Below are 288,358 nucleotides of genomic sequence, written 5' to 3' on the forward strand. Positions count from 1 at the left end.
CTACTCTCTCTTATCATAATCTTGTGCTTTTCCTCACTGGAAAATTTTTTGTTTAGGTACCAGCACTGTCTTCAAACCCTTTCAAGAAATAGAAGGAATTTAACCAGAGACTAATCATGACCTCGGTAAGTGCACTCCCCACTGAGGTATGAGCAGAAAGGGATATATACACATACTGTAATGCAGCTCTCCTGAGGACACAGGAAATTACATTCTTCTGGATACCTCCTTATTACTTCTTTTCACATGTAACAGGTGCTTAATTTGTAATAACTGGGGTCCTGTTAGTAAATTGGAGCTCAGTTCCCAATTACTTCTAAAACGTATCTGAAAAACATTTATATCCATGTTACTTGGCAGAGGATGAAACCATACTGATGTGATTGGTATTCAGTTCTCTGTGTAACTCCATTTATAGGTAGATATCATCCTGCCTGCCCAGACAGAGTTAAAGATTTTAAGAGGTAGAACCAGGAGAGCAGGGAAAGCTATGGGAGATGGAAAAATAATCAGTATTATACTATAAGGGTGTTTTTCTGGACAAGTTAGTTTTTGAGAGTAGTTTAACTAGACAGAAATTGTAGTCTGTCTTACTAGACCAAAATTTCAAGGAGATAATGAAGCCCTAATGATGGCAGGTTTTAATGGGAATGAAGATGAATGAAGCAGTTACTAACAGGTGGGTAAGAGTCTCTGACAAAGAAAGGAGCGCATAAACTGAAGGAAGTGTATTGAGCTGACTGGAATGTATCAAACCTTCAGCAAAAATTTTCTTTGAGGAAGGAAGGAAATATCCAGAAAAGGTTATTTTATTTTTAGCTCTCTTTTCTGCATGTGTGTAACTTTGAAAAAGCGAGTGCTTTGCTCTGAAAAAAAAACATTCTGAAAAAACCTGCAGTTGGCTCAGCAGTCACAAATCCCTGAAGGAAGAAGGGCTCACAGATGCCAGATGCACTTGTCATGCTACCAGAGCTGGAGAAATGGGAATGTCTGGCCAGTGATCCATTTCAGATTTCATCTTTTGAGAGAGTGGCCTGGTCACTGAGTACATGGAAGAAAGATGGAAATGGTCCAAAGGGAAAATCTCCCAAAGACAATAATGCTCAGTGTTGTCTAGTGACAATTTTTAGCTGGTAACAAAGACAGCTGAAGGAACCTCTGTCCCCAGGCACTTGTTCTGCATCTCATCAGCCCATCAGTTTTACAAACATTGCTTTTACTGGGGCTGCTCTGTAACCTAAAGCATCAAAACCAGGCTAAAAAGAAACCACCCAGCATGGTCAGGGAACTTCTTTAAATCACAGCTGGTCTTTCTCCTGACCTCCATGTCAGCATGGCCACGCAGACACACTCAACATTGCAAAGAGGGAAAGAGGCAGCAGCGTTAAGATCTGAGGGAGCAGCTACAGGTAGCAGAGGGGGTTGGCACCCTGTCAGCCCACCCAGACAGTGTGGTTTACACCCCTGTGATGCCCACATTGCTCACGGTGTGCACCAGGTCTGGCCATGTATTGCAAACTGCTGCATGTGTTTAAGTTTCAGTACGTATTGGTTGATGGTTTGCTGTAGATTTGGGAAAGATATGGCCAAATGACCTTGGGATTAATGGAAACACAGTTTAGCTTTGTCAAGAAAGGGAAGAAATTTCTTTTTCTGAAAGCATATCATACTCCTGATTTTTTGCTTGCATTCCATAAATCGGCATTCATTTACAGAAAAGCTCAAAGTAAGAGATCCAATTATCTTGGAGGTAATTAAAATCTTATTCTTATCCATGAGCAGGGCAATAACCTGGGAGGTCTCCTTTTATACTTTATGGAGTACAACATAAAACCACTGAAGCAATATCAGATGACTCTTTGACAACATATTATGTGGTGCCGCCACATTACTGGAAAACTACTGACATATTTTAAAGGGAAAGTTGTGGTGCAGTTTTCCATGAGATATTGATTAATATGCTATTGAGTCTATAAATAAGGTGCCAACCAGCAGCAGTTGTGACAGCATTTCTGCACCTTGCTAGGCTGGGGCTGAGATCAGTAAGTCAGTTCACATAGGCCAGTTATCTACGGTGTAACAGTAATGAATGGTGAAAGGCAGGATATGAGTTGCTATTTAGAGGGAAGGTGTTCAGAAAAATAAGGACAAAATGAGAATTTCTTCATACAACTTTAGCCATGTTACAAACATACTCAGACAGAAAAATGAGAGAAGTGTCTAAGTGCAAAACAAGCAATAAATCTGAAGATAATAAAAAGCAGTGAGTGGCAGTCCAAGGCCACACACTGCATTTTATCATATGTGCCAAAAAAAACCAACAAAACCACAGAGAAATAAGACCCTAAACAACCCTCTGTTCTTCTTTTTAGGCTTGAGGTAGTTAGTCCTGTGGGTCTGTGGTTTTTTTTTTATTCAGCCCAGTTTTGCTACAGATTCAATAAATTTTGAGTACATAAATAATAGCATAGCCTTTTTTTTTTTTTCTGTGTTCTGGACAAGATTCTAATTTTGAAATATCTTCAAGTTCCTCTCAGAGGTTTATACTGTGGAAATAGTGAGGCTGCAGTAGAAACATTGGTGGAATGAGTGAAAAAAATTAATGAATGAGGTCCCTGGGATGCTTTGATTTGGGAATAACTCAAACACATGGTTTGATCAGGCAGCTGTCTGTGTGCAGTTTGTCATTTCTAAACTCTGTTTTTCCAGGAGATTAATTAAAGTCCATGCAGTGTTTTTGTCTCAATTAGAAGTAATGAAATGGGGGAGATTCCTTAAAATTACAGCATATATTGGAAAGTCTAAAATGAATGGACACCATAAGAAAAACTAACCTCTCACAAATTATTCATATAGACTGTTGAGATAATAATATTTTCAGTATCCCAGACAGAGGTTTGTTACTAATGGTATGTGTTAAGTTCTCTTAGGGCAGTTGTGTATCCTAACCAACTCTAGTTTATAGAAAGACTTATTCACATTTCAACATTCTATATCAACAATTTTTGTGGCATTTCTTTTGCTAAAGTTTTGCCATTGGTCTTACCCAAGGAAACCATCCTCAGGTCAGTCTAGTGCATTACCATGTCCATGGCACTTCACTGGACTCATTCCAGCACATCTGTGTCAGTGTTGCACTGGGGAGCCAAGAACTGGACTCAGCATTCCAGAGATGTCTCACTGGGACTGGACAGGCAGGAAGGATCATCTCCCTCTGTCTCCTGACAATGCTTTTCTTGCCACAAGGGCCTTCCTTGATTTCTTTCTAACTAAAAGAACAAAATCAAAAACAACCAAAACACACACACACACACCAAACACACAAACAAACAAGTCTTCCCTTTTTTTTATAGGTCTTTAAGAAACATTACATTGTATGCAACTATCAGGAACAATATCTTGTAAACTGCAATGGAATGTAGACACAGCATACAAATTTAGGAATCATCATACTTGAGGGTATTGACACTTGACACTCATTGATTTTGGGCTGTGTGTATATTTAAAGAATAGTCTGCACCACATAGCAGCTACTACCAAATGCTTGTAGGATACCAAATGATGGTAGGATATCATCATAGGATATCATATGGTTCCTAATATGTTTTCTCCTTACAGATGAGCCCTGGAACTCTAAATTCCACCCCTTTATTTTTGTTTGGCATTGCAGCTTGATGTTATAGCCGGACAATTTTATTAATAGGATTATGTGTAGACTTCCTTTAATTTTGCTGGTTTATTAATCTCAAGAGTGCTCTGTGACAGTCTGTTTAACAGGATGGTCACACTTTTCTGATTTCCCTACTCAATCAAACTGTTCTTTATTCAAATTCGGAGTTTTGTCTTTCAGTGTGCCTGGATGTCCTTTCAGTCTTATAGAGAAAAGAATGAAGAAGATAGCAATTATTTTCCTCTCCACTATTCATTACCTACATTCCTTATTTCTTGCTTCCCTTGTGATTTAAATGCTTTTGCATTAGAAATACTATTTTCTTTTTGAGATTTTCTTTTTGAGATTTTTTTTCCTGCATTAATCATTCTTGTTGTCATAAGGGCTTTGTTTTTGCAAATGATGTCAGCAGAGTAATTTTATGGCATTTTAGATTTATGCTTCATGCTTGTAAATCAAAGTATATAATCAGTTGTGTCGATGATTGACTGATTACTGTTTTCTGTGTAAACATGCACAGAGGTATTCTTTGTATTTCACCCTGACAGTGAAATTGTAGGCTATTTTCCTTTGTTAAAGCATTACAAAATCTGTTTGCCTGCTTTTTGGTATTTCTTACCTTTCCTAAACAAAAATTCCATTCTGTTCTTTGTTATTTCCTTGTTGTTTACCAGAGGGACGTCAATTAAAAAGATCAGGCATTATGAAAAGTCATTATTGCTTAAAGACTTTTAAATCCGTGCTTTTGTGACTCCCTTGTTACCTATTTTCATATAAACTCTTCCAAATTTGCTAAGCTGATACGAATTGAGATAAATTAGATCATTTGTAGCCTAGCCTTTACTGCCAAATTTGGATCTGCAGTCTGTGTGCTTCCCTGTACAGAGCATGGCATTGTGTGCTGGTCCTCTTGGAGGATAAAATCTCAGATTTGCCGTCAGTCCAGACAGCTATTTTGCTTCCCCAGCACAGCTAGCAGTCATTGCTTCCCTCATTTTCTTTCCACAATTGTCAGCAATTACCTCCCATGTGCTTGTTCTCTCCAGTGCTTTCTGTGCCAGCAGTTTGATCATAGCATCCCACACTCTTTGAGAAATTTTAAGAATACATACTTGAACTGCAGATGATGGTAGCAAGAATCCTCTGCTTCATAGTGGTAGCAAGGTACTTCATTAAGCTCACATTTCCTGTTTACAAGGAAGGTGGGTATTCATTCATCATAAGTGACAAACTTGTTGAAACCTTGTTGAAATATTACCTTGACTCATTTTAAGTCAAATAGTAATTCTCAATTTGAACATCTAATGAGACTCACACAGGGTAAAATATTTGTACTCGCGTGAACTGTGGTTGATGCAGTATTGAAATAAATGGTTGATTTTGCAGTATTTAGACCTTCATTTTGCACTTGATCCACATTTTCTTTTAAGAAATAGTTCTAGAGTTCAGTTCTGTCTGTGGGACTCTTTGAAAGATTGGCATTTCTGAAATGTAAAGTGGAACTTTGCCAATTCTTATCTGAACTTTCCAAACCGCAATGGTTTTGACAGAATCTGCTTTCAAAAAATCTCCCAAGTTTGGCTTTGTAACAGCGGACAAGAGCTTAAACAGGAGAAAAAAAAACTGTTGTACATCAAACTGTACCTGTGAAAACTACCAAATGGAGATTTTTGGAAAGCAAGGCTGGAATTACACTAGGAGTCCTGCAAGCTGCTGGGCATTTTTTACTACAGAAAATCAGGTATCTTACATCTAATTTAAGAATTCATGATAATGACAACACTGCAGTTGTTTACAGAGACCCGGTCCCAGGCTGTGTTTGCCCAAGGCTTTGCTGACCTGCATAAATTGGTAGGTTTGGTTTTACTTGCAAGACTCCTGCCTGCTTCCAAACACCACAGGTGCTCCAGGGAATAGATATGAATGGATCTTCTGTGGCTTGAAAAGTTGTTAAATGTAGATTGATAGAAAATCTTTCATGAGATGTCTTGCAGCATGCGTGTGAGTAGCTGTTTTAAGGTAGGTGGAACATGGCTTGGAGGTGGGCGACACTTGAAGGAGTAAAGTGCTGCTGCATTAAGGATTGTTCAGCACCCACACACACACAAATGAAAAAGAAGTACTTAAGGTCAGGATTGGGAATCATAAAATAACCAGCAAAGGTCATAGAGGCCAGATGTGTTCTACCACAAGCCAGATGTAGTTCACTAGCCAGATAAACAGTGTGAGGGAAGAAGGTGAAGGAGGGATTCACATTGCATTGGAGCTAATCTGACTTACAAAAGTGTTAGCACAGCTGTAGTACTGTGTTGCTGTATTCATATAAATAATACACAAAATAAAACTTTATTTTAAAACTTCTGTACAAATAAAATTGTTTGTTTGTGTATTTATATTTCTTTAAAGCTTTTGGATTGTTTAGGACATGACTCAAACTTGCCTTCATACACAGCAACTGTGAACCTACCCTCTACTCAAGTTAGGGCTCAAGCAATGAAAAATTACCATAAGTGTTTCAGGACTGTGTAGCCCTGTACAGAGCAGAGTAATAAAATATCACCCTATGTGATGTAAATTCTCAGAATTAACTTTTCTGGGAATATAAGTATACAGCTGTCATTTATCATCCTGAGTTCAGGGAAAAGTGGATAAACACCTCAATCAAGCCACCTGAAAAACAAAAACAACTCCAAAATCTAGGCATGTCTGATATTATGGCTAACTTCATCTGAGGAGATGGTGCACATTTTATGCTTTTGGAGATCAATGAACATACACAAGAAATAGCTAAATCTCATTCTATCCTTTATTCAGCCTAAATTGGTTGAACACTAGTCTCTGATAAACTATGAGAATGCTCTTAGTCTGTTGGAGCATTTGGTGTACAAGACTTAAAAGCTCTCTTATTAAATGTATAGCCAGGCATGCAAGAGAGCTCTCTGCATAGCTGGCAAAAAACCCCCCACCCAACAGAGGAAACATGCTGTTCTTCTATTATTTCTCTAGAGTCCATACCTCTTTGGCATATTCTCACCACTTGTTGTTGTTCTATTTCTCTAGAGTCCATACCTCTTTGTTGTATTCTCATGGCTGCAGCTCTTCACTGACTCCTTCTGCTGCTCGCTCTCAGCTCAGGGCTCCTCCAAGGCTCTCCCTGACTGGCTAACCCACCCCCTTTTATCCCAGTTATCTTCATTGGTCACAGCTGCAGCCCAATTAAGGACATCACAGCTGCAGCCCATCAAGGGCAACCAGGACCTCTGGGGCAAAGCCTCTATACAGATATTCAAATACATTTCCTCTACTATAGAAACAGAATCCAAAAACAACAGCAACAGCAACAACAACACAAAAACAAAACAAAAAAAAAAAAAACCAAAACAAAAAAAAAAAAAAAAAAAAAACACAAGAAAAAAATAGTAAGAAAAAAAAATAGGAAAGAAAAAAGAATAGGAAGAAAAGAAAAAAAATAATAGCAAGGCATTCTTTAGCATTGTGCCTAGGACACCTAGCCAAAGTGACAAAAGTCAGCTCAGGTATTTACATATTACACTTATGTCATACCCTGAAATGAGGAGCAGACCCCAAAATCTCTCTTTCTGTGTAGTGCCCTGAGTTAACTCTGGACTGCCTCTTTATGCCCATGAGCAGATCTGGTGCCTTTTGCTACCCTGGCTGTGCAGAATGCCAGCTATGAGACATGCTGAGAACACCCCTCTAGTGACTAAATCTTTGTGGGAATTACATTTCCTTCTGTTGAGTCTGAGAACCTCCCCATCCTCTTGAAGTGAGACCTTTGTGCAGAACCTTTGTACTCCTGCCACTGTGCTCTCCTCCCTTTTCTGCAGCTAAAGCTCCTGACCCTGAATCCTGACCAAAGGAGGGAGGAGCACTCAGTCTGCACTGGACTGACAGCTAGTTTCTCACCAACATATCCTCTTCCCTCTCCCATATTGCTGTCTTTTCCTGTATTTGCTGTGGGCTGAAGTGGGTCACAGGGCTCTGTCTCTCTCTATTTGTGTCCCTGTCCTTTACTTTTTGTGGCTGACACACCACAGCAGCCAGCAGAGCTGCTGGGCAGGAGGGTGCTGCGAGGACTTCAGAGGTGTAAAGGTAACAATTGGACCCAATGACCTTAGAGGCCTTTTCCAACCTGAATTATCCTATGATTCTAAGACTAAGGAGAAAGAGAGATGTCACTTGACTACCACTGGCAGCAGAGGAACCTCCAGCAAGACTTGGAAAATACAGAAATGGCAATAGCCTAGATTGTGATAGTTTCTATATTATGCTGGCTGCAGCATTCAGAGAGTTTCAGTGAGATCTTTTCTTCTGTAAAATGATATGCAGGATCAGCATGTAAGTTGTTGCTGCAAGCACATCAGCTTCACCTGGAGGTGCATTGTGCTGTGCTGAGCAGACCTCACCAGCGACATGGTGGTCGGCAGGGAAAAGCTGTATGAAAATCACTGGCATAAAGGAAATACTGTAAAATAGACTCATCTAGGCTATCCAGAAATAAAAGCATTCTTGCACAGTAGCTGCTGGAAGGGAATGTGATCTGAGCAGTTCTGCTTTGGTAGCAGCACTAGAATGAAGACAGGACTGGAAGACTTAAGTTTTACAGTATCTGTTCACAGCATGTCAAACTGATGCAAACAGACAAAATGGGAAGACTGTCTGACAAGAATTCATGCCTCTGAGGAGATAATCAACTGGAGATTTTGAAAATAAAATTAATGGTCAAAAAGACTAAAAATTGGACACTTTGGGGGCAGGGGAGGGGTAAAAAAGGGAAAAAAAAGGCAAAAATCCCCTGTCAAACAGTTTTTGGAGTGAGGTTGGAAGAAGGATAAATCAGATGGCTCTGAGGAAAATGAAGTGCACATGTTGCATTGCTCAGAAAGGATGGAAGTGAGGCATTACCATGAGCCAGTGGAGTGAATGACCTCCACAGCAGATGTGAGCTGATATGACCTGTGAAGATGCACTGTATCAGTGCAGAGCTGGACTGAAAACTCTACTCTTCACATATATGTTAGAAAACCTGGTGGTGCATTCTTTCTACTGTGTAACAACAAAGGCAAAATAAAAGCATATTAGAAGGCAGAGATTGGTTGCCAGAATGAGAATTGAACTGGCATCCTGTTTGCACTCACAGTGTGAGAACAGTCAGTGCCAGATCAATCACTTGTTCAAGCAGAGTTGTGGATCTCACTGGGTGTAAAATGTAGAGTGTACATCCAGGAGGAGATCTAACCACAGGGCCAATTATTTTTGCCCTCAGAGTAAAAATGACCTAAAGACCAATTTAGACTCGTTGGGAAACAGGATATCACTTCCCTAGTGTTGAGTGGATGGCACTAGGAATAAAAACACATTATTGTTAATTGACTGTGAGTTCCTTCATTTAACAAGGACCCTCTCAGGCTACAAAATGTAATAAATTGGCCAGGCCAGACTGCAGAGGAAGCTGGGGGACTGTTGGAAGGATTGGGCTGGTACAAACACCCTGGAGGTGTTTTTGTCTGTCCTGTGCACTGTAACATGGTAAATTAGTGAGATAAATTTAAGTTAGGAAGTGTGTTCATCCTCCTGCTTTGAGGAAGAGCCGGCCCTCCCTAGAGTAGCTTGCACTGGTGTTTGTCTAACCTTTTCCTTGAAAACCATTGATGATGGGTGTCATGCCTGGGGGAGAAGGGGGAGCAGTTAATTATACATTTTCTGATACTTTTCATCTGCAAGAATGACAACTTGCAGTACAATCATCCTGTGCTGGCTCCCTGTAAAGTGTATTCACCAGCCACTGAACCTCTTGAGGGCTCAGATCGCTACACTCTGCCTTAGGATGATCATTTCCACAGAAGCAGTGCTTCCCAGTTTATCATCTCCACCCTGGTTCATCCCATGACATTTGGCTCATCCTGTGAAACTAGGCTGTCATTGTAATGAAACAAATTACAAGTGTAATTATCCAGTTGTCATATATCAAAGGGATAGATACACAGGCTGAAAGAAACAAGATTATAAGTGAAGTAAAATTCATCTTAACAATGGAATACATCCCTTGTTTCACTGCTGCCCTGAGATGCAGACTGCCTGCTGTTTCTCCTCTTTTTAGCAGAAGACCTCTAGGCTTCAGGATTAGCAGCTTCTCTCCACAGAAAAGACATTAAAAATCTCTTAGATTTACAGCACTCCATGCACGGTGCATTGCAAAAGTGTTGGTTGTACAAATGTCCAGTTGTGTCAGTGCCCTGCACCATACTCTCATTTTTTTATTATTTAAAAGGTGCACCACAGGAACAGATGATCTCTCATGGATTCTCTCTAAGGTCAGATGTGGGGGCACAGTGAGACCACAGCATTTTTGTCATACCTACTAATTTGGTGAAATTCAAATCCACTTTTGCAGAGTTGTGGTCTGAGTGAATCTGACCCTGTCTTTTCTTTCAGTGAGTTTGGACAATGACTGGCTTTAGTCCCTTCATGTGTGTGCATGAGTGTAGGCATAAGAAAATCATAAAGTATATATATACACAATAAGTAGGTATCTGAGTGAAAATATCAATAAATACATCCCAAAATGCAAAAAAAGGGCAAATTAAAATGGTAATTTGTTGTCTCAAAATAGGATTTCTTAAGAGTACACTACTGTATTAATCAAGCTTTCCACATTTTTATTGTTCTATTAATCCTTTTAAGTATTACTCTTTGTTTTTTACTGAATAGCATCATGCTTATTTCATACTATGTCCCCAATTTACAGAACAATTTAAGACTTTAATCCTATTATTCCAAATGCTTGCAAGGCCTCATGGTCAGGTACCATCTGTACATTTTCCAAATGTAACCACTCCTGCAATGCAACCAATTCAAAGTAAACTTGACACAGAAGTGGATCCATGGTCAATCTCTCAGGATCTGGTTCTCCTGAAAAATGTTCTCCTCATTTTATCAGTGTATTGCTTAGAGCAGCTCACCTGTGAGGCCATTTTTGAGCAGATGTGAAGGCACCACATGGCAATTTCACTAAGATAAAATTACACAGGTTTTGGTTATAAAAGAGTAACATAGATTAACATCATAAACTCTAGTAAAGTAAGAGTATCTCAAAAGACATACCCCTTCTGATCCACCACATCCTGTCAGAGAATGACATAAGTCTGTCACATCCTGTCACATCCTGAAGTTTATCCTTCACAGCTCTCTCTTGGTTGTCCATCCCAGCCTCAACCTTTAGGCCAGTGTCTGTCAAACTGCTCATGGTCCAGGACACCTCTTTAAGTGGGATGGAGTTGGTCCATGATTGGCATCTGGTCCTTAAGGAGCCACATGTTTTGTTGTCCTCTTCCCAGCATCCAGCCTGCCAGGTCTCACCTCAGACCTACCTGCTCTGCTCTGTGAACATGTCTAAGGAGATAAAAAGGGTCAGGAATGCTATTCCAGAGCTTGCCAGTTGCTGTGGAGTCATTTGTTCCTGTGTGTCATCATGGATGAAACTTTAACTAATTATTCTTGGTTGCCCAGGCTCTTTTTGTTTAATCAGACGGGATATATTTACCTTCCTTTTTGATCACTTCAACCTGCCTTGAATCACCAAGTTCTTGAAGACCACCAGGATTACAGAGTCTGTTTTTTCTCAATTCTTGCATACCTTAGTAGGCATTTCTTTGAGGAATACTGACAAGAATTCATCTATATTATTTGAGTGTTATTTCTTTATTCTATTCCTCTCCTAGCTTATGTTTCTGTCTCCTTCTAAAACCATTGCTCTAGGCAGCTGATCACACATAACAGTTCTTATGAAGACTGGTGCAAGAGATTTTTCATACAACTTTGTACCATTAACTATTGCTGCCCTCTGATTTGAATAATCAGCCTGGGTATTCTGTTGTCTTTTTCACACTTCAGTTTTATTTCTAAATCTTTTTCTAGTTTCCTTTCCTGTCCTTTATTCCTGGTAAAATGACTTTTTCTGATTTTATCCCTTTCTTCTTCCTTAATAGTGGTATGATTAGATAAAGTAGTTCTAGAACTAGAGTGTTATTTCTGTAGGCAAACTTGGAAGTCCAGATCTAAAATCATCCCATTGCTATGAGATGTTGAAATGGAATAGTCAGCACTGACATTTTCTATGAACATCACAATGAGTGCGGTCTTTAATGCTTAAAAAAAATTGGTTTGGATCACTGGAAATTTTTTTTCTTTCCTACAAGTGCAATGTGAACTTATATTGTAGTAGAGGGGGGGAAAAAACCTTTCATGAATAATCTTGAAAAGTTGCCTATTTAAATACCAACTGAAATAATTGTTACATTATAATTGTCTTAGAGCTTCTGTGAGTTTATTACCTTTCCAAAACACACAGCTATAGCACAGCTGAGATGTAGCCAAAATGCAGGGAAGGGCAATAGCCAGGTAGGCTGTTGACAAGACAGAGAAAATGTTGGTGAAGGACAATGGGGCAATCCTTCTTTTCATGAGAGAAGTGTCACTCATTCTTTAATGTCCTTGCAGAGCAGACAAGGCCTCATTTTTTACAGTCTCATATTACCATAATGGCTCTCTGTTACACACTGAGGAGTCGCTAACAAGGCTACCCCCTGCCCTTTCCTTATAATTACTTCCAGGTTAATGCATCACGTCTCATTCAGGTTCATTTGCTCAGCCCATGGTTTTCCCCTTTTGGATTCCCATTCTGGCCTCTTTCTGCCTCAGACCTGGACAATGTGAATATCAGTCTCAAAGCAGATTTTTCTGCCTCAGACAACTCTGTAATTTACATTTAGATTTATTTAATTTCCCAGACTCTGCAAGTTACAGAGCTGGGAACATTTTGGCCTGCAAAACCTTTTTCAAATAGCTGAAGCTGCATTCTTATCCTCCTTTCAAACCATCAGACACCAGGTGCTGACCCAGTCCCATTAACCAATTATATACACGTCACACAATTAATCTTTCATTGCGATTCGATCAAGTTCATTCCCATCTCCATATTATTCTTTACAATCCCACTGTGTAAAACCTGAACAATTTTGTCACTGTTCATTTTGCCCTGGTCTGCACTGCTTCAGGCTGGGAAGTGAAGTGACTGTAAATGTAATTTATAGAACCATGGGCTGTATAGAAACTCTTTTCAGTATGACCTGATGCGACAGGTTGTAATCGTTTCTTTGGACACACTCTGGTTTGTCAAGTAGACAGGCTTCTTTCTTTAAATATCCAAAATAACAGATTTGTTTGAGCAGGATTAGGTGGTGTTCAGAGCTATTGCTGTCTTGTCCTTTGTCTCTTTTGTTTCACACAAACCCTTTTCCTTGCAGCCTTCTGCTCATACTGAGCTTTGGAAAGAAAAGGAAAGGAATCCTAGCAGGCAAAACTAGGATTGGAAATTGAAATCTCCACCTTCACCTATTTGAACTGAATTCAGTGAAAGCCTTTGTCATATTTGGGGTGCAGCCCCACATGCTGCCTCTTGTGACTGAAACAGACCTCTGTTCCCATTTCCCTCCCACATGCCAGGGACAGGGCTCTGCATCAGCATCACATCTGCTGAGAACAGGGCAGTCAAATATTGTGGTTTGGCTCCAGAGAAAGAATATCAATGTGGGACACACATCTGGGGGTGATCTGCACCAGCAGATCAGCTTAGGTGTCAGACAATTATTCTGACTACCATATCATGAGGGAGGAGGAGCATGAAAGCCCTGTTTTCTTTGACAAAAAACACAAGAGGGCAAGAGAGATTGTTTACTTAATCCATCATCCTGCCATATGTCAAGTTCAACTCTAATTATGGAAATCCTGATAGATGATTGACTAAGCAATTAAAAGACATCCAATGTGGGGACTGTGCATCCTCTGCAGTGAGGGGTGGGTGTGATGATAGCAGGATGTATGGTGGAATCACTGCCCTTCTCCATATGGCTAGGAATTCTCTTTTATTGTCTGTCTGAAGCACTGTCACTTCAGTTTGTCTGTGACTTTTGTCCTAACCATTAAAGGTTTGAAGAACAGAATAGTCCTCTTTGTGATCATTTTCCCTGCATTATTTTGCATCCCTCCTCATTTTTATTTAGATAAATAACCCCAAATCTTTCAATCTTTCCTTCTAGGTAGGCTTTGCTAGATCTCTGATTGGTGTCCTTGCTCTTAAGATTTGTTCCAGGATTTGTTATTGAAATTCAGTGCTGGAAAACTGCACACAGCTTTCCCAGAATGTTTTGACAGGACTGGACAAAATGAGCTAAAGGTGTGCCATGCTGTAGAAGGATCTATAAGCCCCAACAGGGTGATTACCTTTTTTTCTGAAGCAGTGTGATGACTGAAGTTCATTTGCCCTTGCTTTGGTTCTACAAAACCCTCACCACGTTTTTCATGGTGACTACCATGGTGACTTCATGTAGCTAGAGTGGTTTCTTTTTTCTCTGTTTGCACAACAGATTGCTTCTGCCTACAACAAAATACATTTTTCTAAACAGCTTTGTAACTATTTGGAACTGGGTTTGCATAGTCATGTTTTCCTGCAAGAAAGCTCCAGAGCATGGTGTGAAATGCCACATGGAGTCCAGGGTATATGACAGTCTAAGGTGGTGCTGTAACCCTCTTTTCGATTAGTATCATGATTACTTCTTCCTGTCCTGATCTCTGATCCCTCCTGAACCCTTAGGAGTTCTCAAGGATGGTCATTGTATGAACTAGAATAAAACTCCTGAGACCCAATAGATATGAAAGGTTTTAACTTCTTTATGCCTTAAATGCTTCCTAGCCTTTATTTCCATGCTATAAAAATGTGGCATTGTCCCTTACTCACACCTATGAAATGGCAGCCATGTGATTGGTTTTCTTTTACAGCAAAAGCATGCAAAAGAGTTAAAGAGCCTTCCTGAAGCTGTCTCTTGATTGCTTTCCTTCTCCATTGCGTATCAGAACAACAACTTTTCTCAGTCTTGGTGGATACGTCAGTATTCTTACAAACCAATTTCTTGCTATCTTCCATGCTCTCTATTAATTATATAGAGTTATAGATATAGAATATCATGTTACATTGCTGCTTTTCTTTTTTTTTTCCTTCCGTATCTTTGAATTTATTTTTATTTTTGTAGTTTGAAACCTGAGTTATGTTTTTCTCATTGTGCAACCTCTATGACTCTCAAATCCAACTTATTCATACTTGTATCTGCTAACATTTTTCTCTACAGATAGCTACCCTTCCCATATTTTATTTGCTTCATTTTGGAAGGATATTTTCTTAGGAAATGCCATCTTTAACACTTATTTACTTTGGATGAGAATCACAGATGATTTTACCATGAAAATCTCTGAATTCATTAAAGTCTCCCACTGGAACCCTAAAGGTTGGTTTGGTATTCTCCTTCTTCTGGTAAGCATTATCCATCTGAATGTGTTACACTGATTCAGTTACAGATTTGATCATGTATCTACCTTTCCATCTTCTCTTGTTCAGGTACTTGCAGTAGAATACAGGAACTGAGCTGCTCTGACCAGTTTAGCATCCTCCTCTAGGAACCCTATGGCATATCCTGATTTCCTCCCATTTTTAGAGCAGTCTGTTTATAGAATCATAGAATAGTTTGGGTTGGAAGGGACCTTTAAAGTTCATCCAACTCCAACTCTCCTGCAATGAGCAGGGACACCTTCCACTACATCAGGTTATTCAGAGCCCCGATACATCTCACCTTGAATGTTTCCTGAGATGGGTTGTCTGCCACATCTCTGGGAAATAACTTCCAGTATTCCACATCCTTTTCATAAAATAAATTCTTCCTTGTATCTAGTCTGAATCTACCCTCCTTCAGTTTAAAATGATTCCCCTGTGTCTGGGTGCAACAGGCCCTGCTAATAGTTTCTCTCCACCTTATAAGCTGCCCTTAAGTGCTGAAAGGCTCAATAAGGCCTCCCCACAGCCTCTCTTCTCCAGGCTGAACTGACCCAACTTCCAGCCTGTCCTCTCAGGAGAGGTGTTCCTGCCCTGTGCTTGCCTTCATGGCCTTTCTCTGGGCCCACTCCAACAGGTCACTGTACTGAGGACCCCAGGATTGGATGCCACCCTCCAGGATGGGTTTCCATCTATTCACTATCCTCTATTAAATACAAACACACTCACTATAAGTTACCTTAATCCTTACCCAGCTGCTCATTAAGCAACAGCCCATAGATGAGAAACCAGCACTCCAGTGCCACCCCAGAAGCCTGTTTCTGCTGTTACCCAAAACATGATTCTTGTTAGGAACAATTGGCACATGCCAGGGTTTCCAGCCACGCTCCAACTCCTTGTAGTCACTTTTGTTCTGCCATGATCATTCCTGTCAGTATTATTAATACCATAGGGATGAGCAGCACAGGAGCACTTGGTGTTAGCTTTCCCTGGATGCCATGCCTGGTTGACAGATACATTCCTCTGTTGCCCTTAGGAAAGAGGCAGCAATCACTACCACTGCTCTTTTGCTTCTTCCTGGAAATGATGATGAATTTCTGAGCCTTTCGAGTGTGTGGCTTTTCCTAAAGTGCCAGTGAGACTGGGGTTGTACCTGCAATGTGAGGATTAGTGCCAGCACACGGTGTCAGTAGGAGTCAGGCTCAAAATAAACAAAGGGAGATGCCGAGGGGAGAGTATGAGAGTTGAGTTCCTTGCCAAAGGACGCTGTGCACAAGAGATGTTTACATGACTGGAAAAGCAGCAGAAAGAGAGATCAGATGAGTACTAGACATGTTTACAGGACTGAATCGTTTCCATAGCACATAGCTTCCAACTGCTAGACACAGGTAAGTCCCTGCATTCCCCTTCAGGGAGCAGAGATGGTTTGTTTTTGTTGCTATGTTCCTTTACCACTATTCAATTACCTTTAGAAAATCTCATGGTTTCTTTTGTGAGCTGTTGGCATAAAGGTTTCTTTGCCTTCAGTAACACAGCAATCTTTGCTTAGGAATAAAATCTCATTGCTTTTTGTCTTGACACCACGTCTGCAGCAGTCTTGGAGGATTGTGCATTTTGCTTTTCCCATTATTTAAAAAAAAAAAGTAAACATATCAACGCTAGGTATTTTGCCATCTGATAGCAGCTGTGCTTTTCAGAAGCCCCCTGTGCAAAAGTAGCACTCCTCACCCTTTTGGAACATGACACAATCCCCCCTCTGCCTTTCCTGAAACAGTGCATATCTGCTGTAATGCCCGAGGCTTTCAGCGTGCTGCTGCACCTATGATCTACAAAGCATCTTGGAAAGCTGTAGCAGGGCATTATCCAGTTGTGCATGTCGAAATAATTAGGTGAGATAAAGGTGAAACTGGGAGGTCAGCATTCTTGTTTTTGCAAGCTTAAGTAATTTATTCTATTTTGTTCACAGGGCTTTCTGAGATAGTCTCTAAAACCACAGATAGCAAGTCCTAAACTAAAGGTACACTAAAGCTGTACCTTCTTTCTGCTTTTATTAAAAACCCTAGAGTCATATTATAAACCTGCAAGATGAAGTTCAAGGAGTTATTCTTGTCATCAAGAGCCTGAGGTGTACATTTTATAATAATATAATAATAATAGCCTATTGTACATTTTATATATATTATTTTTAAGAGAGAATTTTCATAGCTGCAGAATATGAGATGGAAAACAGGTGACTACATGCAAGTGCAATGCCAAGACATTTGTAGAAGTTGATTATTCCAAATATACATAGGCTATGACTAGCTGTTGTACCAGTCAAAGTCTGATGTAAAGCACAAAAACACACAGGAGGAAGAACAAAACTAGACACCTTCTTGTCAGGTGATGGCTACAAATTTATGCTGCTGGGTTTTTTTGACCTGCAGTGCCTGCTGCTTTGATGGTGGGTTGGTTTTAAGTGGATAGTTGTTTTGCCATAGGCTTAGTGAGTGACTGTTGGTGGATGGGTCACAAGTGGGAATTTAATTTCAAGGTCCAAACTGAGCAGAAAATCCATGGGACAACAAGCGACACCACAGGGTCTAAAACATGCAGTCTGTGGGATCACGCTGTACGTGTGGTAGCCTCCAGCATATCATCAACTGAAAGGCAGACAGAAGGTCCCCAGGGAAAAGAATTGTCCAGGTACTTGTGTTAGGTTCTGAAGGAAAAAAATTGTGCTAATACCATTCAAAGAGAGAATTTTCCGCCAAGAGGACTCAATTCACCTCCTTCTTTTGTGAACATGAGAGACATCTGCTGTCTCAAGCCTGGCAAGAAAGAATAAAGCACATGGAGTTCGTGACATGATGCTGAGCAGGGACTCCATCTTCCCTTTATTCTGGATTTAGGTGGCACACTGGTTTCTCTAATCATTTGCAAATGTTCAGTCACATCTGCCCACACCCGAGCTGGTCCCCCCAGGCTCTCTTTCTAGTTGAAGGAGGCAATAGGCATGGCTGCAGACTGCCTTCTCTCTTCCCAACATATGCAGTTGAAAGAGTTCAAATTGGCCTGTTCTGTGTAGGAGGAAAGCCATGATGAGTGATAAAGAAAAGCTGAGATGAATGATGATCTCTGTTGGGGATTTTAACATCAGCAACTTCTAAAGTGAGGTGATATGAAGCCTGCACAAGAGATTGCGTATTGTTCCAGGCAAAAAAGAGTTTTCCTTTCACTTTTACTATTAGCAAGAGCAATCTGTATAAAACGCATTTTGCTCTCCATTATAGCCAGACTGTGCACAGGGAGCTCAGGCTTCAGTGGCAATGCTCCCCTGCAGCCCTCAGCCTGATGCTGCTAACAATAAACATCTTCTTTTGTCCATGACATCTCCCAGGGAAACATGGAAAGGTGTCATATCACAGACTTCTGGGCCCCATTTTTATATAATTAACTGGTTTGCCACCTAAAATGCTGTAATTAAGCTTTCATGTGTAAAGCAGGAACATATGCTACTGTCAAAGGAATGTGAATGAGACAAGTCAGGCATTTCACATTAATTTAACTATACCACTATTAACTCTCTTCCACTTGTTAGTGGTGACCAAAGGCAGAGACTACTGGTGGTGGCTGTTGCTTGCATACAAACGTGGCAGGGCTCTCAGTGAGGTGCACTGTACTGAGGACTAACAACATGACTTACCCTAAAGGTAGGAGTTGTTTCTGTCCAGTGTGACTATCTCAGTGATGCAAGGAAATTTTCTGTTATGGGCCAGTACTGCATGCCTGAGTTAGTTGTGGATGGACGGGAGAAGTGTGATAACAGACTTTGTTTTTATAAGAATACTAGGTTGTGGATTTCAAGTTCACCAAGTCTCTGAGTATAACAGTACTCTTCAAGGAGTCATAGCATGGGCTGAGGCATTGGCCCACTGTCCACCACGTTATATAATTGTTAATCTGTCCCTGAAATAAGTGTGACCTATGCCAATATGCCCATGCACAGTTTGTGGGGTGACAAAACAGCCAACACAGAGGCTGTGTGTCCTGCGACATGGCCTTCAAAATTGCTTGCCCTTTGCTTTGCTCCCAGTTGGCTCAGCCATTGACTGGAATGCTGCCTTGTAGACCATGTGTTTTCTGCTGAGGGGTCTTTATGATTGTAGCTCATTTAAGGAAAATTAGAATTGTACACAATCCTGACTCCTGCATGACATAAGAAATTTGATTACAGGATCATTTTTGCTGGTTAAAATTTCAGGCAGTAATTCAACTCTCCTATCCAGCATGATATTTATTGGACTGGCAACAAGAAAATTATAATTATACTAAAAAACTGCACAGATTGGAGCTGGAAGCAATGAGACAATAAAGCCCCACAGTATCAGCTGTATAGCTGCCTCCAGGCTAGAACTGCACTTTGAGTCATCCTATTTAGGAGCTGTCTCCAGCACTCACTGAAGTCAACAGGAGCCTTTGATTTCTTCTCAGTAGGTGCTGGATCAGACTGTTACAGTCTCCTTTTAAAGTCTAAGAACAAGGGGGCAAAAGGCAAGCTTCGTGAGCCACATTGTACCAATGAAATAATATCACTTTAAGAAGAAACATGCTCCTTGGAGAAACATAAAATTTGCAGGAGGATGAGAGTTCAGGGCACTGCAATTACTACATAATAGTAAAATTTCATCAGTGAGCAAGGACAAAGCTGAATTTCTGGGGTAATGCTTGATGTGCAGCATGGGAGAGGTTTGTCAAAAACAAAATCCATGGCTGGAAAATAGGCAGCATTTAGAAATAAAAACCACAGCAATTAGCAGTGCAGTTTGCATGCAAGGGGCTTGAAGTTAAAAATGTATTATATACTCATCTAAAACTTTATGGTACTTTGAGATGTATCTGCTGTATATATGGTGGAACACGCCAATCATTTGGCAAAAAATCGCCCAAAAGTTCAGTGAATGAATTAGTTAGTTGGAGCATTATCCATTTCTTTCTGAAGGCCAATCACAAAGGGGTCAAGTTGTTCTGCCAGGAAAATGTCCTAAGGGGCATATTTTATTTTACCTTTGTCAGCACATTGGAGAGGATTTTGCTCAAGTCACCTTTGTATATTTTATTCATTAGGGCGTGATCCTGAAAGGCTACACTCACCCTTTGATCAGAGTAATTTCATGCAGCCTGAGGATGACGAGTACTTGCGAGGACATGCTGGGGACCTCACAGGATTAGGTTTTGGGCACCTGTGTTCATATACTGGACTTCTGAGCTGAAAATGGGGCAGGTTAATAATTTCAGGCAAGGTGCTGAAGCTGCTAATCAAAGCACCAGTGCAAAAGGTATAAGATGAACATTGAGTCTTCTTGGTTTTATCTAATTAAAAGCAATTTTAACTTTAATATAGGTTTGTGTATTTAGTATTAAAGATATTGGAGATGGAAATGGAGGAAATGATCCTGCACAGACTGTTTCATGAAAGACTTAATTTGTTCTTGCCTGCTGATTTTGATACTCTACCTAGGTGCTATTCAATTTTAACTGTTTATTAGATAATGGAAAGATTTACTGTCGCACAGCCTTTCTGCGAAAAATAAAAACATCTAATGTCTCCTTGGGGATTTGGTAATCAAAGAATAGAAAATTGTATTCTGGAGCCAAAGTTAATGAGAGCTCATTCTGTTCCTTCTGGACAAGAGTGTCCCATGTCCCCTGCTGAGGGGACAGGGAGAAAACTGGCTCTTCCAGCCATTGTCCAGAGGCTTGAGCAATTAATCTGTGGTGTGGGGTTGCAGGCTGGAATCCATTAAATCCCAGGTGAAAAAAATTCTCATACTGCCATGGTTACTGTTCCTTCTGATTCTCCACCATGTCAGTGGATTCCAGGATGGAGATGAAGACAGGGATCTGGTTACCTTGCCATGATGCTGCAGCACAAAAAGGCAAGGTGCCACCTTGCAGGAAAGGTTCCACCTTCCACATGGCAGGAAAGTTTTTCTGTCCAAGTGTTTTTAATGCAGTGCCTAGGCACCTTGGAGATAAATTTGTCCATAACCAACTCCCTCCCCTTCTAAAGGGGTGGAAATCTCTCACCTCATTTTTCATTTCAAACCACTTTTTGTGGTTCCTCTACCTCAGTGGTTGTCTTTCAGGAGCAGTGCTGATGGGTTGTGCTCTGAGATTCATTACTGAAGAAGTCGTGAGTGAAATTGATGGGTCTTACATTCCACTATCAAGGTGACTTGTTTGACTGGACTGCTCTGCTTTTCTATCCATTAGCAGAAAGTACCCTTCATTAGGAAGGAATTCGATCAACAGACTGCATAATTGCCATTTCTGTCTTAGTTAATGGAAAGAGTCGTGTTGCACTCCATGTTTTCAACTATATGCAACAACCCTCACATTAAAATGCAACAAATTAAACAGAGCTTTTACAAAAGCCTCTTTTTTAACTAACAGTTATAGACTGCAAAGTTTAAAATGGCTTGCTTTGGATAGAAAATTTCAATTAAGGGCTAAACTATATATAAGAAGGCAAAATAATTGAGAATTTAAGCTCCTTCTGTGCAGCTTGCATGGAGTCATTAGACTTGGAGAGTGGGTGTAATAGCTGTCTTTAGGAGGCATAAGGAATATGTGCACATTCTGGTGCTGTTTTGACACCTGAATAATTTAGAAGACTGTCTTTTTTAATTGTACTTAATGTGTGGCTCTAGAACCATGGGGTCTTTTTTATGGTGATCCCATGATTTGAGGCCACATTTGCTGGCCATGCTTCCTGTGCCTTTCCACAGTCTGAAACACTGGGAGGGCAGAGTGGCATCTGTGCTGCCTTCACTGCGCCAGCCAGGGCAGCTGCCAAGAGCAGCATTGTCTGGCACAGCCATAGGGAAGGTATGGCCACCGTGTGGACTCCTCTCTCTCCTCATGCTCTTCTTTTTGCTACCAAAGTGAAGAGGAGCAGAGCTGGGGCTTGGATTTAAGATGAAAATATTCTCAGGTTTTATGGTAGCGCATATTTATCTCTGCCAGACTTTTCCTTCCTTTGATTCATTTGAGGGCTTCAAGAACTAACAGCCCAACAGCATTGCTTACTCTGAGGATATTCTGATATATGTCTTTGAAAAGACACCTGTGGCCATACCAACTCTGGATCACCCACCATCATTTCCTTCATGACCTTTATAGATGTCAGATGAGACTGGGTTTTTCCCCCCCTAGTTCTTTCATTCTGCACTGAATGCAATTTCAGGTCCCAGAAGTGAAATCAGGCAGCACATTAATCAACTCTTCTCCCCAGTCTCTGCACTTCTGTCTTTCCATAGTTTATTTTTTCTGACTAATGTAACACAGATTTAAAAATAGGGGTACATTATCCTCCCAAAATACATACAAATCTGGTATCAGCAGTGGAATAAGCTCATTTAGATTAAAGGAACCATTTTCTTTCTGTGGAATGAAATACCTTATCTGCCTGTTTGGGTTACATTTCAAGTGTTATGCCTCCTACGGCATATAGGGCTGATGTCGCATGCAAGTCATCTGCTTAGTGTCCTTCTGGTATGCTGCTAGAACATATTTCCCTTAACAATTCTTCAGTGTATGCCTTTGCATGGATCACAAAAAAGAAAAAGCTGCATTATGGAAGAAGAAGTACAGAGGAGTTTAAATGTACCCAGCTAACATATGAAACTTAATGGCTACCTCTGCAGCTGGGAGGGAGAGACAAATTGTGCCTGAACACCTCTTGTTTATTTTGTACTGCTGTCAGAGTGACCAGAATGCTTTATCAAACATGTTTTTACAGTGAGGTGTAGAGCCCTGTTCTAAATACTATACTTCACCTAGAACACACAATAGTGCAATAGAGAAAATGTGTTTGGAAAGGAAGAAAATGTGTTTGCTTCTTGTGTTAAAAAAACACAAACCAAGTTCATTAGTTGGTGCTGTAGTTAATTTAATAGCAGATGGTAATTTCAGAATTTCTTAGATATAGGAATCTTGGCATAAAATTAGATTGAAAAATTGATAAAGTGCAGTTTGTCTAATTCCTTTTATTTAATAAACTAGGCAATAGTTCCTCAAACTTTCAAGAGAAGTTATTTTTCTGCTGCAGTTCAGTTGTGTAGAACCCATACATCACATTAAAAAAAATTAGAAAATGGTATAGTAATGCTTTATTTCATTCTGGAGAAAGCAATGTTGTCATGTAATTGCTTTTTTGCTGAGCTCTTTCACTTGACCCTGCTTGCTTATTATAATGTTTTAGGTGCCATAGCTTGGGGTTTATTGACCCCTGTTTGTTGCCCATTTGTTTTATAGTTACTGAGTATTGTAAGGCTTGGAAAGATTACTGTAAAAATTATAATTTGGTCCTACTCATTAGAAATGGTTGTGGAAAAAGTGTTAGCAGTAAATGTCGTCCTTCTCAGCTTTTATTATAAAAGCCTGAAGGGCTGCAACACCTCCAGCTGGTCAGCATTAACTCGTGCAGTTCTGGAGAACGTGACTTTGGATGGGTCAGGCTGAGGAATGGTTGTATGAGGGAAAACAAAGAAAACTTTGTGCTGGAGGAAAAATATTTGTAGCAACTGCATCTGAGACATTTTTTTCCTACATGTGGTCCTTTCAGTCTCTGAAGCAGTAGTGTTGCCATAATAATTGGCAACTAAAAATAAGTATTTTCATGTTGCTGGTCCATGCCTCTTCAATGAAGCGCCCGATCCAGAGCACTATCACCTCTCATGGCAGTCACCAGATGCTGGCACTTGTTTGCAATGAAAGCACTCCCTCCACTTTTGCTTCTGGGCTTACACACACTGGGGTATTACCCACAACCTGTGAGTCAGGTGTCAAGCTTGGCTGTGTGCAGCTTGAAGAGGCTGCTGCAAACATTCCTGCCTTGCTAAGGTCAAAACATTAGAATATTTCATACAAATTTGTACTACCACAAACAATACAGTGTCTACAGGAAGTAAAAGTTGATGTAGTAATCAAAATTCTTTTACTGAGTGAAATGAAAAGTCATCCAAAATGCATATGAAGTATCAAAAAGATGTGTTAGACCTTTACAGTTGGACTGGCAAGAAAAGTCACGGATTTTTGTGCCTTCTGTCTCCTGCTCAGGTAGGGAAGGAGCCCTGCAAGATTACTTCAAATGCTTTTATCTGAGCAGTCGTGTTTGACTAAATCAGGAAGCTCTTTTTATAAGGACTTAATTTTCAGGTGTGAATTATAGAGAGGGTGTGGCACAGTACGTGAAACCTTTGTCCATTTCTAACAGAAGTGGTTCTGGCTCAATCCCTTAGCTGTAGGAGTAGGCTCAATACCTGCCAAAAATGACTAGCACATACCAATAAAGGTCTACCCTAAGTATTCTGAGATTGAATTAACTTTAAATTTTAAACTGAATAAATGAATTAATTTTTAAATTTAATTAAAGCAATTTACTCTATATAATTTACAAGCCGAGTTTTATACTTTAATAAAAACATAAAATCATAGAAATCAATGCAGCTATAATACTTTCAAAGTTTTTTTTTTCTCTGAACTCATTAGGCAATACTAGCATTTTTCATATCAAAAACATCCTGTGTATGAGTTTGTGTCTAATGGAAATTAAAGCAAGATAAAATGTAGAAAGAAAGCCTACTGTGTACTTCAACTGGACCATGTACTTTAGCTCTGAGTAGATTAGGTTATGATGGTACAAAGAAGCACAGAAGGAAGAAAAAATCTGGATGCTGTATTTACATGTATTCTAAGAAGTTGCACAGCTTTTTATTTGCCTTGTTACAGAAATAAAACCTCTGCAAATTAACTTGATGGCTGCTTGAAAGGATTAATTCAGAAACACAATACCTTAGAAGGACTATAAGCCCCGGAATACCTTTCTAAAAGCTTCCCAAACTGTAAAAAAAATGTAGCTTAAATTCTGTGATTTAAAGATAAATATTTATTTTAAAGGCTTCTAGCAGCATTTTGTTCATTGTGAAATTCAGTAGATACTTTTGTAACTTTTCTTTGCTTGATCAGCTACGCAGTAGCATCCTGAACTGTCAGTTTTCTGAGGTGGAGTTTCACCCATTAATTCAAATGAACAAGTTTACAGAGTTCATGAAAATAATTTTTACTTCCACCTACACACCACCTACACTACCATCCTCCAAATGCAGGAGGAACATCCTAATATTTAAGGTATGGCTCTCTACTTTTAGCCCTTTTATTTTAGCACATCCCCAGCAACTGAAGAGATCCAGTGTACTGCTAACTTTTATTCCCCTTGAACAGGCCTTTTCTTTGTGTTTGAAATGTCATTTTATGTAGTCAATCATATTGGACTTTTTAGACAGTAATTTTTACTGCACCCTGTAAATAGGGGTAGTAAGTGTTAGTACTGGAGGTGCAGAAGACCTTAGTAGAACAACTCTCAGTCACTGTATTTTGAGTTATACATTCAAGATATATTTCAAATTACCAAAGGAGTCTTTTGTTTGCAGGGGGAGCCATGCCCATTGTTTGCAAGGGGAGCTGAAGAAATGTCTGTCTTACAGGCCTGCTCTGAATCCTTCCCTGATTTGTGTTTATACCTCTCTTTTTTCAGCAAAGGCGGGAAATGTAATTAGTGTATAATGACAGCTACAACAGTCCCAGAAACAGGAGATTGATTCCCACCATGGCTGAAAACACCCCTATGCCATGTGTGTAATCAGGCCCAGTTTTTGAGTTCTAATTAACTTTATTAATGTTTAGTGCAGGAAGTACAAAGGCAACTTAAACAAGGATATAAAAAGCACTGGAGCATTGAAACACGGGTTTCATGTAACTGACTCTTATTGAAAGACATATTTTTCAGCATTTTGTAAAGAAAAATAAAGTAATTTAGAAGAATGATATTAGATTCTTAATACACTCTTATATTAAGGAAGCTTTAAATAACAGAGCAAAGAGACTAACAATAGCTCCCTACTTGGTAACACTGGTAGCAGCTCTTTCTGATGTGCAATTAATAAATACGATAGCGAACACGCAACCCTGTACAGTGACAGTGGGATAAAAGAGATGCAATCACTTGCAAGACTCCTGTTATGCCAGCAGTAAGACTTTATGGGCTACTGGAAAATGAATTTGTGAAAAACCAATTGAAAAAATCTTCTCCGTTACATGTTCCTTTTATAGAAACATATTAATTCTCATGTGAAAAGATAAAATATTACACTGGTAAATAACTGTGAAGACATTTTCCCCCACTAAGGACACAATTGCAAAATCTTGCAATCAAAGCAATTGTATATATTATTTTGATATAATAATCACAATTTTAAAGCAGCGATATACTAATTACATATAAAGTATATTATTTGCATAGATTTTTTGTTTACTGCCCATGGATTACCATTTGGTAAATACATCTATAGTTCATCAAGCTTTGGTGCTCTTTGATGAGCTCAAACTGGAATATGGTTGATACTGTATATTACTGTAATTGAAAAGGACACTATAATGATACATTTTTGGTGCTTTAGCCTGCTAAATATAAAAATTACAGTAGAAAATATAAGAATACCTTTTTTGTGTTATTTATTGACCCTATTCCCAGGCATGATGATTTAACAATACTTAAAAGATATTCCTATTTTCAGAAGCACTCAAAACAGATGGTTAGCAGCCTGTCCACTAGAAAGATTGTGCTTTGGAACAATTTAGTATTTATCTTCTTCTGATACTTTTCATATGATTTTTAAGTAAAAACATATAATAAAAAACAATCTTGCAGTTATCCAAAACTATAGTATTGTTTTCTATAGTCTTGCAAACAAAGATTAGAAGCAGATCCTTCATCCACATAGAAGTCAGGAAGTCAGAAATATGTAACATCAAAAATAGAAAATTATTATTTCTTTAAAGATGTAGTGTAGGCTATTGTTTTTAACTTTTATTTAATCCGTTATATGATTATTCTATAGTGCTCGCAGTCTTGCCAAGAGAGCTTCTACTTCTGGAATGGCTTCTCCCTTAGGAGGGGACCCGATACGATCCATTTTCTTCTCTTTGCCACCTTCTCCATGACAGGATTCCTTTCTCCCAACAGCCCTGTTCAACACCTTAGAACTTGTTTCCACATCATATGTAACTTCTTTGGTGACTGGGCTTCTTGTCGAGTTTAAAGTGATACTGTGGTGTGAACACGGCTTCTCTGGCTGTCCTTTCTGGTTCTCTGCAGAGACAAATCAAACAAACCTTGTTTCATATTAAAATACTCAGTTTCAATATTCTGTAATATAAAAAGACCTCTTGATCAGAGAAATTTTACATGCAGATGATGTACTACAAGGAGTAATGAATGCCAAGGAGGTAAGACAAAATATATTATCCACTTCAAAAGCAGTGGACTGGGTCCCTTGGAAGTGATACAGACTTTACATGTCTTCATTAAATTAACATCCATATTTCTTACAAAATCATGGATATAGCATTACAGGATCCCCCTTTCTTACTGGAGTCAAAGAGGTACCTAGCCCCTCTCAGTGTCTTCCAAGGTTTTACCTCATTAATTACATTTCCTACATACTTTTTAATTGTTCAAATTTTAAAATGTATTCAAAAGTCTATTTTAATTTAATTATTAATTTAATTGTTATACCTTTTCTTTCCTTAGGGAACTTTTAGGCAGCTAAATAATTTCAAGAAATTGCATAATTCACTATTTTTTGCTAAACATCACTGGCATTGCCTGTCACACAAAGTTGCACTCAGTTAATATCCAGGCAGGAGTTTTGCAGGTTTGGCATGTATTAATAGACAGATTTCTTTTTCTGTCACTCCCCATGCCCCTTCCAGATCAAGTGACTGTTTTCCAAACCAGCATATGAGTCGCTTCTCTCATAGATCTCAAACTTTTTAGAAACAGGCCTACTCAATATTCATGTAACCTTGAGCAAGGCTTGAAAATGCCTTCAACACACTTGACATGACATTTAAAGTTTTTTGGTTATTCGCTGAAAGATGTTCCATCATCCCAATAGTAATGACTTTGGAGCACAGGCAGTCACTCATGACAGTGTGTTTTATGTGAGTGCTGAAAATTCCTACCGAAAACAGCTTGTACATTAAAAGGCAGCTGCTGAAGATATTTACTGCACTGTCATTCCCTGACCAGGGGCTCTTGGTGATGGATGAGGATTTTACACACTTTCTTGGACAATCTCAGCGAATTTTGTAAGTACGATCACCTTTTGGGAGGTGGGAAGAAAATAAATACCTCCTTTCCATCATCTTCTCAATCAGATAAGCAATTCTTAATTAAAATTTCTTAAGACAAATTTGACACTTAGCTGAAAAACGTAATTTTTTTTTTTTCACTATGGAAAATAATTTGACCTTGAATATGCAGCAGCAGTGTTCCTGAATCACAGGAGGCCAATGACTGGTTATGAACATAGCTTTATAATTACATGTAATAAACCCGTCATATATAATTAAAATATCCCCTGTATGTGCACTCTTAAATGTCCCATTCTACTTAAATGTTTATGCTTATTGATTCTGAACACATATTTGCAAGCAGATAAAAGTGTGCTACCTGTGTCAATATACAAACTACCAGCTGCACCACAGACCTTCCTGTTTACATTCATCTAGGGGCAGCAGGAAAAATACTTGGTGTTTAAAAATCAACACTTTTAAGTATAAGAAAACCCACTGTCGTATCATCATCAGAGGTGAAGCATAATTGTTGGATTTTAAAAAAGTGTAAAAGAAATTAGGCACCGAAAGTAAGCTTCTCAAATGCACCATCAACAAAATTTTAACTATTTTGCACTTGAGCAGTCTTCACCCAAAAATGTGAGGATGAATTAGGTGTGTTGAATTAGACTGTATAACAGACATGGCGAACTCTTATTAACTGAGGCCTCAAAGTAAAATCCAGCAGTAAAATCCCCCAGTTTCTCATAGTGTACACAGGGCAGAGTAGAGGTGCCTTAGAGTGAGACTCACAACTGCAGCCTAAGCAGGGAGCTGCTGCAAGCTAGCTATTAATAAGTAGTAGCTCATGGGATCTGTCTAAACTCCTTCACCGCTTTGAAACGCAGTAAGTAATTGAGGCTTTCACTTCAGTGTGTCCCACAAATTGCTGCCTACAATCTGGAATTGTTGTGTAGGGATAGGACAGAGTAAAGCTGAAGACAGCTGTGCCTTTTTTTCCCCTTAAAACAACAGCAGTTGTGAATTTCTAGGCACCGACTAATAAGTGCAACACTTAACTCGAATGACCAGCCTTTCCCTTCACTCTGAAGGGTCCTGAAAAAAATGAAAAATGGCATTAGGAAAGTGCCTTAAACAGTGTTTTGTTTATGTGAGTAGTTTTTGTTTTATCTCCTTGATGATGTCAAGATTCACCAGAAAAATCACAAAGTCACGGTAGTGATTAGCAGCATTCCTTAATAATGAGAATACTTTGGTCTCAGACATGTTACAAATAATATTGAGCAGCTAGAGTAAATGAAAAAAAATAGTACTTGGACACATATTTTATCTAAATCCAGTATTATCATCTCGAAGTTGTTATTTAGCTGCTTTCTAAATCAGGTGGCATCTTTTCTGCTTATGTTCTTCAGTCAAGGAGGAACTTCATAGAGCATTGCTATGCCTAAGTGCAAGTCCAGTATTAGCAGATGTGGAGGTAGATAGTGCCCTGCTTAGCAAATTGGCTGTTGTGAATTTCATTCAGAAACACTGAACTTTGCTAGGCTTGGCTCAGAAAGCATACACATTTACTTACAGCCCTAGATTTCACTTCAGTAAGTGTGCATGCAAAGAATTAACTGCTGTATTACTTAAGGTATATGTGCCACTTGTGGCATTCTTAACAGAGCGAAAGATGACTTTTCTTTAAATCAAAGTGCATAACTAGTAAAATGACCACTATCAAGGTAAAAAGTCTCACTAATTCCTCAGTTTTTCATTTTACAGCCAACAGAAATTAATTTGTGTTAAATTCAAACTCTTAAGCACTCTATACTGCTTCACACACTGATTCAAAACTCACATGCATTGGTGTTTTGGTACCACATCCATTCCACTGCCTTAACTTGGAATTGTAACCTCACCTCCCTCAAATCCTGTGCTATAGTGGTGAAACCAAATAAGTTAATTTTCAACCTGTCAGTGTTGAGGTGAGTGGTTTAAAAAAACCAGTGCATCTTGCATGTGGATACAGAACTACATGGCAGCAAACTGCTGCAGGTTAGCACGCAGCTTTGACCACAACTGTGGAAAAATCAGACTTCTTTAGTCCCGTATGATAAAGACTATAAAGCATATAGTTATTTACTTGCAAAAAAAGCCAGAAGTCAAGATTACCTGACAAAGTAAGTACAAGAATAAACAGCCATTAATTTACTGCTATTAGACATTAAAACCTTGAACCACCAGAGTAATGAAGTTCTGGAATTCACATATATACATGCGAAAGCAGGAAACCATAACCAGTCATAAGCATGAACTTGATCTGTTTCTGAAGACAGTCTTTGATATGGCTGCCCAAACAGCCAGGACATGGCTTAGTCACATTGGCCACCTATGCTTCCAGAAAAAGGGAACACACAGAAAATCCACAAACCATACCGGTCTTTAACAGACTTTCCTAAAATGTTTTGGACCATTACATCATAGACATACATAAATTTGTTTTCTGCTTTTGACAATAAACTATATTTGAAAAAAAATATGTATTTACTCACATGTATTGGTTCAAATACACTTCTAAAGAACTGAATATAATTAAACACACAGAAGGTTAAACAAAAACTACTCATGAAAAGGCACTTCTGCATGAATTCCTGTTAAGAAGAAAGCTTACATTTCTGGAGATGCACTATTTGTCCACCTACTGTAGCAAGGCGCACCTTCCGGCAGTAGCAAGACAAAAAGAAATCAGACATTAAAAATCACTGGATAAAGACAGAACTTATTAATTTCCTGTATATACTGGAAGTAGTTGAGACAAGTTTCTACTGTTTGGTCACTTTGAACAATCGAAATTTGTCATTCACCCATATCATAACAATCACTATGCAGATTAAAAAAAAAATCAATCATTTTGAATTAATTATTAAGTTTTCTAAATGCTCAGGTGATAACCTATAATAGTTTTGACTTTACTGCTAGTGAATGCTCCCAAGCAGGGGTTAGGCAGAGATCATTTTGTCTACTACAAAAGTCTCAGTGTCCAGATTCCATGATATTTAAATCTTTTCTTTCCCTTGTTCAATATTGAACTTTTGTGGGTCCTCCAGATCTATTCAAATGCAGTTTTTGCAGATATTAATTGTTTGAACATTGCTGTTAATCAAAACCATTCCCAAGCCATATTCACAAAACCTAGAGCCAAATAGTTATTATCATCTAGGTACAAGACTTATAACTGCAATGCTCAGGAAATTCAACTGACAGAAAATTGTGCTTAAAATAGCTGTCCACAGTTGAAATGATGTCCAAACACAGCACAACTTATAACAGTATGCTTATAACCTATTAAAGGATACATCATATTCAGAAAAAGGAAATTGTGCCCTAGTATCTGAACAAAAAAAAAAAGATCAGTAGTATAAGACTTGGCTGCTGTGAACTTGGGGAAAAAAATATGATCAGTTGGAGATTTTAAAATCCTACACAATAGTGTTATATATTACCTTTAATATGGAACAGAAATGATTGCAAGAGACTCACTAAAGTTGAGATAGATTTTTTTTTAAACAACTAATAAATATTTAATATTAAAAAGGATGCTGAAAAGCTTTATTTCATCACAGTTTCTCAGTAAAAGTCTTGATACTAAGGACATATTTTGGTTTTATGTAAATACTTGTAGACTGATTGAAAAATAAAGTTGCAAATACAATAAAGAGAACAGCACTGCGTGGCATTATATGCTCGTATTACAGTCATACATCTAAATGTAGGGCATGACAAAACTGTAACATAGAAAGAACAATTGCAGTTACAACCTCATTACATCTCTTACCAAGTTAACAAGGAAAAATGCTCAACAACCCAGTGGAATATTTCTGATCTCGCTGACTTGTGCCTCACATGCTACTTCATATTCCTGAAGCTATGTCTATGCCAACATTTTCTAAAGCCCACCCATCCTGACATTACTGGAAATGCAAATTATTTTTACATTTTAAGTCATGACTTGTCATTTAAGTCATGTCCTAGACAATACTCTGAAGGACTGTGCCCATACCAAAGGGTATGGGGAGTCATAACTCTTACCACTGGCTCCCCAGTTTGGTGCCATAGTTTGTCTCTGGTTCCTCATCCCTGATGCATGGAACTGAAATTCTCAAAAAGCAACACCATGCTGATGCTGTACTCATGTATTTTCCCAGCAAAACATCAGGGGAAAAGATCCTTCTCAAAGCTAGCCTTTTCCCTCAGAACCAGAATTAAGACATAATATGAAAGACTGCTATAGCTAGAAGGTCCATCTGTATTACATAAGATCATTCATGAAAAAATAGGATAGCTTCTTTCTGGATGGTCTAATGGAAAATATTTTAAATACTTTTTATTGATTTCATGTTTTTGCAACAATATCTCTGACTGACAAGGGTAGGCTTGAAGAATGTCCCTGCTAAAAGGAGCACTGTGTGTTGCTATGACTTATTTCAGTTTGAACCTGCAGCTTCAACCCTAATCCATAAAGGAGTGTGAACTGTACTCAAAAGACCTTTGCTTGATAAGGAATTTCTTACACCTTTGTATTTCATACTTAATGCTCACGACTCTACTGATCTTAAGCAGGCAATAACTCATGAGACATGAAAAAGTGTTACTGATATTTGGAACATTTCTTTTTAAACTATGCACATATCATTTAATATTTGCTGCTGTTCTTGAGTGTTGCATTAAAAAGGTGTGAAACACAAGGAAGAAACACTATCAGTAAGCTCAATTTAGATGAGACAGTTTTCAGAAAGAGTGAATATAGGGGGTTTATGTGCATTTCAAAGGCAAGAAATGAGTACATCAACACACAGTGTGACTAATACAGAGAATTTATAGAAACTAAATTTCAAAAGACAGTCAATTACAAACTGTGAGCAAAGAAATTTTTGACAAGAGGAACTATGCTGGACCAGCTCCCTTTTACTTGGCCCCAAAGTAAAGCCTTTAAAAATTCTTTTAATCCCTTTCCTCCCTATATTTTCTCAAAGACTACTTTAAGTTCCTGCTGATCACTCCATTCAAAGTTTTAACTATCTTTTCTGAAGACACTTCGCAATTGCAATGAGTTTGAACCAATTTCTCCGTTTAAACTAATATATTCTCACCTGTGATAAGACAATGACTTTTTTTTACAAGAAATGCAACTTTCATTTACTAGGATTTTAACAAAAGTCTTGAGCACCTGTCAAGATGATAAGAGAACAAGAATGTGGAGATCAAGCTGCTGACAGAAATCACCCAAGGTCAGTAAGAGAAGAATCCTCTGCAGGTGTCTTCTAAGACAACTGTTTCAGACTAAGGAGTTTGGCATCCTTCCTATTTCACCCTGAATTACAGTTGATTTTCAGTGTCTTTTAATGCATTTTTCCCCAAAGAAGGCACATTTGGCAGTTTCTAGGAAAACTGCAAAATGGAAATTTCCTAAACAGAAATCTACTTTGTGGTCATTAATGATTTTTAGAGCACATGCTTTGAAATATTCTTGAAAAACTAAATTCTAAGTCTCTTAATTTCAAAACTGATAAATCATAAGTCATAACTTTAGTATTAATAACTAATAAATTCATCTTCTTATTTGTCAGACAAAGGCAGTTAAAAGGTAAATATTGATCTACATGAATACCAGAGGCATGGGGTCTTCAGGCCCCAGAAGGCAGAAACAATCCACAGCCTACGTGTTTATAGGATTCCTCTAAAGGTACAAATAGGACAAACATCAACTTTTTCTCTTAAGTCAAAAAGTAGTAAGGAAATGACAATAAAACTGGAAGTTAACATATTTTACAGTATTTTAAAGTCCTGAAATGTAGTTTATTACTTGTTTTATTTTGTTCACAGGTATATTGAAGCTTGCATTCCAAACTGTCTTTAGAGTTAACAGTCAAAAATGATGAATGTCTAAGTTAGTGACCTGTGACAAGATACACAGAGGTCCATAGTCTAAAGCTACCCTCTTCAGCTGATGATAGTTAATGTAGATCACACAAACTAAAATGCCTTCCAGCAGCAGACACATTTAGTCTCCAAACCTGTCTGCAAACCAGCTCCCTATAGATGAATTCTGCTTTCAAGGTGCACTTTGATAAAAAAACTTCAGGAATATGCATAAAGACTGCTGTCATCAAAGGAAAGCCACTAGCAGATGCAATAGGGAATGATAAGCAACATGCTGATGGAAAATAACTGAAATGGAAAAGAAACACAATTTTGTCTTCTTTTACCAACCGTTGAGGAAAAACACAGTAGGAAGCCTCCTTCCTTTGGAAAATAAAACCCACAACAAATCCAAACAACAAAGTAAATCTTAAAGACTGACCTTATATTTATGAGATTCTTCTCACCGCAGTTCTAAATGTTATTGCATCTGTTGAGTATATACTATTTAGCATACACATGGAAAAAAAACCCAGACAAACAAACAAAACCCATAAAACCCACAAAAAACATGCCCCATTCCTGGAGAGGTTCAAGGCCAGGCTGGATTTGGTTCTGAGCAACCTGATCTAGTGGGTGGTGTCCGTCCCCATGGTGTGGGTGTTGGAATTAGATCACCTTTAAGGCCAATTCTGACCCAAACCACTCTATGATTTTATGTCTTGTGATGATTGTATCCCCAGTGGTCTGTTCTGTTTATGCTGGATATTAAGTTTTGCACCTTTAAGTTTGGTTCAAGAGTGAAGGGGCAGAGAAGAAGCATGCAGTTTGTTTTCAGATGCTGCACTCACTCCTCCACATTCCTGCTCCCAGACTGTGCTGTCTGCAGCATAAACAGAGGGACAGAGCTCTCCTTTGCTCATAGTTAGTTTTTTGCTAGCTGAGGCAGAGAAGTTCCCCAGACTGTGGTTTTTTTCTTTTTCTTGGAACTGTTCAAACCTGCTCTGGACTGAAAACCCAGAAAAACACTGGGAGCTCACACCTGTGTCCCACCAGGGCCCAGGATGTGGCATTTCCAGCACAGGAGGGACTGATAAGAGACTGAGTGAGCCAAGCTACAGCCCACGACAAGGACTTTCTAAATTTGCCATCTCTTCAGAACAGTGAGAGGTTTTATTGTTTCATATTATTCATTCTTCTACATTTGTGAGAACTTTGCTTGTTAAAAAACAGTTTTTTTCCGCTTTTCTCAAAGGAGATTTATGTCTCCAAAACTGGTAGGGGGAGGGGTCACTTGAATTTGCTTTCTAAAGGGACCCCTTCAGAAGTTTCTTTCCAAATTTGCCTTAAACCAGGACATGTATCTATTGCTAGCAACTTCCTTAAAAGTTTGACACTATTAATATTTCTTATCCACTACTCTTGATATCAAATGTTTACAAGATATTCCCTAGCTATTCCAGTTGCTTCTACAAATCCATACAATTTTTACTTCTTATTTTTTATCCCAAACTTCCATTCCCAGGTTTATACCAGCAATGAGAGTACTGGTTGATTGAACTGATTTAAGTTTGAATAAAAATACTTTGTTATATCAGATCAAACCAATGAGAAAAACCATCTTTCTGTCATCATCTGCTGTTCTTTTCTCCTAAGGAATCAAACTACTTCTGAGCTAAAGGGAGATAGATCTACAGAGTCCTGGAAATACTTTTGGGAACAGCGTAAAGAGGAGAGGCTAGAGCTGAAAGTACATTAGGTGGGTATTAGTTTTAACAGTTGAATAGAAACACAGTCTCCTCACATTGCTGTAAGAGGCACAGGACCAACGTCCTGGGGTAGCTCTTGCCCACACACGTGACAGTCACAGTGGGCTGTCATTCACTATTATTCAAAAGATTGCAAGAATAGCATATGGCTCTCAGGCTGCTCTAACTTTAAATGTTTTTAAAAGAGGTCTCTGGAAGAAGAGCAACAGAGAGCACTACATGCTGTTAATGCTATGACAGGGAAGAGTGTAGTGATTTACTAACCTGGACAAGTATTTATGAGAACTCTGAATTCTAATCTGTGCTTCTTTATAGCATGGGTGCTTTTTAAGAGAACAGAAGCAGACCTGACTGTGAAGTTTAACTTGTGTAAACTAACATCCAAGATTGCCTTCATGAATAAACTGGATGGAAATTAAATGAAGCTGAACATCCTAGTTCATGTAATTTTCATATCTTTATTATGGTCCTTACTTTCCTCTGACAAAGCTCTGCAGAAAATAATTGATACCATGCTAATGAGCAGATTGTAACTGTGGAGCAGGAAATAGTACATATTCAAGAAGATTCCTGTGCAAAAGTAAATATTGGGAAATAAAGGCAGAGGAAAAGTTATTCATCTCTCTCTCACTCTACAAGATTGCATAAATATATTCCTTTGATAATTCTCTCTCTCTTTATATGATGCTCTAATTAATGCTATGTGCTTTCACGTAATTATTCCCTCTCTTTGGGATGGACTAATTTGGCCTTGTTCATGTGTGGAGAGAGATGGAACAAAAAAAAATGTTTCTACTCTGCACATGATCCAGCCATATGTGTATTTGACACTAACAACTGTACTCTGCAAGTGTGACAAACTGCTCTGAAAAGGGACACTGATTTCAACAGTCTCTGAAAGAGGAATTATTATTTAAAAATGGCTTTTACCGACTCCTCCAAATACCACTGAATTATCACAAGACAAATTCAAGCTACATTATCATGGGTAATTAATCCGGTCATTGTGAATTCAAAATGCTGTGTTTAACATCACTAATGGTACGCACTTTTTATGCAATGAACATATTTACTGCCCTATATTTGACCAGTTAAACTCTTAGCAGCCACTTTGGTATGTTAAAAACAACAGAAGTTAACTGTAGTAATTCCTCCTTCTATTCCTAATCAACTGCACTCAAATACTATTTAGTAATCACCAGCTAACAAAGGTTAATCTTACCACATAGGAGGAGGGTTTTTTTAAATTTTCTAAAATCTAAAATGCAACACACCTTTGCACATACAGAAAAAAACCCTCTTTCTCATGGAGGGACTTAAAATATTACATAGAATATGGAAAACTGAACTACTGAAACCCTGAAGCCTTTATATTCACTGAGAAAACAAGGCAGACGGCAATAAGACCTCCCAAGCCATGGAAACAGAGATTTAACATAGACTTAAACGTAGACTTGTTTTTCTTTTGTCTGTTTTGACTTATGATGCAGTCTTGCAAATGAGTTTAGCACAAAAGGTGATATTAAAAACAAATGGTTAGAGATCATCATGGTATATTAATTATGCAAAAGAACCCAAACCGAATTTAATCAGAAACAGGAGACTCCAAACAGGAAAAATTGTCTCTCTCTTTTTTTCTTTTTTTTTTGACAGAGACGGTTAAGAAAACATTTATGGTAATGCCAGAGCATCTGCTGATTAAAGTCAAAGCTGCAGGACGCCAACATTAAATCACTGAACCATCTTGACAGCTTCTGGGTACTTGAATTTCATTCTAATAATAAATTGCTGTGAAATTTACACAAATCGGAAAATTAGACAGAAAATGTTTACAAAGACCATAGGTAAGAACATATAAAGCAGATATCAAATTGATTTGCATCTGAAAGAAACAGAGCTAAAATAAATGTTTGGCACCCAGACATTTCAGAGCTGAATTTAATTGGTAAATCTCTAAAAGACTAAGTGCTTTAAGAACAAAATATAATTTTATCATTCATTTCCTAATGATTTTGACCTATCTCTTTTGTTCGGAATTGTTAGCATGCTTGTTTGTTTAGCATAAACACAGATGAGCCATTTGAACGCAGCCTGCAACATTTAAAATCAATTTTTAATTCCTGACACCTGAGGATTCCACACAGAACAATATACCTCATTGTAAAGCTTTAATTGGTGCATCTATGTGCTGCAGAGAGTGATTACTTGAATAATAAGTATGAGACTTGTGATCTGGTTGCTAAGCAAATGTGAGAAAGAGGAAAAAGTCCAAGAAACGATGTAACAATGAATCAAGGTGTGATGACAGGATAATTATTCTGTGAACTGTCATGTTGAAGGACTCTCAGAACATTGACCTGCACTTGATCACATATCAGAAGATTGCCTGAGGGGTAATTAAAATAATAATACACAAGCTCAGACACTCACAAAGAAAAAAACATATGCTTAAATTATTTCTCTGTAGCATGCATGGTCAAATACATTCTCATGTTAAATGTAAATGCTTGAACAGTGCAAGAATTCAGAGAACAACATATTATAGCAAAGACCACTGAAGTTTATCTGAACTATCATGAATGCTTTTCTTTCTTCAATTGCTCTGGGCATTCAACTAAATATTATTCATACTATGACACACAAAAGCATAAAATCTGTGAAGGGGTTTTCTGAATGAAGTTGGGGAAAATGTAGTCCTTTTAAGATATGCTTCAGGTTGTAAGGGAACATGTTCAAAAAGAACTTTCCCTCCTTTCCCTGAGATTTTATTGCTGAGCATGACATCATATGGTAGAGCATCAGTTAGCCATGTCAGTTATCCCCTCCCAACCTCTTTCCCACCCTGAGCCTCCTGGCTCTGTGCTTTTGTGTGTGGACAGACAGAAAGCCATGACACCATGCAAGCACAGCTCAGCAACAGGCGAAACACTGGTCTGGTGGCATCACCAGTCACTAAGATAAAGCACAGCAGCTTATGGGCTGCCATGGAGAACATAAAGGCCAACCCTGGCACCCCCAGTGAAACCAGAGATGGTGTAACAACTCTATGCCATTGCATACATGAATTTGATGGAAGCTGTTCACACGACAGATTTCAGACTTAAAGGCAAACTTTTACACAATTCCAGTTTTTCCTGTTCAGGCTTTTGTTTAGTTGTTTACTGTATCAGTTCATATTGCCATGCACCCCACTGCAAACCTAGACTTTAGTTCCAAGCCCATAAATGATCACATCTAAGCAATGACAATTTCTTCTCAAATGGTGATGTGCAGATGCTTCTCCTAGTAAACCAGCCATTGTTTAGGGGTGAGCTTTGCTAATTGTGTGGAATCACTAGTGTTTCCTACTTTGCAACTGTACTGACTACAGATGCCAACCTGGTGTAGACAAAAAAACCTCAACCCATTAAACAACTTATTTCCAGAACCAAATTAGTCTGTGATGGAAATCACTTGACTGTTCAGAAATCTCCTCAATTTTCTGCTCCATTATTCCATACATAGCTGAAGAAACTAGAAGACAGCCATGGGAAGTTCTGTGGATACTCTTCAAAGACTTAAGACGACTCAAAAAACTTGAAAACATTTTTTTAGGACATAAGATGCACACACAGATTCACGTGTACATAAATTCATTCAGGCTAGAATGTCTATAGGTTATTCCTAGTTATACACAAACACAATCGCCACACAATTCTCATGAAGAGAATTCTTTTTCTCTCACCGTGTTCTAAAGAGATGATAAAAACACCTTTTAGGAAACACAATATACATAATAACAATTAAAATGACACTTCTTTCTAGAACAACTATATTGTGTAAACTCGTTGCTAGCTCATCAGTTAAATTAGTCAGTCATACTAAACACATTAGAGATATATTCTCAAGTCTTTTTTAGCACCTTCATTAGTGCTCCTTTCCAGAGAAAAGCTACACCTGAGTAGCTTTAAATGCTAAGGAAAAAAACAAATGCAATTGAAAAATATCACAATGTTCAGCAGTTCACTTGCCTAAGGAAAATTTATTAAAATGCAAATTTCATGCATGTTACTATTAATTTTAAAGCAACATCCTATAGAAGAAATATAATTTTCTGTTTTGTGTAATAAAATAATACCACATACAATTGGTATTATTATCTAGATTCCTAATGTTAGTCAGCAGTGTTAAGAATAACAATTCAGCTGACTCCAAGGAGATTTGTAAAAATTTTGCAGCAAGAATAGTAGGCTAGATATTTATGTGTTTTTATTTCAGAAACATAACTGAGGAAAACTTTGTGGAAGGGAGTGTGAAGGGAGTCTTAGTCCTCTATGTCTAAGAATTCAGTTAAGGCACTCGATAATTTATCTTACATCTTTTAAAAACCTTTGCTTCTTCTGAGCTTACTAGCAAAACAGATTTCTTCCAGAAATTAAGCTTAAAATCAGGACAGTTTCAATAAGCTGAAGCAGATGTATAAATTTATAAGTCTTATGTAACAGAATACGGCTTAAAACAAAACATCCAGTTACATTTGTGTAGATGCATTTCCTTTTTGTTTTTGTGTGGTAATGAATACTTTGAAATATTCTCAGTTAAATTTAAAACAATAAACTGCAAATTTAACTGGCCTTATTATAACTACAACTATGAAATAGATAAAACTCATTGACTATGGATACATATGTTTTGCAGGTACAGAAACAAACCTGACTCTTCAGTGTTATATAAAATTGTTTGTAACAACAGCATGCAAAGTCCTGTGCGTCCTTGTGCCTGACCAAAGGCCCTTGATCCAGTGTGAGATTAAGTGGACCGAATGAATTTGTGCTGGTTGCCTCAGGCTCCCTTCACATTCAGTCAGGAGAAACAAGCACTTTCAAACTGTGCTTCATTTCACCCTAATGTAGGTATGTTAAACAGGTAAAGAGAGCCTACACTTCAGATATCTAAAAGAAACTTCTGGATCTGGAAGATTTAGACTTTTGACCACAGCAAAATCTGCATAAAAGGTGCATTTCCTAGTCTGGACCGAGACAGGGGATTGTTGAGATGACACCTCCCCTACGGGGGAGGACAGGGTGCAGATTTGGTGATTTTAAGGACTGATAGACTATTAAGTAAACATCTCACCACTTATTTAACAGAAGCTGTAAAATTTCACAAAGCTTTTTCTGGCTACATGAAGAATATAATCAAAAAAGTTACAGTTGCTACAGTGAACACTTTGGATATAAGCAGGGGAACACTCTTTAGTATGCAATATGCTGACAAGAACTGTAGATATGAGACACCATTACTAACCACACTGCTCAGCCATTAACTATCAACATTTTTTCCTTTTTAAATATCCTTCATGTTCACTAACCTATACCTCCAGTAGCAATAGCTCTTATAGTTGTTTAGGTTCTTTTCTCTGACAGATTTGGGATACCCAAACTTGTGTACAGCTTTGCAAGTTTCTGACAAGTTTGAAACGTATTCTGGATTTAAAAATCAGCCTATAAAATAAATGATTTCTACTTCTGCATTGGTACATGGAATCCTACCCTTGAGGTGAAAATCATCACTTCTTTAAACTGAAATTGGCTTAGATTTAGTCCTGGCCATGCAAAACTTAGAAAACTCTAGTTGTATACATCAAAACTTAAGAATTTCGCATCTACAGAGGACTGTGTTTAAGCTTAGTCTTTAGAGATGATACTTCAAAAGGGAAGGCAACCCTGTGATTATTAGATATTACCTCTGGAGTGTATGCATTTTTGTTAAGTAAGATAGATTTGTAGGTGAAAGAATTAAAGTAACAGAGATTTGAGTTCCATGAAAATGTTTCCTGAAGTCTCTCTAAAAAAACAAGATAACCCAAAAAAACCAAAACACCCATAGCACTGCTTTTGCAGAGTATGCACCAAGTTAAAGACAAAGGGATAAAGGGATAAAACCTGGGCCTTATCATCAATATTTTATGCATATATTACAGAATATTTTTCTCTTACTTGTACAACATACTAAATATTATGCTAAATTTGAATTATTCCATAAAGCATAAAGCTAAAGAACTAGCAAAGAAAAGTATTAAGAGTTCAACATGGTAAAAAAAATAAAATGCCAACACACAAAGCTGTTTTTGGTATGAAACAAAAACATGCTGTTACTTGAGACTCGATCATTTGAAAAGACTATTTTCAACAATCATTTCATTGTTTAACAGACTTTGGTATATATTCCATCATTCATTCAGAAACTAATCCAAATGACCTATGCCCATCAGAATTAAAACAGAAATACCATTTTCCTCATCAGATTATGCACAGCTCCATAGTCACCGGTGCATACAGGAAGGACTGTGATACACAGAGATTCAGCTGAAAGGTATTTCAAATTTAGGAGACAACTCATTTATAGGAAAATCTATTTGTGGGTGGCTGAGGTTGTTTTGTACCATACTAATTACACAAAATACAGAATTTCTGAGAGCGATACAAAGTGTGGAATGTTATCTATGGATCCTACATACCCACTAGTGCTGTATTTCACTATAATGAAATCATTGTAGAGCATGGTAGTCCTGGTGCAGAATCATTATGCCTGACTCTGCAGAACAATAATGGCAAAGAGATTGCACTGTCAAGGGACTAGTCAAGGGAAAAAGGCAATCTTCAGAGCACAATTAAAAGCACATACTTTAGGTATCTATTGGCTTCTTTTGATTAGAGACAGAGCCTAGCTTAGATTAGTTTTAAATAGATAGTGAAGGCAAGCAAAACAGATCCCATGTAATTAAGTGGAATATATATACACCTGAACATAAAGTTTATTTACCTGCTTTACATGTGTCTATACCTGTCTGAGAACTGCCAGCTTTGACAAGTAATTTCTCACCAATAGTATTTAAAAGATTTTTTTTTTCAAACAGAAGTGGTGTAACTTGGAAAGAGAAGTGGGTTGAAGTAGCTAAATAGAGTATATGAAATAGACACTTGTAAGAGCAGCACTGTGGGCAGCTGGATGGCTGCAGAGGGTGCACTGATGTGACCTCCTGGCCAGAAAGACTGGTAACTCTTGGACTGGGAGTCCTCATCTGCCTTGGGAAGACAATTCTGCTGTTCAGAGAAAAGAGACTCTTGACTGCTTTAGGGGTGACATGACGTCATTCTTGTCTGAGTTCAGGAACAATGTCTGAGTTCAGTTTCAACTGCAATTCCTTCTTGAGGATGTCATTCCAAAGCAGGTCCTAATGAGATGACAGCTTGCTCTCTAGCCCTGGGACCTTCACCGGTTCTCGTTTCTACCAGCTTCTTTCCTTTGAATTTCACTTGCTTTTAAGTGGCATTTAAGTCTTCTTTAAGAAGACAGATTAGTAAGCTAATGGTAATAAAATTACTGCAAGATACAGTTAATTTTATCTATTACTAGAAAACATTGGCTACATGTGAAACTGAATTAGATGAGAAAGCATCTTAGAAAGAACTGAGCACTTAGGATGGATGAGAGGGTTTTGGAAAAACATTTTCAGCTGCACCCAAGAGCGTGTAGGTAAATAAAGGATAGGGGAAGGCAAGATAATCAAATTTCTGATTGTGTAAGTCTAGGACACAGAAGAGCACTTGAATTCTGTGCACTTATTTGACTTGGAATTTGAAATCCACTGAATAGGAATGCTTAAGAACAGGAAGTTACATTAGAATGCTGGGTCCAATTTAAGAAACCACACATTCACCTGCACTTTCTGAAAAAAAAAGAGAAAAAAATGTTTGAATTCTTTTTTTTAAAAATATAAATCAAGAAATCACATAAGTATAAAATTAGCTCTTAGATGTTTCGTATTTTTTAGTGATGATTATATTTCTTTAAGTTTCATTAAACTTAAATCATTAAAAGAATGATTTTTTTTATTGGATGAAATAATATAAATCCAGATATAGCACCGGTTAAGCATTTCATTCTCAAAAAGATCAATTACATTTTCTTGTTATATTTACAAAAATATAAAAAATATCAAAAATAGCTATAACACAGTAAAGCAGAAAATTCACTAATGTGAAATCACCATTCCTGAAACTGTTTTTGCTTAAATGTACAAAGTTGAAGGATAAAAACTACAATTACAAATGGGTTATCAAAGAAATATACAGTCTCTATGGAGAAAACTATTCGCTTTCTCAGCCAAAATTTAAAGACTTTTTAAATGAAGTCTTTGTGCAAAATGTTTCATTGAGTAATTGCCATAGTATTTCACAAAATAACAATGAAATGCAGCAGCTGAGAGAAGATATTGTCACATTTCATTCTTACAATTTGGAGAAAATTTTATTTTTACCTTTGTAGTTAATTTACTAACAGATTTTACTCCCATAAGTCTGGGAGTCCCACATTACATTTGTCCTCATTTGCAAATTTGGTCCTCAATGTTTAATATCCTGTGTGTGATAAATTGGAACTCAAATATACAGTATTGTTCCTTTTACTTCAGAGAAGCACTATTTTATAGCACAGTGCCCTAGCATTATGACTGTAGTACATTTATCACAACGCCCTGGTAGCCAGAGTTTCCTAACAAAAGCAATTGAATAGCAGAATAGTAGAATAGTAGACTTATTGAAGTCTGTAAGGAATAGCTAAATGGACAGCAACAATTAACAAGATATGCAGTGGAACACCTTTTAGAAACAGGTGTTAGGAAATATCTAGTGACCAGTGTTTGTTAGAGACATTAGACATCTTCTGGAGAAATGAAAAAATGCAAAAGACGCCTCACTCTGCCTGATGTTGTGTATGAAGAATCTTCAAGTCTTTCAAGATCAACTTTCACCACACTGGCCATGAATCAGTTTATTGTAACTACCACTGTGCTACCTGATGATGAGAAAAAAAATAGTATTCTTTTCATTTTCACTGCATTTCTTGTTTTGAAGCAGTTAAAAGAAAGGCAATTTTCCAAAATTAACAAACCCATGCATAGCTACTTTCTTTCTCTGCACCTCAAAAAACACCACCAGTACTGTTGTTTAAATAACTGGTCATTTAAAAATAGTTGATTTAGGATTTTTTAATATATATAACTTTCAGTTTATTTCAGTTAAAAGAAATAGCAGACATTTATTAATGGTGCATTGCTAAAATATTAAAATAGGGGCAGTTTAAAAAATCCATCACTTGGTGCAGTTACTGTTTCACAACAGGAGCAGTAATTTCTTGAAGAGTGACATGTTTCCTTATGCCACAGCTATTCATCACTTACAAAAGCTGTTACTTTGAGGGGAGGGGACAAATTCTTGCCACCTATTACTATGCAGTCCATTACAATGGGTTCATTCATATTTATAATACAATCTGTGATGTTGATGCAATCACTTTAGACTTCACTGTTATTTCAAACAAATCCATAACTGAGAAAAAGGCAGGCTGCTGACAGGAGTTAATGTGGGTTTTACTCTGTTTACAATTGCTTTCTAATCTACTAAATGGATGTGAAAATTGATGCACTGTTAGAAGTGCTTTTATACACTACTACAGATAAAGGGCTGTTATACTGCAGTAATCTCTCTAATGCTAAATTGAATTTTTGACAGTGTTTTTTTCGTTTTTCCAATTTGAATGTGACAAGGTTGGCTACTGCATTTACAGTAAGCTTAATTCCATCAATGCAAAGCATTTCCCCATTTTTATTGAGATGCCTATTATTGCTATGAAGAAAAGAAGTTATAGATAAAAACTTGTAACTATTGCAATATGTACTTTAGGGAAAATCTCTTAGTGGCCAAAGCATGGGACAGAGTCACTAAGTTTTGCCATCAAATTTGTGACCTGTTGAAGCTGTGCAAGTGAATCCTTAGGAGGTAAAACACAGTAGGTACTGCTTCCAGAACTGCTCAGCTTGCCATGAAGGTAAACAGATTCTCCTTAAACATCACAAAATAAAATTTAGGATTAGGTGATTTCCTAATAAGTAACTTTCCAGCGGGATTTTGGGGAGACATGCAAAGATTGTTGCTTAGTTACATGACCAACGGAAACACATTTATAAAGAAGTCCAAAGAATGTATACTTCAGTTTATCAGCCTAAAAACAAAACCACAAATAAAATAATACAGTCTTTTATCTCCCTGATAAAGAGAATGCAAAAATACGAAGGCTCTTGCTGACATGAAGCACAAGTACAGAAGATTTAGGTACTGTAGAATAGGTGCCCTAAAAATTCCTGAAACTTATCTGAAATGTCTTGTGCCCCACTAAAACCTGAATATGAGGAATTCAAGACAAATGCCTTTTTATGTTAATCAAGGAGCTTCTTATTTTTTATATGGATGTGAAAATATTGCTGAAAATTAATGATCAGATCTTCTACATGGAACCTGATGGAAACAAGTCCTTTATATTCAAGACATTTGCATATGTCGTAACTTCAAAATGTACTTATATGTTTTAATTCACAAAATTTAATAAAGAGATAGAGCTCTCTCAGATAATGAAAAAGCTTAGGTTGGTGAAGACCTCTATAGAGGTCATCTGGTTCAAACCCAGCTTCAAAGTGAGATACAGTTGTTAAGTCGGATCATAAAATTTTTCAAAGGATAGACTGTTAAAGATTCAAACTTCATAATTTAACCTTGGTGACGTTTAATCACATCACCTGAATTAAGTAGTCAAAGATAACACCAAAAATGCCCATCCATTCCATGTAGGACAGCATGATTAGTCTATGCAGAGCAGTAAGTAAAGTTCACCTCAACAGCCTATTAACTAATGACCATAAATGTACAGTAACCAAGCTTCATGAACAATACAGCTCACAGAGCAAAATCTTTTGGGGCTTTTTTCCCTATATGACTTATTTCTGAGTGTGCAGTTTTTCTAGTGCCATCTTCAAAATAAAAAAAGGCTTAGGAATTAAATTCTAGAATTCTTACTGACTCAGTTGACGGAAACCTATTAAATTTAAGTGCTACTGAATATATTGAATATTCTGAAACATAAATGAAAGTTTGGGATGTAAAGACGATAATTTTAGAAGATTAGAGAGTCATAAGAAGTTACTTCTGGAGTTGCTTGAAAATATGCTAGGTATGGTCATCTCTTATAAGCAATCTATCACTGATTGTTCAGAAGAATCATGTTGATTACAGGTCCAAATGCTATTTACTCCCCTATCAAATTTAAGAAAATATTATACAAATGATTTCTACAGAAAATTGATCATTTTGCTTGACTAGAGCTAAGAAAAAGGGAAATCTGCTGCATACCTGTCATTTTCTAAGATTAATTTCTTAATAGCTAATGCAACGCCTTAGGAACAAAAATATTTCTTCAGATAATTAGTGGACATCTTCTAAATGCTGCTAAGAATCATTTCATCCCTACTTGTAGTTATTTCTGAAACATAACGAAAGAAGCAACCTAAGTTAGCACTTCAGCTTACTCCAAATACTGTCACTCTTCTCAGAAGTTGCTCATGTTCAAGTCTACAATTGCAGTTCTGGTCAGCAACATACTTTGGACAGTGTTGATTTCACATTTTCAAACTACTAAAACTTTCCTTTAAAACTATGCTAGAACAAAAAACCCACAACTTTTTATAAAAGCTAGTTTTGTGTTTTGGAAAATTTACAGAAAATCAGTAAATGTATCAAACACAAAGGAAAGGCTGGAGTGTCTCTCCTACAAAGAGAGAGCTGGGGTTATTCAATCTGGAGAGGAGAAAGCTCAAGGGAGACCTTGAAGAAGCATTCCACTACCTAAAGAGGGCTTATAAAAATGAGGAGAGGGACTTTTTATGCAAGCAGATATTGACAGGACATGGGGCAACAGCTTTAAACTGAAAGACAGCAGATTTAGATTAGATGTTAGGAAGAAATTCTTTACTCAGAGAGTGGAGAAGAATGAACAGGTTGTGCAGAGAGACTGTGCATGTACATCCCTGAAATGTTGAAGACCAGGTTGGATGGGGCCCTGACCAACTTCATCCTAGTGAGTGGCATCCGTGCCCATGGCAGAGCATTGGGACTTAATGATCTTGAAGTTTCCTTCAAACCCAAGCCATTCCATGATTCTATGATTAGTTGTTCATTTAATACTTCAAAACTTTCAGCATGATTCTGGAAGTCTGGACTTCTTATTTAAGTAGAGATGTGAGAACAACTTAATAGAAAACATTGCTTCTGTGAAAGCATAAGCACCTCTGCTCTTAGCAGGCTGACATGCATGGGACAGACCGCAAATCAGTAAGTCTGAACCAGACTTACAGAAACTCTACCTTACCATATACATAGCAGGGAACTTCTTATTGGTAAACTGTCTTAAGTGTAACAAACCTGAGGTACTTGCAGGTGGTGGAAATGACTTTGAGCAACTTTATGTTATACACAAATTTGTATTCTTTGTGTTATACATAAAATTCATCTGGAACAGAATTTGAGCGTATTTAACAAAAACAACCTCAACAATTAGAGAGAGGTTTGACACATATTTCATAAATATACCTACTTTAGAAATAGAACAAGATTATAAATAACTGTAGTTGCAAATAAGTTTTGAATTTTTAGCTAACGTGTCAACATGATATGGACCTTTTCTTGAACTGCATCATATAAGTGCAAGACCCTGCTTTGTCTGGAGAAGACGAGATGGGAATATGGCAGTCAGGTCATTTGACACTTTTTAAAAATTCCTCCTCCTGTACTAGCAAACTACAATTTTACTTCCTGAATGTTTCACCTTTTAATAAAATAATTTTCTGAAATGCTATTCAATGAAAACATACAGGAAATGGTGATTTATGGGCAAATAAAACCACAATAAGATTTCAGCATGTAATATTGCTAATGTTTAAAGATAAGGACACATACTTTTGTCAATAGCCTTTCGTAAAATTACTTTGTACAAAATGGTATTTCTAAAATAAATATAGCAAGGTGTTTTTTAAGTACTCATATCTGTTTAAATTTTGGGTTCACACTATTTCAAAAATAAAATATCAGATGAAGCCTGTCCTAAAAACTACGAACTTTATAATTTAGTACCTGTGACACTTGCCTTTTTCCCTATATATATACATATATATATATAGCCTATATAAAAGAGAAATTGAAATTAAATGCAGCTTTATAATTTCTATTTTTTGAAATAGTGTCTTAAAGACAGAAAGTGGAAACAAAAATCAATCAAAAATGTCAGCAGTGTCTTTTGAGATATACATTGTTAATATTACAGAAGCTGTAATTTAAAAGCATTCAATTTAAGTCCAGATTGCCTGATTTACTTTACTGACTCCCTGATCTAGTTTAGTTGAACACTGAATTTAAATAGAGGAGCTTGAAGTCAGGAGGGACTTATGTATGTGCTTATATGCTGTACTGAATCAACATCCCATTGCAACAAATCACAAGTACAGTATGTTTAACAAGCAGAACACAGCAAGCATATTTATCTGTTCATAACAAAGCCAGAAATGACACCTTCTCTTTGCATTTTTGTGAGTAAGCAAGCATCAGCAGGCAGGAATAAACTTACTTTTCCTTATCTACTTTACCTTAGAAATAATTATTTAGCATAACAAACCAAGAGCAGAGTGTATGTTTTGAAGTTGAAAGGAAAAGGTCCAAACTGGCATGTTTTAGCTGTTTATTAACTGCTTTTCTCCTAATGAATTGCCCTGTTGCTCTGCATCACTCTGACTGCAGTGTAACAGCTTTCATTAGTCATTATAAATATGGCTTTGTGCCACATTATTTACATTCTTATAGTAAATAGCTAGAACTTCACACTGTAATAATTCAGACTGTTTCTGCACTGGCCAAAAAATAATCTGGCAATGCTTAATATAGGATTTTACCTTAAAAAACCTGAAGCCCAAATATGAAAGTTTTTGCAGTTGTACGTTTTTTGGATACAATTTTACCACCAGCATAATTCCACTATGGCCAAAATTCTTGCCAATAACAAGGCTAAGGGATTCAGAATTTCACTGTAACTACACTTTGCAAACTGGACTTCTCTTCTGGTAGAACTGTCACAAGAAGAAACTGATACTCTAAAATATGATTATTGCTTGAAAATTAACTAAGTACTGTAAATATGTTTAAAAATGAGCTTAAGAAAAATCTGAATCACAAATATGAACAATAGTAAATATTAATCAGGAATAGGATTGTTCTCATAATACACAACTACTTTCTAGGTATTTTGGTAGCATTTCATTAAAAGGCTTAATTTTCTTCTTTAACATGGCAGCATATGAAAAAAAAAGAGGACAGCAGTTATCTGAAATACTGATTAATGGTAGAGATTCTTTGTAAAACAGCTTTCCATTCAACACATTATTTACCCAGGTCAATCTAAAGTCAATGAATTTCAGACATAACTGACCTATGAATTCTAGTGAGTGATTTAGGTAGACAAGTGAAAAATCTTACAATTTTTTAATGTACTGCTTTTGGAAACCAAACTGTTTCCCTTAAGCTGAAAAAATATAAGCAACAGAACCCGTATCTACATTGAACAACAACTATTACAGAGAATATTTTTCATTACTAACACTCTTGAAAACCCTAATTTTGATACTACTAAAAATTAATGCCTGATTCTAACAAATATATAATTATTAAATACATATAAAAATGATGATGTCTATAGATATTTTACACATATGCAGATATTATGCATGAATATATATTACATACAGATTTCTTGACTCAACAGGCTTTAGTAAAACTCTTAATGCCAAGAGAAGTTCTGTTAATAATCGACACCAATACTTTGACAGTGACTTTGCAAAATCCCAGCTGTCAGTCTAAACTCAGTTGCAAAAAGGCACTTCACCTTTAACTAATTTATTCTCAGAAAAAAGATTTATCAAGTGCATTACAAGGATTCAAAAATAATATTTACATATTATAATGGGAAAAAGTACAAAGACATGAAAAAAGTCTATAAATGATGTTGAATCAACAAAAAGGAAAATAAAAGATAAGAGTTCTTTTGAAAATTCATTTTTAACCTTCCTAAAATAAGAAAGCAAACTTCTTTTGTTAAAACATAAAAATCTTCTCAACAAACAAGTTTTATTGTATTTAAAATATTCCTCTCTGTCTAGTTAACGTTATATTAATCTTCTCAAATTCAGGTTGTATTCAACATCTCCCAACCCAGGTTGCTGCTTAAAAAAAAAAAACTTGTTCAGGGTTTTCTCAGCTACTAGCTTTCAGCAAGTAGAAAGCAATTCTAATTTGATGGATGTGATATTAGGTCTATTTAGTTTGTCATCTGGCTGCTTTTCTTCCCAATTACATGTTGGCATCACAATCCTTGAAGAGGATTCTTTCGCCTCGTAACGGATTGTGAGCCATACATCAAAGCTGTGGCATCTACAATGCATCTATGTAATCTCTTTGGCAACACAGCCACTTAATTCCATGGCAGAAGTCATTCTCAGAACTGCTTTTATTTTCTTTTAAATATCTGAAATATTTATCTGACAAACTCATAGATACAATCTATAGACTTTCTCCTGAATGCTTCCACCCAGTGAAGATGAAACGGTGTCAGTGCTGGTCAGCATTAGGGTTAGGATTAGGGTGAAAATGGTTAACTGCTCACTTATCAAACTCTCATAAGGTACCTTCAAGGAGGAATATTATATCTTCATCTCTAATGAAAATATTGTGTAGTTATTGCATAACAGTGCTTTGTACTAAGAGTGAGGCCAATTTGACACCACAATGCTTACTCTCTAACATTAGAGGATTACACACAGCTCAGGAAACAAACACCCTGGCAAACAACCTCCTTCTGTCAATGTACTGCACATATTCTAGAATACCCAGGACAGTCAGTATAGAAAGGTAGAAAAAAATATGAATAGGAAAATTCTTCACTATATTCAAGAAATAAGTTTAATATGACAAAGATAGCCTTATAGTATGTCAAAATCAAGGAGAGCTTACCATTTTTGGTGCTCACATAAATCATTAACTAAAATGGTCTCAGACTCAAATAATCTGAAATGTTCTGCATTTGCCAAATGCCACCAAAAATGCAACTTTTTGACACTTTTCCCATTTGATATATTAAAACCCAATATTTAAGTGTACTATCTACCTTCAGTTCTGGTCTAGATGCAGGCCAAACAGATTGGTATGAACAGCTACCTCAGCCATTTGACATGGGAAATGAGAAAATTTATCAAGCAGAAATCTTACCAGAAAATGGATTTTTAAATACTCCAAAAATCTGAACTGGTGTCAGATGACCTGTCTATTCTATCTTTTTGACTGCAACCAAGAAATTAAATAAAAATGAGTTTTCTCTAGAAGAACATAAATTTTTTCTGAAAAAAGAAATTTTCAAGTCATTGGATTTTTTCAAGTCATTTTGCTCAGTCTTCAAGAGGGAAACTATTACTGCTGCTTATTAATATAAAAAGGTTGGAACACCAGCATTCCAATTTAGATTAATGCTAGAAAGTTTATATCCTCAAAAGAAATGCCTTGAAACTGGAGAAATAAATATGGGTTTTGTTAGTTTTATTGTAAACGCTGCCCACATTATTTTTTGCATAGAAGAAAGTTCCCACACCAAGAAATACTAGAAATGAGTGGACTCAAAAACATTGGTGCGTTTTAACAAACGCAATATAAAAATAATGAAATCCCATTATCCCAACACAGACAAAGTACAGAAAAAGTAGTAAGAAATCAACTTGATCAATTCACAAAGGCTTTGATGAGTTGAAATTCAGAAAAAAGCAGAAACCACAGTCTTTGGAGATAATTAGTAAGGACGAATATATACAATTGTGTAAGGACAAAATAATAGCATCACAAAAATTGGCAAAGAAAGAAAAAAAATCACTCTTTAGGTATACTGATAAGCAGGAGACCAAATAAAGACTTGGTTCATTCTCAAAAGGGAAGAAAATCTTTGGGTGGATGAGACCACCAAATTGCAGTTACACTTGATAAAATTTTTTAGAATAGATTTGATTTAAGAAAACTGAAATAATGTTAAAGTCATGATTCTAATAATAACAAAGGACAAAAGTGTCACAGAATTGCTCAACACAAGTCAAAATATCAGGCTGTTTCTAGGATGTATGAACAAGAACATCATCTTTCAAAAAACATGAACTATGTCTTAGCTCTCCTGTTCATCAACTTCAGATTTTTGTCTAGTTTTAGACACTGAACTACAAGAAATAAGTTGACTTTTTCCTTTTAGATAGCTGAAAATCCTAATCTACAAGAACAAGCAGGAAAAAGGTATCATGTTGTTATGTCTGCAGACAGCAAAATACCAAGGAAAACATGGGATGATAAAGGTACTTCAGAAGTCCACATAAGCCTCTTATTGCCTTGATCAGTGCTGGCTGTCTTCCTCTGCAGTAAGACACTCAATTCAGTAATTCTTTTTTCTGAATATATATAAAGAAGCAAAAATGAAACAAATATGCAAAAAAAGAAAAAAACATGCTGCTCTTTTTGTCCAGTGTGGATGTGTGCCTCTAATTTTTTCATAGAAAGCTTCATTGAGAATGGCATTTGTACCCTTGAGCTCACAATGTTAAAGGGAAATAAATAAACTCTTAACTATCCATTGTTTTATGATTCTTAAATGTAGTGAAAGGAAGGAGAGCTATCTGCCATGTGAAAAAGTAATTTTATTATTTCTCCTGAGTAATATAACTATGTTATTTTACTCAAAATCAGGGTAACAAAACCAAAGAGTACAGCAAGAGCACTAATAAGGTATATATGGATTTGTTAAAAAATCCCCCTGCAGCTCATCTGTCACACTAAACATGAAACTTCATGTAATTCTTGTTGTAGTATCAATGAGAAGATGTGATAGACCATGTGCTAACAGTTAAATTACATCTGTGAACCAGCTTTATAAAGTAAACATATTTCTGACATTTATTAACAGAAATTCCACAGTGGTAATAAATAGAGGTAAGAGATACAACTCTAAATTTACTTATATGTCTAAAATAATCAAATACCTTTTAGTTAAAACTCATTTTTCTGGGAAGTTGAGCATATCTAAAACAGGGACATAAGAACAATCTTGGACTGCAGCATCACAGTGAAAGCTCTCCTTAAGTCAATGCAGCCTACATTTTCAATTGTAGAACAGACAGACAGTGATATTCTAAGTATTTATAAGTACTACAACTTGAGTTACACTTAAAAAGAAACTAAACAACTGATTTCATTTGGAAATGGTTGCTATATTAACATTAGAAGTCTGAATTAATTTACAAAACAAGGAAACTAATTAAATGATGAGAATTTCTACCACAACAAGCTTAAAATGTATTAATATGCAAAAATGAAGTACATGATGTACTACTGTGCCAGTCATGCCTATCAGAAGTGATAACACCTCTCCCTTTTATCCCTGCAGTTTTCTTCCTGGCTCCTGAATTTCCTTCTAAGTACTATATTTAACCACTTGTGCCATTAATTTAACACCCAGGCATTTAAATCTACAGACCAGACCATGTATTCCCTTCCATTCCCAACTACAATATTTTAATGTATAGTTTCTCAAACAGTTGTTTTTTACATGTCTATGACTGATCCATAGTTTAGGATTAGCCATCCTAAATTAAAATTACCAGTCTCAATCAAAAATGACAGATTATTTTCTTAACTCCTCAGAATTTCCAACAGGATTATTAGGAATAATTATTATCCCTTTCTGGTAGGTTTTCCCTCAGTTTTTCCCCCTGAATTAAGACTCTTAACTGTAAAGTCTCCATAGATCAGGTGACAGAGCACTGATCACTAATAAACAGCCCTTCCCTCTTTTTTACTATCCATACAGCACATTCAGATACTTTTTTAGCAACACACAAATACACAATATATTATTTCATAGCAGTTTTGGCAGCACAACCCACAATACCTTTCTATAGCTGTTTCATTTTATTTGGAATACACCTTCACACAGACATGCTTTATATTAACACACTGAAACTGATGTGGAAGCAGATAATGAATTGTAGGCAAATGTTTGAAGCATTAACTCACAGGCATCTCAAATGAGAGACAATTTGGCATGGCAAGGGCAGATTTTAAGATATTAATATATTCATAATGCAAAACCTTATGTTTAAGTGTGTGCACCTACACACAGAGGCAGATGAGAAAAGCCCACTGGCCTGGTGAAATGAATGTCTTAGTGTAAAACTCCTGTAATAGGTGATCACCATGTTGGCCTTTTTAGGCTTGCAAAGTTTCAGAACACAGACTCTTAAATAATAGTGTGAGAATGGAGACTTGTGAGAATTGTTTATATTCTCCTGTTCTTTCAGAAAAATGGAGAAAAAAAGATGAAAGGGAAAACTGGAAGGTGTTAGGAAGATAAAGAATGATGGAGATTGTTTCATATCTCAGGAAGATTTAGCTAGCCATCAGTACCTGATTAAATATTTTAAAGTGCTAGAAAAAGGACACAGCCAACTTAAAAATCGCATTTGCCCAACTGCAATTCAAAGAAATAAAATAAAGGAATAATTCTTCCCTATAAGGGAACATTCTGCATTATTTACCTCGCTTAACTTAGCCATTTCCTCTTTTGCATTGGACTTTTGCAAAGCAATAATGGACAGAAAAGCACGAAAAATATAATAATGAAGCCACAAAAAGTAGAAATGGCATACATAATTAAGTACAAATGCATGCAATTAAAATTTCAAGCTAAAATATATCCCCTGAAAACTCCAAATACAAAGTATTAAGCTATAAATATATAATTTACTGCAGTATAATGTGGCCTTACCCTTCAAGTTAGGGAAAGGGGGAGTAAAATTAAGAAAATAAAGAACCACTGACAATAAAGATATTTTATAAGGAAGAAATGAAATTTAACCTACAGATTGCCGGACAATATTGCACAGGCAAACACTGAAAGCTTTGTTTGCTCCCCTCCCCTATAAAGCACCAGTTAAGATTTGGACACCTTGAAGTGATTCTATTTATCTTTACTTATTTCTAGGTAATAGGATTATATAGAAAATAGCTGTAAAGTTTGTTTGTTCACTGCATAGATGCAGTAACAGCCATTTTGTGAAAAGATCACAGTGGGGGAAAGCTGGTTTACTATCCCTTGACAAATGCAAGGCAGCTGACTATGAAGTTTCTGGAGATGGGGCATTTTGCTTCTTGCTTGAGGAAGTAATCATGCTCAACTTTAGCCAAGTTTCTTAATGCAGAATAGAAGGGGATGAAGTAGATGAACTTTTTTTCAGAGGACACTGAGGGCAGGATACAAATGAGTTCTGAAGTTTTTCAGGTCATCCAGCTCACCCACCAGTTTTGATTTTTTGCTACATACATAATTATTTTATTCTTTTTATATTCTTCCACAATGGGAAGATAAATAGGGAGCCTTTTGTATCTTTCGGTACACTTCCTTCAAAGCTCTGTCTGAATTGCAGTCCCATCATTATATTCTAGCTGAAAAATATGCAAGTTCCTAAGGGCTTTTGACACACAAGCTTCAGAGGCAAGAAGCACCTTGGGAAATCTCAGAGGTGATTTGGTCTCATGCTATATCAAGTCAAAGAACAGTCTGATGAGATACTATGTAAATGTTAATGAAATGCTCTCTGAAATGTTAATGGTCTAATCCAGGTGACCAGAAGGAGAGTTTCTGAATTAGTGCACTTAAGAAAAAACAGTAGTTATGTATTAGCTTCATAACAAGTTGCTCAAGTAGTGAGATTATGGAAACAAGCTACTCACTTTATCCGTCTGTAACTAAGCTCAAATATAGTTTACAGGATATGTAATAGAAAAATTTACCTTTTAATGGTTTCATATCTATTTAATACAGATAATGGTTTCAGAAGAGAGTATATTATGGCTTCTGTCAAACAGTAGTACTTAAAAAAGAAAGGGTTCACAGTATCTAAGGAAAGATGAGAAATTTCCAGAATTTCTACCCTTAACGTTACAGGCTACAGTATTGTTGTTACATTCTAGTGAATTGTTTCAAATTTTGTTAAGAGGACACAGGAGTCTAAAGCAGCACATACAAAATAAAAATTGCAGAGTACTGGTGGAGAGAAATACAAGTTTAATAACTGAAATGATTTTTTCAGATACTTTTTTAGGGGAAGTCAAGAGGTAAAGGTTAGAAACCAATAGTGTAACGAGCGTACCAAGAGTGCAGAGCAGCCACTTTTAACTCTGAGTCTCAGTCATCCTCCTCAGTGCAGTGCCAGCTCCATAATGAGCGAGCAGTCCACTCAACCAGGGAACTTAGTGTATTAAAGGAATCATGGGATACAGAAATGCACTGCTTTTGGAAAACAGGCATAGAGATCAGCATTAATGATGAAGTGAGGCAGATAAATAGTGAGACAAGGATGCAGAGACACACTAGTTGAGATACATCATTAAGCACAATCATCTTTGATAGAAGCAGTTTTGATATTTCAGTACTCCGGTTATGTCAAACCCATGAACTTCAGCATGTTGGAAATGTGTCTTAAAGGTTGCAGCTAATTAACCCAGATCATCTTCTGCAAGTTTCAAGCCTGTTGCGGTACAGATTTTCAGGGTATTTTACAGCTTAAATTGACTGCATTTACAGTATTACTCTTGAATATAAATATGGCATAAGAGTAGAGCAATCAAATGCATAATTTTCTATGTTATAGTTGTGTAGGGTTTTTACTCAGTATTTCTACATTTAATGCAGTTGCTCAGTAATCTGCAGGAGCGTATTACACCTGTGTTCTGATGCCTTGCAGTAAATGTACCTAGGTAAAATTTAAGATGATAAACATACTGTATGAAGTGCAAGTAATTTAGACTCAAGTTCTTCAGAAAATTTCTTCTCACAGAGATTTTGGGTATCTCTTCCTAGAGTAACATTTAGGAGCTGGAACATGGAACTCACTACAACTTTTTCCAGTTGTAGAAACTCAAGGACTTCAAGATTATTCCCATATTTCTGCCTTTAATCCTTGTTGTTTCAATGCTTTTAGTCTCTTCAGGTTCCTTGCAGAATTCACTATTCCTTTTGTGTTGTCGTTAAATCTTATCTTTAAGTGTTTTATCAAAACACCCATGTAGTTGAAGTAGCTTTCCATGTCTTATCCACCTGATACTCTCTTTAAAGTAGAATCTTTTTAGAAGCAGTATGAAATGTGACCTCTCTTTACATCCATCAGTTGTCTTTGCTTTCTTCATCCTATCTATAATATTATTCTGCAACTAATATCCATCAGCGTATGAAATAAACATTTTTTGCTTTTCTTTGACTGTGGGAATGTTAACAAAACTGAAAAAAAATAGGAAAGCTATATATATTTAAAAGATCTAGCAATATTTGACATCTGGAGTGTAAAGATCTTACAATTTTTTTTCTGTAATACAAACACAACTGATGAACATCTCTTTTTGAGAGATCATTTTATCTAAAAAAGATAAGCCTTTTAAGCAAACAGGAATTGATGGGGGGAAAAAATTGTGTGGAGAAAGTCACAGTTAAAATATAGGATAAAAGATTTAAGAGATTCCAGTTCCTTCATTATTTTCAATGATTATGCTAAAATACTTTCACTTGCTGATTAATAGATGAAATTTTTAAATGTCCCCATGTAAATGGGACCAACTAGCCAGCCTACTAGAATGCTATTTTCAAAACTGCACTAGTTACTAATCTCCACTTGTTCTTGTGTTTAAGCTGTTAACATTTTTTTCTCCAATATTTACCCTCCCAAACATATACAACATATTGTATATATTATATTTGCATATATATTTACATTGCATGTAGTACAGATCTGTGTGTATTTTACACACACACACATATCTACGTACACATACACTTTCTTCTTGTCTTCCTTTTGTTAGACTAAACAAGCCACACTGTTTCAATCACTTAATTTTAAATAGCCTATTAGTCTGTATTTACCTAGCAGCTATGCTCTAGATTAACTCTAGTTGAATTAGTTGTTTTTGAACACTATTGATATCTCACTTTTTATTTGCAAAAATACTTCTCTTGACCCAGACAGAGAATTACTGACTTTTTTGTACAGATGCACAGCAGTGGAATTAAAAATAAGTCTGATCTTTACACTTTCTTAACTGTCCAAGTCCTTCCTAGCTCATGAATCCTCTGTTTATATAAAGTATATGATGTTTTCTTTTCTCTCAAGTTCTCATATACATAAAAAAAGTATCATTACAGAGTTTTGTTTGGGAATCAAGTTTGTATCTAATTGTATCTACGTAATGTTTGAAATAAGGAAGAGGCAGAATGTATCCATAACTTCATATTTCTTAAGATAATTCTCTGCTGTGTGTTTTCCAATTCTATAATCCTTACCCTTGTAGGAAATGGAAAAGAAGACAATCTGTGTTTGTTAATTAACTCAGCTTGCACCAAACTTGAAACTGTTCAGTAATTGAAAATTCACAGAGAAATGAGTAAGGTTTTCTGGACATTACATTACAGATTAATTTGAGGTTACCTCAGAATTAAGTCCCCAAACCTTTATTCAATAGTCCTATTAGGTCTTCAGTAGCCATCATTATTTTATTTCTTTAAAACACAAAACCCAGCCTATTACAGAGGATCAAAGTGTCATAGTGATATTCTACAATCACACTAGGCATAACTGGGACAGATAACTATATCAGGGGAAAAGTTTCATCAAAAGACCAAACTGAATGAAATCCTGTAAGCTGTTCTTCAAGGCAAAGAAAAGAGAAAAAGGAAGTCTCTTTATCCATGCAAATCCTTTTAGGTCATAAAACATCTAATAAATTAATACCACAATATAAAATAAGCCCATTTCCAGACTAACCTCAAAACTGCATGCTATCAATAAATTGCCTCCAAGTCTGAAAATTCTGATTTATAAAATGTTTTGACAAACATGCACCTTTAAATCATACAACTTGGCCTCTGAGGAGTCATGTCACTTCTTTTTCATGTCAATTCTCTGCACTGCTGCATTGCCACGATCTGTGGTGGCCACTGGAGCTCAAGTCAGACAGAGCTATCAAATCAATTATAGCAGCCTGCCACTGTCTTACAGCGACAACAAATGATTGATAACAAAACCTGCCTACTTTCGGTTCTCATCTGACAGCAACAAAACAGTCCCTGCCTGCTTTTACTGGCATTTGTCATAAATCAATAGCAATTTCATCACTCAGAAAGGTGCTGTCAACTCTGCTCAGTCCATCTGGTTTCACTTTACTGTTATAATTTTTAACGCATAAACTATTCAGAAAGGTTAATGTATAAAACTGGTTTTGTTTAGAATCTCCTATACACTGGCACCAGAGCAACACTTAGAAAAGATAAAGAGTCAATTATTTTTAAAGATGGTAGGAGGAACCAAGAGAATCATGCTCTGTAATTTTAACAATTTATTGACACCTAGCTTTGCTGGGAATTTTCTCTTTATTAGGTAATACTATCATCTGATCCAAAAAGAAATTGCTCTTTTGACCTGTTATTATGGCCTTACAGTAATTATACCTGAAAGTTGAACAGTGAATCATTTAAATGAAACTCAGACTTTCCAAGCATGAGATGATAGATAAACTCTGTATTTTTCCTACCATGCTCAGCTAGGATGTTAATACTAAAAAAGAAGATCTTTAATGTTCTACAAAGATGAAAAATAATAATTATAATATTTTAAAACTATGATACTCTTCTAAAACACAAACAGTAGTTAAAAATATAAGTTTGTATTATATTACAGAATTCACTGGTATACTAAGTGGCACAATGAGTTGTGTGGCAACAGAGAGGCTACATATCTTAACTTATGGATCTGCTTCACATCTAAGTTTCCAAGCTGACCTGGAAAGAACTGAATTACTAAATGAATTGCAATCTTCCTTTGCTTAAGCAATTGGTGAACGGTTCAGCTCTCTGGTTTGTGTGAAGCTCTAAACCATGGTATGTATCAGGTTACAGTGTATGCTTAAGAAATAAAAGTCTGTCACACTCAGTTTTCCAGCAAACCACTGTGTTCAGATGTTTCTGCAGGGGGATGCTGTTTTAATGGTTCGTATCTGTGTTTTGGGATGAAAAACATTGTATTTCCACTGCAGATAACAATGATACTTCTATAGTGGAACTTTATAGCACTGTTATTATGTACATTGGTAATACTTGCATTGACTAGAATAAATACTTTTTTAAATCACTTAGAAAATTTATTTCTGATCCATAGTATTAATATTATATTGTTAAATCAGAGAAAATATTTCCATTGGCACCTAAGTCTTACAGAACAGAGCACTAAAGTATGCACTTGTCTTGGGGAGAATATTAATTGATCAATAGATAATTCCACTTTTCCTTCTGTAAAAAAAACCTCACGCTATCACAAGACATTCCCAGGATTCCCTAGGCTAAAGTGTAAAGGATTAATAAAAGAACAAGAAAACCCCCTCAGACTGATTCCTGGCAGTTTTTGGGACAGTCAGTTCTACTCAAAAAGCAAACCAACAACACCCACACCAACCAAAGCCACACAAATCGGCTGGCGGAAACTCCCTTTCTGATGTTCCTCTGAGTCCTCTGCCATTTTTATTTTTTTTTTAAACAAGAGGCTCCTCTCTTACATTATGGAAAGTCAAAAATTTCACCTGCTATCCAATGAACACTTATGCCTACCACGTTATCTCATTGCCAACCAATTACTTCAGTCTTTAACATGCAGCAAGTCCAAAAGAGTAGGAGGTTTTGGGGATTGTTGCTGTTTTTGTTTGTTTGTTTCAACGTATCAGTATGTTAGATGTACAGAACTCTAGGAATGCATTTAGAGAAATGGGTGGGTTGTTGAGGTGATGAAAGATCCTAACATAGCAATGTAAAACCCAAGAAAGAATGAATTGATGTTCTCATAAAATGTACAAACCAGGAAGGGCATGTTCATTTGGGATGAAACCCTAACATAAATGCTGTCTTACATCCTTCTGTTAGTGTAGGAAAATATGGTAGGGACGTGACAAACATACACTGTGCTCTTCAATGCTTATCTTAGCCATAACTAATGGAAAAAAAAATGTGAAGAAAAAAACAGAAATAGATAAAATATCCAGGAAATGACTGGTTAGTACTTGCACACCAGACCTTAATACATATTGATGATCATTTGACAGAAAAATACAAGAGACATTTCCCTGAAAGTGTAGGGGAATTTATCTTGCTTCTGCCTAAATTGATTCATCATCCTTTTAAAACAATTTCTCCCGTGAAGGCCCCCAGAAAAGGGCAGTGAGGGAGATGATCTGGAAAAATATAAAGCGAAATTAGAACAGCAACTTTTTTCAGAAGTCACTGTGGTAATTTTAATCCTGTTGCAAAGAGAAACTCCAAAAGAAAAGAAAGAAAAAGGAGGAAAAAACCATGAAGAAATAGTATTGGTCCTATGATCTTCAGAACTACGTCAAACACAGTAGCTTTTATTCCCAAGGTATTCAGGGAAGGCGCCTTAGGATTCGTTTTCTCCAAAGGCAGATAAAAAAAATTGCCACTTATTGTGGCATGTTTTCACAGGTTATTACAAAAAGAAGGGTTGTATAAAAGATGTGAAAAGAAAGGCTTCAGGCATGTTTTCTTTTGATTCTACTAGCACATCATCCACAGAGAAAATCCTGTACCTCACACAAAAGGCGCATAGATCAATCAATATCTTCTTAGATTTTATACCCTGACCTAAGGGTTATCTAAACTGTAGTAACTGAGGCCATAAACCTTGCAACTTCACCTAAAAAGTAAGCTGATGATCCAATGCAGTGTCTGGATGTCTTGATTAACTCTGTCAAACCCATTTCTCACTGAGACTTACGTTAGACTTAATCCATTGGGACTGTTCTACTACTCATAGATATTCATGCATGCGATTGGGAAAGAACAGCCAAGCTTTGTGGGTAGGTGACTTGTTTATTTCTAGAAAATTCACAAACATTCTCACACAAAGGAACAAAACTGAATCTGTGTTCTCATCTCCTGGCTAAACGATGAAGTAATCTGGGCGTTGAGGAAAGGCAGTAACATCCATCTCCTTCTTTCTCAATTGCTTTTCTTTCTTTCTCTAAGAAAAGCAAATATTTCATGCCAAACGGAAAGAAATTTCAGTTTTCAATACAATGCAGAAAAATGCACATTTGGGGTAAAATTTATTTTTTCCCTTTGCCTTAGCAACAGAAAAACAAAATGAAGAAAAAAAGAGTAGGTATCATAGCTCTACCCCAGACATCTCTCTCAGGCAATACGTTCTCAGCTCCCCATCAAATAAGCCATTCCATTACTCCCCCCTTTCCCAAAATACATCTACTGTGTCAGAAGTGTTTCTTGATGGCAGTCAGCCTGCTGTTCAGTGACAGACTCACTTACAGAAGAGTTACCACATTTATTTTCAGCCTAGGACTTCGACTAAATCTTTCTGGGTATCACATTACAACTTTAACAACAATACTCCCCCTTCCTCCCCACCACACAAAAAGCCCTGAAAAATCCCAACCAACCAAGCAAACATCTCCTGCTCCCAAATTCCCAAACCTAAGCCAAACAAAACCCTCATTTAACAGTCAGTTTCAAATGTTTTCCTGGAGTTCAAGGAAATAATCAAGTGATAGGATTGGATGTTACAAATAGCTATATAATTGCACAGACTGGAAAAAAAAAGCAGAAAAACAAACATTCTGCCTTTTAAGCTAGATGATATGGTACAATGGTGACACAAATCTTGGTCATCTAAAAATACTGTAACCAGTTTTAACTGTGAGCAATTTTAACCTTCCAGAAACAAACACACATGATGTCCTTCTTTGATGAAATTTTTAAGGTTGAATGTAATTGGCTATTTTAAGGATTCTTTTCTGTTATGTAAAGACAAGTGTCTTAAAATCTCCATTTAGAGTTAAGTACAACTCGCATTTGAAACGACAGAGAATGCCTATTTGTGCAGGAAAAATGAAGTGTGCTACTACTATAGAAATGCATTGTTATGTAATGACCTCTTGATAACAAATAACAGGGACAATATCAGTTTTAACTTGGTTTCCTGGGAGGCAATTAGAGCGCCTGTGCTATTAGTAGTCACCTGTATTTCTAAAAAAATAAATTTTAAAAAATCAACTGCATCATGGCAAGTTTCCCTGGAGCAGAACCAGTGTTTGTTTTCTATATCTACCTTCTAAGCCCTACTGCTCTTCACCAACTGCCAGAAAGAAACACTCATGACTGTAAAGCTTTGCTGAATGTGCAACAGTTTTGTAAACCCAGGAGCAGCTTTGTTTTGCCCTCCCCTCGGGGAACAAAGGTGCTTTGCCAGAACAAGGTCTGGGGAGTCTCTAACACTCATCTGGCAGCTGCAGTCTGGGGAGGGCCGGGCAGTGGGAGCTGTACTCCTCCCTCGGTCCTGCTGCCATCACCATGGCAACCTGGGTTGCCCGGACGATGTGGCGGCTGATGCTCCCAACAGCAGCCTTGGGCTCAGGCACCCGTTCAGCCGCCCTTCATGTCCCTCCTCCTTCATTCCCCACTTTGATTCATAAGAACCGGGTTTTCTTCATCCTCCCAGTCCATGGTGCATCCAGGTCAATTTTAATAAGTAGGAACAGCTGAAATACCTTTATTTGCTCCTTCCCTTACAGAGACATAAAAATACCTGGAATACAGCCAGACAAGCAAACCCAAGAAGTCACTCCAAATATGCTAATTTTTTTCACAGGTGGCTTACATTTCTTTCACAACAACTGATGGGGAGAAGAAAAGATTTATCCCTAAATAACAGAGCTGCTATAGCAATGGAGTAAAAGCAGCTATAGGGGTGGGCAACAGTCTGCATGGTGAGCCAAGATAAGAGGAAACATAATTTAATTATCCCAAAGCACACAGAGTTGTTAATTTGAGCTGAATCTGAATTAACTGAAAATACTGTACCAGAAAATAAAACACGTAAATAAAGTGTTTCAGAAGCACTCTTCAAAACTTTTATCCCAAACAAAACAGAGAACTTCAAGCTGCTTCTTCCTGTTGGGCCACACATTTAAGTCAGGAAGCTGCTGTGAGTTGTTTGAAAACCTTTGAAAACACCATAGGCCTGTTACTTTTTTTTGGTAATGCTTGTGAGTTTATCAAATGCAAACTCCACCCAGTATAATGGTTATAAACAGTTCTTCAGGTGACTCAGGCTAACACACCTGGGCTACTGAACTGGCTAGTAAACAAATACCCATCCCAAGAAATTAGTATATTTCAAGACTTGAAGAATCAGTTTGACTATGATGTCACCTGCCACATTTTTGTACTGTATGTAGGGAAAAAGTAAAGAATGTAGATACTTCACTGATTTCTTTCTGGAAAGGAAGTGCTTTATTTTCTCTTTTTCTTACCATGGGGAGAACGATTATTATCAGAGTAGGTTTTAAAAAGCGACTCAGAAGTTAAAACTCATTCTACAAACTCATTTCTAGCACCACTGTTTGAGTGAAATAATTCATTTCCATACTTCTCTTCATATATCAAATTATCAAAGGAATGAGCACAAATGAAACAATTTCTAAAAATTAACAAGAAAAACCCATAAACTTTTCTTTTTCTTTAAACTAATAGACTTCTGCCCCAAGTTTTAGTTGCAATTATTTCTATTGTATTAGAAATGAAACTTTTAGGTAAACTCCAATTTTGATAAAAATTTTCATATTTCTTCATCACAAGTGTCTGTAGTGGCACTCGGGTAATTTTTATATTATCTTATTGTGGCTCTGGATGATAGTCTTATTAACTTGCTTTAAGGATTAATCAGTTCAACAAATAGTATCGGTTAGACAGCACTATTTCTTGTTTCCTTAAACCGCTGAAAATGTAATTTGCCAACAAGGAAGAAGTAAGTACTATTAATTGGAAACCTATTTTGAAAAATAAAAAATTCCCAGAAAAATCACTGCTTCTGTTTGATTGATGCACTGTGATCCAGGGAGTTTCAAGGTTGACTCAATTTTTTGTTAATAATTAATGGGATTTTATTTACAAAAATGTAAAATGGAAAACGAGTACAGATACTTCCCATGAATACACAATACAGCAAAGCATCTCTGGTGCATTGATCAGTAATGAGTTATTATATGCACTCCAATCATAAATCCCAGTGGAAAGTTTAGCTGATAGAAGTTCTATTCTTAGGCTGACTTAATAAGCCTGGACTGATTTACTGAGTAAATTGAAAGATATTTCAGCTTTCTTGGGTGAATTTGTTCACTCCCACATACCCACTTCTATGCAAGTTTAAGAACTAAACATCAAACCCAGCACTGCTCATATACCTCAAAGTTAAGTAACTCCTCAAAGACAACAGGTAAAACATCTGTTAGAGTATGTTACTTTCATCAAACGGGAAGGAATTCAATATGTACTGAAAATGGCATAATCTCAAAGCTCAAATTTAATGTCTGTGATACACCAAATACGAACATGTTAAAAGACATTGAAATACCAATTATGATACTTTTAGTATTATGCAGTGTGAAAACTACCTAACTCTGTTTGTCCAAATATATGCAGCAGAACTTAATACTGGAGAGAAGCAGCTTCATCACAAGAAAACACTTCAAGAGCAATATATTTTTCTCATCAGTATACCTCATGTAAGTGTACACAGTATATCATTAGCTCCAAAATCTGAAAATCTTGTTTAGGACAGCAATGCTGCAGCACTGTTTTCCAAATACAAAGCACCATGAAGTAGACTTCTACACTAGCTTGTTCACCATATTCCAAGAAAACTAACAGATTATAAAATTTTATTGCACTCAACTTAGTTTTTGAAGGTAGACAATTTGATGTAAAGAGAATTCTACATTAATAACTAAAAAAATTAAAGCTGAAATCTGCAATTGAAGCCAAGAACATAAGGCAGTGCGCTCTTCACTAGCAAGCACACTGGCAGCTTAAGAAAAACTTTCCCATTTCTCATATTTTCCTGTGATTCTCCCTAACTTGTTTAGTTTAGCTTTGAAAAAGCCAGGTGCTGGTAGATTAATTTTAGTCAAACTTTATTTCCATATGAAATACAGCTAGCACTTTTGTTAAAAAGTGTTCTTGACCAAGTAAGTTTTCTTATCACTTGCAGAAATGTATTACTGTAATGCAAACATTGAAATAACTTTCACTATGTCAGTGCAGGCTAAGGGTATAAAGATTTTTAAACTAAAAATAAGAAGCAACGCCTGTTTGTTTGGTGACTTTTTTTCAAATGGGCTAAATTAAAGCAAAGAGGTACTATGTATAAGAAAAAAATACCCTGCAACTACTCAATGCACTGGCATTGTAGAAGTACAGATGAAGAAAATCTTCTTTGACTGCACGGTGCAACCCCAGAGCTAGTAGATCTTAAAGAGCATCTTGTAGCAATATCTGAGCAAAACCAGATTCTGAGTCCCACCCAGTTTTGGAGGGGAGATCTAAGCATATGATGTTTGAATCCCATCCCATCACCTTTACCTCAGAACTTTAAAAGGATGTAAACTGTATGGCTATTTAATTTTAAAATATTTTATGACTTTTTGACAGCACATTATTGTAAGTTATTGTTGACCTGTCTCTCATTTAGCTTTAAGCAGCTAGGACATACCTTTTTTTAATGCATGGCTTTGGACTTTCAGTTACTAGAAAAATAATAAAAGTACATTTTGTGTTACTACTGCTTTCCCAGAAAACGTCAACTGAAGGTGTTTTGCAGACTTTCTGGTTGATCAGCTCCTTCAACATGCACAATTTCACCAAAGCTTTATTCTTAATGTGAGTGCAAAAGACTTCTATAATAAGTAATATTCTCATTTTTAGACCACAGTACATTTTATAGTTTATTGGCACAGGTCAAAAATGCCCTTTTTATTAAGCTAAACCTGCAGTTACAGAATGAAATAGGAGTAAAATGTTTTAGAAACTAGAGTTAAGTGGTTCTGTTGAACGTTCTAATGTTCTATAGGACTGATAAATGAGTAATAAAGATGGGTTAGATTAAAGATGCTACAAGATGTGGTTGGGGACAAGAAAATCTATCATTAGGCATCATTCACATGGTTTCTGATGTGAATAGAAAGGAAGAAAAAAGATCTGCAAAGGAAGATCAGAACCTAAAGCAAGAAATTAGGATATAGCCAGTTGTATCTACAATTAAAAAGTCATTAACAGTTTATTTTTTAACTTCTAATATTAAAGATAACCCTTTTTCTATTTGATGGGCATTGGAATGTGGAAAAGGAAGAAATTAATTCCACTTCAGCGCGCTTTGTTTTCTGTCCCATAGGAAGCAACTATTCCAAATAATATAATCCAATCTTAGACTGTAAGATTCCTGTATTTTTGACCCCACTGAAACAAATACAAGATTTTATAATAGCAGATCTCACTACATAACAAGTTTTCAATAAAATGATCTCAGAGCAACTGCTGTTAGGTGGATAAACAGAGACTGGGTAAGCTCAGCGGAGAGTAATTGGCTGTGTCCTGTTTTCAGTCAGCAGCTGGCAACAGAGAAAGAACAGACTTAAAGCACTGGGGTAAGCTCAGAGACTGATTAGTCAGAAAGCTATTGCTAAAGGCAGCAAGGGTAGGAGCTATCCCAGGAGCTCTCTCACAGCAGTTTTCTCTGCCCTGTGAGACACAACTGGAAATCCCTTAATGCACTCTGCCCTTCATTTATTTTTGCTACTGGACATTTGAGAGCATTTAAGAATGTTACTTTTTTGAGTAGTTGCCTGATGATGGATCACACAGAATTAAAATGATTTTATATTTCTTAGAGAAAGGGGAAGACTACCATCTACAGTACAATTATAAAACTAGGGATTACCTGATAGCAAAGTACTTTTTATTCTGTGTTGAATGGCCAAAACAGAGTTTGCAGGTACTCAAACATCAATCCTCATTTACTCTTTATGCTGAAATTAAGAACTCACCTCGCATTCGAGGAAGGCTGCATAACTTAAAGCCACACTACTGATCTATTTACTTTTAATCCAGTTAAATAAAGCATGAGTAGATAAAAAAAATACTATTATAGCAGTGTAACACAAATTACACAAGCATACTGTATAGTAAAGGAAAAGAGACGAGTATCAAAATACTAGAATTCGGAAGCATAACAAAGTTAGCTATCCAAAGTTAATGTAAATTTTGTATGCATGCATGTAAGAGAATTAAATTTTTTTTTGCCCCTCAGAAGCACTTGTATCATTCATTGCCTAGGACAGAATATGAACTTAAAGAGCAGCTATTCAGCTATTCAAGTTATTGTTTCATTTGCAGTACTGAGTGTGCTGTGTCCTGTTTTATTAACTTTATTATACACAGAGACAGAGAACTAAAACATGAACAATCCTTATCAGGTCTCTCAGCCTCAAGCACTTTAAATTGGAGGCATGAAGTCATCAATTATTAACAATTTACATAGACTAACTCCTGTATAGGATGGGTATATGCCTCTCTCTAGCCACTATGAGGAGCCTAAACACTCTAAACTGTGCATCTATTTATGAGGTATTTCATCTCTTCAAGAGACTAAATACATAGATTAATTTTGGAGGTCAGCTAAAAACTCTGATTACTCTGATTTACCAGAGTAATTAACGTTATAAAGCACTTCATGAGTTTAGTGCTTTGATTCTACCTTTCAATGCAATTGTAGATGTCTGTAAAGAGAGCCTGGAGATCTCAGTTTAAGAACCAAACAATGCAAATTGTGACAAATTTCACCCATCTACCAGACGGGTGGGAAGGAGAATCCTGTAAACTACAGGCCTGGCAGCCTGACTTTGGTGCTGGGGAAGGTTATAGAACAGATTATCTTGAGTGCCATCACATGGCATGTACAGGACAACCAGGGCATCAGGCCCAGCCAACACAGGTTTAGGAAAGGCAGGTCCTGCTTGACTAACCTGATCTCCTTTCATCACCCAGGCGACTGATGAAAGGCTGCGAATGTAGTCTACACAGACTTCAGTAAGACCTTCAACACTGTCTCCTACACCATTCTACTGGAGAAGATGACAGACCATGGCTTAGAGAGGGTACAGTCTTTGCTGTCTGGATGGTCAGGCCCAGAGAGTGGTGGAGAAAGGAACTAAACCCAGCTGGCAGCCAGTTGCTAGCAGTGTTCCCCTGGGCTCAGCATGGGGACCAGTCCTGTTTAACATCCTTAATGATGATCTGGATGAGGGCATGAAGTGCAGTCTCAGTCAGTTTGCAGATGACACTGAGCTGGGCAGAAGTGTTGATCTGCTGGAGGTCAGGAAGGCTCTGCAGAAGGATCTGAACAAGCTGGATCAATGGACTGAGGCCAATTGTATGAAGTTCAACAAGGCCAACTGGTGGGTCCTGCACCTGGATAACGATAACAACCCCTTGCAGCACTACAGGCTGGAGGTAATGTGGCTGGAAAGCCAAGTGGAAAAGGCCCTGGGGGTGATGGTTGACAGCAACTGAACATGATCCAGTGTGTGCCCAGGTGGCCAAGAAGGCCAATGGTATCTTGGCCTGTGTCAACAATGGTGAGGCCAGCAGGACCAGGGCACTGATTGTCCCCCTGTACTCAGCACTGGTGAGGCAATCAAGTCCTCTGATTGTTTATGGGTCCCTCACTGGCAGAAAGACATTGAAGTGCTGGAGCATGTCCAGAGAAGGGCAATGGAGCTGAGGTTGTTTATCCTGAGCAAAAGGAGGCTCAGGGTAGACTTTATCACTCTCTACAACTCTATCACCTTCAGCAAGGTGGAAGCTGGTCTCTTTTCCCAGGCAATCAGCAACAGGACAAGAGGACACAGCCTCAAGTTGCACAAGGGTAGCTTTAGGATGGACACCAGGAAGAAAATCTTCACTGAATGGGTGGCAAGACTGTGACATGGGCTACCCAGGGAGGTCGTAGGACCACCATCTTTGGTAGTGTTCAAGAGATTACTGGATGTGGCACGTACTGCCATTCTTCAGTTGACATGATGGTGTTCGATCAAAGGTTGAACTTAATGTTGTTGGAGGTCTTTTTCAACCTTAATGATTCTATAAAAACCCAAGCAACCCAAAACCAAAGCCACTTCCCACTCACCTCCGCAAGTTTAGGATCAGAGGAAAAGATGGGGCACTCTATTAGCTTCTAGCATTTATTTTGACATAGCTGTCATTTAATGTTATCTCACTTTATAAATACTGACCAAAACAATATCCTCCACAAGCTCCTCCCTCAGCCTAATTACCTAATTTGGCATCGTGTTCATATGAGTTACTCAGCAGATTTGGAAGCATTAGATTGACTCAGAGCTTTTGAGCTACTGATGGCAGAGTGAAAGATTAGATACCATAAAGTTCACTTTATCATGGAAAAGATGGATCAAAGGAGATATTTACATTTTAAAGCATAGGAAGAAAAAATATATATTTAGTCTCCCTTGCCTGGTAATGACAGCAATAAAATGCACCCACTGAAATATGTCCCCAGATAAATGTTTTTGTGCTTATGCACTGAAAAAAAAGCAATTTTGGCAAGGAATTGAGAATATTTGGGGATTAGTCTCTGCTTTTGAAAATAAGGCAACATTGAAAAAAAATCACCAAATGTAATTATGACTACAGCAAAAAAAAACCAAAATCAGAAAGTACCAACCTTATACAAAGCTATAAAAGAAGCAGAAGCCATTATGTATTAATAGGTTTTATATTCTGATCCCTTCTCTAGAGCCTAGAGAAAACACTGGGAAGATCACCACCTTTAAAAGTTATTTTTCTGGCTAATATGTAACTGTAGTAACTCAAACAGCTGCCTTTAAGCTAAGGTACACAACTCTGATATGAATTTCTTCTGTTGTAAATAAATTTAGTTACCAAGCTAAAAGACCAGTAAAACCTAGGTGCCAAAGTTAAACTGAGTAATGAAAGCTCTCACTCAGCTGTGTTTAACCCTGGTTCATCAAGATATATTGTTCCCTCAAGGAGAGGATTTAAACCATGTTTTCTATATCCCTGGAAAGTTCCCTTCTGTTCATTAGCCCCTCTGCTCACAGAGTGCCACTATAAATAACAAATGTTAGTGAGTCTACTGATTCAAATAATCGTAATGGATGGGGATGGATGGTAATGATTCCTGCCACATTCTTGGATATGCTTCTGAAACTGCATAGCTCAATTAGGTATAGTACACACATGTCCAAATATCTTCTGAACCCCCCAAACTGGGCTGTGATATCCAAATTTGTTCCTGACCTAGAAGCTATCCTGCCTCAAGTACACAAAGTAGACTGTCTAGAGCCAATTCAAGTATTTTTATGTGCACTGTATTATAATGCACCATGTACACTCATCTCTTTTCAAATACAAGGAAACAGGCTTAAAGCCTAAGAAAACAGATAAAAAGAAATACCTCTGGAATAATTATTTGTCTGTGCTGAAAATCTGCTGAGATTTCATTCCATTTCCCTGTTTATGACACTAAGGAGTCCTGATGTTATCTTTTCAATTTCTTATTTTATCATTTTGCTATGCTACAAGGACGGAAAAATATCAAGAACTGCAAGCTTGAATAGTGTAGAATAAATTCACTCTTAGTTTTCCAAATCCTATTCTTTAGATTTTTTAACACCTATGGCAAATATGGTCAAGCTTACAGGGTCAGAAAACAGCATTTCTTTTATTTCTCTGGTATATGGAGTTAGATAATATCAGGAGACAAAAAAAGCATGATGAAAACTCTTTCTCCCATGGAAATAAAGACCATCACCATTACAAACAAAGTCTTCTTTTGAAGACATCATGACAAACTATTGTAACAAAAAGACTATGCTACTAACTAGACAGTTACAGTCTGTCACAGAAAGAATCTACACATTAGTTATCCTCCAGGAAGTAAAATCATCTAGGAAGTTGTATAGACTTCACATAGTTTTTCTGTCTGGTTAAAACAATTTTGCTTTAAAAAGTTGTTGGCTTTTTTTTTTAAAGCAAAAGATTATAATGCTAAGGATAAGCATTATCCAATCTACTTCACAGTTGTTCATGCTGAAAGGGAATAGATTGATTTGCCCAGTATCTTCCAAAATCCAAATATTCTTTCCCTAAATTACTTGAACTGCAGCTTCCCATCTTGGATTTGTAACTTGCTCACACTATTCCATATCATTCAGTGGAAGCCTGGCTACCATCTTTCCTCCTGACATTCAAGCAAGAGCTGCATTTGACTCCTGTATTTCCTTCCTTTATCACTCATGATCTCCAGGTTTGAGCCACCAAAAGGATTCTGATTATTTTTTATTTACGCCTTCTGAGGATTCAGATTATTTTTCTGGGTGATTGATGCAGATATTGCCTTAGGTATGTGTGGTGGAAATACACAAGATTAATCTATTTTTTGAATGAAACAAGATACTGGATTTATCAAGCAACTTACAGGCACAAGCACTAATTCTGATACAGCTGAACTGCCAATTTCCCTTTAGAGTATTCAAAAACTTGAAAGTAAATTTTCCAAGTGTTCCCACCCAACAAAAGGGAGAAGTTAAAGATAGCCTTGTTTTCTCTGCATGTTTGCACCTTTGCAGAGTAACTCCAGTATTTCTACACAACATTTTTGTTCTGTTACAGCGACCACTTAGGAAAAAGAATGAACAAAATTCTCCCAAAGGAGGAAAATATCCCAGAACATTAATAGAACACATTCACTTACATGGCAAAAATAGATGACTTAAGAAAAGTGCTTGAAGAATTTAATGAAAAATATTTGGTGCTTTCTCTAAATCTTTTGAATTCTGACTGACTAAATAATGTTGCATTAATCAGACATCACTGGAGTCACAGAACAAACTCAGGTCAGGAATCATACTCTGTTAGGATCTCAGATTTTGTCCCCAGTGAAAACTCATTTTTAATATCTAGCTGATGAAAATTTCCTACCTAATATTTCACTTGTGGTTTATTTGTGGTTTCTTTATGAAAGATAACCCCTTTAAGAAAACATATGTGTGTATATCTATCTAGCTATTTTTAAAAACCCACAATATCAAGAGCTTTATGGCTGTTGTTCAGCAAATCTGCTACTCAGATGAAATTTCTAAAAGCCTCTGAAGAATGAGGCAGAAGTTTAGATACTATTTGTTCTTAACATTCAGAAAACAGAAGTGAAACAGACTGGTAAATTTATACCTAAAATCTTGTTTAACAAATATGGAAGAGACTTGAAAAGTGCTCTGAGAAGTGACAGAATCTCTTTGCTATACCTATCAACTTGGTAATTGTTTTTGAATGGGAAGTTCTGTGTGACTAAAATATGAAAAGACAAATATGGGTAAATTGCTGGTAATTTACAGCTCCCTTTGTAGATTTAAGATTTTCCACTGATAAATGTTCAGCTGACTGATTTGAATATATAACTTGCCTGCTGTAGCTTTTGGAAATCCGGTTACCTACCTAGGCAATTATGAAGCTGACATTTATGGTATGTGCAATTATGGAATATACAGTGTCACTGCTTTCAAATGTCACCTCTTTGCTACTGTTCTTATCTTGCAGAACGTGTCCTCGCCTCCCTTGAGAGCTGTGATCTTATTCAACTAGCACCAATGAACACTGGCAAAATATTTACAAAAGCAATTAGCTCTTCTGAGTGTCTAATTTGACATCTTCAAAGGGTCACATGATAAGGTCCACCTTGTCTCAGGGTAGTACTTAAAATTTTTACTCTGAAAAAAGCTTGGGTTCTACTTTTTGTCTACATTATGTTCAGATATAATGCTATATGATAAGACACAGGGTGAAGGATATGCATGCAACCTCACTCATAAGAGTTGATAAGGGAAATCTCACAAGACTTTAATAAAATACAGACATTTTTATAGGATTACAATTCCTCCTCATCTTTCTAAATACAGGTTGCCAGTGTGCGTTTAGCTTATACTAAGGGCAAGATAACATTTTTTTCTGTCTAGATCAGTATTTTCACAGTAATAATATGCAATTCCTACTAATTTGAAGTACTCTTTACCACTCTTGGAAGTCTCCAACCCTTTTTCAGTATTTGGCACTTTAAAATAAATAAATGTTTCAATAAATGAGTGGTTTATACCTCTCCATCTCAGTCTTTATTTCAAAGAACCTTTTGTTAGAAAAGGCCTCCCCCCCCCCCCCCCCCCAAATTCTCATTTTCCATTCTAAACTCTTCTTGCTGGCTGCCATCCTTTCTGAGTAGGAAATTTTCTTCATTCTAACATTAAATTATGAGTGTGAGAAACTGCTAAAAACTGCATCAAAATAATCTTTTTCCTAGATATTTTGGAATTAAATTCTTCAGGGATATTTTTGTGATGATATGTGTTTTCAACTGCAGCGATGGAGAAATACTTCTAATGACAGAAATAAAAATGTGTAAATTCACTTTCCTTGTCTGGATATTATTTTTTCTTTCCACACATGCAAAATTGACTTTTATGGTCAGTTCCTTTGAACTCTGCAGTATGCTCTAGGAAAAAAACTATTATAAACAGTGTGGATGGTTCCAGGGGAATTATTTCTGTTAGAATAAGCAGCAATTTTACTTGACCTATGAAGTCAATATTGAAGTGAAGGTTTGGTCTTAAAATGGCAACATCTGAGAACCATTTTTAATAGAAATCCTATTAAATGTTTTCCTTTCATAACAGTGCCTACAGTTATTCCATGTCTACTACTGAGAAAACTTGTCTATTGAGTAAAACTTCACAAAGCTTAACAAAAATTTTCTCCACCAGAGGTACTGATGTTTTGCGATCACATGGCTAAACATGCACAATGCCTTGAAAGCAGTATCTACTGTGAAGGACTGCTAATGCTCAAGAGGGTGCCTTTACTGCCAACATGTTCTGGGGAAAAAGTTATCTTCATGGGTAGCTCCTTCACTATTAGGTACTTCCTAATGTTCACTACATACAGTTGAGGAAAAGACAACCACATACACAGAGTTAAGGAAAAATTAGGTTGAAATGCCAATCATAGCTTGCTGTCACATACAATGATGGAATAAAAATGACCTCTATGTGGTCACACAGTTTCAAGAACTAAGATGAGCTTGAGCTCACTGTCAGCTTTGCTTGTCAAAAATAAGGTAGCAGAGACATTAATATGACTATCAGATGACAGTTCTATTATAAATATGAGATGAAAAGAACCGAACACACATGAAAAAAGGGTTTCTTTATGCTTAATTGGGAGAGAATGACTTTACTATATAAGGGTTTTATTTAACAGAAGTCTTTAAAATGCTTCAGACTAGATGTGACATGAAAATTATTCTATTGTGTATAGATTTACTGAACAAAAAGCTATAATAATTACAACCATCTCTTACAATAGAAGTTTGATCTCAATATAGAAACAAGACCTTTTAGTCACCTTTAGAAATGTTGTCCACAACGCAATTACTGATTGTGACATAAAGATTTCTTTCAACCTCTGCAGTCTCAAAAAGCAATCTGTATTTTTTTGCTTGCATTTTATTATAGCTTTTCTTTACTCACAACATTTTAATATGATCAACTTGTAAAGATAAACTCTTTCTGCTGCATTTGAGGTATGTGTTTATATGCAATCAAAGCTGCATCTCAAATTTGTATTCATGCAATTCAGGTAGCATTAGCTTGGCTAATGCTACAGCAAATAAATGCGTAGCCATAGCAGCAGAGAAGTTGATGCAGGCTGCAAAACCTGACCAAAAACTTAGTGAATAATGCAGCTTTCTGTGCTGCAGTGGGCTCTGCCCTGCCTTGGATATGCTGCTCCATGTATCTGGACTTCAGTAGCTTGAAGTAAACATACAAGCTGCAAATATGCCTTGACTCTTGTTGTAAATAACTGAAAAACAGATCAGTCATAGCTATTAGCTGCTTGAGAAGATCTTCTAATGTGCAACATCCTGATTGCTGAAAATTACGTGCTTTCTTCTGCTTCCTAAATAAAATAAAAGAGCTCCTCTATTAGATGCTATTGAATCCTAAGCACACCACTAAAACTGTACTAATACTTTGCTTGTGTCAAACAGTGCTCTGAATTGGAATTACAGCAAAAGAATGTACCACAATATTTACTGCAGTCCATGGTCCTTTGCAGTTAAAGCAAACTGTAACATTAACACATAGTTTTGCACATAGATGTAATTCAGTAGGTAATTTAAAAATAAAAACCACTATGAACGGGAATAAAATATACCAATCGTATCTATATCCACTAAAATCTAGTGTATAGTACTTGCATTCTTACGGCATTAAAACACTTCCAAGACTTGGCAATTCTTAATGTATATTACTTCTGTTAGTTATGCAGCAGGAATTTTTCTCCACAAGAAATATTGTGACTTGATGGGCTTTGTCACAAGCATTAAAAATACAACTGGTAATTCTGGTCACAAAAATAGAGCAGATTTAAACTTGACAAAACCTACATATCACAGAATCACAAAGTTGGAAGAGCCTTTCAAGATCATTGAATCCAACCCATGCCCTAACACCTCAACTAAACCATAGCACGAAGTGCCACATCCAATCTTTTTTTAAGTACATGTTTTTTTAAACACATATCAGGTTAGAAAGAGGCAATCTGTTCAAAAACAGAAGAAAGCAGTAGGATTGAAAATAAAAAAATACACATTCGGCTACCATGGAATGTAGCATGAGAACAAGCACTCTTTTTTAACTAGAAATATCAGCTGAACACTACCAGAGATTTCAGGGGAGCTCAACAGATCATGAAGAGAAAAACAGCTCACACATTAGCCAGCATTTCACTAAATTTATTATTTCTCTTTTTTTTTTTCTTAAGTAGTCTATTTAGTTACAGGAAACAATTCCAGTTCCCAGTTCTAGACCTGAGCAGGGTTGGCTTGCTTCTCTGTATTATTTTGTTTTACAGGGTTTGGCTAAGACTGAAAAGCAAATGCTAGTTTGATACCTTGTGTAGCATTGTACTGAGGGTGACACTGGCAATGGTTAGAAAAATTTCCTTCCTGCTTCCATTTATATGACAGCTGTGGAGAAAGAAATATTCAGGCTATATTTCTCTCCCTCGTCATGCCTCATGAGACATGGAACCAGTTTCCTGTCCTGTGTTTGTGTGGGATAGAGTTAATTCCCTTCCTAGTAGTTGGTACAGTGCTCTGTTTTGAACTGAGTCTATGAAGAATGTTGATAACATACCAATGTTTTAGCTGTTGCTCAGCAGTGCCTAAGTCAAGAATTGTCAGGATCCCATGCTCTGGGATGTTCACATGTTCTGCATGTGCCGTGCTCAGTGGGAAGAGGCACAATAAACTGGGGGGCAGCACAGCTGGGACAGCTGGCCTGAACTGGCCAAAGGGATTCTCCATTCCACATGGCATCAGGCTCAGCATGAAAACTGAGGAAGTTGGTCAGGAGATGTTGATTGCTAGGAAGAGACTGGCTCAGCATTGGCCCACAGCAGTGAGCAATTGTATTGTGCATCATTTGTTTCTCTTGTGTTTCATTCCTCTCCCTCCCTCTACCTTTTACTCCTCCTCCTCAATATTATTATTATTATTATTATTATTATTATTATTATTATTATTATTATTACACTGTTCTTTCCTCAGCCCATGAGCTTTACCTATTTCCATCCCACCAGGGAAGACAGACTGTGTGGCTGCAAGGCACTTAATTGCCAGCTTGGGGTTATAACACTATTTATGCTTGGATCTGATTTGGTTTCCACTTTTGTAAGAGAAATATCTTTAATCAGAAAGATGAAACTACACTTTTTTTAATTTGGTTGGTTATGTTTTGAAACAGAAGAGATTAGTTAGAACTTGATGGCACCTGCCCAACAGAGATTACTCCACTCTAAAGGATTCAGGACAGCCATTTCAAGTCATGGCTTGTAATTCTTTTTGACTGTATGATGAATCCTAGGTATGAATTTGCAGTGTGCAGTAATATAATATATCTACTATAAATGAATCTGTCAGTCTCAGCAGAATAAACAGTAACCAAACCAGTAACCAGCCAACTGAAACAGCCAAAACCAGTACAGAAGCAAACATGGAAAGCGCTAGAAATGGTACTTAAGGACTTTCAGCAATCTCCACATATTTTAGCTTTACAGTAAGACAGTGGGTTTTTTTCCTATGATATAAAATTTGGCATCCATTTGAAATTTAAGGGTGGGAAAGAAAATAGCAAATTAGGAATAACCTAGCCAATACTTCTGTCTAAAAACATATTCCAGTTTTTCTGAAGTCATGGACTTCTTGCTTGTATGGTATATACATAACAGACCATTGTATAGAGCATTTATCACTTATTATACACATATAGATAGAAAGAACAGGCTATTGAGCATCAGATATAAAGTGCAAGAAAAAAATGATACAGAGAACAATACTGACATACATTGTTGAACTCAGAAAATTAAAGAAACTTTATCATTATAATTCCTATTTTTATGGCCCACATTAACTTTTTTAAGGTTATTATTATTATTATTATCCGAAATTGACTCTGACATTCAGAGTCTAGCATTCATTCTAGACAGTATGTAACTTAAATGACCATATGCTTTTACTAAATAGGAAAAAAAGGCTCTGAACTCACCCTAATCTACACCAGGTTTGGTACTCTATTTGGCTCAAGATAGTAAGATGTAACACATAGACATTGTGACAAGTGTCAACAAATCAAAAACATGCTCATTCCTTAAAATCAAGCTCAGATCTGTACTAGCCTGTTTCTCAACCAACAAGACAAGTGAAAGAAACATTGAATTAATTTTAAAATGTCTTAGAATGAGACTTTCTCAAAATGCTCTATGGAAAAACTGACTTTGGTAAAAACAACAAAAGATTCAAGAGTTTACTTTTACTCTTCTCTCCAAATTAGATATCTGAACTTCAAACTTTAGCACCAAATTATATCCATCTGATGTACAAATCCATCTATTGTTTAGACTAAGATTTTTCAGCATTAAAATTTTGGTGAGTGTGAGTGGGTTTTTTTTGTTGTTTTGTTTTTTAATCTGAAACATGGCCATCATGTTTGACCAAAGGCAGTTAAGTTTGAAAACTGGAACCTACAAGTCTGTCTACAGACAGCTACCTAGATGGAATGTGCTGATAAGAACAGTAAGAGCAGTATCCAATATGAGCAGTATCCAATAAGAGCAGTATCCAATATGAATGCTCTTACAAGCAAAACCACTTACAGGATAAATTCAGATGTGCTCTATAGTCATTACTTAAATATCAATATGTTATGTGCTAGACAAGTACCTGTCAAATATACTTGATTTCTCTTTGATCCAATTTCTGTAATTATCGACAAACTGTCCTTTCAGCCCTATTTTCTTCAATTTTGTTTTTATTTGACAAATTGAACAGGTTTGGGGTTTTTTTTGCTACACTCACTTAGAGAAATAAACACTTACACATGAGGTAAAATTAATATAATCAATTTTATGACATCTGCTCCATAAAACCCGCAGTGCATATAAATATTAAAAAATAGTGCAATCTGCTTTAAAAACTAAGAAAGAAGATCTTTTTCCCCCCATTATTCAACTTTCTCTTTAACAGAAGGACTACAGATATAAACTTTTTCCTGAGACCACTAGTCATGAGCAACTGAGTCACTCTGGACTCCTCAAGCTTAATTAAAACACAGCCAATATAGCAATATTCTGTAGACTGACTGTCTAACAAAGCTAACAGGCACCCACACCTGCACTGTAACTTGCAAGAACAAGTCCTACTGATAGCGAGATAGTTCAGCAGTTTACAAATAAATATTTACTATAACCTTGTTGAGTCAACACTCCTTTTGAATTAATACTAATAAACAATAGCTTAAGCCATTCCAGCTATAGCACCAAGAAAACCAAGACAAAGAAACACAGAATGAATGCCAAAAGTTCTCAGATTCAGTATAATAGGCACTTAGTAACTAACACTTGAAACGTTACACAATCTCTGCTTTCTATTACAATTCCATAAACCCTAAAAAACTTGCATAATGATTCTAAAGGATTTTAAAAGTACTACAATTTAAAAACATAATCAAAATTTAAATAAATAAAAATCCCACAAAAGATAGAAGAGCTCTGCAGAGGAATCAGTAAGTATAGTTTTCAGGTTGTAATATTCAGATGATTCTTAAAAAGCAAGTTCCAATATGGTATAGTACACCATTAATGTACAAAAGTGAAAAAAAAATTACAGCAGTCTTGAAAGCACAGTTCAACTACATAAGCTAAGCTAAGAAGTGCATGCAATTCATGAATATGGTTCATTACCATGGTTACAAGCTTTCAGCACAGGCCGCTGTGTGGTTGGACTGAGATTTTGTGGTGTGTCTGCAAAAGCAAAGAAACAATGGAAATAAAACACCTGTTTGAAAGCTACCAGAATATTATAACATGACACAGCAGAAGTTTAGGAATTTAAGAATTACGAGTTAGGTATTTCTTGGAATAAATGACAGTTATATACCAGAGAAATAATTTGACTCAGACTCACTTATGGAGCAAGAGAACTGTCGCTTCCCCCATACAGCTATTAACCCTAAAAAGTTAAAAGTACATTTGGCTGTATTGAAAAGTCTTGTCATAATGATCTGGCTATAATAAGTTCAGTACATTAATTTCCAGTCTTATTGACATAAGCAACAGTCTGAACATCCCTGAAAATTCATTGTACTAACGAATTAAATCTGACAGTATCTAAATTCTAGAGCACTGGACCCATATTGCTTTTAACTTTCTCTAGAAAATAAAATCTAAAATAGAATATTCACCTCTGGACCTTGGTGTCCTTTTCCTTCGGTCTCGAAAAGCCGCACCTGACTGCAAGGCCTCCAACAGGCTATCCATCACTCCAGTCTCCTCACCTTCTGTAAAGGAAAAAGAAAAAACCCTCTTGGTTACCATAGCAATATCAAAGCATAAAGAATAACATCAACAAAAACCAATAATAATGGATACCAATATTATTATTAAAACAATTAATTTCAAACCTTGACCAGTGCTTTAATATTTACAAATTGCTCTCTTGCAATTAACTACAACAGATTTGGTTTTCTAGAACTGAACTAGACCAAATTTCTATTTCACTCATTTCACATTCCTCTTTCTCTATACGGAGAGTCAAGCATAGTTTTAAGAGAAATGTCATTTAACTCATATTTTCATTTTAGTACCCTTCTACAACTGCAAATAATCAGTCTCATGTCAGCTTTCGAGAGCTGTCCTTTATATGATTTGTTACATTTGACAAAAGACCATTCAGTTATTGTGATAAAAAGTTAAAATTGTTTCTCAGCAGGGAGCAGAGTGAACAGTATTGGACTGGATAGGATATAGTGATATCCATAGGTAGCTTTAATCAAAAGCCATTTTCCGTCTACATTTAATAACCTCTGGCCAATAATAAATAATTGATGTAGTTCAGGAAAATTCTACTCGTTAAATTATATGCTTATAATGCCTAATAATAAACACATGTGCACAAAAACCCCCAAAAGAATGATGAATGTTACTCTGAGATGGTAACCAAATGCAAGTATTAAACACTCTCCTTTTACTTCCTTTAATAAAGACATCAGAAAGTGTTCTATTTTTTAACCTTGTTACCCCACTGTATGTATGCATGGGAGGACAAAGAACAGAATCCAGGGATTAACTATACAACAAAAAAATCTCCATGGAGGAATAAAGAATTCCACGATAGAAATCTCATTATACCCCACTGGGCAAAACTCCCTAGGTCAACACACATCTTGGACAGAGTTAGCAGTTATTGCTAACAGTGAGTATGCAAATCAGGATCTAAACCACCTGGTGCATATAACAAGATGCTGAGTACAGGGGGACAATCACTGCCCTGGTCCTGCTGGCCACAGTATTGCTGACACAAACCAGGGTGCCAGTGGCTTTATTGGCCACCTGAGCACATACTGGCTCACTTTCAGCTGCTGTCAATCAACACCCCCAGGGCCTTTTCCACTGGGCAGTTTTCCAGCCACTCTGCCCCCAGCCTGTAGCGCTGCAGAGGATTGCTGTGACCCCCATCCAGGACCCCAAGAAGGCCTTCTTGAACCTCATACAACTGGCCTCAGCCCACTGATCCAGCTTGTTCAGATCCCTCTGCAGAGCCTCTCTGTGCTCCAGCAATTCAACACTTGTCACCCAGCTTGGTGTCATCTGCAAACTGACTGAGGGGGCACTTAATTCCCTCATCCAGATTACTGACAAAGATACTTAACAGGACAGGGCCCAACACTGGGCCCTGTGGAGGGCTACTCCTGGCCAGCCATCAGCTGGATGTAACTCTACTCACCACCACTCTTTGGGCTCAGCCATCCAGCCAGCAAACCAGGAAACAGTAACCCTTAGTTCTTCTCTTTTCTCTATACTCTGCACTACCAGCCTAGTTTTCAACTTTAGACAAAAGTGCTACATACAAAACTAATAAGTGAAAATTAGCAAATAAATAATAATTTTGCCTAACATTTACATTTATGGCAGGTATAGAATAAACATGAAGACTGAAATATAGAATGTTTTAAAATTTTTCTTGTGTTTGCTATAACATGCTTTATCTATTACACTGGAGTTTGCTCTCTTACAACTAATGGACTATTACACCTATTAATAGGGCTTGGAATACACCTTATAAAAAATCACTCAGACTATGTCTTTGGCTTCCTATTTGTTTATTCGGGTTTGGATTTTCTTTTGTTTTTGTTTTGGTTTGGGGTTGTTTTTTTTGGTGTCTTTTTCTTGTTGGTTTGGTGGGGGGTTTTTTGTTACTTGTTTAACTTTCTCTATCTGATGTCATGCAAGTCTTTAAAATACTAATGTCTCAACTGAATATAGTCAGTGAATAGTTTCAAACCAACATGATGCCTGAAGAAATTTTGAGCCAATACATCAGTTATATTAACAAACATGAAAAACATGAATGTTGGAGAAAAACTTATAAGCATTTTAGGTAATGGCAATTCAAACAATACTGAATAGTATCACAGTCACCAAAATGATACCGTTCATGTCTATGGAAAAGAGTTCATAAGTTTTATTTTAGGAAATAGGACTAACAGAAGAAAAATTTCAATGCTATTTCAGCATATCATCTGTTTCCTCTTAAGCCTGTCCAAGACTACTTCAGATTTCATAGTAATTTCAAAAACTTAACAAGTTATTAGTATAAAAACCTTGATTACTATAAAAGGCTAATAAAAAAAATTTAAAAGAAGATTTAAAATAATGCAACAGAAATATTGCAAACCCACAACTTCTTGGAGTAAAGCTGTAACATTTACATGCACTGTCTGTTTTTCACACTTATCTGAAATATTCTGGTAGTCACAAAGTGGATTATAGATTAGTGCTTCCATTGACATGCAAAACAGTATTAGAAGAATAAATTGTAGAAGATCGAAACTTGAATGAAAAAACTCATCTAATAGTTGCTCTGTATGGATGTATTGAAACAAGCCAACCACTGCAAATAAAAGCACATACTTAACAATCTCTGTACCCAAAACACGTAGAAAGCATAGTTTTCAAACTTGTACAACTTCAGTAGGCTCCAAATTCTAGTTTCTGATACCTACATCAGCAGCTGACTGTGACAACTGCTGCTAAGTTATGCAGGTAACTATCAGTACCCACACTATTAATAATGTTGTCCAAGTGCCTATGATGGGAAGATTAAGAAATGAGAGTCTACCACGCAGCATGTGAGAAATCTTTTAAATTACCTTGGGAGAGCTGTATACAACATTGCTACCATGCCAGTACAAGAGTCACAAATACTGTTCGATATTAACACTTCCTAAGGGGCCTTTAAATCGGCTTTTACAAGCTGCTGCAGATGACTGGCACCAGTCCCAACCAGCTTCCTAATTAGTCAAGTGTATCAATCTTTTGACACCATAGAACTAGGAATTCTGGTTGGCTTGCAGATAGTTACATAGTCCACAGTAATTCCTTTGAGAAAGATACCCTTTTATGATTTAAATGATCTCTTTTCCCTCGATTGCAGAATAGAAGATTTAAACACTTTTTACTATCATACCTAATTAAAACTCATACAACTGTCTTTTAAATACCATTTAAAGGAGAAGTAAACTTCCCAAAGTAGCTGGTGAGTCTTGCCCTTGACATTTCAGTGCCAAGTCAGATATAAACTACCTAATTTCATAATTACATCTTTAAAAATGTTAAGAATATTAAAGACCCTTCTCTTCTAGTGCAGTGAGTATCATTAACTTTACATGTGCACCTATAATATCTTATAATGATAGCAACAGATATTGCAGCTAGTAGTGACAACTGCATTTCATGTACTTATAAAGAACAAATTATATATATTATAATTCCAGGAGCAGTAGTCCACTGACATGATACAATCACAAATACCATTAGCAGTGTGGTTTTAAAAAAAGAGTGCTGCAACAATATTATTTTGGATGAAAAATGCTTTATTTTTACAGTTCCCTGAACCTGTCCACTATAAAATAAACCACAGAACACCAGGACTCCAAAAGTTCACTTTACCAGGAGAAAACATAATAATATGCCTGTTTCCTTTTTCACAGAATCAAAGCTTTATTCAGCTACTCTTCTCACAAAGGAAAATACTGAGAAGTTTCAGAAAAGCAAACCATGGATTCTTTAGCGTGGTTACTGTTGACGTTGCTTACTCAAGCTCTACACTTACGAGATTTAGCTACAGGAATCTTGACTATCATCTTCCCCCTGTCTTTATTTATGGCATTGCAACTATGTGCAGCTTTTTGTTATACTATAGATAATGAAAAGGACCAGCTCCTAAAGCTAAACACTAAGTTTCGTGTGAAACTAAAACCATACAACTTGGACAAATACTTACATTAAAAGGAGACCTTACAGATTCCATACCTGTTACAGAAGGAAAAGGATGCAAAACCTCAAGGGCTACTCCTGAAGTTAGCTGGATAGCCGAGTTTAATTATCTTTGTTTCATCTTTGATGTGACTTCCTGGCAGCACTCAAGCCTTCATATACATTAACAACAAACTTGGAGTGCTGAGGGTATTGGATTTATTTTCCTCATCTTAAGAATGAAATCCTCTCAATTCAGCAAATACCAGAATTGATGCTTTTTTACTCTTGTTTGCTAGAATACACATGTTTTTTTCCTTTCTCTTCAGCTCAGGACATAATTCAAGTTAGACATACTTCACCCAGTTTTTGACTGATTAAAATATAAGCCCTTCACAGCCTACTTGAAGGTTTAGCTCCCTCCTGTCTTGTGCATTTATGTACAAAAATTTCAGAGGCAAATGATTGCCAGGCTTGGGACAGCGACAGCTGAGATGTTTCCAGACTATTTGCACAAGGAAGGAAAAAAGAAAGTTATATCTCTTAACTTTATTATTGTTGCACCTTTACTTTAAAGACATCATGGAAAGTCCTTTATATTTGCTTTTACAAGGTAAGGACTGATTTTGATGAGTGGAGGCTACAAAGCATTGCTCAGCTGACTAAAGGCCTCCATCTAAATTTGAAGTAACATTCTCCAAACAAAATCACAAGAGGAAAGCTTTAGGTATTCATCATTTTGAATGACTTAGGCTCCAGGAAGCAGAATAGCAGACCACAGAGAGAAAGATAAATTAAGCCATCAGTGCAGCAGTGGGCTCCAATGTTTTGGATGTGGGGTCCATGTTTTCAGTCTCAGAGTGTAAGGCAGTCAGATTCTGTGCAGTGTTCATAGTGCTGATGTGAACAATTTCTAGATCTTTCAGCCATGTATATGATCAGGGCAGAAGACTTTTTGAAGGCTTTTACATTGTAAACATAAACATATAAAGCAACCTTAATGTTTCAATGTAATATTGAAACATTTTGGTTGTCATTTAAAAATGACTACCTAAACACTGAGCCTTCATTCCAATGAAATTCAGATACAATTTTACAAAGCATTTGTGGGTGGATGATAAGAGCAACTTTGTCAAGAAAATGCACAGGATATGTAGACTTCAAGTTGAACTTTTTATAAGGCTTTGAATTTTTTCTGGTAAAGCCATAGCAGCAACCAGATAATCTTCATTGACAGGTGAGTTAAGGAATATATGACTATCAGTCTGACTTTCAATAACAGTGCACAAACTAGAGCCGTGACCGAGAACACAGGGATTCCTTTGACACTGCTAAAATTTTGGAAGAACCTGGTTACAATGCAGTAAGAAAAATAAAATTTCCAGTGTACAGTTAAAAGCAGAAACAGGTGCCAGATGCCTTGAATGGACTGGCTGAAAGGACAGCTCCTTTTAGATTTAGAAGTATTAAATGAAACTTAAGAAAAGTATCACTATTTGCAGTGACTTCAGGCAAAGGACACATAACAGCCCTTCCAAAAGCAAAACACATGCACATACCTCACATTTCAAATCAACACTCTAGTCCAGTGTCAGAAGAGTTACATGTCTTACTTATGTCCAACACAAAGTAGAAAGCCTTTGATAGTGCTTCAGAGCCCTTGGCAAGTATAATCTAAAAAGGTATGATTTCTTCTAAGGACTGATGAACCCATTCCATAAATCTAGCTGAGAAGAGATGGTTTCATGCCATCTTGTTTGCTCTTGATAAACTGGTCCATTGTTGAGCTGTCCTAGAGTGCTTTTATGGTTTAGAAATAGATACATTTGACTCTAATCATAATAACAAAGAGGGCTCCAAGCTCCAGAGAGCTTAAAACAAGTTAAATTCAAAATAAACTCCACCCTTCACAAAGCCTGAAAGACAGCTGTCCCTTTTAAATCAGCTGTTGAAATTAAGGTTGATACTTACACAAATTTAAGATTGCTCATATGACAAAATCAAAAGGTAAGCTATGGTAAGAGGTGGTTCTTTACCACAGAGATATAAAAATAGTTCAGTGGTGTAAGGTACCAATTCTTGAACCTCAGTTGGATCACAATTTCTCATTTAAATAATGGGAATGAGAGTGAAATCATCTTAACATTGAGCATTTTAATAAAAATGTTAATAAAACATTTCTGATGTTCATTGTGACTTTGTAAGCCCTTCTTTCTATAACAACAGAAAAAAAACACTGTAAACTCACACTGAGTTTTCCACAGAGATTATCCAGTTTTATTTATATTGGTGCCAGATACAGTAGAATGACTCTCAAAGCAAGTGTTTCTGAGAGACATCTAGATAAACTGGACTTATAGAAGAATTAACAGAAAGCTGAGCCTTTGAAATTGTGTACCCCAGGACTTGATACTGGGGATAATATTTATTATATCTTTGTTCATGACCTGAATGATGGAATAGAGTGCAGTCTGATCAAGTTTGCATATCATGCAAAATTCAAAATAATGGCTGACTGTGACAGTGGTCACAGGGGTTTTCAGGTAAGGGAAGAGACTAGAATGTTGACTCCATGTTCAGAAGGCTTGATTTATTATTTTATGATATACATTACATTACAACTACCCTAAAAGAATAGAAGGAAAAGTTTCATCTCAGAAGGCTAGCTAAGCTAAGAATAGAATAGACAAGAATGATAACAAAGGCAGCTGCCTCAGACTCTCTCTCTGAGTCAGCTCCGCTGTGATTGGCCATTAATTAGAGACAAGCAGATGAGACCAATCACAGATGCACCTGTTGCATTCCACAGCAGCAGATAACCATTGTTTACATTTTGTTCCTGAAGCCTCTCAGCTTCTCAGGAGGAAAAAATCTTAAGGAAAGATTTTTAACAAAAAGATGTCTGTGACAGCTGACCCATTCAGAAGAACATTAAAAAGCTTGACACATAAGCATCCTAATGAACTCCAGCAAAAGACCTGTATGTGATGAGGTGAAACCTCATCCAGGAGCACTGATGGGGGGCTAACTGGCTGGAAAGCATCTTTAAAAAAAATATTTGGGGACTCTGGTGGACAACATACTGATCATGGGTATTGTGGCTCTGTGGCAAAGATGACCAAAGAAAAGCATTGCCAGCAGGTCACAGGAGGGCATCCTCCCCTTTTCTCAGCACTGGTGAGACACATCTGCAGTGTTGAGCTCAGCTCTGGCACCCCTGTACAAGGGAGACACAAACATATCCAAGCAAAGTCAAGGGCCACGAAGATGCTGAGATTAGAGCATCTCTCATGTGAGAACACACTGAGAGAGCTAGGGCTGTTCAGCCTGAAAGGAGGAGGCTCAGAGGGATCTTAATATATATAATCACCTGTGGGGAATGGTGTGGGGTGTAAACGGGATTGCGCCAGACTCATCTTAGAGATGGCCAGAGAGGACAGTAGGCAATGAGCACAAACTGATTACAAAGAGGTTACCTTTTCACTAAGTCCACTGAATTTTGCATACATACCTACTCTCTCACCAACTCAACAATACAGGATAGTCTAGAAATGCATTTTATATTGCATTACCTGCTAATGTTTTTAAAAGCCATTTAAAAGACTCAATCTTTTTATAGCCCTTTTCCTATTCGCTCGGGATGCTGTGCCTTTCAGCAGGGAAAAAAGCCTATTAAATTGAGAACAATGCTAAGTTTCTTTTAGTTTTATTTAACCACTTATAACCAAAACAGATCAGCCTTATGCACTCAGATTATCTATGGCTATGACTTGAAAGGACAGCTAATAGCAAGAACTATTGATTACATATGAAGAAGTCAGTCAACATACTATTAGGGAGTTTTCCATTTTCTTTACACGTCAACTCCAATACACTGACAAGAATACAACCAATCTGCTTTCCAGAATAGCCAAAAACTGGTATTTTCACTAGTTTTGTTTCACAGGGGGAAAAAATACAAACATCTATTATTGAGATGAATCTATTACAATTTCATTTAGCAAACAGGAAGAATAACTCTAGGAGCATTATAAATTGAACATAGCTTCTTAAAAGAATATATGGAGCTGGACATAATACACCTTTGTATGTGTGAACATCTTATCTCTTGGTTACTGTGTGCCTCTTAAGAAGTTTATTCAGCCCATTAATGTTTCCATTTAAATTTATAAACAGGCAATAAATTAGAAAATATACACATTGATTGCTCATACTGAAAGTTGTGCTACAGAGATGAGGGGCTCAAGAAAATTTTCAGGTTAAATATTTTTTCATGGGTGGAGTGATAGAGTTCTGACTGGACTGTGTGACTGAGCTTACTCTAAGGAAAACTTCTGTGTAGCTTTGGGTGGGAAAGACCCTTTGGTCTTGGGTTGGGTAGGTGTAAATGCCTAAGAATACCCAAAAAAATCAGAGCAACAGCCCACCTACCGCTGCATGCTTTGTGCACTAGTAGCCAATAGCAAACATTTATACAAAGGACAAGATAACATATAATTACATTTCTAGAATGGTCTCTTGGTCTCCAGCTGTCCACGATTCAAAGACTTTGTATTTGAATTTAGTAGTCTTCAATAGAGAGAAGCTGCCAGAGAAATCAAGTCACTTTTGTCAGCAAACTTCAGAGCAAGAATATTTTGGTATGCAGTAACAAGGCTGTTCTTCTGTACAACCACTGAGGTATTGCTGAGTGAAGATAAGCGTCCTAGCAAACAGCATAGTAATAGAAGCAGCAGCAGACTCAGTTTGAAGGAAGAGTCAGAGACATGACCTTCCCATCAGCTAGCTTTCCAACAATTACAGAGCAGGTTCTTGGCTCTTTTACAACCTTGAACTGAGGAAAGTAAAAATAAAGCATATCCTCCAATACTTTGGTAAGGGTATTTATTCCTCCCTTCCTCTGCAACTTGAGAAAAGAAACTTTTGATGATACAGAAAAAAACCTGAAAGAATAAAAGCATCATATAGCAGGAGTGAGACTCTAGAGGACTCTGATGTCTACCTCCTTACAGAGGAGATGTGAGGTTGTATTTGGATTAGGAAATGCCTACTCAAATCAAAACCTACTATCTGTACAAACATTAGAGCTGTTAGAGCTCTTAATCCCAAAGATGTCTCCAGAGATTGTAATTGTTTTTCATGGTAATGCCATTTTAAGTTTGCAGCATTGTTTTCACATTTGTTGAGAAATTTTACCGCTATAACATAAATGGCAAGCCTTATGAGAATATTCATCTACAGACATTTCTTTATTGACCCTTAATTTTTTTCAACAGTTCTGTTTATTCTAATTATTTTTCTCTCTTCCAAATACAGCTGTTATTTATTTTCCCTTGGGCTTTGTGTAAACCTCAGTTTCACAAATGCTTTTCAGCTGCTATCTCCAAAGATTCCATTTCTAAGTAAAATTTTCAGAAGGAAAATAATTGTTTCTTCTAAACAACTTGCTCTTTTGGAGCTTCTACATAGTAAAAACTAACAGCAGTTGCTGCATTCTGAGCCCATGGGCTGCAAATAAGTGCATGAACCTCCATGTTCCAGAAGACTTAACACCTTTGACATCTTGTTAGAGCACAACCTGTGACTATTAGTTGTTGATTAGATTAATATACATTCAGATCAGTTCTACTTTTTTGCACTAAAAACATCAAATTCTGTGAACAGATAAGATTTTGCTGTATCTCATCTTTTGCTGTGGCTTCTGCAGATGTTTTACATCAGATGTATCACATTGAGTCTCTTAGATTTTTTTTGATTAAACATACCTGTATTTTATCATTCTCTGGAACCTTTTTCAAGTACGTATGTGCCAATTATTCTTGAGGGAACATCTGGATGTTCTTGCTAATTTACCCAGATTTATTCTTTACTGTCAAAACAATGCAATTGTAGCTGAAAAATAACCTCCATACTTAGGGAAGTATCAAGTGATATCTCCTTTCTGGCGGATTTGTGGCCAACGTCTGTCACATCTCCTCACATCTCCTTCCTCATATGTATGACTTTCTTTTTTCTTTTTTTTTTGTAAATAGACATTATGCAAAAATTAGATCTACTCTACCAACTGTCCAGTAAATACTAACATGAGTAAATACTGAGTAAGCAACTCTGAAAGGTCTCAGAGTTCTTTCTGCTTCTGCCACTGTAATTTAACATAAGAGGAAGAGCTTATACTCCTCACAGTTATGGAAAAGAGTTATTTCCCACTGGCTTCCTAATAAAAGTGATTCTTAAGAATGAATTCAAATAACAGAAAGTGACCTCAGGAATCCTCTTGGTGAAGAGGGCCCAATTTGAGGATAAGTGGAGGCAATCAGGGAACAAGAGGAAAAAGTTACCAGCACCAGGGAGGAAGCAACTTGAGTGAAGCACCTGTAATTCCAAAAGGGGAAACTACCTGGAGAAAATAGCTTCCACAAAATGCTTGTTGGATATTAGGAATTCTTCATATATATCATTGTTAGATCTTCTATCCCCTTTACAACTAAATTTAGTAATTAATTGAATGGAACATACTCCTGAATTCCCAAAAGCTAATAATATACATAATATTGTCCAAAAATCTGTATTTTTTCAGGATATTATTCCAGCAGACATTCTGAAAAAACAAATTGCCAACATATGTTAGAAACTAATGATGTCATTTCAATGACTTTTGCAGTCCTTCACTCCCCTCAGAGGAGAGGAGTACTCTTGAGGAGTATTGAATCTCTTACTCTAGTGAGAACAAATTAATAAAATGGAGGCCTTACGAACTTGAGCTAAGCAGGTAAAGTAGGGTCTTTGAGGGTACCTACTAATATAAACAGCTTTGGGGATTTTTAATTTATTTTAAAGGCAAGCATTTTATCTGTTGGAATCTGAACTTTAATTACCTAATTACATTTACTACTTTCATTTTTTAAACTATCAGTACTGGCATCCATGGTGTCCTTTTGTTTTGCAGAACACTACAGAACTAATGAAAATATTCATATTGCCCAACTTAGCAGACAATAATAAAGCAGTAAATATTTGAAGAACCAAAGCCTAAAATGCTCTTAGCAAGTTTGTGAGACAGTGAGACAGGAATGTGTTTTGTTGGGGTTTTTTTCCAAAACAAGAAAAACAATATAAAACCTCTGCAAAAATAAATGCTGGAAAATTGAATGCAAATAAGGTCATAACAGTTTAAATGAACTAAAACTTATTTAAAACTAGATCATTATGATAAAAATGAAACTGAATAACACAACTGAGAACAAACTAATATGCTATATTGGAAATCAGATATTCCATTTTGGCATTTCTTCACTGCTTTTATGCAAGAAAAGGGCAATCATGGTAAATAACCACTGATAAAAGTGGCTTGTTACTTAAATAGTATTCAAAGTGAGACACAATGAAGATGCCACAATGATGGAGTTCTCAATTATATTACAATAAATTTAGCTGCTATTATCTCAGCTTTAGAATTCTTTATATTCTGATAAGATCAAAATAATTGATTGGTGTGCTTCTAATAAGAATCTGAACAGCATGAGAAAGTATGTATCTGAAAGTTAATAGTATGCAAGACAAGTGGCATTTACATAAAGATCCCCTTTCACTGGCTATTTACCTTTGGAAGGGTAGTGTGTGATAGTTTGATTTGGCTTCAGAAAAGCAAGTAAAGCATCTCATGATGAATATAATTTTGTAGTCCAGAGAATATTTAGTGGACAGATTTTATTAACATAAGTTTCCAAATGCTAAGTATCACTCACTACTTAGTCAAAATGTTTACTGAATTCCACTTACTTTTCAATTTAGGATGGAGCTGAAAGGAAAATATGAAGCCGTTACTTTTACTATGTAAACTGAAGACTCACAGCCTTCTTATCAGTGAACTATTTGGGCTGTGACCACTAGGACATGAAGGTGTTGCTAAGATGTAAAGTAGAGATAGAGACTTTTAGCAAACTACACTTTAGAGGTGTGTAAATCTGACACCTGTTGCAGGTCCAAATCTCTAAAACAATTTCCAAGAGGGCAAATGAAACTATTCCATATAATAACAGAAATCTATGGTCTTATTAGCAGAAGTTAAAATATATATTGTAAAGACTACCTAAAATGTTCAGGTTTTTCTAAAACATGCTGTACTGCATATTCATAAACTACATACTTCACAAACTATAAAATATTAATACATTTATATCTGAGATACAAAAAAAGATTTTTAAACTTCACAAAGACTTATCACAAAGTGCACATATTTATCTAATTTGAGAAAATGACCATATCAACACTGATATGGTGCAACAGTATGTCAAAAGAAGCCTGATATAGAAGCATGGATGACAGAGCATACCTGTGATCTAGATGACTCAGTTGTCACCTGCGTATAAAAGGCACAAGGAAGGCTAAGTGCACAGGCTAAGAAGTGCACACAAGTGCACAGGCTAAGAAAGATTGTTATAGTTTGTGAGAAGGCCAATATATTACAGGACTACCTTGGAACTCATATTTGTCATAAATGTCTATTACTACTAACAAAATTATTGTTTTCATCCTGAAGAAATTAGTTTAAACTAAAACTGAGGAGTTACCTTTAATCCAGATTGGGTTTTTTTTGGATTAATATGACCTTTGTAGTCTTCATTTTTTTTGTTGTAGTTCATTCAAAACTGGTATAAACACAGTCCTAACATGCCATATGCAAATTAATGACTCAAGTGACATACTGGGTATATTTTAATAAAATTTCTATTTTGTTACATATAACTTTATGATGTAAGTGTCCCTGCCCATGGCAGAGGGGTTGGAGGCTTATTGTCCGTTCCAACCCCCTAGAATTCTATTATTCTATATTAAGTTTTTGTCAGTGCAAAAAAGTCAGCAAATAACCCCAAGTAACTAAAATCTTTTGCAGTATTATGTAGATTACTTTTAAGAAAAATTAGCTTCCTCCACCTCATGCAGCCAAAGGTAGCATGATAGGCAACAAACCCCTGCTCTTCAAATAGCTTCCAAAAGAAGATGAAAGATGAAGAAACTGAAACAAAAGGACTTCAAGAATAAAGCAGAATATGGGGAAGGTTAGATATCTGTGTTGTAAATGAGACCAGTGGTTAACAATGCAAGCTTAGGATGATGATGCAAATCCTGTTTAAGCACTTGATGGCACCTCAGGTCTTGAAAGGTATGAAGTATAGGCTGAAAGAGAAGCTCCAGAATCATAAAGTAGTCACTAATGGCTAATTAACAGTCACTGAATAAAAGCACAACCTCAAGTACTGAAAGATTGCTTTTACCTCAAGAAAAGGAGCAGCAGCTAAGCAAGAAAAAAATCAAAGGCATTGCTGTGGCCTGGGGAGCTAATCAACAAGAGGATTTGAACTATCTAGAAACTAAACCATTTTATAAAAGAATAAGATCCAAAACTGTGCCTAGGGAAGGAAAGTGAGATGGTAGAGTAGGAAAAAAAAATCTATTTCAGAAAACCCCTTGCAGAAAACCTCTGAAATTTCAGTATGTCATCTTGTCAACTAAAAACATCACTGGTAGGCATGATCATCAACACTACAGTATCAACTTCATGGGATTTTATCCTGACATTAAATTTCGGATGCAGAAGTTAAGACAGACTATAAAGAGGTAGTGATTGATAGGTACCAAGAACCAATTATAGTGACAAGAGTAAGAAAATAGCACTACCAGTGCTGCTAATGACTGTCACCCCAGTTAAGTGGGATTGGATTTGTTATTGTTTTTTTATTGTTTTGGTTTTTATTGCTGCCACTGTTTCTTAGAGTGTTTAAAAGAAGTTTAAGAGAAACAAGTGTAGTATGTAGTAGAGATAATTCATGCTATATAGGTGTATAAAATATTGTAAAATATAAAATATGTCTGTAATCACCCTGGCTGGGAGCAGAATCTCATTTTTATTCAATTAGTTCCCAGACAACGTTAAAATAATATCAAATCTGTTAACATATAAAAGATGGCCCTTCCTGGGCCATGATTGATAGTTTCTGTGGAATGTCTGAATCACTCACAGGACCTGCACCTGGGAAGATTACATCTACCATACTCAAGAACCGGGCCATCACTCTGCTACATACAATACAGACTCTGCCAAGCTGCTCAGACATCCATCTGGACCCCTGGACCTACCTTTGTCTATTCCTGCACATGTATGGATCCAGTTCTACATGTGAAGAGACACAAAGAAATGTTCAGTCATCCCTGCCTCAGGCAGAATAAACTGGCTGCTTGAAGCAGTCAGGGTGAACCACTGGGGAAACACTGATACTTTGTCAGTCAGATCTCGGTTCACCCAGCATCTGCACCCAGGGCTGACGCTGTCTTGGCTACAGTGGTCTTTCGAAATTCTATTTTTTTTGTTATCGATCTAATAAATCTTTGTTAAAATTTTTTTATAAATTTAGCTACCAATTTGATAATTTATAACAATTTGGTGCCTGGCCCGACGTGATCTGAAACTGGGATTCGGGAGCCCCTTTTCCACTCGGGGGGTGCCCCGCTGATTTCAGCAGCCCAAGAGGAATCAGATCCCGAAAACCAATCAGATCCACAAAAGAGCCACAACCGGAGTCGCGGACTGTAATCGGATCCGTGTGTTGCAACCGAAACCCCAGCCAAGGGAGACAGAGGGCCCAATTCTCGGAAAAGCTCAAGAGAGACTTCCGAGACCCAAGGTTTTTTTCACCCATAAAATTCAACGTGCACGAAGTATTGTGTGGTTGGGTGGAACATGAGTGGATGCGTGTGTGAGACATGACTTTGTCATGGAGTGAGAGCAGACCCCAAGACTGAAGTTCCACTTTCCCGTGAGGGACGTGGTCAGTCGAGGGGGAAGTGCAAGGTTTTTGTTCGAAACTCATGAGACCCGGGACTCGGGGGGGAGTCTAGGGGGAAAAGCGGTCACGGTCGGGATCAGGAGGGGAGAGACGAGCCTGGAAACTTCCAGGTATTCATCCACCTTCTGAGACTGGAGGAAACAAGTAAGAAAACAGCCCGAAAGTTGGCAGAGTGGTTCACTGCTCGACTTGGTCAAGCTGGTGGCTCTTCATGAGCCGGAAAACTCGACATCAGAGAGAGAGAGACGAGACTCACGACGGACATCCCGGCAAAATGAGAAAAGGTAAGAAAAATTGCAACATTCCTTGAGAAAATGGGTTTGAGAAAGAGCAGACGCCAGAAGAAAGCTCAGGAAAAACCCTCCCAAGTCCCTGGAAGAATCTTACCAGAGATCCCCAGAGATAGCTCCCTGGGGTGGATGATGGAACACTGGGATGAAAACCTGCAGAGGGTGGAGAAGTCCTAGGAGAAAGAGATCCATTTTTGTATGGAAAAATGGAGAGGGAGGGAAATTAGAAAATACGTAGTCTGGCCAATATTCAGCACATTTGAACTTGTGAGTCTTTGTTTGACCACGTGGCCGGTTGCAGCCCATGGGATCCCGAGGAAATCGAATACACCGACATGTGGAGGCATGCTTGCTCGGGTCTGTACCCAGTACGAGCTCTCCGGCGTGCAGCAAAAGTGGGGAGGGAATGGGAACCGCTGGAAAATCTTCCACCCCCCTACCATGTGACCCTGCAGCAGCCATATCCAGCGCAGGCACAAGCAGCACAAGGAATGGCTCCCAAAGCAGGGGCTTCACAGGCACAGGCAACTGTACCAGTGCCGCCACCGGAGCAGGCGGCAGCATCCGCTTTCCCATATGGCCATGCAGTGGCGGCACAGCCGCGTCCACAGGCGTCTCCGAAAATCGAGAAGAGAAAGGTAAACATCTCTAAGGACATCTCTCCCCCAACACGTCGAACAAGGCAGAGAACAAGGCAGGCAACAGTGGGGGACAGTGGGGATGAGGAGGAAAAACCTGGCATCTATCCTTTACAGGAGCTGCCGACAGCTCCAGGGGTGATTAGATACTTGCACACCACGATTGACACCAGTGATGTGAAGGTGTACAAAAAGGAAATGGGAAAATTAATAGACGATCCTTTGGGGATGGCGGAGAGGTTGGATGAGTTTTTGAGAACCAGCATATACACCTATGAGGATCTTCAAGCGATATTAAAGTCATTGTTTAACAATGAAAAAAAGACACGATCCGGTTAGCCGCGATCAAGGATTGGGAAAAGCGGAACCCAAACGGGGGAGCCGGGGAGGAGCGTTTGCCAAATCAGAAGCTGTCTTAGGAAGCCCAGACAGAAGAAGGGAGGCAAAAGATGATAAATTTAAAGAATATAGTTATTTCAAATATCAGAGAGGCAGAACATGAGCAAAAGAGCAGAACATGAGCAAGGTGCTCTGGGAATGTCAGGAGAGAGATGAGACCCCCACAGAGTGGTTAGAAAGACTCCGAAAGGGTCTGAGGATGTACTCAAGAACAGACCCTGACTCCCTGGTGGAGATAGTATTGCTAAAAACACAATTCGTGGCAAAATCCTAGGAGGATATCCAGAAAAACTAGAAAAAATAAACAAGTAGCAGGAGCTGGGATTGCAAGAACTGTTGCAAGAAGCCCAGAAAGTATACATGCGCCTAGAGGAGGAAAAGCAAAAGATTCAAGCCAAGGTTCTTGTGGCAACAGTAAGAGAAGCTCAAAAGCAAGAACAAGAGAAAGACATGGCGAAAAAGGCGCCAGCAAAGAAACTGAGCCTGGCTCAGGGGAGGGGCTAGTGAGAACAGAAGCAGGATTTTGAGTGTTTCTACTGCAAATCAAATAAACCCAAAAGAATGATAAAAAATTCAAAAAAATCAAAAAAGCTCTCACAGCAGCACCAGTGCTGAGCCTCCCTGATGTGAGAAAACCCTTTCAGTTGTTTGTAGATGCTAACAATAACACAGCACATGGGGTGTCAAAGCAAAATTGGGCAGGGGTCAAGAAACCTGTGGGTTACTTGTCCCAGCTTTTAGACCCGGTCAGCAGAAGTTGGCCCACGTGCTTGCAAATGATTGTAGCTGTAGCTTTGCTAGTAAAATAAGCGAAAAAGGTGACCTTCAAGGCACCTCTAGTAGTGTTTGCACCACACAACATGCGGGGCATACTACAGCAAAAAGCAGACAAATAGCTCGCTGATGCAAAGTTGCTAAAATATGAAGCCATTTTGATTCACTCGCAAGACTTGGAGTTGCGGACAACGACTGCGCAGAATCTGGCGCAGTTCCTGTTTGGAGAAACTGCAGAAAAGTAAGTTCAAGACTGTGTAGAAGTAGTCAAACTGCAGACCAAGATCAGAAAAAAATAAAAAAAAAATTAAACAAGGAAAAAAAATAGTTTGTAAACAGTTCAAACAAAATAATAATAAAAAAAGAAAATCGAAATACGCAGTTATAAATGAAAAAAGAGAAAAAGTAATAAAAACAAGTCCCCTGAATGTGAGCTGGTCTGCACAAGCATGCGAACTTTACGCCGTTTTGAAAGCATTGAAAAGACTAAAAAAAAAAGAAATCATTTTCACAGATTCAAAGTATACTTTTAGAGTAGTTCATACGTTTGAAAAAATTAAAAAAACCCAAAAAACTTATCAACACAAGAAGAAAAAAACTAATATACAGAAAATTATTCCGGCAAATCTTAGAAGCTCTAAAGGAGCCGGAAGAAATTGCAGTAGTTCATGCGAAAAGTCATCAGACAGAGATTCAGTTCCGGACCAGAGAGAACAATTTAGCAGACCAGGAGGCCAAAACTGCGGCGTTGATGGTGGTAAGCACCCCAGAAATCGAAGGGGAAGAGACCCCTGATGATCCCCCTCAGCTCTCCCAAAAGGAGATCGAATGCTATGAAAAATCGAAGCAAACTTGAAAAAAAGTAAGTAAAAGTTACCTGATGAGAGGGAATTAATTTCCAGAAGTTTTACCTGAAAGATTTTGCAGAGATTGCACCAGAAAACGCACTGAGGGGCACAAGCGATTTCTGGCAGAGCGATTTCTAAAATTTTTTGGGTGCAAGAGAATTTATAAATTAGCGAGACAAGAAATACAAAAGTGTTTGATTTGTCAAAAAGTAAACAAATCAAAAGCCAGAAAGGCTGCCCTGAAGAGTCACCCCATTGCGTACTGACCATTTGAAAAAATTCAAGTTAATTTCACAAAATTGCCAAAAGTAAAAAAGTTCAAATTTGTATTAATAATTATAAATAAATTAACCCATTAAGTAAAAGCCTTCCCCAGCTCATGGACAACGGCCCAGACTGTGGCCAGAAAATTGTTAAAAAAAATTATACCCTGATATGGGGTAGTGAGTTGCATTAATTCAGATCAAAGAACAGATTTCATATCAAAAGTTATTAAGCAGATGGCTGATGCACTGGGCATCTGATGGGAGTACCACACTCTGTAGCACTCCAAGAGTTCAGGACAAGTAGAAAAAATAAATCAAACTTTAAAGACACAGTTATCTAAATTAATTTTAAAAACAAAAATGTCCTAGCTGAAGTGTCTGCCGTTTGCACTGCTTAATATCCAAACCATGCCTCACTCAGAGACGGGGCTTTCACCGTTTGAAATGTTATATGGAATGCCGTATAAACATGAAATGCCAGTAGGACACCCCAGGTTTAAAAATAGTCAGATTCAACCATACTTGGTTGCAATCAACAAAAATTTACAAGAACTCTGAAAGCAGGGAATAGTGACACAGAGCGCTCCTCTAAAGTTCGCCATTCACAAAATCCAACCAAGAGACAAAGTGTTTGTCAAAGTGTAAAAAGAGGTGCCGCTTTCTCCTCACTGGGAAGGTCCTTTTCTTGTACTCCTGACAACAGACACGGCCATTCAGAGAACAGAGAAAGGCTAGATGCACGTGTCTAGAGTGAAAAAAGTCAAACAGCAAAAAGAAGAACCCAAGTAGAAGATTACTTCCCCCAGCAACTTGAAGATCAAACTCCAGTGTCCTCGTAACTGACCAACAGTGAGCAGATAAGTTGTATACTGTCAGATGTGTATGCTATCCATTTGTACACTTTAAGTGTGAATATTATAAAAAAAAAAAATTTTTGTCATTCATTGTAAAAAAAGACAGAAGCCAAAAAGACTGTGTACTCAGTGTTTAGAAGAAAAACTTAAATTGACTGACCATATCCTGACCTTAGCCAACAATCTGGGCATCATTGAATTAGACTCTGAAGAGTAGTTTTGCATTTTTCAAAACGGGGTGCATAAGAAACTTAGATCTCGAGCAAAAATCTTAGATGTAAAGTGCTGTGCAGTTCTGATACAATTAGAGTGCCACGGTGGGGGGCCTTTAAAAAAAGTATGCAGCTAAGTCCGAAAGCATCTTCCCCAAAGGATTCTCCTGCTGCCGCGAAAATAGTCTTCCTCGCTGCTAGTAGCACCCCAGGGGCGGAAGCAAAGGCAGAGGAGCACGCCTAGTAAGAATCCTGATTAGCGTGAGCCTAGTCGTGTGCAAGACACAGAGTCTGCGCACTGAAGTCCCGAAGAAAAGCAGAAGTTACAGCTCCACAAACAAGTGCAAAAAGCGCACTCAAGTAGTCCCAGTCGCAAAAGACACTCAGCATACCAAACCCCAAATAAATGTCTCAAGAAAACTAGCAGATACTGTTAAAGAAATGGCATTCAAGTTAAATTAGATAAATTAAAAATCAAAACTTAGTGTATCAATCCCGAAGCAGAGCTAGAGCACGAGCAGTCAAGTGATCACAAGCATCAAATGAGAAAACGAAGTATAAAACCAATGTCAATCCCCATTTGTAATCAAGGTAACCAAATCATGCGGGTCGGGGAGAAAGCAAAATCTATCTTTATCGCATACCACCAAGTGAATCCGTTGTGCTGTGACAACTTAAGCTAAAAATGTGCATAATAAATAAAAAAAATATACTAAATAACAAAAAATACAAAATTTGACAGCAAATTTACCCTGAACAAAGACCCACTCATATTGGACCTGGCACCAGCTAATGATGACAAAGTGTGCCTCCAATATGACAGAGTTGTTTACTTTGCGAAAAATAAAAATAACAAGGATCCTGAGGGAAGAATGAAGGAGATAACTTAGGAACTGAAACGGAGGGAGTCAAAATTAAAAAAACAAAAAGTCAAACAAAAACAAAATTAAAAACATTAAACAAGCAATATGAAATACTAGAAAAACAATACTCTAACAGAGAATTACCTTCCCCAAATAAGAACTTGTTCATTGATTTAATACAAAAAATCGCAACAAAATTAAGTTTGTCAAATTGTTAAATTTTTAAAAAGCTAAAATCTGCAAAAAAAATGACCATAGAAAAGAAAAAATTTAACTCCAGAGCAGCTCTTAAAATGAGACAATCCAAGAGTCTCAAAATCAGTGCAGAGACCCAAGGGATAGATTTTAGATCAAAAAATAATCAGCACAATCTGTATCAGTCGAAAAAAAAAAAAAGTACACCGAGATGGTAGGGTACACTCCGTGTGCATCTACCCTGATGGTGAACTCAGACATGAAAAGCAGGGTCTAACACCTAGCCCCTCCCTTGGGGTACTGAAGCCAGAAGAACGAAACAAATTGTGAATAAGACAAAAGAATAAAATTGTGCTAAGTCAAGAGTCCAAGAGCCAACCCTTTCCAATGCTTGGAAAGTATAAAAGAATACTAAAAAAACTCAAAGAAAATAAATTTCAAAGAAAAAGCCCCTGATAAAATTTACTAAATATGTAAAAAAAACCCATACAGTAAATTACCCTCCAAATAAAAGAAATCATGCACTTTAAGTATGATCCAACCAGTTTTCTTTACTCTCCCGAAAACAAAAAGTAATCTGTTAAAAACTCCGCTATATGAGACCCTAAAAAAAAAAGTCTAAAAAAATAATACCAATAATAAACAGTAAACAAACCTGAAAAGAAAAAAACTAGCCAGCAGCACAAATAATTAATTATTATAAACCAGCCACATAAGCTCAAAATAAAAACTACGAGTATAAAACTCTGATATATCTACTGAACAGATTGATTAAGCTGCAAGCAGTTATAAAAATTATTTTAAATCACACCTCTTAAGCCCTAGATTTACTGAGCCAGCAGCACACCCAGGTACGGGCCTTTGTGTACCAGAATCGAATAGCTCTAGACTATTTGCTAGTCAAAAAAAAGAAAGTGTGTAAAAAATTCAGTAAGTCAAAATGTTATATCAAAATCAATAATTATAAAAAAACCATAAAAAATTTAACAGCCAAAATCAAAAAAATAACCCATATCCCTATCCAAAAATAAAATTCAATTTCACAATCTTCATGGTGGGACAAATTATTTAATAAAACATAGTAAAACAAAGTAATGTTTCTTGTAATCCTATTCCTTCCTTGTCTGATCCCATGTTTTATCAGACTAATCCATTCCGTAGTCCAAGAAATACAAATTGCTATAGTTCCTGAAAATTCAGAAAGAGCTTCCAAAAAAAACACATCTAAGATCATACAGTTAAAAAAAAAATATACCAGCAATGCTACAAAAGCATTAACAAAATTCAAAAATCAAATAACTGTAAAAATAAATAATATATCAAAACATCCCACCAAAAAAATACCAAGTAGTTTAAAAGAGTACTCTATTTGTAAAAAATCCTTATCAGTAATAAATAAATATAAATAATTAAAAGCTTAACAATTATAAACATAAATTAAATTAATAAAATAAATTTTAAAAAAGTTATAATATCTAATAAAAATATAAAATATATCTGTAATCACCCTAACTAAGACCAGAATCTCATTTTTATTCAATTAGTTCCCAGACAACGTTAAAATAATATCAAATCTGTTAACATATAAAAGATGGCCCTTCCTGGGCCATGATTGATAGTTTCTGTGGAATGTCTGAATCACTCACAGGACCTGCACCTGGGAAGATTACATCTACCATACTCAAGAACCGGGGCTGTCACTCTGCTACATACAATACAGACTCTGCCAAGGCGCTCAGACATCCATCTGGACCCCTGGACTTACTTTTGTCTATTCCTGCAAATGTGTGGATCCAGTTCTACATGTGAAGACACACATAGGAACATTCAGTCATCCCTGCCTCAGGCAGAATAAACTGTATACAAGCTGGCTGCTTGAAGCAGTTGGGGTGAACCACTGGGGAAACGCTGGCACTTTGTCAGTCAGATCTCGGTTCACCCAGCATCTGCACCCAGGGCTGACGCTGTCTTAGCTGTAGTGGTCTTTCGAAATTCTATTTTTTTTGTTATCGATCTAATAAATCTTTGTTAAATTTTTTTATAAATTTAGCTACCAATTTGATCATTTATAACACAATTAAGAAACCATGAAGTAGCACATAGTAAAGGGATTCACAGCCATTCCTAATCTTCAAATCATTTTCAGTTAAAATGCCATGTTACTCAAAAAAAAAAAAGAGTTGAGGTGTAGAATACACTATGATCTATCCACTGAGAAAAAAAAATTGAAGAACTATTTAGTATATATACTCCCATCTTTTCTCTTCTACCAAATAAGCACCTCTTTGAAACCCCAAAAATAACTTCTGGGTTGGTTACATCAATGAGTTTTACTCGAGCAATATTTGAAATAATGTTCCCACAAATCTAACATGTGATCTAGTCACCATATAAAGAAATAACAGGCAGCAAAAATCAGTTACTCCCAAGTCACACTTCAGGCAAGAGTGTTTTGATATTTTAACAGACAGAGGACCTGGTTACGAATTTTTTAGCAGATCAAACATGACTGATTTACAGATTCTTAATGAGAAGACAGCCTTTAAATGAACAAATCATAGCTAGGAAAAAAAAGGGAAAAAGAAAAAAATGGTTTTTTTTTTTTCATTAGCTAGGTAACTCCAAAAAATCAGAGCTAAATTATGTCTCCAATTAAATACTGTAAGTATAATTTCAGTAAGACTGCTAAAATAATAATAATTATCATCATTAAAAACCAAAACAAACAACCCCATTTTTCACACATTTGTTGTTGTCCTCCCTGACAAACAAATCTACCACGTGTCCTTTCCTTCCCACTCCCAAAATTCAAGTTTTCTAGTCGACTTGAAAATCTGTTGCAAAAAGGCACAAGAAACCTTATAAGAAACCTTATAAACTCATCAGTGGCCAATTTATTCAATATCAGGCTCAAGATATTTATAGCTTGAAGTGACCTTAACACCATCTTCTACTATCTGCTGTTTAGATCAGATACTAGATCAGTCATTTCAAACTGAACCTTCCATGACTCACAGGAGAAGAAACACCTTTCTATACACTTGCATGATATCAAAACCCCAAGCAACTTAAAGCCAAGTAGAGGACAAGTACTTAGTTCCCTGCCACATCAGCTGAAGTGGAAAGGTTCACTATCAGAGGCCTACATACACATATGTGTATATCACATAAGTCTCAAATGTTGGCACCTGTATCCTGGGAAGATTGAACATGTGAAGAACATTGTGAAGAACAGGACTTGGGAGCAGCTTTAACTTGGACTAAAAGACTATCAATTTTCCATCCAAAATGCTATCAGTCATACATACTGAGAGAAATCTGAGAGAAATGTCTACGAGAAATCTTGTTTGAAACATTTCCAACCACGCATAAATACAGACACCACTTTTACCCCTTCCTAGTCTTTGGCAGCCTCCTCTATCTTCTGTGAGCATTGAAAAGATTGTCACTGGTTGTTTTCTGACTGGGTCTTGAATTGTACTTAGAATTTCTGTGTCCAGAGAGCAGCTGCCTGATTTCCCACAAGAACTCACACCTCAAAACATGGACAGGCTTATAAAAATGAATCAAAGCCTTTTGGTCTGAAACATCTCTGAAACTAAGCACACCTACTCTGGCTATTAGTGAAAACTGGAAAAGACAGATAATCATTTATGCCAAGGGTGCCAACCAGGCTTTAGGTAGGGAACTGTTTAACAAGATCTGCTCAGGAAAAGAAAAAGAGAAGCTCATGGCAATTACACAGTAAGTCATGTATCATTCTGAAGGACTACAGAAGCTCAGTCTAGGATAAAATACAGGCATATAGAGGATCATCAGACACCTCTTTTACTAACAGAAAACTCACGGCATCTGCCATCTCTTTTGGTACAAAAGACAATATAGTACCAGTAACTTTTCAAATGCATGGCTGAAGGGGTTTTTGAGGTGTTTCAGTAGGGACCTGTTAAAATAACAATTGACATACTCAAAGAAAAATACCAAGTAATTCAGGAAGAGCTTAGTCTTATAAAAGAAGAAAAATGAGTATGTAACATTAGTTAAAGAAAATGGCTTTGTGATTTGGAAAATGTCTTTTCTCAAGTAACATAAAGGGTTTTGAGCATAACTGAACTTACACGTTGTCACACAAGGTTCAATATATTCCAAGGGAAAAACAAAAGCAGCAATTTGAGTTATTTTATAACTCAAAACCCCAGGCAATAAGGAAAGCTCATTAAAAAAACCCAAAATTTAAACACCTCTTTGCTGAAAACTTTGACCAATGAAAAAGCATTCATCTCTTTTGTTTTGTTTTTTTTTTTTCTCATAGCACATTCAGATAATGAAAAAATAGAAGATTTATTTCCAGTAAAATGCTGGGTCAAATGTGTTTTCTACATCACTCACCTGTTTTCATTTCTAACAAGCGTTTTTTCTTTTGTTGTCTCTCTAGTTTTTCTTTTTCTGCCTTCTCCTTCGCTATTTTAGCACGTCTCTGTTTTTCTTCTGCTTCCCTTCTCCTCATATTTTCTTTTACTGCTTGCTATAAAAAAAGGTAATAGAGTTCCATTAAAATGGAAGTCTTAGCAAAAACAAAGTTGAACCTTAAAAACAAAGAAAAAAGCTTTCAAACTGTAACCCCTAACTAACATTAATTTATCAAATCAAGTAAGCATTTCACATTCCATATTTAGAACATTTTATTCAGAAGAGTAAGCAAATTCAGAATAAATACATTAAAAGCATACTAATTGCTCCCAAATGAGGATTATAAATTCAGCAAGAAATGCATCTTAAGAATACACATGTAGGAAGAATTCAAAATGTCTAAACCACCTTGTTCTACAAAAATGTATGTTACGATTTGTAGCTCTAAAACAATTTCAACACTTTCTTCTTTCTCATGCTGCCACTACACCAAGCAAAACAAGGCTGCCTGTGTAATAGGTTGCATTTTTCTTATTCTTATAAACATTTGCATTAATTCACTAGGTTTAAAAATTCTGGTTAATATCTGCACAATACTGTTTATTTAGAATTATAAATATGTACTCTAAAACTTCCAGTGAAGCTAAACCAGAACAATGAGTTTCAGAGTTTTGAAATAAAAATATTTTGCATATTCAGACACTAAGCAAAAGAACTCTGTTACATTCAATACATTTTTAACAAAAGTATTTTGGGATTACCTTTTCATTATTTTAATGTCAGCTATGTAGACTGGTAAACTCTCAGTGCTCTAAGAATCTACATTTGCATAAGTGCACCTATTCTTCATTGTAGACAGTTGTTTTATTCAGAACAGCTACATAGAACCCTGAATCTGATAATATATTAAAGTGTCTCCTCTTACAAAATGGCTAACATCTTTACAAGGTCTGAGGCAAAAGCTGCAATTTTGCAGCTCATTTGTTTTTAGCGGGAAAACAGACTGCACTCAGGAAAGAAAAAAAACGGGCTGCCAAGTATTACATAGTACAGACAAATGTGGATTACAGCAATACTTGCACAGGCACACAGGCACTGTTTGCAGCATCACTGCCATAGAGAGTGACCAAAAGAAGGGGGAAAAAAACTATCACATAAAGCTTGTGAAGAAATATTGTGTTGGATAACTAAAGAAGAATAAGCTTTCCATCATGAAAAATGAAAATAGAATGGATTTTTTATACAAAGCAAAACTGTACTTTCACAGTGACTCCTCCAAAGTCATCTCAGTCAAATTTCTTGATTCAGGGAGAAGAGGGTAGATGCTTCCTAAAAATAGTACAATTTTTGATTAAAATAATTTTGACAAATTATTTGCTGATTTTCAGACTGGGCATTCTGTAGAATAAACTACTAGATAAATTACTGGATAAAATCCAAATGGGACCTGGTACTTGACAATACTGGCAGAAATTACACACTTTCCTTATAGAGAGACGAAGAAAACTTCTACTTTGCACCTACTTTTTCCCCAAAAATAATATCAGTAGGACTCAGCCTCAGACTGCAGTCATTCAAATGCAGATGTCTATTCTTTTTAACCACACTGAACAAGTGGGCCTGACTTAACAGTTTATACCTTCATATGCAGTGCAAATTGGATGCTTTGGAGTATCACACCTTGCCCTCAGCCTTTCTCTAACAGGAAACCAATTTTCCACAAATTCTATGTCAAAGCTTGAAATTTCAGGCTGATGATATCTTGAGTACTATTTAAGTTGCTTCTCCAGGATACCAGGTACTTCTGTTGTTACATCTCCTTTGAGACATCAGGTAGACAGCTTTCCAAATTCCACTGAATTAATTAAGTATGCATCTCCTTTGACTAAAACACAAGATTAGACACTCAAACTCTCCTACAAATATGCCCTAAGGCCAAATTCTATCCGACATGTGTTTTCAACACGAAATGTAAGTGGAATGCCAAAACCTTGATTTTCCAAACTAGAGTCATTCTTGGGTTCTCTCTTGCAACTTCCAGGGTAATTTATAATTTTTATTTAAGTATTTGCTTCATATAAAGGAAAAACAGAGTCTAGGGTACACTTTTACTGTGCCCTATACTTTGTTGCTCTTCTTCTGATTCTTGAAGTTATGTCTCTGCTGAAGAGTAACCTAGTGCCAATAGGAGCAAGGGGTTTCTGTACCCTATGATTAGCCTGATTAGCTTAGTCTTGGACAGAAGAGCTGTTACCTCAAGGTGTGTTTGCTCCCTTTCCTACAACTGGAGGAAAATTCTAACCATTAGACAATATCTTCATCATGAAAGCTATCTTTCCCAGGAAAGGAATGAGCTTGTTAGCAGCACCCATGATGCTGTGAAAGTACACAGGGAGGTTAACCTAAGATGTTCCACTGAGTGTACCAGTAATTTAGCTGTGGAAGCTAAAGCTCTGAAGGCAAGATGCTTCACACCTTTTTTTTGGATCTGGCCAAGTGACTGTACTCTAGATTTGGTGCTCACAGAGTGCAAATAATAGTTGTCACAGCTACCAAATAACACTGAAATACAAAGTGCAAATCAAAGTTAGCTATGAAACACAAGTCTAGGGCTCCAGATTTAAACACAGAGATTTTAAAATCTTTTAAATAAATTTTCATTAATTAAGAATAAAAAAAAAATTGTAAGTAGGAAAATACTTCATGTAAATCATCAACTTTGCATGACAACAAGTTGACTGAACTGCACTCTCCCATACCTACTGGTGACAAGTCATCTTTTAGTTTGGGCTTCAAAATCACGCAATAATTTTTAGCACCAAATTTACAAGTCTTCTGAACTAAATTTTCTAAGATAACCATCAGCTTCAGTTTCTGTCAGTAATAAACCCCAATACTAAACAATAGTGAAAATCAGCTCATTTGTCTCATGCTAGGCATCTCAAAAATCTTTTCTGAAAAGTCTCAAAACTGAGCAGCTACTCAAGATTTTGATTAGTGTCATTGAATGATAGGAGGTTTAATGCCTTATCTACACATCTTTTTCATATAGCCTTCAAACTGCTCTGCAAGACAGAATTATTAATTTTCCTCAAGGTTTCTTCTATCATGCTCATCAATAATACCTAACTGTTTTGAAGCGTTAATTAATCTATCTTCATGAAACTGATGTGAAGTAGAGGCTAGCATCAGTGCTAATTTTAAAGACACAAAGAAGAAATATGAGAAAATTAATACAAAGCACAACCACTTTCTTAGAGCCTCCAACTCAACATGAACCTAACCTTTTAAAATTCTACAACATTTGCATTGGAGGTATGGTTTAAACATCAGAAATTAAAATAATATTTTGTAATATTTATTAATTCTGAAATCAGACTACTGAGCTTTGTATTAGGCACTGATCAAGGAAAACACAATCAATGCCCCTGTTCCCAAAAATCTGGCATATGTAACTTGTCAAGCACAATTATTGCAATTGAATAGTATCTTGGTTTTTAGTTGTGAGTCTCTGAAGCAGCAGAGGCTTAGTAATCATTACATGTTCCAAATGGTTGCTAAATATTGGTTCCAGTTGAAGCGCTTTCCTCAAAACTGATGGATATGAATTATATGAATTTCAAACTGTTTCTCAATACCTGTGAAAGAAGTAATTTTTTCCACCTATATCTTCAGACTGTGTGAAATCATTAAAAAACTACACCCACCAAGTAAAACCAAACAAGACTGGGAAACATGCAAGCAACCTAAATACATGTGTTGTGATGATAAGTTGTAATGACTAGGCTGCAATGAGGAGTAGGTGGCAGAATGACTAAGTGAATCTTTCAATCTTTCTTTTGATCTATAGGCATTAGCTGGATCATTCCTCCAGATTTTGTCACGAAATTCATGCACATACAATATTCCTGCAGGAGCGTAGTCAGTAAATTAAGCCATGTAATAAGAAGCCAGATGTGACACAAATCAGCTTATTATCCAAATTCATACATACAGATAAGGCTACAAAATATAACTTCTAAGAAACATTAGATATAAAATAAATATATTGTACCATGAACATCATCCTGAAGTTGTTTAAGTCCGTTAAAAACTCCTCCACTGAAACTTTCTTCAGGTCAATGGCAAAATACCCCATCACATTCTGATAGAGTTTTTCCATATTCTCGTGCATCCGTGAAAGTTTCTGAAAATCTTCTTTGGCATGAACTAGGAAGCTGTACATTGCTGTTAAGGCTTCAAAAATACTCAGTGAATCCAATCAAAAACACTGCTTTCATTTAACATTGATTTGTATGTCATACCAATTTCTTATTTCCTCAAATAAGGACCAAAAGAATTCCTTTCATGTTGTACATGCTTACTGGTATTTACTGTGTATACTAAGCCTATGAATAAATTCAGGGACTTTCATCAAAATACCTCAACCACTTTAAATTTAAAGATCATTCAATTACTACATAATTTCTTATGAAATGAAATGAAAGGTATGTAACTAATCTAACTTCAAGCACCCATGTAGTTTATTTAGTATCATTGTCTTCTTATTGAAACTAAATCCTTAGGTATATAAATTAAAATATCCTAGGAATTTAGGTACAGATACCAATAATTAACCTGAATACTTTATCAATAAATACTACAGTCCCTAATAAAATTAGAGTAAAAACAGAAATATTGATAAGCAGTATCAAAAGTAAAAATCATGAAAGATAAAAAACTTCATTGTAACAGCAATGCATTTATTTCTGTTCCTGAAGGCCGCATTAGGTATTAATGATTTTTCTAAGGCTATTCACAATGTCAACACAACTTAATTAAATTAGAGGTGAAAACAATAAAACTACTTCTATAAAAGATAAGCAATTTATAAACAGCATCAAAATATTGCATATAAAATAAAAACCTCTATGTTTATTCAGAACTTCCAATAACGTAGTTTGCCAAAGAAGCTCAAAGACAAAATATTCTACATAGCCATTTCTCTATGTTGGGCAACTTCAGGAAGTGTGTACTTTAATGGAAGGGTAGATAAACAAATATTTACGTTCCCTTATTTTTCTGCTGCAGTGAATACTACAAAAGACAAGAAACAGCCATTTTATTTTTACTCTAAATTGCCCACCTCTACTGCAAAAGAGAATTTACTGTGTTTACACACTTTCTATTACAGAATAAATATACTATGGTCACTTTATAAAGCGCAGAATTTTTATTCAAGTGCATGAAAATCTAGACCAACAGAATAGCACAGAACCTGGCATTTTTTCTTAATGAATCTCGTACCACTGGCCTCAGTCCATCAACCTAGGCTGCACAGATGCCTCTGCAGAGCCTTTCTACCTCCAGCAGATCAACAGTCCCACCCAATTTGGTGTTGTTAGCAAACTTGTTGTTGGTTGAGGGTGAAATCAATCCTGTAGTGCAGATCATCAAAAAGATGTTGAACAGGACTGGCCCCAATACCCAGCCCTGGGGAACTCCACTAGTGACCAGTACATATTAATGTTTTACAGCTGGATGACTGTTTTCATTCTTCAGGTTTTTTGCAATGCACTCCTTTTTTAGTTTAGTTTTGTTTAGAAGCTGAATTCCATTTCAGCTGCACTGTTAAGTGTCCTTCTGGTTGATTAAGGTTGACTTTAAAAATAACAAGTAAGAAGTTCCTGGGGGTTTTTTTGTGATTTAGAATCCAGGCCAGAAATTCACACAATAGTGATCTCAGATATGTGCAGGAAGGGAGAGATAATGCACTTTCACAATATTCTAATTAGTCACTAATGGCTACTAGCTGATTATATAAGTGCAGAACAACCTCCCCTACGACAGTCTTGTGAAAAAGGACTAACTAAAGTCAAGATTCAACAATTTTAAAAGATACATTTTCCATCACCCATCAACCACCTAATTTCAGACTTTCTCAATGTGGCTCTTTTGCCAGTACAAACTTCTTTTCATGCTTTTAGTAACTTCACAAGATGCAGCTCGTAAGCAGCTCCAGACTGCCTGGGCTGACTGGCTGGCAACAGATCAAAGAGAACTGATGCTGCCAGCCCTCTTTTCTTCTACACCAATTTGAATCTCCTTTACTCAGCTCCCAAGATGAGCATAGCGCACAGGAAACTGATCTTTACACTTGAGATTCTTAAAAAATTATTCAGACTCTTAAAAAGCTATTGGTAGGAAAGCAGAGAAAGTTGATGAGAGGTTTGTCTATAAATGCTGCCCAAGGACTATATAAAAAAGCATCATGTGAAACAAGACATGGCAAAACAAGCTAAGACCGTCAAAAGAAATGTCACCGGTTCACAAAAACACAAACAACCAAAACAACAAAGAAGAGTGAAACTAGAAAAAATAATTCCTACATCTGGTTGAATTTTGATCCTAAAATTTAGGATAATTATTATTTGTGATTCTTTGACTATTAGCAGATCTTATGAAAAATTATAGTTTTTTTGCAATTGTGAGGGTGTTTATTTTCATAGAGTGAAGGGTAAAGGAAAAATAGATAAATTAGTTTTGCTGTCTCTCTACATAAATGCCAGATATTAAACACTCCAGTATTTTTCATTTTCTAGGAAGCAAAACAAAAAAAGGGTTGAAATTATCAGTCAAATGTAGACTTCATCTTGTAAATTCCAAAAAATATCCTGAAAAGAAAACCTGGGGAGTGGAGGAAGTGAGAGAAAATTTCTGTGATATTCTTCAAGACACTGCTAAAATTACAGCTAGGTTAATAGAGTCCATACAAGATGGTTAATTTTATACTGTTGAAAACTGACTCCCCTTGAATATCTGATGCATAATTTTAAAGACAAAATAACAGTATTCTGGCAGGATGTTTTGCTATCTAATATTTCAATGCCAGACATGATGAATACTGAGATTTTTATTTTCCATCTGGTGCATTATGGGATACCTCTAAGCTCTTGGCATTCTACTGAGACTGTGCTTCAATTTAGGTACTTTTAATAACTCCTCTTCCTTTTCTCCTTAAATATGGCTTTTGTTAGCCAACTCTAGCTAAACTGGAAACAACAGGGAATACTACTGAGTACAGCAATCCCAACTGTAATTATTATGAACAGGTTGATACATACACATTATCAACTACACAATTCATTGGTTTTGGATGAATGAAGACAGAAGTACAGCTGAGCTGCAACACAGGTGGGAAGAAAACAATATCAAGTAGTTTGGTATTTGTTAACCTTTTCTGAAATGGCTTTACATCATGGATTGCCTTTTTGGAATCACTGGACTACAGATCGTTCTGCTAATTAATGTAACAGGACAGCATTGCACGGCTGAGACAAGATCTGTGGCAAAATTTCTAACTGCTCTATGTTTGGTCTTGCATATTATGGCAGCTCTTTTCACACTGAATTGCTTGTCTGAAATTTATATGGATTTTAATACATTGTGTATATAAGATACTAACATAGTGTAGCATATCAAGCTAAGTAAAAACAGCTGTTACCCTAGAAAAGATTATGAATAACTTTAATCTCTATCAAACACTTCTTAAAAGACACCAGTATTCACCACTTGTATTTTAGAAGAATCTTCGAAAGGGAACTGGGACTGCCACTATACTGGATGACAACAGCCTCCACAAAACATGGCAAACCTTTTGAAGACTGGTGCAAAACGCTTTGTGGTCACTTCAAACCATTTCAACAAATGATTTTCTACTAAGAGCAAGCAGTGTGAATGCTGTAGGACTGTTAAGGATTTCTCACATTTTGGGAAAATAATTGCAATTGTCTGAAAAATACATGTCAGAGAGAATTCTTTTTATATGCATATACCAAGGTTCAACAGAAAAATTCTGCATCTGAAAATAATAGTTCAAGAAACATAGAAATGTTTCAATTTTTAAATCAGTACCTTCTGAAGAGTACTTGTCAAATAATACCTTCTCTTTGATTCACTCCTACTTATCTCTAGGTTATAATACTAAAACAAATTGGCAGGTATTTGTATCACACAAAGTTGCTGCATCCACTGTGTATGTATCATATATTACAAGTAAAACCAGTGCTAGCTATAATATATGCCTCAAGTCCAGACCAGATATTAAAAGAAGTATAGACCTAAATTAAATTTACACTGGTTGCCAATGCCCTATCTCATTACCTGTCCACACAGTTAACATTTTGACCTTCTACCAAAGAGCAACACACTACCCTTTTTTACGTGAAGAGTTTAGGTTCTGTAATCCACAAAGTCCTTAGGATGCAAGGACATCTTACAGATTCATTTATGTTGCACAGGGGGACCTTCAAACTATGAGGTCAATTAAATAACCAACAGTTTGTAGGCAGCAAGTCCCTTCCCTGCAACTGAAATGGGTTTCTTTTACCTCATTTGGTAGTGAAAGCTCTGACTCATTTAAGTACTGTTCCTTCCTCCCCTTTCTGCAATGTCAACAAATCAAATTAAATGGCAAAGGAACAGCTAATTGATCAAAATAAAGGATTTTTTTCCTAGCTGAAAAGCAGCAATCAGCTGATTGTCTCTCAAGTATTAGTTCCATAAGTTTCTGTAAAAGAACACCATCAACACCACTTTTATCAGTAAGCTCAAACTTTCTCAGCTGCTGCTTGGAAAATCAGAAGATGGAAGCTCTACTGATAAACAGCATGTTGACTAAATCACTTAATTAAACTTTTAATATGCAATTTAAATACTCTTCCTAAACCCACTAAATTTTTATTTTGAATGTACAAATGTATTTTGTTCACTGTGCTTTTTATGGAACATTTCACTCAATGGATTTAATACGTTAGATCGATATCAATTCAATATTCTTTGACTTTCCTAATTAAAGGAAACAGAAGAATTGAGATAATAACTATTTCTTTTCAGCTAGCATACACACGATGGCTCACAAATTAACGCAATCTAATATATAGGAGAAATATTCATAATTACAGACTTTGTCAATAAAAGAGTGAACCAACTGTGCATGTCTCTGACTTCCTAAAGAAACAAGAATGCTAATCAGTTCATTAGGGGGCTTTGGGTTGTGATATTTAGCGACAGGATGTAATGGCCTGCTTGTCCACGAAGCTTAATTGTACTCAGGATGAAAAATTATTTTCTACAAAGCACTATCCTTCTTTTTTAAGACTTCCTGCTGGTTTCTTTTTATGAGCTGCATGCTTTTCAAGACATCATCACCATTCAGATTTCCTTGTCATAGGAATAAAAGTAAAAACAGGTCCAGGTTTCATCATGCTGTGCAGGATTATCTAACCTTTACATCAAACCTTTTCTGCTTTGTAATTTATTGAAGTTCCTGTTTTGCTAAAAGTGAGCTGCTTTAATTAGTGTGTTCACAGACATGACTAGAGACCATAGGCAACTATGCTGTTTAGAAATTGCTGTCTGTCTGCTGGGTCAGGTAGTAGGTGAGAGTAAACTGCTTCTGTTTATAATATTTACTAATCAACATATTGTATTTAAATACTCTAATACAATGAAATATGTAGTATGGCTGGTGTAAGGACTTAAAGAGCACAGTTGCCTGTCTCAAGCACTCTTCAGGCCATGGAACATTACCATGAGATAGGCGCAGAAGGGAGCGACAGGATGTTTCTATCCTGGCAGAGGTGAGATCTGGGTAGCAAATCCTGGTTAATGCATCCAGACAACAATTCCCTCTATGGAAATCTGTGTAAAGAAGCAACTGCAAATACAAATATCACTGGTCAAACAAAGATCACCCCAAGTTATGGGATAGACGGGCAACAGTGACTACTGAAGAATATGCCTCCAAATATAAGGGACTATAAATTAAGCCACTGTGACAGGAACCCAAGATAAGATAAAGATGGTACTGTTGTTGGGTGTTATCTCAGACCTAGGGAAGGCAACAAAGCTGGAGGCGAAGAATAGATCACCGATAATGGACACAAAGAACATAGAATTTCTAGTCCACAAGGAAAGCCAATTCAGCAACTGCGCTGAAATCAGCTCCAGTTGGGTAGAAGGTAATTCTGGCAGGGAAGATCACAACCCACTGAAACAAGAAACGCACTGACTCAAATGAAGAGAAAGACTGAGCACAGGACTAACAGTAAGAGAACTGTGTAGCCAGTGAGCATTAATTTATTTGTTTGCTAAACTATATAAATAGTGAAAAGCTTTGAACCACCTCAGGACATACCATCACCAAGAAGCCTAAAGTGAAGAACGACTAACACCATACCATTGGATCCACAAGTGGGGACTATCTCCCACTTTACATCTCCCTTCCTTTCCCCCTACCCACCCCCATTTACTGTTAAACAAAATGTGTATTATTGACTTCAGCATATGGTCTCAGGTCACTAATCGGATCTTAAGAGTTGGTTTTACCTGTACTGATTTATTCTAAGACCAAATATTTATTTTGGCAGTTTCTGACAGCAGTCAATACCCAACAATTAGGGAAAACAAGGAGGAAACAAAACTTGGCAAATGTAGCATGATAATTCAAGTGATGTAGCATTCAGTTTCTAGCAATCTGTATGTTAGTCATTCTTCTGAGCCTCTAGGCTACTGCTGAGCTACCTATCTAGGCCTTATATGAAATGCATGCACATTTTCAGTTTAATTGTCTATTGTCCATGAAAACATTTCTGTCAGTGTGTTTTAGCCTGCTGGACAGTATTTCACATGAGATGAACCCATGGTTATTTAAAGACACAAAGACTATATTCCTCTCTTTCCTTCTGCATGGGACACAAAATTACTAGATTTTTACTGTATTTTCTTAACTTTTTTGATTTTCTATCATCAGACTTTATTACTTATTACTTTATTAAAACATTCCTTCTTTATAACCTATTGCTAGCTGCTGCTCATTGCCACCATTCTCTGCCACATCAGTAGATACATATTACACTTTTTGAGATGGAGTAATGGAAGAACTGATGTAAGAGTATTGCTGGTTTTTACAGTACCTTGTTTATGTTTTTTCCTTGTTCTCAACTGGATTTGTTCCCAATTGTTCTAATAGAGTGTTTCTTCTTCAGATCTATCAGTCTATAATCAATGAAGTTCACTTGTTGCTTTGTCAGCATTTATCAGTATCTCCCTTTGATGTAAGGATTTTTTTTCAAACATATTAATTAAAAAAAAAGTAATGAAACCACTTTTTAACCTAAGAAAATTCTTTCCTTATAAGTCTTTGTGAAAACACCTTGTTGAAATGTGAATGGAAATTCACTTATGTTCTATTGGCTTCTTACCTTTATCTGCATGCTGCAACAGACCTGCAAAGGATGGTTTCTCCTTACAAAATACACAATGACTCTCTTCCATCACATTTTACTTCCAGTTAATACATATTCATTTCATATTTAGTCTTCATCAATTTTCTTGGTGAAAGCCTGACTTGAAGATCCTCCTTGTAGCCCTTCTAAAAAACTTGTGGGCTTCTTTTCAGCTTTGACCTGACCTGGTGAAAGCTGTTCCTGCCCATAGCAGAGAGGTTGAAACCAGATGATCCTAAAGATTCCTTCCAACGCAAATTATTCTACGAATCTTCAGGTGCATGAGGAAGTTTGTGCCTCCAGCTAGCTTAGTTCATGTAAGAGTCTGTAGTCCATTAAGTTTATATTTGAGTTAATTCTGAAATTTGTTCAAGTGTTTTGTGACCACTGTTTACTCCTGGGGATTTATTGCCACTTATTTTATATTAAGAAAAAGAATTCTACTGATTCCTTCATTTAACATCATCCTTCCATTTAAAATATTACACAGTAGGGTCAACTGAAATTCTCCCTAGAGAAAACTGATGCAAAGAACGAATTTAACTTTATGGCTATGACTTATCTTCTTGACAGACATTGATAATCCATGTCTTCTCTAGCAGGATTAGAGCTTTTGAGATGCCTGAAAAAGATGAATTGTAGATCCTCCTTTGGATTTCCTAAGATGATCACTATCCTTTTTAATCAATCAGTAAACTACTCTAATGGTCTTCATATATGGGGAGGGAATTTCAATCCTGGAAAAAGTTTATGCTTCTTAACAACAAGGTCTGCCTGCTTACTCTGTCTCAAATACAACTGATAACTTTTTATCACAGTATTCCACTCACTTCTGCCAGGAAGTTTCATAAATGCCCAAAATGTTAGTAACACAAAGGGAAATGAGGCATTCTACATAACTATTTTTGGATATTAGATGTTTGGTATTAGCACACAGTGTATATAAACTACATCTTTATTTATCCACTTTTCTCTTGCTCTCCTTAGATTTTTGGGAGGATTCACTCATTCTCAACTGAATTTTGTTAATTTAATTCTTATCTTTTTTTACAACTACATATCCAAGAAGAGCTGTATACTAACTGTTCCTTCAAAATTTAGTCATTAGAAAAAAATACAAAAAGTTAGAAGGTATTTGAAGAGCCTGCATCATGACTATTTCAGATTAGATGATTGTTGTAGGTCCTTTCCAACTGAAATAGACTATTATATTTTAACAGATGAAGAAGGGCCTGTCCTTTTCCATAGTTTAGATTTTTTAACAAGTGCTTCCCATTCCTAACTTGCTAGACTACATATAATTTTCCAAACCAAGCACAGACTTTTTAAGTCCTAGCAATATTCTCCAAAAGCTCTCATAGATATATTTTCCTCTAACTTCCTAGCAATATTTTATCTCTTGCCTTCAGAAACCATCTCCTAGTTCTCCTATTATGCTGTCAGTTTCTTCAGGATCAAACTTATGTTTCATACTGTAGAGACACCATGCTGGTGGGCTGCAACGTATCTCCCAAAAGCACATTGAGCTGGGAAAAAAAGGCATCACCACCAACATTAAACAGAACAAACTCAACAACGAAATATCCAAACTTACAAAATATTAGTAACGACACTGGAAGGTTAAGATAACCCACAGCAGCCACAGAAGGCCTGAAGCTAAGTTGCAAACACTTGGGTTGCAGTGCATCTAACAAGGACAGAACTGGCCCTCACACAGGAAGAGCCAGTGCATCCACCTGGCCTCGGGGCCATTTGCCAAGGCTTGTGTAATAGGATGAGATGAATCAAGAGGACTGTGTCCTGAGTCCTCCAGCCTTTGTAGATAACAAAGCAGTCTTCCAGCTAGGTAATAACCTAACCATGCCTGCAGAGCAAATTTCAACCTGTCTGCTCATATTTCTGCTTCCAGATTAGTCTTGGTGCCAAGCATACATGGCCAACATTTGCTACAGAGGTTTAAGCAAAAGAATTATTTTTTTTCCCAGTTTAATTAATTATCTTCATGTCACAAGGTGTTCTTATGAAAGACAGGCAGTGAAGTTGGCTGCATGATTTGGATCAAATAGTGAGAAAAAGAATTTTGGCAAAAATAACACCAGAAAACAGTTTTCATGAGCTATGAATGTCATTTCTGGAATAACAGAAACTTTCTGGTTCTGCGGTTGCATGTACAAAAACATTCACAATGGTAATGCATACACTAGAAAACAAAGAGGCACAGGGTGACAGACATATTTTTCCAAGAGACTCTGACATAAAAATACCATGTAACACTAGAGTGCTTAACATTCCTATTATAACTTCTCTTTACTAAGTTAAGAAACTCATATACCGCCAGTGAGCATTTTTCCCTCATTCATTCCACTTCAGGGGAATCCTTTAATTGGACTATTCACGTATGTAGTTTTTGAGAGGAAAAATAAGTCATATTTTTCAAAAATAGATGGTACAAACTAGACAGAAGTTATGCAAATAAATTTAAAATTTAAAGCAATGCAGTAAAATTACTTAGGGATTTTTGATTTGCAGAGTGCCTCAAAGGATATTGACATTTTTGCTACAAACTTATCGTGCTTATCTTCAGGAACTGGAAAAGTCTGCAAATCCTTCTCAAGCTGTTGAAGCTGCCTCTCCATATGCTTGAGGCTCTTCTCCAGGTTTTCTGCTGAGACTAAAATACAGAACACACATTCTGTTAACACACTAAATAAAAACCATTGTTTCCAAAATGCAAGAGTTAAAACCTTACCCAAGTCAGCATGCTACATTGTTAATTCTGAAATAAAAGCATACTGAACAAATTACAATGCAAGATGAGGAGGTTGCTCTACAATGTTCAGCTCTCCCCTCTTACACAGATTCTTTATTCTCACTAGATGTATGCTGTTTGAATGTTGTATTTTCATCTGATTTTATGCCCAAGGTTTTGCATTCCAATTAACACTCTGTTTTAGGGAACCTGAGATATACATATGCCAGTCTGTCTCCTCTGATTAACCAAAGGACAAGTTTTCAAGATATTCTAAGAAACCACAAAGCTTGTCTCCATCTCATTCTGTTAAAACAGAAAATACAATCATTTTTATGAACGACCATAAAGAAAATAAGATTCTCAAACACAGAAAATTGGGCTATTAAACACCTATGCATAAAACTTAAACCTCAGTTCTCTAGTTTAAAAGCACTATGAATGGTAAAAAACACAACAGAATTTTTTGGAGCAAAAGTGCTGGCCAAGCATTTGAGAGAGTACAACAGAGCAACACAGGGACTTAGGAAAAAGAAAGGAGTGGACCTGAACCATCAGGGATTTATAGAAGGATGAAGAAAAAGCATAAATTTTCTTTGCCAGGAAAAGAGAGATACAACTTTCATTTATTTGAAGCAATGCATGTAAAGTTGAACACTTTATCTGTAAATAGTTGATTGAAATATTAAGGTGACCAGAGTAATGTTAGGATAATTAGCATGTGTTCTTTCTTAGATCTATATTATTGCCATCGGTTAAAACTTATTTTCAATTATTTATGAAGGCAACTTAGCATTTATTCAACTTTCATAGGAGCAATATATAAAGATGTAAGAACACACTGTGAATTCTAGTCCAAAGACTTTTTTGTTTTTAATGATCTATTTCATTCATAATATAGTGTAAATATCTGTAAAGGTATAGTTATCTTCATCTTAAAAAAAAACACTTTGGAGAAAGCCTGTATCCCTATGATGTTACTACACTGCGTAGTGGATACCTAGTTTCATCCACCAAATAGTTATGTGAGAGAAAATATAAAATACATAGAATAAACACATCCTTCTCTGATAAAAGCCTGACAGAGTCCCCAAATTACCACAGTAAAATGCTGCATAGCAACTACAAGCCCATTCATAGCAGAAAGGTTAAGACAACTATAAAATGATCCATGGCAATGTGATAAATTGCTTTATAATCACCATTTTTAAAAGCCTCTGGTTACTTAAAAAATAGTTTTTCAATTGTATGTTAGACTTGCACATTTTGACTCAGCAAATCATCACCAGTTAGGTCAGTTGGCTTCAGCAGTTCAAAAATTCTTTTGTTTGGGGAGCAGAGCTGAAATTAGAAGCTGACAATGTTGACTAAGACATGTTTCCATCTTCACCAGGCCCAGAAACAAACCTGATTTTAATAGAAAGTCATACTTCTGCTGTCACGAGAAGCATCTGAGGGTTAGGCACACACCATGCTAAGAAACACAGAACACAACAACTTGTGCCTAATCTAACTATTGCTTGGACTCTTCATAAGACCGTTTATCTTGCATAAAGAGCTCATAGTATAAATTAATGTGACATACACACATAGTACATATAGTAAATAATCTCGAAATTATGAGTGCTGGCAAGGAACACCAATTTAAAAACATGACAAAAGCCCAATACACCAAAAAGTCCTCTACACCCATTGCAGGCAGCAGCTGAGTAACAGCTACACTCTTTTACCCAGATGAGAAATTCAGCAAAATAACTCAGTGCCTAGAGCTGATTAACACATTCTATACAAGAGATTTGCAAGCTCTTGCTTCCAGCAAGCCAGAGTTTTTTCACTCTAGTTCTTCAGGTTTTTTGACATTGAACATTTACATGTTTGATCAAGAATCTTTATAACTCTATTTTGTCCTGAAGAGGTTCTTTTCCTCTGTCATGATCTTAGGTTTTTCTTGAACTTAAGATTTCAGCATGCCTTTGATTTCAGCAGTGTATAACTATTAGATATACTTTCCTTTAAGCCTATATTTCTGATGATACCCTCAAATAAAGGCTAGTTCACAATATGCTGCTATTAAGTTTGGTACCATTGTCTGTGCAGCTTTCAATTTAGTGAAAACATTAAAAAAAAAATCAAACCCGTAAATATAACCAGCTCTTCCAAAAAAAGATCACATAAAATAATTGCCAATCTTTTCTTGTGTGACTCTGAAAGCCATGGTATAAAATCTGAAGGGACATAGAAGAATGGCAGAAAATGAAAAAAAAAAAACCTCTTTAACCCCGAATCCTGGAAGGATTCAGAAATAAACCCAAGCCAAACTGAAGTATACAACTCAAATGCCAGTTAAAAAACGAAGTCAAACCCTGAGGTTCTGAATGTCAGTGAGCCTACAAAGCCAAGTTGTTTGCTGAATACAATGCATTTGTGCCTAAACAATCTCCTACTTACATCTGCTCATACCCCCTAAGCTCTCACAGTCCTCTTCCAGAATGGCTCCTGCTATTTTTGTAAGCAATAATTAGATTTCCCACCATCTGTTTTTCATGGTTAAAACAACTTCATTCTTAGGGCTTCTGAATCTGGTTTTCTAATATTACAATTATACCAGAAGCCTCTTCACCTGCTTCTGTTTTCAAATATTTCTGCAGTGTTTCAGGTGATGACCCACCAGCCCTTTAATTCTTGCATTACAATTTCTCCAGTTATTCTGGGAATACCTTATCTGATTAACTTACAATAAAATATCCTCTTTTTTTTTTGACCAAGGCCCTTATTACAGTATCAAGATGCATGATCTTCATGCTATTGATTTTCTTTTCTTTTATTCTGCTTCCTCAGGATCACTCAGTGATGACAACCCAATACCCCTCTCATCTGGCAAACTATCTAACCCTGTGTCAGACATGCTCATTGGTGCAATATCACAATTTATTTTTTTTAACCATGTTCCTTTTAAGACAGTATTTTGTTTCTTCTACTTTTTATTCTAATGAATATTCTCCCATTGTACATAATATCAAGTGCTTTACTAAAGTCAACATAGATTTTATGGGATTGAAAAAAATAAATTAATAATCAAAGCTAGCAATAAATTCATTTTTATTTTATGCTACTCTCATTAACCTCTGTGTTGGATTATTCTTTCCTTTATAAATCTTCATATCGATAAAGTCAGATATAAAGACATGAAATTGCTCAAATCATTATTTTTTCAGTTTCTTAAATTCTGTAGTAGCACAACATTACAAAAGCCACAGCAAAACTTGATAAAAAATGTACTTACTAAACTTCTAGTTTCATCTCAATTATCTCAGGATACAGAATATGAAACTGGTATTTACAGTATGAGAATACCGTACTCTGAATTTTTTTCTTTCAAGAAATTTCTATGAAGAATTTTCACTCCCATCTCTCCCATCCCATCACTATTCTTGCTTAAAAATAAAACAATATTTAATCTAGCTTTGAAACCATACCTGTTTAATCTTAAATAGTAGAAATAATTCTCCAAAGTGAAGCAATACTTGCATGTTCTCTCATGTTTATTGCTGCAAACCTTTTGCTACTTTTTGCATCAGTCAGTATTTGAGACATCATGTCCACACTCTATGACAATTTGCTTGGATGTTGCCATCTCCTAATCACTATTTTCATCCTCTTGCCTACCAGTATTTTGCTTCCCTTGTGCTATTATGGCCCCTTTATTCTAAGAGAGTGACAGTGACATACTGACCTCTAGCCTGATACAAAAAATTATACCATATTATTAAAAAATATTCTGGAAATGTAGTATTAGTTTTGCCATGTGAAAATCACACTGAACTGACTGAGTTTACTGAATAATTCTCTAAAATTGTCATCATATTATAAATGTGGCATTTAAAAGAAAACTTAAATGACAAAACATAGCCAGAAAAAGCCCAATAACCAACAAGAAAAAACTCACCCATATTTTCAGGTGAATTTAGAGCACTAACAAAGAAATATTGCAGAGGAAAAGTATTGAGTGTTTCTGTAAACACCAGCAAAGATCCGAAATATCATTAAAAGTAGCAAAAGATCTACTTGGATATACTCAGTGTCACACGGCACTGAAAATATAAAAACTATATTTTTTTTCTCCAAAAATAATGATTTCCCTTGTCTCTACAGCTACTTTCTGGCTTTCTTACCTTTTCTCTCCCCTTTCTTCTTTGTGTGTGTGTGCCTAAGGTGCATACAACACTCTTTTTGAGATCTTTTTTTCCCCAAAGCTCTGACAATGCCACTGGCTCTTTAGCACTCAGACTTTCCCTTCTGTAGCCAGAGTAGATGTTAGTTTCACACATGAAAAAAAACACCTAAGTAGGATTTTAGTCTCTTTTTTTTAATTCAAATACGAGCACGCCAATGTAGTGTAACTGGTAAACAATGTGGAAGCATTTTTGTACCCAGTTCACCAGTACTATCACCAGTAGTAGTAGGCCTCAGATCTTACACCAACTATGCCCTATACTACCTCCACAAGAACCCTGGCCTGCTGGACTTGTTATAAACTTCAAAAGCCTCCTAGGAGAAATGCAGTCTGACACCACATCTCTTTTTTTAATGGTCAGTTTAAGCTCAGAAATTCTTAATATGGGAAACAGCTGAAAACAGAAACACCTGAATGACAACTCACTGATTATCAGTTATTCATCCCTGAGCTGCTACTGAAAGAAATAAGCAGCTGCTAAGGCAAGCAGGAAAAAAATGGCCAAGGAATAGGATGTGGCACTAGCCCTGAGCACAGGGACCAAGGTCCCCCAGTGTTACACAGCACACAGTGATATGGTACAGTGGTGGATCACGATCTGTCAAGAGACAAAACCATCTTATAAAAGAAGAAATTAAATTCAGAGGAGGGAGCACAAAGAAGATCCTTGCATCAGTGGCAGCTTCCCTTGCTGAAGAATTCTTGAGCCTCACCACCTGCTTCCTTGGGGACCACAAAGTGCTGAGCTGACTGCAGTGTGTTGTATACTTGCAGATAATTTAGGGTAAGATTGTTAATAACTAACTGTTTTAAATATGCAGTGAGAGTGGTTAATAATGATTCCAAATGAACTATTAGCATGGAATAGCAATGAATATCAGTCTAGTAGAGTTAAAAATAAAAGTTTAAAAGTGGCCACATTTATCAATCTTCTATCCAATACTGTCACTCTAAAATCAAACTCCCTGAGGTATATAGGTAGCAAGATACACAAGTCTACATGTACATCTAAATGCAACTTCAGCACCTTCCTACTCATTAAAATTAAGCTTTCTCACCTCTAAGGGTCCATACATCTGCACAATGCCTTCAGCTTTTTTAATTGCCTTTTCCACCACTTTAAGATACCTCTTGCAATCGATTTCTGTATAACCCATTCGATATTTTTTGTATTTCAGCAGATATCCACATTTTTTCCCTACAGAGTATATAACCTTGATGGCCTGAAAACAAGAGCCTGTGAATTTGTGACCCAAATCAAAACCCAAGAAATGCATGGAATAAATATATTATTTAATAGTACTGAGAAATTTGTCATTACCTTAGAAATTCTCTAATAAGAAAAACACCCTTTCCTTATGACATATAGAATTCTTATGACATATATGTTACTATTTTTCTCTCATGCTGCCCCAATGTCTTTAAGTTTTATAGGTGGAGGTGCCCTATTTTTCATTGATACAGTTTAAACTTCACATTTTCAATTTGGTTTCTAGCTTTTTTAATTTTGAAGTGAAATCAATTGTCTATAAAAAAAATGAAGTTTCAAAAGAGAGAAAATGGATAGGTTACTTGTAAAGCTGTGATGAGTTAATGTCTTTTGGAGAAAGGAAAATCCGCAGCTTTACAGTGTTAGTACAATATGAAAGATTCAATACACAGTTACCTGTAAGGTCTGTGTAAATTAGAGTCAATCAAGTAAAACAGCAGCCTGCATAAATGCAATATAAAACTTTATAATACCATAAAATAAGAAATTAGTAAATTGTACTGAATTACCAAAATATTTCTTGTCTGGAATACTAACAGAAAAGCAGGGAAGTCATTATGTTTAAAAGAAAGGACAGCTTTAATTATAGAAATCTTCAGGAACTGTCATATCTGTAAGCTCATTAGCTGCAATGAAAGTTCCTCCTGCTGATCTAAGAGCACTTAGAAAACAGGATTTGTTACACTTCAAAGTAAAAAGGTATCTTTAATTCATGTACTGTAACAATGAATTAAATCTACTTCTAGTATTGCAGAAGTAAAAACTAAAACTTTAGCATACAATGGAAAGAAACCAAAACCACAAATTAAATACCTTAAATACCCTGAAGCAAACTTCAATTGCATATGTTATATGTCCTTTACTGTTTGCCGCTCAAAATTGGATTTTAAAAAATATTTTTCCTGCAACAATTGTTTACATACTGTAAATGTTTAATAATTTATAAAATACAATAGTGTTGCCATTAACTTGGTGCAGTCACTTGACACTGCTCTTGAAGTCTTACAAGCCATTTTAACAGCTCACTGTATGATCACTGGACAATGTTTAATGAAATTAAAGAAGCATGAATGTTTCTTCTGGGAAGTATAAAAAGTAAACAAGTTGCTGAACGCTGTCATGTTCTAATGTTCACCATTTTGAATAAGAAATAACTTGAAAGAGAAGTTTTAAGAATGAGCAAGCATAAACCAAAAAAATCCAAGGCATGCTACAAATAGGCTGGCTAATACAATGACAGTCATGTCAAGGAAGAATTCTACAAAAAAGCATCCTTTAAGACACTTGTTTTGAGATACCTGTGGAAGACTCAACAATTACTCAAAGATGATTAAGCCAAAACTAACAAGTGCACAGTATAGTTCCATTTTTATTTATAAATATATATGTGCAACTTCAAGTTTTCTGTTAATATTGTTCAAATAGCATTTACATATCTTTCTACCACAATAATTTTGATTTATAATTTAAAGAACAGCTGCAAATAATTCTTTTATGTCAGATAAAAATGTGAAATTATTGTATCTGAAGACATGAATATGCAGACAGGTAATTAAACCAGTTCAATAAAAAAATAGCTTGCAACAAAGGTATAGGAGAATAGAATATTCTTATCCTACTTCATTGATTTATTATCGGAAAATATCTTTAAGAATTACTTCAGAAAACAAAATTCAGTAAAACCATGAAGGGAATTAAATTCTGCCACCTGTACAAGGCCCTAATCTTTGCCAGAACAAAAGCTACAGAAGAGGATTTAAAAACAAGTACTGGAACAAAATGCTACCTCTATGGTTCAGGGAAAAATTGAACAATATATTAATATGACACAAAAGCAGAAAAGAGCAATGTTGTCTCTTCACCCAACAACTTGAATGAACAAAGCAGCACATGTGTGAATAGAACCTTCTATTGGATGACAGGAAAAACCAAGGCTGACTTCCTCCCTTCTGGGCTATCAGCAGCCTGTAACCCTTAGACATGGCATTTGGATCCACTGGTTTTCCAAATTTACTGGAAGTGTAAATTGCCTCCCAGGAATGCAAATCAGGATGGATTATTTCTACTAAACCCTAAATTACATTATCTTAGAATGGAGGAAATCCTCTAAGCCCTCAGTACCAAAGCTCTGTTCTACCACAAGTTGTTGGTTGTTTTTTTTTTCCTGGAATACACATATCTAACTATAGAAAAGATTTTTTTATTACTTCCCCTCTATCACTGTTCCTAGCAGCCATAATGATGGCTTGTAATATCTGCTATGAATTTCCAGCTCTCTTGGTCAACTTGTTAGACTTCATCAGCATATCAGTAATACATGAGACCATTACAGTGGATGTGACTGAACAGATTCACAGACTTTCTTTATAACTGACCTTCTGCTAAGCTCAAGCAAAAATAGCCACTTCATTAAAAATTTACTGTACAAAAGTCGGTGCATATTAAATCAACTTGCTTCATAAAAATGTACTTTTACAGAAGTACTAAAAGGTTTATAAAAACTCCATGAGTTACAGTTTTTTGTGATCTGCTGGGTTTTCCAAAATTCCAGTGCAGCGGGAGTCTTTGAAAAACAGAATGGAGTTTTGCAGGGAGGAAAACAAATATAAACAAACACACTGATACCCTAATCTGTTAGATATCCTAAGCTTTTGTCTTCTTCACACAGGAAAACTGAAATGCAAAATGCATCTCAGAATACGCTGTAGTAAATTCAATATATAAAATTGAAAACATGATCATTGATTTCCATCCTACCTCATATTGAGTGAGATCAAAGACTCTGCTAGTGATTACCAGATGCCTAGAACAGAACAAAAAGCCTGGGCTAACTGATAATTTTACTGGCTACTATTTGAATGGTCAGTGATCTAGATCTCAGAAATTTTCCAGAAAACAGTCAGCAGTGTCATATAAGACAACTGTCTACACTGAAAATACTGCCTTCTATTAAGGATAAAAATAAACTCAACCACAATACATACAATAACGTATTAGTGATGAAAAAAAAAATCAGTGACCAGTTAACACTGAAAATAATGTCAAACACACCAAATTAATATACAGCAGAAACTGTTTCTATTACCAGTATAAACAGTTAGGTGAAGGGCTTGAAGCATTTGACAGCTATTTAAAAATAACTGAAATTTTTGGGTTATAATACACCAAGTAAAACTGGAAATTTTAAGAAGCAGAAAGTGAACTCTATGTAAGTGACCACTATCCCAAGTCCTCTATCAGAGGCAACTTTTGCAAAATTGTAATTTGTGGCAGGGAGACTGACTGAGGTATGAGAGTGACACTCTACAAAACATTATAGATAAACTGTGATATTTTCCAAACTGACATAGACTAAAATATTTTTAACTGAGCCCATCAAATCACTTTTTCCTGCCAGAGAAGGACAGTGCTAAGGTACCATCAATTTCTACCCGTGTCCTTTGCCTGTTTAAATTACTTAAACTTATAAAATGTGGAAAAGGAGCTTTTAATTAAGAAGTTAATTTCAAAAAACTCTGCTGGTGCTTATACAGATTCTATATTGCATGATGAAACTACACGTTTACTGACTTCCAATGCTACTGTTGCATGAAAAAGAAACATGTAGGGAAGATGAAACTGTACCATGTTTTGAAAAAAATAAAATAAAGTGATGCCAGGGCAGCCTTTCTACACATCTGAATTAAAAGATGGTGAGTGATACACTTACCGTATAAAAGATCAAAGATTGGAATTAAGATCTGGTAACAGAAAAGAACTTTTAAAAGAAATCCAGTATGGAAAATGGTTCTAGAAAATATGTTAGAGGAACTGTAATGGGAAGTCCTGTAGTAAGTGTTAGAGGACCAAACAACTCAAGACCATTCGCAGCAGCTTAAATTACTGATCTGAGATATTGATTATTAATACCTATTTTTTCAATATTGTTAATAAAAAATAAGCATCATCTTATACACAAGACATTGAAATGTGTCAAAATCAAAACTTTTAGTTGGTTACACAAACCTTTACTAGCTTTATCCAAATGCTGAAAATCCTCAACAAAGTTCAGGACATCCTGATAGCTTTCTTCACACACTTCTACAAGAAAATGAAGCAATGTTGTTTTCTGGTCTGCTGACTTTGTGTCCTTCAGCTGGGAAGGGGAAAAAAAAGAAAAGTAAAAACACTGAGAAAAATTCTATTTCTGGCCATTTTAATAATTGATATATATTAGTAATTATTAATCTGAGAAAGGAAAGAGCAAACTGTTAGAGTAGTACAATTTTTTTAAAGACACCAATGGGCTGTTTCATTTCCCCCCTTGCTAAAAATCCCTAGAAAGGTCGGAAAAAGTATTTTTTCATTTCATGCAATTTTTGTGTTCAGTATTCAAAAACAGTATACATATTTCTTTTTAAAATGTAATTATTTCAACAATACGGGGATATTTACAAAACTGTGAATAAGCACATGAAAGTACAAAAAAGAAAAATCAAAGTTAAATCAACAAAATCAAACTGTACATAATGCACGTATCCACTGATGACATGATTTCCTTCTTTATGTATAAAATTAACTCTAACCTAAAAATAATTATGTAGTGGAAGCTATACAAGCTCAACACGCACAAGTTCCTGTTATCAATTCTCAATACAGTAAATAAGAGCTCATAGGTCTTATTGTTTAAAAATGCTGACTTAAAGAATTCTTAAATGTAAAGCTTTCTTTCTAGACTCTTTATACATATAAAATTATTTTCAAGCCTTGCCAATTTAAATCTTGCAGCTACTTGAGTAAAAACACTAACAATTGACAACTGACAAAGTTCTGTTGCAGTCTTTCAAATGAGATGTTCTTTTAAATCAAAGACATTTTTATAAATAGAAAATGACATCACATATGAAAGTGTTTATTCACTACTTAAGAACTATTTCTGCATAAAAAAATTATTAAGAAAAGTATGGAAGCATGTAGGCACAAAGTAAACAGGAGTATAAAAAGGGCTGCCACAATTACACAAAGACTTGTCCATCTGAATATCACGGTACCAAGTCCTTAACACAGTATTGATTTTTCATAATTAACTCTAAAAAGTCTGTTTATTTCCAAAGATCAAAATGCTACTATGCTGAGATGTACTCTCCCAGAGCATGCATATTTTCCTTCAGAAAAGTGGATTAATAACACAGTTTTCCAAATAAACAGGAAATGGAACACATATATATCAAAACCCAAAAATATATTCTAGGAGCCTTACTGTATGCAATGTTATAAAATATGTTACTTCAATTGTATTGGGAATCTCACTGAAAGATGTCTCAATAACACCACAAAAAACTTCTACAATGTGACACTGTGATGCATGCAATACACTGTGATACATAACAATAGTTAGCTATAAATACGAACCTGTGTTATAAACATGCATATAATTTCATACATCAATAATTAATGAATGATTGAGTATTAGCATATCAATATTGTATCTCCTGAGACTACTCATGGCTGTTCTCTGATGTAGAAGAACTAATACAGTCATTCATTCCATACTTTCATTATCTATATACATCAATTCCCTCTCCTATATCTAGTACTCCATGGTTATCTTCAAAATCTTCATATTCTAGATCTTAATAAATTATTTCTCCAAGATAAATTGACTTTTGATCCTGCTCTTATTCTTTTCATAATATATTTTTGTCTTGTGCATTAAAAATACAGAGAATATAACCAGACATAGGACAGATTCTTGTAAAATCATACTTAAGTAAATGCACCTAAAGGATAAAGAACCTTTAGTATCTTCCTTCTGAATATGTTCCTCAGCAAGTTGTCTTTTTAACTCAATCACTTCATCTACAGTGTATTAACTCCAGGTGGATGACTCATGCTTAATGCTTACTTTAGACTAGGGAAAGAATATAAGTTATTCTTTATGAATATTTATGTCATAGGTATCACATTCAACACTCGGTGAAAGAATTCTGCTGAAATATGGCAGAATAAAGATGATCAGTTTCATGAATGTAGAAGTTAACATATTGTGTTTTCTCTTGTGCAAAAAGATAAAGAAACAGAAAGACAAAGAGTACATACAAAGTTTCAAATAATTCCTTCCTTGTAAGAACTACATGTGCACTCTGAAGATTATTCAGCAATCTCCCAGGGAGCATAGGAAGAAAACAACAACACTAAATATGGGAAAGGTAACTAGCATTAGAATGGATTATAAATTAACACCCAAAAAAGTATAGACATTTTCTTGTATATACCTTATACAAAAGTTGAAAGAGTGAAAATTTAAGAATAAACAGAAGAAGCAAGAAACTGATGAAACTGAGCAACATAAGAGAATCACATAAGGAGTAAATTCATGTCCAAAAGAAAACATAACAGTATTAAAACATACCTAAATGTAATAGATGTCTTAGAAGTGCTCAGACATGTTAAAATTACAAAACTACTATGATCACAGTGATCGGATCCTTACACAACCTTATTTAGTTTAGGTTTTTTATTATTCCCTCAAAATAAAATCACTTAAAAGTGATTAAATGCAAGCCAGTTTTAAGATGACTATTCATGGATCAACTGTACTTTTCAAACTATCAACTAATGCAAATAATAAGGAAAAAAATAGTAAGCAAATAATTAACTGCAGGAAAAACATCAAAACTAGAGTATTTATGCAGTATATGGACATTTCAAAACTCACTTTACATAGCGAGCTGAGATTATATCCAAAGGTCTGTGCATTCCGAGAACCTGCATTCATGTAGTTTCCCATTAACAATACTAGTTCCAGTAGCTTGCTAAAGCTTTTACTCTTCTTTATCTCTTCACAGGCAGCACTGACAGCCATGATGTCAGGTTTGATGTTGTTCACCTGCTCCTCAAACTGAAGCTTAAAAAGAATAGCACTGAGCCGTGGCCGTAGTCTCTTCACGTTGCTCATCTGATTGAAAAGAAAAATAGAAGATTTCCTTTAAAATTCATGGTACACTTTGGCACTGTACAAATGCATACGCTCTGAAATGATTTATTGGTGTGACAGGCTTGAAGAAGCAATATATCTGCTATAACTGATAGCAAATAAATGAATGAATGAGAGACACTTGGGTAAGCAACTGAAATCCCATCTTGTGGTTAATAGGAACTGCCCCCATCCTTTCCAAATAACTAGTATGTGTAAGCAATAAAAGATAAAGTGTCATCATATATCACATCTGTCAACTCATATACCAAATCCTATAAAACTAATCCAAGTTTATGACCCAGTAGTTGCAAAGGAATGAAAGTAGTTCACAAATTTTGTATAACTCTGGATGTACCAAAACAAGACAAATCTCATTTTCTGGTGCAAATATTTGAAAGCTGACGTCAATAAGAGCCTATGATAAATTTGCAGGAAAATAACAGTTTTGAAAAAATCTTTGAAACACTCAATATAGTATACACTAATATATACCAATATTCATACCCCCTACACTCCTGTATACTAACCTAATACAGTTCATTAGTTGCAGCTGAATGCTTCCAGGAAAACAGCTTCTGTTGATCATATACAAAAGACTTGGCTTTTTCTATGGCTTACTGATCATGTATTTTCAGCAGAAATTTTGACCTTCTTATAAACTAGGTCACCGAATTCTCACTCCAGATGTACTTTGCACATTGTTTACTACATCCACACAAGGAACACTAAAACATTATTCAATGAGCTGTTTATCTTCTTTTTCCCTATCCCTGTTTTCTCATCAATTTCATGAATTCCATAAGATCTCCTTCCTCATGCTTGCCCTCTTCTTTTCAAGGCAAGTTTCAAGACAATAATTTCTTTACAATTCCCAAAACCTTAAACTAAGTTTTTACATTTTTTTCTTAATAAGGAACACATTGTTTCCAGCTATCAGTACTTCTCGATGCAAGAAAGAAGCAATAATACTGGCACTTCTACAAAGCAGTAGGCTTCATATAATGGCCTTAAACTTTTGCCTTTAAATTGGACATATCCCCCTCCAAACCACAGTGATACCTAAGGGTTTTACAGACTATTTCTCAACACAGATCAAGTCTACCAATGTGAAAATTCCTCTGACAGTGCAGCATTCATAAGTCATATGGCACTCATTATCCCCAGAGACTCAGTGTAAAGGATAATGGTGACACTCCATCCATTTTCAGTGTAAAGTGAAACTGAAGGCTGTCTCATCCAAAGGGTTTGATATAGAGGCAGAAGAGGATGGAATTTACAATCTATTTTATTGGTTTTACTGTGACAGTAGAAGAAAATAAAATCAGGTAGAGTTAACATTTTATGCCACTAGGCCATTTCAGAAATGCCTGCATAGCTGTGCAGCCACATGATGATGTCTCATTGAAGTAAACACACCATTTGGATTTTAGTTCAGGTAAAAAATCTTGATGTAAAATAAGAAATAATTTCCACTAACCGTACTTTGGTTTTCATCATAGAGCAGATCACACAATCAGGATGTCTTTCAGATTAAACTAGGTTGAAAATCAACTGTTGTACTTTAGTTGACTGACTGCCTCCAGCCTGGTCGTCAAGTAAAACACTTAAAATGTACACTTTGAACATTATTAACTCAGTACCAACTGTAGGCAGATATTCTGTTCTTATACTACATGAAATAACATCCAACAAGTGTGGTAAAATTCTTACTTAAGAATGGATAAATAAGGATAACGGCACTTGAATTTGAACAGGGCATTTCACAGCAAAATAGAAACAGAAATAACTGAATTCCACATGAAATTAAGATAGTACTCCAACAACTTTATACCTAATTTAAGAATAACTACATAAAAGAATGTTAAGGTAGTGGACAGAAGCAAGTGTCATAAATTCATTCTACAATTTCTGTCAGGAAGAATCACTATTAACTCCTTTTCCTCAATTATCTTGCTAAATTTGTATATGTACTACTACTACTTCTCAGCATCTTGAGAACATGTTTTTAGTCATAAGTTTTGTCCTAAAGTTAGCCAGAAAAAAAATTTGGACTAGACTAGGAAAAAAACCCCCACAACATTCCATTGAAATTATCCAGATTTTTAGTATTTAATACCATACTCAGGGTGCAATAGAGATGATCATTAATATTAAACCATAGAAAATACAAAAATTCGCTGTAAGGTGCATTAATTTTAAATGGTATTGAATTCAAGATACTACTGAATCACCAGAAGATCTATCACTTGTTGATGCTTGGCTTTTCAGACAGGCAGATCCTCAAAACTGAAATATTCATGTACTTTGGACCACAGAGATGTGTTGCACAAACATGAGCATGCACATCTGTATAAAAGGTGCAAAGTTTTCATCAGAACCACTTGAACCAGAAGAAATTCAGATGTCCAGTACATAAGTATGCAATTCTTAAAGCTGAATGCAGAAATATGTAATCTTAAAAATTAGAAACAGGAACACATGCCAGAAACACAACAGAAATGCCACTGGGATTGTTATTATTGCTATTACTAGTATTGTTGTTGTTGTTGAAAATGCTCTGAAATCCATGCACAATGCATGTTGTTGGTATTATTTCTTCACCTGTTTGCTAAGTCAATAATTGAGAAGAGTTCCCTTAGTAACATATGGCTTTTTTTGTGACATGTAGTTCACAGTTATATTTAAACTGTAAAATCCATACACCCTACCACAAGAGGTGCTAAGAATCTAAGTCTTGCAATGCTCACCATCTTATGTTAATACCCCTTATTTTTTTTATAATCAGAGTATAAAGACATAAGTTGATGTCAGTTTTGATAGTGGAATTCTGAAAACAAACAATCCAAATAACTAAAACAGGAAGTTGAATTAGAAACCTATACATGTCAGAGAACTCAGTGCACAGGCAATGAATTGTACCACTTTTTAAGTAATAGTCCACAAAAAGAGTTTCACTACAAGCAAGTCCAAATGGGAACTGACTTATGAGTTGAGATACCCAGTAGCAGCTCTCACAGATCTCACATCCAACAGCAAAGACAGGTTCTCCTCTCAAATACAGCATAAATCACAAGGCAACTACAAGAATGTGCAATCTGATATATGTGTACTCTCACTATCTTTTTCTGTTGATGTCAAGTAAAGGAAAGCATCTCAGAAGTTCCACTGACACTACATTTTGATCACTGAAGGGGTTTCATTCCTGTCACAAGCTCATAGAAAAAAACACTGCAAGCACATCAGTTTCATACCTTCTTTAAAAGGAGTACCAGTGCTAAGGCTGTCAGACCACCTGAAAATGTCTCATCCAAAAGGTAAAATAACAGTTACAGCCAAGCTGACTAAAAAGAGCAAACTGGAACACCATTCCCTGTGGATAATGTATGGCTTTCACCTCTGCAGCATCAGTGAACTCCTAAGAGTGCAGAGGTAAAAATGACACTTATCTTTAAACCCAGGCACTTGAAAAACAGGAAAAAAAATCAAATAGGGAAGGACTGATACCTTAACAGATATTTTATCACATTTAAAGAAGATAAAAGAACATCTTGCTCAATTTGAAAAGGACAGCCAACATGCCTAAATCTTAGTGAACAACAGCAGCATTCTGGAAAGATCAAACATTATTTCACACTATGGGAAGTCAATTCGCGATAAAAATCAGTATTTTTGTTGAAATGTTTTTATGTACAGTGGAAATAGTACCTCTTTCTTCACCTTTGATATACTCTTTTTCCTCAAGGAAATAATAATAAAGTCAAGAACTGCCAACACAAAATTAAAATTACTTAAGAGAAATTGAGTACACATATTAACATATATATATATATATACATACCCACATATATATATATATATATATGTATACATGCCAACAATTACAATAATGACTTTTCACCCTTATTAGCAATGATGGAGAGCATGTCCTGTTACTCTGCTTCTCCAGCCTGAATTATAAACAGCTTGAACCACTAAGTAAGTTTCTTGCAAATCAAATATTTTCCTAAAGGATATTCAGAGCAGAATAGAAGGCAGTGTATCATAAGTGACATGGGGACAACACCTATCAATTACCTCCTAGCTGCACACAGGCAGCCTTCTCTTGTCTTGTGGATGACAGTGCACTGATTCACAGTGGGGAAAATCCCTGGTACTGTTTTGGATTGCATTATGTTCAACAAAGATGGCCCAGCAAGGTCAGTGAGCATATCTCAGAATTGCCAATGGGAGCTACAACACAGCTGTCAAAATAAGCTGAGCTTACAATCTTCAGGCTGAAATTCACAGGAAGGTAAGTTCTGTGAAAAGAAAGTAGCCCTTTTCTTTTGTCTTATCCAAAAAATACAATTAGATGTACTGACATCTTGATCAGTATGAAATGCAGACCGTTTTTGTTTCTCCAAGTTGAAACCAGACAATGATATTTTCCTAAAAACGAAACTTCCAAGAAGGAGAGGGTCCAAATTTCCAAAATTCTTCTATTTTTAGCTGGCCTAACAGATGTCTGAAAGGCTATTTTCATTAAAAGACACATATGGAGCAGATGCTATTAGACTGAAAAGGTTTCCTCGTGGGAAACCAAGTCAAGAGCTTAATATAGGTAAAATCCTCTGTAAAACCTCTAATTCATCCAGGTAGCAAGAATAAATAAATTAACACCAGAAGTCAAGGGCAGATGTCATTGAGGAATTTAAAACCAAATATTATAGCATCAAACCAAATGGAGAAAAGTTTCTGAAAGTAAATCAGGTGTAACTGTATTCCACATCAAAAAATCTGGTAAGCCTGACTTTAAAATAAATTCCTCATTTTCTGTCTGGCTACTACTAGGAATCCACCTCCTAATGAAAAGTCTACTATATGGAATATCCCAAAACAGAGGTCATGAAGATGAATGATCAAGGTCTGGATAAGAATGTCTCAAAATCATGACAGCACGTTCAGTACCTCCCATAATGGTTGAACCATCATAGCAATTCCCACATTGAAGTGGAATGTGATGTTACATAGTTAGCAGCTGATTTTGATGTCTTTGATGTGACAGACATGACCCACTTCAAAAAAGTTCAGGCCTCCAACCATTTGTATCATCTTCTCTACTGACCCAACAAGGTGTGTCCCAGTTAATTTTCTCAGAAGGAAGATATGTGTCTATGATCATGACAGTACTGCTAAGGAAAAAACACTCCACTGTACAGCTTCTGTAGCCCTGTCAATAGCGAATTCAGTAATGACTGGGGAATTTTTATCCATATGGTTATTTGGTGTATTTGGAACCACAGTTAATCTGTGGCAAAAACAGTCTGATATGTCACATAAGTGAATGCTGCAGATGACAGTTTGCATGACTTGGAGAAAGTTTCTCAGTTCTACAAAATGATCACAGGGAAAGCAAATCCTACAGCACCTGGAGATCCACTGGACTCTAATGTCTGAAGCTGGAAAGGTGAAATATCTGCATACTAATTTCAGGCTCTAGGGATTTAATAAGTACTGATCAGCCTCATGGTTCTTTCAGCACAGCTGCCCTACACTAGCCAGTCATTGGATACCTAACTCAATTTAGGTGGCTAAATTCCAAGAAATCCTTGAATTTGCTGAGTTAAAATGGCAGGATCATGGTACCTACTAAACACAGAAGTGTTTTCCTTATGATATGTAATGCATGACATGACCATTAGAGGGTTGCTTACATTACTAGTGAAGAAAAACATCAAATCGGATCCAGGACAGGCTCTTGATAGAATGTGCAAAGTGAATGGCTGGAAGCAAAAGATGAGGACCCTTCAGAGAAATAACATTCCTGCTCTGAAGCTGCAGCAATATCTGCCAAGAAGAGAACTGAGATAGCCTGTGTGTGGGCTAGAACAAATAACAAACACCCACTTAGCCATCTGAATTAATATCAGGCAGTAAGACAATTTTTTTTAAAATTGTTCTGTTGATTAACTACACAAAATGGTTCTACCAGAACTAAACAAGAGATAAGAGTAAGGCCGGCTTCTACCGAAGCATTTACAGGAGCACTCATCTGTAATATGGCATCACAAAGGAATCAATACAAGTCAATCCAATGGCAATTGCAAACAGTCAGATTATTGCAGATCATTCATGATGGCCATTTTCAGAAGGTATTTCTGGAGCCTTGCTCTCCGCCCTTACCTAGGTTCAAGGTTTGAAAAACATCAACATTGCAGGAGTTAAGGATGTTCTCCTTCGCAACAGCATAGGTAATTTGACTGCAATTTGTCATAAAGATTTTTCTAATTCTCACAGATGGCATATAAGAGAGAGTTAATTTTTGGCAACACTCCTGTAAAGGCTGGAAATACTGATAAAGAACACTGACAAGGCAGAGCAGCAGATACACATGACGTCTAGAAGACACAGAAGATAAGGTTTGCAGATAGAAATTAACACAATCAAAATATCTCACAGCCCAGATGCACATCAGCACTTCAGAATTTTAAACAGACTGAAATGTCACTAGGTATGGCTCTGTCCAAGCATCAAGTCTTATGAAAGGCAGAGTACGCTTCTGCAGAAACAGTGATAGTATGATATTTTCCAGACAACAGTGAAAAAACATTAATACATTTTGAGTTATCCTCAACGAGAACATACAGGTGAAACTATCAGCTGAATATGGAATTGATCAATTTAAGTGTCTGCTGAATTATTTAAGACAAACTAGCCTTCATCAGGCCTCACTCTAATCTTCAATTTACTCTAGTGAAATCTTTTCCTTTGGTACGAACTCATTAAAAACACATCCATCAGTGAACAAGCTGTGAAGCCACATGAGGATTGCTTGCCAAATTCTATTTGGGTTAGCTGTCAGTGAATCTCACAAGGTCTGAACATTAATTATTTCTGAAACAATATTTTGTAATTCCCTCAATTTTATCTTTGAGCAAATATAAGTGATCAAGGAAAAATCTGTTTCCTTTTTTTTTCACTACCAGACAATATGGGAACATCTTTCTGAATGTCTCAGATTACAAGAAAAGAAAGACAGCAGGAGCTATCACATGTGGCTCTTGAGACAGTATTCTCATATGTAAGAATGCTAGTACACTTGCATACACCCGAGGTCAAATGTCTACTAATAGCATCCTGTCAAGCATTGGAAACTTTTTACATTAGAAGTGTTTATAAACAACATCAAAACTTTGATTTCTTGAATGGAATCACATTTATAGATTTCAAACCACATAATAAATTTAATATGGACCAGGACCATTTTATACCCTAAGGATTACAGGCACTGATGAGGCTACATAAAGTCCTAGAATTTTTTTGTGTTGGAAGGAATCTTAAAAATCATCTAGTTCCAACTCCCCTGCCATGGATAGGGACGCCTTCCACCAGACCAGGTTGCTCTGAGCTTCATTCAACCTAGCTTTGAAAATTTCCAGGGATGGGACATCCACATTCCCTGGGCAACCTGTTCCAGTTGTCTCATGCTGGAATTTACTACTGGATTCAGCTATATGCATGCAGCATTATCAATTCAGAACAACTTTTTGGAATGGTTCCTAGTGCAACAAACAGTTAAAATATGTTGGCATGAGTAGGCCTGAAGCCTTAGCACTGCTGTGTGGACAAGAGAGGGAGGAGAGGCAGATGTGTGGTGCTGTAAAGTTGGGGAACTACAGTTACAGGACACTGAGGGGAGGGGAGGTGCAGCAAAGATGTGGAACCATCTGATATGGGACTAAACATTGCCATGCACCTCTGTGCCTCGATAAATGCCCTGAAATGTCAGACCTAGAGGCACAGGGATCCCTAATAAAGAGCATCAAAACTGTGATTTCTTAAATGGAATTGCATTTATGGATATCAAACCATAAAATAAATTTGAAATAGTCTATGACTATCTTACAACACAAAGAATTACAGCCACTGTAAATAAACAAGTGTACCTCAAATCATAGAATGGAATTCTACGAGAATTCAGAACAATTCAAGTTCTGAATAGCTAGAAGATGCTTGTGCCCAACTTCCTTATAAATAAGATATTAACCAGTGGTATGGTAATAGTTCAGTAAAAATCCATTAAACAGATTCCTGCACTCAAAGTATCAATCATGATCAATAAATCTAACTAGTAGTTACTATATCAACTTCACTGAAAATAAATTAGATTAATATTTACTAAATTATCTACTCCTTAAACATTTCTTTGATATGATGACAGACACTACACCAAAAATTAGGAAAAATACTCTCTAAAACAGCACCTTTTTCTTAGTAGGAAAGAACTACCTGCAAAACAAATCAACACTGCTAAAAGTCCTAAAGCAACAAAATATTTATACTGTCCATTGAAGAAAGAACCAGGTAAAAAAAAATAAAAACCTCCAAAATACAGCCTCTCTCAACAGTTACCAAGATGAACATCTAGATGAAACCTCATTCATCTCCAGTGGGTTTCATATTGCACAAAGATAATCTTCACCATTATCAAGTTTTATTCAAAATTCAGCATGGTGCTAGTAAAGACAAGGTTGTGAGTTCGATCCCTGTAAGGGCTATGCCCTTAAGAGCTGGACTCAATGATCCTTGTGGATCCCTTCCAACTGAGAATATTCTGTGATTCTGTGGTAATCAATGAAATTACCAAGAAAACAATATGAAGGTTAAGGAAGTTTTTAAGAAGTTTTGGAGGAAGTTGATTGCAGTAAGTAAAACCAAGTACAAAACAAGAACTACGGTAAAACAAGATGCAATTGAGTATATATGTTTCATCAAGCACAAGCCTGATGAAAACTTCATCATGAATTTGAAATACCCCATGAATTTGAGCAAGAAAATACAACATTCAATATAACATCAAATTAAGGTAACAATAGCAAACTAAATTTTTAGTAAGATGAACAGAATTAATGTAATTGTCATGAAATAGTTAATGAATCTGTACAAGCCCCTCCCTGTCCCCCTCCCACCCCCCAAAAAACCCCACAACTCTACACCAAAAACAAATTTCCACAGTAATACATGATAATATCTGTGCTCTGAGACACTGGCCTGGAGTAAGTGAAAGAAAGAACCTAGCGGAAAATAAAGTAGTTTATCTAAAGAAAACCCAAAGTCTGGAAGAGAAGATAAGGGCCACAAAGGATTTATTTTATACTTACTGCTGAATGAACAGAAAATATAAAAATGATAAATAACTTAAAAAAGAGAAGGCAGAAACCACAAAAGCAACTCATAGGGTCAATTCAAAAAAAAAAAAACCTCACAACCGTAAGACAAAACCCCAAACAAAACCCCAAAACCACATGCAACACTCATGAAGGGAACCTGAACTGTTTAGAATCACGCTCTCAAGGTCTTTAACCAACAAACTTAATTGACTTTTCTTGAAACATACAACACTGTAACAATCACTGCCAGCCAATATCTCACTAAGTGTCTCGCTGTTGGTTTCAGAGTATCAAATCTTGACTTTCAATTCAAAGCCTGAAAGATAATGGATTTCCATGATGAAAAAAAATTTATCACACAAGTAGTATTTATTCACTATTTAGATTCTTCCTTAGGAGTCAAATAGTTTAATTGTTCCTTTAATCACAACTTCAGAGAAAATTAACATGGAATCTCCTAATTCTATAAAAAAAACATAACTATAAAACACTACTCATCTAAAAGACTTCAAGCCTTGCATTGTGTATTCAATTTTGATTCTCCCCATTTAAAACAGACAGCAAAAATTAAGGCATAAACCAATATTTTTAAGGAAAAATAAACAAAAGCAACAAAAACAGCAATAATGTGAAGATTCACATTAGCATTAACAGTGGCTTCCTAAGAAATGAGAAGAATTTCTCAGCCCGCTCTGCGGACAACAATAACAGAAAAGATCCAGGAGAGCCAGATGGAGCTTGAAGAACTTCGATGGAAAGTAAATGGATAGGATTCCCTATTTAGAGTAGAAAAAAGTGACTTATTCAAATTTTATCCCATTGGAACAGAAATGAAAAATGTTTCATGTAATAAACATTGTCACTTGTTCTCTCAAATCCACTCTACTACATGCATAGAAGCTGTGACATGACAGAAACTGTTCCTGATGATGGGGTTTGGTCTTGTTTGTGGACTTTGTTTTTCAATGTTTTGCATAGAAAACCAGGAAAAGCAAGGACTTGCACTTTTCAGTCAGTGGAAATCTGGTTGTTCCTTCAGAAAATAAGCTCCAGAAATTTTTGAGATATAAGAACTCTTATCATTTTGTCCATTTATTTTATTTTTCTGAGTTATCACATTGCCTCAACTTTTAAAGACAGATTTATCAGAAAAGTTGGGCCAGATGCAGCAAAACTCTACCTACACTGTAACTGGTCTAGCTCTTCTCATCAACTGACAGTTCCATCTAACTGAGTAAGTATTATTCCCTCATGGGAAATTCCCTCAGATAAGATAATCTTAGCAATAACCACCTTAGGTTTAAACTCCAGGAATGGACAAGAAAAATCAAAGCCTTGTACAAATTTATGCACCAGGAAACTACGTAGCATTACTCTGTGTTTGTCTGGATGAAGTAATTACCAACTATGAATTATGAGCTATAGAGAAATTAGATGCAAACTGTATTTCCACAAAAAGCATCAACTGCCAGCTCTGAAGTAGCATTTTCTTTTTTTCACTTCCAGTCTTCCTTTGTGAATTCAACCTGGAAGAAACTACAAACATATCTTTCCAGAGGGAAGGGAAAAAGTGATTAGGGATACTCTTTATAGGACATGGTATAAAACACAGGCGGCAGGAGGCAGAATAGGTCAACATGATCACTATGACATTATGTTCTTCTCATTTACATGGAGAATAGAAAGAAAAACATAAGTGTAGAAAACCTCAGTTTAAAAAGTTCAGATGTTTTAATGCAAACAAAAGTAAGGCCAAACTATTTTAGCTACGAAAATTCAAAAATAGCTCTGTATCTCCCAGTGAAACTTTGCCACAGAAAATAACAAAGTTTTTATGGTTTTGATTCGGTTTCTTTTGCAAATGTAAATAACTTGTTTAAACAAAGAGAATCCAAAATCATTCCAGAAGCAATATTTCAATAATCAGGCCTTTCACCTCCATGGATATGTCCAACAAAAGTCCACTTGAATGGCAGCACCTGTAATCTTCTCCCAGTCTGGAACCCCTTCACTTTTAGGAAGAAGCAACTGTTTTGGTTTTTTTCTATAATATTATATTAACACTGTATTTCCAGAAAGGACAAAAAAAAAAAAACAACCAGTGATAATAAAGCAGAACTCACCACAACACCAAACTGCTCTGGCTCAGACAAATTGTTATACTCGTTCTTGAACTTGGACAATGCATTCAATTGCTCTTGTTCGGGGAGGTGTTTTATTAAATTCTATAAAAGAAAATAAAATAGGCTTAAAAATCTCAGATTCAATGTTGCTTCTATTATTGTAAACAAACAGGTTTACACATGCATTACTGCCATACACTCCAAAGACAACACTCTTTCCTGAAGACAGCAGAATGTACATAGCAACACACAAATTAAAGGAACTGAGAGTGTAAAAGATAAGCGATGCAATACTGCCAGCAATACTGCAATACTGACACTGATTCTACACACTTCTGTAGTAGTTTTTTAAAACTGTGTTTAAAGAAGGAATGTGCTTGATAGGCATGATGGAAACAGAATACTTCAAAGCAAACAAGGAACTTGAAGTATAACATAACCATCCAAAGGCTGGCAAGAATTATTAATGCTAGATGAAAAGTATTTTGGAAAAGAATAATTAATTTTCTAGCATTTCAAAACAAAAGTTTAAACCCATTACATTTACTTACTTACACTACTACTTAGCATGAAAACTTGCTAGAAGTAGTAAATCAAAGGTAAGATTCAGCTTCAGCCAAATTCAGAAGTCAGTATGGGGAGGTTGGACACATATAAAGTGAATGTCTTACAGGTAAGGGAATCAAACATTTCACCTTCATCTGTTCCTCTGAAGAATCCTCTGACTCCCTGGAGCTTCCTAAACACTTAGACACATATTATCTACAAAAAGACACTCACTTTTGGGCACCTGAACCCCACTCTAATTAGCTTCTGCTAGGCTGGCTAAAAATGGCTTTTTGGATATTCTGGAAATAGAAAGCTTCTCACACACTTAATTGTGGCATAAAATTTGAATCAGTAGCTCAATTCTGTCCCTTCCCAAGATGACTGCTGCAACTACCAGGCAATAGCCAGAGTCCCTACAGCCTTCTGTGTCTCTCAGATTATGACCCTTGTGTTTCTGGTTGCACATTGGTTAAGTTTCTGTCACAATGAGAAAAACACAAGAGAGATTTTCCTTTCTTAAAACACTCTTTGGTCTACTGGTAAGCTCACTCTCCTGAACTTAAGATTCAATCCTTTTAACACTGAAGCCAGTCTAGGATACACAGCCACCCCACAACCACTTGAAAATTACCATATTTCAAGGAAGAAACCAGACCAACTTCCCCATTATTTGATGGAAAGGGCAGATATTTTGGTTGCCAACATTTGTTTTATTACCTCTCAAGTAAATAGCTTTGGTGATATACAATGAGCAAAAAAGAATTTGTTTCAGTTAGTGAGCCGAATCTCCATCTGAAAGTCTTAAAAAACCCTTATTTTACCCACTAAAGATCCTAATTCCTTCTTAAGCAGGAAATTTAGCCAGTTAAGATATAAAAACTACCTCCCTGGGGCCAGGCAGATAAAAAGTCATACCTGTGCTTTGCTTAACACACTTCTTTAGTTTAAGAAGAATCAAATTTTACGCTTTTCAGTAGTAGCTGAAAAATATCCCTAAATCAGTAGACTGATTCAACAGAATTCCATGCTCAAATAAGGATTTTGGTAAGAAAAGAGAAAACTATTAAAAATGCAGGAACAATGATGCTTAAAACAATAATGTAAACTTAAATTTTAGGAGCTTGATTTAGATATGATCAAACTGAATTTTAGTGGAACAGCAGTCATACATATCCTTACTACTCTAACATTTGGAAAATATTTTTGTAAAACAGACTACACTTATTAATTATGGATGAAGGTGTCTGGCAATAAATCAGTAACACTGAGCAAAAATGAAAGGGTAAAAAGATACATTTTAAATTAGAAATTCATAACACACCTATTTCTTTTTTTGATATCCAACATTTCCAAATACAGCTCTAAATATAAGACAATTCCTTAATATTTACTGAAATTAAAATGTTATTCTTTGATGCAGAAAAAGTTCTCATATGAACAAAAACTGCCCACAAAACTTTCAAAAACCAAAAACAGTCAAGTGTTGGATGAATATTTTCAATGTTGAGCATCAGAATATAAAAAAAAAAGCAACCAAAACAGAAGGAGCAGCTGATATCAAAGCAGCTTTTATGGTGTTCAGATAAAGCTTTTGAGAAGCTACAGATTAAACACATTTTGAATATCAAACAAGGAATAAGCAGGAGAAAGAATTTTAACTAAGTCACGGGAAATATTTCAATAATTAGTCAATGAGTTTTTGGATTACAACACGGCTTTTGGAGTTTTTACATTTTGAAGTGCTAGATTTAATTTCTAACTGAAGCAGGGAATGGAGACAGATGGAGAGAAAATACATTTCATTTCTTAAGCATAACAAGAGTTGGATTAAGAACAAATTTCCAGTTTCAGAAACAGTGATTATTAGGACCCACTGAAAAAACAGTTACAACTAAACAAAAATATCTGCTGAACGCAAGAAATTTCTGAAAAGAAGACGTACCATACTGTCTAAAGTAACTTATATGAATGAAGAAAATTAGCCATATATGGCTGTAAACCTATATACTATTTCCCTCTTCTCAGAATGATGAAATACGTGGAACACATTTTCATAGCATGGTCATAGTGCATACTTGAAAAGGATGTGGAAGGTAGAAATAGAGACATAGAGCTCAATACCTAAAGTTATTTATTAACCTAAGTATATATGAAGGTGTATACCAACTTTTTGAAGTAATGGGGCACATTGTTTTACCACTTTCAAAGAAAGATGGGTGTCTTAAGTCCTTTTTCAAGTTCAAACTTAGTCCCTTTTTCAAAGTTATTATAGGGTTGTTTTACTCAGAAACAATCAATTTGGATGAACCCATTTGATAAATATTATTACATCCAAACTTGGAAACTAAATTTGAAGCCTAAGTTCTACTGAATTTTCCACCTGATTTAGGTCTTCAAGGGATTAATCACTCGGCAAAAAAATGCAGTCTATATTCTTGAGTGATTTATATGACCGTGTTCATCCGGGATATTGTGCACATGATCACTTGTATTCCATTCCACCGACTTTTACACAATCACAGCAGCTGCTAATATCATTGTACTCTTGTAGGATATAATTTCTCACTTTTGGCTCTTCATCTTCTCTTACCCTTTTCTTAAATAAAATTGTTCACTCCCCTCCAAAAGCAAACACGAAAGGGCTCAACCACTGCTGATACCACTTTGGACTCAATTGTGATGCCAACCGTATACAGAGGTTACTGTATACACTGACTTTCAACATAATTTACTGCCAATACCAATTAATAGAGCCACAAGATTATCAGCATAGTGTCAAAAACTTATATCCTATCATATTTTTAGCTATGCCTACTGCAAAGCTCCAGTGGGGATAGGGTGTGCTAGATGTTCTAAATATACTGAAAATTAGGCATTCTTTATCCCAAGGCATATACAATTATAATGAAAATAATAGTCCACAGAAGAAATTAAAAATAATGATACAAAAGCAAAAAAATTATCCATGAAAATAAATTTTCTCTTCTTAGCTTACCGCATCTTCACATAGAAGTATGCCATTAATTAACTACACGTTATTGGTTTGATGATTTTCTTTACCAGAGTCTAAATGCAAAGATAAATTTCGCCTTCTTTAGATAACACACATAGAAATTATCAAAATAACAGTTTTTTATATTTTTGATTTACAGTACTTATTTGTACAGGTTGCTTCATTTAATTCTTGTGGACCTAATTTTTCTGACAAGCTAAATTTTAACTGCTGAACAACAGTGCTAAGATCAAATAGCTTGAGAGACTCAGAGCAAGGATGGACTACCTGAGACAGAGTTTAAGCAGAGCATAACAGAAGAGCATATTCCATCTCTCAGTTTTTCATGCTACCATAGAGAATTTCCACTGTTATACCAAATAAGATAAAGATACACATCATGCTGCTGTTGAGCATGAAGAAAACCTTGAAAAAGTGATCTAAGTGCAAATTAGACTAAAAAAACATTTTAGAAGTGTAAACTATGTTCATCCTAATAACCTTAAAGTAACAGTTTTAGTGCCAATATTAACTGCATCATTGAACAAAAGAATGAGAGTTATACAATGATTATATATACTGTCACTGGAGATCATGGTTCATGCTTGCTCCTTCAAATATTTAAGAGAAACATCTCATTCTTCAATGAAGAAGGGAAAGTGAAGTCTAAATAGCTGAAGAGAAATTAAACATCTTTGAAATCCAAGTCACGGGAAGTGAGGGCAAAACTGCATGCAGGAAGAAATGCATGCTGAGCATTGCATAGCCTCCTGTGCGATAAGACATTATTTTGATATTCTGATATGGTGGAAATTAATTTTGCAAGAAAACCACATAAATACAGATTTGTCTTGTTTTGACATCTGAATACAAGTTCCTGTGTGTTGCAGTAGAAGCCACACCTGAATTTCAGTGAGCCTTAATGTAACAACTAATTTTATGACCCTGATACCTGTACTTGTTTTAACTAATCAACATTCCTGCAAATAGATTATGTTTCTAAAAACCAATCTACCTTCACTTTTCTTTCACGTTTCAGCAGGGACTGGTACCCATGCCTGAAACACATTTTGAAGTATGCTGAAGAGATTAGCTATCTAAAACCTGTACCACATTACTAGTAGATAGACAGTAATTATCAATTATTGCTATATTATGTTTTGACATTTATGAGCCATAATAGAAATAATTTGAAGTTCATCACAGTATGCCAGAGTCCTGTCCAAAATACAGATAATTTTTCTAAAGTAAGACGTTTTCAAATTTACTGATGCCCATCAAGATGACTCAAGAATATGGCACATGACAGGCAAGGACAGACTCAGAGAAGTCACTCTGTTGACCTCTGGGAAAGCCTCGTGGGCCCTTATTGTGTGCAGATACCCAACTAAGTGGTACAAAGAAGGTGTAATTAAGCTCTTCTTGGAGTTGTGCAATAGAAGAACGAAGGTCACAAGTTATCACAATTAAGATTCCAGTTAGATAAACAAAGAAACATTTCCTACTACAAGTATTCAACACTGAAAAAGGTTTGCAGAAAAACCAATGGGGTCTCCAGAGTTGGAGATACTAAAAATTTGATGGGAAAGGCCCTGATCAAAGTGCTCTAGTTGACCTGGCTTTGAGAGCCTTGGCTCAAATGACTTCAAGACACCCCCTCCAAATTATTTTTCCCATGTTTCTAAAATTATTCATTTGTGTTTACTTCATTAAATTCTTCAGCTTTTCAACCTTTAAATAACACTGTATATAGAAGAACTTCCAGTTTATTTTGGCTCCACATAGAGTCATACTGACTTTGTCTTTTAAAAAAGTAATATTGAAAGAGAAGACACTACCTAAATAAACTCCATGGAAGAGAAGTGGTGAATGCTGTAAATGCTCTAAAGCAAGATATTGGATTGTTACAGCTCTAACAAACAAAAAAAAAACCCAAACCAAACAACCAAAATAGAGATTTGTGCAGATAAGACAGAGCTAAAACAAAGCCAAGAAAAATTTGGTAAGTAGGGAAGAAACAAAACATCATATGTACACAAGAAAAGTCTCTATTTAGGTGTGGACAATACTGAAAATTGAGATATAAAATTCAGCTGTGTCATACTTTAATCGCATCCAGCAACCAAGCCCCAGGCAGCTACTCACTCACTCTCCCCACAGTGGGATAAGGATGAGGCTGTAAGGGTTAAAGTCAGAAAACTCACAGGATGAGATAAAACCATGCACTTAAGCAAAGCAAGGAATTCATTCACTGGTTCCCATGGGCAGGGAGATGTTTACTGCCATCTTCAGGAGAGCAGGGCTCCATCAAATGTAATGGTGACTTGACAAACACCACCACTCCATCTCCCTTCTTTTTTCTCCCTCACACTTTACATACTGGGCATGATGTCACATGGTCTGGAATGTCCCCTTGGTCATTTGGGGGCACCTGTCCTGGCTGTGTCCCCTCCCAACCTCCCATACACACCCAGCCCCCTTGCCAGCGTGGCAGTACAAACAGAAAAGGCCTTGGCTACTGTGTAAGCCCTGCTCAGCAACAACAAAACCATCTCTGTATTCTCAACCCTGTGTTCAGCACAAATGCAAACATAACCCCATATGAGCCACCATGAAGACAATTAACTTAGTCCCAGCCAAAAACAACACAAGCTGCTTTCATAAAAATATTAACATTACAAATTTAAAAAAAAAAACAACTACTGTTCACAGAAAAAGAACATTCTTGCAGTTAATTATTAGCCAAAAATTTACATTAAGAGGTGTTTTTAGCTACGCATTTCTATTTACTGAGGAGCTTCTCTTGAAATACTGGGATCTTAAGTGCTATTTTTGTTACCTGAATCATGGACTCTGAGAGCTGTGTTTCATCTACTTCCAATATCATTATTTTGATCTCTTCATAAGGCACTCGGAAAGATCCAAGGAAAATTGCTAAAACAGAGATTCCACAAATAATGAAAAAAGCAAGACAAGAACTATCCTGCTTCTATGTAAAAAACAGCAGCAAAACAGGTCGTAGCATCTCCAGATTAACAAACACTATGCCAAATAATATAAGCAAGATAACAATTTTTAATGTATTTTTAATTACTGTTTTCTTTCAATTCCAGCCTTCTCCATATCCATTTGTTATATACAACATCCAGCATCACAGAAGACTTCCATAAGCAGTCAGAGACAAGTCTACTTTTCAGAAGAATCACTGCTATTACAGTATTTTGTGCTAAGATGACAATTGTAATTTTTTCAATAGCCTTGTCAGAGCCTTCTCTGAAAGAAGCACCATGACAAACCAAAACCAAGCCACAGAAACAGAACATTTTGTTAAATGTTCTTATAAGCACTCCTTATTTAGTCACCATAATACAGTTATTTCTTATTTAATCTCTGCTGGCATTTAGGAACCTAGAACTCCTCTCCATCAAAACTTTATTTTCTCTCTTTGTATATTATTCCATAATACTGAGTATCAACTAGTTTCTACAAAGTTCATGAGATGGGCAGACACGCTGCAGGCATTTTCATCCTTTTGTTGACAAGGGGTGGGGACATGCAGGGGAAGGGGACATCCAGTATTCCTTGATGGATATATTGACAGTACAGATGGATTAGATACATAGCTGTATGCTTGCACTTCAACACCTACAGTCTTGAACAAGGAATAATCTTTAACTACTTCTCGGGTCTTTTTAAGCATTTCAGTTGTGTAAACTCATATTTGTGCTTAAAACAATATGCATATCTATAAACACATTTTAAACAATAAGTGGTTACCAGGTAATCACACAAGAAAGAAAGGCATTTTTATGGAAGATTTATACATTACTCTGAGGAAAAAAAAATAACCAACAGAATCTACTTACACAGATTCTGAGCAATCTTAGGATCCAAAACTTTTAATTCTTTGATGCGTTTCTTAATGGATTTCTTTTCTTCAAAATCCTCCTCCTCTCTTTTTACTGCCAGATTAATCACAAATACAATCATGGTTAATTCTTAATATTTAAAGGAAATCATTCATGAATTCAGAAAGCACATTTGCTATCAAGCATACTCAATTCACAGAGAAAAGATCATAAAACACACAGACAAAAAATTGAGAGGTTTTGCATGTTTTGTTTGTATTTCAATACTTTTGCTCTTCAGTCAAATTTGTCAGCTTGTTAGCCTTCTAGATTTATTTTTTTTAATATATAGGGCCTGAATAAACATGCTAATGTTAATTGTACAAACTGAGTCATATTTAAAATATGCAACATGCTCCAGTTACCCTGGCCAGGCTAGGATTATGAATTGGATTTTAACAATAACAGATCTTAAAAAACATGGCAACATGTCTCAACACTGAGACATCTATCTATTTTTGTGATTGCTTTTGTCTAACTATATGCACCAAAATTATCAAAGATCACCAGCTTATTAAAAAAATAACATTAGCTTAGAATATAGCTGAGTTGTTATATACCTACATAGCATGTAGGTATATATATAGATCTCTTTTCTTGTCCCCCTCAAAAGGATGTATTTTTAAATATATGATGTAATCACATTATTACAAAATACCACAAAGAAAAAGTGATTGTATAAACATATATTAACATTGCTGGAGATTTTGGCTTATTCTTTCTTTTAATAATTCATACAAATAGAAAATAATTAATACAAATAGGATCTCCCAAATACATTGTGTAAGCTGAATTTATTTCTCATTAGTCACACACTGTCATAAGAATTTCACTTAAAATAACAACATAGGCTTGATAAAGTATTAGTAGGAATTATTATGCAAACAAACTAAAAAGCTAAAACCACACAAATCTTTCCTTAAATATGATCTGCAATTGTATTATTTTACAATAATACATAATACAAAATACTCTTTTTTTAACTTTTCCTTCTTCCTTCCCCCAGCACAAATCTTCACTGTCAAATGTTATTTACCAAATACATTGCTACTGTTTAGCTAATTCTGTATATTATTTCACAAATGAGATTAGTTTCCTAGCTTTATAGTATGATTGTTCCAAATTAAGTTATACATGCTTCAAAGATTTGAGAGAAGAAAATATGCTACAATAGTATAACACACTACCGACTTCCAAAGGAGATAGGTATAGACGAGAAGTCTTGCCAAGAAGACATAGGATTAAAATTTCTAGCTCAGTGATGATCCTTGACAAAACTAGACATAAGCATGAATTATCAAGAGGATTTCCCTAAGCTGAAATTAATTCCAAAAATGGTAAGAGAGCTATTTAAGAGCTACATAATTCTTAAAAAATGTTTTTCAAAGCACGATAAATTTTGCCAAGGATTGGGACACAGACTAAATGACCTCTTGAGGTCTTTGATCTTTGTTGTCTAGGATACAACCAAAGAGATAAGAAATTCAAGACCTCGCACAGGGATTGAAGGAACCGGGTTCAAGTCCCTTCCGAGTAGGTGGAGAGAGACATTTGAATCATCTCCTAAATCACTTTTAATACTCTACACCTGCTAGGCAGCACAATGCTCCTGAGAACATGCCACAGTACAGAAAAGAACCTGTATTCTGCAAAAATGAAATCACTAAACTAAGACATAAAGCAGTCCTTAGAAGAAGGACTGATAACCAGCATTCTGGAAAATAGGTTACAAAGCCACAGTCCTTGTCTTTTGTCTGTTCCCAGTCTACCCACAAAATTCACATGGCCTTGAATTTCTTTTAGCACATTGAACAGAATGTTTAGCACTCTCCTGTACCAGGGAAAGCTACACACCCTGCTTTCTACACATGTGAAAGCAAAAGTAGGTTTTCACCAGCAATGTGAGAACTCTATAGCTCAGGCACCAAAGGAATAGAATGACATTAAAGCTACTGGATAAAAAAAAGGTTACCACTAAAGGTTCACTTTTTCTGATTATCCTTGAAGAAGAGCCCTTACTGAACCCAAAAGGGTATGTCAAGGGGCTGCAGATCCCAGAATCACATGACTGTTTTCTCTTGCAGTTACACACTTTAACAGACCTCTCAGATTTCTTAACTCCTTCAACTACACACTGAAAACTGTGACTCTTAAAAACATGACTTGAGTTGCCTCAAAGTCTTATCAATGCTAGCATTGTAGATTGTCCTAGAAGACATATACATCCCTGCAGGACAGGTTCCAAGCAATTTTCATGCCTTAATGAAAATAAAGTAAAATTCTTCATGGCTACCTTGGAACTTCGCAAAGAAACCTGGAACTTTACAAGAAACAAAATAATTTCCTTTGTAGTCAGAATAAAAAGTAGTTAAATTATCTAAATTTACTAATTTCCTTAAGTGTGCCTTGCCAGCCTCAAACTGTATGCTAAAAGGGCAGAAATAAAAAAAAAAAAATTAAAAAAAAAGTCTGCCTCTTTCAGCACTAGAAAGCAAACTTTATTCATTACAAGTCTTATAACTGAGATAATACAGACACACAAACATGCAAAAAGAATTAACAGTTAAACATGCACTACTTAATTCCCTACTTCCAAATCAAGAAACAATGCTGTAAATGAACTGGCTAATAGCCTCAGGAATTTTCACCCAGGAGGGGGTTATACACAATATTACAGCACAACTTAAGGCATCACAACACTAGGAAAAACATTTAAGCATAGAATGTGTCTACTCTAGGCAACTCATGCAGGAATTGTATGCAGAGTTCTACAATTATACAATAAACTAAGTTACTGCAAACTTACATGATGCTTCTTTAGTAGACTTCAGGTCACGTCCTTATGTAGTTGGCAGCAATAAGAAGCAGAGGACATGTATTACTTTTCTTGCTGGTTTGAAATGTTGCACTCCCCACTGAAAACCCTGATACATCCTAATGCCTCTAGAAATTTTCACCTCCTTTGCTAATGTCCTGGTTTTGGACAAGGACACGGGTTATGTGGAGCCATGTGGGCATGGCCAAGACACAGTGCAATTCAATCCCATCTCACCTCATGGCCAGGAAGGAGGGAAATGGGTCTCTCTCTTGCTTCCTGGAAAAGAAGGGGCAGGCATTCCTTTGCCTGGGAACCAAGCGACAAATGCAGTGGTGGGGTAACACTGGTCCTGACCAGATGACCTGTCTGTCATTTTTTTCATTGTCTTGGGCTTGGGGACAAAACATGGAGGGAGATGGTCTGTCCACCATTTTGTTCACTTTCCCAGTCAGTGAGCAATTCCCTGCAAATCACACTCTTTTTGTAAACTGTTGTTATTAATATTGTTGCTGTTACTGTTCTTATCTCATTGCTGTTTCCAATAAATTGCTTTTATCTCAACCCGTGATCTCTGCCTTTTTTATTTCCCATTGAAGGTTGTAAGGGGCACTGAACAAGGGAGCGCCACTTCTTAACCATAACAAGTGGCACAAAAAAAAAAAAAAAAAAAGCCCCCAAAATCCCAAGAAACATAACTATTCTCTATTTCCAACAAGTAAAAAGAGAAAGAAATCCCACAGCTGAAGGGAATGAATAGAAATATCTGAACAGGTGAAGTAAGAATCTAGACTAAAAGGAAATCAAAGAAAAATATGCAGTTAAATTTTCATTTGTGGAGAGCACTGGAATAGAAGGGAAAGTACACAGAAGAAAGAAAATGGGAACATCTGCTTACAGTGGAAAAAAAATAAAGCAGGCTAGTGGGAGTGGGCAGCTACTGTAGAAAGGATGTGATAATTTGAAGGAAATAGATGTGAGATGTTACCATGTTAATGAGAGAAGAAACCAGGGGATCACAAAATACATCGACAGTTCTCACAGCTCCAGAAGTTTCATCTTACTAAGCATGAACTTTTTCAAAATTACTTTTTTTTTTCAGCTTTATACAATAGAAAACTACACACCCTTTAAAGTTCTGTCTATACACTAAATCTATCCCACTGCAGGACACACACATGGCCCCAGCATCTGACCTATGTATTGTCAGTAGTACCTCAGCTGATGCTCCTGCTCTGCCCTCTCAGGCTGAGAAACAAAGTGCTACAGCACTTTGAAACACAGAAGAATGCACCTCCCACCCTTCGCAGTTCCCCTTATCTTCACACCCTACATCCTTATTAAAAAGACTCTAAAATTAACAGATGTGGTTGCCAGCATACACGCACACCAATACCTCAAAGGAGTTTTGGATACTGGACAGATTGCTTTTACCGTCTCCTTCAAATTCAGATCCATACACACATTCAAATGCAGTCAACTACCTCCATCTGTGGGAATGACCTGACTGAAATTAGGGTCCTGAAAAGAGTGGTGACAGGACTGTTTTATAAACACTTGGAAGTATTGGAAGCCTGCAGAACAGCACTTCATAAAATTGTGGACTGGATCCTAGGGAGCTACTCTGTAAAACTCTGAAACAATTTCATTCTTGGTAGGTGCCACTGAAATAATCTACATTCATGAATTGCAATACACATTTCTATTTCTGCCACAGGTCTTGATATAATCTGCTACCCACAATCTTTGTAAAAAAAATCATGTCTGTGCATCTGTATGCTAAAGAAAAAAAATCTTCTAAAACACATCATCCTAGTGGAAAAAACTGAAACAAAATACCTTTGAAATACAAGCCTCAAAAGGAATCTATCTGAACATTTAGATATGAACATTTATTTTTAAAAGTCTGAATTCCTATTTCAGATGAAACTTGAAAACTACATTACACAGAACACTCACTGGAGTTATTTCGTCACTAAGAAGAGTTATTTTGTCACTAAGTAAAAGAGCATACAGAAGATTACACATGACCTTACACTTTTCCTGGCCTCTTAGCTAAGACAACAGTCATCTTGCATTCTCTCTTCACTGAAGAATGAAAGAACTAGCCTGGGGTCATGGACTCAAAGGATGTACCCATAACAGGTGTCATTATGAAAGTAGATACCTACTTCATCTGTATAGAACTCTAATTCTTAAAAGTGAATGATATCTTGTGTCCCATATAGCAGGGTATTCAATGGGAAGACCTGCGCTTCTTCATCTCCTAAATGTTATGCAGAATCAAAAGAACAGATGTTTAATAGAAAATGAGGTTCTAACTAAATAACAAATCCTTCAGAACTTCTTACTTATTCAAAGCTAAAATGTGGAGTACCTTGGTATCAACCAATACTGAGGTCATTCTGGAGGTCATTTGGTCCAATCCCCTTACTCACACAAGGCTATCTACAGCCAGGTGCCCACAACTGCATTCAGGCAGCTTTTGAATATCCCCAAGACTGGAGGGAGAGTCGAAAACCTCCCTGGGCACTCTGTGCCAGTGTTCAGTCTCCCTCAAAGTAATAAAAAAGTGGCTTGTGATGTTCAGGAGGAACCTGTGTTTCAGTTTGTGCCCACTGCCTCTTGTCTTGTCACTGGGCACTACCGAGCAGCGTTTGGCTCAATCCTCCTTCCACTCTCCCTTCAGGTATTTATGTAAACTGGCAAGACCCTCCGGGAGTGTCCTCTTGCCCATGTTAAATATTCATGGCTCTCTTGGCCTTTCCACACAGGAGGGCAGCTTCAGTCCCTTCACCATCTTCATGACCCTTAGTTGGTCCTTCCCACTACATCCATGTCTCTCTTTCACTGAGGAGCCTCGAGCTGGACATAGTATTCCAGTTGTGGCCCTGCCAGTGCTGAAATCAAAAGCCAGGCAGGGAATATGTGCCTTTTGACTGACAGGACAAAAACTTTTGAAGACTTGGATTGTTGTTACAGCTGCATGACTACTGTCCTATAATATGACATGCAACAAAACAAAACAAACTTTCAATCTCAAAAGAAAAAAATAAAATAAAAAGGCACCACCGACTCTGTCACCTAGACGATGACACTACACAGGTGCCATCAGATCCACTTATTTCATATTGAGCTGTTCACCAGCAGTTATTTGTGACAATTTACTTTAAAATACAAAAGAAATTATGAACTAGATCTAAGTAGTTTTACAACAGCCTTGAAAATAGCTTTCTTTTTTTTTTATGAAGACAAGGCTAAAATAAGGTTTCTAGGCATAGCTCACAGAAGTAGGAAGAATGCCTGAACACTGAAATACCAGGAAGCTGATAAATATTCTGCTTTCCAAACTAAGCAACCTAAGGTTGCATCAACACAATTGTTAGCATCAGGGACTTCTCATCACTAAAAGATCTGTTTTAAATTATAGTTCATTCTAAACCAAGAACATTAAACTCTCACATTTTTAAACAGTAGCTGACAAAATTCTGAAGGAAAAAAAAAACAACCCTGAAGTCTTATTTGTTAAGAAGCAACTAAAATGCTCACAGAAATACAGCATGCAAAATCAGAATGATCATTCTCTTAGTTATAATCTGAACACTTGCTGGGTTCCCCACTAGAACTGAAAGTTTTAACCAAGAGTGATTCAACTCCTGGAAAGATCTGAAACTTCATTAATTCTTGTCTGAGGGGAAAGATAAAAGGGGAGGCTGAAATGAGCTTTCAGCTACAATGGAATTTGCTGGACAGGAAAAAGCAAAGCATACTGCTGTTCCCAGCAGAACAGAGTCTAGTACCAGTAGACACATAATTCTATAGTTTCCAGATCTCCCCATTCTAAGATATATTCCTACCATCAAGATTTAGCTGTTTGGGCCTTACAAAGCTGATCCATCATTTGCCAAAGGCATCAAAAGCTGAATAACAGCTCTGAGTGCACTTGTACCCAAAGGGAGCATAGTTGATTCAAGAAACACCATAACGTTATTGATTGTAAATTGGAATGGCAACTGTTCCCCTCCACTATTTGGAACTGTTCAACAGTTGCCTTTCAGACATTGTTGAATTCCAGAGCAAAATCTTTTCATTTAATAATCCCTGACAGATTGTTCTTCCACACATTTGTGTAATTGCTCTTTAAACCTAATAAATTTTAAAGTTTAAGTCCTTCAGCACAGAGTTCCAATTCTTAATTATGCATTGTACAAAGAAAGACATCATTTTTTATAATCTTGATCCATTTCGCTGTACCTCTACTATACTTTTTATTAGTAAGAAGAAAGGAAACCACAAAAAGTGGGCAGAATATGGGCACAGTTTGAACTTTTATAATGAAACTTTAACTTATTATTTTGTTTTCAGCTTTATTAACAGCTCCCAAAACCCTATTTTGCCAGTATATCAGTAATTTATTAGATTGTATCAATTGGTATCAACTTTGGCAATTGTAGATATTCAAGCCTTTTTTAAAACTGTCATTACATTTGTCACCTTGCTTCCTTTCTTCTGATGTTGGCATAAGTTCAAGCAATAGTTTACACGGCACAGTTCATAGCTCAGCTGTTTCATCCTTCAGTTCCCTTAGAAGTCCAGGGTGAATACCAGCTGGTCTTAGCAATCTGTTACTGTCCACTTTATTGACCTATTCTAAAACTCACTCTGCTGACCATGGAAGTTATGTTTCTTGCAGTAATGTGGTGTTCTCCCGAAGTCCAGCTTGGAGGTAAGTTCATTATTGATCAAACAGAAATAATTCAGAGCTTCAGCATTTGGAAGCAGGAAAAAAATTGTGTTACTCTTTTTTTTTCCTTTGAAAGACAGATCTGACACACTAAATCATACTTTTGTATAGCATTTTTATTACATCTTTATCCATGCTTAAAATTCAATAGTATGAAAATTTTAAACCTTAGCTCTAAATCGCAAAGCAGTTACAATCAGAAACCTACTGAAGTCCTCACCATTAAAATACAAGCGCATACTCCTAAATGAAATCTGCATGAAAGAGAGACACTCAAAGACATGGCTTTTGCTGCTTATAGATTATATGTAGCATCTGTTAAATATGCTTAATATGCTGCAGTCTCTGTATTTCCTTAACTAGGCTCTGAGGCTTTTTAGGTGAGGCTACTAGTTAAATATTTTTTTATCTTTTAATGAAGAATTCATTACTTTGTTTGATATCAAAACTCTTTAAACTTCACTAAATAGCTTCTAGAAGCTGGACTTGGCCTATTTCTAGACCAAAGTCCAACACACAAGCTAATTTTAGTTCTTCTTACTGTGCAAGCTTTGAAAATGTTGGTATTTATTATTTATTCACAAGAAAAAGTAGTAGCATCTTTTTGATTTTTATATCTTAATTTACTACACAGGAAAAATTGCTTCATCATAATCTTAACTTTCAATTTAATACCGATATTTCCAGCCTTGAGTTTTAAAGACTACGAGTCTTTGAACATATAGTAAGTTAAGTTTTTTCACCTTTGGAGAAGGACTTGGGGGTGCTGGTGGATGAATGACTGGACATGACCTGGCAATGTGCACTTGAGGCCCAGAAATCTATCCACATCCTGCGCTGCATCAAAAGCAGCCTGGCCGAGAGATCAAAGGAGGTGATTCTGCCCCTCTACTCCACTCTGGTGAAACCCCACCTGGAGTGCTGCATCGAGCTCTGGGGTCCCCACCACAGGAAGGACATGAACCTCTTGGCCCAGGTCCAGAGGAAGGACACAAAAACAGAGAGCTGCAGCACTTCTACACAGACAGGCTGGGAAAGCTGGGTTTGTTTATCTTGGAGAAGAGAAGCCTCCAGGGAGACCTTGAAGCTATTGAATATTTCAAGGGAGCTTATAGAAATTAGTGTCAGTTGTGGCAGGACAAGGGTTTTAGCCTAAAAACTGTTGATTTAGAGTAGATATATAGGTAACATTTTTTACAGTGAAGGTGAGGAAACACTGGAACAGGTTGCCTGGAGAAGTTGTGGATGCCTCACTCCTGGAAACATTCGAAGGCAGGCCAGATGTGACTCTGAGCAATTTGATGTCATGGATGATGTCCCTGCCCATTGCAGATGAGTTTGACTAGATGGCCTTTAAATGTCCCTTCCAATCCCAACTATTCTACAATTCCAAAAGTCACAGTATGGAGACATAGCTGAGCATTTCCAGAAATATATGGGAGTCCATTCTTTCCTACACACTCTGCTTTTGTCCTGCTTGCATATTCCTAGAATTTATGAAAAGGGAAACATAATAATCAATGTACTTTAAAAACTTCAACTCACAAAAATGACCAAAAAATTAACAGGGACAGGGGGAAGTGTGACATTAAAGTAAAAAGTTTAATCAGCTTGTGGAGTAATCAAATGAGCACCAAAGAGAGGCAAATCATGTAACCAGAAGCAGGGCAGAAGACATCAGTCAGGCCTCTTCAACTAAGCATCAATGAACTGACATGCACTCTGTTGCTCAAAGAGCACCATCCCGCGATCCCAGCAGAGCAGAAGCTTGCAATGCATCTGAAGGAAGCTATTCACTATTTTCCTATTTTTATCTGTATGGTGAATTCCAGAACTTAGCTTTCAGTTGTGCCACTTCCCTGCACAGCCATATAAACACTATCAAACAAGGAAAATAATTGGACTCCCCCCATCTAGCAGCACCAGATTTGCCTGCCACTGAAATGTGGCACAGAACAAATTCATGAAATTTGCTATCATGTAAATTATAAACAAAAATTACACATTTTTAATTATTTGTTTTTAAGGGTAATTGCTCTCAGAATAGTACAGTGTAACTGATTAAAGAGACATTTTTCATAATTGATTTGATCTTTGTTATTTTAAGATTTAAAGTTAACAAGTACCATCTGAGTATACATATCGGTTGAAGACATATTCCTGACAGAAAAATTATTCCATCAAGACCTCATCTCCTTCCTTTAAACTATGGGGTTCATTTCACTTGTGTAAAATACTGTTGTATAGTCTAACCAGCACCCAGTCTCAAAATCAGTTCAACTAAATATCCTTATTAATGAACAATACCTCAATTCACAAGAAAGACAATTTTTATTAGTTATTATGTAGAAGTAATTTCATTGCAGAACACTGTAGTACAATATAGTGCATATTGCACTATATGTTATTCATCTGTAAGTAATTTTGCTGAACAATTTTGCTGAATTTTTTTATAAACTATTCTCTGTGTTCTGATGTTATTTTTAATTCTGTTATTAACCTCTGATATTAACTTAAAACAATTCAAGATATTTCCAGGAGGAAAACACTGGATCAGGCTTTCAAGCTAATTCTTTGAGTGACTATACAAAAACACCCCAAGACATGGAACTAGAATAGATGAGGTAGTGCAAGGGCAGGAATGAATGATCTGACATAAGAGGGACAAAAAACTTACTAAGCTACCACTGTCACCTCATAGCACTGTCAGTGCCTCACAAACCACAAAGGCAGGGGCAGTACCAACCTGACAAAGGACTGATCATTAACTTGTGACAAGAATCAGCAGTACATGGGACTCCAAACTGAAAGGGCAAATGGACAAGAATAGCAAGCTGGGATTACTAGGGAGGAGCTGGTGTATTCTGACTGAAATGGAATGAAGAGCCACGGCCAGCAGTGGACTGCCAAATTACAAAGGCAGCAAGAAATCAAGGGTATCAGAGATAATAAAGAGCACTCCCACACTAGCACCTAAAGTACATCAAAGCACCTGAAGCATATCTGGAGATCAGGATGGGACACTTCTATCAGCCTAAGACATGAAATGCTGGTATATAGTCAGCCAGTGCGACTAGATCTCCAGGATGATGCCATTAGCTGAATAACAGCCTGAAAGTTGTGGCCTTGCAGGTCAGATGCCTGGTGAGACTGCTTACCCCTTGTTACAATCCCTGTGAGCTGGGAAATCTGGGAGGCAAGTCAAAAAAAAGACAAATCACTGTGGATCTCCCATCCTGCAACGTGCAACCCACCCTCTTCCTCACGCACTGCTGATAAACCTGCTGCTTACAAATGTGTACCTTATGTGGTGTATGGGAGCAGGAGAGAGAAGATAAAGGAATGCAAATCTATCCCTTACTTGTAAAGTTTTGCAACAATTAATAGCAACTACTGTGTCATCTATGGTCCAAAGTTCAGGTCACTCCTAAAACAAAGCACAGCAGATACATTTTTCATAATTTTGTTAGGTCTATTTCTAAAATATTGAGGTCTTTTTCTTAAAGAGCATTCCCAAGATAAGTGTGCCTGAATCTCTCTGAACTACTTGTCTGGAACCAATCTGCAGTTCAATTTATTCATGACTAGTTTTTACTTATTTTTTGCAGTTTAAACAGTTCTTTTCCCTTTCTAATGCTCTTCTTAAAGAATGACAAAATATCTTAGCACTACAACATGATCTTTGATTTTTTTAATTAAATATTTCAAATCCATTTAATCTCTTCACCTGATGATACCAGAAGCTTCCACGCATCTGTGATTTAATCTGCCTTGAGTCTGGGACAGTAGAACTGAAAGCCACATTACAAAGCGTGACTTGTAAACATATTAATGACAATGCTTCCCTACTGGAAACATTTCTGTGAAATCCAGGATTTGTTCTGCTCTCCTTCCCTTACCTTTATTTCCTTTTTTTGTAAACAACCAATACATATATATATATCTAAAAATACCCATATGTACATAAACTGAAGTAAAAAATCACAGATTCTAGTACTAACCTAAAATTTGTGTTCACAGTGTTAAATTTCAGGCATGAGCATCTCCACTAAGTTCTGATTCCCTGACCACAAGGGAAGGCAAGGGAACTGTGCCATGCTCTCAGACAATATCAAATCCATCCGAATGGACTGGAGAAGCGTGAGCTTGTTTCAGACTGATTCTTTCTCGTGTGTTTAATTCCCAGGTTTCTTTGCTTTCTTCTGCAATAGCTACACTCACACTCTCCATTCTCAAACACAACCAATACTCTGCCACCTTTAAGTAGTCAGTCAGCTACCAGAGGTCTCCATAATCCACTATTAGCAAAGGAATGCCAGCAAGGCCATGGAAAGCCAGTAACAAACTTTTTAGAGACTGCTACCTATCTGCCTGTCCTGCTCTCTGTACTGGCCCCCCGCAGCCATCAGGTACATGCTGGGGTCTCAAGAGCATACTGGTAAATATGAGGTAGGCAAATGCAGTAGCATTTAGCAATGTGAAAAAGGGATTAAATATGTTAAAATTTCTTTGTTATGTGAGAAAAGTTCTGTTTCAATACAACAAGTGAAGCTACAGTTAAAGGCTTTGTATAAAAGAAGTCCTGCACTTTAAGTTTTGTAAATCCTACATGTAGTAAAAATACCATGAGATTACTTGAAATCCACTTGAATAGAGCAAGCTCTTTCAGAACTAACAGGACTTAAAAGTAATATAAAATTTGCCAATCATACTTAAGTATTTGGCTTTGTTCTCAAATTTGTCTTTCTTCTACTCATCCAGCTTTTGTAACATCCTACCCTCCTTGAATCTGAAAATGCTTCCAAACTCTGCCATCACAAAGTTCAGCCTTTTCTTAACATATGCAACAGATCATTGAGACTATTTAATAAATAATTATTCCCAAAACTGATCCTTCAAAAACTTTACTAATAGCCTCATAGTCCAATGCAGCCTTTTTCAATATTCCCCACATCCTCTTAAACTTACCTGTTTTACAAGTCTGCAGCTAATCCCACTTTTCATTAATACTGGTACAATGGCAGTCCTACTGCAATCCAGAGTTTAAACAGATCATATTTGTTTTGCTTAGAAAAACTGTCATCTTCTCAAAAAACTAAAATGTTATCTACTGCCTAGCATAATTTACTTTTCATATGCTGAATCTGATACACACTTCACTCTCCTTTTTTTTTAATCTAACACTGTGTCTTTGACTGTAATTTCTAGAAAAACTGTTCAGTGTTTCTGCATATCATTGATAATGAACTAATGAATCTATGAAATCAAGTCCTCAGACATTTTTGAATATAACTTCTAGAAAAGGTGCTGTCTTTTTTTCCCAGTAAAAATAAATAAAAAAACCCTCAGTATTCCCTTGCTATAACTACTAAATGATGGATGATTCCCTTGCAATCATCACTAAGTATCATACACAGTTTCTAATAAAAGCAGTGAAATGGATTTACATAATTGAATAAAGAAAAAAACAATAATGGTCTACAGTGTAAGTTAAATTCAAGTGCACAAGCACTTCAATTTTATGTGCACAAGCACTTGAAGGATTATGCTGAAACAAAATATGAATTTAGCCAACATTTTTTATTGCTAAAGAAAGAGCTGTCAGTCAGCACATTTGTTTGCATGGTCTCATTAGAGTACATTGCCTCAATCTCAACAGTCATAGTGAAGAATGTTGAGAGCATAACTGTATCTATTTAACAAGCATTCATGCACCCTCATTAATTTTTTTCATCTCACTTTGAAGCATGACATGGCTCATACCAGAACAATAACTTGGTGATAATTGTTTGAGACAACAATTGGACAGGAACCGTGCAGAGGTGAACTTTCCTATAGATTATAGTATGCCTCAGTGAATTACAATTAGCTTTAAAAGTCATTTGTCCTGTTCAGCAGCTTTCAAGATATTTCATTAGCAACTAAAGAAATCCTAACATATTTTAGGCTTTAATGACCCACTTGCATTATATTTTCTAAGACAGAAATTTCTCCAGAACACATGACAAATATCGCAATATGTGAGCTCACAACTCTATAGTATTTATAAAATTGTCACATGATATAAACTGAAGCTTAGCTTGTCATTTATTAATTTAAATGCTAATAAAATAACAAGAATAATTTATATAACTGCCAGATCACAAACCACCTTTACAAAACTCTGATGATAACTTTCCTGTACTCGTCTACAAGATAAGTGTCATATTTAGGAATATAACAAAACAATTCAGATCAAGTACAAATCACTAAGGAAAACAACTGTACATAGAGCTGTATAATTATATTCCACCATGAGCTAAAGGAAAATAGACTATATATCTACCTGATCTATGGTTATTATAATGGACTGATACAAAAATAAAAAATAAAAACCAAACAAAACCCCACACCACAAAACCTAACAAAATTACTTATAAATTATATTTAAACAATTTTTCAGATTTTTAACTCTTTTAATACACTCCTATGTGCTGATAATGTTCCCTGTCTCTTCTAGAATAATCACTTCAATGCTGCATTAATTGTTGCTTTTCCTGCCCCCAAACTCAACTTTTTTTGAAGTCAGAGGATAACGCCATCTACATTTATCTGTAGTTTTCCAGGAAATTGTCAAAATCAAAGTGTCCCAATTTAGCAACAGAAAAATCTCCATATCTAGAAAAACATTATTTCTTTAAAATTATTCATAGTAAGAAGGCTGACCTCATAATAAAAATGGGTTCTGTTTGTATTGTTATTATTAAGTGACAGATATCTGCAGAAATTATTCAGTCTTTTTACTAGGATAAAAAGAAAATCTTGGTGATGAAAGAAGAGCTATAAAAATGAAAGCAGATTTTCAACAGAAAGTCTGACTTTAGATGCTGAAGAAAAACTGCATTGAAGATCCATTAGAAACCTACATCCAGACCAAATTCTTCAATTTGAAACTAGTAAATGGGCCTCCAGCAACAGATAGTGATGTCAATTTACATAGAAGGCAATTGTGTAGGGAAAAAATAATTTCAATTTAAAAAAGAAACAGATTTAAATTAAAATTTTCTACTGCCTTAGGAAAAGACCACACATAATGACAACATGGAGACAGACCACTGCATCTATTCCTAACAGAAAGCTGGACAAGCATAATTACAAATGAAAGAATGAAAGAAAGAATGAAAGAAAGAAAGAAAAGTACAAGACTTACTTTTTTGCATCAAACAAATCTTCAGGAATCAGGAAAGATTTCAGGTACAGTTTAAAACCAGTTGTTAATCAATTAATTGTTTTCTGTAGCACCTATCTCCCAAAGGCAGCACTGAGAACAAATGCAGTTTAATTTCTAGTGTAAGGGCACAAGTCTTTGAGCCACTGCCATTTCTTAAAGCATACTTTTTAGTCATCATGGTCTTCCCCAAAACAGGGGCTGTTCCCATACAAACATGGTGCAGGAACTTTACTTTCAACCTCATATATTCAAAAAAGTTACATCTATACACGTGGATAACATGTCTCAATGAATTCCAATCACTGACAGGCAATCTCTCGCTCTCTCTAACAGTTGTGTAACTCTCTCCTGTGCTCTACTCACACACCATCCATTACCTGGACAACCATCCTGGAGTTAAGAGAATAAATATCACCCTTTTAAAAGCAATATGATGCTTAGAGATATCAGCAAGAGAACAGCTGGTAAAATCATAAATGCACTTGAAGCGGCCAACAACCACATTATTATCATAAACTTCTCTCCATATAGCAATCAATGCTTATTCATCCTAAATCCCACCCATTCACTCCCCTTATAACAATGTCTGGTGCATCTGCAAATGTAGTCTTTTGGGGCCTCTATACAATATAGATTTTCACACACTTACAACAGATGGGATGCAAACTTGATGTTTTGTTTTGGTTTAACTATACCAGTGCAAGTCAAGAATGGAGAGAAAGCTGTTGGAACTGTTGGTTGTGTTACTCCTATGGTGCTTTTTGGTTTTTTTTGGGGGGGGTGGGGGGGAGCAGGGAGGGGAGGGCTTGTGGACAGGTGGTGACAGTTTTGTTTTCCCAAATACTTAAGCATTGTTTGTCTATAGTTCTCACACTTCGAACACTTACTTCAGAAAGAGTAAGTTCAAAAACCTCTTAGACTTCCCATACTTACTCTGGGAAACGGGATTAAGAACACATCAAAGCTAATAGTGCTTTATGGAAGAACCTTATGGAAAAAGAAAAGGCAGATGGAATTCTATCTACCCATTTGAGTTATTTTCTCTACTAAGGCTCCATTGGACCTCAAGTGCATCCAAAGACTCATACCCAGCAAAACTTCAGATGGATAAACTTTTGGAAGGAAAATTCATCCAAAAATCTACAGCAGAAAAAAATCCTCAGCTAAAAACAAATAAATATATAATCAGTATCTCTGCATTCTGCATGGATAAACCTTTCTGTAAAGAAAAAGACAAAAATTTCTTCACATGTAAAAACAAAAACAAGCGTCATGGCAGCATTGATATAGCAGTTTAATTTTACCCCAAATGAAGTACAAGAATGGGAAAATGCCATATAGTCATAGGGAGCATTTCTTGGTTTCTGCCTTTAGAAATCAAGACTTCTAAACATTATGCAGTCACCACTGAAGGTTCAGCCATGCTCCTGCCCTTCTCTCCTTTTCCCCTACCAGAGGTACAAACACTGAACACCTCCAGGATAGGAAGCAGTCTGAACTCTGTCCATAGTCAAATACAGTGATCTGCTTTCATTATGCAGGATTGAAATGATCATAGTTCAATTCATGAACCTCTGAAGAAAATGCTTTTTTTTTCATTTCCTTTCTTATAATACACTTTACAAAACTTGGCTTAGTGATTTTAAATTTAGGCTAAGAAAAGAAAAAGAGATCCTGTGTCATAACAACATGTTCATAATGTCATGTTTTATAATTGAAGTGGTGGGTTTAAGAAGAACTGATCTGATCAATATTCAAAATCAGGACAGTAATTCCAACTTTTGTCTTTTTTATCCACTCTAAAAAATTAAGCCGTTGTTCCTCAGAAAGAAAATAGGAAGCTGTTGTCTCTTTGAAATCACTCAGCAGTTGAATCCAAAATGCCTTTTACCCAGTCAACCTGAAGGAAAATGTGGCTGTATTTACACTGCTCTATAAGAGGAAGGAGGGAGGTTATACAGCAGTTTCCCACTTCCAAGTAGAGCCTTCAATTTTTCATGACTAGTTTAAAACTGTCCACACTAACACCATAGATAACCAGGACTGTATTAGACAATGGAAAAATGCAAAATTCTTCTTCCAAAACTTTCTAGTCCCTTTTAGCTGTACTTCTTTCCATGCTGCTTCAAATATTTCAAATAGTAAACCAAATAAATCAAAAAGATTCCATAATGTTTCAAAAGTTAGATCCCCAAATACTGAGTCTGTACTGTTCCAATGTTCAAAATAACACTATTCAGTACCATCTAGAACCAAACAGCAATGTTTCTCTACGCTATCCACTTGCAAAAATATGACACTGAGATTAGAAATACACAAGCTTACAATAGCTCTGTAATGTTGATATTTTTATTGTTGTTGATCAAAAGTACCAACATAATTGATTCATTATTCAGTGATTGGAACATGCACTTGACAGCTACAATTTCCCTTACTATCATCCAGGTTTTCAGCAGCAGACACTGAGACTCTGCACAGTAATTCTACTTCTAAAGCTATCTCACCACAAAAATGATTCAGAGTTGCTTTTTTGCATTCTCACTTTGTGAAAAAAATGCAACCACATAAGCTACAAATCAAAAAACAATAACAGACCTGTTCAACTTTTAAAATACTCTTTTTCTCTGTCCACTTAACTTCAAATCAACACATAGATCTAAACTTGACTATACATGGCACTCAGAGACATCATTTTAATTCTGTCAATAAATATGCAAAGCTATTGTTGTTTACATTTACATTTAAATACTGTACATATCTAGAAGCATAATTGTTTCTAAGCTATGACCCGCATTTTCCCTGAAATTTGGTGGAAAAAAATTCCTTTGATGTATATTAGAGAAATTTACAAAATATCACTTTATGATTTTATCTAGGAACATATCGTGATAAAAGCCTTCTCCAAGAAAAACTGAAACTTTGGTATAAGATGACATTTCTTCATTAGAAACTATAAAGGTAGCATTGTTTTAAATCTCTATGGGTATATTTAAAACCACAAGTTAACTATAATAGAAAACACATTTTAAAAAACTGCTACTGTTTCAGACTGGGGAAAAAAACTATACTTAAAGCTGCATAGCCACTATTTTCAACACATACTAAAAATCATAGCTTCAACCAAATATTTTTTAAAAATCACAGTTATAAAGTGCAACAAAAATTAAAGAAAAAATAAAGATGTTTTGCTTCCTAATCTCTAAAACCATAGCATACAATCTATTTAAAAAGCAGAGGTTGCAAGGCTTACAGAGAAGCACAAATTAGCAGTTTATCCAATATGATGTTAAGATAAATTTTTAATATGAATGTTCGATGAGTAAAGTTTGGAATCTTTTTTCCATGTAGAAAGGTAAAAGTAATATAAGACATAATACAGCCTGAAAAAAGATTCAAGAATATAGTTGCTATGGTGAAGACAGGAGGCAGTAGAAAGTCAAAAAAGACATGCATAAATAGTTTATAAAAAATATTTGGATACATAACAATAAGATGTGGTACAAGAATGTAACATAAGACATTACACTGATTTCACATAATATATGCAAAATAAAGAAAAATATACAAAGACAGAAACATACACTGGAAACCTACTGATAAATCTAAAGCACTGCAGAGCCAGAAATTTAATAGATCATTACTATTTCTACTAGAAAATAAAAGTGCAAACTATAATTCTTGATCATTTTTTAGTTTTTTGTTAGAATAATCTTGTTGATTACAAAAAGACTGTTTACATAATTTTTTTTAAATCATATTATTTTGATTTGTCATAATCATTACTCAATAATGAGTGTCTGATTTAGTTCAAGATCTAAGGTAACAGAAGTGTTTATTTAATTTAAATTATCTCAGCCATTAAACCATCAGGCAGATTTAAACATGCTAAAACTCAGAAAATTTATCATCTTATACTTAAGGAACTAAACTTGTCACAGACATCTTTTATGAAAAATCCTTTCCTTAGGATTTTTCCTCCTGAGAAGCTGAGAGGCCTCAGGAACAAAATGTAAACAATGGTTATCTGCTGCTGTGGAATGCAACAGGTACATCTGTGATTGGTCTCATGTGGTTGTTTCTAATTAATGGCCAATCACAGTCAGCTGGCTTGAACTCTCTGTCCGAGCCACAAGGCTTTGTTATTCATTCTTTCTTTTTCTATTCTTAGCTAGCCTTCTGATGAAATCCTTTCTTCTATTCTTTTAGAATAGTTTTAATATAATATATAATATATCATAAAATAACAAATCAAGCCTTCTGAAACATGGAGTCAGATGCTCATCTCTTCCCTCTTCCTCGGACCCCTGTGAACATGGTCACATTAGCTATCATCTTTAAACATTAGTTTCACATCAAACAACAACAGTAATAGCAACAGTAATAGCAACAGCTATAATTCTGATCTACCTATTCTTACAAGTATATGCAAAGACCTCAAAGTAAAGACTAAGGTTTAAAATTAACCAGAATTAAGGAAATTAAGATGAACAATAGAAGTTACAGTTATAAGAATGTTTGGTTTGCTCTACTAAGGGAATGTCCATATCTCACATATCTGTCTCCCTACAAGAATGCTACATTCCACTAAACTACAGTCCTTAGCACTGTGGAAACAGACCGTGTATTAACAGGAGCGAACAGTTTGCAGTGTAGATGCACAAAGTGCATTGCTATTGTGCTAAGTGCATCTTAGAGATTTACTCTTGAATGTTCAAGAAATAGAAGAAGATATTTTCTCTCTGAAACACAGAGAAAATCGTTGCATGCATGTACAGTTTTCTGAGAAAAGTCTCTGTGAAGGAACTCAACCTGACATTTGAAGCTTAATATTTATGTAGCAATCATGTTACAGGTGAGGAAGCTCTCAGTTGCACATGGGAACATTCCACTTGATAAAAAATATGTCAAAATAGTTTCTGAGAAAAATCCAAATGAACCAGATTATTTACTTACTGAAAGCAGCATAAATGTATCTTTCAAACTTAGAGAAACCAGCAAGTAACAAAGTAATCCACTTTTAAGTGTAATAAACAAATTGTACTGAACAGCAAATCTCCAGAGCACAAGGGAGTACTTGCATGATAAACAAGTTACAGAGGTCTATAACTAAAGCCAACATCAATCAAGGTCACACAAAATCTCCATGTGGTTCAACTTGCCATATTTAATAAATAAATCCAGGTATTATCAACAGCATTAACTTGTTAATAGATGAATACTAACAACACAGTCCACATACTGTAGAAAATGTTAATGAAGAATAAAGAACTACTGTGTATAAGTCTGTACTGCAGCTCCTCAATAAGATAGATAATTAATAGCCTTACATATTCTGCAGAAGGAATTCATGAACTATCACAAATACTACGCTTTCAGTCATACAATGCACATCAAAAATAGCTTTCTGACAACAGCCTGAGGACTTCAGACCAAAAACTAACAATTAGTTTATGAGATGTTCTTTAAATTCAAGGGGTCACTCATACTGAAAAATATGCTGAACCTCAGCAGAAAAAGATAAGGGAATGCAGTCACCTAAACCTTATTTCCCACACTCATTTCCCACACTTGACCTCCACACTCATTCCAGTGTGTTAACATTGCTAACAGTGATTTTTTAAAAATGTTTTTAAAATTAAATACCAGCTCATACAATTAATGCTGGCTTCAGCTCATAAACCACAGAAATTACTCTTAAGTATTTCTGTAATAATTTTTGCTAAAAAGTCTGATAAACAATTTCAACTTACTTCCTAAATACATCTCTGATAAACAATTTCAACTTGCTTCCTAAATACACCTTTAAAATGTTAGAAAATTAACTAGTGAAAAGAAATTAACTGTTCCAGAGCACAAGCAAAGGCAGGCCATTTTGGGGGGGGGGGGGGGGGGGGGGGGGTATTATTTTCTTTGTCTTGGAGGGAGATGTTTAACAGCCAAGAAACCATAGCCATTTCTGAGTCTTCTATAGACCAAGAGATCTGACTGACCTCGTATGTTCAAGCTGGATACAACTGGATTCTATCAAAATATTCCAGTTTCTACCTAACACTGTACCGTTTACATCAGATTATAAAACCACTTTAAGGGTTGCCCAGTATATTAGGAGTAGCTAAAGTAAATGAGGTTTTAGAAGCTTCAATGCACTGTGTGTCAAGCAAAAGATTACACTGTTACAGGGTATTCCCTCTAAGCTCGTGAGTTACACTGCTAAGAATCTGTGCTCATCATACTGAACTCTCATAGTCTCAAGCCATACTGAGACTGCAAATAAAGTTAAATGGAGCATACCTTTATTTAGATTATATGCTTTAATATACCCTGTAATAAGCAAATTATTCAAGTCTGTTCAGAAGAGTGCCCATTTAAGCTATTGATTTTGGACAGATCTGACACAGGAAAAATCTAATAAAAAGTACTAAGAAAAACATATAAAATGAGGCAATGATGATTTAGCTAATTTTATGACTTTATACACTGTTGATTAAAATTCTGATTCTCTTGAAATAAGCCTTGAAAGACAAGAACACTAACAAGGCTAAACAAGAGGGAAAGGATCATGTAGGAACTCTATCCACAAGTCAATTTATCAGAAACTGTAACAAATAAAATTGCTCTGTTCATAACATACTCATGAAGGTATCTATGGCACAAGGGAATTGCATCACATACCTATAGACACCAGATTATTCAGCCACCAGAGTATTTTCTTTCCTTAGGGATACAAGGACTCTCACATAAAATACTCAGTAAATAAATGTATTGTAAAATACCATTTTTACCATTGTTTAATACCATTAACCAATATTTTTCAACAGTAATCTATAAGAAATACAAGCCATTAGAACTACCATGGTTGATTCCTATCAATACACTTATCAATGTATATCCAAACATATAACAAAGAGAGGGGTTTAGGTTCATCTGGTTAATTACTGTAAATAACAACATCTGTTCTTTCCAGATTATAAAAATAATAAAATGAAAAAAGTAATGGGAAAAGTAATATAGTTTTCTCAGTGCTGCTTCTGATAGTGATGCACCTATCCAACTTTTTGAAAGATACAAGCAGTTTGCATTTTCTTTTTCTCCAAATAAGTAAGTTTGAAATATTGGTCATATACTAAAACCAATAAAACTTCCTTGATTATTTCAAGTCTCCTATACTGCAGTGCCAGAACTAAGATATTGAAACAAAAGCATGTATTTCATTCCCAAAAGAAGTTTAACCTAGCAGGGCTGTCATACATCCACAGGCTGATTTTGTGCAAATCATCCTTACTTCCTACTATCACTTTCCAGAAAGTTACATTAAAAAACTTTATAATCTATCCCAGTTAATATGATTTTCTCAGCTACTGCTTATCTTCACTTGTATTCAGCAATACAAAGCTACCTGGTAAAAATACTTCCAAGAAACTTCATTGTTTTTCATGTTTGCATTTATACAACACTTGCCCCTTGCATAAATTTCCTCATATTTTAAAGTGTATTTTTTGAGATTACACTTAACAGTTAGAGCCACACAAACTCTACAAAAAGGTACATGTTATTATTTGTAGTCAGTGGCATGAGATGTGCAGTAAAATAAAATGTAAAGAGTTATACAGTTCTCAACTCTGAAACAGGATATGAGGATTTCTTTCAAATCATAAACATAATCCATTTGCTCAGTTATAACATATACAATATTTAGAAAGAGACAAAAAAAGTTCCAATTTCTGTAGGAAAGTAAACAGGATGCACATCAAATGTGTAAATCACCTTAACCTTTTCCTCAGAAGTGAAGAGTATAACTGAAGACTATATAATAATCTGCAGCACCATTTTCCAACAACACGTAAGTGTTCTAATCTTAGAACAGTTTTTCACAAGTTGCACATTAAAAGCTTTTAATCACTACTATAAAAAATACAAAGAGTGAAGTAAATTTTGTAATTTAGGTGAATCCACATGATTTAGAACCCACAAAAGAACCTTTTCCATTAATTCACAAGCTAAGTGCTTAGCAATATTTAAATAGACTCAAAGATTCAGTGTACTATTCCATATAAATAGCAAAGAAAATGCAACAATTTTCTTCAAATTAAAATATTCTGTTAAAGCTCTCTCTAATATGACAGAAAAATATGAAAAATATGACACAAACAGGAATCAATGAAGCAAATGGATTCTGGATTACAAGACAACAAGTATTCTATTTCACTGAAAATAAATCTTGCAGAAAATAACACTGACTTCACTTTTCCAAAAAGTGCAAAAAAATTTTCTAGTTAAAACCATCGCTGTGCATCTTCCAATTACAGAATCACATTTCTTATGCATTATTACAGATGTACAATTGACATTACTTCTAACATCTGTATTAGGGTTTTCTCTCCTCTTTCACCAAACCTGTAATAACTATTCAGTAATACAGATCATTTACTGTACTATGAGACACTCTTGTGGTACATTAAGGAATGAAATGATGAGCCAATCATAAAAACAAAGATTGAAACTCAGAAAGCTTCCATTACAAGCAAGCTTTAAGAATATGCACCATTTTAGAATATTTTTTTTTAAAAGCAAGCAGGAGAGATCTGCAGCATTCATTCTCACTGAAATGCTGTTCTATTTGACACACTATTTGACAGAAGCTAAACAACAGAAATGCTGGAATTGCAAGTGAATTCTTGTCTTTGTTGGCTAGAGAACACATTAATACCACATCACACTCTAAAAGTGAACGTAACTTCATATCATCTTATGTTAAAGAGGGTATGTATTTCTGCAACAAAAATAGATATTTGATAATCTAATGTATCTACCTAAGTTGGAATATCAGACAAATATACTGTAAATATAGTTTTAGGCTAATTCTAATTTGCAAGTTTTTAAGCCTCTGTCCAGAAAGCTTCTTATTCCTCCAGCAATTCAGGCAAACAAAATTTGTATAATGAAAGCTACTTGAATTCCTGCTCCTCAAAGTCTGTGCAAGAGTTCTACAAGACTGAAGATGATGTAGTCTCTATTACAGAGATTCTGCATAATTAGTCTAGTATGCAGATTTGGTTATTGCACACATCTTTTGTGAAGAAAAATATAATTTATCATATGAGAACAATAGTAGTATTTCTATACTATCTCTTCACACATCTTTGCACTAGCCACAATTTTTTAAATGCTGAAAAAAGACAAAAAGGGAAAAATGAATCCATTTTGCACCAGCTGGAGTCTTTTTCGTATTGTTTAGTTAGCATTTCTAAAAGCTGTAGAATAAGATTTTATCCTTCTCTTCCTGTTACATTCATGTATGCATAACAGTTGACTACCTAGTCACTAGACCTTACAGATATTGAGGAATTAGTCTAATTTTAGAGGAATAAAAATTAGTTAGCAGTTCTACTAGTAACAACATACTCATTCTATTTGACCTAAATATCATTATATGTAAATGTAGTTCCTGCAGCAGAATTATAATTTGATTAAATCTATATGACTTCCCTCCCCCTCAAAAGGTGGAATACAAACATTACCCTGAGTAAACAGAAAACTTCAGCAGGTGATCAAAGAATAAGCCTTAGCTTCAGAGCCTGGAATGGCATAAGTACCAAGAGCTATACTGACAATCCAAAACAAACAAGACTCCTACAAATTAACAATCTGTGTTATTATTTTTAAGAAAGTTAAGCATAACACAATTTACATTTCATCCTAAAGGCAAACATGAGTTCTAGCAAAATGAATTTCCTTGACAAATCAAAGGCACATTAGCTCCTTCACACAAGGAATGCTTTGTCCTTAATTTCTCCTACTCTTTTCATACTGACTTATTTTTGCCACTGTAGTTTCAGGAGGGCTTTATACAGTTCCAAATATGCTTCCTACTTTGAGTTTCAGTCTATACTCCCAGGTTCTCAGCAACAGAAACCTGGAGATCAGAACTGGCTATTTCCAGTGCATATGAGTATCCTGTTCTCAAAAATCTATTTTTGTTGAAGTGGTTGAGATTCTTTTTGTTTATTATAAAGCATGCATCTGCACAGCTCAGCTTATGTCACCATTTGTTCCCACTTCATCACTACCTTTTCCTTATTCTGCTGAGTAAGGAACAATCCCAGGTACATTCTGAGAGTCAACCGCTAGCAGCAAATGGATTTTATCTTCCCCTTTTTAAAGTTTGAACAAGTCCATTTATCACTACTGCTTCTCTTCTATAGAGCATTAAAACAGCAGTTCACAGAACAGTAGTTCACACTACTAGATTAGTACTGAAAATGAACTTTCTCTTTTGGCTTTTTGAAGTTATGGCCATCTAACCTGCTTTGGTTTTAGCTACATCTATCCATGTTTGTTTCTTTTCACAGCAACATTACAGATTATTTTCACAGCAACATTACAGATGCCAAGATTTTTGCTGCAATGTGCAACCATGCCTTGAATCCCAGTTTCTCTACCAGCATTCCAGCTACAGCTACCTTCCATGCTGTCAGCTTCAATAGCAGCTTTTATTCAAACAATCTTGCTGAACACCAATTTGATTTTTTCATCCTCCCACTGTTTCAAACAGATGACCCAGTATTTCTCAAGACCTTACACTGATATGCCAGCAACGAAAACCATAATTCTGTTTCATATATATCAAGTCCATTGCAGCCAAATTTTAAGTGCCCCAAGACACTACACCGCACAGCCTAGGAATGGCAAAGATAAGCAGTCACCCTAAAGCAGGCTCCTTCTAACTTCTTATCCTTGCCAGCTATACATATGCATTTATAATTTTAGAAAAAGCCATTTCTGTATCAAAGGACAAGTCAGATTGCACAGCAGGAAACATTTAAGTCTTTACAACTGTTAAGCTGAGTAATGTAGCAGATGAAAAAAGTTTCATTACTCAGTAACTGATGTTAGAGGTGAGTAAGGTTGAAGAACTATGTTGTGAGTTAAAAAAGTAGAGTTCCACTAACTTGTAAAAATAGGAAGAGTGGAGCAGCAAAGCCATAAAACAGAAATATGAAGTTGTTAAAATCGACAGGATATGTTGTCCATGCCCTCATTCTCTTAAATTTAAATGACACTGAATGCAACAAACTCATCCAGAAGAAGAATGTATCTGAACACACAACTATTTCACTGTACATATTCAACTATTGTGCCAGCCAACAACTACAACAGTGCAAACACATCCTGCCCTATTACAAAAATTTTCAGAATGTGGAACTAGATTATATCCTATGTAAAAGAATATTTTGTTAAAGCTCTGATTTAACCCCCAAAAAATCCAATGATTTCAGATCAAATAAATTCTCTCAATTCTTACATAACCTTCAGAACCTGATTGCTTTTAATGGGGGGGGGGGGGGTACATCATGTACAGGACATTTACAAAAGTGCTTCATGGTGATGTTTATTTCATAAAAAATATTGAAAGAGCCCTGTTAAAATGTCTGTCAGCAAACTATCAGGGCAAGATAGAGACTAGAAAAATCTGTTTAGAATGAGAAAACTGTATGAGAAATTTATCGTGTTGAGATCATGCAGAGAACAGCAGCCCACAATGGAAGCCTCTTTCACAAAAATTCATATGAAGTACTCAACTTACTGTTTTTTTAATTAAGAACTCAATTTAATTAAGAAAATAAATTATGCATTAGATAAGGCCAGGCCATATTTATACAAAGTTAGTAGATAATGAAGAGTATGTAATCCTAGTGGGTAAGAAAAGAAAATGTCTATGGCCATACATATGAATAACTTAAAATATTGTTCCAGCTGAATCTGATCAAATGCAAACAGAACCAAAGACTGCCAAATATAATACTGCTCAAGTCTGCACGGCATGCCAGTACCCAAGTACTGTCTAACAGCTGCCTAATTGGACATCACTGCTCCACTAATGCATAATCTCCTTGATTTTTTGTGTTGTTTTTCAAAATGAATTGTCCTTGAAATGAATTTCTTCTGAAACAAGCCATTCACTGAAAAACTAAATGATAGATTTTCCAAAGGACAAAAAACTAGTGCTCATGGAAATTTAAATGCTAATAATTTTCATCCACAGTGACTTTGAAGGTTTGCCAAATAAGGTTTGTTAAACTTCTCTTGCATGTAAATTATTTTTCTCAGTTCACAATGAAAAAAGGCTACAATAAAAGCAGCAGTGTAATGAAGATTTTATTACAGGCAAATATAGTGTTACCTTTAGTCAGATGTAAATGTTTGCAACATTAGATTGGAAATTCATCAAAAGCATTTAGTGCATAAACATGTAGCAAAACCAAATAGGAGGTAAAAACCCATGAAAATAGGTTTGTACCAGGCGTAGAGCTTTATACCTCCTGTGTGATACAAATATTAGCAAATTAATTCATGCAGAATGCTTACCAGTATAGTGACAATTACATTGAAGTTCTTAAAGTGAGTATTTTCCATTAAATAAACAAAATTATTAGATTGAGCAGGGCACTGGGATGACTTTCTGTAACTTGCATTTTAGGATCCAAACTCATTTTTCTATTCAGTTGGTATTTATAATTTTGGCTTTATGAAATTGAATAGACTTTTTTTGATCTCTGGATACATGAAAATAATATCTACCTCCTCTAAGATCTTACTTGTTCACACGATGGAAATATTTTCTAGTAGAAGTCAATAAAGGAATGCTTTTATTGCTTCTAAAACCTTCAAAGGCTTTTCCTACCACAGTGTTGGGAAATGGAAGTGGAGTGCTTTTATTACCCTGAATATACTGTCATATTTTCATCAAACATAAAGTGACTGCAGACTGATATTGTATTTTGTGTAGAAATCAACTATTAAAAAAAAAATCAATTATTTGAAAGAAAAAGCCAAAGGTGAACTAAAGGAACTACTCTGTCCAAGCACTTCACCGAGCAGAAAAGGCTAGCACTCAACTCAATCTGGTTTGAAGCTGACAGCAAATAATAGTCTGTGTGTAGAAGGTAAGAAACACTCATTTAATAACAGCACATACTACTACTCTGTCAAAAAGAAAAAAAAAAAGGTAAAATAAATTAAAATTCAGGTATAGTTAATACTGTGCTTAGGTAGATGCTTACAAATGCTGTAACAAACTCTTCAATAACATATTTTCACAACCTGACAAAGCAGTTCCTAACTGAAAATACAAATCAAAGTACCTTATCTAATAAAAGTTTTTCTAATCCTATTTACAGTATATGCTGACACACCCTTTCGTACAGTCCTAGCAGAAGAATGATCTGATGTTACTCATGATTCTGACATAGATTAGAACATTGATGACACAGTAATTCAATAATTCATTAATTCAAGGGAGAATTCATCCTAAGAAATTGTATAAGAAGGAGAATAAAGGAGAAAACATGCCACAATTTTAGCTTCAAAAAAATCAATCTACAAAAAAAAAAGTTATTGTTAGGCTACTTTAACCACTGCTATGCTAATGTTTTTTTTTCAGGTTTTCTATTTTTGTTTGCCACACATTCATGGAGTTATCTGGATATCAAAGTCAGATTTTAAGAGTTATTCACATCCCACTTCTTTAAATGCATTTAACAGACTGAACAACTGAATGTTTCTCCAATCCATGATAGGACATCAGAAAAAATAAATTAAGTTGGATTATTTTTTCCTCCACTGGGTCTGTTTCACCGTGACAGTAATCAGTAAGTGACCCCCCTGGTTTGAATTTGACACACAAGCTTTTCTATTTTATCAGAGAGCAGGTGGGTGGGCATCTGGCAGCCAGCTAAGCTCTGTGCACCACAGAAGTACATTCACTCACTGATTCTTATGCATCAATCTCTACATAACAAATATGATTTGCTACAAATATTTAAAAAGGACAAGAGCAGATCTCATTCTATTTGCTAACAACATCAACAACTAATATAATTTATTAATATATATAATATAATTAATATATAACCAAGCAACACTAAATATACCATTCAGTCTCTCCATGTGAAGATGATACCACTGACATCTCAATGCATTAGTGTTGCTGTTCCTTGCAAATGCTTGTAACTTACTCCTGCCTTCTTCAGAAATAACCTGATTTTCCTTATTTCATTTTATATGCACAAATCTTTTTGAATAATTGTGCTTTCAGGATAGTTAGTATGATACTGAAAGGCAGCCAAACAAATGCAGAGTGGGCTTTAATTACTTCTACTAGTACAGTTACATTAAAAGGCAATTCAGGTTACTCAGTGCTGTATTATAGCAGAAGTTACTAAACTATATTGTTGGCAGTCTTATAGGTTTGTAATAATAAGATTCTACAAGAAGTACAGTTTGGAACTATCTCTGATAAATCCTCTGGAGGAGGAGGAAAGTACAAGGTTATTGGGCTCCACCTAATCTTTCAGATGGATGACAGCATGTTCTCTTGCTTATGCAAGGTAGGCTGTGGTGTGTTAAACATGGCACTAAACTGATTTATATTGCTAATTTGATCTTCTTGGTAGCATTTACTCTCTTTTCTGATTTAAAAAAATTGAGACTTAATTGGCACTATAGCACCTTAGGTCTTGATTTTTCTTACAGAGTATACAGGGGAAAAAAAAATTATAACTATATTGACCTTTTCAAGTCAAGTGCCAACAGAGATAGTACTCCCACAGAAGTGCTTTATTTCTGAATAATCAAGTCTGGCAGGAGCTCTGGTGTGATGGGATCACACACTGCCATTTCCAATAAGATTAGGATGAAAATCTGTCCCAGTTGATAAAAAAAAAATAAGAGAGATCATGCAATCTTTCTCTCTCGAGTTTCCAAGATTAATTCCCTTTGATATCCACAAAAGAAAGAAGAGAACATTTCTAATTTTTTCATGCCATCTCCCATTAGCTGCAGTTATCTGCATATTGCTAAAAATAATGAAGAATTTGTATGTTTAATGTGCAATTTCTAATCCTCATTTGGACATTGCCACTTTAAACATAAGAGTCTTTGGATCAAGCCAAATCAACTTATTGGTAGGATATTTATAAATACAGCACATAAATTATAAAGCCCATATTTCACGAAACTACTAGCTTTCTTATATTTTGCATACATGAGATTTCCAGCTTGTCATTTAGGACTGAAATGCTTCAAGATTTCTTTTTTGGTTAGAGGTTGCCTTCTTGTGTACTCTACACAACCTCCTAAGTCTTGGAACCACCTTGGCAAACCACTTCAACCACCCAAAGGATTACTGTAAGGAATTTGCAGCTGGTTCTCTCTTGTTATCCTGAACACACATCTCACATTATGCCTAACTACTACAGTCTCACTACATTAATTACACTTATTCAGTGACTTCAGCAACTTACTGCTATAATCTTCTCCACACCAGAACTCTTCAAAGTAACTCCACAAACCCAGTGTTTGCATATTAAAATTTACCATATTGTAAAGGTAAGTATTGTAAGTCTTAAACATAGTAGTTTGAAGCCACTCCAACACCACACAACGTGGCAGTCCTATCACTGATTTAAAAACAAGAACTGCAATAAGAGAGGTTCATAGAAAAAACATTATGCCAGCCTTACCACTTCTTACAATCCATTCTCCTCACTCAGCAAAAGAGAAAGTTCCCTCCTACAAATATAACCCTTCCTATTTCTTTTGGACCATTTTTCCCTGAATTTTTCTAATCTTCTTTGAACCTACTGAACTTTTGAAGTTGTCTCCAAGTGGTCCTACCAATTCCTTAACTAGTTTAATTTACAAAAAATTAAATACACATTTCAAAATTAGCTGACAGCTAATTAGGCTAATTAGCAAAGGCTTCCTTTGCAAGAAATTCAAGATTCACAATGAATATATGAAAAATATCCTCTTTATATTTATCTAGATACATTTAATGAGTTTTCCCATTATCTTCACACTTTTACATTTTTAATGCTAACTTTTTTCTTGCAATACTATCTTGAACTTCCCTATCAAGACACATGCAGTTTTTTTTACCCCACAGCTTTAGCTGCTGGCAATTTTTCTCTATTACAACACAAAGTTTACTCAAATCTTGTCTATAGTTAAATCTCCCACTTTATTATCACAAAATATTCTCTAATTTTAAAATTTTCTCATCATATACATGTTGTGATCCAAGAGCTAATATTACAATAAATTATTATAGAAGGAATTTCCATTCCCAAGGTTTTGCACAGGAGATTTCTTTTACCCCACAAGATTTCCATGATTCCAGAGCACATGCTATCTTTTATGCAAAATGTCGCTCCCCTGCCTGTACATCTAGTAATTCCAGCAAAGTTAGCAGCATGTTAGCTTTACAGACCAGTGATTGTTCTTCCATCAGGCTTCCAGTGTATTACAAAGCAGCTGACATTCAATAATGAGCATTTGTGTTTGTTCATCTTATCTCTTAGGACTAAATAACATAAAATCACATGTAAGCTCCAGCTCTGCTATTCAATATTTCACATATCAATTGACTTTAAGTCACACATTCAGTTAAATGTTTTCCAAAAATCATGGTAAGAGATTCCTTTAAAACCATTGTTGCCAGAAAGGGTTTACACAGAATTTCTTCATTGGTCTGAGATAATGAGGATAACCCTGGTGTCTAATTCTTAGTCTCTTGATATTTCATTTCTTTCTCTTTCATGTCTCTTCCAACCACTCTTCATACCAATCCTTCTTTTTGCCATTAAAATGTATCACATAACAAAATACCACCCATGCAAACCATTCACATTCATCACCTTATTTTCAGAACTTGTCAATTATTTTTCTTTCCTCCCAGCCAGAGAACAGTCATGGAGCTGTCAGAGGTACACAAAACCAACTCTACTCAGGTAACCAACTCACAACCAAAACCAATGGCCAAAACAAACCCATAACAAGGGTAACCACAATGATAATCCAGTGACATTTCACAGGTGATAGATTCACTGTATCAGTCAGGGATATCACCACAACAAGCACAGGAACAATGACCTCAAGTACACACTCAAGCACTGACACACATGGAGCCCTCTCGCTCAGGCTTTTATGACAAAGGAGTTGGTTTGCCATTATGCCCTTGACTAAATTCTAAATCAATGAAAAAAAATCGCATTTCAACTTCAGTAAGTTGCTACAAGAATACCATCAACAAGTGGTGCTTTGATACTTCTCAGTGTTCATCTCAAGCTTTTATTGTTATAAAACATGTTGCTTTCACAAAATTATTTGACTTTCGAAAAGTGACAAAACCAGCTTTATAAAACACAAAAAAAAATACCCTATATGATCCATAGTCTGTATGGACTTTCCACAACTACCACCATCAAGCAGCACAGTGAAAATATTTCCTCCAGTAAAGTATCAAGACTGCTGCCAGCAACAAGTCAAAGTAGTTATTTCCCTCTACTCCCCTTCTCAGGGAGATACTTCCCCACTCTCAGAGAGAGGTATCTAGAGTATTTTGTATGGGTTTCTCCACTTGAAAAAAACTATAGGTACTTTGGAATGAGTAGAGCAGAAAATCATCAATATGATTTGAGGGCTGAAACATAAAGATGCAGACAGAAAAGTTGAAAAAGTCATCAGTCTTGAGAAGGATAATAAAGAACAAGGGAAAACTTACTGATGACAAAAAAAAATAACCTGACAGAAGGCTCAAAATAAGAGGGAACCAGAATTCTTGGAGGTGCACAACAACAAGAGGAAATAGGCACAAGTTTCAACAAAAGATATCCCAAAAGAGAGTATGAAAAAAAAAATTCACCACAACGACAAACATGGGAACAGGCTATCCATCCCTACATCTCCATCTTGAGAAATACCTCAAACTCAGTTGGAGAAAGTCCTGAACAAGATAAACTAGACTGGTCCCTTTACAAAAAGTTGTTTGACTTTCAGATGACCTTCAAGGGTTTCTTCTGTGGTTCATTCTCCAAAATATCCCTGGATATACTCAACAAAGGTTCCCTACAGTCTGAAGCTAGGCCCTCTTTTACTTCTTTATTCTTGCAACAGTATTTCTTTCATAGCTCCATAACATCTTCAGTTTTTCAATTGCTTCAATGCCCCTTCAGAATCAACATATTTCATAACTCCTGTACAAACATCTGCTGAATCTTCAAACCTATTCTATACTGTTCTGTATTCTTTTTTCTAGTGAAAATTCCTCAGTGGATTATTTACATAGACATAAGACTTCCTTTTCTAGATCAATGCTGATATACTTTTGGCATATTAGCTGGCAAAATGCACCAACTGAATATTTGAGTACCTCAATTTGATTTTACTTAATGATAACAAAGTTCACTTGAAGCATCATTGAACATTCTGATCCCCGCTTCCTCTACCAGATACCTCTTCTTATGCAAAGATTTTAATGAAAAGAGTGCATAAGCAGACCCTTCAGCAGAGTGGAAACCAGCTCATTCTTTGCATGCCATCATTTGGCTACAGAATCATTTTCAATTTCTCTTCTTTCTGGTTTTAGACACAAAGCTTTAGAAATAGTTAAGGACTGTTCCCAATTTGAGAGTAGTGAATAGCTTGCTGATTCTACTTTAAAGAGCCTGTTGTTAAATCTCCTCAAGATTGTGAAGAAAACTGCATGTCTCTAATTTCTTTGGTAAGTTTTGTTATAATCAGTAAATTAAGTATAAGCTACAAAGAAGTATGCCCTCTCTCCGTGGTCATGAGAACAACAGCAGTTGCTTTTCTGTCCTCTGTCCTGGAATTCATGCTGTCAACAAGGGACCTTGAGATCCGGTCCTGCCTACTAACACACTTTAGCTTTCACTTAAAGTGCTGTAAACCACTCACTTGAACAAAGATGAAATTTAGTTCCATGCTGCCCTTTAAACACCTACTTGCTGTTCTAAATAAAATCTTTAGTGTCTTCACTTCCTTTGAAAAATTAAGATGATGGCACACTTATATCACCCATGTGGGACGGGAGAGATTTCAAAACTTACAACTAAAATTATTAAGCAGTAAGCCTCACTTTTAAAAAAGAAATAAATTTGTCACTGGAGACTACAGCCTTTAAATTGCTACACACACACACACACTTTTGGTATAAAAGTGCATTCACTGACTTTCCAACTGTAGATCCAGTAAGTCTCTTCTATTGGGTTTTGTCAAAACAATGTATTCAGTCCATTCTGTTAAATATTGAGGGATGTTAATCTTGTTAACTCTAATGTTCTTGCTGTCTGTGGAGACTCACAATCGTCTTCTGAGGCATTAAAATGTTTGGCCTGAACATCCTCTTGTCTCCCAAATTTTACTGTTTAATTACACATAGGAAATTATTTCCTCCAGTGGCTTTTAAAACTTCCAACCTATTAATTCAGGGAATATTCTTGGGAATTCTCCTAACATTCTAAAGGCACCATAATTAGCTTCTAGACTTACTTTAATAGATTCAAGCAAATATGTCTATGGTGAGGTTTTCTTGCCTTTTTATCTTTGTGCAACATTCTTAATATTATTAGGTATCAGCAGCAACAAGCTATAATACATCAGAAACACTGCTAAGGCATAAAAATCATGCTTTGACAAGAGTGGAATAAAGTTCTTGGTTACGGTAAAAAAATAATGGATTATACACACTAAAGCATACCCCTAAAAAAGGAAAAATTTGAGAATGCCATGTCATTTAATTAATAAAAATATCAAAATAGAATTTTTAAAACAAAGTAAAAATACAATAGCCCCTGTTTAATTTGCAAAGAAATCACAAGCCTTTGACTGCTCTAAAATACTACATCTCTGATACCAAAAAAGGAGGTAGGAAAAAAATGTGTCAGGAAGTAACAGGCATTTTATATATGAGACAGAATAACCTAAACTACTACTAAAACAACTTACTGCCACAGAAAGGAGAAAAGTTTTAAAGCCAGGAATACTCTCAAATATTCTGTTACTTCACAATGCTTTAAAAGCTAAAGAAGCTAGGCAAATATCAAAGGAGATCTGTGTTCCTACAGGTTTATCAGGAAGTAAAAAATAATCACTGAAAGACTATCGTCCATCACAGATGCAACACACATCAATTATCATATCAATTCTGAGAGTAAACACATCACCTTCTGGGCTCTGGATTAGATTTCAGTAATTGATGAAGATATTCTGATAAAATATTATAATTTTTTTTTTAATGTGATAAATAAAATCTGTATTACCCAGAAGAACTTCTTGGTGTTTTTTTTTTCTGTGAGGGTTTCCTACAGGTCACACAATTATTGCCATGCTTGCGTAAAATAATTCAATATTACTGCTTTAAGCGGTCTAGATTTTCAGACATTTTTCTTCATACATCCCACTTAGAAATAAGAACATTAATATTATACTCTGAAGGTTTTTTCATATATTTATTTAAGTCCTAAGAATGTTAAAGGTATCTCCAAAAGCTGAAAATTAAATCCATCAGCTACTTACCTCTTTTTTGACAACAAAATGTAAGTTCCAATTTGCAAAGCATGTCAGCATTCTCATACTTGTCTTCTTCTGCCTTAACCCAAAAACAGGATTCTGTCATCTCCTGAGGTCTGATCTACAAGCAAGAGACAAAACAAAATTTTATTCATTATTTTGATACTATGCAGAAACTGTGCTCTGTAAAGTCTAAAGCACATTAAATATTTAAGAGCTCTGTAAAACATGTTAATTTTTAGTACACAACTAATCTTCAGGGCTGTTAATATATTTCTCATTAAAAATAATAATATTTAAAATAAGTGAGTTTCGAAAAAACTGATTCTAACAATGCAGACAACACACACTGGTATCCAAGATCTACAAGGAGCAAATTAGCTTAGGTCTAGAGTTAAAACTTGGGCAAACTTCAAATAATCTCCGAAGACAATTGGTTTAGCTAGATACGAAGTACCTTACTTTTCAGAATTTAGCTTTGATTACTTCATTAATTGTGAAAATCTCTTTACTGACTTATTTTTGGTCTAAATAATTATAGTTTCCAAACTCAGTAGCAGACTAGTATACTTAATCTTGTCACAATGGAGAAGGAGAAAAAACCAAAACCAAACAAACTCCAAATTCAGTCTGTATTTTGTCAGTCATTAAATTTATGGAAGTACATTGAAGGACTACAGACAAATGGAGAGACCTGCACTCCCTCTTTCCAGTCCAGGCTAGATAGATTCAAGACACTTGTTTGGAAACTGTATAGCTATCAGTATAGTTCAGTGACTGATCCAACATAAGGAGTCTGCTGAAAAACAAGGTGTAATAGGAAGCATAAGAAGCATCCTGCTATCAAGGTTGTTTTATTTTAGACCAGAACTGACTTTTCCAGGCATCCAATAAAGTCAACAGATACTTGCCCAGATGATTCATGGGTTAATAAAACACAGTTTTCAAAAACAATTAAAAGCTAAAGACAGAAAGTATTAATATCTTACATAATTTTAACTAATTGCTTGTCTAGTCTTACTTCTGACAATCTATTTTCCCCAACTTCAATGTCAGATTTTACATCGAGTATTTGTCATTAATCAACACTACCTTAGACCAGTTGAGTCTTTTCATGGTAACCTCAGGTTTGAATTCTTTTTTAGGCTTCATTCCAAATGGCAAAGCACATGAAGGTGGGGACCACTGTATTCCAGGCAGGCCTGGCAGAGGTGGTGGTGGAGGAGCACCACCAAAACCCAGAGGAGCTCCCGAGCTATTCAGAAGTGGTGGAGGAGGAGGGGGAGGCGGTGGTGGTGGAATTGCTCCATTAGAAGGCAGCGGTGGAGGAGGAGGGGGTGGAAATTGATGTGGTCCTGCACCTTCCCGTGGAACAACAGATGCATCTCCATGAGTTGATGGTAGAAAACCAGGTGGCAGAGAGCCATACTGATAAGGAAAATAGTCTTATTCAGTTTCACTGTTTTGTCAACAAAATGCTCCAACAATCATAGTTTATAGATTAAATACAGAAAGCCAGTTGAAAGTCAATGCCATTTGTCTTGTATAGAACAGTCAAATAAGAATGATAACATTCTTAATCAAAATCATGAAATCAAAAGCCCAATGTGCTTTTGATTTCATGATTGGATGTGTCAATACTTTGAAGCAGACATTCAGACCTGGGGGGTGCACACCAAAAATGACAAACTGAAATGGTGTTTCCCACTTTTTGCATTTCACTGACCATGAGCAAAAAAGGGTATGATAGATATCCTGAGACCTCACCTAGACTACCATGGTTTAGCTCAAATTAAAAAAAAGTAACATCCTAGTCTCTGTTGTTTTCATCCTATAGATGACAGAGAAACATTCCAAGTACATAACAGCAAAATCTGAAGAGATAAATAATTCTATTGAAAAACAGGTATCTTCCAATGTAGGAGCATTCTCATTCTACAGAATTGAAAACATGAAGCAATAATGAAAAAATATCCATCCAAAAATTAGTGTTCCTTACACACTAGCTTCTTATTCCATATAGAAATAACATCCATAATGTATCAAAATAGGATTAGAACTTCAGCAAGTCTAATAAAATTACTACTACTATTTGAAAAACTCTATCATAGGCCTGCAAACATAAATGAGAAAGTATCTGACAAAAATAACAAAAGAATAAATAAGAAATATTTATCTACTGGTGATAGCACTAATTACCTCTTCAACTAACTATGAGCTGAAACTGATTATTTTAGAAAATTAAAGGAAATACAATATGCAAAAGATTTTAAATTTCTAAAAGGAAATAGCTGACTATCAATGAATACAAATAAATGCATGCACAACAGCATGATAATGTTTTGAATTTCTGAGCATAAGCATTGTTTACACTGACAAATAGACACTGAACAGTTGGGCTCCAGAAATGAAAGAAATACATCAACACATACCAGTTGCAAGAAGAGAGTAAAGGAATGAGACCAGGGAAAAAAATTAGTATTAGAGGTAGAAGTCAACATGCTAAGTAGCAATTGATGCCATACTGAAGCCAAAGATTAAAAGTACTAAGTTGCAGTAATCAGTTACCTGACATTTACAAAACTTTTCATGTATCCCATTAACAACACTGGGATAATTCATGGTATGATAATTAGTGAGCAGAATCATATGTTATGCTCTCTGTCTGCATGTAAAAAAAATTATATTTCATGCAGTGAATAACAGAAAAAGTAAAAAAGGGAGGAAACCAATTTCACTTACAAAAAGTATTTAAGTATGACTTCAAGATACACACAGAAAAGTACTTTCTTAATGAATGATGTGCCACTCTTACTATATTTGGTTTTTTAGAATGCAACAATTTCTTGCTTTTGTTAAATGTTTGACTTTGACATTAACAATTAATTTTGACCAGAAACATGAATTAGAATGACATTTCTAAATAGACCAAAGGAGAGCTAAATTAATTTTCCTCACTAAGAAAATTAAAGAAGCCAATAAATGTTTCTTAAAAATCCTCAGAAGTATTAAAATAAACCCCTAGAAAGCACGTCTTTCTGATGTTTTCTTCTTCAGGCATTTTTAGACTGTTCTTGTTCCCAGAAGTAAGACACAGGAAATATCATTTGGTCGCAGTCTCCTTACATAGATTTAAGAGTTGAAGCAGTTACAAGTAACTCAAGTATTATTCTCAAAAAATCTGCACTATTCCTCTCCATCACATATTTCTGCTTGAAAATTGAAAAATTATCAGGAAATGTTCTTATCCAGCCACAGGTTATTTCTTTCACTGCTGGATATCCATGGTAAGGCCTCAGTATAGCAAACTGCATAATAAGCAATTTCCTGTGCAGGGATAAAGATCACAATGATGAATGCTAATCTAAAAGCATAAGACTTATTACCCTATGTGGTTAATTACTTTAGAAATGTATGACTCTGAAAGCAAAACCCAAATGAAACCTAAGAAACTAGTTTAATTAACTGAGCTCAGGCATAAAAAGGATCATCTGGGAACTCACAGCCAATTAATGTCACATTACAATTATTTATATAAAACAGAAATAAAGGAAACTAACATTCAATAATAATCGATAACAAAGATTCTTTGAAAAACCTCTCAACCATACTATCAGACTCTGAAGAAGATGCAAAAGGAGTCCCTTTCAAAAACATTATTTCATACATTCACTTATACCGTCTTTTACCTGTGATTTAAAAGCTTGTAATTCTTTTTCAAGTTCATTGATTCTTTCCTCTTTTTTTTGAAGCAGGGCCTGGGTCTCCTGATGAACTACAAAATCTTTTTCAAACTAAGAAAAGAGACACAAAAAGAAAATTGTTGGTACCAGTCAGTTCTGCATAGTTTCTTTAAATTCCACCTTTTCCTTTTGTGTTTTTTAAAACCTTCATGATAACAATACCAAGAACACATGTCTGCTATTCCAACTTCCATGTGTCTGCTGAGTGGAAGAATCATCTGAATCACCACAACAGGTCTTCACTATACAAAATGGCATAAAGACTTAACATATATTAAGTCAGTATTACACAGAGGAGCTTAAAAGCCATGGATGTACACTAATACAGTCTGTAGATACAAAGGAGTCTCTTTTTATTCTCCCACTGTTTATTTTGTTAGGGATACTAATAACTGCTGAAATAAAGTTGCATTTTGGAAGAGTTGTAGATGAAAACTTAAATATTAGAAAGGTTCTCAGTTAAGGTTAACTACTTCACACTACTTGGCTTCCTAATCTAGAAGAGCACCCAAATTCCCACTTTAACATAAAACTAATAGTAAGTTAAAGTTAAGAACTATGCCATGGTTCAGTTATGCCATTCATTATTCTATTAAGCAATTCCATGTCCATCTTTTGATCACATCATGATGTGATGAAAAATGACTTACTTTTCTGGAAAGTTCAGAAGCCTTCTCTTCACATTCTTCTAATCTTGCTCTATCTACACAGACATCTGGAAAAAAACCAACAAGCACACTTACACATATGTTGGGAACACAAGATTCTTAGTCACCTATTCAGTTTCATATAAGGAAGTATGATGCTGTAATCATTTCCAAACACGGTACTTACCTAGTAAGTGGCTGAAATCTATATCTAATCTCTTACGATACGTGAAATCTGGGTCTGTTCCACTTCGATGTAACACTATCTGTGATACACACTCTTCAATTAACTTGAAATACTGTGGACTAAAGAGAGAAATGAGCTATTTTACAGATATTTATTAATCAATCTATATTTAAAATCTTGTCTATGAACAAAGTAAAGTCAAAAGCTTCAGGCTGATTTGTTTCCATAGAAAGGTAAAAGTTTCAAAGGAAAATTACATTTAGCAGTTTATTACACAAAAGGAGTTTACAAAAAGCCTGAAAAAACAGTGGCCCTAAAGAAAAATTATTCTTGTATTATAAAATCTACATCTCCCTCCCTGCAGAAATATAAGAAGGAAAGATCCCCTGCTTCCTCTCAGTAAAGAAAACGCTCTTCCTTCAGCTTGATTCTACTAGTTTTGTGACTTTTGTAAGTACAAGTGCATTGCAGCCCTGCTTCAGTACAAGGAATGAAAAACACCATGTTCTAAAATGCCAGGGGGTATGACAGCTGGGTCACTTGCCCAGAACATGCAAGCTGTGAATTTAAACCTTTTCAGGTGGAAGAGGTCTAGCACAGATGTACCATAGCAGGCAAGCACCCTTAACCTTTAAACATACATCTGTGCTAGACCTTGCCTGATATGCAAGGTTATGCAGAATGTTGTGCAGAAAACAGATGGCCCCTATTCAGTTCACACCTCGTTCCTCCAGTGTTTCCTCAAAGACAACACAAGAGTTTTGGAAGGAAAGTTTTTGTCAGCTTGAAACACTGAAGTTTTATCAACTGTTTCCCCTTTATTCACCTGATGAATTTTCCAGGAGACACAAACATGACCTATAATATACACTGACCTATAATATATACTGAAAATACTCCATTCCAACCCAAAAGTCAATCTAAATTAGGCATATGTTCGGATTTCTGCATAGAATGCATTTCTTTGCATACTCGATTTTGTCCTTTGACTCAAATACACCACAAAATTATAATGTTACTACCACGATTTATAACTGATTAAGACATCTCTCCTGATCACTTATACTTGCAATCAAAAAGGCCCAGCTCTTAACAAAAATAGTTTTCTATGTTTATAAAATAAAATTATACACTAAGCCAAAGAGATAAAACATATAGATGGCATTATTGACTCCAAGTGGATTCTTTTGAACATGAGCTCACAAATTACAATCCGCACAGAAAGACTAAAACCTATCATTGGATTTATGGAAGAAATATTCTATTAATAACTGAATAATAAAAAAAAATTCCATAATTAACATTTAAAACAGCATTAAACATACCGGATAAAATAATCATTTCTTATCAGCAAAAGATGTTGGAGAATAGAAAGAAAATATCCTTCAGCACTAGTGTCCTTTACTGTATTCCACACCATGTTGTAAACATCATTCACTTCAGTGAAAGTGTTAAGGAGAATAATAACAAAGAATCAAAAAATTTCAGTCAAATGTTTACTGATAACTTCTTTAAACAAAAATTATAGCAAAAAAATGTCCATTATATGCTTTATTTTGCTCATGTTTGTCCTGCTGATATCATTAAATCATTTATGTTGGAATAGACCTCCAAGAAGATGATCAAGTCCAACTATTAGCCAAGCACTGCCAAGTCCATCATTCAGCCATGCCACCACATGTCTCATCTAGAAATCTTTTTTAAGTATCTTCAGGGATGGAGACTCCATTTCCCTGAGCAGCCTATTCCAGTGTTTGACAAACTTTTCTCTGAGAAATTTTTCCTATTATCCAATCTAAACCTCATATAGCACACCTTGAGGCCCTTTCCTCCCATTCAGTCACTTGTTACTTGGGAGAAATGGCTGACCCCACCTCATTATAACCTCCTTTCAGGTAGTCATTGAGAGCTACAAGGCCCCCCTGAGCATCCTTCTCCAGAATAACCCCAGCTCTCTCAGCTGCTCCTCACAGGACTTGTGCTCCAGACCCTTCTCTGGACATGCTCCAGCCCCTCCATGTCCTTCTTGTGGGTGAGGGGCCCAAAACTGAGCACTGAATTCAAGGTGCAGCCTCACCAGCGCCTAATATAGGGGGGGAATGATCAGTGTCCTGCTCCTGCTGGCCACACTGTTTCTGACACAAGCAAAGATCACATCATCCTCAAAAGGATATTCTAGTTCAGATCTAATATCTTCTAAACGATGAGAGAATTCAATCATGTCTTCTTCTTTATGCTCATTGAACACTTTCAGCTGAATATCTAGTGCTTCATTCTTTATATATCGTAGTTGCTGCAATGAAGAAACAGCACAAAGACTTACAAAATTAGTATTTCCATATGTAAATAAATGTATCTTTTTAATTAATTCCATATGTTTATATTAGTTAAAAGTTCAAAATTACAAAAACACATGAGTTAAGTTAAATATTCAAAAGGTAAATGTAACTTCAGGCTGGCTTAAAATTTTTGCACAACAGAGTGTCACATGTTCTTAAGCAAAGTCATAAAATGCTGAGGAATCAGAATAAAATCAGAATAAAACTCAGAAAGCACATTTCACCTTTTCATTTTTATTTTAAGGCTGATACTTGTCCCTTACTGCTCTTTCCCAAACTTAATAAAATGCCTTTGAGGATAATTTATTAGAACTTGTTCTCCCATTCCTGCTCTCAGGCTCAAATAATTAAAAAAATTAAACAGTAATGCAAAGAGAGAAGACAAGATGCTTACTGGTAATAACTCTTTCAATCCACTGCGCATAAATTCATTTCTGATGTGAAGCCTAAAATCCAAGTCATCAGGAGATGTAACAAGAGCATTGATGAGCTGCATGCAAGCTACCTGTAATAGAGAAAATAATCATCTTATTTCTAAGATTTCAATATGCATCACAATCAAGAAGATACAACAAACTAATAATTAGACATTACATAATTTCTAATTATGAAACTACTGTAATCTTATAAATAAGCTACTTAAATTCCTGATCAGCCACATGAGCTATAAATACCAAATTCTAGTTCACAAATTTCCATTATAGTTCAATATTTTACCACTCCATTGAAATTTGTCATTTTATACAAATATCAAGTTCCTTTAGCCAATGAACTTTAGCAGATAAAGCATAATAATGGACATATAAAAATCATTGCAAATATACATTTATCTATACATATATATATAAGAAGTTAGTAACAGAATGCAATCTGTGTACAGTGAAACATACCTTTTCTTTAAAATGCTGAGTAAATTAAACTGAGCCTGAAAAACAGAATGGGGTTTTTTCCCCGCTTGTTTTTTGAAATAGTCATTCTTTAAACATACTGAGAATTATAGAATACTTCATGAGAATCACTCCTTCAGCTCAAAAGAAAGAATCACGCCAGCTACTCAGCAGAACCTCTTCTGAAAAATTAAGATACTCATCTTGAAAACCCACAGCCAGGAGCAGCAGGAATTCCCTGTCTGGATTCACAAGTCTTTAGAACGATGGCAACTTACTGTTTATCTCTAATACAGATGAAAAGAGACACTATATCCCTTTTTTACCCTCTTTATTGTTTGCACATTTTGCTTCAATTTACAAAAAATATGTTATTCAAATAATTCCAGCATTTTAAGGGCTTTTTAAAAGCACCAGACCATTAGAATTCTATTTGGGCCTTACCTACTATGTCAACAATTAAAGCAATCTGGTTCAAATACTTTGCTGTAAAGCCTTTTATAGTCTAAAAAATGATGATGCATTATGCCATAGGCAAAAGATAATACTGGAACGATGCTCTCCCAGTCATCTGCAAAGTATGCATAATTCCAAGTACTTAATTTACATATGGCCACAAGAACAACTATGTATAAAGATGTACAAGCTACTTTGATACAGACTATAAGAAACAATAGCACCCATTAGGTTTCCAGAAGGAACATGCTAAGATTACATAATAGCACAGACCACAACTATTATCTCACCTTTACCCTACTGCAAAGTATGTAAGCATGAGAGTAGCTTTATATATTATTTCAGCTGAACTGTTATGGAGGTGAATGGCAATTAGCATAATTTAGGCCTGTTTGACTGCAGTGTTAGTCTATGTAGATGAACTTACTGGCTAACACTCTAGAAGAGAACAGCTTAGTTATGAGAACAGAGATGTAACAAATGTAAACAATCTGTTAATGTGAGAGCAATGAACCTGCTGATAAAACCAAGCAGACTGTGAGCTACAACAGGTTCTTAGGGACCAAGGGTTAGAATGACCCAATTAAGCATGAGGTATTCTTCACCCAAACCCATAAATGACGGTATTTGGAGTCACTTGAAAAGAGAATCTTGATGGCCCCACAACTCTGCATTAGGATTTGGGACCATCTTTTCAACTTCTAGAGATGTCTGAAATGGCAAGAATACTCAAGGGAGGATGCCATGGTTGGAACCACTGTACTAACCCATCCAATACCTCTCCCGGATAAAAGCTGCCACAACAGCATTTATTACTCTGTCATACCACATACCTTGCCTCAACAATAACTTCAAAACAGTTATAGAAGAAACAAGCTTTGCTCCTTCTTCTTACTTGAAGAAAGAGCTGAAATTAATTTCTATTCCCTCAGAACTTTTATGAAATTGAGTACATGCAAATATCTATATTTGCATAATAATAGAAAAGTTTTGGTTTTATTTTATTGACATAAATAAGAAAATCACACTAAATTAAAGATATAAAATGATAGAATGTCCTGAGTGGGAAGGGATTCAAAAGGATCATCAAGTCCAACTCCCAGTCCGGAAGTCCCAAGAATCACACCTTGTGCCTCACAGCATTGTCCAAATCCTTCTTGAACTCAGACAGGCTTAGTGCTGTGACCACTGCCATGGGGAGCTGCTCCAGTGCCCAATCACCCTCTGGGTGAAAAACTGGTACCCAATCCTAACATCTAACTTAAATATCCCTGACACAGCTTCAGGCTGAAAGGACCCTTGGGTCCTGTCACAGGTCACCACAGAGAAGAGATTAGCGTCTGCGCCTCCTCTTCCCCTCACGAGGAAATTGCAGATTGCAATGAGGTCTCCCCTCAGTTTCCTCTTCTGGCTAAACAAACCAAGTGACCTCAATTGCTCCTCACACAGCTTCCCCTCAAGGACCTTCACCATCCTCATTGCCCTCCTTTGGACACATTCTAACAGTTTTATGTCCTTCTTATATTGTGGGACCCAAGACTGCATACAGGACTCAAAAGGATTATTTAAATCAACTGCATAAGTGTTAAGATAGACTTCTGTAACTTACCCCAGTGTTAGACAATAATCAAGTTACAACACCTAAACAAAATAATTCAACACCAGTGGAGGGGAGGACGAATCAAAACTAACCAATCAAATATGAAAACGTAATAAAAGAGACAGAGAACTTTGAAGGACAATTTGCAAAAAGCATCTATGACTAACACATCTAATTCCCCAAAGATAGCAAAAGAAGGAAGACAACAGAATCTGTAGAGTCAGTAAAAGACTATGGTGTAAAGAAGTGCCCAAAGAAAACAAAGCAACACAAACAGCAACACTTTGTCATTCTGGCATGTGAGAGGAGATCACAAAGTAGAACACAGACAAAAAAGTTCCAAAGCGGCAGAAGAATTCAGAGAACTAAGCCAACATGAGAAGTAACAAAAGAGCATTCACTCTTCAAACATTCAAAGCTTTAAAAAAAAATTGAGGACAAAATAATCCAAGTTTATACTGAAATGTATCTTGACACTGAAGAAAATAAAGATGGCGAAATTGTATTGACATTTAAAAGGCCACTTTCAGGAAGATCTGGACAACTACAGATTGGCAAGTTTGACTTCTACAGTAGAAATATATTTTTTATAGTTGAGAACAAAATTAATGAGTAATACAAAAAATGTAATATCAATAAAGAGACAGTATAAATAAATGGCTTTGCAAAGCAAAGTCCTATTTCATGAATCAATGAGAGGTGTTTGAAAGGTCCAAGGAGCAGGCAAGAATGTTCCAATCTAAGTCTGGACTTTAAAAATTTAAACAAGTTTGACAAATATCAAAACAATTCAGAAAAATGTAGAAAACAGCATGCTAAGTAGACAAAATCAAAAATTCTACTAGTAATAGGTACTATTGAATTTGATGTTTAAAAGTCTGTTTTTAAAAAAGTTTCTATGGCTCAAAAATTATGTCATATTAAATTCTGTTCAAGTAATGTTTCCTAATGTTTTCCCCCCTGCCTCACTGTAAGTCTGCCTTTGTATGTTTTTGTTAGCAAAGTGTTTAACAGATTTGGCGAGGCAATAAAAGCCTGTTCCTGTCCCTTCTCCATATTCTTTACAGTGAGGGCAATTAGATCATCACCTGATGAGGAAAAGTAAATAGCCTCACGTATCAAAGAGGAATATACTTACAGTATGTTTTCTTTCAGAAAGGTATTGGCATCCCATTAGTAGCACTCAGCTTTAAAGAGCTCAGTTAATTAGGAATATAGCTAACAACACCACAACACTGACTGTTTTGCCTTATAGAAAGTACGTTTCCTGGAGAAAGATCTTTCTGATTTGGGGCTTCTTTGAAGTTGTAAATAAGAAACAACCCTTGGTTATTCTTCTCTTCTTATAAAGCTGCTAAATAGATAAGAATTTGAGCCTTTAACTGTCACAGTGGATTTTTCATCTTTGTAGTGTCTGTCAGAACAATTCTTATGATACTTCTCCCTGAAATGTGTTATTGCCCTCATTTTATACAAATTGCTTCTGTATCTATGTCTACAGTATTTGAGAAACTTAGGGGAAAATAGGACTTTGTTAACTTATCAATTATTTTCTTCAAATTCAAACAAAACCTCTGTATTACTCTTCAAGCCTGTTTCTGCACAAGTACTTTTTCCTGAGAGTTACTCTAATGTTTGTTACTGCCAAAGCATCACTCTACACTAGGTAACAAAGAAGGGTGCTAACCCCAGCAAAGGAAACTACAACAACCAGAAGATAAATACAAATAATATAATTCTCTTACATCCAAACGTTGACACTACAATACACAAAATTTTGAAACCAGCTAAGGTGCCCAGTCCATTTTTCAAAGGTAGACTGAAAAAAATCTTCCAGGAATTGTCTCGACAGCAACCAACAGAGATGAAAGGTTCTGCTGCACAACCAAGCACTTTGAAGAAAGAAAAAGCTCCTCATATTGAATATTTGTCTGTACTCCTCTACAGTCTTGTTCAGGACACATTGCCTTGTAGCCCACTTATTTTTGCTAGTAACAGGCTACAGGTTGTGTATGAAGCTAACACCACATGCTTCCAGAACTCTCAGGCTTCACCGAGACTTGGCTTGCCTGTCTGGAGCTCGCTCAGTTTTGGCTGTTTTTGTTGCAACAGGATTTGTCAAGTAACAGAATCACTATCACCCCACTAGGTGTACATTTTTCTTAGCCTTGTACAAGTCTCTGGAATAAAGTTTACCGTTATGTACATTTCTGTAATTAGTGGATAGAATATGACCACAAATGAAATACAGCATAGAAATGTATAGGCATGGGATGGGGTGGAGAAGTGTTAGCACTACTGAAAGCAATTTTATTAGACCACTAAGACATCACTTAGACTAAAAATTAAGCCCTTGGCTTTGAATACCACGTGTATTTTTTAGGCCCACAAACTGCACAAGTTACAATGTCACAACAGAAGAATTTGGACGTCACAAGTGGTTTAAAATGCAAGCAACCAAACCAGTTAAATTTACTGCAATAAATGCGTAAAGAATATATTGTCTTATTATCTGAGTATGGGCTTTATTTTTAAAGCTTTTTGTATTTGTTTTGGTATGGGTCCACTTTATGAGTATTTGTCATCCCCTTCAACAGCCAAGATGAAAATTTTTACTTTCCCTAATTTGATCTTATTTAGTTGAAACAAGATATCATCTCCAATTCATCTCTCTGGAGTACAAAATCTTTCATTCAATTGCATTTTCTGGATTCAATTAGTTGTGCCATTCAAAACCGGTAATTCAGCGCACTGACAGCTGCCACCAACACCTGCTCTCCTGTTAACATCAGGGAGGCATTTCAATGATTGTAGACTTCACTACCACAGAGTCAGTACCAAAGTACAGTTCTACAAGGTTACATTTACATTTCAACTCCATGTTGTTTGATTATACACAATTTGGAATCTTTGTCATTGTTATGACAGCAGTTTAAAACATAGTATGTTTCCCTGCAAAACACTATATGAATGGACTGTTAAGCAAGGAAACAGCATTTACCACAGATGATTTAAACTATCAGTGAGGAGTCAGAGACTGAAAAAATACTACTATGAAAATCCTGATCAAGAGCAAACTATAGCTTTATCTTTGAGATAGCAGGGCAATTTCAATGAAAGGATATCTACAGATATAATTGTATTACATCTGTAATAAAAAATATTATTTTGTTTAAATTTGCCAAATCAACACAGTACACGTGCACATATGTTACTCAAACAGAGCCATGATACAATGATGAAAAGCAATAAATTAATCAGTAAGATGTACTGCTATTCTAGTATTTCTAGTCAAATTTGATCAAGTGGGAATTAAATTGCAGCTCAGAACAAGAATATACTTTAGCCTTCCTGGAACAAACAAGACAAAGATCCATTGGATAATATTAGCTAACTATTCATTTGTGTAGGAATACAAAGTAATAGTGAAAGTCCCAAACATAAGCCTACAAAAAGCAGAATGAGAAAAAGTTACACAACAGGAAAGAAAAACAAGTCTAAGCAAGACACAATGCTTACACATCTAGATTTAAGTAAATTAGATCACAAATTCTTTTTTCTAAGTTTAAAAACTTCTTAAAGGACTAAAGATAGAGGCAATAGCAGGAACCTGATAGTAGATCACAAACATTTAAATCATATTCCAAGTGAAACTAATTCAATGCCTAGGGGTTAGCATAAAATACTTAAATCACACAAGACCACAATAATTTGAAATTAGTTTCTGCAGTCTTGACATTTAGGTAAGGTAAGCTTTGTTCTGATTGACCCTGTTACAGAAGCAGTTATGGGAAGGACCTCATTAGCACAGAGCAACCAAGAATCATCAAGTTATTCAGCAAACCAAAATGTCACAGCCATCTCACATCCTCATATTATTAAATGATAAAGATTGAATGGTATTCCCTGACAACTGAAAACACTGGGAGGATACGGCTATTGATGAATACCTAGGATCTTTTACTTTCTTACAAAAACACTTCTCCTAGGATATGCATGAACCTGCACGTTTCCACAGGGATGATGAATATTCATTTTTCAGGAACTTATCCAGGAAAGGAAAAACTGCACCTTTGCTTCACAACTGTTCCTCTTCTCAGTCCTAACTGGAAAATTAGAAGGAGCTGGCATCTGCAACTAGATCTGCATGGAAGAAGAGCACTCTCCTGTTAGTTAAACCACCTGCTTGAGAAGCAGTGGTGAAAGTTGATGATTACTCATTTGATTCTCCTAGAAGAATGAGAAGTAGGCAACAAAAAAGTTGTTGTTGCTGTTATTTTCTTAACTTTCTTACATATCAAAATGGGTTGTGTCAGAAGAGCTGTCTGACACCTGCCTTCATGACTGGAACAAGCAAAATATTAGACTTTTTAGTTGTCATCATAAATACACATAAATACATAAGTTGTCATCATAAATACATAAATAAATATAAATGCCCTATACGTGTTTTAGGCTTAAGATGTTAAGCTGCATTTACTGTAACAAAACCAGAAATTTGATATTACTCCTGGCTGTAGTTATAGTTTCAGAATACGACTACTAATCTTGTCTTGAACCAAAATCAATTAAGTATGCCTTCCATAATTTTGGATTTTATGAAAGATAGAACATTGCATTCATCTTTTGCATTCAACAAATGCAAAAAATAGATAGACAGAGCTTCCACTAAAAATACAAAAATCACCCTACTGAGGCCTTTTATGTATTCACTCTTCTAGTAACAGAAATGTTAAGTCAATTCAAAATTGAAAAGGTCAGTTGTTAGTGTCAAAATTGAACTGCCACAAAACAAGCATACATACATCAAGCAGACAATCAAGGCAAGTATGCCAAGTAACTGACAACTGTAAACTTCTGTCTCATTAAAAGCCTGTCAAATTAACCACCAGGTCAATTTCATTGTTAGAAAAGTTTACAGATGATTCACATGAGAAGGCTTGATTTTTCTGGTCTTCAAAAATAGAAATCTAGCAACCATTTATGAAGTCTGAAAAAGTAAATATCAAAAAGCCTTTTAGCAGAAGGAACATACTTTAATGAAAGTTTAACTAAAAAAAGTCAACAGAAAAGAACTTTTAATGAGTTTCCATGTCTACACAAGATATAGCAAACTAAATGGCAAAGCATTACCTATTTGCAGGAACTTCAGGCTAACACTCTCAGCAAAACCAAATGAATATATTTAGCATAAGTATTTTAGCAGAAGTATTGCAACAGTAACATTTAGAGTAAATTTTCATTTTTAACAATGCTTCTATCTTCTATATTAGAGGATAACAAAATACCAGATGGAGGTATAGTCCAACTGAGATAGAAGGCATAACTAGTAGAAACTTTTTTAATATCTGAATAGTAGTCCTAGAAAAATTAAAATTGCTGCTGCATAGGTAATTCAGCTGAAGTTTTCAGCAATGAATTGGTTATCTCACCAGTGGTATCTTGCTCATGGAGCTGAGCACCCCTGCAAACAGTGGGTACCCATCATGGGTAAAACGAGAGATACCAAGGATTAACTTAACTTGCCTGGTGGCTCAAAGAGTAATGGCCTGCTTTAAGGGGAGTTTCACATGCATTTTCAACTAGAAAGAGAAGGAAGTTACAGATGGTAACTTTTTTCTGTATTAAATCTACAGTAGGTTTTTTTTTCCTTCATCAAATCTACACAGATGCAAATATACACAAGCCCAGAAAATTCAGCATTACACTCAAAAACAACATCCTCCTAATTTCAGCTTGGTAGTCCTCAAATCCTTATATGCTCTACAAAGACTCTTGAATTCTCTTAACTTAGATACAACATCCTGGAATTGAAAAAAATAATTTTTGTAATCTAAAGTATTGAATCAATGAATCAAATAATGATGAATGAATCATTAATATTTTTTAAAATCAAAATATTTATTTTTTTTTAATATCTCAGAGAAAAATTGATATCTCAGAATTTTTTTGAAAGTCCATAAAATTCATGGATGGTCCAGGGAAACTGTGGATGCCCCATCCCTGGAAGCAAAACAATCAGCAACTTTTATTGTCAGACATGAACTATTTAATATAAAAGCTGAGTAATGCAAGCATTTCTTTCAAACTTTAATCTTTTACTATTTTTGTAATAGTAACAAAGAATTAATGTGAGAAATGCAAGAACAGAGAGCTAACCGAGGCCTCAAACACACAAGCTCAGAGATAGAGATGGATACAGTGTTTGACCCAAGACCTTGGAGAAGGCTTGAAGCTTTAGAATAGAATAGTGAAACAGACATGAAATAAGCATCAAGATTTGTAGTTTAAGCTGAAATATGTTTTAAGCAAGTAGAAATATGTCTCATGTAAGCAAATAAATATGTTAAGCAAGATAGTAGAAGATTTTAAAGATTTTAAATTTTGAACAGCTCTCAGTTCAACCTGATTACATGAATATCAATTAGTTCATATCTACACTCAAAACCCAGTGATTTATAATGATCATTCAAACAAAGTTAATACTTTGTGCCTTCCTGCAGTAAACTCTACATCCAACTGAGGCAAATTGAAAAAGAGGTGCAAGTTTCCTTTCCTCAGACCTTCTGAGGGCAATTTTATGATATCATAAAATGACCATGAAAGACAGACCTCCCAATGATTTAAAACATTAATTATAAAATGCAGTTGCCTAAAAACTTGCTTTTTTACTATAATCAATATTCAGTTTCAACAAATATTTCCAGAAGTGATATGATCTTGTTGCATCCAAACATATGACTTATCCTTTATTTTAAATATATACTGTCTTTTGACTCGCAAAGCTAAGATCTCAGTGGAAAATCAACAAATTGACTTGCAACCCCCCCATGTTTCCAGGCCAAATCTTCCCATGCCACACCTCAAAAGACAAAATTATAAACAATATTCCAAAATTTGACCCAACTTGAAACAGTATTCCTACTCCCTTTTATTGTAATGACTTGTTCAGTCCAGAAAACCATGTAATTTTATTTTCACTTGTTGCAGTGATTAAAAAAAGATTACTTACTTGCAGCTGAACTGAGTTATCCTGAAGACCTTCTACAATAGGAGAGAATCTATCAACATTCCTCTCCTCTGCTGCTGCTGTTACAGCTTCCAATATTTTTTCAAGGCTGTGAGAAAAGAGAATAATTTCACTCAGGAGAGATATTTAAACTTGTTCATTTGCTATCTTAAAAGACATGTTGCCAAATTATTCACCTGCCTCAATTTCTTGTAAACATATTTAGGAGGTTTAAGCAATACTTGTTGCCTTTAGAGATTTTTGTAACCAAAGAATGACTTACTGGATTACAAGGGTTAAAAAAAGTATGGTAAGAAATAGTAAGCAAAAGAATTGCTGCATAACTATTTCCATCTAACCAGTACATCCAGATGTGAAAAAGAAAACTCACTGATATGGCCACGATAAAAAAACTCACAAAGGTATGCTGAAAACGGACAATACAATACAGATACTACTTTCAAACCTAAATTGAAAATTTTATAATTTCATTCAGATATAATTTGGGATATTGTAAAATTACCTTATATTTCTTGCTTAAATACAGTACTTACATGTTCTCCTCCCCAACAATGCACATTGCCGATAAGAGTTTAACTATATCCGTCATCATGTTAGTTTGCTTGGGATCAATTGCTTTGGCCAGCAACAAAAGGCTCCTCTCTTCTCCCAAAATTCTTTCCAACCCGTACTAAACAACAGAAGAACATTTGTAAGGGAGGGAATCCAAATGACCATCAAGTATCTAATTAATGACATCAATAGTTCCCCTCAAATAAGTATTTCAAATGACATTTTAGTCTGTGCACTAATCAAAACAAAAAAAAAAAAAAAAAGAGAAAAAGTCCCAAATGGGTCCCTTATTCTGTAAGAAGGGCATATAACAGCACCAAAAGTTTACATTAGTGTCGTGCAATATTTCTGCAGAGAGAAAGTGGCAGACTTCTGGCAGACAGAAAGAAAACCACAACTGACCAACCCACCACTTCACCAAACTGCATATGGACTTATACTCATCAGGTACTTTATCTAATTGAACTGTAGTAATTTTGTTTCTAGAATAAATAAAATCCCATACCTTATTATTCATGAAGGCTTTCAAACACTGTATAACTTTATGCTGACTCCTTTTCACAAGTCTGTCCTGACTGAATAAATCAAAATTTTAGTGTAAATAAATGCTCTTTAAATATTAAGAAATGCTAACTTTATATTAAGACTTTATATTAAGATATTTCTATATATAATTAGATATTATATATAATTTATATTATATTTATATTCTATTTATATTTAGAAAAGCTAATTTTATACTAAATACTTACTTTTTTGTCTCAACCAATCGTTCCAAAACATCCAACAGCAATCCCAGACCTTCTTGGCCAAAGTTTACAACCCAGCTAGGAGGGAGAAAAAAGACATTTTAAAAAATTGACATTTTGAAGACTAATCATAGTGAAAGAAAATTATCACCATAAATAAAAGCACGCATAACTGGGTGGTGTTAAACCCAAAATATCTCCAACAGAACACAATAAAAATTTAAAATTTCAGCTACTACCAAAGGCATCTTTTAATGAGGTTAAACCCTTGGCTAGTTGTTTCTTCATATGACAGATGCCTCATGGTCCTGTTTACCATTGCTCAAAACCCCTTGATATCAAATACAAGTAATGCCACACTGACAGCAGCACTAACAATTACAGGAAGAGAAAAACATATTTTTATATTTTTTTCTTCTAAAAGTAAATACATTATGAAAATAGATTCTCTCTTTCTTGGATGGGTGTTTTATTCTGAAACAGATTAGGCAAATAACTGGAAACTATTTTTGTCAGATCTGGCCCATATCTGTCCTAAAGATAATCCGACAAGATTCATTTTGTATTAGCAGAATTATGAGCAGCCACTTTGCTGCACATCCAACAGCTGGGGATGACTGACTAATATACTGATGCATTCTTACTGTCTTTACCTCTGCTTCCACAACAGAACAAAAACTACTTACAATACCCAAAGAAAACACTCAGCTTTTTGTCATTCTGACAAAATACTAAGTTATCAGTGCCTCTATTTTCAATGTATTTATCAAAAAGGTCCTCCTAATGAAATTCAACCTGTTGCAACTATTACACAAAAGGGGAAGAAATAGTTGCAGATAAGTAGCTATCTGTAATAATATGCACAGCTAGATCACTTGAACCACTTTTAATGAACTGTGATAGCAACTATGAGGTCAAAGCACCTAAATTATTTACCTGAAAATTAGTGACCAAGATTGTCCTTTTAGAAGCTTACTTTTTATAGTGATGGGAAAAAAACCACAGCTTTTTGCAGTAAACCATGGATTTCAATATTTGTTTCTAAGTACCAGAGATCAAACAACCCAGTAACACTTGATTTAGATTTTCTCTGTGAACTAAAAATACAATTTACAAAAAAGACTAATTGAAAACCCTTTGTCAGAATAACTCAAGCTACTGTAAAGCATGTTTCCTTCCACATAAACCATTATATATTCTAAATAAGACAACTCAATTCAGAAACAAAATAATAGAAAGAAAGTAGCAAATACCCATAGAGAAGACCCATATCAGCAATTCTCCCAAACCAGACACAGAGAAAAGAAAGTTGTGCAATCCTTTTCTAATCATGTCCCAAGATTTCATTTACATTATTTTAAACTACAACCTAAAGCGTTTCCCCAAATCATGTGTACAACCACTGTCTTAAATGGTAACTCTAAACAAAAGGATTTAAATAGAATAGAATAGGAAAAAATACAATTTAATGAAATAAAGTCAGCATTCAGAAATCAAGCTGCATGGAACAAATCAAAATTAAGACTTATCAATGATTACTGAAGAGTTAAACCTTCCTTCAATAAAGCAGGTAAACAAAGGTTGTGCTTTCTTCTGAATAGATAAACCCTACAGGTACAGAAAAAAATACCAGAAGGAAGGAAGGATGAAAGCCTAAAGTAGACTGGACAGAAGCAGCAGCACACATTTAGAAATATATATATTTTCTGGTGAACAAACTTACACCAAGGTGCCTAACTCCCATTATTGATTACCCTGATAAAAATAAGTTAGAAGATCAAAGACTTAGAAAATATTTCAAAAATTAAAATGAAAAACAACTGACTACTTAGCACTAGAAAACAAAGGGAACTGCTTCTGCATCACATTTAATTTACCTTCTCTTAGTATTACCTTGTATAGATCAGCAACTCTATTAAAAATAACAGACCTACAGAGGATACATAATCAATGAAACAGAAAGAAGTTAAAAACACTCACTAATGCATACATACTCATTAACGAGAAAACCTTCTACATATCCATTAATTTTAATCCATTAAGAAATTAGAATATGATTAATCTCTTCAACATGTGCTACTAATGATGTTACCTGACAGGATTACTAGTCAAGGACACACGGAGGGATTCTAAGCAAGTGACTAGTCTTTCATCCGTTGACCCAGATTTTAAATCCTGAATAAATTCTTGGGGAGAAATCTTCCTACTGTTCTTGAGACTTCCCTGAAACACAGAAAATACACTTGTTCTTTATTTGATGCATATAGAATTTAAACAGATTATTATTAATGGCTAAGTTTCATTTCTGTTCCTTGAAAAATATATAATGTAGACCTGAAAACCTGTAACTGATGCCCATCTACTATTTGCCAAACACTGACTAAATTGGGTCATTTTATGAATAAATTTATTACCAGCAGACAAAAACAACAGGCATGAAATGTACAAATTTATCATACATGCTCAGTGAAATAAAGTTTTTGTATTGAATGGATTCTGTTTATGCATTGCAAAGATCTTCATAAGTGAAGAGTCAACAGAAGAAAAGACCAATAATGATTATGAGGTCCTCTGAAGAGATCACAGGATACATGTCCAGAAGGGTAACTACACTCACATAAGCATACAGAGCAAAGATGCAGCATACCATATATTTTCTACAGAACATATCTAAATACAAAAAAGCAGGCATTCAATGGTGCATAAAACTTAGATTTGACTTAATTCATTGCAAGACTCCTTTTTTTCAAAATAGAAGTACAACTGTCATGTTGCACAAAGAGACTTACTAAATACCTCTTGATTAAGTAGTGGCTCAAGTCAGTAATTGAAGAGAATTAGATTTGCAGTGCAATAATAACTTGAAATTATTCAGTGTAAATGGTGAGGTAGTCTCATTATATTATTATAGCTAGTTTCATACAGGTGATGTTTTCTCCCTTTGTTAGATCCTCAGGAAATACTGAGAAGTAATCTTTTCTTCTATGAAGTAGATGATCAAATAGTTTCTAGCAAAGAAATTAAGTTAAAAGCTGGGAAGTGTATACAGACAGACCAGGCTGCTGAGCTGCCATCAAGAGGGACAACAACAGACAGGAAAAATGGGAAGAGGAATTTCAGGAAGTTCCACAACAGAAAACTGTAAATCTTGAACCTGAGGAGGGATAAACCCATGCACCAACGTGTGCTGAAGCTACCAGCTGGAATGTAGGCTTGTAGGAAAATAGGGGTTGTGACGAATGACAAGCTGACCACAGGTAAGTGCATCACCAGCTGGTTGAGGGAGATGACCCTTCCCCTCAGCTCAGCAGTGGTGAGACATCTAGAGAATTCTGTCCAGTTCCTGACTCCCCAGCATGAGAGACATGGACATATTGGAATGAATCCAGAGAGGGCTGTGGACATAATTACAAGAGAATCTGTAGTATATGGAGAGGCTGGTAGAACTGAGATTGTTTAGCCCCAAGAGAAGGCTCAGGGGAACCCTTATCAGTGAAAGGACAAGAAGAACAAATTGAAATACAGGAAATTGGTTAAACATAAGACAACCACAAACTTCCCCCCTCTCTCTGTTTTCTTAAGCCTCATGCTTAAGAAAAGCATGAGGCTTAAGAAAACAGAGCACTGGTAAAGCACTGGAACAGGTTGCTCAGGCACACTGTGTAGTCTACCCTATCAGAGATATTAAAATTGGAATATATAAGAAGCTGGATGCAACTATCTCCAGGGTCTCTTCCAATCTAATTCTAAACACCTGCTGCCAGCAATCCTCCGAAAATATAGCATCTCATGTTATATTTTGAAACATCATGTGTAATACATGTCATTCCAAACGTGCTTCTGAATTGATGGATATCCCTACTTGCTTAAGTATGAGGGTAGCTTCCAATAACTCTACAAAAAAAAGTAGATGAGATGTACAGCAAAGGATGAGGGTTGAGGTGAGAATCTGGAAGACAGATCTAGGAAACCCAAAAAAAAATTTTAAAAATCAGGAACAATAAATGCTCCCACAAACAAAATGAAACTCAGTAGTTTCAGTTTTCTTTCATGGCTCTTTCCAGCTGGACTCTGCATAGATAAGATAACAGACTGACTAGAGACAAAATGACCAAACTCCCAGCAGCCAAAGTATTTAAATAAATGTTACAAAGAGTTGGAAATTTCAAGAAGTCTCAGAAATTCTGCTGGCAGCTCCTGATGTGCATACACTACTTGATAAGCACTACTTGTATGCCTAAGCATAAGGATTAATATCCTGTGTGGAGAATCTGTCATTTCCAGTGACTTCTCCCAGCAGTTCCTGCTGTAAAATTGACAAAACTGATGTAACCAAAATACTTGTAAGTTGTCAGTAAAATTTCTTTCTTTTGATGCACAGTCATATAGGACAGTTATATGGACAGGACATACAGTTAAGATGGTTAGAAGATATTTTGGAAGGAATTTAATATAATCAACAGCAAATGTGTGCAGTAAAAAGGTCACATGGGACAGGAGCCCAGTCAGACTAGAAGAATTCACTAGAATGACATTTCAGAAAGCCTTATGTGACCCATCTGAAAACAGTGCCACACGCAGTGGAGACTCGCATCAACATCCAGAGAGTAACCAGTCATCCCATTTCAGACTCAGCTCCCCACTGGAACATCACCCTATGCAAAAGAACCAGTAAACATGTCTGTACAACAAACTACCACAGTGCTAAGTACCACTTATTCATATTATGCCAAAGTTCTGCAACATAATAAGAATATGATACATCTGCCAGTGCTTAAATAAAATGAGAGCTGCAATTGGTATCAATTGTGAAACAGATTATATTAGCTGTATTTCAGCATGAGAAAAGCTGCTTAAGTTCAAAATGTTCAAGTTTACTGAGAAACAGGAAATATCTTGAGGCATCAGTGCCTCTAGAAACTTAATTGCTCAACTGAAGAACAACTGGTCTGTGAGCAGATGCAGCATGAAGTCAGCATTAATTAATCTAGTTAAAACATCACAAGGGCACAATGTGAACAACAAAAACAAAATACTAAGAAGAAAATTCACTTTAAAAACCCAGTTTGTGTGTTTTGAACATATAAAACAGCAAAAACGATGGCTGAGTAACATGATAGCAATGCATTTTATTTCCCCTTGAGTATTAACTCCATAACATGAAATTTTATTTTCAAAACTTTTCTTTCCTGCAGATATTACTATGCAAGGAGGTGTGCTTTGTGATTATTGGAAAGGAGCTGTGCACTTCTGAGAAACAGAAACCCTGACACTGAGGTCAATAATAAAGCTTTGATTACAGTAGAGCCCACTTGGATCACCAGAGACTGTTTCATTTTCATTGATTCATTAGAGGTGCAGTCTCTGTTCTTCATTTTAATAGTTCTTCAAATGATAACTGCTTTAAATGAAACATGCTCAGTACTCTCCATAACATTTGTGAATGAGGATATCTTTCCCAAGGCGAAATATCTTTAGTACCCATCTCCTTAAAGTTCAAGAAGTATGAAAAGAAGTATGAACCACCAAAAGAAGTTACTGCAGTATCACTCATAGAAGGAGAGGCCCAAGATGGGATTAGTTGCACACAATAGTCAGGAGCTACATGGCATTTCACCTGTTCCAAAAAAGTATGACACTTTCACAAAGTCACGGTACACCAAAAGTTAGCCAAATACTCCTGGGGTGCAGTGCACTATTCTCTCTAGACTCAGAAGGCACTCAGTCCAACTAACTCAAGGAATGAAAGAGCATGCCTGGAACAAAGAGTTTTCAATGGCAAGGTTTTCAATTTCATCCCAACAGCTCCAGCACTAATCTGAAATCATCTGCAGCACAACTGGATTGAAGTACTGAATCTGTGTCTCACTGAAACAGCTTCTCCCAGTACACAACAGGTGAATGTCACTTCCAGTAAAGACACAACAGCAGAAAGAGAGTTCAGGAAAGACAAATTTGCCTGCATGGATTGCTCTTTTGTCATGTCCCACCAGAGAGAGGAATACATGGTCTAAGCAGCAGAGGGAAGAAAAGAGAAGGGAACAGAAAAAAGAAAATGCTGTTGGGAGCCTTAGAAAAACACACAAGACAACAGTGTGTGATAACAAATCATTGTCCTGGGGGAGGAAACAGACCTGTCCTCTTCAAGAAAGTACCTTATACAGCTCCTCTGGGCATAGTGCAAGAAGCTCCATTGCCAAAACACAAGTGCGACGACATCCAAAGTAAAAAGGAGAATTGTGAACGGCACACAGAAAGAAGGACCAATGAGACATACTCTGTGGCCAAGAAGCAAAGACATGAAAATCTTTCTCTTGACAAAGAGAGCCCTAACATCACCACCATCAGCATGCTATGATTTCAGCAACAGATGTGAATGCAGCAACTCTGCACAGCCAGTTATGTTCTATTACCACATACTTTTTAGATCAAACAACTGAGGTCTTAAAATACATATAGAGCCTAGGGGTGCCAATGATATATAAACCCTCACATACTATTTTGGGTAGATAAATTTCAAGAATGTTTTAAGATCTACTAGTCTGAAGTTTCTTGATTTCCCATGCAATATCTCTCAAAAAAGAAAAACAAGCTAGACCTAATCTTCTGGTATTAAGGACCTGTTAAGCTATAGATAAGACTAGTAGCTTTGATAAACTCATCTTAAATAAAGTAATCTCCAGGCAGTTAGGTCCTGCACTAGGCATACCTACCTTACTAAAAGTGCTAAAGCTTAACACTAATAATATACATAATGGGAAGCAGACAGTAAGATAAATATCTTACTTAAATTACTACATTTAATGTTTTGGTTTGTCAGTATTTAGTTATAATTACATCCAGATTATTTTTACTGATATCTCTAGTTCCATACAGCAGTAAGAGTTGAAGATTGAAACACATGAATTCTAAAACAATCAGAATATCTGAGGACAGGATTAGCTATGCAGCATTTAGCACAGGAGTCAGTTCTCACTCTGCAAAAACTAAGCAGTTCTTTTATGCCAAGTGAATCCTTAATTTGGCCTTTATATACAACTCCTTGCACTGCTTTAGAGCAACCAATCATTATAGGTAAAAAATGGACAATAATTGATTTTGTGCACAACACTTTCACTATCAGTTACTATGTAACATCAAACATGAACTCTATTTTAAGTCAGGCATGAAAAAAGCTCATCAACTGAGGAATTATTTTTAAACAATGCTAGAAAAGAAAAAAGTTCACACCAAACTTTTGCAAGAAGTTTTTGCAGAATCTTTCCATCTCTACTCTTAGCCATATCTTTACCAAAAAGAAATGCTGGTTTCTGTATAGAAGACACATTCCAAGTACAAGTGACTATCTGCCACTATAACTTGTAAAATAGTAAGACAGACACAAACATTTTTAAAGACCACTATGAGAAAGAGAAGATAGTCAAAGGAATGTAACATGCATGCATCACTTTTTCTGACCAACAGGAAATAATGTAAGCTTTTAGCATTTACTTACAGACTTGGAAGCAGTGCTAATATATTGCATCACCATTTCTTTTTTGGTATTAAAATCTTTTTCTCTCAACGGCATCTTCTTGTCTTCATTTAAATTCATATCCTCCTAGAATGGGATAGGAAAAAAAAGAAAAAACAGTCTTAAACACCATACATCAACAGAATTATTTTAATGTAAGAGACTGACTTAAATAGACACAAAAATACAAATTCATACAAGTGAAAGCTGTTATACAAACAACTTTTCATAAGATGTTAATCAAAACCATAAAATCCTTATCCATATTCCCTCTGAACTCAGACTGAAAAAAACAAAAACAGTCAACTATACTCAAGTGCATCACAACCATTTTTAGTACACTCTTTTCTTAGGAAAGACCTACAGTTTCACACATGTGTGCACCAAACTACAGAAGAGCATTATTTAATACTTCCCAAAACATTTATAAATGTACTCAAACCAGTATTTTATATATTTTTAATTTTTAATTTATTCTGTAATTCTCTTCCTCTCTTCCCAAATGGTTCATCTTGGCAGCAGAATGTGGCTTGCACTGAAACAAGTTCACAAATTAATAATCACATTTGCAATAAGCAAGGCCAAAATTCTTAAGGATTAAGTCAAAACATTCAACCATTATCAAAACCCCATCATAATTCATTCACCCCAATATAAATCCAGAGGTCAAAAAGAGCAGAGAGACCTACAATGAAAACCACACAAGTGACACTTCTGAATGTCACTAGCATCTATGACACAGGGAGTTCTACTGCTCCAGCCTAGAAATGCTCTGATCATTGTAATCAGTTGCACATCTGGGAGAAATGGCATTTTTCATCATGGTGTAAGTTGATAAATAAAAGGGAAAAGAGAAAAAAAAATAAAATAAAAGTTTTCAGGAACAATTAACGATTTTGGCACAAACATATAAAGCACATACAGCGTGTGATTTGCTATGTGCATTGCTCAAGCTTAGCAAGAATTACTGCAGTTATTTTCAGCTGAGACTCGTGAGGTGAATCCTCATCAGCTTTGGCAGGAGCAATGCTACAAAATCAGTGAGTAACCATCTTGATATCAAAGTTATTTCACCTAGTCAGAAATCAAAGACAAACAGTACAGATAATCCTTAGAATTTGTACTACACCAAAACTCAAGTTTCCTTGTCCTTCAATAGCTTTCACACTGAGTAGAAGAGAATGAAGCACAGTTCCTAGAAACATTTACACTTTTGTATAAATCCGAGCTTTGAGAAGTTATTGCAGAAAATGCTTGACCCCTGTCCTGGTTTCAGCTGGGATAGGATTAATTTTGAACTTAACTTAAACTAAAAAAAAAAAAAAAAAAACCTTTTCACATTATCATGTAGCTATTGCAAAGTTCATTCTTCTATTTAAAATAGTTTCTTTCAGACTTGCTCTTTCATGTTTTCTGAAAAGCAGTTTCTAAACTTAAATAAAAGTATCTAACTTCTAAACACAAAAAAAAGCCCCAAGAATTAAGAAACCTATCAACATAAACTATATTCCATAAGCCTAGGTATAACAGCAGGTTAATTTATGGGAAATAGTCTGTCTGTGTGTGCAGTAAAAAGTAATTTCTTTGTTCTTGTTTTTAACAAACGAAACATCATTGAGACAATTAATTTATATAGACTAGAGTGATACAGGGGCACGACAGATACTGCTTAGTTAATAAAATACTTCATCCCCATCCTTTATCTCTTAAATAACTGAAATATGTTCTACAGGTAAGCAGTACCTCTTTGGAAAAGAAGAATACATCATTTCACATGGATATTTTCCTAATAGCACTAACAGAAACTAAAGGAGGTATATGACAATTATTATCTTTATTATCTGGTTTTATGAGCTCTTTCATAATTTTTGCCATGAAAACCACACAAGATGCCACTGGATAAAATAGTGGGAGAAGGAAGCCATATGCATCCAGGAAAACCCCAAGTACAAGGTAAAGACATTCAGTAAACCCTAAGAATTGAAAAACTTCTCCCTTCAGTTCTAACACATTGACTATTTTTTCCATACAAAATTATTTCTAAAAGCCTGGCTACAACAAATTGTTCAAATTGTTCACCAATCCACCCCTCCAAATCACTTAATTTGATCAGAACAGCAAACTAGAGGCTACAATATATAATTAGCTATGTAATCTACTGTGACTAAACTAGCTTTATTCCAGCCCATTCAAATGTGGATAATCTGAAAAATCCTTTCTGTAGTGCATGTTATAGATAAAACAACACTGATAAAGTAGCTTAATACAAGTTTAAGTGCTTTGTTATTCAATCAAACAAGGAAAGCATTCAAATTATCCGGATGTCATCACTACTTTAACATATTTTGCAAAGTAGTTTTAAAATTGGAATTAATTATTCAAGGATCCATGGATATATGCATCTCTATTTATCTAGACATGCAGTAGTAGGTTTCTGAGGATTTATTGAAAGTTTTTATTTATTTATGGCACAGTACAACATCACAGACTACCCTATACCAGAATGTCTGTAGGATGGTAGAGAAATACAATCTAAAAGCAAGGGGTGTTTTTGAAGGCACTCCTTCAAGTTTTATTAAAAAGAACTCTCCCATTTTCTGAGCAATTATCAGTGACAGCAAAATTTTTAAGAGAAGCAAGACAAAGAAAAATGAACCATTTGGCAAGAAGTACAAATACAAAAGTTGGTAACAGTTAATTATTCCTTTCCCTCACCAGTTTAACCACGAAAACCCTGAATGTTATCCTTCATTTACAGTTCTCAAGAGTTCTACAAAAACTTCTTCAAAACTAAACTATTATCATTGAGTACTAGGAAGTACAAATTCCACAAAGGTACTTCTCTCATTGCACATTGCATTTTCTCCACATGCCAATCCCTGGTAGTCCCTTTGTATTTCAAGAGTTACTTGTTACTTGCTGTGAGGCAGAGAAAGAAATAATAATCTGGGCATCATTCTCCTTGTTAGTGTTCTCTTGTGCTCTTCAGATTTCAGTCACTCTTTTCTCATGGCCATTTGTGTTTAGTTTTCAATTGCCCAAAATGTCATCATCACGACAAAAAGCTCAACCTACTGAGGTGCTACCAATGCCACGTGGTCTTTGTGACTGCTCTTTTGTAGTGCACTAACAATGACAACTAAGGAAAGAAGCAAATTTGCAGACAAATGCTGCTTTGGAGGCAATTCTTTCTTTTTGTGCAAGAGTGACATGGCATATAAATTGAGAAGTAAATGTGACCGTGACATTTGAAGGCATAAAATCTCTTTGTAAAAGTTTCAGATCATCTTAAAAGGAAGAAAGATCCCCCATTTCTTGTTCCTCCTCAAAACATGTTGCATAATCTCATTTCTAATTTCTGTTTAAATATATTGGACCAAAATTTTGCAAAAATAATTCCAATACTTTATTTCCTGAGAAACACCCTAATAAATACACAATTACAACTCACAACAACAATTATATTAAAAATTCAGGTAAAGATTAGAACACATGCACAGAAGAATACTTGTTCCACCTATCACTTAGCCATGTTGTCATTCTTTAAGTAAAAGAAAGTGTAAGACTCTTACCATCATTTTTTCAAACAGTGCTATGATTTCCCTTTCCGACAGTGGTTTTGTAGCAAAATCCTCCAGGTCCATGGGTGTGGATGACCAATCTGTAGAGTGTGACTGCTTCATATGTGGCAGAGGAGGTCTTTCTTTTTTACTTCTTGGAATTCTTATACTGGCAAATCTATCCAACTGAAAATATAAAAGGTGTAACATATCACATACTGTTTCCATTCCGTGTAACCTTAATTAACATGGGTGTTCTTGGAAGTTGAAAATCCTTATTTTTCTGTGGTAGCTTACCTGTTCTTTAACTGCCTTATTCTAAAGGATTTTCCTAAAGATACATATGATGGTCAGTTGCCTAGCACTGGAGTTAACCAACCAGAATCCCATTACATTATAAAGAAATCATGCAGAACATCAGAATTTTACAGAAAGTTTGGAGGAATAGATATCTACAAAACCAATTTATGAAGAATTCTTTCCAAGCGTTGCATGTAGAATATGAGAAAGCAGGCTGATTTACCAACAGCATAGTTTTAAAGTGGTTTTAGTTACCCAGAAACAGCTGTACTCCTAACATGGCTACAGAATATATAGACATGCAAAGAAACTACTTTTTATTAAAAGACAAGTTAGCGTAACTAAGACACTGTTCTATTTATTTTCTTTATATTTCTATTTCTTTTTGCATCATGTAATACAAAATTTAGTGCCTTTGTTCCAATTATTTAGAAAGTCATTTTGGAGAAACCATTGACTCCTCCATTAAAGCTACATAAAGTATGTTTATGATTTCATGAATGATCCTTATGACTAATCCCAAGCAGACATCAATCACTCTGGCTTTATTAACCCTTCCAAGAGCCAAAAACCTTCTTTAGAAAAGTGGTTTGGGTTGTGGGATTTTAAACTGGTTAGATATTTACCAGCTTTTTGATCAAGAGTTACTAAATGAAACTTTAAACATTTTCCATGCTAGAGCATGTGCTTTAAGGCACATGGAGGCAAGGACCAACAGAAGGCAAAAGCAGTGGACACCTAATGAGATGTGCTACATCATCATCTTTGTAACACCCTTTTGAACACATACGAACAGCATCACATTCCTAAACACAAAACAAAGTTACGAAAACATTTGATGCATAAGAGATTTTGTACAAGATTTCAACCATATCAACTGACTTCTGTCTTGGAATGCTATGCAAAAATATTCTGAGGCTTCAATATATCTTTAAGATAAGTATCTTGAGACAAGTACATCAGTTACCAAAGTAAATGACAAGTAAAATTATTATAGCATCTGTGGAATTAAGATCAGAGAGAGCAAAGAAAATCAGTAGCAAAAATTGGGTACAAGTGCTCCACTCTAGTCAGAGCAAGAATTGACTATCAGACATCCATGAAGAGAGGTTTAGAGGAAAAATATAAAGACTTTAATTCTTCCAGTTCAAAATTGAAAAGAAACAGTTTTTGGAACACAGAAATAGATTGTAAGCTACTCACAGATGGCTGTAGAACATGCAAAAGCAGAAAATTAATATAGCATAAACATAAAAGAGCTCAGCATGGATGATGGGGCCCTTCTGTGTCACATCAAGCCAGCAGGCAATGAGGAATGGCATACTCTACAGGAATAATTACATAGGCAAGACCCAGGAAGACAAAGAATGCAACAAAAGCAAAAGGGAGGCTAACATCACTGGAAGTGAAGTAGTAGTCATCAGTAACAAAAACCATCTTACATCTTGACTGGAAAGCAATTTCCCTTCCTGCTTTTAAAATCAGAAGTCTATGGTAAGCATGGGGAGATGAAGCCAGACTTCAAACTGAAGTGACTAGACAGGAATTGTAAAAAAATCCTATTATTTGAGACTTTTCTTTTCAAGCAATGTCTTTCATAAGTACTGATGAAAGGCAGCATGCCTGCTCCAAAAAATGAGTTAGCCAGTAGCTTCTCCATGCCCCCATATCTTCACTTTTAAGTGCATAACCTAAGATACAAGCCATTGTATTTGCAGCTGGTTCACATACAGACAACAGGTGTAGAGGGAAGACACTTTGGCTAAATAATGAATTTCAGCCCATGAATCTGTGAACAGAGAACAAATTACATTTAAGACAGCTGTGCCCTAAATTCTTTTTCCGATATCTCCTGAAAAATCTCAGTCCCTTCTTTACCGTCTGTGCTCCCCAAGTGTCTCATCTTCCTTCTCCTGCTCCACACAGCAGCAGCAACAGAAGTTCTGGCCAGGCAGAACTGCATGCAGTGCCAGAGGTCTCCAGAAACAAACAGCCCTTATTCAGGGAGAAGGGCCTATTCCTCCTTGAAAAGTGATATTTCACTTGTTCCCATTTTTAGTTTATGTTTTGGTTTTAATCTTCTCTTGAATATCTAGTAGATGTTTTGCATCATTATACATTATGCTGTAACCTTTATATTCCCCATATTCACCAAATCCTATACCACTCATCCTAGAGGAGGAAAGCACATCTTGGAATATATTTGATCAGACAGAACATTTAAGACAAATTGAGATAATAGGATTATAAATACATTTAAACATGTGTCAAACTAATTATTTTAAATAATTTAAAACAATGCAACCTAAAAAGAAGATTCCCATACTTTAATAAAAGGGAATTCATAACAAGATTTGCACAGCAGTAGAGTGTGGATATTCTACATATACTTCCCTTTTAAATTATACACTGATAGTGCTTCAGAAAAGTTAATACTTCTCAGTATTCCACACAGGCAAATAATTTCATGGTCCACAGAAAGCACTATACAGAAAGAATAGAAATTTCATTGCTTGGGTGTAATGAAATCTACCACTGATGCTGCTGGCAATCCAAGTGCATAGAGGAGGAAACGGCAAAAAAAAAGTTCAATAATCTTCCATGTTACACCAAAACATTTTAAATCAGGCTAACCAACAGGCTATAGCTAAGCTTAGCTTTGATACAGGTTCACTAGAGTTTAAAGCAGGTTTGACCTTGCATCTTTTCTATTTTTTGGTATTTATTTTATCAATGGATACATATAGATGAATACAGCAACAGTGCTCTAGGAAAGTAAGAAAAATATCTGTATGAGCCAAAATCAAGCAACCATCAAGGATGAATGGCAAGGTTTTATTGGCTTATTTCATAGGCTGACTATTATTCCACTGAGAGCCCATGAAATAAGAAAGTGATTTTATGCCCACACCATGGCCCTGAAAAGTCAAAGTTACACAGAGATCCACAATACAAACTTTCTGACTCATCACACTTACTAATCAGGTCCCTAGAAAGTAAATTTTTTTGTGCTCTGATTTTGATCTTAGTGATGACTTCTTATACCTTTCTCCATAAGAAAATAGTATATATTGAACTTACACATTTGATAATGCAGGAATCAATGGATTAGTTACTGCTAGAATAATTTTTGGCACTACAGCTTATCAAGACATCAGCTATTAATAAAGCTGCTATGCATGCAGGAATGCAAGGTGTTACTTCACTGCCACCCTGCCTCCCTCATCCCTCCCTTAATTAATACATCAAAACACCTATTCCTATATTAAGAAATTCCTCAAAAATGAAATCCAGCACACACATGTAAAAAACCACATTCATTATCACTGTAAGTGATGGCCTTAACAGCATTGAAAATGGCCCTTGTGATAGCCCTGCTTCTTCCTCCTCTCCACCCTCTCCAACCTCCTTGTTCTCCTTGACTGCTTTTGCTAAATCTTTTTTGAACAGTTACCTTCATATACATTTCTTCTGCTTGTGTACAGGGGCAAGTGACACCAGCACATGTTGTTTCTCTGCTTCAGTGGCTCTGTCATCAGGCTTGAACTAACCACAGTGTCTGTCACAGTGACTAGAACAGCTGCGGGCCTGGTGTCTCACTGTCAGATTCAGAGACCTTCTCTCTCTCCTGAGGGCACTGGGCAGTGCTGGGCATGGCTCAGTAGGCCTGGGCCAGGCCCCAACACATTGCAGGAGGTTGGATCCTCCTGCATTGCCAGGGTGGCAGAACACCTTTTCCAAGGCCAAAACTTTCACTGGTTTTTCTGGATTATGCACTTGCTAGGGGTAAAGTGCAAATGCAGACCACTGCCCTAGACACTGGCCCATACAGTGCCACACACTCCTCCACTCCAAACTATCCAGCTTTTGGGCAAATGTCTGGGTGATGTTCTTAATTAAGAGTCTGATCTTAAACAAGACCTGAACCATATGTAATAATATACTGGCTCCAAGAAAAAGATCAGGTTGGTTTCAAGGGTACTCAAAATCCTTAAAATTCTCAAAGGCTACTGTAATCGGTCAGGAGGAGAAGGAATGAAAGGGGGAGGGAAGAAAGATGTAGGAAGATATTGTTACGGGTTCAGGAGAATGCCTGTGCACAAAAAAACTCAAGATGCAGTCAGAATAGCAAAGCAAGTCCATTTCATTAGTTGTGTTTGCAATAAATACATACCAACCCCTGGATGTTGGAGAAGCTGCCGAGCAGAAGGAGATAGAGCACAGCTCCTGAGCGGGAGAGGCAGGAGGGCCACACACCTTCAGGGTGTTCCCTGATGAAAACCATGTGCATCATGTCATCCTCTCTCCACCACCCTTACATCTCCCCCTCAGGAGTGGCCAGTTTCAACATCATCTCACATGGGGCCAGTGCATGAGATGAGGTCACAACGGCCCAGGATCACACCTCCATGCCAACAACAGCTTTATCATTCCCCTTTCACAGGATGAATTCCACTGATACATAGTTTCATTTCTGAAGGTTAGGCCTACCAACTAACAATAAGTTCTTCTTCTACATTATCTTGTTGACGGGCACAATCGCAGACCAAATACATCAGGCCTTAGGCCCGTTTTCGGTCCCTGACACAGGTATCTTCCCCCTAGGTTGTCTTTCTGAGGACACAACTTCTGATACCTTATTATGAAGACAGAGCATTACAGAATTATTATGCTTTAACCTAAAATATCTTACTAGAAGTATTGAACAACCTTCTTTCTTTCACTCGCATTCTCATGAAGAGACACACACATTCACATATACATAAAAAATATATTCATATGTATGGACCATTAAGACACTGATGGTGATCACTAAGCTCAGTCTTTTCTAAAAAGTTCTGATATGAAATATATACAGGTAGAAAATATTCCTTTCCTGAGTGAAAGCATAAAGCCAAGAATATTGCTTATAGCTTTTGCTCTTTTACCGGGTGTTCTCCCTCTGCCTTACAGATATGTAGGACAAAAAGTACTGCCACCCTTTATTTTCAAGTTCACATTTTTCACTGCTTGCTATCTATATACTCAGTAAACACATTTCCACATCTGAAAGATCTGCTCAAGCACTACAGAATAACTCAGTCTCACAGACATTTTGCCAGTCATTTTAGTCACAGAAGCCAACAGCTCAGTCATGAAAGTCTGCTGTAAAACCCTGATGCTAACAGACAACAAAAGCTTAGGGGAACATTAACAACATAGGAAGGAACAAAAGGAGAATACAAAGTGGAACAAATCCTGTGTCTTCACTTGAAATAATTATTATTCCTACTGGATAGGCAACCAACATGATGAACTGGGTTGCAACAATTTATTTCAGTATCTTCAGAACTTAAAGCAACCTACTTACCAGCAGAAAGACTTCTCAAAAGATCAAAGGAGTTACTTCCAATGACTCTAAGTCAAAGACCTCTTAACATATTTTTCCTCCTTGAAGCTCCAGAAGATTAAAAAAGTATATTCTTTCTTTTACAGTCAAATTGCTCTACAAGATTAACTTCTTAGTATGTGAGAAATTCCACAGCCAGCAGTAGAGCTTTTAGGAAGAGCAAGACTTGCATAAACCAAGATACACAGAAGAATCCCTTTGATAAAATGACTTCTTATTCCTAATAAGCTCAATCTCAGAGATTATTTTACCAATCTTTAAATTTATAGACTTTAGACTTGTGCACAATCACATTCTAAATGTGTAGACAATATTTCACTCTGAATCTTATTTCTCTATACACTGAAAATTATACAGCCTTTCTAATCTTTAAAGCAGTTGCTACGAAATCAGTATAATTTGATGTCTAAGGAATTTTAGTATGTTTTTCTTTTTTGTCTACATAAGACATCTTTTAATAAGTTCTGTTAATTTGGAAATTTTTTACCCTTTCTGAGTCTTACTCTCTTCTCTCTCTGCCAACGCTGAGACAGGCATGCCAGCAAACTGCATCTCGGGAAGATCCTCACCCCCAATAGGCAGGAGGGGACCTAAGAGACAGGGAGAATGGAGGTAGGTCCCTGCTTGGGGTGCCAGGTGAATCCCCTCCCAACCTACCAAGGGAGCTGTCCCAATACATCTTTGTGAGCAGAGAAGGACTAGTGGGTGATATGGTGTGCATGGTGGCCATTTTGGGCACAGGGAGTACAACATTGATAAAGTTCTCAATTCTGAATCAAGTAAGGATGGGCACCAGAAGAATTGCTACTTTGGGCTTCAGGCAGGCAGATTTTGGCCTTTTTAGGACATGGACTGACAAAGCCCCTTGGAATCAATTCTGAAGGGTAAAGAAGTCCAGGAAGGCTGAAGATACAGAATAAGGAAATAAGGTAATAAGGAAAATTTTAAAGATACAGAAGCAGGCTGTCCCCATATACCATAAGAAAATCCAGGGGAGAAAAAGACCAGCCTGGCTAAACAGAGAACTTTAGGCTGAAACTCAGGGGAAGAGGGAAGAAAAAAAGCATAACACTTCTGGAAGGAGGGTCAGATAACTTGGGGGGACTACAAGGATGTTGTAAGGTTATGTAAGGTGAAAAAGTAGAAGAGTCAAAGCCAAACTGGAACCTGGTCACTGTTGTTACAGACAACAAAAGTTTCAATGAATACATTACCAGTAAAGTACAGCTATGGAGAGTCTCCATTCTTTGCTGGTTGCAGATGGTAGTGTAGTGTCCAAGGATGACAAAAAGGCTGAGGTATTTAATGCCTTCTTCACCTCAGTCTTCAATACCAAAACCAGTTGTGCTCAGCAAACCCAACTCCCAGAGATTCAAGTTAGGGATGGGAAGCCAAGTGAAGCCCCCATAATCCAGGAGGAAATGGCTAGTGATCTGCTGTGCAAGTTAAACACCCACAAGTCTATGGGCATGGATAGGATGTACCAGGGAATAATGAGGGAGCTGGTAAAAGAGCTCACCAATTCCACTTTCAAACATTTACCAGCAGTCCTGATTATTTGGAGAACTTCTAGTTGACTGTAAATTAGCAAATATAAAGGCCACCTAAAAGAAGTATTGGAAAGATGATCCAAGGAACCACAAGCCTGTCAAACTAACCTAGGTACCAGGGGAAGTCTTGGAACAGATCATCCTGAATGTCAGTATACAGAATGTACAGGACAATTAGGACATCAGGCCCAGCCAGCATGGGTTTGGGAAAGGCAGGTCCTGCCTGACCAACCTGATCTCCTTCTATGATCATTTGACCTAATCAGTGGATAAGGGAAAGGCTGTGGACAGTGCTTCCCTAGACTTCACTGAGGCATTTCACACCATTTCCCACAGCATTCTCAGGGAGAAACTGGCTGCTCATGGCTTGGACAGGTACAGTCTTTGCTGGGTGAAAAACTGTTGGGATGGCTGAATCCAGGGAGTGGTAGTGAATGATACCACATCAAGCTGGTATCTGGTCACAAGTGGGGTTCCCCAAGGCTCAGTATTGGGGCCAGTCCTGTTAAATATCTTCATCAGTGATCTGGACTAAGGGGTTAAGTGCTCTCTAAGTTAGTGTGCAGATGACACCACACTGGTTGACAAGTGTTGATCTGTTGGAAGGCAGGAAGGCTCTGCAGAGGAATCTGGACAGGTTGGATCAATGAACTGAGGACAGCAGCCTGATGTTCAAATAAATCCAAGTGCCAGATCCTGAATCTGGGTCACACAAAACCCCTTGCAGAGCTACAGGCTGAGGTCAGAGTGGCTGGAACATGGCCAAGCAGAAAAGGACCTGGAGGTGCTGGTTGACAGTGGCTGAAATGAGCCAGCATGTGTCTAGGCAGCCAAGAAGGACAATGGCATCCTGGCCTGTATCAGAAATAGTGTGGCCACCAGGACCAGGACAGTGACCATCTCGCTGGTGATGCTCTGGTGAGACTACACTTCAATCCTGTGTTCAGTTTTGGGCCCCTCACTACAAAAAAGGCATTAAGGTGCTGGAGTGTGTTTAGAGCTGGTAAAAGAAGGGTCTAGAAAGCAAGTCCTATGAGGAACAGCTGAGGGAGCTGGGGATGTTTATGTTGGAGTAGAAGAGGTTCAAGGGGGATCCCACTGCTCTGTACAAATACCTGAAAGAAGGTTTTAGCAAGGTGGGATGTGGCCTCTTCCACCATCTCAAGTGAAAGGATGGGAGGAAATGGCTTTAAGTTGCACCCAGGGAGGTTCAGATTGGACATTAGGAAAAAAAAAATTACTGTCAGAGTAGTTAGGCATTAGAATGAGTTGCCCAGGAGCATGATGAAGTAACCATCTCTGGAATTGTTCACAAGACACCTGGAAGTGGCACTTGATATAGTTTAGGGGTGATTATGGTGGTGCTATGTTGACAGTAGAACTACATGATCTTGAAGGTATCTTCAAACATTGATGATTCGGTGATTGTTGGAATATGGAGCACTTGGGAGAGATAATTAGATATCTCAGCTACCTGCTTTCCATTTCCCTGTGGAGCAAGAATGCAATTGCCATCTTTGCAGATAGCAAACAATCAAGCTAAAAGAAGCACCTGTGTAAAAACCAAGGTTTTTGAACTTAATGAGGATTTATCACTAAAAGTAGACAATTCATCAGCATCTCACAAATAATCCAATTTAGGTATTGAGAAACAGCCTGTATTTTTAGATTCTCAACATGCTGCTAACATACCTGAATTTAAAAACAAAAGAAGTTCCTGGTCACTAACATACAACTGTATTTGTAAGAAATGGGTTGGGAAATATAAATATTTCATAAAGCATAATGAAGCAGTAAGTTAACATGCAAGCGATTGCCCATGAGAAGAAAGGAAATATATTATTTCATTGAAAGCTACAAAATCAAGTCATCTTAAACCTTCAATTTCTTTACCTTCTCTTACTACAAATTTTGTCCTTGTCCCAAAATCACACACAGAAAGATTAAGCCAACAGAAAACTGAAATAGAGGAATAAAAAGTGTCCATTTGAAAGCGTACCCTCATTCCAAGATGATGCTGCAAGTAAACAGAATATCTCCCCGACACGTATTTAAAAGTTCTCAAATGTTGTGGTGCTGTAACTTATTTCACTGTTAGCCTTTTACTAAATAGCTGTCATTCCCCTTTTCAAAAATATATATTCATATGAACAGTTTGGTACTATCCTGCAAATGAGGTTTCATTACTCTGTGAAGGGGCCTTTTTCATGCTCTGAGAAATTTAAGGAGTTGGGGCAAAGTTTAGTTACTACAGAGATGACAGACTTTTTGTTCTTATCCCCAAAATCCACGATAAACCCGCCAATTTTTTGGGGCTACGATTACAAGCTGGACAAGTCCAATAAGCTTTGTAAAGTGCAAAAAGGCAGCAGTCTAGCCTCCTTAAAAGGAAAAAAATGCACCTCACAAAAACAAACAGCAAGATCTCGTGTATCCCGACTACAGCACTTACATGACATTATTAAAACTTGTTTTCTAGTTACCAAAAAATACTTTTGCTTTCAGAAAGCTGATAGTATTTTCTTAGTCTTTCAAGATAAACACAAGTTTATACAATCAAACTTGTATTATCAGTCAGTTAAACTTGCATTATCAGCCAGGCAAACTCAACTTTCTTAATCACGATTTCCATCCAATGAAATTCTGCTAAAGAAATAGAAACAGATGATTTAAGTAAAACTAAGACTGATAGACATAAATCTCTCTGCACTTCAGCTCCCAGCTACACACAGAAGTACTTTAGCGAGAACTCTGTATAGCACTGAAGTCATAACAGCTGATCTTTAGGTGATGACAAAACATTACTTCCTAGGCAAATTCAAAGACTTTGTAAAATTATGTATTTTAAGAAAAAAAAATATTATGCACAAAAGAATAGTACAGGAAGTGAAATAGGTAACTTCAAGAGCAAGAAAAAAATCTGGTTTATGGTTAGATACAGAACCTCATCTCTGATCAAATTTGAGAAGCAGTGTTAAACATGACACTGAATATACTTAAGGTGGTTTGAACAAGCAATAATGAGGTTCACAAGCAAATGTTACTTTGTTAAACATGTTATTTTAAGCTAGCCATGCAGCCTAAGTAACTTTGATATTAAACATGCAATCACAGATATCTTAACTATACTGCATGTAGATTGGCACAATTACCTGTGTCAGGCTCATTTAGCTGTGATTAGAGCATACTTCAAAGCCATCCATACATTTTTGCTACTTATACTGATTATGTTACAGCTAATTACCAGTTCAGTGAGACTTTGCCAATTAACTAAATTATCCTCAAAGTTAAGATAGTTTCCTGTATTAGTAAGGTTATTTTTATTGCATTAGCAGTAAGGTTATTTGCTTAGCCCAGCCAAAGCAAAACTGAAGTTGTCTTACCACATCATCTGTCAGTGTCTTGATATTTAAGTGCTGTAAATCAAACAGGAAAGCAGTCATGTCAAAATTGTTCAGTAAAAAAAAAAAAATTAAGCTTAGTTATAGTTACTTTAATTCAAAATCACATGGAAGGTAAACAGTGTTGAATCCTGACACCTGAAATGAACCAAGTTTCTTGGCAAGTTGTATTTTGCTGGTTTACAATGCACAGCAAGTTATACAGATTTTAAAAATCTTCCATTTGATCCTCCAACAGAATATCAAAAGACTGTGAACCAAACACAGCTTGAAAGAAGTTGCGTTTTATATTTCATAACTAAATTATGCTTTATAGCTAAATATACAGACAACCTGCGCATTCGAAATCCAGATACAAGATGTGTCTTCTCAAGATGGCTGTGGGGACACCAACAACAAATCATCCAGAGATTTCAAACTCAATAAGAGAACACAGAGCTCCTCAAGAATTCAAAACCATCCATCAAGCTGCAACACTCAAACTACTCACATTGTTGAACAGTCTCAAGTAATGCCTCTGTGTAATGCAAGTAATGCGAGCAGAACATGAACTTGTAAGCAGAAACTGAACTAAACATTTAATAATAGCAGCATCCAAAAAAATCTATAGATCACTCAAAACAGTCGTTTCTGAACCAATATTTGCTCTCCACTGCATATTTACAAACACAGCAAGTGTTAGGATGTACAGCTCTTACACAAAACCAAAGAGCAGCACAGAACATTGGCAACGGATGAGTCAGTATTGCAGGGATCCCATGTATCATTTTTATGAGGAGGCTGAGACCAGACTAAGCAGGAAAACATCAAGAATGTGAAGTCAGATACTTATTGAGGTAGACTCTTACCCTTCTCTTAGATTCCCCTCTCTGCCTAGTGTACACAGCTTGGCCACAGCTACAGCAACTGTCAACAACTATATCCTAACTAACAGATTTGGAAACTCTTCAAGTCAACAATAATTGGCTATCACCCTCTACAACCTGAAAGGAGGTTTTAGCAAGGTAAGGGTCAGTCGCTTCTCTCAGTTAACACCCAATAGAACACGAGAAAATGGCGTCAAGTTAAACCACTGGAGGTTAGCTTAGATATTAGGAAAAATTTATTCACTGGAAAGGTAGTCAGGCATTGGAGCAGGCTGCCCAGGGAAATGTGGAATCAACATCTCTGGAAGTGTTCAAAAGGCAGACAGAGACATAACATTTGAGTTTGGCAGCAAAAGTAGTGGTGCTAGGCTAATGATGATGATCTCAGAGGCTTCCAACTTTAATGGTTCTATGATTGTGACCATTACTTCTGACATCTTCTCTGGCTCATCCCTCAGAATTAAAGAACAATATGTGTTAAGTCAAATATTATCACACAATAGGTCTAGTCTGAAAAGTGTCAAGAAACTGAGGAAGAAGTGTCTGATGAATGGTTATGGAGTTAAAAACAAAAGACAAATGAGGTGCAAGGAAACACAGTATTCAGTGACACACTACATTCTTACAAACAAAAAAAAATGTTTTAAAAGGTGCTAGGTCACTACTGAGCCTTTATGATAATTCCATTCCATGTTCTAATAGGTGAGGATTTGTAATAAATGAAAAGAACTATTCCAATCCAACCAGGAGACTGAAGATCTGTATCCCAGCCTTCTCACTGGTGTTCTCCTGCCACAGGGGTAGATCAGACTTTTGCCTCACACATTGCTATAGAACTGGGGTTTATTACTTGCTTTTCCCATTCTGCTAATTATCTGCAAAGACAGTAAAAGTGTTAACTGGTGTCATTTGCAAAAGCTCATGACTTTTCATTTACCAAGGTTTGGTATAATACTTCTATCCTTAAGTGAGCAAAACTGCAAGAGAAAACACTAACATATGGTCTGACAGTGCAACTAGGTAGAGAAGAACATGAAAATTTATTCCGTTTTTATACAGATGACTTAAATCACTAAGCCTTAAGCAATGCACAAATACCATCATGGAGCTCCTCTAACATGGCAGGAGATTACATAATCTGCTTAGAATGAAAACCACCTGCATTCTACGCTTTGAGTGGAAATTCAAGATTCACGTCAAACTCATGTACACTCCACTAAAAAAATGCAGGAAAGCAACAACATCAGGTTCATTTCCATTTAAGAACAGATGTTGGATGTTTTGCAATTGCTCCATACAAGATACCATCATCATGCAGGTAAACAGGCAATTTCAGATTCAGGTTTTGTTCTTTGAAAAAGACAGAAGTTAGTGGGATAGTTCAAGCCAGTATTTTATTTTTCATTTAAGTCATGAAATTCAGCAGTGCAATTTAGTATGGTAATGGGTGAAAATCCTCCCATTTTGTATATCAGAACACCTCACTGACCCAAGTCATCTGACTAATTAGTGAAAAAAGACTACCACACAACCAAGTAAGGGAACCAAACAGTATAACAAATTCAACATACAGATATGAGCCTCCTCTCAAAGTCTTCATCTTACTGGATACCTAGAGTACAGAAGTCTAAAAATATCAGCATTTCTTTCATAAAAAGTTGTGGAGCCTAGTTTGAGGGCAAGTGCAAAAAGCAGGTTCTTCAGTAAGAATCTACTTAACCAGCATCAAATATCAACACTGGTGACATATTTAGAGACTTTATAGAGGAGACGAAATGCCATGCAAACTACAACCTAATGTTCAGCTCTTTCAGAATTCAAAAGGCTGAATGATTTGCTGTAAGACATCTCTAAAGACTTCTTTAGTAAACTTTATGTTATAATGCTTCTCAGTCAGAGGAGTTGGTTAAAACAGAACTGGGGATCTCTTTTTCCCCTCTCCCTCACCAAATCCTTCTCTTCTGAGAAGGCTGTAAAAGGTAAAATCAATTGACAGCTTTACTGGTCTTCTATAGCATTCAAGGATACAGATATGTAGAACATTGCATGTGGTCTTAACAACAAAAACCACAACAAAGAAACTTACCACACTGGATCTTTTAATGGCATTGCATATAGAGGAGTGCTGTGGCTCAAGAACAAGAGCATATTTTTACTCTTGACAGCCAAAGGAAACATATTTCTAGTAAGGGTACAAATAACTAGACTAGGAGCCAGGTAAATACCAGGTAGAGGCTAGAGTGCTTTATTACCACAGGGACGTATTTCTATTTTCAGGCTCAGATATATCAGCTCACAAAAGACACATTTTGCTCAAGTGAACAGGTTGCCTTAAACACAGGCCCACAAGTAAATAAATATGACTTAAGTAATATTCCTATAATATTCAGTCACTGCTAAAAACATTAAGTAATTTTACAGAATACTGCTTCAATGCTACAATGGATGAAAATATTTCTATGCTATTCTGAGCCTTCCGTTAACTACTCCACAATAACAAAATTATTGATTTGAAGGCATAGGAGCTATGTACAAGTGTTCCTCTAGTCTGTTTATCATGTAGAAAGTAGATATGCAAACCTGAAACACAAATTATCAACATTTTAAGTATGCTGACATTGTGTTTTCTAGTCAGAGATATACGAAAGCACTAAGAGATTAAAGAGTTACGTAGGACAGTTCAGAAGGAGAGACTTGTCAGTTGCACCTACAGTTAGAAAAGCAGAAGTAACAGCATTGCTTAGTCTTCAGATATACAAACACTTTTATAAACTAAATTTTAAAATTGCACTCCTCAGCGTACCTTAGCTTTTAGTCTAGGACATAGAGTAAAATGTCATTTTGTTTAGCAAATGAGTAGAAGCAGTTCTCTTAAAGCTAAGCCCAATGAGTAAGAAATGCACAGGTATATCATTTTTGAAGAAAGCAAGCAATCTGACAGAATCAGCCCTTATGGGAGATGATGTCCCTCAGTCATACTGTTAAATAACCAGTGTCATAAGACAGAGGATATACACACACATGCAGCATGTGATACAGTGTTCTTGATGAGCTGGCAAAACTCCAAAGATAGTGAGAGTCTTAAACAGAAGCTGAAAGGTACAACAGGATACAAGGCTGAGTTCCACAGCACAAGCACAGCAACAAGATGACTGCTCCTGAGACAGAGAGTACTGTGCCTCTTGAAAAGGTCACACATGATGAAGACAGGTGTGAGGCAACTTTCACACCACCCAGCTAAAGGAAGCCAAACACTATTAAGCTTCATATACATCCACAGTAAAGAATCTTATTGTCATACTTATGCCCGAAAAACTAGGCAAGAAAACTGTACTCCACAGAATAAGGCCAATGGAGCAGGTATTTTTTTATTCAGCGCCAGGAGTGAGTGGGATAGCTCCACCACAAACTCACTCTTTCATTCTTCGCACAGTATAAGCTTTTATACTTTTTCTACTTAATGTGCATATTATACTTTCCTAACCTTCACATTGTAACATATTTTCTAATTACCATATTCTAATTTCTAATTTCAAATTTCCTAATGATTACATAAGCTCTTGTAGCACATACGTGATTTCTGAACAAGGTGGTCATCAGCCTCCTGGTGGTCGTTTTGGATGAAGGCTCAGAAGTCTTCCTCGGGTGTGAACTTTTCACCTCTGTCTCTGCACATGCTCTTTAAGCTTGTCTGCTCAAACAGCCAGTGGTTAGCTTTTTGCAGTTCGCTTGCTCTGCTAAATTTGCTAATTTCCAAAAAATGCTTCATTCACACACCCTGTTACAAAGTAACTACTTCTTTCCGCATAGCTACAGCTTTTTGCACAGCTCCGGCATTATCTCGTTGCCTCGGCATCAAAAGCAAGGAAGGGAGGAGGGGCGAACCAGGGAGGGTGATGGGGCAACATTATCTTGTTGCCCATGTATCAATACACAAGATGATTATGATCTATATTGCACATCCAAACAGCAGTACATACTTGAAGTTCATCTGCTAGATAGAATGTAATAACTTGAGGGATTGCCTATATAATTACCTCAGTCAAATCCAGGTAGAGACAGTGAAGCAAAGCAATGACAAATCCTACTTAATTGGATCAACAGTACTAGTCCGATCTTTTGTGTCATTACATCTATTTCCCTGTCTTTACATATGCATATTTATGGACAAAATTCTCTCTAGGTGTGGTACAAGCAGTTCAGGCAAACAGGATCAGAATTCAGGAGAATGACATCTCACATTGGACTCTGATCCCATGTCTTCAGCTTTTCCACCAGTACTACAGGGCAGTGTGGCCTGGAACCAGTGAAGACTAGCCTAGTACCATACTGAGTATAGCCTGTATCATCTAAGAGTTTTGGCACTCCACCAAAAGGAGCAGCATCTACATTCTCCACAAGTGGTCTTTTCACCATGGCACAAGCACAAAGTGATGTTGCTCATCTAACTTTCTGAATGAAAGCAGATAGTTTAAACGCAGATTGTTTGGTACTTAAACTCAGATCATGCCTGGCAGGGATGGGCATTGTTAGTATAACAGAAAGACCAACAAAATATGAACACTGAAACAAGACAAACGAAGACTAGGGATGTTCATATAATCACATAATCCCCTCTGCACCTTTGTAAATTTGAAAGTGAGCAAGAATGCATTGCCATTAATATTATCACCCAAAAAAGATTCAACATTAGCTGGTTTTTTTCCCCCCAAAGGATATTCTCCAGCAGAAACACAAGTAGAAGAACAAATCAAGGGCTGAAGGAAACCTGTAGACTCAGAGAAAAGTTAATTGGATGATTACAGAAAATGCTATCACTTTAGGATCTCCTTTGTAACAATATTCCCTTAGTAATTTTGCTACCTCAGTCTGAAAATGCAACTTACAAACTGCACACCATTTCTTGCTTTTAATTTCCAATATACTACTTCAGCATTTAGATAATGGCTTTATCATACACTCTGTCTCTATTGCTTGAAAAGCAGTCTGAAAAGCAATCAGGAGCAAAACTACCTTAACATGACAGGTTCTACACAGTGATATTCTTTAGGCATTGATGAGTTAAACTCAAAATTGGTGCTTACAGGTAAGATCATATAACAAAGTGCTAGAACACAGCACTAAAATTTAGTATCATAACCCACAGTGTTAATTCATGCCAACAAAAATAACAGCATGAAGAATTTACAATTTTACAAAGCTGCGATAAAGTGCTTTAGGTAACATCTGTTCAGCAATCATTTCTTTAAAAGACTAATTTAGATTCAAGGTCTTACACTGCAGCATAACTGCAGCAATAATTCAGTCACTTTGTAATTAAAGATATTGACACAGATTGGTCTTACCTTTCTACTCTATGCCAGAGAAATGGAAGTGCTTTTCCTCTTAACTACATCTTTCTTTGATTTATAGACACTGTTAAATGCAACTGTTAATTTGTCTATTTTTAACAGATTGGTGTAAACAAACCCTTCTTGACTCATAAATTTCATAAAGAACTTAATCAAAAACATAACCTGAAAGGCACTGAAGTCAGGTCAACACTATACTGAAATTAATAGAAACACCTCTAATTTGAGCTAGAAATTGAAGTTGATCTCTTGAGGACCACTCTCTACAATACGTAGTATCTGCAAAGTGCAGCTGGAAGTCACATAACACAGCACGCACTGTAATGTTTTTCAAACATTAATAAGGTGGGAGGGAATCAAGGAGAGCAAGTGGCAAACAATTGCTTTTTGCCCCACCTTGCCCTAGCAGATTTCAGAAGTTTTTTGCTCAATCAATGTATACATAGAGAACAGGTGAAATATCTGCCATCGTGTAGATTTCCTCTTTTCACAAGATCCCACAAGGGGTTTAGGGATGAGCTTTCAATAAGCTGAAGTACCACAGAAATTCTTTTACCCTTTTAGAAGTCCCACTCCTCTAAAAATTTGGACCTGTTGAACAAAGTCATGCTGGTATGTGCCTCAAAATGAACCATCACTCTTTCAAAAAAAGTATCTAAAATTATTCTGCAAAAGAACCAAGACAACTGAGACTTGAAACTCATTCACTTCTTTTGAGAAGCTAGTTTATTCAAAAAGAGTCCATCAAGGCCTCATTTGACAGGGCTAAACAGTTATAGTGGCTGATTCCAATGCCTCTTTCTCCCCCCCTCCACCCCTCATATGCAGTGGGTTTTTAAAAACTGTATTTTCCTCATTTAAAAAGAGAATTTTCTTTAGAAAGGAGAAAAAAGACGAGATGCATGTTAATGATGTCACCTTTGTCAATAAGCAATCCAACTTCACCTCAAGGTTTGTCAGGGAATCAAATTATTTTCCAGATTAGCATATCTGCTATGACAGATCAATATGTTGCATTGACTGGAAGGGTCCAACCCGGAACTTATTTTCAAGCCTTGAACACTAAGAAATATTACATTCACATAATCTGTATTACTTGAGGTCAATAAATCTAACAGCTACTTTAATCTGACAAATGTACACAGATAGAAATAAAACTGAGGTAACATGAGGCATGGCACTCTAAATACCCCAAACAGAGAAAGGGGCATAAACTAAATCTAAAACTGGATTACAGAGAGCCCAAAGGCATGAGAGCCAGGCTTTACACATTCAGACACAAAACTAATATAACTATTAAAATTACATTGAAGATGTATTACAGAAAGAGTTAGATGCAAAGAAGTCAAGTTGGAAAATACCTCTAAGATCATCAAGTCCCAACCATAAACCAAACACTGCCAAGTCCATCACTAAACCACATCCTAAAGTGCCACACCTACACATCTTTTCAACACCTTAGGAGATGGTGACTCAACTGCTTCTCTGGGCAGCCTCTTTCAGTGCCTGACCACCCTTTCAGTGAAGAAAGTGTACTTAATATCCAATCTAAACCTACTCTGGTGCAACTTGAGGCCCTTTCCTCTTGTTCTGTCACTTGTTACCAAGGAGAGGACACTGACCTCCACCTCACTACAGCCTCCTTCCAGGCAGTTGTAGAGACAATAAGGTCAGCCAGTGAGTTTATGGCACACCTAGAATACAATCCATGTTCAATCCATAAGTCTTCAGTCCCTATCAACATCCAAGGATAAAATCTTTGTTTAAGACATTATTTAAAGACGAAAAATAGGACTATCTTTAGGACTATGGTGCTTTTGAAAATTGCAGTTTGACAAAGCATTTTCATGAATTAAGGACATTCTCACCTATCCCTGCTTAAAGAGAAACTGGGCAGGGGAACAGGAAGAAGCAAAAAAAAAAAAAAAAAATCAAAATTCACACCTACCTACAAGATTATTATATTCCCTATAAACCTGAGTCAGAACCCCAAATTCAGCCCCCTTTATTTTCTGTAGCTGTGACCTCAACACCATGACCTTAAAAAAACAGTCAGCTGATACCTATATTGAAACATTATCAAAATCACCCTTGCAGAGCCTGGCAGTCCTAGACAAATGCCCTAAAGGCTCACCTGCACCAGAGAAAAGGCCTTCTTTCACTGAAAAGATGAGATTTCATCTAAGAAAAAAGTCTCAATGGCTTTTATCACATATCTATCCACATTCTTCTCCCTATAAACTATTGTACTGCCATTTTAACACATGATTAGCAAAACTGAACGTGATGGCAACACACCACTTCTGTTTTAGCACATAATTATAGGAAAAGATGAAAAACATTGTGATATCTGCATAAGAACTTGGCAATTGAAGTACTGGTAGTAAGTGAAACCTCTTGACCCAGAGCTCTTGTCAGTCACAAACACACAAAAATCAATGACTCTCACAAAAGGAATAATCCAACCCTCAACTCATACAGCAACACCATCCAATCTTTTACAGTGGCCAGACCACGTGGCATTCTCCTCACAGATCATATACTAAAGCATGCTGTGAGTGACTGGGAAGATCTGGGGTCATGAGACATTTTGGGATACGTGTGTGTGGAGCAAGGGGCTGGTTGGCCCTTGCCTTGGTGAGGTGATGCCCTGCTCTGCACACACACCCCACTCCTGGAGTATCCCAGCACCCCACACTGGCTGCCAATTCCTGGCACAGAGGAGGCAATGCTCCACACCTGGCCTCTGGAGCCCCTAACCCAGCTCCTGAGTGGCCAAGCAAACAGAAGTCCCACCTGGGGGAGGGGCCCCAGAAGGCCAAGGGGTATTTAAAGCCGAACCCAAGGCAAGCACATGTTTTCACCCTACCTCCTCTTGGAACTTCTGTCAGCTGAGCACTGCTGGAACCCAGCAGCTGGCAGCTATACGTGTCCTTTTTTATGTCTTTTTTGTTGTCCTCTCCTTTTTCATTTAATTCCCACTTCTTAGAATTTCTGAGTAACTTAATAGGGCCTAAAGTCTGCCAAGTCGAATGGGCTAAGTTAATGCTTAGAGATGAATTTTATGTTGATTGAATGTTGCACTAAACCTTTTGCCAAAGATCTTTGATTGTCTGAGGTTGCCAGTAAAGTCTTTTTTGATGTTTTGACCTCTTGAGAATATCATGCTGCAATTTCTCCTGTACATCTAACTCAGAGTACAGGAACAATCATGAGCCCTTTTGAAAGCCTCATCGGGTGAGGGGCCATGTCACCTGCCTGACTAAAACACATGTGTCCCCAGTGGATAGATACACAGCCACTTACGAAGCCAAGCAAATAGCTCTTGGTCACTTTCATTTATGCCCATTCTCACATGCAGAAAAAGGCACAGGAACATGGTGCAAACAGTAGCCTCTGCAGCCACAATACAAAAAGATTGCAGCAAACAGGAATATTCCAGGAGCAAGGTGTGACCTTCCAGAACAGGTCTGGCCAGCCTGTTTGATACCGTTTATTGGCTAACTTTTTTGAACCTGTGCACCAGTGCCAGGCACTCAAGTACTGAACATTTCATAAATTCACCTTAGAATCAAGTGTCTAATATAAGCGTTATAGCATCTCTTTTGTAATTATGTAACAAATACAGTTTAGAGCAGGTGGGATCAGGGACAGCTGAACAAAGATCAACATGCATCACCTAAATATGAGCACAGGGTGATTTCTTCTGCATGCAGCAGATACTCCCTGAAATGAGGTTGTATCCAGGTGGGATCAGCCCCTTCTCCCTGACAACAAGCGACAGGATAAGAGGACACAGTCTCAAACTACACCACAGGATGTTTAGGCTGGACATAATGAGGAATTTCTTCACAGAAAGGGTGATGAGACATTGGAATGGGCTGCCCTGGGAGGTGGTGGAGTCACCATCCCTGAGAGTGTTTAAGGAAAGACTCAACACAGCACTTGGTGCCATGGTCTAGTTGGCATGGTGGTGGTCAGTCACAGATTAGATTCGATGATTTCAGAGGTGTTTTCCAACCCAACTGGATACAAGGCCTGTAGAATATACGCTGGTCTCAACTCTAATGCTTGGAATTTTCATCATGTCCAAACAAAAACGGGTTATTTCTGGGTACACTTTGGTTAGAGCACATCTTGCAGACACATTCTCTTGTGACAAGCCACCTTGAGTTTCCCAATTTCTTGGTGTGCTAGCCAAAAGCTTGTAAAAGCAGGCCTACGGAAGAGAACTGTACTAAGTCCTTTAAATTCAAAGACAGTTTTTACACTGTAGAGTTCATATCACTCAAGTTAAAAAAAAAACCACAAAACCACAAAAAAAACCCACAATAACAACAAAACAAACTCCGCAGTCCTATTAGATGTAACACCGTTTACACACACATTAAGAGTGGAAGTCTGGTCTATTCCCCTTGCAACCATAGCTGGCACGCAGCAAGCAAAGGCAATGAACCTTTGTGATGAAGCACTCGGGAGAGAGCTGAAAACTTGCTGCGTCCTTTCAAACGGGCAAGCAAGAGGCAAGCTGGACTAGGCGGGGTCAGCCTTGGAAGCCCAGCTGAACTTGACTGTGCCACGGATTCCCACTCAGTGCCCGGTCTCGGCGGGCCCCAGGCAGTGACTGGCCCCGGAGGGGACGGCGAGGGGGAGACGGGGCTGTCACCGCCCGGCCGGGCCCCCTCGGCACAGGCCCGCCAGGCCCCACTCCTCAGGCACCCCCGCCGCGGGACCGGCTCGTACTTACGAATTTGGGCTTCCTGCTGTCCGCCGCCTCCTCGGGGCCCCCGGCGCTCCCGGTGCCCGGCGGGCCCTTCCGACGGAGCCCCTTGTTCTCCCGCCCGCCGCGACCCGGCGGCGGGGACGGGGCGCAGTAGCGCGGCCGCGGCGGCTCCATGGCCGCGCACGGGCGAGGCAGGGACATGGGCAGGGGGCAGCGCCGGCCGCGATCGGGCCCAGGCCCGGCGGCCCCGGCCGAGCTGGGCGCCCGCGATTAGCGCGGCTTAGCTGGGCTCGGCCAGCAGGGCGCCGCGGGGGGAGGAGCAGGGCTGAGCGCTAAAGCCGCGGCCTCAGCGCAGCGCAGGATTTACCCAGGAGAAGCTCCTAAATCCCGCCACGCCCGCGCCGCGCGCTCCCAACGGCCGCGGCTGGCGGAGCGCGGCAACGTCCGCGCCGTCCGAACCGTCCCGCCACCGCCGGCCCCGCCCCCGCCCGCCCGCCCCGGCCAATCCGCGCCCGCGCGGCCGCGGCGGCGCCTCCCGGTTGGCGGGAGCTGCGCCCGTCTGCGGTGAGTCAGCCGCTCGCGCCGGGCCCCGCCCCGCCGGGAACGGGAACGTCCCGTGGGGCTGCGGTAACGGCGGCCCCGGGCTGCGCACACGGAGGACGGGAGAGCTTGTGTCCTCATCGTGCAATCCTGTCTTCTCTGCATCCTGAATGTTCAGGATCTGATCACGGGGCGGGTCCCTCACCTGTTTGGCCTAGGATGCCGATTTCCAACAAGTGGCTTTATTAAAAATTCCGATTCCTTACCTCGAGCTGCTGTTTGACAGGTGAAAAGTGGTTCATCTATTTCTAATGGCTTTTTTCTATAATTAGAGCACTGACTCTCATATGTAAACATGTATTATTACATAGAATCGTAGAATCATCAGGTTTGGAAGAGACCTTTATGATCACCCAGTCCAAAAATCCAAACCACCTCTTAAAACACCCCCAGGGATGGGAACTCCATCACCTCCCCAAGCAACCTATTCCTACACTTGCCCATCTTAACAGCGAAAATAATTTCCTAATACCTGATCTGTGTTGTCATCGTATTGCAAAAGTCCCGTACCTTCTTGGTGGTATCTCATGGGCACCTCCTCGCAGCACTGACTCCTTCACAGCACAGCCAACAACTCCTCACCCAGCTAACCCACTCTTTTGTAGCACTCATCTTCTTATTGGACACAGCTGTGGCCTATTAAGGGCAGGCCTGTTCCTCATCTTTGGTGATTAGTACAGCTGCAACTCCTCAGGGGTGAGATTGCCTTCTGCACTATTCTCTTACATTCCATCCCTCCACAGATCTGAATCTCCCCTGTCTCAGTTTTAGGCCATTTCCTCTGGTCCTGTCACTGCAGTCATAGTAGAAACTGGCCCCTACTTCCATTAGAACCTCTTCTCTGGTAGCTGTAGAGAGCAATTCATACATAGATATGCATACATACCTATATATATATATATTATTAATACTTCTCATTTTACTTTTATACCAGCCTGGAGGTATTGGGTTAAGAAGGCAGAATGACACAGAAGAGACACAGTCCCTATCCAAAGCAGTGGCAGTGTTTCCATCATCCTCCTGCGTCCGAGTTTCTGTTTTGTGATGGACACAGTCTGCGTGGAGGAGCTGCTAACTATTCTGCCAAGGCCAAAAGAACAGGTGGACCTACAGTCTGCATTTGTTTAATGCAATCTGTTGTTTTCCATCACTGAAAGACCTGCAAGACACTGTGGTTTACGGGGAAATGCATAAATAGAGATTTCATTATGCTGTAAACTAGCAAATTGCATATGGTTTACAAGGCAATGGAATTCTCATTACTACAATCAATACCTTGCATTTATCTTTATTTTAAATTAAGAGTAGTTAGAATAATGATGCAAATTGGAGACTTATGTAGGGGAAAATCTATCTCCAAATCTCAGTGTTAGGGATCATTAAGAAAAGGCTCATACTCAGCATTTATACCTCTAGAGTATTTCCTAAACAGAAGAATTTCTTTTCTGTCATTCAGTCCTTCACCATGACTTACACAGGCAGTGACCTACAAAATGTAACATCTGCCAGTACACAGAGTTCTGGTAAAACACAGCAGAATTCAGCCCCAGACTCAGCCTTTGCAGGGCTAGGAGCTGTGGGGCCACGCAGAGTAGATGCCGTAATTATTTGTATAAGTTAAAGTGTTTCATCCTTTGGCACCTTTCTATAGATGTTTTGTAAATTTATATTGGAATTCTTTGTGGAGAGTATAATTAGCAGAACAGTGTTTAATGTCATGGTTAATGATTTCCTGGAACATTTGATTAGAAAATTAATCAAGCTATGTGTGCACATGATAAAGCTGTTTAAATGGACCTCCTAAATGCACTGTGGTAGAACACAATGGCTTGTGCCAATATATCACTTTCAAGGTACTGTGTTGCAATAACAGAGAAACACTGAAGGGAATAATTTATCAGGCAGTTTTACTAAGCCAAAAGTAAATGTTAGTGCTTTTGATCTATTATTATTATTTTATACTGCCCCTCTTGTGCTCATTAGGTGTTTCACAAAACAAATACACTGTTGCAACAGCTCAGTTTACTAAGATTAATCATGACTGAGGAAAAAAATTGCGAGAAAGAAATGCATCACTAATACTAAAATTGTGCAGAGATTCTACTTTGTCATAGCATGCAGATTGTCCAGGGCATGCAAATAGCTTGGCCATTTTGCATTATTTTTGTTCTGGAATGAGAATTTTTCAAATATGAAAGTCTGAGACAAAGTAAGTCTGTAAGTTAACCATGGACATTTGCAAAATAGTCCTGCAGACTGATGGGATTCATTTAGGCTTTTAGCATTCTGTTCTCTCTTTTTTTTTTTTTTTTTAATATACTGTGACTCATGACTTAAAAAAAAAAAAAAGAAAAGAATACTCTCCTAATATTCATTGTTCTAGAGAGGCAGTTTTCCAAATATATTCCTGTACAAAGTATTTCAAAGGCAGCCTTTGCTGTCTTTAGGCAGTTGGCCACATTTCATTTGGAGACACCTAGTTCTTTCCCATAAGAAGAAGATAAAACAGTCAATTAACTGTTCTTTCATGAGATTCATCCTTTTGACCTGTCGCATAAAAGTTATGAAGGATTTTTTTCAGCAGTGTTATTGTTTTTACAAAGCAAGCAACAAGTTGTTTTTACAAGCTGTTTTTACAAGCAAGCAACTTGTTTTTACAAGTTTATTACTACTCTATTTAAGTATGCTAACAAGGAAAACCTTCCTAGCCACAGCTCCTGTGGTTTGGCAGAGACAAGCAAATAGCACATGTCTTTTCAGGAAAATGTCTTTTTTCTCCCATGGAAAGCCCCAAACAGGCAATTCTTGCCCAAATCTCTCAAACTTGCATAGCTATCTGTAAGTTGTACCAGTTGAATATGTATCTTATACCTTTCCTACCATCTTATTCAAAAAGTTAGTCCTGGACTTACAAAAATATATGTGATTGTTAACTCACAAGGCCAATAAAAATTACATTAGAAAACCATGGCCTGTCCTCGTGTCTCATAGAGGTAATTGATCCTTGTTTTATCTAAGAAAGTCTTTAACAGTTGTATTTTTATATTGAAACAACACTCATTAATATTTTAAATTTATTGCAATGTAATATCCTTAAATGTAACCTGTGGATAAGATCTTACTTAATTTTCACAGCATGGGTGGCTTGCAAAACATATTATTTCATTATTAGGATAATGGGAAGATAAAACCTCAAATTGTTCATCTAGTCTAGCCTATTAAGTTTACTAAGGAACATGGCAGTAAGTTTATCATACTAATAAATTAACAAATTTATGGTACAGTTATGAGAAAATTCATACTCTGTTCAAATAATAAAGTTTTATTGAAAAAAAAATTGCTTTTAGTTTTATTTCCTGTAAAACAAACAATTATTTTGGCTTTTTTGCACATAATTTGATTCTCCTTTAGTCAGTGTCACTGCCCCTGTAGTAGTATATGTCATCTCTACATTCTGTTTTTAGCATAGACTGGGAAAAATTAAAATCCATAGCTAAACCAATCCTAGAAGATCATGATAATCAGAAAAAGGAAAGAACTGAAAATTTGCCAACTAATACGACACTAACCCTAAGTTCTTACAAGAGAAAAATGTATTAGGCATTTTCTGATATATGATTATGGTTATGATCTTAGTTGTAAAAGCTTACAGAATTGTAAGTCTACTAAAATGTGACAAAAAGAAGTTTTGGTTTTAATCGTTCTTCATAAAGGATTGAATTTTTCCTTTGCCTAAGCTCATGATCAGGATAACTTATGTTTGTTATTAATCTATTTGAAGAGATTCTGAGAACTGAGCTCAGGCTAAATGCTTGTCGTGGGTAATACAGAATGTTATTATATTCCATATCTATCTCTGCCCCAAACTTGTTACTGTCTTTTTCAGAGCCAGCAGATTCCAGGAGCTGGAATTGCAAGGCAGCTGGGAGGTGCTGGTCGCTGGGTGCCTTTACAAGGCTGGGGCACCCGAGCCAGCCTGCTCTTGTGCCTGGCAGTGCTTGCTGATGATGCAGGCTCCGCTTCAGAGGGGTTGGCTTGGGCAGTTGGCTTTTTACCTGTTTGGCATTTGGGGGATTTTTTTGTTTGTTTTTCTGGGCTTGCAATAATACCCACTCAGAAAAACTGCATTTCGCCATCACAAACTGTTTCTGAGTGAACTTAGCCAAGCGAGCGGGTTCCCGGGGCTGGGGCAGCCGGCGCTGGTGCCCCCAGAGCGCTCCGCTTCACCCCAGCCCAGTGCCAGCAGAGCCCCTGGGCAGCAGGAGGAGCTGCCCGAGCTGACTCCAGCCCGCCAGCACCTCTCATCGGCCACTAGAGCTCCTGCCTCCGCTCCTACCTTCCTGGGAGAGGTCTTCTGGCCACCACCTTGGCCCTTTGTTTCCCAGACCACACGGTCACCCATGGCCGGCTGTCAGAGACTGGAGAAGCAATCTCTTTCAAGGCATCTTGGGAAGCTTGGAATGTGTGGTAGGGCACATTCCAACAATGTGGGTTAGAGCTTGCTCTGGTGAGGGGTGCTGTGCCCCCAGTACCCCCCAGCCCCTCAGTGTCAGAGCACGGTGGAACAGCCCCAGTGTTGCCTGACCCAGCCCCCAGGTGGCCGAGACCCACAGGTCCCACCTGGGTCCAGGATTTTAAAAAGCCTGACCACAGGACAAGCCTGTTGTCTTTTAGCCCTGCCATCATCTTGGGGTTTGACATCACTGCAACACATGAGTTGGAAGCTATGACTGTTTTCCTATGCCTCTCCTGCCTTTCTGGTTTTCTCCCTTTCTTCTTCTAAGTCTTTTCTTCCATAACCTTTAAACCCATTCAATGTTATGTTTTCTCTGGGCTAAGTCTTTTCTGTGATAAGTGATGTTATGCTGCATTTACTCTTTTGCCAATGTTACTTTATTTCATGAGATTGGCCAGTAAACTTTTGTGGGTTTTACCTTTTAAGAATATCTGGTTGGGATTGTCTCCTCTGTGTCAACCAAAAAAAATCTTGGTTATCTGGACTTAAGTAACTGGGGTGTCACATTGGTGCTTTCTAAGGGTGCCTTCCTCCCTTTGTCTCCTTACATGCAGTCAGCAGTGGGGGTCACCATCTTGCAAGAGATTAGGAAACATTTTGCATATTTCTTTGTTCCTCTGGAGTTGGTGAGATTTTGCAATTTTCTATCTAGCGATTACTCACTGCTATATATTACCTCTTGCTGCTTTACTTGTTAGCAAATAGTTATTTTTCACTTATATCTACTCATATTCATTCCTTATTGTGGAAAGGGATTGGTTGAAACTAAGGGGAGGTAACTCATTTTAGAGAATCCACTTCTTTAAATTGTCTTAAACCAAGACAGTGCTAAAAAAATAGTAATTTTCTTTGATATTCTCTGGGCTCATTTTGGTAATAAGATATTTTTTCTCATGTGATGCTTGAAGAACATATGATGCCACTTGTCTTATGATGCATCTCTTTTAAAGCCCTGCTACTGCTCTCATCTGTCTTGACTGCCCAGCATGCAATGTACAGTTAGAAGTACTCAAAACAAGTGTTTGCCATCATTCACTGGCACCCTGGAAGACAAGTAGTGTGTTCTAGTTAATATTTGTATAATAGCTTTGGCAGAAGTAGAGAAAGACTTATGGCAGGACAGATAACTAAAGAAAAATTAAAGAAAATGCTGTCTTTCCTGGTATGGCAAATAGTCTGTAAAAACAAGCAGCTTTGAGACATTTTGATCACAGTGTTCATAAAGCTGAACTCATCAGACCTCTTGGCACATATATTTCTTGTTTCTAAAAAATATCTGAACTAAAAGTCTTCAGAAAACAGCCCTTTTCTTCCCTTTCTTAGATAAAAAGTACTATGGCTGTATTTCAGGAAAGCATTATGGTCATATTTCTTGCAATTAATTTCTGTTACCAGTAGAAATACTTTTGGAAACCAGAATATCCCTGATTGCCATTCTTATCACTAGGAGTCTTGGACTGTCACATTTGCACAATGGTATCAGTGCTAAGTGTCAATGGAATGTGTATCTTGCAACAGTTATAAAAAATACTTGGATTTTAGAGAAGCACAAAGGACTTCAGGCCTATTCTTCATGTTTGCATGGCAGTATTTTCCACTTTAAAAGATCTAATTAAATGACTCCAGCTGAAATGAAATTTCCATGAGAGTTGTGTCTAAAACACTACAATACCTTTTTTCTTATAATGTGAGAGTTTTTACTGAAGAAAACAACAAAGCAAGATGCTGCAGGTTTAGCCATCTTTACTCCAGAATGGACAGACAAGAAAAGCATTCCTGAGGACAGCACATGCCACAGTCCTGTTATTGATATATCAGTCATACTTTTGACATTTCAAACAAAATTTAACATGCAATGGATTCATTTTTTGTCTTTTCTAGTTGGAATTTAAGGGCTTTCAAAAATAGTTGTATTCTGAATAGCACCACTCTCCTTCTTGAAGCTTTCAAAGTCACCCTGTAAAACACGAGGATATAAGAAGTAGGAAAGTAGTTTGCTTCATCAATTTATTGTGGATTACATGTTGCTAATAATTTCTCACAAAATATTTTAGGCTAGCCTCTCATTTAGCTAAGGCAATCTAATATACCTTCTTCACGATACTACCTAGATAGGAAAAAACCAGTAAAGAAGTCCATTATACAGTTCATCAAATGGATCTTTATGAGGATATTTGAGATGTGATTTGTGGCACTATTTAGGATACATTGCATACTACATTATTATAAAGTTCAGGTTTGTAATTTAATTATGGACCAAATTATCTTCAGTTCTAACTTTAGTTGAAGTGACTAGGCCAAGCCTGACAGGTGATATAAATTGTAAATGGTCTGAGTGTCATGGGCTGCAATAAAGGCTGTGTTACTTAATTTTATACTTCATGTGGGATTTTCAGAGCCACCTAAAGAATTAAATGAACTGTTCAAACCTTACCTATTCTATAGTTACACTCCTAGTAAAACTATTGCAAGCATTCAGTTCTGTCAAAAAAAAAAAAAAACAAAAAAAAAAAACAAACCCAAAAAACCAGAGATAAAATGATGCTTGTTGTCATCTTATTGCAAAGCTCTCATACCTTCTTGATGATTTCTCATGGTCATCTCCTCATAGCACTAACCCCTTCTTCTTCATAGCACAGGCAGAAGACACCATCTCCCTTCTCAACTAGCTACCCCTCTCTTTTATAGCACTCAACCTCATTGGACACAGCTGTGGCCTGTTAAGGGCAGACCTGTTCCTAATCTTTGGTAATTAGTACAGCTGCAGCTCCTTAGGGGCCAGATTACCTTCTGCACTATCTTTATTTTCCTACTATATGCCCCCACACATACTGAAGTTTTTTTTTGTGAATATAAGGGTCCATAGAAGTGTGATCAAGCTTAGTGATTTTTTTCAGGGTGTTCACTGCAAAGATTTCAAGTCTTCTGTCAGACTTCTGAGATGTAATTATCTTCCATTACTTCCTGATAACTCTCCAAATTCCTCATAGCTTTCCTTTTTTAATATACTTCTGTATTTTTTTATTATTCACTTTCCAAATTTTCTTCTAAGATTCTGTCTTTCATTTTTCCTTGTGATAATTTATATTACTTTCTACTAGGGCATGATACAGTTTGCTTTTAGAGATCCCTTATTTTCTTTTGACAGATGTATCTTTTAAAGAGAGAGAGGGAGGGAGGGAAAGAGAGATAAACACATATATGTATGTGCATATATAATGCTTTTTATGTGTTAGTTATGTATTGCAGAAGTCTCAAAATTGACTATAATTTGTTTATATAGCTTTTATTTCTCTCTGACTGATTTTCTTATTCTAATCCATCTTTAAGTTTCTCAGTCTACTTTTTCCTCTTGCCAGAGTAGTGGATATAATCACATTATGGTTACTTCAACTTAAAATTCAGTTACAGTAAGTACTGTACATGGAGATTAAGAAAAAAGCATCCTCTTTTTTTTTAAAAACAATATATATCATTTGGGGAAATTCCTGAAATACATTGTTATATGAAACATAATCAGCAACTTTGTGGGTAATGCAAGTCACTCTGTTGCTATCCGAACTGCATATTATTTTTCTGATGCTCTGTTCTTTGGCAAGTTTCAAAGGGCAGCCTGATTTTAATGGCTTTTTAACACACATAGTCATAAATTTCTACGGGGTGCAATGCACTGTCTTTCTTATGCTAAATAGTAGCTTCATCTCTTGTCATAGGATGATGAAGAGTGTAATTGGAGGGTGTACTTTGCATCACAAGTAGTCTTCCAGTGCAGCACAGCTAAGCTTAGGGGTTTTTCCTAGGAAGCTTCTTAAGTGGCAGTTTTATGACAGTGTGAATCAGAACAAACTTCCTAAGTTTCCATCTTCCTTCACCTATGTTATGATAAATGAAAACTGTTGTTTAAGAAAAATGAACACTTTAACTTATTTTCACAAAGTATTTCTGCAGAAATGGAGATATAACTATATTGGATTGTGATATCCTGTAGGACCTAGAGATGCAATTAGCTGTCAGATATGTATTTGAGGGGAGGGAGGCAAGTGAAAGAAATTGTATTGTAACAATTACAGGATTGCCCCTCAGCTCCATAGGCAATAGAGTCTCAAGATGCTTTTGGTTCATTGTATGACAGCCCAACCAGAATGGACACTTATGAAACCAAGGTCTATTTGCCAGAAAAGTAAAAGCCAGATGACATTGTTTCTGTACCTTATAAATGGAAAATTTAGAGAGAGCAGAATCTCAGCCTTGGTTTATGTGGTGCTGAGGGAGATACCATGGCCAGCAGGACAAGGGCCCTTACTAGCCAGGGCCCATCCCACTGATCCCAGCCAGAGGAAAGAAAGACCAGCCCAGAGGTGATAGCCAGGTTTATCCAGTAGTCCAGACTGTCAGGAGACTTAGGGATGATGAAGCAAGTCTGAGGAAGTCAGGCCAAAGATCATGTAGGAGGATAGAATACAAGAAAATAAATATAGTGTGGAAAGTAATCTCACCCCTAAGGAGTTGCAGCTGGGCCAATTATCAAAGATTAGGAACAGGCCTGACTTTACAGGCCACAGCTGTGACCAATGAGAAGAAAAGTGCTATAAAAGAGTGGGTTGGCCCCTTGAGAAGGGAGCTGGAGTCAGTTGGCTACTTTGTGAAGAAGCACGAGTCAGTGTGCTGAGGAGCTGCCCACGAGAAACACCAAGAAGGTATGGAACTTTTGTAATAGGAGACAACAGTATGGGATGACAACAAGACCAGGGTCAGGAATAGTTCCGCTGACTATAGCAGTTCCAGTGACTGTAACAAGGGTCTGGAGATGATTGTGTGTATCCACAGTGATGAAACACAAGAAGCTTGGGAGTCCCATACTGTGTGGTTTATATCAACAGGGTTTATATCTGTCAGAGTGAAAGTCTGTCTTTTTTTCTGTGATGTGATACACACAAGAATCCATCATGTATGGATGATGAGTTACTCATCCCATGAGTAACATCATGAGGCTCAAGAGCTTTGTTTGTTACTGCTGCAGCCACCCTTAATATGAGAGAAAAAAAACTCCAGTATTGTAAGTGTGCCTATTAGTCTCTTAAAAGTAATGTAATTCCTTATTCACATCTGTCTACAAATCTCTATTTGTTTTCATTTGTGAGTTCATTTCCCCTTGTATTGAACAATCGTGCTGGTTCCAATGAAGAGGAAGTCTCCTCAAAGGAGTAAGGAAAGTCTTTGACAAGATTTTAAATCAAGCAGGAGGTTATCAAGAAGTCAATCACTATACCCTACTAAGCGCTCATAAAATTGTTATTTACTGTATGTTTTGTGAGGTTAAAATCTGGACATCAGATAGATGCAGGTTTTCCATTTACAAAGGCACCAACAAAGACCTCTTTTTGTCCCACTGAAAGAAAGGGAATATGGAGATCTGTCTGCATAAGCTTGCAGGATGCTGGGAGATTAATAAGGTAGCCAAGATGTAATAATCCAGATACAGCATTGGGTGCATGACACATACTTTCAAGCAGCTTTCTTTATATGAAGTACAACATGGAAAAGGAAGAATGTTGCCCCAAAGATGGTTCAAAATACACATAATTAAAAGCAGTACAGCGGTCAACTCTCTTTCAATTCTTTGCTGGAAATAGGATACCAAAAAAGAGTATTTTGGAAGAACAGCATGCCCAGAAGCAAGAGCAGGAAAAAGAGCTCAAAGCAGCAGGCAGGCTTATGCATGGAATGTTGCTGAGAACGGAGTGCTGGAATGTACCGATCCCAAATAAACTGCATTGCTTCAGCATATCATGAGCTTGACTCATCCACCCTCCACCCCCCCACAATGGTGTTACTCATTCTATGACTCCTTGTCCCTGTAATGATCACTCCAAGTTCTGCTTAGGTGATGTGACTTCCCTGTGGCCCTTCATGTCACAAGTCAGTAACAATACTGGGAACAAGTGACAATATAACTGAAATGAGAAAGTATTTCAAAGTAGTATGGTTCTGTAAAGCAAAATATGTGGGAGTTTTGTAGCATTTATGTGTAGGAGAGGTTCTGGCTAAGGACAATTGAATCAGTAAAGAACTAAGCTAGGCTCTTTCTATGATTAAGGAATTAACACTTAATTGAAGTTCTCACTTTTACGTAGTGAAGAAAAACTAACATCCACAAAAATCAGTTCATCCACTCTTAAAATGTGAATTTAGAACAAATGGCAAGAAGAACCTCTGGAGAGCCTTCTATGTCTTCACTGACTATAGAAGATGCTTTGATACCTGGTTTAGACCAGAAGAGTATATTTAAATGCTGAAAGCAGGTGAGGTAAATCTCATTCTCTCAAACTGTTCTGGGGATTTCAGTGATTTTCAGTCAATAAATTCACTCCCTTTCAATAGATTTTATTACACATATTCGTATTAATTCAGAATCATAGATATAGTTAAATAGCAATGCTAATGACTCCTTGGAATTAACAATAAAATTCTTTTGTGATCCTCAGAGAATAAAATCTCGAATAACCATACTTCCAAGGTAATCTGCACTTCTTTGAAAATAGGTTTTGATAGTCTGAAAACTGAAGACAGATTTTTTTTTTTCCCTGAAAGGTTTAATGACTAGTTCCCTTACTCCTTTTGCTGCAGGCTGTTATCATTATGGATATTAAACTACTTCAAAAACTGTGTGAAGCGTTAAGTTGCAAATGCACTCTCCTGTTGTACAGAATTACTTGGATGGTGATTAAAAGAATTAATGCTGCTACTAACCTAAGTGTTCTAAAACATGTTCTTGGCAAAATCTATTCCATTTTTCTGTTTTGTCTTTTTTTTTCCTCTTTTCTGCTACAATATATTGGGGTTTTTTCTCATGTGCAGAGCTTCGCATTCAACCTTGTAAACTTTTGCAAGATTAAGAAATTAACTCTCTAATAGGTACATGACAGTAGTCCCACCATGAATATGTTAGCTTTCTAAACAGGTACCTTTGTGCCTTCACCCCAGATGGCATTCAGTCTATGAAGAAGTCATATGTAGGCATCTGCAAACAACTTAATTGTTTTAATCTTTCTTTAGAATTCTCCATTGCCAATCTGCCCACAGAAGTGAAGAATTAAATACAGCCTCTCTCATTGTTATGTATTGCTCCTGGTTTAGTCTTCATCTCCTGTGCGTCTTTCACAAAGAGACACCAAGCTTTTGGGGCATTGCTTTTTTTTTCCCATTCTAAATAGCTCTGGCATTTTACAATAATAAATGTCTTGATTAATACGCAGAGCTTGATACTTGTGTTACACACGAAAGCAACAACATTTAAACTCGGTTTGATTTCTAGACTTTCTCTGTTAGTTTCTGCCAGTGTTTACATGAGAAAATTCACCAGAACAGATATATCAGAATAAACAATGCTTGCTTTCCATACTTAACTTTCCAGTCTTCAACTAGTATTACAAGTAATTAAGTACCCGTTGTAATTTCTAAATGTTCGCCATATTTAGTAAATAATCCATGCTTTATAATTTAAATTGCTCAATACAGCTTTCAGACTTGTAGTATTTTCTAGCTTTGAACTACACATGTGCACAATCTCATAATTGAATGTTTTATGCCCATATCTATTAGTATGCCTTCTGAGAGGGAGGTGGGGATGGATATAATTATCCATTTATGTTTTAGGTGGAAATAGAGGAAAATGATCTGTGTATCTAGAATCAAAGTTGTCGTTGTATAACAATTTATTTTAAACTGGGAGGTTATACAAGCTATATTCATTCAAATTCAGTCTTATGTAAATCATGGCTTTGCAATCATTTAGTTGTATCACATTAATCTACAGTGACAGTGTTCAACAGAGTCTAGAAAGTCATTTGATTTCACACTCTGTAAATGACAGTTCCTGATTTTCTGTAATATTTTGGATCAAAACCTTGTTTCAGTAACTGCATATTAGCTGGATGGTTACAGCTGAAATGCAGAACTGTTGTGGTTAGGTGATATGATCAACATTCATCACAAGCTAATAATGGTGATTCTGAACATCTTAATTGGAGATCACACAACTCTGTGTAGTGTGAAATAAGATGTCTGGGCGATTGCAAAGATTTTGACTGGTCCTTGTGCTGATAGCCTGCAAAATATTTTAATACTCTGAAGTCACACCAGATGGGCAATCTGCTGCAGTATGTATCTTGGTTCAGTTTTAAGCTGCAAGGGTTTTGTATCTGATGTCACCTCAAGGAAAAAATAATAAAGGGCTGAACTAATGACAATTTTTAATCTCTCTACTCTTGATTTACCTAGGCTTTGATTGATGAAATACTCAGTTTAGGAAAACTGTACAAAGACCTTCTACAATACCAAGAAAATGGACCAGAAATGGAACTGGAAAAAAAATGAGTACCCATTATTAACTGCTCAATGCATGCCTTCTAATCCTATGTGCAAAATTTAACATGTTGTTGCAAAACAAGTCTGGGAAAGTATACAGATATGAGGAAAAATGGCAGAGAAAAGTGTACAGGAGAACTGATAATATTTTGATTAATTTTTATAGCTGAAAGAAATGTAGTCAGTTTTCTGGATCAGTGGAGTTATTTATTTGAGTAGTGAGTAGATAGCAATACCAGCTCTCCCCTACTCCAAGGTTTTGCTGGATACATTCTTTCATAGAGTATTCCATGGAAACAACTTGAGTCAATTTGAGTTCTGCAGCCCTTCACTGCAGCTCCCACAACTGGACTTTTGTCTACTTTGGTACAGGACAACTCAAAGTTTTGGGTGCTTTGTAGTGTTGTACATCTCTTTCAGTGTGGAATTTTAGCACAGCTCATCATCTGGGTAACCTGATCAGTAGGTTATGCAATTAATATGAAATGGGGAATATAGTTAACTTTTTAAATATTTTAAATAAATTGTTTTGGACTACAGCAAACATGTCACGCTAAAAGAGAGAAAAAAATGTGAGGAATCTACTGTTATAATAACTGGGTTTAATTAGAGAGCCAAAGAATAAACTACGTCTGTGTTCTATTATGCAGAAACATTTGGCACTTTTCACTGAATAAATAAGATATCACCCAAGTGCTTTGCCCTGATGTGGCTACTGAACACAAGTATTGTGAGTAAATGGTAGAGGAAAAAAATCCGAGTTGAAAAATAGGACACGTAAAAGACTACTAGAATTTTCATCTGGATTGTCAAAGACAAAAAATTTAAGTAACACTTATATTTGCCATCTAAGCAATGAATGAGAAGGAAGACAATCGTGATGTCCTTAACTTATATCTGGTTCTGTCACTTGTTATGCTTCATAGTTTTTAATTAACTTAAAAAGTAACTTCATCATGTCAATACACTATGAAGCTGGACAGAGGGTGGGGCCTCCCATACAAATGTGAAATGCATGAAGGATGAATGTAAAAAAAAAGTCTGAAAATATGTAAGAATCTGTTAGTGATACAGAAGCCAAATATGTAATGCCAGGAAAAAGGAGACATCTGATAAAAATCCTGATTGAAATTAGAAACTGGAATACACAGCGAAAGATTCAGAAGTAATGTATAAAAGTGTGACATAGCTAGCATTTCCTGAGAACCAAATTCAGAAGAACCAATTTATGCTTAAGAAGCCTACAATGCTCTGAAACTACAGACTTTAAGGACAAGAAGGATGATAGGCATATGATAGAGACATGCATGGGTTGAAATTTTGATACTGACCTGGTCATTCTATGGTAACCAATTACTAACATGCTGAGTAAGAAGCAAAATAGACCCCACTGCTCTGCAGAAGTTACAAGTGATGACATAGAAAAAGATTGTGCCAGTCCCATCACTGGTTCTTGTTAGTCCATCAGTCCAGCAATATATAAAGTTCTCTAGAGCACTGGGACATTCAGTTTGTCTTTTTCACTTTTCTAGGGAGTTGTGTTATATCAAAACCTGACACCGGGAGAAGCTGGAAATTGCTGGAAAGCCACTTGGTAGTTCCAGGAAATTTAATATACACTGGGTCTAGGAGACTAAGCCCCTCACATTTTTCAAAGTCAGGACAATATGCTGAGAAAGCTTGATACCACTTGAAATTTTTAGGAAAAGTTCTTTCACCTTTCATCTCTGTCATTAAAAACCCTTTTGGCTTGACTTTCTTAGAGAATTAGAGAGGACAAGAAGGAAATTACATGAGACTCTGCTCCAGCACATTATAGGATAACTTATACTTGACTTGCCCTGAATGAGCTGAAAATCCAGATAGGTGGAGAGATTTGTTTCAAAAGTGTGATTTGCTGAAAAATGTCTTGCCTTTGTTTGAAAGACCACAAATAAACCTATTCTGCTAATTCTGAAGAAGATTGTGTCCTAATGTTGAACTTGAAGACAACATATCCAAAGTGGATTATGATAGGCGTAGCTGCTTTATGCCTGAGGCCTGCTCAAGAACAAGAAATGTCCTGCACTGCTCACCTCTGAAGTACTGGTTAGTGAACCAAACCCTTTCCAGAAGAAAGGGTCTAAATGTCTCCATTCCCAACAGAGTTTGCATTTTTTTCATTGAGATGCACAGTACAATAGAGTGAATTAAAGTAATTTTCATTTCTGTAGCTGAATGTCATTGCCTTTAAATGAGATACTGGCAGTTAGATGGCTCTGATTGCTGCCAGCTGTCAGTACCCCTAAGGAAAGCAAAGATACTTCTACAGTGGAAGATGAACAAGAAGCCTGCTGATCAGACACCTCACAAGTTGTGTCAGAGGATTAGCAAGTTAAATAAAATAGATGTGTGTTTACACTCTCCTAGTCATAAACAAGCTGTCTATGAGTTCTCTTTTTTCTTTTTTTTCCTTGCAGAGAGCACTTCAAACTTCAACAGTATGTGAACTGTACTTTTGTACTTCCTGTTCTTGCTTTATGGAATACTTGTCTCTAGATCGAGAAGAAAGGAGATAAAACAGCCATTGGACTGTTGTCCAAATGTCTGTCTATTGTACTTGGATAAGTATCATTTAAATAGGCAACAATAGTAACAGTGGTTTACTCATTACTGTTACTTGTAGTAAATGGATACGTGGGCTAAATTTTCAAAACTAGACACTCAAAACTTGAAATATGCAGTTCATTAATCAAATGCCTGCTGTGCAGTACAAGCCAGGTATTAGTGTTGCACACAGTCTGTTACCTTGTATTAGTTTCTGTATGCATAATTTAGACATACACACCAGATTATGCCCAATTTTGTAAAGTGTAGTCCATATGTTTTGTGAGTCCTCTTCTGTTTCTTATTACACCTGATTACTGTTAGTGTTCAGCAGAAAATTAGCTGAAAGCAGTAAAAGTGAAAGTGAAGACTAGCAATGCAATTTTAAAAGTCTAAGAACAATTTCAACAAGTTTAAACCTGTCTTTATAGCTATTCACTGTCAAGTGGCTGAGAATATAAAGTGGTTTTTTGGGTTGGTTTATTCTCCTTTACAGCCTTCAATGTTAGCCAAGTGACATGTTTTAAAAGTCTGTGAAGCTGATTAGTGTTGGGTGTAGATGTATAATCTCAGCAGAGATACCTCCTGGGAGGATGTGTCCAACCTTAACAATCTTAATAAAGAAACAAATAGTATTCAATTATATTACATGGGAAGGGAATGTGAAGTTTTTATATGTTTTACTCCTTAAAGAAAAAAAAATCATTTTTTCTTTCTTGACAAAGAGCTACATTTAATGGAAATTAGCATAAATCAATATGGGAATTGCATGAACACCAAGGTGTCTAAAGTCTGCAGAAATTCTTAATAAATCTCATTGTGCCTTCTGGGACACCAACCACTGCAAAGATTTTTTTTTTTCCTGAGTTTATTAAAAGCTTCTGAGACACTTTTAATGACAGGTAGTCATTAGGTAGCAGCCACAGTAGGGAGTCCTGTAGTATTATACATCTTATTTGTCAGTTATCTTCCTACTTGGAGAGACATACTGGCTAAGTAAGGAGGCTAAACACCAAGGCCCCCTGTCCTTTCATGAGGCAGTTCTTAAATCTCTTTCAAGAGGAAGATAAATCACAAACTGAAAAGCAGAGACCAGACTGCCAGACTGAACAGTCAACCAGCAGCTGTCATGTAAGAAGGGATCTAGAGAGGGGTTAAGAGCCAGACCTATCAGGTGTGTATCTGAAGGGAAGGAGGGCATCAAGAGGCTCTTCTCAGGGGTGCCAGGCAACAGGGGACAAGAGGCAATGAGCAGAAAGTTCCACCTGAATATGAGTTAAAACTTTTTTTACTGTGCAGGTGGCCGAGCACTGGAACAGATAGCCCATAGAGTCTGGGGAGTCTCCCTCATGGGGATAGGCAAGAATTGTCTAGACACAGCCCTGAGTAACAAGCTCTGGGGGACCCTGCCTGAGCAGGAAGGTTGGACTAGATGACCTCCCATGGGCCCTTTCCAACACTAACCATTCTATGGTTCTTTGATTTTGTGTGATCTCATATTCTTCACAGGCAGGAGGTCTATGTGCTTTGCTCAGTGATCCTAACTTAGACTTTGCTATGTGCTAGGGTGCAAGAGATCAAGGCAATATAGACTAAGAATAGAAGTTCTTGGAAATATTTTGTTTTATTAGTTTTTCTAAATGTGAAGGATATGAATACATTACTGGAACAGGATATAGGACCCAGTTCTGTTTTTGCTCAGCTACAGATCCATGGTGACTCTGAAAAAGCAAGCTGAGGCTGTAAAAGCCAGTCACAAAGGCTCTGTTTACATCTCTCTAGTGTGATTAATTTCAATATCATTCCTAGCTTTCTAAATAAGGGAACAACTGAAATATTCTGTGTCTGTCTTCCCCAAATGCACATTCCTTTTCTGTGAGTACCCAGAGGTAGATGGAGGGTTGGTCTGTGTGTGCAGTCCAGCCATGGTAGTCAATGAATGCCTGGACCAGGAAACGCTTCTCACTATAGATGTAGTGGATGAAATTTCCAGTAATAACACATTGCATAAATTGCCTTCTGAGCATCATGAAGGTTGATTCTCTTTTACCTCCACGATGTCCTGCAAATGTGGGCACCTGACTGAGGCTGGGTGAAAGGAATTCCCTCCTCCTCTTTTGTGCTTTGAACCCCTTCAGTGAGGGGCCCTTTTTAATCTTCCCTGTTCCTTTCTTTTGCTTTGAAGGGAGATTTTCTTCCATATATTCATCAAGGTATTCTCTTTTTTTTTTTTTCTCAGGCCTTATTATTTAAATGTTTGACAACCTCTAAACTTGAGTGCTCTGATCTTTAGAACAGCACAGCGAAGTAGGAGGGCTCACCACCGCCCTGGAGAAAAAGAACTGAGGACTAAAGTAGCTCAAATGACTTCTCAGAAGCCACACACTGAATCTGTGGATGAGTAAAGACTCCAGTTCTAAGTGCCATACCTGCCCCAAACCATGTGTATGTGCAGGGGGTGTGCACTCCCCAGCAAACTCCAAGCTGAACCAGCTGGGAAGTGGGAGGCCCTGGGTCCAGGCAGGGTTATCAGGTGGGCAGAAGGTCTGTGCTGGTATTTGGGGAAACCTCTGAGTGTGGGACATCTGTGGGACAAGTATGTGAGTGCTGTATATGTGCAGTGAGCACACACACAGCTCTGGGACCATACACATTGGTCCATTGGGCCCAGCCAGTCAGTCAGGGGCCTGTGGGATGAGTAAGGGGAACAAGATGTGGGAAGGATGCCAGGTGGGCAGAGGGGCCATGCAAGTGCTCAGGGGATCTGTAAATGTGTGTGTGCTTGTGCACAGCTAAGGAAGTGTGGATTTGGCGAGAGGACAGTGAGGGGGATGGGGAAGTGGCTGAATGGTAGGTCTCCGTGATCAGCAGCACCAAGCCTAGCTGAAGGCTTAGCAGTGAGCCTCAGTGGTCAGTATTGGGCCCAGTCTTGTTCCACATATTCATCAAAGACTTGGATGAAGGGACAGAGCACAGTCTCAGCAAGTCTGCAGATGATATAGAACTGGGGGGGAGTGGCTGACACAGCAGAAAGCTGTTCTGCCAATTAGTGGGACCTGGACAGGCTGGAGAGTTGGGCAGAGAAGAAACCAATGAAGTCCAGCAGAGGCAAGCTCAGGACCCTGCACATGGGGAGGAATTACCCCATGTCGCAGTTTGGGCTGGGGGCTGATGTGCTGGAAGGCAGCTCTGTGGAGAAGGGCCTGGGGGCCCAGGTAGACAATAATCTGTCCATGGGTCAGCAGTGTGTCCTTGTGGTCAAGAAGGCAAATAGTATCCTAGACTCTATTAGGAACAGCATTGCCAGCAGGTCAAGGGAGGTGATCCTGCCCCTCTACTCAGCCCTGGTGAGGCCACATCTGGAGTGCTGTGTCCAGTTCTGGGCTCCTCAGTACAAGAGAGACTGGAGAGGGTGCTGTGGTGGATGATTAATATGATTAAGGGACTGGAACATCTCTCTACTGAGAGAGCTGGCACTGTTTAGCCTGGAGAAGAGATGACTGGGGGCAGATCTTACCAACATATATAAATATTTTAAGGAAAGGTGTAAGGAGGACAGAGACAAGCTCTTTTGAGTGGCTGCCAGCAACAAGGAGCAATAGAAAGAAACTAAAACACAGGAAGTTCTGAATATGAGGAAAAACTTCTTTACCGTGAGGGTGGCAGAGCACTGGAACGTGGTGCCCAAAGAGGTTGTGGAGTTCTCCTTCCCCAGATATTCAAAACCTGCCTGGACACGATCCTGTGCCACCTGCTGTAAGGTGCCCCTGCTTTAGCAGATCTCCAGATGTCCCTTCCAACCCTAGCCATCTGTGATTCCAAGAACCTGGGTTCAGTGTGATGTGTGTCCTGTACCAGTGCCTTCTGCCTCTGCAGCCCAAGAGGAGGAGGAGGTGTGTCCCTGTGTCCCTGTGCCTGCTGTGAGTCCTGAATGTGGGGGCTGCTGGGGCAGTACCTTGTCTGTGGCTCTCTGTGTGACCAGCTCTGTCTGTGTCCTCTGTAATGTGTGTGTCCATGTGTGTCTGTGTGCCTCTGGGACATATAGTCAGCTTTGCTGCTGGTTGAACCTGCAAAGAAGAAAGTGTCAGCCATGTCCCTCAGCCTGGACAGGGACCCTGGGTTCCCTGGGCTGCACTCCAGTGGCCAGGGAGGAGGAATCCCCAGGCCTGGAGCTGCTGGAGCTGGGGAACACTTGTAACAGTTTAAGATTATGCCTAACACTGCTTTAGCTGGGTACTCCCCAAATCTAACTTTTTTTTCCCCCGACATTGTCCTTAAAGTCACAAAGGTATTATAATTATGGAGACACCGACCACCAAGATTAAAAGGAATATTTTCAGTGACTAGTTTTTTCAGTTCCTCCACTTAAAGGAAGAAAAAGTTTGTCATAAATTACTTTCATTGGGTTTGAATCTTGTCATAATGTTGTAGTTAATAAAGCTGGACACCCCCTAGGGCACATGAGGGCCTTAGTGCCCTGTAAATAAGGAATTTTAAAAACGAGGGATGAAAAATTATTTGACATTTTTTAAAACTTGGCTTCTGATGTGGTTAATATTACAGAGCAGATGTAACATGCCACAGAGGTCACAACTTACTGCCTGAGGTGAGCTAACTGAGCAGAAATCACAGAGAGATTATACCCACAGAAACAGTTTATTACAGAGAGCTGAAGATCATTGGCTATGAATAAGCTAGAGAAATTTATGCTGTGGTTTGGCCATCACTTTAAACTCCTGAAGCTGACAAAAGAGATATTCAACCTTCCCTGGATTACTTTTCTTGCTGCTGTGCCCACGCAAACAGCTGTGCTGGACAAAGAGAGCTGATGGTGGAGGAGCAAGCAAAATAAATGTTCAATTTTTAACTTGGACAAGTTTTTCTTCCTAGTTTACTGCCTGCAAAACACAAACTTTTATGTTGGCACAAGTGAGCAGTTAATAAAAGGATGGGAATGAATGGCTGAACAAGGGAACCGTAATGGATCTCTTTATTTAGCTGGCCTATGCTACATGAAAATTACTGCAGAATTATGACATTGTAATTGCTTTGTGGATAAATAAGAAACTGGGTTTCCTTATTGTTCATAGCATAATTCAGGAAAAACTCCTGAAGGTTACCTAGCACCAGTTCCTGATAATAGCAGAGTCACTTCCATGGTCATTGAAGTGACTCACAGCCTTCACCAGTTGGGTTTTGAATGTTTCCATAGTGGAAATGGTACAACCCCTTTGGACAGGCTGTTTCCAACTCTTAAGCCACCTTTGGAAATAATTTTTTCCTTATGTCCTGTTGGAGTTTATTTTGACAAGGTATCTCATCTGGGGGAGCCCTGACCTGATCACTGCATTTCAAATGCAGCCTCCATAGTGCTGACTAAAGAGGAATAATCAACTTTTTTGACCTGCTGGCTAAGCTTTTGCTGGTGCAGCCAGTATGTGGTTAACCTTGGTCACAACAGGGTATGTGGCTGTCTCACATTGAACTTACAGGCCACCAAGATAGCTTTCCTGCTGTCCTCCTCTGCAGAGCTGTTTTCCAGCCCTGTCTATCCTGTTGCATGCAGTTTTTTCTCTTACTTTGCAGATTACTAGCATGTGATTATGTTGGATGAAAATAGCAAAGTGATTCAGAAAACTTTGAAACAAACCCACACTGAATTTCCTGTTTTCTAGAGTGGTGTCCTAGTCAAAAATCTGCAGTTTGTTGTCTTTCCATACCTTGCTCTCAGTCTACTGAGAATAACCTTGCCACATTTGCTTTCTACACGTCCTCCTCTTTGGAAGTTAAGAGTAAACATAGTAACAATAGTAACAGCAAAACTTCTAAAAGTTGAGAATGAAGATGAGAAAGGAAAAGGACAAAGCAGAAACATGGGATGCTTGGCTTTGCAATTATTAGGACCCTGGCACTCATAATAGATTGCATAAACAATCAAAACAGAGACTATGAAACTAGCATATGTTACTAACATTAGAATAGTGCTGCCATGTCAGATAAAGCTCTTTTAAAAGTATATTTTCTTCCCTTTGTAATGATTTTGCTTTTGAAATTACTCTGTATGAAACTGTGTTTAATCATTACAAGTGTGACTATCCCTGCACTGTTCAAATGCCTTCTCCTACTTCATTTTATTTCTTATCAGGAACAGCACTCCAAACACTTGTCTCACTGCTCATATCAAAGAAGACAAAATCCAGACCTCTGAAGGACTGAATTGCTTTATGCATTTTTGTTCATCACAGAGAACAATCCCAATACTTTCAAGTGCACTAGGTGTACTTGTAGTGCCTTGCCAATTGCAAGGAAATTTTTTCTACTTTTAACATTCTGCTTTTCTCATTCTTTCCTCCATTGTCATAACTGAATTCATAAAACAGTTCTTTTTTTGTTGTTTGTTTTATAAATGGAATATTCTTCAGGAAGAGAGCAAGAATGTGTGCACAGAAATCATTGAAGAGTCACTTGTATTTTAAAAAAACCCTTATTTTCAATAATGAAAAATAATAAATTGTGAAATTACATGAAAAAGGTAAATTTATTGTTTACTCACCTCAAAAATACCATTTCACCAAGCAAAGGAATTCAGGAGTAATTTATGTCATATTCTTTTACTTTTATAATAATTTAAAGATACAGACAAACCTAATTAATATATCATTTTAAGGGTGAAGAAAATGTGATGAAAAGGTTCAAGAGTGAAGGTTAGATTCAGTAGGTGCTCTTTATCCTACAATTCAGTAGCTCTGAGAAAAAATGTATTGTGTTCCTTTTCTCAAGACCTTGCAGAAGGTTCTGAGGGTATTTTGCTATTATATCCATCTCAAACACACTAAGAGACTACTTTGTCGTTATATCCACCCCACATAGCAGCAGATTATTAGACCTGGATTTAACAGGGTGAGACTGAGCTGCAGCAGTTTGAGAAATGGTAACAGTTAGAAAAGTTTGTTTGTCTGGGGTTCTTTGGCTGTGAAGACCCCCTACCCATTTTGTTCCCAGGTTTTCTTTCCAGCTATATAGAGTAAAATGTGAAAAATAATAAATGCAAAATTTTTCAGAATAAGTATAACCTGTTTCGTGAATAATTCATTTCTGTCTTGTATGACTTCATTATGTCATGTATAACTAGCACTTTGTACTGTCAGGCTGAAAAGCTACAAAAAGTGTTTAACAATGCAGCATAAATTCATAACTTGTAATTTGAAAAGTGACATGATATTGCATAAGTCCCTGCATTCTCAAAGATGCTTTCCCAGATAACTTATTTAAGATTTTAAAAATACAAGACTTGGAGGTTGGTTTTGTTTTTTTTTTTTAGTCGTAGAGGTCTGCTTTTATTAAAAAAATCATATATTTAATAATCATTGGCCTAACAGCTCTCATGAAGGAAGGACTTTCAGGTATTGGTCTTAATTCTGCAAGATAGCTAAAACCATAGCCAAATATTTCATCAGTTATGTCAGATACCTGATACATCATAGTATACCCATCTTCTAAGTGATCAAACTCTGGCACTACTCACTAAAATATTGTTCCCTAATTGCCCAAAGGAGTCAGTAGCACAGCTGTGAGTTTGCTGTTTGGTTTGAAACCCAAAGAGTGGCATGGTCTATCTGGTACCTGCACATTTGGTTAGTTGGTTGGTTGTTCCAGTGCAAAGAAGATAAAAGTTTTGTTTAAGAGTATAAAGGTTTTGTATTTGCAGCTGCAACTGTTTGTCTATGTTTATACTAATATTCTTTCATGCAGTTTCATAGGTGCTCACCGGAGAATGTGTTTCAGGAGAAAATGTTTCTAGGTGGATGGTAAATAAGCATATGGGTCAGTTTGTCTTAGGATGTCCTCCTACAGAAAAAGGCAAGAAAGCAAGCCATCCTTCCTCTTCTTAATCTCTCAAACTATGCAAATGAGTTACAAGCTCCTCTCATCAATACTGTTGTAATCATAAAATTGTTTATACTGGAAAAGATCCTAAAGATTAAGTCCCACCCAGTGCTGCCAAGACCACTGCTAAATCATGGCCCTTAGCAGCTACATGCCTTTTAAAGACCTCCAGGGATGGGAACTCATCCCCTTCCTTGGCCTTTATACTCCCAGTAGAGTCCCCAGGGTTGTAATGACAAAGGGCTTTCTTTCTCACCCAAATAGTAGGGGGGGCAGGGGGGGGAAGCCAAGATAAAGAAGGATAAGGGTGTCTGCACTTAGACACCAGAATTAGGTGCCTGAAATTTCCCTGTAGAAGTTTTTTGAAGGCTACACTTCTCTCCATTGAATAGAGTGAGAACCTGAGGATTTACTTCAATATTGCTTCATTCTAACTTTTGCATTTGTGTCAGGTACAGAGTAAATCTTGTACTTTGTTTTTATTTTTAACAGTGTGAAATATGTTTTTCTAAGATTGCTATTCATGGTTACTAACAGTTGCTCCTCTGCACTGTTTAGAAATACCTGCATTCAGGGTCAACAGTTTCATTACCTAGTCATAAATTCAGCTAAGAGCTGCATGTACAGAACCTCACTGACTCGATGGTGTGTCCAATAAGGAACAGAATCAGGATCAATTGTCTTACCACTCGAGTGTCCTTCAATCTCAGTGCTCCAAGCAAACTTAAAAAAACTTTCTGGTTTTGTTTTAATTGCCTCATTTTTTCCATTACAATCTGGAGGCGAGGAGAATCATAGGCATTGATATGAATTTCTTTTTCTGGTAAATAGGATTTGTTTTGCATTTTAAACTGTTGAACAGGGTCTTTTTCTTTCAAGCACATGTTTTTCCCTTTAAGCATACCATTATGTATATATCTCACGAATGCAGAGAAAAGATCACTACCCAGAAATGGGACATGAATGACATTTTGCTATCCTATATCATCGTGGTTTTAAAAATAATATGTTTGTTCAGATTTTTCTCTTCACAAACTGTGATCCAAGAGCAAGGCGACCTCATGACAACCAACAATTACAGGCAGAACATCTCAGAAACAGTCTTTAAAGGATGAAGCCTCAGGCAAGTTCTGTTTCCTATAAAGTCAGAAGAAAAGTTAATACAAAGTGAGTCTTCAAATGAAAAGAAACTAATTTGATACTTGGCAGTAGCTAAGGAAGAGCTTATTTCTTCTTTAACTTTTTGTTTTGCTTTTCCTCTTCCCACAGAGAGATTTTGTAGTTTTCCATACTCCTTTATCAAACCTTTAAGGCAGAAGAGTCTAGATAAGACAAGTGATTCATTGAGTCAGACTTCCCAGGTGAAAAGAGTATGTTAAAACTACATATGAAGAATGCAGATAGGAATTTTATATTCACCTATTCCCTACAACAGCCTGGCGTGTGAGATTATGCAGGGATGCAAATTTGCTCTCTAAATTCCATTTTCACAGTCTTTGAACCAGCAGTAATACTGGGAATGCAACTACTGCTCTTCTCCGTTCAGTATGCAGGTCACTATAAAATTGCTGGTTCAGAACCTCCTCATCTGACCTGCCATCACCTCTTCATGTCAAAAAAAGTTGCTAAAGACATCAGTTCTAAACCCAAAGAGGACAAATAGATGACTGCCATCATCCCTTTGTGTAGGGGTTAGCACAATGCTTCCTTAGAACACCTGACCTTGCAATGTCATTGCAACAAATTAATTCTGGCCTATAGGTAACTTATTTGTGTAGAAGTTGGCAGAAATTGGATGATTTATCAATCTTATCCTTCATTTGCAATTGTAAATAGAGTAGTGAGTAGGCAAGTTCTATTTTCATCATACAAATTGACTGTCTGGTACAGAATTATTCAAATACTAATCCTAATTTGCACACAGTGCAATACTATTCAAGTCAAAGGGTAAAGCTGATTTTTTGACCTCACACAGCAATTGACCCATTTATTTTTCATTGTGTTCTCTTTGAAGCTTTATTTATTAGAAAGTAAAGACTGCAGATAGCCTGCACTTGTAATCCCAAAGACAAAGAAGAAAATTTGAAGTCCTTTTCCAAGGGAGTGTTCTATAGTTGAGTTCTGTGATCTTCATGGCTGAGGTGTGGTTGTCACCCACTAATTGATCTTACTCCTAGTCCAAGTTTTAAAGCAATGTAAATTTCAAATGGTCAACACAGATCTTGGAGCCTTCTTCATCCTTCTGTGTTGCTGGAAGGATCTCTGGCTTTAAAGATGTAGTTGCATAAAAGAAAGAGTTTGGAATTGACTACCTTGGTTTTTTAAGTAAATATATTTAATGTTTTACTGCATCTTCTTTTTTATCACCTTAGTTATTCTCCTTCAAAGATTTCTTCTAATCTGTAATGATGCATAGATTCATTTTTTACTTGAAAAGTTTTCAAAAAAGCACCTTATGTTTTCTCTACTTAATCCCTCTAGAAGGGATTTTTCTAGGTAACACTTGCAAATTCAGATCACTAACATTCCTTAATTCCTACAGAGACTTATTTCTTTTACTGTGAAGTCAACAAATTTGTGAAAACTGTTGGACAGTTTGTATTTTAGAACCTTGCTAGTTTGGTTGATGAAAATTGTTTCAAATTTTTCATGCAACAAACTGCCCATATCATAGTATCATAAAATGGTTTGGGTTGGAAGGAACCTTAAAGACCATTTAATTTCAACCCCTCAGCCATGGACAGGGATACCAACCACTAGACCAGGTTTTTCATAGTGCTATCAACCTGGGGCATCCCCAGCTTCTCTGGGCAGCCTGTTCCTGTGCCTCATCAACATTGCAGTAAAGAATGTCCTCCTAACATTCTATCTAAATCTCTCCTCTTTCAGTTTAAAACATTTCCCCCTTGTCCTATTACTGTCTGTGTAAAAAGTTGCTTTCCACCTTTCTTATAAGCCCCTCTAAGTACTGAAAAGCTGCAGTGAGGTCTTTCCGGAGTCTTCTCCAGATTGAACAACCTCAACTGAACCTCAACCTCAACCTCAACCTCAACTCTCTCAGCCTGTCTTCATAGGAGAGGTTCTTCATGCCTCTCCTCTGGTTCTGCTTCAACAGGTCCTTGTCTTTCCTCTGCTCCAGACTTCAACATGGTTCTCCAGGTGGGGCTCCATGAGGATGTAGCAGAGGGGCAGAATCTACTCCTTCGACCTGCTGGCCACGCTCCTTTAGGTGAGGCCCAGGGCATGGTTGGCTTTCTGGGCTGCAAATGCACATTGCTGACTGCTGTCCCGCTTTTTATCCACCAGTAACCCATGTCTCTTAAAGCTTTACATGACATTTTCCTCTGGATTTTTTTGGTTTAATATTTTTCAATACTGCCTTTGCCAGTATGATAATCTGTGACTGTATAATAATAATGACTTAGGAAAACACAATGCTGTGTGGCTGGGTTTTATTATTTAAAAACACAGCTGGCTAATCTTGTTCTTTTTACATGAATTTCACATGCAATAAGTTAAAAAAAAAAAATGGATTTTATGCACTCAAAGTTCAAAGATTAATCCTTACCCCAGCAGTTAAATACAAGTCAATAAGATGAAGGAAGACAGAAGTAAAATGGCAAAGGTGAAGTCTGGCACCTCAATTCCATTTTTTCTTCTTCCTCACTTTATCTGGTTCCTCTTATAACATGTCCCACTCCCCCACTTTTTTCCCTCTGCCTCCATTATGGGTTTTGATTTGAACTGTACTATACATGGACTCACTGCCATAAAGCAAATAAATGGAATGTTAAAGAGAACTTGCCTACCACTTCACAGCTTTTCTTGTTCATGAATTTGTATCTTAAATTTATTGTTTTAATATCTCAAAGTCCAACAGCTTATTAACTGCTCTGACACTCAGAATACACTTTTTTTGATCATGTGTCACTCATTCTAATGACTTTGTTTTTTGAAGGACCACTAAATCTTATGAGCAGAAGTTTAATTTCCTTCTTTGAAAGAAAAGGAAAAAAATGACTAAAGTACTTGATGCTGGCTCTATAGCAATGAGGTATTAATCTCTATTTCTGTCTGTTGAGATGCTTTTCAGGCTAATAATTGGGAATTGATCATTGTAAAAATCTATATTACAGCAACAAAAATGACATATGCATTGCACTGATAGGGTTTTAATATTGAAATAGATTTTTCATAATAATATTGCATAGGGATGCATGAACTTTTCACACTAAAAATGTATTTTGAGAGTTTCAAGAATACTTAGTATTTCTAATTATTTCACGTAAATTTCAATTCCCCCACTTGAATTGTTTAGTTAATAAGTGCTGGAATTTCAAAATTACATTCTCTCACATTTTCTTCATTATTATTATGAGAATTTTATCTTCCTTGGGCATTTATATTTCTGTAGGTAATAAGCATAGTCAGTTGCTGCAAATCTCCTGATTCTGAGCTGGTTCCTTCAATTTTTCATACTCTAAAATTAATTACAAAAGTTCAGTAGTAGAGCAGTTGGTAAGAATCAGATGTGGGGGGAGGGGCAGAACTGAGAAATTCAAAATGTGGAGAATTAATTGAGGGAGGAAGAACCTGAAGAAGGGCCTGAGCCACAGAGATTGGAAAACTATTTCCTGTAATCCCAGGTGTAAAAGTGTCTCAGGTTCAGCGGGAGAACAGGGTAAGGTGGCCTTTGTGCTAGGCTGGTCTCCATCAGACAGAGCTCTTGCCTCTGGTCTGCTGGGGTTCATTTCCACCAGAAGTTTACAACAACTTGGAAAAACATTCTAAGTTTTGATTTTTCTCCTGCCTGTGGTGGCAAACAGGCTAGCAGCAGCCCTGGCAAAGCATGACAAGAGCAGAGAGCAGACACGTGCAGGGAAATCTGGGTCTGCACCGTAGCTCTCTGTGGAGGCAGAGCCATCCTAACTGGCTGAAAAGCACTAGAGGGGGTGCTGCTCTCCACAGGATAGAACTCATCTGGTCTACATATAGTGCAAGTTGACTCTTGCTACATGTGGACCTTTGGAATCAGCCTGGAGCATCTGCTGCTCTTCAGTTTGTGCAAACCAAAGCTCTGTTTCGACCTCAGTTTAGAAGTGTTGAAACAAGAAGATAAATTCAACCCTCCCTAAAGTTTTGATGTTCAAGAAAAAGAGGCAGAGCTAGGATGATCCTCCTAGAAGGGTATTTGGATGACTGGGCTCTGCATCTATGTTGTTCTTATGTCTGTACTATTACATACCATGGATCCTACATGGTGTCTGGGAGACTGATTCTGTCCTTTACACTTGAGTAGAGATGCCTGTCATGTACACTGGTGTCATTGTGTTCTGGATGTCCATGGTGGCAGCAGGGGCTGCAGGGCAGCCACTGCAAGGAGTGTCCAGGGCTGCCCCATGCTGGACACAGCCAGTTTTGGGCCCTGCAGCCACGGGAGTGGCATCTCAGAAAAAAGGTGTTTTAAAATGGGCCAAACGCTGCACATGCAGTGAGGACTGGGGGGCAAACATGAGAGAAGTATCAGCCCTAAAGATACCAAAATGAGAGAGGGAGGAGAGAAAACAGAGATGCCCCAGGGCAGGAGCAGAGGTTCTCCTGCAGCCCCTGGAGGAGACCATGGTGGAGCATGGGAAAAGTGAGGGGGAAGGAGTGATGCAGTGGAGCTCTTATGCACTGACTCCAACCTTCCACTCCCATCCTCTGCATCATTCAAGGAGGAGGAAGAGGGAAAGGAGTTAGGAATGCAGGAGTAATGTCAAACCTGCGTAAAAGGTAAGTTTGGGAGGGGGGGGTTTACTTTTTAAAAGTGTTTTTACTTTTGTCCTTGTTTTGTTCAATTGTTTAACAATTCTGTTCAATTGCTAAATCATTAAATTAATTTTCCATGAGTCAAACCTGTTTTGACTGTGACAGTAACTGGGGGACAATTTTCCTGTCCTCATTTCAACCCATGAGCCTTCTCACCATATTTTCTCCCCTGTCCAGCTGAGCAGGAGGCTGAGTAAGCAGTTGGGTGGGAGTTTGGCTGTTAACCACTGCTGACCCACCACACCTACGAGACAGAATTAGATGTGGTCTTTGTCACTGACGTAGTTCTGTCACTGACTGACTATCCATAACTTTTTCCTCCCTCTAAAAGAGATGCAAAGATCCTTCCTCTGCAGCAGCATCACAGGCTGTGATAGTAAGTATCCATAGCCTGTAAAGTGGCACCTCCTTGTTACTCTCCATTATTATGCAGTGAGTAGGTAGAATGTAGTGAGTGTTACAGGTAGTGAGTTGAAGGTGTTTCATTAAACAATCAGCAATATCACAAGTACAGACTTCAGGAAGAAAATATTTCAAGTAAAAATGTGCCAGAATGTGCCCCTTGGTTAATGTGTTTGACTATTGACAAAATGATTAGCCACTTAAGAGCAGTGCAGTCATTTTATTAATAAGAATTAATCCAAGCTATTGATACTAATTAATGATGCCATTGCAATTCTGATGACCCCTCTTCCTTTTTAATGTTCAACTGAGCCATGATTCCCAAGGCATTTGAAGACACTTACAAGATTAATTGTTTATAGGTGCAATTGCTATTTGTTCTGACTAGCAATGGCCTATTGACTTTGTGAGACAATGACATAAGATCAATGAGGATTTGGAGCAGATGAGTAAAATAAGCCCACAAACACTGATGTCTTGAGTGACATAAATATTGCCACCTTTGCTACTTTGCTTTATGCAGCCAGAATGAGACAAAAGCTGTTACTGGTCAGTGTTGTCTTAAAAGCTTCTGTGAAACAAAACAGGCAGAGCTCAGCCTACTTCAAAGACACTGCTTGGTAGGTGTCAGGTCAACCTGTTCTACTGACACTGAAAAGAGACTGAAGATAGCTTTTTAGTGAAGGCAGAAGCTGCTCTAGTCCCTTATATTCATGTGATTGGAAAAAGCATACACAGACAGCTGCTATGCCAGGGCAACATATTTCCTGTTCCAGCATGTATTTCTGCACCTAGTGTTTATGGCACATCCCATTCGGATGTGGGTCTTGGCACTGGCACCTGTGCTGAAATTCTGTGACAAAGGATATAGATAATATTCCTTTATTTGGGATTCTTTTTCTTTCCACCATCCCTTGCTTTTAAGAAGCAGAACTGTGTGCTCCTTCAGTGTGAAGAAATACTGCCCATTAGCTGTGACTGCAATGAAGGTTTCTGACACTGACTACAGGAAAGTGATGTTGCTGACAGAATGTAGCCTCCAATATTGTGAGTCCTCACAGGAGGAAGCTTTCCACTATTTCTATTTTTACACAAGATTAGTTACATTTGAAAAGCTTCAAATCACATTTCCTTGTAGCAGTGCAAGTTGGTCCACTGCTTCAGTACATAGGTATGGTCTTGGGTATGTAAAATGGAGAGTTACTAAAGCCAAAGGAATTGTGGACATCAAATGTGGAACTTGATGTGAGCTTATTTACATGGGGTTTTGGTAAGTTTTAGGAAGTAGCAACATAGGAACTGTGCTTCTTTTCCTTTCTTTTTTCTTTTTGAAATAGTACATTTGAGGAGGACATGCTGTTGGAGAGCCTGTAAAAGAAGCACAGTGAAGGCACACAAAAGACAAATGACAGAGACAGGGAACAGGATGATGCTTAGAAGGCAGTGGTGGAAGCTAGGGACATAGTGCAAAAAGAAAATGCCAAAGCAGCCCAGGCTTCATTACAGTCACAATTTCACTCCTAAGTCTGAAAGGATTCCTAACACCCATGTGTTTCTTCTGTATCACCTGTTTGCACAGCTTGGGATACAGCTTATCCCTCCCCACTGCTGTTCAATTCCCCTGTCCACAGCCCTTCCTTGCTCTGCTACCTGCAGGTCCTGGGAAAATTCCTCTTTCCTGTCTTAACCTATGAATCCTTTTTCAGGATATGCCTCTCAGCATCAGGAAGGTAGTCTCAGAGGTGCTAGAACCCATTCTGAGTGAAAAAAAACAGGGAAACAGGGAGCTTGTAGAGCTGCTGTATCTACTACAAAGGAACTGCTTATTTAAAGCAGTGATGCTGTGCTAGCCAGTCATTTGCCTTAGCCTTGTTTTGAGCTACCTTAGGACTCTCTGTTGGCTGCTGCTCTGTATAATCTGGGCATGCCCTGTCTAATCCCTCATCTGAGCACAGGCAGAGTCTCAGTGGGCTGTACACACACTGTGCAATGTGTGCCATGATTGCACAGTTCTGCTGTTAGCAAGTGGCTCTTCCTCATCCTAGCTGAGTGAAGAGAGACAATAACAAGCTGTTTGAATTTGCACAGTTCTCTCCTAGATGTAAAAATGTATCTGATGTGTCTGTTAACTACAGGGTTCAAATGTATTTGTTATTTGGCATGTGGACAAAAAAATAGCAAAGCCGAAAAGGAAATATGAATTTTTTTCTGAAGCAAAGTTATCCTCTTAGCCACCTGTAATTTTGTATCTAATGAATATTTCAAACAATAATAGGCTTAGTTTTGAGAATTCTATAAAAGTTATTTGTAAAGAAAAATATTTATAAACATTGTGGTTTTAGAAGTGTGAATGTATTTAAATGAAAGGTATGCACTTACAGTCTCAATACCATTAAAGTTTGCTGTGTAGGAATAAATATCCTGTTGCAATGTGTCAAGCACATAAATGAGAAGGATTGTCATGCATGTGAAAAAACTGCATTGTTCTGCTGTTTCTGAAGTAAATGACAAAACTCACAGAGTAATTTGCATAACTTGGAGATTAGAAATGTATCTCTTTATTCTTATTAATATATTTGCCCTTCTTAATTATAAAGATTTGAATCTTATTTTAAAATAATTTCCTACAAAATATTCTTGGGGATAGAAGCTGCATGTTAATTCTGAATGGATTATTTGCCTAACCTTACAAAAGAGATAAATTACTTCTGTTTGATAATAGCCAATTTAAAAAAAAAGGATTTAGGATATCTGTCAAAAATACTGATGCCTATATGAGAAAAGGGGACTCGTCTAATTTAGCTGGTTTTATCTGTCATGCATATAGTTTTACACACAAGATTTGCATTTCTGTTGGTGTCATTTACAATTTACTGTATTTTAAAAAAAGATAGAAAACTTAGAATTTCAGATAAACTTTTCCCATAAATTTGTAAAACTCTTAATTTAGTTCAGCATCAGTTCTCCTGTGAGTCTGTAACACAGGGATCTTGACTGATTCACAGAGTCACAGAATAGTTTGGGTAGGAAGGGACCTCTGGACATCATCCAGTTCAGTCACCAGCTCAGGGTAGGGGCAGCTACAAAAAGTTAACCAGGTCCATGTCCAGGCACAGTGTAAAGATCTGCTCAGATGGAAACCTCATAACTTCTCTTGGCAACCTGTGCCAGTGTTTGATCACCCTTACAGTAAAAAATTGTTGTTTTGTGTTCCAATGTAATTTCATGTGTTTCATCTTGTGTCATTGCTTCTTCTTAGTCACTAATTAGTGACAACCTCTCTTCTTCATTCCTGTCCATTGGGTATTTAAACACATTGGTAACACCCCTCTGATCCTTCTCTTCTCTGGGCTGAGCAGTCCTGTCTCTCATAACATATCCTCATCTGAAAGATGCTCCAGTCCCTTAAACTTATTTGTTTTCTTTCACTGAACTCATTCCAGCAAATCCCTGTCTTGCACTAGGGATCTCAATGGTCCAGATGTGGCCTCACCAGGGCTGAGTTGCAGGTACAATAGATTCCCTGGTAGATTCCTCTGATGAATTCCAATATGTTGCAGATAGCTGGGGACAGCATCTCTGATTTTGGAGGAAACCTAAATGTTGTTTTGAGAGGAGAAAGTTAATGCTTTGAATGGGTGGAAGCAGGACACATCCAGACATCAGTGCAACAAAATAGGATGAACATGCCCACACAATGAAGGAAATGAGTGGCAAACAAAGCTTCTAGAGAGGCCTCCATGCTCCCAGGAAGCCCTGTCTTCCCCACAAGGAAAGCCATTTTATATGTCTAGATGGCCAATACAAACAAGACATGTGGTGTGTCACAGCAAGTATGAACAGGTAAATGTTGGCACAGTGTAGAAGACAGTCTGCCCTTTAAATAGCACCGTTTCTGCTCTGTTCCCTACACAGGGTTCTGTGAACATTGCACTCAACTATTTTTTTCTATGAACTATGATGACATTAAAATACAACCAGATTTTCTTTACGTTTTTGAGCTCAATACTTCCCATCGGGGTAGTATGTTTATTCATGATAGTGTCTCTGAATCCCAGCAAAGCAGAAAACTGGGGTTGAAGAAGCTTCAACCTGGCAAGAGACAATTGGTTGTACATGTAGACTGCTGTAATAGAAGGAAAGTAGTTGTAAGAAACCTAACAAAGTATGAAGTACAGGCTAGAAATAAAAATGAGTAACTACTAAATTTGTCATTCTTAGGGAAAAAAATTCAAGTACACAACATTTGCAAGCAGCAGTTTTATTCAGAATCCCCAAGGTACAGTAGTACTATTGAAAATGTCTCACTTAGGCAAGCTTCACTGCTTTTAAAAGGCAGAAAAAGTCAGTGAACATCTGGCTGAGATCTATTATCAACATAATCCTTACACTGCTTTTGTCCCCTCATTCAGTTATCTGGAGGCTCCATCTTCTTAGCAGTATCTCTTTATCTTTGGTCTCCATAGACTTTTCCATGTTCTGGTGACAAAGAGGACCTGGCTTCAAATGCCAGTATTTAACAATAAAAACTAAGTGTGGGTATATGTCCTTGAATTTCAATGTGGCTGATAGTTAGAAATTGGAATATCGGGAATAACGATGGGAACAGGGATATTAGCAGTAATATAATTGAATTGATTTTATGATCTTAACTTACGCAGGATTTACAGAGGCAGCTATGTGCCAATGATTAAATAGATCTCTTTGCTGTTTTATGAAAGTATGTACTTTGTATTTACAGATAGTGTCTACTTAGTATGGGGTTTTGTATCTGATAAGTCTTCATATTTTTCTTTCAAACAATCCTCCCTTTACTAAAGAATGTAATCATGATCTAGTGGTGTCTGCATGATCAAATTTTAATCTAGTTAGTTTTGTTTATTCAGCTATTATAGCCTATCAAAATGAGAACTGGAGTAGAGCAATTATTCTGAAGGAAGAGTGTCTAGCTTTTAAAAACTGATATTGCATATATTCTACTTGTTATTTGGAATTTTTATTAGCTTGGGCATCTGCCTGGACTTGACAAGCATGATCATGAATCAAATGACACAATAAATAATATTGCCATTTGATGGAGATGAGAAAAACAAAATAGCAATAATTAATTCCTAAAGAACAATAACAATTTGTAGTCTTTTTCCCTGTGGTGTGTATGTGTGTGTAAATAGCTCCTTCTTCTGCAGTCATTTGCACTCACAGTTTGAAATTATTTGGGATTACTGGGAAGCACTGATTCAGAATGAGCCAGTATGGTGGTGACTGTATTAGCTGTTCCTCATGCTGCCAGTCCCTTGCTGGCCATGCTGGCCTGGTGCTGCCAAGGCTACCTGATAGCACCCTCTACTTGCTGCTCTTCCATGAGAAGAACCATGCAGGTTATTGTGTTTAGAACAGAAAATTTAAAATGAAGCTCTTCACCTAATTGTTCTAATTTTTCTTATGTGTAGGAGCATAAAACAGTCAAATTATTTCTGCAAGTAGGAAAATTTTTAAAATAGTATTTTATCTGTTTAGGATGTTAAATACAGTGATGGCAGATACCACAGAATTACACAGGTGCATAAGGTGAAATAAAATGCCTGTAAAAATGAGCAATGGACAGCAGTATGGATTTTGGATCTTTCACTTCCAGACTTTGCCTTTCACAGTTTTTCTTCAGTAAAGTCATTGGATAAATTTACCCTGAATTTGCATTCCTAATGATGATGAAGTTTTTTGTTGACTGCGCATGCCTATCTGTGGTAAGTCGTTTTTTTTTTCTTTTTTTCTCTGCTTTAAGGAAGGCAAATCCTGGTTTATAGTATCTGCCAAGTCTTAACATTTTTTATGTTATTGGAAAAATCGTGTAGGGATTAAGATATGAAAACTTTTATTTGAACTCTTTTTCTCTGTTGGATTTTGTCACTCATCTCTCCCTACTGCATCACTATTTTGTGTGATGTATAACAGCATTGCTTTCCCTGACAAAGCAAAAGAAATCAAAACTAAGGAAAACAGCAAATATGTCACATCCTTGAGGCAGAGCTGAAGGAAAACCTTTCAGAAACAAGTTGGCAGCATTTAATTATTCTAGGTCCTTCAAGATAAAATCCATCATATTTTTATGTTCTGAGGTTATGAATGTCTATTTGTTGAGTGCACATGAAAAGAAAGCTTTTGGATTTAGCATGAAAGGACAGAGATTTAAGAATGTCCTGATCAATGTGCTGAGATTGTTTGATGCAAGTCCAGAAAAAACATCAGCTGTACGATTGATGCAGCCTATACAGTGACTGGTGAGACAAATTGTTCTGCTGGCCAAAGAGAAGTTTGGGTCAGAAAGGTCTACCTCTGACATATTTTCTTATGATATTTGATTTTCAGCTTTGCCAACCACTTGACAAGTTAAACTCCCTTTGTACTGTTATAAAATAGTGAGTTCAAAATGAAGATCTGGAACCATAGGCAGATTTGGGCCATTATTTAAAGTATTACAAACTTGCAGTTTTGTAGACTATTGTAACATATTGAGGTGAAATAATTTTCATGAGGACAAATGATCATCCCTATTGCACATAGCTTGCACACTGGCCATGGGTAGATGCCACAATTTTCAATTCTACATAAGAACTATAAAAATATTTTGTACTGTAATGTATTGTTTGGGTAAATTCCAGTTGGGGAAGAGGAAGATTGATGTCAGCTAAAAGCAGTTACAGTATAATTGTAAATAGAATTTGTACTTTGTGGTAAGTACTTTTAGTGTGCTTCCTGGCGTCTTGTCTCCTGGTTTTGTTTATCAGATACAAATTTTGAGAGAACAGAGACCTCTTCTCCCACATCACAGGATGGCTACATGAGCCTTCCTGTCTCTTTGTATTTGTGGGTGAAAACTGTTTTACCTTCTGAGCTGTGTTTTGTTACCTTTCCTTTGCCACATGGAAAATAGTGAGTAAGCAGAGAAAAGGTTGCAGCTGATTGGTCCTAATTCAAAGATCTCCTACACTGACTGTACTCAAGCAAGGCAAGTTGGTTCCTGTAGACTTTCAGTCTCTTAGGGTTTGCTTAATTATTTTGACATGTGACAATTTGTCATCAAGTTTAGATTTCCTTTCTACACACTCAGAGACTTTCATACCCTCCTTTGCATATACTCATTGGCTTTTATGCTGCTTTTTAAGCCTCTGCCTTTGCCATAACAATTTTCTTACTTTCCTCTCAGCCTAACTGCATGCCAAATCCCATGTCCTTCACAGTATACAGAATAACTCTTTTAAAACTGGGTCAGAAGGCTCTGATGACCTTCTCTTCCTACAGTTCAGTTCCTTCATGGGTCATACCAAAAATCAGTAGATATCTAATGACTAGACACAACAGCATTTAGAAGAATATCTAATTCATTATGTTAAGAAAATCAACAGAAAAATGTTTTTTCATAATTTACATTTGTCTGTTACATTTTGGTTCTTGGTTGTTGCTGCAGAGATGTCCTGTCCTCTGTTTGGTGCCTACTGCACATTGAAGTCTCTTGTGAGCCCCCAGATGGCAGAGCAGTCCATGCTTCCCTGTGTGCCTATCTCCATGCTGGCACAGCAGTGAGAGCTGTGGCAGCTCATCTCTCAGAGAGAATGTCTCTGACTCTTAGCACCTTGCAATTTAAAACCATTTTAGAATTACCTTGCACTGAAAAGTGGAGCACTCTCCTCTGGCCTATGAATCTCTGTGTGAAAATTGCCTTGTCAGACAGTACACGTGTTGAACTCAGGTGCTTCCTGCTCTTTATGATGGGTTGGCCTGACAAGGTCCAGCAATGAGGAATTGTGGATGGAAGAGTGATTTTATTTTCCTCTGTTTATGCTATTTCTGTAATAGAGCTTAGCTAATAGACTTTGCAGTGACAAGGTTTATGAAGGTAAGGCAGGGAAATGTGACATTGCTATGGCTCTGCAGTGTCATTTGAGGCCTGTAGGATACTGCTCTAATGCCAGTTGCTATTATGAATCCCAACTGCAATTGAGGATCTCCTGTGAGTTCTGTATCACATCTGCTAACCTTTGGTGATGTCTTCAAGACCTGAGGGCATCCATCTGAAATGAAGCTTAGCAGCTTTGCATGGGTACCAAGTCAACCTTTGTTATCTGAAGTGACACCTTGTGTATCCAGTGCATAGATGGTCACCCCTATTTTGGTATCTATCGTCTGGACCTGAATCCTGCCCCACATGTCTTGTAGTTAATTTATTCGTCAACTTAATGGCTGCTTGGAGAAATGATACTGTCTGAATCTGTGTCCCACATCCAGAAGACTCAATATAAGACAGTGAAGCCAAGGGAGAGAAGCAGGAGCAAGAACAGTTGAGAGATCTTACACATGGACCGGCCCACTCCAGCTGGCTTCTCTCCGTGCAGCTGGGTGAAAGCTGAGTCCCAGGGCAATGCTGGTCCACATGAAGGTGGGCAGTGGTGTAAACAAGTGACAGGATATGTGTCTTGGAGCTACAAAAACCCTAAACCATTGGAAAGTGTGGGAATGCTTGTGCCTTCCTCCAGGACAACTATCTTGGCCTCTTGATAGGACTTCAACAGGATATTTGGCTAATTCTTCCCGCTCTCCCCTGGGGCAAACAAATGTGCCATCACATCTGCTTGAATAAACACACTTTCAGTAAGACAACCAAATAATTAGAAATGGAGAGGTCATGTGGGTTATTTGGTTGATTTTTTTCTTATTTAAGGACATAGAAAAAATGCAAGCTCATAAAGTATATTTAATTGCCAATTTGAACTGTACAGCCTAGTCCTAATCCATAGCTAGTCCTACCATGAGTTTCTTTAGGCTGACATTTCCAGGTGATTGCTTGCTACCCACCCTTCTGCCACCAAACTACAGTCTGTATTTCAGTATTTAGTGTTTTCTTTATATATAACACTGTGACTTAATGACTGAAATGCCACCGTTTTTTCCTTTTTTCCATGCTTATAGGCTGCTGAAAACACAGATTATTCTTCAGCATGAGCTCTGATCATTCTTCCAGATAGTATATTTTCAGATGCCATCTTTAATTTGTGATATTAATACTGAACCTGATCACTGTTCAGTGGTTTTACTGAAGTATTTACATATGGATTGGTGAAGTATTTTCTTCTAGAGTATTGAAAGCTTTCCAGGCCAAATTGGAATCATAAACTTAACCACAGTATCTGTATGACATGCATATGATTTTTGCTTATGAAATTGCCTTGGAGGTTTACTTTCAAAGCAAATTGAGTGCATTTCCTCAGCTTCATACATTTAGCTCTGAACTACGTGGGGAATGACTCGGCAAGTGAGTGTTTTGAATGAGCAGCAGTGAGTGTATTCTGAGAATTGTTTTTTTCCACATCAGCACCCTTTTAAGAAAGATGAACTATTTCAGTGAGTATTACCAAAAAATTACATTTTAAAATGATGAAATAATTAGTTAAGACCTGCATTACTTTAATATGGAAAAAGAAACCTTTCCCAGAGTAATAGTTTAGTTACATAAGGCACCCTTTCATTTTATATTAAAGTGGAAAGATTCACCTGTTATACAAAACTTGGACCACTACTATTAATTATCTGATTTCAAGATCACCTCTGGCTGTTAAAAAGATTTATATTAATCTGTACTTGATAAATTTAGAAGGATTAAAGGAGTGAAGGAGAGTGAATAAAAAGAGAATGTCTTCCCGTCTTCATTGTTAGATGACCTTGTGCCATGGTACGTTTAAATTGCTTACTTCCTATAACTCTATAAAGTTCTGTGTTTTCATTTCTGGATTAGATTGAAGTGTCAACTGTTTTTGATGAATTACACTAGTAATATATGTTCATGTTCTTCTTTGCTCTTTTTTATTTATATATGTCCAGTATAATTTAGTTCACCTAAAAAACCTTTTAGGAAAGATTTTTTTTTTTAATTAAAGTTTTAGCAAAGTATTTTTTTTTCAAATGCCTTTATTGTTGTTCTGATGAAATAAAGTGCATATTCAGCAGTTTAAAAAAACTCAAATGAAAAGTTCATATGAAATATCCCAGTTTTCCACGTTCTGAAATTCAGAATATTTTGTAGAAATAAAAAGAGTTGTGCAAAAAACCAAAAAAATAAAAAGGACAAGTCATTGCAGTTAGTAATTTAAACCTTTACCCTTTAACTTGATCTGTGTGAAACTACTGAAATAAGGTCTCCCTGCTAGAGCAAAGGGTTAGCCTTACCTTCAGTACTGGGGTCTTATTTATTTATTGCTGAAAGGTGGAGAGGGGAGCAGAGAGCTTTAAGTGCTTTACTTTCATTATTGAAGATTCTCACTGATGCAGAACTTGAAAGCAAATAAAATCAAGACACATTTATATAGAGTATGTGTGCTACTGACTGGAATTATAAAGGGCAAGCCATACATACACTGGTTTATAGACTCACATCAGAAGGGACAGAGGTATCTCTAGTCAAGTGCATTTTGTGCTGATTAAGTGAGATTAATAGAGTTAAGTCATACAATTACATCTGTATATTTTCATGCAAAAGTTGTATAAAGAGCAACAGCTTCTCTATACATTAGATAGCCCTGATATCTTCAACTGCAATGAACATTTTATATGTAACCAAAAGAACAAAGTCATTTAGTATAATCAACAATAAAGGACAAGTTTGTATTTCTTTTTAACTCTGGGATTTTTAAGGAAGATAGTTGTGTTGTTTTCAGGATTTGTTTTGTCTTAAAGAAAATTCTAATCTGAGATAAATGCATATTTTTCTGAAAAAACAGAGTGAACTCAGAGATGTCTGGGCACAAGAAATCTGTGTTTGCAACTTTGATATCATGAAAAATACTAAACAAATCTAATAAAAGCCTTCCAATATTTTATATATATTTTACATATTTCCTCATTTTAGGAGCTGTCATGAGGGAATTAACTGCGCTATACCATTCAGGGGAACTGGTACCTGTTGTGGTTCGTTTTTCGTTTGTTCTGTTCACCCCCATTGTTCAGGTTAAAAGGTCCTGCCCCTATCCCAGTTAACTGTCAATCCCCAAACCCCTCCCCAGTTTCTATGGTTTCAACGTGTATCATTTTTGTTCTCCACCCCCGATTGCCTGCCTGTCACTCGGCACCCCTGCCTCCTTTTCCAGAAGCTTCTGGCCAGGGTGTCGGGTGATTGGCCCAGGGGCCGGGGCCCCTCCCTCAGTTGTACGCGATTGGTTCTGTTGTTGTGTTAATCCCCAATGTATCTTTCCCTTCCCTCTCCTGATTTGTTACCCCTCGCCCCTCCCATCTCTTTTAAAATCCGAGGTCTTCCACACCTCCGGGCTGTCAGCTCTCAGATCTCTGCCCCTCTGTCCCGTTTTCCATTGGGAGTGTTTGGTCCCCTGGGACCTAATAAACCCGTTAAACCGAAGAGACTGAGAGACGCCTCTTCATCCTGCGGCTCGGAGTTTTACAGCGGCCAACGTCCAGAAGGCAGTTTATTGCCTTAGGCGCGATACCCGGCTTCGTGTTGGGGAAGTGCCCCCCTTGGCTGCAGACGGGCTGGTCATTCTAGCCTGGGCGTGTTTTCCACCGGCCACACCGCTCCAGGTACCATATGATGTCTGGTGTATATGGTTCTCAGCTTTTTCCCCAGTAGCTCACAGGAGTGTGAGCACATGCTACAGTGAGAATAAAAACAACCATAAGTTATAAAGCATTAAGTATCAGAAGGAGTTTTATATCAGTGCTTAGTGAATCTCATGAATATCAGGAGCTTTTTGTATCTTTGTCAAACCAGTCCACGCTTTCCCTTGTGGCTTTAAGCAGCTTCTCTGACTATTGTATTTCTGTATCCCACTGTGTGCTGTGTGCACATCTCAAACAGAACTGGAGCTGCAGCTGTAGTTCCACTACAAATGTTGATAAGGAAGTACCTGCCCTCCTATCTGTTGTTTCCAAATACAGCATTTGATTGACTGGACCAGTTCCTCAAGCTGTACAGCATTTCTCCAATGGCCAACTGTCATTTAACATTGTTGTTACTGGCTTTGGCTGTGTTGTATTTTTCCTTTCAAAACAATAGAGAATCTTGAACGAAAAAATGCGATAAAATTTGCTCACAAAATGAGACATCTACACAGAAGTAATTAAAGTAACAACACTGTCCTATGAAGTTTATTACTGTCGTTCAAATACAGCAGTAAATAGAGATACATTCTTCTGCTTTTAGCAAAAGATTTTCTGGTGTGAACTTCACTAATTAATATTAGAGGTAGTGTGCTTTTGCTGGCTATTTGTCTATTGTTTTGTTTCTTCCAATTGTTTTTAAATTACAACCCTATCTTTCTGACAGAAACATGTTGCCATGGAGAAAAATCATAGGAAGGGTAGGCTCTAAGAACACCACTTTAGGCAGCTCAAAAACCAATTGCTCCATTCCTAAGAAAGGAGTTGATAAAGTCCTGTAAAACTCTACCAAGTAGATGTGAAAGACGGGAGTTGCTAATGCTGTAAGCTATAATGCTGCCAAGATAGCATTGAGTCCTCTGACATGAACCACCTTGTCTTATTCTGGTAGTATGAGTTTAAATTGTTAGCTGGGGGATGGAGAAGGGAAGAGGCCAAGGACTGGCTTGGGAAGGAAGATCTGCAAAGATTTCCTCTGTTCTTAGTGAAAGGACAGAAAAGGTGTCCTTAAAAGGATGTTCTTTACAAGGACCCATGTCAACTGTCTGAAGAAATAGAGAGGAGCGCTCTCTGGTGTGGTAGCTTATCTGTAGGTAGTTATCATTTTTCAGGATGCTTCTTGGGATATTTTTGGCTCAGGCAAACTGTCTATCCAAAAATTACACCCCAAATTACACTCAAGCTATGTTTGCCATCTTACTGCTCAAACTGGCCTGAAGGTACAAATGACTCCTTCTAGAACTGTAAATAGATCTTCAAACCCAATGCCTCTTATAATTTCTAATTTCCAGCTAGTGAAAAGGAGAGGTGGAACAACAGTGAAAGAAGCAACTGCCCAAGCATCTTGCAGTGTCTGCTAAGGATGATATGTGGCTACCTTTCACATTACCTGCAATGAACTGGGGAAGATGGCTGTGAGGTGGTGATTGTCCTTCTTCCAGAGTCTAGTAAATGGAGAAAACTTCATCTAAAAACAAATGTTTCCAATTGTTTTATTACTTTCAACCTTTCAGGAATGGCAAATTCAGCCATGACGAATAGAGCTTGAACCAATGCATGCTTTGATATCCTGCTGCTTTGATTTCACCCCGAAAACCTTCTGCTTTCTGTGCAGAGTTTATGTTACATCTTCTAGGGATGTAGTCTGATATTAGTGTATTTCTGATTTAATTTAATTATCTGATTGCACTTTCTGTATCCTTGTGTTCATTTATCTTAAATTAATTGTATCAGTTTTCTGTTCTCCCTCTGCACCTGAAATTTTATGCTGCTTATGTATGCTTTTTATTTATCTCTCACTATCTTTTTCAATCCTGTTTTTATTTGCTATGGTCTTTTTCTCACTGTAGTGCACATATTGTTGGATAATACGAACCACCCTTGGATATGCTGTAATTGCTTTCTGAACAGTTTCCATTTCCTCTGTGTCCTTCCCTCCTCCCACACCTCCCATTAGGTGCTTAACCCACTGGATTGCCTCCAGCACATCCCCATTCTTCTGTGTTCAAAGTCCTTGGGGGTTTTTTATTCCTCTTGTAGGTTCAGTCTGCAGTAATGAATCCAACTGGATTATGGTCATTAGTGAGTCCTCCACCTCTGTCTCCTAACAGCTGCACAGTTGAAAGTCAGAACTTTGGTCTTTTTTGCCACCTTTTAATACATTGAGGATATAGTACATGACTGTTGCTTGATTTATTTCTCTCATTGTGTCCCTGTTCCTGTGTGTCTGGGTAGCTGAAATCTCCTCTTATTAGTTGTGACATTTTTCTGTATCTCATATGCTTCTTGTTCTTTCTGATCCTATTTTTTTCTGGTTTATATCCAGTCTGTACTGCCACCCTATTGCCTCGAATTTTGAGCTATGATGATCCTTTCAAACAGCAGCAAAAACTTTTGGCTTCTTCAAAGTTTTTGCCTGTTGGAAAGAAAGAGTTTTGAACCAAGCCATTACTACCTGAGTGGTGCCTGCCTTAGCAGGGCACACTCCCCTGCCTGCAGCTCCCTCTCACGGTGTTCTCAGTGCTCTGGCCACAAATTAAACATTTAAGCACATGCTGAAGTTCAATCACGTGAGGAGCAGCATTAACCCACCAGGACTACTTACATGCTCAAGGCTGGCACAGGACTAAACTCTTTGCTAAATCAAAATGTTGGAGCTGTGATTTTCATGCAGCTTGGATAATGAAGGCTGTACATCCTGGCATGTGAAAGGTGCACAGTGACTCATTCTGGTAGACGTGTCGGTGTGGAGGCAGAGAATTCTATCCCACATCTTTGTCTTAATAGCGAGCCTGTCTGTGTTCATTTGTGCACACACACAACTGCAGGGAGCACAGCACTGTGTTTGAGAACATCAGGCACATTGTAAAAGCAAATGTAAAGAATCCAGGCCTTATTCATTGCCTGTAGATGCAGCAAAAAATTCCCATTGACTTTAGTAGGCACAGTTTAGGGACTAAGACCAACACTGCTACAGCATTTATCAAACAGCTCCATACCATGGACATATCTCTTATTGCAGTCTGACTCTACTATGCCTCACACTGTATGTACAAACTTTACAGAGAGTGGTAGGTTGACTTAGTTTCCTTCATCTGGGTTATGCTAATGCCTGAAAAAATACTTAATTGAGCATTTATAAATCATCTAATTTTTCTAACCTTTATCCTATCTCCTGCTCAGAGTCTTTAAACATTACAGTGATAATCCTACTGAGCATTTAGATAATGATGTACCAATGCTTTCTGTCATAGATGACTTAGCAAATAGTGGGTTTTCCTATTGTATCTTAGTTGCAGGGTGAGCATTGTCAAAATTAATACCCATATGAGACAAGGATATTTATTCTAATCCATGTCTTGTAGTTTTCAATAATGTTTTAAAGAAAATTAAATCACCTCTGAAAACTGAATTCTCAGGGTGAAATTGCATATTGTCATAGCCATGATGTGTCACATTCATTTTGTTACAAATGAATATATCAGCTTAGATTTATTTTAGCATGGCTTATGCTTTCCAAATTCAAGTTTTAAAGGTTCACTCTGAATAGTCTTTCAGCAAAATGCATCTGGAGAGACAGTTGGATCTCATTTATAAGCCTCTCTCCTTTTCTGCCTTATGCCATAATAAACATTCTCAACTATAAGATTTTAGATGAGATCAATTGTACTTCCTGCTTATCCCCTTTTCTACTGGCAATTTAAAAAAAAAGGTTATTTCTTTTTCATGGCTTTTAAAAAGGGAGGACTTACTTGATTCATTTTTAAAAGTAGATAATTTAATAATCTTGAATTACTACTTGAATTCCATCCGTAGGTTGGCATTTCTGACAACAAGCAAAACTTAGAGGACTTCTCACATCACAGCTTCTTTCTTTCACTGCCAAGAACTATTTGCCATATCAAACAAATTTGCTTCCAAACTTTTCTTTTTTAATATGTTGTAGTTTTTAATAGTTACCTCTGACAGGTGACTGCACAAATTGAAGTCCTAAAATGAGTGAAGAGCTCTAGATTCAAAGTATTCATTTTTTAATACTTCTGGACTGGGGAAAACTTTTAAATCTTTATCTTTGGATTAAATTTCTTAAAATATATACTATTCTTTTTAAAGTGAAGTAATTTACATCTCATGGCATAGTGAATAAGAAAATCCAGACGCAGACATTTAATGTTTGCCAGCCCTTGTAAGGTTGTAACAAAGAGGAGGAAACCTCAGATCTTTTGGGACACACCATAGGAGATTTCATGTCCAGAGAGGTCACTAAGAAGCTCCCTGTGGTGTGTCTGACTGGGATGGAGTTAATGTTCTAGCAGCAGCCTGTAGGGCCCTGTGCTTTGCATCTGTGGCTAAACCAGCACGGATCACACACCAGGGTGCTGGCTATGGCTGAGAAGTGCTCCTGCAGCAGCAAGGCCCTCTCTTGTTTCTTGTCTCTCAGCTCCTCTCCATTTCCCCAAAGGTGAGTAGGCTGAGGCTGGGCAGGAGGTTGGGAAGGGACGCTGATCAGGAATAGACAGCCCCAACCAACCAAACCGACCAAACCAAAATGGGAAACAATGAAAGCCCACATTTTTCTGTGATTCCTGTGTAATCCCACAAAAAACTTGTGGAGGTGTTGTAACAGAACAAAATAGCCTAGAATGAAAGGTGGCATAAAAAGCAGACAGATATCCACAATATTTGCTTTGCTGTTCAAATGCCAATGCCCTGTATATATATTCCTCAACTTCCAATACTGTCACTATGTGATAAAATGTATCAATAAAGTGTGAAATGCTAACAAAGTAATGAAAGATTTTATAAAGGAGATTCAAAAATATATCCCCGAATGGCAGCAATGTGTCTGTGCTTAGTATGTGATACCATCAATGACCGATCATTTTAAATTAATAGTTAACCATAACTCAACATATAACCCCATAACTCAACTTATTCTCTAAAAGAAAACTGGAGGGGGAAAATCTCTATTATATGACCAGAGGGTTCATTTTCTCAGGCCTTCAGCAGTCTGAATGCTGTTTAGCCCTTCTAGCAAATATCCACAATTCTGTTATGCACATTCATTCCAGGAGGACTCTGCCCAAGCAAGTGAGGCTCCTGAAAGAAAGTGATTTTGTCAAGTTCTGACAAAATGTTAGCTAAGAGTTAGTGTGCAGTGCCACTTTATGATGAATTAGGAGGTGACAGCAGCTTTCTAAAGGAAAGTCTGAGGTTTAGCTACACAATGAGCTTTCTGAGCCATACACACATACAGCATAGCAATGGCAGGAGGGGACAATCAACTTCCTTCATTCCTAGGTCAAAGCCCTTTCCCTCTGCTCGTATAAATAAAGAATTTCTCTCTTGCAGTTGAGTACCATAATGGAAAAACATCTCAGTGTTTTTCCCTAATCCCATAAATCAGTATAATATACATCCCCCTTGGCTGAAATGTCAACTCTCTGCAAAATCAAATCCATTTCATGTTTCTGATCATAATACAAAATTAATTGAATTTCATGTCAATGAGACTGCAGGTGTGGAATTACTCCCATCTAAATAGAACCACAGTCACAGTTTTTGAGGCAGATTCATCAGAAATCAATGTCATAGAGGTAATGGTGGTGTAATAACATCCAGCAGGTGGCCTAGAGAAGGAGCTGCAAGGTATGGGGGAAACTACTAAATTGCCATCCTCTTCAATAAGAAGAAAAGGTGAAGAGGAAACAGGGAAGTGGAATCTTGCAGCAAGTGTCTTTCTGTTGAAAAATTATTTCCAGCAGTTCTATTAAATTTGCTACCAGTAGTTAAAGTAAATGCAAGTGCTAGAGAGACCGGGAGGAGTGGGGGGAAAACTGTCTGTTAAAGAAATACCTTACATTTAAGTGATGTTAAATAGAATTTAGTGTAAGAAGGTGTAGAAGCAGTTTCTGCTGAGCAGATCAGGAAAATACTCCTTGATAAAATCTTAGAACACATTTCCCTAATTTCCCTCCATGCAAGGAGGGAAATGACTTGGCATCTCTTGATAAAAGGATGAATGAGTGTGAGCATTGAGTGTTCACAAGGTCATTAGTAATTTTTAAAGAAAGATTCAAATATGGTTTATTTGTTAAGAGAAGGTAGAAACACTTATGCCACTTCTGCCTGCTGTTTGCATGCAACTCATATGCTTAATGCTCAGGGGGTTAAGTGGGTGAGTGTCCAGCTGGGGGGTTATTCCCACAGGGAGAGAGAGCAGGGCACAGGAGCTGGCTCCGTGCAGAGGCTGTCTCTTCAGACAGAGCATTGCATGATCACAACTGCACTGCTTCCAGGGTCAGCACTAGTAAGTCAAAAGCAGTTTTAGCTACTTCTCCATGGCTGATTGATCAATTCATGACTCCTACAAGCCTGAGCCTGCTCTTTAGAGTGAACCGAGAGTCCTGGGGTGCCTGTTTCAGAGGCAATTAACTGTCCCTCAGCAGAATCAGCCGGGCTCATTTGCTCTGGCTCAGTCCCAGCACCCTGCTGAGCACCACAGAGCCAACCTCATGGCTTTGCATCATTCCTCCCAGGGCACTGAATTCCAGGAGGCTTATTAACTCCCTCAGCAGCACTTTGGGAGCAGACAGAGCCAGCTCAGATCTGCGGCCGTGTGTCAGAAACCATTGATCAGAGGGTGCTACAGGGCACAGCAAGGAGTCTGAGTCTCTTCTGTTCTCAGCTCCATCTCATGCTGAATGCTGGCTGACTTCAGTGGTGCTTCTTCAGTATCCCAGCACTGTATTTCCTACTAATCATATTTTGGGGGATCGGCATTAGTGTGTCTTGATTTACCCCAGATAATAGAGAATTCAGCTGTAATATTTTCGGAGCTTACCTCATTGGCAGATGGAAGAGAGAATTTTTCCAAGGGTGGTTGTTGGGTGGCTTTGTGACCCTATAGTGATCTCAGCCCTAAAGCCTATCAAGTGGGAAATATGACTGGATTATGTTAACTGTACATAGGCCATACAGCCCAGTATTAAGGCTGTGCTATTTAATCCGATATTTAGGAAGCCTGCTGCTATTATCAGAGACTGCATATGAGAATCACCTCCAGGAGTGGTCAAAGGCACATCTGAGGTGGACACAGAGCAGATAAAAGGATTGTCCCACCTTCCTTTTAGATTCTGCACTGTCTGAGCTGGGTGTGACAGATGATGACAAATCTGCTTTCCATTAGGTGGATGCAGGTGTTAAAAAAATTAAGCAAGGTACTGTATCATCTATTCTATGCAGCCCCTGCATACATCAAAGATCTGTAGGCCAAGAAGTAAAAGTGTATCCTTCTATTGCTTTTTTTTCCTGCCTTGTGTTAGGGGAATAATCCTTTTGTGTCCTGCCAGCTCATGAAAGCACAAAGAATGAATTTATGTGCTTGTGAAAAAAACCCTTCTGATAATACTTTCTGAAACCTTAAAATGAGCTCCCAAATTGGTCTTTTATGTGAGTAAGTGCTGTCAAAGTTACAGAAGTGCTTTCTGGAGCAACTGTTGTGTAGAAACCTGTCGTAGTAAACACTCTCTTATTTCTGTTGCTTAGTTTTTATGTTGTTATGTGCAATAGGGAAGGTAATAAGAAAAGCAAAAGAATAGGTACTAGAACAATTATGACATTTAAGAAAAAGGGAAAACAGCAGTGAAAATGTAGCTAAGGAAGCCTATTTGGTCGCTGTACTTTCTAGAAAATATCCAGTCTCTGCATTACTCTGTGAAAGCAGTCACGACAGTTGAATCATTGTCAGAAAGTCCCTATTACTATGGAAAAAAAATGGGAACAAAATAGTTGTATTAAACTGAGACACAAACCCAATTTCTTTCCCAATACAGCAATACAGGACTAGAAAAAAAAGATCCCTTTTTTTTTTTGTCTCAACCACACAGCAGGGTTTGACTCATAGTTGGAAATAATTTGATAATCTAAATCAAATAACCATCATCTTGCTGATTTATTTGCAACAGTATTTTTAATTTGTTTGTTGCATTATCTCAGTTTTAGTTTAATAAGTAATGGTCTTTACATCTTAATGTGTTTATTAAATCTTTATATTGCAATCTAAATTTCTTCTAATTTACAATAAGGAAAACTGTAGAGAGTCATTTTTTCTTTCAAGCTGTATCTGTTTCAACATGTCAGGACTGAAATATATCAGCTATAGTATTTGTGTACCCATTATTTCTCATCCTTATAATGAAAATGTTCAAAAATAAAGGAACTGAGAGAAAGGAATTCTCAGTCTGGAGAGAAGAGAAAAAGTTTTCAGTGAAAAATAAGATATCAGCAGACAAAGAGTTAACTCAGATGGCTTTGGGGAAAATCCTGTCTCACAGAAAATAGACAGTGTATTGGAGTTGCTGAGATGACAGTGTTTGATTTGATAGGGTACATAGAACCAGAATCACAGAATGATAGAACAGTTCGGGTTGGAAAGGGAACCTTAAGGATGCCATGGGCAGGGGCACCTTCCCCTGAATCAGGTTTCTCAGGGATCAATCTGATCTGGCCTTGAACACTTCCAGGGATGGGGCATCCATAACTTCCCTGGCCAACCTTTTCCAACTGCCCTGGCCAACCTGTTGCACTGCCTCATCACCCTCAGAGTAGAGAATTTATTCTTCACATCTAATTGCAATCCTTCTTCTTTTAGTTTAAAACCATTAAACCCATTTCCCCTTGTCCCATCAATACCTGCCCACATAAAAACTCACTGTCCCTCTTTTTCAGAATACCCTTCAGGTACCGGAAGGTGCCGTAAGGTCTCCTCAGAGCATTCTCTTCTCCAGGCTGAACAGCCTCAGCTCTCTCAGCCTGTACTCATAGTAGAGATACTCCAGCCTTCTGACAACCTTTGTCCTGTGAACCCTCTCTAATAGCACCACGTCTTTCTTGTACTGAGGACTCCAGATTTGGACATGGTATTCCAGGAGGGGTTCTTGCAAGGGCAGAGCAGATATTTCAGCAAAGCTTCACAGAA

At 36.9% G+C, this 288,358-nt stretch overlaps 1 protein-coding gene across 1 annotated transcript; it reads right to left on the minus strand.

The window, feature by feature from the left end:
* Window positions 1–25,765: 25,765 nt before the first annotated feature.
* Window positions 25,766–237,936, minus strand: DIAPH3 (diaphanous related formin 3). The gene is made up of 28 exons (XM_071448410.1): window positions 237,576–237,936; window positions 215,984–216,157; window positions 212,394–212,498; window positions 206,991–207,121; window positions 204,902–204,976; window positions 204,655–204,724; window positions 204,131–204,267; window positions 203,580–203,685; window positions 194,019–194,129; window positions 193,460–193,578; window positions 192,611–192,727; window positions 191,286–191,404; window positions 191,102–191,166; window positions 190,398–190,502; window positions 187,801–188,136; window positions 186,715–186,829; window positions 154,376–154,408; window positions 151,528–151,623; window positions 150,501–150,595; window positions 144,121–144,222; window positions 132,588–132,827; window positions 129,896–130,025; window positions 120,184–120,308; window positions 110,425–110,589; window positions 106,350–106,485; window positions 81,706–81,801; window positions 81,206–81,265; window positions 25,766–27,264 (listed from the first exon to the last, which is right to left on the minus strand). The coding sequence occupies exons 1-28, from the start codon at window positions 237,750–237,752 to the stop codon at window positions 27,008–27,010; spliced, it is 3,597 nt and encodes a 1,198-aa protein (XP_071304511.1). The 5' UTR covers window positions 237,753–237,936; the 3' UTR covers window positions 25,766–27,007.
* Between the last annotated feature and the right edge of the window lie 50,422 nt (window positions 237,937–288,358).

Source organism: Agelaius tricolor, unplaced genomic scaffold (genome assembly GCF_023055355.1).
Source record: "Agelaius tricolor isolate 1412-34295 unplaced genomic scaffold, bAgeTri1.0.p SCAF_26, whole genome shotgun sequence".
In the NCBI taxonomy this organism is placed as follows: Eukaryota; Metazoa; Chordata; class Aves; order Passeriformes; family Icteridae; genus Agelaius; species Agelaius tricolor.

Excerpts from the sequence above, each read along its gene's own strand:
- DIAPH3 (XM_071448410.1), bottom strand. The coding sequence starts at position 237,752 with ATGTCCCTGCCTCGCCCGTGCGCGGCCATGGAGCCGCCGCGGCCGCGC. Across the intron at positions 212,499-215,983 it reads CACTGTTTGAAAAAATGATG|GAGGATATGAATTTAAATGA; the intron begins GTAAGAGTCTTA and ends ATCCCATTCTAG. Across the intron at positions 194,130-203,579 it reads ATAACTCAGTTCAGCTGCAA|GTAGCTTGCATGCAGCTCAT; the intron begins GTAAGTAATCTT and ends TCTCTATTACAG.